This window comes from Chlorocebus sabaeus, chromosome 9, assembly GCF_047675955.1.
Source record: "Chlorocebus sabaeus isolate Y175 chromosome 9, mChlSab1.0.hap1, whole genome shotgun sequence".
Classification (NCBI taxonomy): domain Eukaryota; kingdom Metazoa; phylum Chordata; class Mammalia; order Primates; family Cercopithecidae; genus Chlorocebus; species Chlorocebus sabaeus.
This window is the reverse complement of record NC_132912.1, coordinates 45,060,871-45,347,123: the sequence shown is the minus strand read 5'-3', so window position 1 is coordinate 45,347,123 and position 286,253 is coordinate 45,060,871. Positions and strand designations below refer to the sequence as shown.

Below are 286,253 nucleotides of genomic sequence, written 5' to 3'. Positions count from 1 at the left end.
CCTATCTCTCCCTCCTCTCTCTCTCTCCCTCTGACACTCTCTTTCCTCCCACCCCCCTCTCTCTTCCTCTCCCTCTGCCATGTGAAGACACACTGAGAAGGTGCCCTCTCTAAACCAGGAAGGGGTCCTCATCAGGAACCTAATCGGCCAGTGCCTTGACCTTGGACCTCAGCCTCCAGACTGTGAGAAATCCAAGTTGTTGTTGAAGTCACTCAGTCTTTGGTATTCTGTCATGGTAGCCCGAGCTGACCGAACCAGCTAAGCACCTCTTAAGTTATGATTTCCACAGAGAAAATGAGCCCTTCTCAGAGTCCCAGTTAGCCCTAACATGATTTACCTGAAACACTGGTGATTTCAATCCCAAATAATGAGAATCAACTGAGCTTCAGATTGTGTTTAATTGCCAAAGAATAAACAAGAAAATGCAATATTCAAAAAGAAGTTAAAGTTTGAATTATTTTAATAACTTGTGTATATCCAATTAGCTAGATTTTTCCATTTTCAAATAAATATTTACTGCACATGTGTCCAATGGAACTATATTCCTAATATTTGGGGAGTTATATACAGGACAATTTTACAAGGTCTCTTTAACAACACCTCGTTTTAGAGACTGTGTCACATAATTAAACAATATCACTGCTGGAGGCAGTGTGGTTCGCCACAGTCACAATGACATGAGAACAAACTAATCGTTATTTTTAAATTTTTATTGTTTTTGAGGCTGAGTCTCACTCTGTTACCCAGGCCAGAGTGCAGTGGTGTGATTTCAGCTCACTGCAACCTCCATGTCTCAGGTTCAAGTGATTCTCCTGCCTCTGCCTCCCAAGTACCTGGGATTACAGGCAGTTCCACCATGCCTGGCTTTTTTTTTTTCTTTTTTTTTTTTTTGAGACGGAGTCTCACTCTGTTGCCCAGGCTGGAGTGCAGTGGCGTGATCTCAGCTCACTGCAACCTCTGGCTCCTGGGTTCAAGCAATTCTCCTGCTTCAGCCTCCTGAGTAGCTGGGACTACAGACGCGAGCCACTGTGCCTGGCTAATTTTTGTATTTTTAGTAGGCATGGGGTTTCACCATGCTGGCCAGGCTGGTCTTGAACTCTTGACCTTGTGACCCACCTGCCTCAGCCTCGCCCAGCCTAATTTTTGTATTTTTAGTAGAGACAGAGTTTTGTCAGTTGGCCAGGTTAGTCTTGAACCCCTGACCTCATGTGATCCACCTGCCTTGGCCTCCCAAAGTGCTGGGATTACAGGTGTGAGCCACCGTGCCCAGCTGAGAACTAGCTAAACCTGAAAGCCATTTTATGAGCTTCTTTTTACCAGTGCCACCGAAGCACTGATCCCTGTCCCTGATAAGCCTTGTTGGCCACAATGAGTCAACCCTAATAAATCCACAAACAGAAGAACATCTCTTGGCTGGGCGCAGTGGCTCATGCCTGTAATCCCAACACTTTGGGAGGCCAAGATGGGTGGATTGCCTGAACTCAGGAGTTCGCAACCAACCTGGGCAACATGGTGAAACCCCATCTCTACCAAAATACAAAAAAAAAAAAAAAAAAAAATTAGCCAGGCGTGGTGGTATGTGCCTATAGTCCCAGCTACCCAGGAGACTGAGGCAGGGACTTGCTTGAACCTGGGAGGCGGAGGTTGCAGTGAGCCAAGATCATACCACTGTTCTCCATTATGGTTGACAGAGTGAGACTCCATCTCAAAAAAAAAAAAAAAAAAAAAAAGAAAAGAAAAGACAAAAGAAATTTAGGCAGATAGTGAGGGTAAGGAAGTCCTCAGTAAGGTTTTCCTTTTAATAAAAAGCAGCCCTGAAATCATTTATTTTCTAACAAACAGCATCCTATAAAATCGAGCTGCAGACATAGACAAGCTTGCACAGGTGAATGCTAGCAACTGTGCCAATAGGAAAAGGCCTCCTGGGAGCCAGGCATGTTCAGCACAATCAATGCACGTTCAACACAGTGGCTCCATCTTCCCTTTTCTTTGTCAACCACATGTACAGTAAGGAACGAACAATATGGTGCCAGTCAGGTGAAGACCCCATCTGCATAATACAAGATTGGGGTGGGATGACCAGCTTCTCTGTGTGCTCTGCGAACATCACACCTGGTCCAACCAATCTCTCCGGCCGTGTGTAAATCAGACACCACCTCCTCGAGCTCTTCTATAAAACCCTGTGCATTTCACCATGAAACTGGAAGTCTCTGTCTCTCTGGAGGAGAGAGAACTATTCTCTTTTCTTTCTTTTGCCTATTAATCCTCCACTCAAACTCACTTCCTGTGTGTCCATGTCCCTGATTTCCCTGGTGTGAGAGGACAAACCTCTGTTAAGTATTACTCTAGACGAATGGTACCGCTTCAACATTCTTTCAAATTTCAATTCAACTTTGTTGTTTCAAGACAAAGTAATTATTCAGGGGTCAGCAAACTACAGCCTCCCGTCAAAATCTGGCCTACCACTTGCTTTGTGGTAAATGAAGTTTATTGGAGTATAGCTCCACTCATTCATTGACACATTGTTTATTGTGCTGTCTTGGTATGACTTCAGAGTTCAGTTGTCAGAGACCACATGCTGAGCAAACCTGAAAATAGTTACTATTTCACCCTTTACAGGAGAAGTTTTCTGACCTCTGAATTTGAATGTAATTTTACTGCATATAAAATAAAAGATTTATTTTGGTTCTGAAACAAACTATTAAACGCATCCTTAAGCTAACATATATTGAAAAGGTCCATACATTTTGGAACAAACATACAGGGAATGAGGCAAGCTAATGTGAGTTTATAACAAGATTGCTTTACATATAATTAAATAAGACGAACATTTGTTACAATTTAAGGTAAGAATTACAATTTTTGAAATTCACATAGGAGGCTGGTAGAGTAGGATTATTTACAGAAGGACACATGAGTAGACCAAGTCTTTGTAAACATATAAAGTGCTCAAAGGCTTTAGCGGTAACTAGCACCAGCAACGCATTATGTTCTATTTCACTCTAAATGATAACTTTGTCTCCAAATTGACAATTAAGAGGTTGTTATATTGCAATTAATTTAACCATAGTTGGAAAATATTACTTACTTTTCTTTTTAATTTCTAGACCTTTTCTACTAATCACAGTGTCAGGTTTGATAATAGCAATATTGCATAATTCCTCTAGAAAAGAAATTAAATAATTTCATTTTCTATGCACAAATTCTGGATAATAAAGAATATGAAAATTACCAATGTAAATTCCTAACCAACAGTGAATTGTTGCCCATTGATAGCTGTGTATCTTATTATGGCATTTCAATGCCAAAGAGTTTCTACTAAGAATGAAACTGCAGTTCCCATATTTGCATGCAGGGGAAACATTCACAAGTGTTTTAATCAAAAGGCAACAAAAATTGAGTAGGTAGGCACCGGTGGTTTGAATGCAATTCCAACGCATAAGAATCACACGTAGATCCTGAGCAAGATAGCCGAATAGGAACGGCTCAAGCCTCCAGTTTCCAGCACGAGTGACACAGAAGATGGGTGATTTCTGCATTTTCAACTGAGGTACCAGGTTCATCTCACTGGGGAGTGCCGGACAATCGGTGCTGATCAGCTGGTGCAGCCCCACCAGTGAGAGCTGAAGCAGGGCGAGGCATCTCCTCACCTGGGAAGCACAAGGGGAAAGGGAATCCCTTTTCCTAGCCAAGGGAAACTGAGACACACAACACCTGGAAAATTGGGTAACTCCCACCCTAATACTGTGCTTTACCAAGGGTCTTAGCAAATGGCACACCAGGAGATTATATCCCACACCTGGCTGGGAGGGTCCAGCGCCCACGGAGCCTCCCTCATTGCTAACACAGCAGTCTGAGATCTAACTGCAGGGCAGCAGCGAGGCTGGGGGAGGGGCGTCCGCCATTGCTGAGGCTTAAGTAGGTAAACAAAGGTGCTGGGAAGCTCAAACTGAGTGGAGCCTGCCACAGCTCAAGGAGGCCTGCCTGCCTTTGTAGACTCCACTTCTGGAGACAGGGTGTAGTTAAACAAAAAGCAGCAGAAACCTCTGCAGATGTAAATGATCTAGTCTGACAGCTTTGAAGAGAGCAGTGGGTCTCCCAGCATGGAGGTTGAGCTCTGAGAACGGACAAACTGCATGTTCAAGTGGCTCCCTGAGCCTTGAGTACCCTAACTGGGAGACATCCTCCACTAGGTGCAGGCTGACACCTCACACCTCACATGGTGGGGTACACCCCTGAGACGAAGCTTCCAGAGCAAGAATCAGACAGCAACAATGGCTGATCAGCAATATTCTTTCTTCTGCAGCCTCCGCTGCTGATATCCAGGCAAACAGGGTCTGGAGTGGACCTCAAGCAAACTCCAACAGACCTGCAGCTGAGGGTCCTGACTGTTACAAGGAAAACTAACAAACAGAAGGGACACCCATACCAAAACCCCATCAGTATGTCACCAGCATCAAAGACCAAAGGCAGATAAATCCACAAAGTTGGGGAAAAAGCAGGGGAGAAAAGATGGAAATTCAAAAAATCAGAGCACATCACCCCACCAAAGGAATGCAGCTCATTGCCAGCAATGGATCACAGCTGGATGGAGAATGACATTGATGAGTTGAAAGAAGAAGGCTTCGGTTGATCAAACTTCTCAGAGCAAAAGGAGGAACTACGTACCCAGGGCAAAGAAACTAAAAATCTTGAAAGAAGAATGGAAGAATGGATAATCAGAATAATCAATGCAGAGAAGTCCATAGTGAACTGATAGAGATAAAAAACATGACACAAGAATTATGTGACAAATGCACAAGCTTCAGTAACCAACTCAATCAACTGGAAGAAAGAGTATCAATGATTGAAGAGCAAATGAATGAAATGAAGTGAGAAGAGAAGTCTAGAGAAAAAAGAGGAAAAAGAAATGAACAAAGCCTCCAAGAAATATGGGATTATGTGAAAAGACCAAATCTACGTCTGACTGGTGTGTCTGAAAGTGAGGGGGAAAATGGAACCAAGTTGGAAAACACACTGCAGGATATTATCCAGGAGAACTTCCTCAACCTAGTAAGGTGGGCCCACATTCAAATTCAGGAAACACAGACAATGCCACAAAGATACTCCTTGAGAAGAGCAACTCCAACACACATAATTGTGAGATTCACCAAAGTTGAAATGAAGGAAAAAATGTTAAGGGCAGCCACAGAGAAAGGTCGGGTCACCCACAAAGGGAAGTCGATCAGACTAACAGCAGATCTCTTGGTAGAAACCCTCCAAGCCAGAAGAGAGTGGGGGCCAAAATTCAACATTCTTAAAGAAAAGAATTTTCAACCCAGAATTTCATATCCAGCCAAACTAAGTTTCTTAAGTGAAGGAGAAATAAAATCCTTTACAGATGAACAAGTGCTTAGAGATTTTGTCACCACCAGGCCTGCCCTACAAGAGACCCTGAAGGAAGCACTAAACATGGAAAGGGACAACCGGTACCAGCCATTGCAAAAACATGCAAAAAGGTAAAGACCATCGATGCTAGGAAGAAACTGCATCAACTAACGAACACAATAACCAGCTAATATCAAAATGACAGGATCATATTCACACATAAAAATATTAACCTCAAATGTAAATGGACTAAATGGTCCAATTAAAAGATGCAGACTGGCAAATTGGATAAAGAGTCAAGACCCATCAGTTTGCTGTATTCAGGGGTCCCATCTCAGATGCAGAGACACACATAGGCTCCAAATAAAGGTAGGAAGGAAGATCTACCAAGAAAATGGAAAACAAAAAAAAAGCAGGGATTGCAATCCTAGTCTCTGATAAAACAGACTTTAAACAAACAAAGATCAAAAGAGACAAAGAAGGCCATTACAAAATGGTAAAGGGATCAATTCAACAGGAAGAGCTAACTATCCTAAATATATATGCACCCAACACAGGAGCACCCAGATTCATAAAGCAAGTCCTTAGAGACTTACAAAGAGACTTAGACTCCCATACAATAATAATGGGAGACTTCAACACCCCACTGTCAACATTAGACAGATCAACGAGACAGAAAGTTAACAAGGATATCCAGGAATTGAACTCAACTCTACACCAAGCGGACCTAATAGATATCTACAGAACTCTCCACCCCAAATCAACAGAATATACATTCTTCTCAGCACCACATAGCACTTATTCCAAAATTGACCACATATTTGGAATTAAAGCACTCCTCAGCAAACGTAAAAGAACAGAAATTATAACAAACTGTCTCTCAGACCACAGTTCAATCAAACTAGAACTCAGGACTAAGAAACTCAATCAAAACCGCTCAACTACATGGAAACTGAACAACCGGCTCCTGATGACTACTGGGTACGTAACGAAATGAAGGCAGAAATAAAGATGTTCTTTGAAACCAATGAGAACACAGGTTTTGTTATATTGTTTCTATTCTTGTTTCAATGAAATTTTAATTTCCCTTATTTATTTCAATGAATTTTAATTTTTTTCTTTATTGGTTGTTCATCAGCATGTATTTTAATTTTCATATATTTTTGTACATTTTGTTGTTGTTTTTTGAGATGAAGTCTCACTCTTGTACCCCAGGCTGGAGTGCAGTGGCATGATTTCGGCTCACTGCAACCTCTGCCTCATGGGTTCAAGCAATTCTCCTGCCCCAGCCTCCCAAGTAGCTGGGATTACAGACATCTGCCACCATGCCTGGCTAATTTTTGCATTTGCAGTAGAGATGGGCTTTCACCATGTAGGCCAGGTTGGTCTTGAACTCCTGACTTCAGGTGATCCTCCTGCCTCAACCTCCCAAAGTGCTAGGGTTACAAGTGTGAGCCACCAGGCCCGGCCTATTTTTTTTTTTTGTCAGTGTTGACCAGGTTGGCCTAGAATGTGTAGCCTCGCCTCCCTGAGCACCAGGACAACCAGCCTGAGCCACTGTGGCTATTTGTACAGTTTTTAAATTTCTTGCTGTTATTGATTTCTAGTAGTGCTCCACTGTGGTAAGAAAATATATGATTTCAGTTTTTAAAAATGTGCTGTTACTTGTGTTTTAGCCTAACACATAGTGTATCCTGAAGAATAATCCATGTGCTACTGAGTAGAATGTGCATTGTGCAGTTGTGGAGTGGAAAGCCATGTAAATTTATATTAGGTTCATTTGGTATACAGTACAGCTTAACTCATTCTTTTTTGTTGTCTGGATGATCTGTCCATTGATGATAGCAGAGTGTTGATTATAATGGAGTGTTGAGGTACTCTATTATTATTGTGTTTTCTTGTCTTTCTTTTTTTTTTTTTTTTTTTTTTTGAGATGGAGTCTCTCTATTGTTGCCCAGGCTGGAGTGCAATGGCACGAACTCAGCCCCCTACAACCTCCACCTCCTGGGTTCAAGCGATTCTCTTGCCTCAGCCTCCCAAGTAATTGGAATTACTGGGATGTGTCACTACGCCCTGCTAATTGTTTGCATTTTTAGTAGAGATGGAGTTTCTCCACGTTGGTCAGGCTGGTCTCGAACTCCCAACCTCAGGTGATGCACCTGTCTTGGCTTCTGAAAGTGCTGGGATTACAGGCGTGAGCCACTGCGCCTGGTCGGAATCTTAAAAATTTCATGCATGGAAGCAGGGTAGAATGGTAGTTACCAGGGAGGTAGGAGAAAAGGGAATCTATTGGTTCAAGAGTACAAAGTTGCAGTTATGTGATTATAGTTAATAATATTGTATACTGGAAATTTGTGAAGTGAATATATTTCAGTTGCTGTCGTCTAATTATATGAGAAGATAGATATGTTAATTAGTTTGACTGTAGTAATCATTTAACTGTGTATATATATGTATATATACAAACACATATATAGATATTTATATATATGGACTTTATTTTAAAAAATAAAAATTTGAAACAAAGAAAAAAGTATGCTTATAGTCTTAAACTCCATTACCAATATAAATAAGTGTACTGTTAATCAGAACAGTGAATTAAATATCAGTTATATTTGTTTGTTCATATTGTAACCTTTCCTTTTATTTATGTTTTCTACTTATAATTATGCAAATATTTAATGAGTTCACAATGCAATGATATAGTAAATATCCTCAACATGTTTCAGAAGTGATGAATGTTATAAGTTTTAGGTCATAGTCACTGTAAGAATGTTCCCTTGGGAAGTGTTACTTTCTGTTGGTTTTAATTTTAAAACATTCACCACTACAAAGAGAGAGCCTGGGTTTTTCTAATCTTTGCTCACCATAAATAATGTTATTTATGAGGAAGTGCGCTTGCTTGGGGAGGCCTGGTGGCAGTACTTGGCCTTTCGAGCTCCTGGGGATGGGGGTGGCTGGGACCTGACTCAGGTCTGTGCTGAGTGAGCAAAATGCCCGGGTGATGCTGTCAGACTGGCTGCAGAGTGAGGCTTTCACTGGATTTGGGAGTGCCTCTGTCAGCTCAGGCCTGGGTGTCTGCTACTAAATTAGTTGGCTAAACAGAGCAGGAAGGACCTGTTCCCCTAGTTGAACTTGATGGATCTCTTAGTCCAATGCAGATGCCAGATGCAATATAGCTGCTGAACTCTGCTTTGGAGTGGGCTAGGAGCTGCCCCTCCGCAGGACGCCTCTGCAGCTGCGGGGCGGGGAACTGGGAGCCAGACTTGGGTCAGAGCTGCAGAGGGCTAGAGGGCAGGCTCTGCCACAGCAGGATAGGGAGGAGACTTGGAGGTGGGGCATGGGTTGAGCAGTGTCCCCGACTAACAGGGGTGAAAGCTCCTTGTCTGCGCAATTGTCCCTCATGTAATTTCAGTGACTGAGTGCACCCCCCAAGGTGCCTTCAGACCCCAATGACATCTTCAGAAGGATGGGTTCCCTCCCAACAGGAGCCCAGCTCTGAAGCTCCTCTCTGCCTCCTTCCCGCCCGGCCCCCTCTCTGTCTGCCTCGAGCACAATCGAGATGAAGGCCCAGGTAGGAAGTAGAGGCTGGATGGAACTCCCTGCCCCTAGGCTGGAGCCAAGGGGCTCTCCAGTGGGGCCGTGGGGCTACCACCCAAAGGGTGATAATTCCCTTTGTCCAGGAATCCCGCTGAGCACTGGGAGGAAGCCACTCCGAGGATCTCACCTGCTTGCAGAATGAGGGATCACCCATGGTCAGCGCCTGGGTGAGGCTTTTCTTTCCTTCCACAGGGAGAAAGGGGGGCTCAGCAGGGTGCTGGGTGGGGGACCCGTCAGTATCCCTCCACATCCTCCTCATCTCCTCCCCCTCAGGAGACTGTGGGTCTCCTGTGCAATCCAGCAAATTCTGACCTAGACAGAAGGGACATTTCTAGGGGTGCCAGGGGCACACCCTACCTGGTAAGAAAATGGGAGCCCACACCCCTAACCCTCAAGTGCATTCCAGAGCAATTGAGTTCCAGTGTTAACAAAGAAACCATAAGATGCTGAATGGAGGGTGGAAAAGCCATTCCAATCAGGAAAGCACAGTGAAATCAAACAAACACAGGAGGCTCAACTCGCTTCAAAATTAAAAAGCAAAGCAACACACAGGCACAGCTCACAGGCAAAGTTCAAGAGCAAATAATGCCTGCCTTGGGGAACCTCTGCCACACACACTGTAACCAGAGGACCACTGTCCTTTCCATACAAAGAGCTCTTATAAATCATGAAAGAGCAGGAGAACAGGGAGACATGTGGGAGGAAAACCTGTGAACCCAGGAAACTGGCTGTGCAGCAAGATGATTTCTGAGTTGCTGAATGCATGCTGTTTTCTGTGTTACCCTCTCTGGAAGTGGGAAGAGCCCAGAGGCAGCTGCTCCCTTAAAAGCCCAGTGCCCTAAATGGAGGATGCTTATGTTCCAGGGTGGTCAGGGAGGATATCTGAGATGCAGAGGGGGCTGGGGCCTTGCAGAGCCTGGGAGGGCTGCCAGGGGCTGGGGCTCCACCTGTGACTCCACAGTCTCCTGAAGGGGTAGGAGGGCCTTATGGCTAAGGAGGAATTGGGAGCAGCAAAGATTGCAAACATGAAGGGCCCATTTTTATAGTTTCTGTTCTGCAGACCAGAGCAACAGGGTCTCAGCGATAGCCAGTGCCGGTGGTCACTGAGGCTAGAAAGTATCCATAAAAGATCCCAGACCACAGAAAAGGTCCATGAAAGGGATGGGAGCTTGCAATTGTCCAGAAAGAGATAAATAAGATTGTTCTTTACACCTGTGATTGGACATTGAGAGTCACACTTGCTTTACTAGCATGGAATGCAAGTTAAAACAATAAAATATAAGATTTCATCCACAATAAAGGCACATACAATATTTAAAAAGTAATTGAACACTCCACATAGAGGAAGGTAGGGCATACTTCCAGGTGGAGTGGATTTGGGGACAAATTTTCTAGGCAGTAATCTTAAAAATGATCATAGTCTTTGACACAAAAATTCCCTTTCTAGGAATCTACTTAAGGAAAAAATCAGAGACATGCCCAAAGATGTGTGAATTTGTTCACAAAATTCAACTCATGATGACAAAAATTAAAGCTTAAATATACATCAGCTGTGGAAATATGGCATATCCACATATGTTAAAATCATATTTTAGAAAAAATATTTGATAACACAAAGATATGATTGAGATACCATTAAGTGAAGTGAGATAATGTTAGAAGATAACATTGGAAAAACCCTTGTAGACATTGGCCTAGGCAAGGATTTCATGACCAAGAACCCAAAAGCAAATGCAATAAAAACAAAGTTAAATAGCTGGGACTTATTAACCTAAAGAGCTTTTGCATGGCAAAAGGAACAGTCAGCAGAGAAACAGATAACCCACAGAGTAGGAGAAAATCTTCACAATCTATACCACTGACAAAGGACTAATATCCAGAAACTACAGTGAACTCAAACAAATCAGTAAGGAAAAACAAACAAACAATCCCATCAAAAAGTGGGCTAAGGATATGAATAGACAGTTCTCAAAAGAAGATATATAAATGGGCAATAAACATATGAAAAAATGCACAACATCACTAGTGACCAGGGAAATGCAAATCAAAACCACAATACGATACCACCTTACTCCTGCAAGAATGGCCATAACCAAAAAATCAAAAAACAGTAGATGTTGGCATGGATGCAGTGATCAGGGAACACTGCTACACTGCTGATGGGAATGTAAACTAGTACAGCCATTATGGAAAAAGGTGTGGAGATTCCTTAAAGAACTAAAAGCAGAATATCAGGGGAACCAACCCCCAATATTTCAACGTAGATTCTTTTCTATTTTCCTAAGTGTTGGCCAGTCTGAGAAATAAAGAGAAAGTACAAAGAGGGAAATTTTAAAGCTGGGCCTCTGGGGGTGTCGTCCCATATTGGTAGGCCCGTGATGGTGACCTCGAGATTCAAAACCAGAAAGTTTTTATTAGGGATTTTAGAAGAGGAGGGGTCGTACAAACAGGGAGTAAGTCACAAAGATCACATGCTTCAAAAGGCAATAAAGATCACAAGGCAAGGCAAAATTAGAATTACTGATGAGGATCTATGTCCCACTGTGCATGCATTGTCTTGATAAACATCTTAACAGGAAACAGGGTTCGAGAGCAGACAACCAGTGTGACTAGAATTTACCAGGCTGGAATTTCCCAATCCTAATAAGCCTGAGGGCACTGCAGGAGACCAGGGCGTATTTCAGTCCTTATCTTAACAGCATAAGACAGACACTCCCAGAACAACCGTCTATAGACCTACCCCCTGGAATGCATTCCTTTCCCAGGCTATTCCTTGCTGGAAAAAGAATTCAGTGATGTTTCTCCTACATGCACATCCATCTATAGGCTTTCTGCAAGAAGAAAAATAATGACTCTATTCTGTCTGAACCTGCAGGCAGTCAGACCTTATGGTTATCTTTCCTTGTTCCCTGAAAATCACTGTTATTCTGTTCTGTTTCAGGGTGCACTGATTTTATATTGTTCAAATACACATGTTTTACAAACAATTTGTACAGTTAACGCAATCATCACAGGGTCCTGAGGTGACATACATCCTCAGCTTATGAAGATGATGGGATTAAGAGAATAAAGTAAAGACAGGCGTAGGAAATTATAAGAGTATTGATTAGGGAAGTGAAAAATGTCCATGAAATCTTCACAATTTATGTTCAGAGATTGTAGTAAAGACAGGTGTAAGAAATTAGAAAAGTATTAATTTTGGAACTGATAAATGTCCATGAAATCTTCGCAATTTATGTTCTGCTGTGGCTTCAGCTGGTGCCCATCAATCAATTGGTAGATAAAGAAACTGTTACATTGGAGATTATCATTCTAAGTGAAGTAATTCAGGAATGGAAAACCAAACATCATATGTTCTCACTGATATGTGGGAGCTAAGCTATGAGGATGCAAAGTCATAAGAATGATACAATGGACTTTGGGGACTTGAGGGGAAGAGTGGGAGGGGGCCGAGGGATAAAAGACCCCAAATATGGTGGAGTATATACTGCTCTGGTGATGGGTGCACCAAAATCTCACAAATCACCACTAAAGGACTTACCCTTATAACAAATACCACCTGTACCTCAATAACATATGGGAAAAAAAAATTCACATCAGGAAGTCAGGAGGGTGCCTGCCAAAGTGAGCAGAGGTCTGGGCCGGGTGGAGTGGCAAGGTTTGTAGATAGGTTGTTTTCTCAATAGCTTTTTGTGTTTTCCAAATTTTCTCCAATGAAAATGTATTTATTTTGTTATCATGTAAAATAAATGTTATTTTAAAGTTAATCACAGAATCAAACTGCTAGAGCAGGAAATAAAAGAGTGGAGAGGAAAGGCTGTTTGCTGAGGGTCTGCTTCAAGCAGGAGCCTTAGTCTTCCCAGAAACCCACAGTCTTGTGCATGACAGCCAGGTTTTGGATGAAGAATTGCTGGGAGTTGAAATAACCAACCCAGGGAGCAGGCTGAAAGGTGGTAGAGCCCATTGTCAAGCACACCTGTCTTCTCTATTCCATCTGCCTATGCAAACCTTCCACTTTCAAATGAAAAAAGCCTGAAACAGAATTTTACAGCACTGAAAGCTTACATTAGAAAACAGGAAAAGTGTCAGATCAATCATAAAAATTACTACTCCAAGAAACATAAGAAATAAAAGCAAAATAAACCCAGAGCAAGGCAGAGCAAAGGAAATAATAAAGAGCAGCAGTTGATGAAACTGACAACAGGAAAACAATAGAGAAAAACAAGGAAACAAAAATCTAGTTCTTCAAAAAATAAACCTCTGGCAAGATTCACAAAGATAAAACAAGAGAATACTCAAATCACCAATATCAGGAATAAAACAGAGATATTACAGATCTTGCAGCCATTTTAAAAACAGCAAAGGAATGCTACAAACAGTTTTACCCTCATAAATTCAGCAGCATGGAAGAAATGAACAAATTCCTTAAAAACCACAAATGGGGGGGGGGGCGGAGCAAGATGGCCGAATAGGAACAGATCCAGTCTCCAACTCCCAGCGCAAGCAACACAGAAGACAGGTGATTTCTGCATTTTCAACTGAGGTACTGGGTTCATCTCACTAGGGAGTGCGGGACAATCAGTGCTGGTCAGCTGCTGCAGCCCGACCAGCGAGAGCTGAAGCAGGACGAGGCATCGCCTCACCTGGGAAGCACAAGGGGGAAGGGAATCCCTTTTCCTAGCCAGGGGAGCTGAGACATACAACACTTGGAAAATCGGGTAACTCCCACCCCAATACTGCGCTCTACCAAGGATCTTAGCAAACGGGCACATCAGGAGATTATATCCCACACCTGGCTGGGAGGGTCCCATGCCCATGTAACCTCCCTTATTGCTAGCACAAAAGTCTGTGATCTCGCGGCAAGGCAGCAGCAAGGCTGGGGGATGGGCGTCCACCATTGCTGAGGCCTAAGTAGATAAACAAAGTGGCTGGGAAGCTCGAACTGGGTGGAGCTCACAGCAGCTCAAGGAGTCCTGCCTGTCTCTGTAGACTCTACTTCTGGGGACAGGGCACAGCTAAACAACAACAACAACAACAACAACAACAAAAACAACAAAAAGCAGCTGAAACCTCTGCAGATGCAAACGACTCTGTCTGACAGCTTTGAAGAGAGCAGTGGCTCTCCCAACATGGAGGTTGAGATCTGAGAATGGACAGACTGCCTGCTCAAGTGGGTCCCTGACCCCTGAGTAGCCTAACTGGGAGACTTCCCCCACTAGAGGCAGACCGACACACCACATCTCACACGGTGGAGTACACCCCTGAGAGGAAGCTTCCAAAGCAAGAATCAGACAGCTATACTCGTTGTTCAGCAATATTCTATCTTCTGCAGCCTCTGCTGCTGATACCCAGGCAAACAGGGTCTGGAGTGGACCTCAAGCAATCTCCAACAGACCTACAGCTGAGGTCCTGACTGTTAGAAGGAAAACTAACAAACAGAAAGGACACCCACACCAAAACCCCATCAGTATGTCACCATCATCAAAGACCAGAGGCAGATAAAACCACAAAGATGGGGAAAAAGCAGGGCAGAAAAGCTAGAAATTCAAAAAATAAGAGCGCATCACCCCCTACAAAGGAACGCAGCTCATCGCTAGCAACGGATCAAAGCTGGATGGAGAATGACTTTAATAAGATGAGAGAAGAAGGCTCCAGTCCATCAAACTTCTCAGAGCTAAAGAAGGAATTATGTACCCAGCGCAAAGAAACTAAAAATCTTGGAAAAAAGTGTGGAAGAATTGATAACTAGAATAATTAATGCAGAGAAGGCCATAAACAAATTGACAGAGATGAAAACCATGACATGAGAAATACGTGTCAAATGCACAAGCTTCAGTACCCGACTTGATCAACTGGAAGAAAGAGTATCAGCAGTTGAGGATCAAATGAATGAAATGAAGTGAGAAGAGAAACCTAAAGAAAAAGAAGAAAAAGAAATGAACAAAGCCTGCAAGAAGTATGGGATTATGTAAAAAGACCAAGTCTACATCTGATTAGGGTGCCTGAAAGTGAGGGAGAAAATGGAACCAAGTTGGAAAACACTCTGCAGGATATCATCCAGGAGAACTTCCTCAACCTAGTAGGACAGGCCAACATTCAAATTCAGGAAATAAAAGAACGTCACAAAGAAGAGCAACTCCAAGACACATAATTGCCAGATTCACCAAGGTTGAAATGAAGGAAAAAATCTTAAGGGCAGCCAGAGAGAAAGGTCAGGTTACCCACAAAGGGAAGCCCATCAGACTAACAGCAGATCTCTCCGCAGAAACTCTACAAGGCAGAAGAGAGTGGGGGCCAATATTCAACATTCTTAAAGAAAAGAATTTTCAACCCAGAATTTCATATCCAGCCAAACTATGTTTCATAAGTGAAGGAGAAATAAAATCCTTTACAGATAAGCAAATGCTTAGAGATTTTGTCATCACCAGGCCTGCCTTACAAGAGACCCTGAAGGAAGCACTAAACATGGAAAGAAACAACCGGTACCAGCCATTGCAAAAACATGCCAAAATGTAAAGACCATCGAGGCTAGGAAGAAACTGCATCAACTAACGAGCAAAATAACCACTTAATATCATAATGGCAGGATCAAGTTCACACATAACAATATTTACCTTAAATGTAAATGGACTAAATGCTCCAATTAAAAGACACAGACTGGCAAACTGGATAAAGAGTCAAGACCCTTCAGTCTGCTGTATTCAGGAGACCCATCTCACATGCAGAGACATACATAGGCTCAAAATAAAGGGATGGAGGAAGATCTACCAAGCAAATGGAGAACAAAAAAAAAGGCAGGGGTTGCAATACTAGTCTCTGATAAAACAGACTTTAAACCATCAAAGATCAAAAGAGACAAAGAAGGCCATTACATAATGGTAAAGGGATCAATTCAACAGGAAGAGCTAACTATCCTAAATATATATGCACCCAATACAGGAACACCCAGATTCATAAAGCAAGTCCTTAGGGACTTACAAAGAGACTTAGACTCCCATACAATAATAATGGGAGACTTCAGCACTCCACTGTCAACATTAGACAGATAAACGAGACAGAAAATTAACAAGGATATCCAGGAATTGAACTCATCTCTGCAGCAAGCAGACCTAATAGACATCTATAGAACTCTCCACCCCAAATCAACAGAATATACATTCTTCTCAGCACCACATCACACTTATTCCAAAACTGACCACATAATTGGAAGTAAAGCACTCCTCAGCAAATGGACAAGAACAGAAATTATAACAAACTGTCTCTCAGACCACAGTGCAATCAAACCAGAACTCAGAACTGTGAAACTCAATCAAAACCGCTCAACTACTTGGAAACTGAACAACCTGCTCCTGTAATGACTACTGGGTACATAACGAAATGAAGGCAGAAATAAAGATGTTCTTTGAAACCAATGAGAACAAAGATACAACATACCAGAATCTCTGGGACACATTTAAAGCAATGTGTAGAGGGAAATTTATAGCACTAAATTCCCACAAGAGAAAGCAGGAAAGATCTAAAATTGACACTCTAACATCACAATTAAAAGAACTAGAGAAGCAAGAGCAAACACATTCGAAAGCTAGCAGAAGGCAAGAAATAACTAAGATCAGAGAAGAACTGAAGGAGATAGAGACACATAAAACCCTCCAAAAAATCAATGAATCCAGGAGTTGGTTTTTTGAAAAGATCAACAAAATTGACAGACTGCTAGCAAGACTAATAAAGAAGAAAAGAGAGAAGAATCAAATAGACGCAATAAAAAATGATAAAGGGGATATCACCACTGACCCCACAGAAATACAAACTACCATCAGAGAATACTATAAACACCTCTATGCAAATAAACTAGAAAATCTAGAAGAAATGGATAGTTTCCTGGACACTTACACTCTTCCAAGACTAAACCAGCAAGAAGTTGAATCCCTGAATAGACCAATAGCAGACTCTGAAATTGAAGCAATAATTAATAGCCTACCAACCAAAAAAAGTCCAGGACCAGATGGATTCACAGCTGAATTCTACCAGAGGTACAAGGAGGAGCTGGTACCATTCCTTCTGAAACTATTCCAATCAGTAGAAAAAGAAGGAATCCTCCCTAACTCATTTTATGAGGCCAACATCATCCTGATAGCAAAGCCTGGCAGAGACACAACAAAAAAAGAGAATTTTACACCAATATCCCTGATGAACATCGATGCAAAAATCCTCAATAAAATACTGGCAAACCAGAGTCAGCAGCACATCAAAAAGCTTATCCACCATGATCAAGTTGGCTTCATCCCTGGGATGCAAGGCTGGTTCAACATTTGCAAATCAATAAACATTGATATAAACAGAACCAAAGACAAGAACCACATGATTATCTCAATAGATGCAGAAAAGGCTTTTGACAAAATTCAACAGCCCTTCATGCTAAAAACGCTCAATAAATTCGGTATTGATGGAACGTACCTCAAAATCATAAGAGCTATTTATCACAAACCCACAGCCAATATCATACTGAATGGGCAAAAACTAGAAAAATTCCCTTTGAAAACTGGCACAAGACAGGGATGCCCTCTCTCACCACTCCTATTCAACATAGTGTTGGAAGTTCTGGCTAGGGCAAACAGGCAAGAGAAAGAAATCAAGGGTATTCAGTTAGGAAAAGAAGAAGTCAAATTGTCCCTCTTTGCAGATGACATGATTGTATATTTAGAAAACCCCAAATTCTCAGCCCAAAATCTCCTTAAGCTGATAAGAAACTTCAGCAAAGTCTCAGGATACAAAACTAATGTGCAAAAATCAAAAGCATTATTATACACCAGTAACAGACAAAGAGAGAGCCAAATCATGAATGAACTTCCATTCACAATTGCTTCAAAGAGAATAAAATACATAGGAATCCAACTTACAAGGGATGTAAAGGACCTCTTCAAGGAGAACTACAAACCACTGCTCAGTGAAATCAAAGAGGACACAAACAAATGGAAGAACATACCATGCTCATGGATAGGAAGAATCAATATCGTGAAAATGGCCATACTGCCCAAGGTAATTTATAGATTCAATGCCATTCCCATCAAGCTACCAATGAGTTTCTTCACAGAATTGGAAAAAACTGCTTTAAAGTTCATATGGAACCAAAAAAGAGCCTGCATCTCCAAAACAATCCTAAGTCAAAAGAACAAAGCTGGAGGCATCACGCTACCTGACTTCAAACTATACTACAAGGCTACAGTAACCAAAACAGCACGGTACTGGTACCAAAACAGAGATATAGACCAATGGAACAGAACAGAGTCCTCAGTAATAATACCACACATCTACAGCCATCTGATCTTTGACAAACCTGAGAGAAACAAGAAATAGGGAAAGGATTCCCTATTTAATAAATGGTGCTGGGAAAATTGGCTAGCCATAAGTAGAAAGCTGAAACTGGATCCTTTCCTTACTCCTTATACGAAAATTAATTCAAGATGGATTAGAGACTTAAATGTTAGACCTAATACCATAAAAACCCTAGAGGAAAACCTAGGTAGTACCATTCAGGACATAGGCATGGGCAAAGACTTCATGTCTAAAACACCAAAAGCAACGGCGGCAAAAGCCAAAATTGACAAATGGGATCTCATTAAACTAAAGAGCTTCTGCACAGCAAAAGAAACTACCATCAGAGTGAACAGGCAACCTTCAGAATGGGAGAACATTTTTGCAATCTACTCATCTGACAAAGGGCTAATATCCAGAACCTACAAAGAACTCAAACAAATTTACAAGAAAAAAACAAACAACCCCATCGAAAAGTGGGCAAAGGATATGAACAGTCATTTCTCAAAAGAAGACATTCATACAGCCAACAGACACATGAAAAATTGCTCATCATCACTGGCCATCAGAGAAATGCAAATCAAAACCACAATGAGATACCATCTCACACCAGTTAGAATGTCGATCATTAAAAAGTCAGGAAACAGCAGGTGCTGGAGAGGATGTGGAGAAATAGGAACACTTTTACACTGTTGGTGGGATTGTAAACTAGTTCAACCATTATGGAAAACAGTATGGTGATTCCTCAAGGATCTAGAACTAGAAGTACCATATGACCCAGCCATCCCACTACTGGGTATATACCCAAAGGATTATAAATCATGCTGCTATAAAGACACATGCACACGTATGTTTATTGCAGCACTATTCACAATAGCAAAGACTTGGAATCAACTCAAATGTCCATCAGTGACAGACTGGATTAAGAAAATGTGGCACATATACACCATGGAATACTATGCAGCCATAAAAAAGGATGAGTTTGTGTCCTTTATAGGGACATGGATGCAACTGGAACCATCATTCTTAGCAAACTATCACAAGAACAGAAAACCAAATACTGCATGTTCTCACTCATAGGTGGGAACTGAACAATGAGATCACTTGGACTCGGGAAGGGGGACATCACACACCGGGGCCTATCATGGGGTGGGGGGAGGGATTGCATTGGGAGTTATACCTGATGTAAATGACGAGTTGATGGGTGCTGACAAGTTGATGGGTGCAGCACACCAACATGGCACAAGTATACATATGTAACAAACCTGCACGTTATGCACATGTACCTTAGAACTGAAAGTATAGTAATAATAAAAAATAAATAAATAAATAAATGTAAAAAAAAATTTCTATTGCATTCAATGCTGTTTGATATACTTTACCCATAGTAGAACTTCTTTCAAAATTGTAGTCAATCCTCTCAAACCCTGCTGCTGCTTAATCAACTAATATATAGTATTCTAAGTCCTTTGTTGTTGTTTCAACAACATTCACAGTATCTTCACCAGGAGTAAGTTCCAACTCAATACAGTCCTTAAGACATTGCTCTTTTTTTTTTTTTTTTTTTTGGCTCATGTGTAAGGCAACTTTTCATCCATTAAAGTTTTATCATAAGATTGCAACAATTTAGTTCCATCTTCAAGCTCCCCTTCTAATTCTACTTCTCTTGCTATTTCTATCATATCTGCTGTTAGTTCCTGTACTGAAGTTTGAACTCCTCAAAATCATCTATGGGGTTTGAAATCAACTTCTTATAAACTCCTACGTTGATATTTTAACCTCCTCCCATGAATCACAAATGTTTTGAATGGTATCTAGAATGACTACTGTATTACAGAGATTTTTCCATTTATTTTGCCCACATACACCAGAAGAATCACTGTCCATGGAAGATATAGCCTTACAAAATATATTTCTGAAAATCATAAGACTTGAAAGTCAAAATTAATCCTTGATCCAGGGGCTGCAGAATGGATATTATTTTAGCAGGCATGAAAACATTAATCTTGTACGTTTCCACCAGAGCTCTTGGATGACAGGTGCATTGTTAATGAGCCGTAATATTTTGAAAAGAATATTTTTTTCTGAGCAGTATGTCTCAATAGTGGGCTTCAAATATTCAGTAACTCATGCTATAAACAGATATGTCATATATCTACACAGAATGGTGAATGAGATACCTGTATCCAAGAGAACTATAAAATTTTGAGTTCCCCCCTCCAAATCTCCAATCTTGTGTAGTTTAATATTTAAAGTTGTTCAAGCTGAGTATAGATGAAGGAAAAAATTTAGTAGTGCAGAGTAAGTGGGCACCTTCATGTGGGTAAAGAAGAGACTGACGAAACTCATTTAACGTAGCTTTTAGCAATCTTTTGGCTGCTCCCAGCTCAGCCACATGAACTTCTAGTGTTTTGGACTCATCCAAGCCTCAACATTAGCTCTAAGGATTCCTTGATACTTTCAGGAGGAGAAAAATAATGATACAATGTCATATCATATCTGTTTATAAGAGCATAGGCAAAGTAGATTTAGCAAAATTCTTAAGGACTCTAGGATTCTTGGAATGGTAAATAAGCATTGGCTTCAACTTAAAGTCACCAACCAGCTGCATTAGTCTTTAACAATAGAGTCAGACTGTCTTTGAAGCTTTAAAGCCAGGCATGACTTTTCCTCTCTAGGTATGTGATATGGTCTGGCTCTGTGTCCCCACCCAAATCTCGTCTTGAATTTTAATCTAAATTGTAATCCCCATGTGTTGGGGGAAGGATCTCGTGGGAGGTGATTAGATCATGTGCGTGGTTCCCCATGCTATTCTCATGATAGTGAGTGAGTTCTCACAAGAGCTGATGGTTTGTTTTTTGTTTGGTTTGTTAGATCGAGTTTCGCTCTTATTGCCCAGGCTGGAGTGCAATGGGATGATCACGACTCACTGCAATCTCTGCTTCCTGGGTTCAAGCAATACTCCTACCTCAGACTCCCAAGCAGTTAGGATTACAGGCATGCACTACCACGTCTGGCTAATTATTGTATTTTTAGAAGAGATAGGGTTTCACCATCTTGGCCAGGCTTGTCTCAAACTTGTGACCTCGTGATCCACACGCCTTGGACCCCCAAAGTGCTGGGATTACAGATGTGAGCTACCGTGCCAGGCCGAGAGCTGATGGTTTTATAAGGGAGCCTTACTTCCCCTTTGTCTTCTTCCATGATTGTAAGTTTCCTGAGGCTGCCCCAACCATGCACAACTGTAAGTCAATTAAATCTCTTTCCTTTATAAATTATCCAGTCTTGGGTATTTCTTCATAGCAGCACAGAATGGATTAATACAGTATGAATATTCAAGATGGTATTTGCTTTCAATAGAAAGCTGTTTCATCACGAAAATCCAGTGTTTAGTGTAGCTGCCTTCATAAATTATCTTAGCTGGAATTTCTAGATAACTTCTAGCTGCTTTATGTTTCATTTTTATGTCATTAAGATGGCTTCTTTCTTTAAACCTCGTGAACCAGCCTCTGCTAGCTTCAAACTTTTCTTCTGCAGCTTCCTCACCTCTGTCAGCCTTCAAAGAATTGAGAAAATTTAGGGCTTTGTTCTATATTAGGCTTTGGCTTCAGGAATTGTTGTGGCTGGTTTGATATTCTGTCCAGAACACACAAAAAAATTCTCTATATCAGCATTAAGACTTATTTAATTTATTATCATTTGTATTTTCACTGGAGTACCAATTTTAATTTCCTCCAATAACTTTTCCTTTGTATTTCCCACTTGGTTCACTCATGTGAAAAGCGTAGCTTTCAGGCTATCTTGGCTTTCAATATACCTTCATCTTTAATCATTTCTAGCTTTTGATTTAAAGTGAGAGACGTGTGACTCTTCTTTTTACTTGAACACTTAAAGGATTATTAATTGTTATTGTTGTATCTCAGGGAATAGGGAGGCCTAAGGAGAGGGAGAGAGCCAGAAGAATGGCCAATTGGTAGAGCAGTCAGAACACACACAACATTTATCAATTAAGTTTGTCATTTTATATGGCTGTGGTTTGTGGTACCCCAAAAACAAACAAAAACAATTGCAATAGTAACATCAAAGATCACTAATCCAAATAAATGTAACATATATAATAATAATTAAAATGTTGGAAGTGTTGTGAGAATTAGCAAAATATGCCACAAACACATAAAGTGAGTTCATGCTGTTGGATAAATGGTGCTGGTAACTTGCTGGAACCAGGCTTGCCACAAACCTTCAAGTTGTAAAAAATGTACTATCTACAAAGTGCACTAAAGCAAAGCACAATGAAATGAGATATGCCTGTACATATAAGTGATTGTTTATTAAGTGCATCACATTTCATAACAATGCTTTAAAATAAAGAGAACATGATATGCTTAATGGAGTGCAAAAAATTTGCATGTGACAGGCATCATATTTTTTCTGGGTCTTTGCTGTACACCTGTTCAATATGTAGCAGACACCCAATAGGTATTTGTTAAATGCTGACTAGATAAAGAATGAAGGTGAAAATAATACCTGTGATATTTCAGAGACAGTACATGTAATAGTTGGAAGTTCCAGAGTGTGGAACTAGCCTTATTTATTTATTCAGTGGGGTCTTTGATTACCTAATAGATATCTGACTTTGCTTAGAAGTGAGACTGCAAAGGTGAATATATCAAGTCCATGAACTAAGGTATCTTCAATTAAATGGTCAAGACAAGTGTCCATAAAGAATGATTATGGTGTAACACATTAATTTATGAAAAGGTAAAGATAAAAATAAAGCAAATAATAGGTTGTGGAAGAGAGTTTAGAGACTGTTAGCTGGAATACTAAGAGAGGGTGCATCTTTCAGACCAAGGATCTGACATATGTAAAATCACTGAAAAGTGAAAAAGCATAGCCAAAATGAATCACAATAATTATCTTGGAATGTCTAAAACACAGATGGGATTGACTAAACAAAAGGGATACGAGGGAAATTATAAAACACATATGTGCAAACAACGGACATAAAATGTATTCTCACTCCTTTTTGATATCTCATTTGGTTAATTTAGATATGTAGCCAATGACTAGCTGGTAAATTTTAGGACAATAAAATAGTGCTAGGAAATGAACCTGACCAAAGATAGAATGGACGACTACCAAGGGAAGTTAAACCTTTCCATCAAGTTACAATATTTCATCTATGGTCAACAAACACTCCTACGAGTACAGCATGTTTGAATAATACCAAAATTATCTTTCACCTTATATCTTTTTTTTTTTTTTTTTTTTTTTTTTTGAGACGGAGTCTCGCTCTGTCGCCCAGGCTGGAGTGCAGTGGCCGATCTCGGCTCACTACAAGCTCCGCCTCCCGGGTTTACGCCATTCTCCTGCCTCAGCCTCCCAAGTAGCTGGGACTACAGGCACCCACCACCTCGCCCGGCTAGTTTTTTGTATTTTTTAGTAGAGATGGGGTTTCACCGTGTTAGCCAGGATGGTCTCGATCTCCTGACCTTGTGATCCGCCCGTCTCGGCCTCCCAAAGTGCTGGGATTACAGGCTTGAGCCACCGCGCCCAGCCAATATCTTAAATATTTATCATACCTTCAAGTTTCTAAGATATATTTTGAAAATGTTTGCAACAATGTCTTATGCTAAATTTTCTAGTGAAAATTCATAACCATATGAGAAGTCACCATTACATAAAATAAAGAAAATTACAATATTTATGAACTCTCTAAGGTGTGCAATGTTATAAAAGACTTCCTTTGATTTTTTAGTTCAAATATTACCTTACAGCATTTTACATTTTACAAAATGTGCTGAAATAATATGAAAAGCACATAAAATTACAAGTGAGGATCTGTCTTCTTCTTGACTGAAATGAACCCTTAATTATTTTATAAACACTGTTTTCCCTTTAAGAAGTTTGCTTTTGGCTATGATTAAAGGTGGATTGCGAACTATGAGAGATATTTTTCTTTTCTTCAGATCTCTAAAGATAGTAGTTCTGTGTAGAACTGTGTAGATTTATCAAACTTATTCAATAGCTTGGCTGAGTTATGCCTTTGTTTTTATGAACATATGCGAGAAGTTTTTAGTTTGTTTTAAATTTTGGTAAAATACATATAAAATTTGCCACTTGTTTTTTTTTTTCTGTTTGATCCTTTTATTTATTTATCCATTTATTTATTTATTTTTATTATACTTTAAGTTCTAGGGTACATGTGCACAATGTGCAGGTTTGTTACATATGTATACATGTGCCATTAGGTATACAGTCAAGTAGTATTAAATACATTCACTTTGTTGTACAACAATCAACATCATCTTCCTAATTCTTTTCCTCTTGAAATATTGACGCTCTACACTCATTAGGTAAGAACTCCCCAATCTTCCTTTCCCTCAGCACCTGGTCACCATTTTACTTTATGTGTCTACGAACTGGACAACTCTAGGTGCCCCTTATCAGTAAAGTTATACAATATGTGTCTTTTTGTGACTGTCTCAGTTTACTTAACATAATCCACATAAACCTCATCTATGTCGTAGCATGTATCGGAATTTCCTCCCTTTTTAGGTCTGAAAAAGATTCTGTTGTATATTTATAACACATTTGGTTTTCCATTTGTCCACGGATGTACACATGCCTACCTCCACCATCTTGCATTATGAAAAATGCTGCTATGGGCCGGGCGCGGAGGCTCACGCTTGGTAATCCTAACACTTTTGAAGGCCAAGGTGGGTGGATCAGGAGGTCAGGAGATAGAGACCATCCTGGCTAACATGGTGAAACTCTATCTCTACTAAAAACACAAAAAATTAGCTGGGCGTGGTGGCACACGCTTATAATCCCAGCTGCTCGGGAGGCTGAGGCAGGAGAATTCACGTGATCCCGGGAGGCGGAGGTTGCAGGGAGCTGAGATCTAGCCACTGTACTCCAGCCTAGGTGACAGAGTGAAACTCCGACTTAAAAAAAAAAAAAAAGAAAAGAAAGAAAAGTACAAAAATGCTGCTATTAACATGGTTGTATAATGTTGTACTCTCAAACATGCAAGTTACTAGCTGAGTAATTTTTGTATCATTTTTAAAGCTTTTTAGAATGGCATTTGCTTGTCATTATTTTGTTTTGTCCCATTTTTACCTAAAATAAGAACTTCGGGGACAGTCAATAAGTTTTCAGGTCAAAAGGAAATAAATATGACCTAATATTGTATTTACCTCTCACATATGTTTGCTTATAAGACTAATAATTTTGTAATTCCATCCTTCCTATAAAATGCTTATTATTGGTGTGGTTAAAGTATTGCAAAACTGAATACTTAAGGAAAGCAAAAAATTACAATCTTTTCATAAGGATTCTTGATGAAATTTTAAGGATACAGCAGTGACCTCTATTGGAGATGCACCAATTATCTTCAGTTAAACACAAGCAAAGAGAAAATTGCTCAAATTCAGTGATGTCAATGTGAGCAAAACATATTTTCTATCACTTTAAATACTTAGCATAAAAGACATACTGGAATATTTTAGACAGAAATTATCCTATATGGTCAGCTAATTCTGTATTAATAAAATTATGCAACCACAGCATAACATATTTCACTGTCTCGAAATTGAAATAGTTTCCAAATACTTATTTCAGAATTAATACAATATGATTTATTTATAATAACTTTAAGAAAAAGATAAAAACAATGTTTTAAACATTTCAAGATCAATAGAATTAGGTTCATACTTATAAAGTAAACAAACTATTAAATCACATTATTTATTAATTGTGAATTGATATAATTTACATGGCTTATTAAAATGATTAATGTGGCCTATGGATAAAAACCTCAATTGAGATATTATTTAAAACATATAATAACTATCATATAAATACATTACTAAGACACATATTATGAAACATAACAAATTAAAATCTTTAAGGAGAAACACATGTGAGTATATAATATTATAAACATTTCAGAATGTTATTAATTTTAGAAATAAATACATAGAATGCTAGAGCAGCAGTTATATAACTGCTAATACAGATTTCAAATAGCATTCATTGGAAAGCATCAGAGTTGTTTAAACTGAACAAATTTCACTTGTCAAAGATCTCCAGACAAAGGCCACCAAGAACACACCTATAGTTGAACAAGTTGAACTTATGACTCTTTGCATGAAAGGCAAACACACAGCAAAGAAAGTCATAGTGCCTCTCTCAGTAAGAGAAAGACCTATTAGGATTTGAGCTTTGGTTGGGTAATTCAGGGGAGGGTCCAAGGAAGTTAGGTTTTGATCATGATTGGATGCTCTCAGGAAGCCAGACAAGTTTATAATTGAGAACCTCAACCAATCTTATCTCAAGAAGGCAGACTACATAAAGAAGCAGTCATAATTCATTTTAGTAGAGAGAGGGAGATGTTTGGATACTTCATGGGGTGCATGGTGACTTTGTTTTGTCTCACTTTATCATCCCCTTAAAGTGATCTGACGTTGTTATGCTCTGTGAGATTGTTTATGTTCACCAGGAGAACAGTGTTCTCTAGCTGTGAGCATCAAGCCAGCTTGTAATAACACATAATCCTACCTGTGAACTTTAGATCCGTCTAGGATGTTAGGTATTGTTTTCTTTCTCACGATTTAGTGAGGCAGCTAGCGCTATATATTCAAAACATAGAGGTTCATAAAATAGTGACAATTCTGAAAATGATGTAAACTCTGCTTGATAATGCATTCATAGTTGTATGACTACATTATGTCTTAAAAGAGTTTAAGTGAATTGCTAACAGATCGTCACTGATTTTTGACCAGTCAGGAAGCAAATTCATTTCTTTTGATCTGAGTGCTGGACATTGTCTTTTGTATCAGGTTCTTCTCCCAAATGACATGGCATGTGCATTTTGATAATGCAGTCACTATGCTCTAGAATAGTAAGTCATGAAGTGGTTCATAAATCTTGTTTCTTCTATAGTGGTGGCTAATTAGGGGTAAACAGATATAATTGCAAGTTGAGTATCTAGGATACCATGATCTCCACAATTAATTCAGGCAGATAAGCTCTGCTTATATCAATTTCATATATTGCATCTTATGTATTTATATATGATGCAATATATTAAATTATAATCATACATATAAAATTCTACCCAATGTTTAATTTAAAATGTTTATTTAATTGTTAAAAATGATTATAAACACTGATGTATGCAATAGATATACAAGTTGGTGGTACTAAATCATTATAATGTGATAAGGGAGAAAATTTGATTCACAGAAATAAGTGTTCAGAGCCATATAATATTCTTTTAAAATGTATTTTCTTGTTTTTTTTTAAATTTTATTTTAAATTCAGGGATACAAGTGCAGATTTGTTACATAGGTAAGCTTGTGTCACAGAGGTTTATTGTACAGATTATTTCATCACCCAGGTATTAAGCCTGGTACCCATTAGTTATTTTTCCCTGATCCTCTCTTTCCTCCCACCCTACCACGTCTCTGTGTGTGTTGTTTCCCTCTATGTGTCTATATGTTCTCATCATTTAGCATCCACTTATAAATGAGAACATGTGGTATTTGATTTTCTGTTCTTGTGTTAGTTTGTAAAGGATAATGATCTTTTCAGAAATCTACAAGGATACTTACTAAAATGCAAGTGATATATAAATGAACTATGGTAGGAAGCTAATTAGCATATTTTACCATTTCATCTCACCAACTTGTTATGCTAAAGACCTTTGAAAAGTATTACATAAAATTTCAGCATTTTTAAAAAGCTAAATTGTAGATTCAAATTCAAAATTATTAACTTCATTACAAAACTTGTTTCGCTTATCTATCACAAAGGAGATAAAAGTATATTGCTAATATTGCTATACTCATAATAGGTTATGACAGCTTGTTTTTTAAAAGAAAATGCATTCATCAAGCAACTGGAGATTTAATGCATGCAATCAGCGTTCAGCAGAGGAAAGACACATTTTGGTTTTTTAAAAAACTGTTTGTATGCTAGGTACAGAAAGTCCTTGCTTGACGTTGTTGCTAAATTCTTGGCAACTGTGACTTTAAGCAACATTACATATGAAAAGTCTTTGAGTAACATCATTTTGTTCAAAGTTGTTTGGTTATGACATTGATAAGAAAAAAATGAGTTTTGTTATATGCCATTTTGAATAGATATTTAGAATTTCAGTGTATTTTCCTATATAAAACTATTATTTTTGGTAAATTAATTAGACCATCCTCTTTGCAGAATAAAATATTTACCAGTTGTAAAGGGAAGAAAGGATAGTGATTTTTGGAGAGAAAAGGAAAGTTGAAATACACGCCGAGTAAAAGAAATGTTTAACTATATGGCACTGGAAACAAGCAATTTGAGTTTGAAGGATATATTTTCTCTCAAGGATTATATAATATGAGAAATTAATCAGAAATTGAAGCAATGAATTCAACCAATTATGAAAATTAGTAGATTAGTATGAAGTATAAATGAAGAAAACTAATTTTAAAGTATAGAAAATTTGGAACCATGGTGTATGTCCCAACATAATAAAAATTTGATTGTGCAACAGATGATAACTAAATTTACTAATATAATTTGATGAGGGTGGATATTGAATGCTAGGAGATGGGTAACATAAAGTTTCAATAAAGTATTTTCTAATAATTTCATAAACTTCTTAACTTTCAATAGCTACTTGCTACCTCCAGTTTATTGGTGGATCTCTTGTCACTGGGCTTCATCAAAGTATCTCAAAATAATAAGAGGTATTTATGACAAACACATAGCCAATATCATACTGAATGGGCAAAAACTGGAAGCATTCCCTTTGAAAACTGGCACAAGACAGGGATGCCCTCTTTCACCACTCCTATTCAACATAGTGTTGGAAGTTCTGGCTAGGGCAATCAGGCAAGAGAAAGAAATCAAGGGTATTCAGTTAGGAAAAGAAGTCAAATTGTCCCTGTTTTCAGATGACGTGATTGTATATTTAGAAAATCCCATCATCTGAGCCCAAAATCTCCTTAAGCTGATAAGAAACTTCAGCAAAGTATCAGAATGCAAAATTAATGTGCAAAAATCACAAGCATTCTTATACACCAGTAACAGACAGAGAGCCAAATCATGAATGAACTACCATTCACAATTGCTTCAAAGAGAGTAAAATACCTAGGAATCCAACTTACAAGGGATGTAAAGGACCTCTTCAAGGAGAACTACAAACCACTGCTCAGTGAAATCAAAGAGGACACAAACAAATGGAAGAACCTACCAGGCTCATGGATAGGAAGAATCAGTATTGTGAAAATGGCCATACTGCCCAAGGTAATTAATAGATTCAATGCCATTCCCATCAAGCTACCAATGAGTTTCTTCACAGAATTGGAAAAAACTGCTTTAAAGTTCATACGGAACCAAAAAAGAGCCCACATTGCCAAGACAATCCTAAGTCAAAAGAACAAAGCTGGAGGCATCAAGCTACCTGACTTCAAACTATACTACAAGGCTACAGTAACCAAAACAGCATGGTACTGGTACCAAAACAGAGATATAGACCAATGGAACCGAACAGAGTCCTCAGAAATAATACCACACATCTACAGCCATCTGATCTTTGACAAACCTGACAAAAACAAGAACGGGGAAAGGATTCCCTATTTAATAAATGGTGCTGGGAAAACTGGGTAGCCATAAGCAGAAAGCCAAAACTGGATCCTTTCCTTACTCCTTACATGAAAATTAATTCTAGATGGATTCAAGACTTAAATGTTAGACCTAATACCATAAAAACCCTAGAAGAAAACCTAAGTAATACCATTCAGGACATAGGCATGGGTAAGGACTTCATGTCTAAAACACCAAAAGCAATGACAATAAAAGCCAAAATTGACAAATGGGATCTAATTAAACTAAAGAGCTTCTGCACAGCAAAAGAAACTACCATCAGAGTGAACAGGCAACCTACAGAATGGGAGAAAATTTTTGCAATATTCTCATCTGACAAAGGGCTAATATCCAGAACCTACAAAGAACTCAAACAAATTTACAAGGATAAAAAAAACAAAACAACCCCATCAAAAAGTGGGTGAAGGATATGAATAGACATTTCTCAAAAGAAGACATTCATACAGCCAACAGACACATGAAAAAATGCTCAACATCACTGGCCATCAGAGAAATGCAAATCAAAACCACAGTGAGATACCATCTCATACCAGTTAGAATGGCAATCATTACAAAGTCAGGAAACAACAGGTGCTGGAGAGGATGTGGAGAAATAGGAACACTTTTACACTGTTGGTGGGATTGTAAACTAGTTCAACCATTGTGGAAAACAGTATGGCAATTTTTCAAGGATCTAGAACTGGAAATACCATTTTACCCAGCCATCCCATTACTGGGTATATACCCAAAGGATTATAAATCATGCTGCTATAAAGACACATGCACACGTATGTTTATTGCAGCACTATTCACAATAGCAAAGACTTGGAATCAACCCAAATGTCCATCAGTGACAGACTGGATTAAGAAAATGTGGCACATATACACCATGGAATACTATGCAGCCATAAAAAAGGATGAGTTCATGTCCTTTGTAGGGACATGGGTGCAGCTGGAAACCATTATTCTCAGCAAACTATCACAAGAACAGAAAACCCAACACCGCATGTTCTCACTCATAGGTGGGAATTGAACAATGAGATCACTTGGACATTGGAAGGGGAACATCACACACCGGGGTCTATTTTGGGGAGGGGGGAGGGGAGATGGATGACATTGGGAGTTATAACTGATGTAAATGACGAGTTGATGGGTGTTGATGAGTTTATGGGTGCAGCACACCAACACGGCACATGTATACATATGTAACAAACCTGCACGTTGTGCACATGTACCCTAGAACTTAAAGTATAAATAAAAAAAAAAGAAAAACAAAAAAAAGAAAAACAAATCTGTGGCATTTATGTCAAGTCAAAGGAATCTATGCATTTAGAATTGTGGCAGGAACTGCATATGAATAAAGGAGTCCCTTTACTACATTCTAAGGAAGAATTTGTATGTTCTATTACAGACAATGATTTGTTCTCAGCCATGTCTGTCCTGATATGGCTATCCAGATAGACTTATCTTCCAATTCCTCTGACTCAGCGAACCTTTTTATTGTATCCTCTGGAATTCATGGCCAGTCAGCATCAAAATCCTATATAATCTCAATATATTCATTTTATTTGAATGTTGCCCTGATAGGAGATTATGTTGAAGACACAGCTTGTTCAGCAGCTCATATCATTCACATCTCCCTATGCTTTTCTTCAGTCTAATGTGAGTTTGTTTTTTAGCACTGCAGGCCCAAAATGTTGTTGAATAGATAGTCTGACTTTCAAGATTTTTAGATGCCTCCTTCTGCCCCTTTCAATTGGCAAATGCGTCATGGCAAAAATCTGAACAGAACATCTAATGTATGTTCGTGTGCTTCTCTTCTTTCGGGAGTCTTGCATCCTCAAGTCTCTGCTGCTTGGTAGCTCTCCGGTGCCCTCTAACACATTACCTTTCATATTTTACCCAGCCTTACTAACTAGTCTAGAAAGAGGGATTGCCATATTCTAGTTCATCTACTATAGCTAGAAGCAAATATCCTTGTGTTAGCTATTAAGATTTGACAAGGCATGAGAAATAAAGAGGCAAAACTGTCATCATTTACAGATGATACGATTCAACACTTTCAGCATACAGGAGCCAAGACTGAAGAAAATGACTTTAAACATGATAATAAATTAGTATGACAGGAGAACAAAAAATAAAAATACATCGTTTGTAATGTATACACTATATAATTAGAAAACATTCTATTTTGCAAAGCAAAAAACTTGAAGCGGACCTCACAATCAATGTGCATGACTTTTAAAGAGAAAAATTATATACTATTGGAGGATTTAAAGTAAGTTGTTAACAAATAATAGACATTTAATGTCTTAGAATAAAAACACAGCACCATAATGATGACAATTCTGTCAACATTAATATGTAAATTTAAAAGAACAGTAAAATAGAAATATGTTTTCTACAACCACTGTCAAGTCAAGCCCAAATTTTATGTAGAAAGATAAAACAACCAGAAAATTCCTAATAAGGCGGATATTCGGGAGGAACAAGAATGAACATATAAGAAAATATTGTATAAACTTATTAAATAATTTTATTTAAAGAATCAACTTGATCCTATTCCCATTTTAGAAAAATCACTGTGATATATAGAAAGCATTATGAAACAACAACATTGAGGAGAGAAGTTAGCTTTTTCGGTGATACTTTCAAAATAATAGAATTCTGAATTAGCGAAATAGCAGTAAGGCAAGAGGGAGAGATTTAGTAGATGTTATCAATTGTAATACTCTTAACACTGCAGTAGCTGCCACATAGAGTGTGTAAGGTGCTGTGTATATTTCAATGTATTTAACCCACACAAAAACCTTTGTGTTGAGTTCTACTTTAATTCCAATTTGGCAGATGTGGGAATTAAGGCATAGAATGATTGCATTAATTGCCCAAGATCATGCAGTTACTTTAAAAAAAAAGCGTGATTCTGGCTTCAGATTCTGGGCTCACACCCTTAAAAGTATACAATTTCACTAAGAGTTTCTGTGACATCATTGACTGTGGCCTGTGACAATGCCAATGAACTTGTGTCTGACTTGGGGTGTGGGTGAATTATAGTAGAGCCATGTATAGAAAGATGTACACACACACACACACACACACACACACACACCCCAACTAAGAATAACAGAACTTGGGTCTTCTTTTGAGAAGCATGATTTGAATGATGTCTCATAAGCAGTGTATATATAAATTCAGCTATGATTAGTGATAGCTGAGCTGGCAGAAGAGACTTGGGAATTATCAGTCCATCTATAATAATTAAAGGCATGAAAATGAGATACAAAAGCATTACAAATAAGAAGCAACTTGAACTGCCATTGATCTCTAAATAATAGACACACTGTAAAGAACAGACAGAATAAATTGAATGAAGATGAACTGAGAAGGCATATCCAGAGAGGGAGAGAGAGAGAAAGAAAGAAGCAAACTCAAAGAAGTATGATGTTCCACATGATAATGTAAGTGAACAGAGTTTTTGAAGGTAAAATTCAAATAGACAACTGCCATGGTTTGAATGTTTATCTCAAAACTTAACGTTGATATTTAATCATCAGTGTAATGATATTGGGAAATGGGGCCTTTATGAGGTGATTAGGCCAGGAGGGATCTGCCCACATGGGTGAGAAACAACTTTCGAAAAGGACATTCAGAAATGAGTTACAGCTCCTCTGTTCTGCCATGTGGGGAACAGTGTTCCCTCCCTCTGGAGGTTACATCTTGGGAGCAGAGATGGGGTCCCTTTCAGACACCAAACTTGCTGATGCCTTGATCTTAAACTTCTCAGCCCCCAGAACTGTGAGAAAAAAAAAAAACAAAAACATTCTCTTATTTATCAATTACCCAATTTCAGGTTTTTTTTTTTTTTTTTGTAGAAGCACAAAACAGACTAAGATAATAACTCCTATTTTTATTCTTATATAATTTTAATATAATTCTTTTCTAAGATTCCAGAAATATTAGCCCTGTCATTTTCTCTGCATTATTTATAGCAATTTTTCTTTTAAAAATTCAGCTTTTATTTTAAATACGGAGGTATATGTGTAGGAATGTTACATGATATACTAGACCCACGTAATGAGCATAGCACCCAAGGGGTAGTTTTTTCACCCATATCCCCCTCTTTCCACCCTTTCCCCTTTCCCTAGTAGTCTACAGTGTCTATTATTTCTATGTTTACATCCATGTGTGCTCAATGTTTACCTCCCATATATACATTCTTAGTATGGAGTTACCATTCTTACCTGTAGGGCAACAGCAAACATTACTATCTGTGAACTTGCAGAGTTGTGGTTCCACTGGCATGAAAACACATTATTATTCCATTAGACCAAGACCTAGTTTATAGCAAAGGAGAAGAGCAAGTGGGCCCATGACCATGAGATGACATAATTACCCATCCAGAAGCTGTCAGCTTGAGGGACTGTTGAAAAGGCCTGCATAGCTAAAATGCCAGTTTGGAGCCAATACTTTCTGAGAATTGTATTTCATCATCTAGGATGCAGCAGATAGATTGAATATAAGAACTTTGATGGCTCTGTAGCTCTAGTGGAAAGAATATACGCATTTGGAATCTAAGGTATGCAAAGAAGAATGGCCCTATTAATTAATATAATAGTTCCCCCTTATCCTCAGTGGATCTATTCCAAGATCTCCCCCAAGGAGGGATTCCTGCATGGAATTGCAGGTAGTAACGTATCCTATGTATACTAGGTTTCTTCCTATGTATACATATCTATCATACAGCTTAATTTATAAATTAGGAACAGTAGAGATAACAATAACTAATAATACAATAAAAAATTAAGATAGTATGCCAATATTATTAATCTTGAGCTTTGGGGTTATTGTTAAGTAAAATAAGGTTTACTTAAGCACAACCACTCAATCACTAATAGCCTACTACTGACCAGAAGGTTTACTAACAACATAAACAGTAAATTGAAATACATTTTGTATGTAATTTGTATTATACACTGTATTCTTAACAAAAAAAATTAAGCTAAAGAACAGAATGTTATTAAGAAAATCAGGCTGAGTGCAGTGACTCATGCCTGTAATCGCAGCACTTTGGGAGGCCGAGGTGGGCCGGTCTCTAGGTCAGGAGATTGAGACCATCCTGGCTAACATGGTGAAACTCCATCTCTAACAAAAATACAAAAAAATTAGGCAGGCGTCGTGGCGGCCGCCTGTAGTCCCAGCTACTTGAGAGGCTGAGGCAGGAGAACGGCATGAACCTGGCAGGAGAAAATACATAAAATATACTTACTATTCCTAAAGTGGAAGTGGATCATCATAGTGATCTTCATCTTCATCATCTTCATGCTGAGTAGATTTAGGAGGAGGAAGAAGAAAAAGGGTTAGTCTTGCTGTCTCAAGAGTGGCAGAGACAGAAGAGGTAGAGAAAGTGGAAGGGAAGGTAGGAAAGGCAGTCACACTTGTAACTTTAATTTTAAAAAATCACATATAAGTGGGCCCGTTGAGTTCAAACTTGTGTTGTTCAAGGGTCAACTGTATATTAAAGTTATTACGCATTGGCACAGAGCTGTTCATAGTGAAATGTTGTACATAACTTAAGTGTCAGATCAAGACTGCCCAAATAAATTAGAGTACACCTGTACAATGGAATAATATTTAGTAAAAAAAGGAGCAAGTCCTTTTTATAGAATAATCATCAATATATATTTAATGTGAATAAAGAATGGTGCTGAGATATATATAGTATGATATTAGTTTTGTAACTTAAGCAAAATATTTGTAAAAACATTTGCTTCTGTATACCTAAAACCATTGGAAAGATTGACAAGAAACTAATAATGTGATTATATTTTGAGTAATGGTTGTACTGAGTGAACTGAGGATGATTTTCACTGAATAACCATATATATTTAGGTATCTGTTTAATGGTTTAGCTACTCAAAAAGTATATAAAGTTATGTCAAGGGCAAATTATTCCAATGAGCAGGATTAAAAATATTTCTAACATAAATATTATAACTTAATTATTATCTACTTATTAAGAGACAAATAAATGACTAAACTACTTCACTATTCGCTAATGTTTTGTTTGGACCAAAGAGGGAAATAATTTAAAAAGCAGTATATTTAAAAATATCTTAGTCTAAAGTACACTAAACTACTTGTTGCTTAAACTCCATCACTTTAAGTTTTACCTGCAAAGCCATCTAAATAAATACTTAAAGTTAGAGGGGGAAGAGAAATAAGTAGCTTTTCATCTGAGTACATTACAGCTGAATTACAGTTGATCTTTAAATAACATGGGTTTCAACTACACCACTTCACTACAGTAGATTTTCTTCAGCCTCTGTTATCCCTAAGACAGCAAGGCCAACTTCTCCTCTTAGCCTATTCAATGTGAAGACAACGTGGATTGAGACCTTTATCATAATCCATTTCTACTTTATGAAAAATACATATATTTTCTCTTCCTTACTATTTTAATGTTTTCTTTTCTTTAGCTTACTTTACTGTTAAAAATATAGTTTTAAAAATATATATATATATGTCATACAAAATATGTGCTAATTGACTTTGTATGTTATTGTTAAGCTTCTAGTCAACAGCAGGCTATTAGTAGTTAAGTTTTGGGGGAATCAAAAGATTTATGGGGATTTTTCAACTGCTCTAGGGATGGTGCTCCCAACTCTAGAGTTGTTCAAGTGTCCATTGTATTCTTGCATTTTCTGTTAGTGCAGTAAGGTGTCCAATTTAGAATACTAGGAGTTGTTACATACTTTTCTATTTGACTAACCATGAATGATCAACTGGTAGACAAATACTGATTATAAAAATCTCCATTTGTGTGTGTGTGTGTGTGTGCGCGCATGTGTGTATGTGTGCAGGTATTGAATACATTTTATTACTATTAATAAATAGACCTAAAGATTCCTCCCTGTTTTGCTGAGACTGTTAATTCATTAATCTACTATATACTAGGTATATTTAATTATTTCATTGTAAAGTCTGATATAAACATCTCTCTTTCATGATGCTTGTGAGGTTATTCTGGAAAGAGGCCATTGCATTTTTCGTCATTATGGCTTTGTCATTTTACAGAGTGAATGACAACAATAGTTTGTTGAATAAATGCATTGATATGAGATCTACTTCATAAAAATGCAAATGAATGCATGAAGGAAATTAGAAGAATCATAGTGAAAATTATGACTGTGACTTCTTTTCCAGTTTTATATTTTTGCTTCAGAATAATTCTTACTTTTCTAAATTGTCATAGAAATTACAAAGGGTCTAGTCCAAAATGCTTATCTCATATCTATTATTTAACAATAGGAGCTCTTGAAGCTATGTATTTTCAATTACTTTATAATTACATACATTGCATGATTGAAATCAAATTGAGAAACATGTTTCTCTTGTGAATACAAAAAGTCTTATCATTGCCAAGGTGCAGCCACTTCTGACAATTAAAGTTCTTTATGTCAATAACTGTTTTTCATTTTCAGTCAAAGATGCTAAACATCAATTCAAATGTTTTTCTTATTTTTTATTACATTCATGGACTTGTTGAGATGGAAGCTAGAAACAGAGGTAAAGAATAACTCTCATCTGAGATACAGGAAAACAGATATGTAGGAAACAGATATGTAGGAAAACATTAGTATAATGCTTTAGGCCAAAGAGAGCACATCACCATCACATGCAGCTTTAGCTTTTGGGGATTTGATATGGTTTGGCTGTGTCCCCATCAAATTTCATCTTCAATTGTAATCTCCATAATCCTTACCTGTTGTGGACAGGACCTGGTGGGAGGCGATTGGATCATGGGAGCAGTTTCCTCCATGCTGTTCTCATGATAGTGAGTGAGTTCTCATGAGATCTGATGGTTTTATAAATGTTTGACAGTTTCTCCCATGCTCTCTCTCTTTTTCTCTCTCTCTCTCATTCTCGCTCTCTTGCCTGCTGCCATGTAAGACATGACTGCTTCTCCTTCTGCCACGATTGTAAGTTTCCTGAGGCCTCCCCATCCATGCTTATGGGACTGTGAGTCAATTAGTCTTCTTTTTGTTGTAAAATTACCAATCTCTGGCAGTTCTTTATAGCAGTGTGTAAACAGACTAATACAAGATTGATATAAATACAAATAATAATACCCATTTGCCATACAGCCTCTGCCAATCCTGTGATTCTGACAACTCTCAGAGACAACCCTCAGAGACAACCCTGATTCAGGTAAGCAGGTTTATACCAATTACACGTATATTACAAAATGTTTCCAATTCTATCTCACTCTAAATATAAAAGTACAGTTATCTAAAGTCTACTTTGTATATATAATATATCTAACTTGAAAGTATGTGAAATTATGCAAAAACCTAGGAATGAACTTCAATCTCTGTTCTTTTCCCTAAATTATTTATGCACACCATTTAAAATTCCAATAAACTATCAAACCATTTGGCAATTTCAATAATAAAAATTCTCTAGACTTTTGAAAAACTCAGATGTTGTAATATATCCATCCTTTTATACTGTTCTTTTAAAATTCTTTTATTTTGGTAAAAGTCTTTAAAAATTATTAATTATAATAAAGATTTAAACACAATTTTCAATTATTTATTATTGATTTTCAATTATTTATTAATATATTAATATTTAATTAATTTAATATTTTAGTAATTAATTAATTAAAATATTAATATATTTATATATTAAATATTTTCAATTATTTATTATTGGTAATGTGCTTTAAAATGTATGAGATTATCTAACTTAATTATTACAAACCCCTTGAAATAGTTATTAGTATGGTTCAATTTTACAGATGAGGACATCAGGCTCTGATTTATTACATTCCATTCTCACTTGAACCAATTCCATTCCAACACTTCAAAAAAACAAAATGAAACTATTACTTCCAGTGTCACAAATAAAATCCACTTTGAAAATCTAATGTAAACTTTTAATTTACTTCCTGCCTGATCTTTCTACAGCATTGAACCTTCCCACTACCATTTACCTAGAAACTGTTCCTTTATTTCAGAGACAACATATCTTCTTTTCTCTCTCATGTCTTGCTTGCAGGTCCTTCTTACTTTATTCAGAAACTCATCATCCAATCTCCAACCATATAACTTTGAAATGTTCCACAGCTGAATTTGAGGCCACTTCATTTATTATCAAGATTCACTCTCCTGGTTCCTAAATCCTGTCTCATGGCTTTAAATATCATTTAGATGCCGAAAATTAAAAAAAAAAAAATGCATCTCCAGTTATGGCCTCTATTTGAAAATCCAGAGTCATGTTTAATTAACAATTTGACATTTTTTCTTGAACATACAGTACGGTAGACAATCTCCAATTAATATGCCACAATCTGAACTCAATCTAACCTTTTCATACTCTGATCACTCCCTTCAGATTTGCTTTTATTCAAGGGCTCCATATTTTATAAAAATGAACATGTAAAAATATTTGCAAATAACCTTTATCCTATTAGCATAGTCCAAAATATTTGAATTTTCATCGATTCCTCTATTTATCTTACACCATGTATTTAATCTAACAGGAAATTCAATTAGCACTATTTATGTAATATAACCACAATAACCGATTCTTGCCGCCACCACCATTTCTCTACTATATATTTTTCACAACTACCTTTAGATTTTCTTGCTTCTGATTTGTCAGCTCTAAGATCAATCCAGGAGCCATTGTCAGTTTTTCAAAATGAAGTGATAATGTATGATTCTTCTGTTCTCTGGTTTCTCATCTCACTCAGAAAACACATGCACCATTCTTTGTGCACCAAATAGCACAATCTTTAAAAGTAAAGGTTTATATTTTACTTTATACGTATTTCATCATCAATTTCCTTGAAATATATATTTCTGGTCAGTACAAACCACAGATTACTAGAGACTCTTCAGCAGAATAAGAAACAAACTAAATATTATAATAAATAAATAACATTCCAAAATAAGGAAAGGCTTCTGATGAATCTTGCCATTTTCAGAAAATCCACCTGGAAGCCCATTCTCACAGTATTGGAACTCCCTCATTCTCCTTTTAGCTCGTCACTGTTCACCTAGTCTTTTCACTCTCTCCACCAAAAAAGAAAAAAAAATTTCCTCAGGAAAGGCTCTGATAGAGGAGTCATAGTTAGATGAACCAAAGCTTCAAATTCTACATTTTCATATGTGTGTGTGTGTGTGTGTGTGTGTGTGTGTGTGTGTATGTATGTATATATAAAATGTTAGCAATAAAAAACAAGTAGGCTTTAATACTCATACTTTATAATTCATTTTGCTGGTCACTTTAGCTGGTCACTGTGCACCTAGTCTTCTCACTCTCTCTACCAAAAAAAAATTTCCTCAGAAAAGTATTGGGGGAAACTAGTCCCTGATATTTCACGTAGGTTCATTTCTATTTCCCTAAGTGTCAACCGGTCTGAGAAATAAAGGGAAACAGTACAAAAAAGAGAAATTTTAAAGCTGGGTGTCCGGGGGAGACATCACATGTTGGCAAGTTCCATGATGTCCCCCAAGTCGCAAAACCAGAAAGTTTTTATTAGTGATTTTCAAAAGGGGAGGGAGTGTAGGAATAGGGTGTGGGTCACAGACATCACATGCTTCACAAGGTAATAAAATATCACAAGGCAAATGGAGGCAGGGTGAGATCATAGGACGGGGTGAAATTAAAATTGCTAATGAAGTTTCGGGCACGCATTGTCATTAATAACATCTTATCAGGAGACAGGGTTTGAGAGCAGACAACTGGTCTGAACAAAATTTATTAGGTGAGAATTTCCTCATCCTCATAGGCCTGGGAGCACTAGAGAAGATGGACAGGCGCTTATTTCATCCCTTATTTGCAACCATAAAAGACAGACGTTCCCAAAGTGGCCATTTCAGAGGCCTCCCCTTAGAAACACATTCTCTTTCTCAGGGATGTTCCTTGCTGAGAAAAAGAACTCAGTGATATTTCTCCTATTTGCCTTTTAAAGAAGAGAAATATGGCTCTGTTCCACCCAGTCCACAGGCAGCCAGACTTTAAGGTTATCTCCCTTCTTCCCTGAACATCACTGTTATCCTGTTCTTTTTTCGAGGTGCCCAGATTTCATGTTGTTTAAACAATTTGTGCAGTTAACACAATCATCACAGGGTCCTGAGGCGACATTCATCCTCAGCTTACGAAGATGATGGGATTAAGAGATTAAAGTAAAGACAGGCATAGGAAATCACAAGAGTATTGATTGGGGAAGTGATAAGTGTTCATGAAATCTTCACAATTTATATTCAGAGACTGCAGTAAAGACAGGTGTAAGAAATTATAAAAGTATTAATTAGGGGAACTAATAAATGTCCATAAAATCTTCACAAATTATGTTCTTCTGCCATGGCTTCAGCCAGTCCCTCCTTTTGGGGACCCTGACTTCCAGCAACAGGAAAGGCTCTGACAGATGAATCATAGTTAGATGAACTAAAGCTTCAGTTTCTACATATATATATATAACTTTATATATATAAATATAATATATATTACTTTAGCATATATATTTTTATATATAATATATATATTACTTTAGCAATAAAAAACAAGTGGACTTTAATACTCTTATACTTTATAATTGATTTAGGAAAAGAAGGAACACCTTTGCAGCTACTCCTGTTAAGTTACCAAGGATTTTTTCAATACTAATCTTCACAATTCATATTCAAATACTAAGAATCCCTAATCCCTTTAAAAATACATGTGTATTTCCAATAATTTGATATAGGCTCTCAAAAAGTCATTACATTTTGAGGGTATAATTGAAACAACCTAAACACTAATGCCAAGTAGTGAATATAATAATTCACACATATTAAACAGTTAATCCATATGTGTAATACATTTTTATATATATATATATTTATACACAAAAACAAACATATGTGTGTATAAAATCTCAACAAATCCCCACAAGTATTATTAGAACTAGTAATCAGACACAGTTGTTCTACTTCTGTAACCCATGATCTTAAACCATTATAGAACAAATCTTAAAAATGATCATTATTTTCGAAGACAATTTTGAAACTTGCCTTGTGCAGGTTAGTAAATAACTGTGCTCCTTGGTTTCCTCATCTGTTACATGGGTAGAAGCTACACTGTGACATGAAGATTAGAGTAGTTAATAGATAGTGTATTTTAGTATTTGTAGATCTAGAATATAAAAGGGAATTAATAAGTTTTAAGGAGAAAAAATAAGGGAAAAATAGTCTTATTTTCAAGCCTACTAAACATAAAATGTTTCTTGCATTTAATTTATACATACAGGGCAGGTCAGTATACTAAAAATAAAGCACATTAAATTAGAAATTTTAGAAAGGATAGATTGTTCTTATTTAGAGAATTGCAATACATTTTAATTTGCGAGCAGGAGTTCATGGTGTTATTTAGAAACAGTGACAAGAAATTTTTTTGGCTATTATAAATGGAAATGGAAAAAAAAGAAAGAAAAGCCAAGAGTAGTCATTTGACTCCTACAAGCAATTTTTAAAAACTATTTCATTCGATTATCAGCTTCAATTTGAAAGGTCATATATCGGATAAACAAAACACAAAGGAAAAGCTTGATAATTAACTAAAAACTCTATAGTATTCCTTTTTTTTCATCTTTTTCCAGTTCAGATTCTTGCAAGCACAGGGAAATTAGTGTTTATTCAAGATTTAATCACAACGTTAATGCCACTGTCAATCTGTATTCTTTATCTAGAAAGGCAAATCTGATTTACATTAACCTGAACACCCTAATAACTAATTAAAATCTCAATATTCTGGCTAAGTTCTTAGACATTTATTTTGTTTAACTCAGCAACAAAATATTATTAGTCACTTCCTTTTGAGAAAGGTTAGTCTAATTTATTGGTACTATTAGGGCATTTTATAATCTGCAACCTAATTAGCCTTAACAAAAGATTTTGTACTCAAAGCATGACTCAAATATTTTACCCAATAACTTACTGAAAAATAATTCTGCCATTACATTTCCACTCTAATATACTGCAGTGATTTTGTGTTTGCACATATTTGTCCATGTCATATGTTTGTTTAAAAGAATGTAAAACAAAGAATGCATATAGATTCTTAAAGAAGTCCTCCCAAATTTGTTCACATATATTAGATCCTAAAACTAAATAGGTTAGTGTTTTTTTCTCAATTGAAATAGATCAACAGAACATATTAACTGAAATAACTTTGTCATATTATTTATAATTCTTATCAGATACATGTAATTGAGCCTATGAGCAAGAAGACTCTATAAAGGACACCGCTCAATTATACAATATGATTTTCTTTAATTTTGATCTGAAAGACTGTTAATAGAAAGACTGAAATTCTGTCAAACAAATTGATTACATTTCTACTGGATTTGGGAAATATGTAGCATCTGTGATAAATTAAAGTACTTAATCATCACTTATTGTCTTTAGTATACAATTTATTATATCCCTATTTTTATACCCCTCAAAGTATTTGCAAAGTTAATAGAACTTTCTTAAGAATATAGTGACTGTCCTCAAAATCCACATAATAAATTGGTAGCCTCGAATTTATATTTCATCTACTCTTCCAAAATAATTATTGTTTTTAAATATAACATCTTATTTCTTTTCTATTGTATCATATACTTTTCTGGTGCATATTTTTTTCTGCTTTATGTTGATTTTTATGATCCTATTTTTTCTTTATTTGGTTTTATGTGTAACTCTTGTTATTTTGGTAGTTACTTCTAGTTCATAATATGTAGCTTTAACTTATCACAGTCTACCTTCAAATGATATTACATCACTCAGACTCTGATTTGTGAGTACAGAGAGACTGAGCAGGGACATATATGATGAATCAGAATCACCTGACTCATTTAAAAGGCTCACTAATCTTAGTAAAATAAATCCATACAGAAAATTCTTTTATTTTAAGGTGAGTAAACATGCACACACACGGCCCTTCAAGGTCAGCCTTAATCCAACCCATGAGATATCAGTTTGCCAGTTTATAATCATTGCCATATAACAGTTTTTTATTTTAAATTCTAAGTTTAAACTGAAGATTCAATGGATGTGGAACTAGTTTACTTTTTGAGCAAGAAAATAACTCAATTAAATGTACTATGTCTCTAAATACGCAGTATACACCATCACGAAAACAAGACAAGAGTAAATAAATTATGACATCTAGAAAAGGTAGGTAAGACACTGTTCAATAATGAGGCAAAATAGGATGTGAATGTCACCTACACTATCAAATATAGAGAAATGTGGGGTTTCATCTAATAAAGGTGAGGTTTAATATATAGAATGTTATTTCAAATATGTCTTGATTTGTGTCTAAATTCATATCCTATAAAATTATGCAGAAAATGAGGATTCATTATCTAATTTTAAGTAGGAAAAATGTGAATCGATACTAATAGTAAAAACTAATAATTTATTCAATGCCAGGCAATGTTTCCAGTGTTTCACGTTTTCAGAAAACAATTATGAGATAATTATGAAGAAAACAATTCTTTACTTTTCAAGATAGAAAACCAAACTAATGAGAAACTAAGTAAGTGACCCACCCAAGGTCATCGTATAGTTAAGAAATGACAACGTTGTAGACCTTATAGACCTTAACATGTTTTATTTGTTTGTTTTGAGATGCTGTCTCGCACTGTTGCCCAGGCTGGAGTGCAGTGGCATGATCTCAGCTCACTGCAAGCTCTGCCTCCTGGGTTCACGCCGTTCTCCTGCCTCAGTCTCCCAAGTAGCTGGGACTATAGGTGTCTGCCACCACTCCCGGATAATTTTTTTGTGTTTTTAGTAGAGACAGAGTTTCATCGTATTAGCTAGGATGGCCTCGATCTCCTGACCTCATGATCTGCCTGCCTCGGCCTCCCACAGTGCTGGGGTTACAGGTGTGAGCCACCATGCTCGGCCGACCTTAGCACGTTTTTTTAAAAAAAATATTATTTTTCTTGTGTAATATTCGCTCTATCTCTCATATATACATAAAAATATGAATATAATCATAAAGGTACTTATAATAGCCAACTTTCTCTATATTTCAGAGATATTGGTTTGGCATTACTTTCAGCCAGGTATTTCAACATTAGCCTCTAGAGTGGAGTTGGGTACAGGTTGATTTCAGTGTTTCAAAAATATATGAGTACTGTGAACCTACATTAGTGGATTTCCTATTCTCAACTTCTAGTTGAACACTATCAAAATTGACAACTAAAAAAATAATGAAATGAGAGAAAATGTTTATAGCACTTAAGAGGATAAATTAGTATCTTTATGTCTAGATTTTATATTAAGGAAAGAGATTTCAGGAAAAGTAAATGACAGTTAACGATTTTGATTATAATCAAATTATAAATTTTCCATATTTGAGCAAAAATTGTAATTCACTTATCCAATGCTTTCAGTGTAGATTAGCTGAATCATCTAACTTATGTCATCTCTTATAAATATTGATTGAGCTGAAAAATGAAGAAATGATTTATTTATCTTAAAACAGTTCTATGTTGATAATATAAAAAATACTGACAGGGTCATCTTAAATACATTTGGATAAGTTACTTTATATATGATTCATATTTTATGTATAACTTATATATGATATTTGATTTGGTTCATACACAAAGTAACAAATGTTTGTATATAAGAAAGTTATTTTACTTGTTATAGAGTTTAAAACTAAAATGATTCTTCCATGATGGCCGTTTAACAATTTAAATTTAGGAAACATCTGGCATGTTCGATTGAGTATTTACTTTGTATAATTGTGTTCCATATCTTAATGCATTCCCTTTAGCAATTTCTTTCAGCAAGCAACACAAGTGAACTTGTTTCTCACTAAACATTTTTTATTTTAGCAAAGTTTTAAACCTACAGATTTAAAGAAAAATTGCAAAGATGTTACAAAGGTGAACTCTTGAACCGAATCTTTTATTTTTAAGCATGCAAAATGGTGTGTTTTTTTTTTTTTTAAACCCTGAAGACATAAATGTACCACTGAGAACCGAAAGAAAATTGGACCATTTTGTTTCGTGATTTGATGTTTGAAAAATAAAATTGTTTAGTTCCCTTTAATTTTTCCTCAGAGAATACAAACCGTGTCGTGATGTCAAACTCATTCTAAGTTTAGATGCCCCATGGGCAAATTGTTTGCTCCAATTAAAAAAAAAAAAATGAAGACAAATCTCTTACACGTAAATCTCTGATGGTGGGAAATGTTGCTTCATGTTTTTAAAGCCTTCCCAGAAGACAAAACGCCTCTCAATCTTGTAACTGTACTTTTTATAGCTACCTAAAATAATTATTAAGGCATATTTGATATACTGAAATCAATTTACATTTGTGTTTTGTTTAATAATTGGGATCCTTGGGACCATTTGCTGCAAATATCCTATATTAAAAAATTTTGTCTAAATATATCATGCAGAAAAATATTTATACCTAAAAATATAAACTCCATTAACAAAAATTGTTCAGCAAAACTCTATTAATTGAATACATTGTATAGTTAATTTATGTAGCCATTTTTTCCTTTTCTTCTCTCTAATGATGTGATGTTCTTCAATGTCTTCTGAAAACTTGAGCATAGGAAGTTGGAAGTGTATAAAGCAAAAGAAATTATAAGGAGAGAATTTAGAATGCTAATTTTTGAAGAGGAAATATAAATTTTACAACTCTTAGTTTGCATTTTAAATTTATATTATTACCTGTATTTAAGTATTTAAGTTGATTTTCACCTGTGTGTTAGTGTCTTTGTGATGTTGTAAAACAAATACTTAAGACTGGCTCGTTTATAAAGAAAATTGATTTATTTGGCCCTTGGTTCTGCACACAATGCAGTGTCAGCAGCTGCTTGTGGTGAGGGCCTCAGGAAGATTAAAATTATGGCAAAATTTGAAGTGGAGCCAGCATGTCATAGGGCAAGAGAGAGAGCAAGAGAGAGAGGGAAGGTGCTACACTCTTTTAAACAACTAGATCTCCTGTAAACTCTTTACCACTCATTACCCAGGGTAGGGAACCAAACCATTCATGAGGGATTTGCCCCCATGACCTAATACCTCCCACTAGGCCCACATTCAACAATACAGGTCACATTTTAATATGAGATTTGGAGGGGATAAAACATCCAAACCATGTCAACTGTTCACTGCTAACTACTAAATCAAAGAATTACTTTTTTACAGACAATGTATTACTTTTTTCTTCATTCAAAAGAAAAATACTAGATTGGACCTTATGAGGAGAAAATGTCAATCTCTTGCAGTTTTTAATTAAATAAAATAATTTGAGGCTATGTTTGCAAATTAAGGCCATTGAGAAGGACTCTAGACTCTAAAAAGATTCCAGACATTTTCTATAAACATATGTGTGTGTGTGTATATATATATAGTTGTTATCATAGTATATTTACACCACTGCCATCTGGATGTAATTCCCTTATTCAATACAGAAGGATTTCTCATCTTTCTCCTAAATATTTTCTTCTAGCTCAGAGTGTCTGTGGCCAAAAACAAGAGATTTTAAAACAACAACAAAACCAAAAAATTATGCTATCCCCGTATGGGTTATCTTTCTTTTGTAGTCTTCTTTTCACTTGAGTTAAAGTATTTCCTTTGAATTTAGACTGACAAAGATATCGAAGGACATCTAATGTCGTTTAGAGCACTGTTCGTGTGCCTGTGTTCACTAGATCAATAGAGGAGGTGATTGGAGGTATTGGAAGAAAGGAATAAACTAGGGTAGCTCATATCACCCATTCCATGTTTTTTCTCTTTAGGATATCCCAGTCTGCAGTGAAAATGAATTCTGTTCTGCCTCTGCTATGCGGTAAATTTAGCAATAAAGTTTCTGCTCTGTATGTCACCGACTAGGTAAGAGTGCCCTGTACTGGAGTGTAGTGTAGGAAAATCGCTGTTGCTAAGCACCACACCAACAACACCATGAGCTACAAAGCTCACCTGTTTATTTCATTATGCTTTACTTCTATGTCTATCTTGAATTGTTCTGTATTCAGAGAAAACAAGAAGGTAAGTTGTTAAGATTCTTCATTGCAACAAATTTTTTAGAACTAATTCTATATTGAGGAATGTCTTACATTTTAACCAAAACCTTTCGATAAATTACAGAGTTACTGAATATATCTAGATCTAAATTTAAAGTATATCTATATTATTTAGATTTATATGATTTATCAAGAGCTATTATCTGGAATTTATACTTGATTCCTTTTACAATTTTCATAATGTAACCATAATGTTACCAGAAAATGACCCTTGAGATCCTTGAGAGTGATTATATAAACATACCCTTGATTTCATGTCTCCAGCCTAATTATCACAGTTAAAATTTTGGTATCAAAAATGGAGCAAAGATAATAAGGCTTGTAAAGCAGCAGACCTTACAAAATGTTAAAAACAATTTTATTGTTTTTTTTTTCTGCTATAAAGCCACATGCACACGTATGTTTATTGCGGCACTATTCACAATAGCAAAGACTTGGAATCAACCCAAATGTCCATCAGTGACAGACTGGATTAAGAAAATGTGGCACATATACACCATGGAATACTATGCAGCCATAAAAAAGGATGAGTTTGTGTCCTTTGTAGGGACATGGATGCAGCTGGAAACCATCATTCTTAGCAAACTATCACAAGAACAGAAAACCAAACACCGCATGTTCTCAATCATAGGTGGGAACTGAACAATGAGATCACTTGGACTTGGGAAGGGGAACATCCCACGCCGGGGCCTATCGTGGGGAGGGGGGAGGGGGGAGGGATTGCATTGGGAGTTATACCTGATGTAAATGAGTAGTTGATGGGTGCTGACGAGTTGATGGGTGCAGCACACCAACATGGCACAAGTATACATATGTAACAAACCTGCACGTTATGCACATGTACCCTAGAACTTAAAGTATAGTAATAATAATAAATAAATAAATAAATAAATAAATAAACAATTTTATTTACATAGTGCCTTCACACAGACCTAATTATATGTATTAAACGTACTGTTTAACATTATTAGTAAGTCAGAGAATTTAAAGTAATCAGTTAGATATAATTTTAGATAAAGTAAATATTAATAAGTCATTAATATTAATCCCTATTTGATAAAATGACTCTATATGAAAATAACTGCCCTCAAATTATTTTCAGCTCACAAATTTTTAATGTAAGGAGATGGTGGCTGGGCGCAGTGGCTCATGCCTATAATGACAACACTTTGGGAGACCAAGGCGGGCAGATTACTTGAGTTCAGGAGTTCAAGACCATCCTGGCCAATATGGTGAAACTCTATCTCTACTAAAAATACAAAAGTTAGCTGGTTGCGTTGGCGGGTGTAATTCTAGCTACTGAGGAGGTTAAAGCAGGAGAATCACTTGAACACAGGAGGTGGAGGTTGCAGTGAGCTGAGATCGTGCTACTGCACTCCAACCTTGGCAAGAGATCAAAACTCTGTCTCAATGAATAAATAAATAAATAAATAAAGAGATGGTATGGAATCATTAATTTTGGGCCCTTCATGTTAGCTAATATGTTTAAGCCTAAGTCAAGATAGAAACTGACCCAGATTATTAGCATGTTTCAGTGAATAATATTTTAAAATAATTCAACACTGACACATAATACTATAGTATTCCACTTAGATATAAAAAATATGATAAAAGAAGTCTCATGTTCTTATCCTGGCATGGTGGCTCACACCTGTAATACTAGGACTTTGGGAAACCAAAGTTGGGGGGGATCCTTGATGCCAGGAGTTTGAAACCAGACTGGACAATATAGTGAGACCTCTCTCTACAGAAAATGTAAAAACTAGCTGGGCGTTGCGGCAAGCACCTGTAGTCTCAGCTACTGGGGAGGCTGAGGTGGGAGAACTGCTTTTCCCAGGAGTTCCAGGCTACAACGAGCTATGATCACATCACTGCACCCCAGCCTGGGTGATACAGTGAGACCTTGTCTCTTAAACAAACAAACAAAAAATAATCCCAGAACTCTAATGATCTTATATGATATAGGACTTTAAAAAATTAGCCAGGCATGGTGGCACATGCCTGTAGCCCCAGCTGCTTGGAAGGCTGAGGCACGAGAATCTCTTGAGGCTGGGAGGCGGAGGTTGCGCTGGATGATAGAGCGAAACTCTGTCTCAAAATAAGTAAATAAATGAATGAAAATATACCGAAAGTTTTAACTTAACAAATTTTATTTACGCCTCACATTGATGAAGTGATAAGAACAGATAAGTAATACTAATATACATATAAGATATTTTACAATTTTTTTTTTAAAATTAGACCCTTATGATATACAAAGGAATTTAATTTTTTTCTTCTCTTTTGAGACGAAGTCTCGCTCTGTCACCAGGCTGGAGTGCAGTGGTGCGATCTTAGCTTGCTGCAATCTCCACCTCCTGAGTTCAAGCAATTCTCCTGCCTCAGCCTCCTGAGCAGGGACTACAGACATGCGCCACCACGCCTGGCTAATTTTTTGTATTTTTAGTAGAGACGGGGTTTCACCATGTTGGCCAGGATGGTCTCAATCCATTGACCTCGTGATCCACCCACCTCGGCCTCCCAAAGTGCTGGCGTTACAGTTGTGAACCACCGCGCTCGGCTGCAAAGAGATTTAAATCTATCAATTTTATCTTAATGCAAAATTTTTGTCATTTGTGGTATTTTCCAATAGCTTATCTGAATTCCTTAGAATCAAATTTCAAAATAAAGTTTCAAAGTCAGGTTTCTTTGAAATTACAATTCAAAAATATTTAGATTTTAGAAAGATAATGTGGTAAATATACTGCCTATTATGGAATATCCCTAGTGGCAAATCATATGAATAATCACATGAACTGGGATCAATAAGACTATAAATACCCTTGGTTGGGTGTGGTGGCTCACACCTAAAATCCTAGCACTTGGGGAGGTTGAGGCTGGCGGATCATGAGGTCAGGAGATCGAGACCATCCTGGCTAACGCGGTGAAACTCTGTCTCTACTAAAAATACAAAAAATTAGCTGGGCGTGATGACAGGTGCATGTAGTCCCAGCTCCTCGGGAGGCTGAGGCAGGAGAATGGCCTGAACCCAGGAGGTGCAGCTTGCAGTGAGCGGAGATCGTGCCACTGCACTCTAGCCTGGGTGACAGAGGGAGATTACGTCTCAAAAAAAAAAAAAAAAAAAAAAAAATTATCTGCATGTGGGCGGGTGCCTGTCATCCCTGCTACAGGGGAAGCTGAGGCAAGAGAATTACTTGAACCCAAGAGCTGGAGGTTGCAGTGAGCTGAGATCGCGCCATTGCACTCCAGCCCAGGCAATAGAGCAAAAACTCCAAGCTCCATTTCAAAAAAAAAAAAAAAAAAAAGACTATAAATATCCCTACATCAGCATAGATCAGATTTTTACCAAACTTAAGTTTAGGTATTCATAACTGTTGGATTTTGTAATTCCCCATGAAGAATTGTAGATCTGCACATATTTTCAAGTATTAATAGTTAGAATTATGTAGTTTATAATTTATAAGTCCAATTTTTGGTTATTTTCATTATTAATACTTTTCCATTCCTCTACCCTTTCCGAAAGAGAATGCAATACGTTTCTTTCCTTTTCTTTTTTTTTTTGAGAAGGAGTCTTGCTCTGTCCCCCAGGCTAGAGTGCAGTGGCACGATCTCTACTCAGTGCAACCACCAGCTCCCAGATTCAAGCAATTCTCCTACCTCAGCCTACTAAGTAGCTGGGACTACAGGTGTATGCCACCATGCCCAGCTAATTTTTATATTTTTAGTAAAGATGGGATTTCATCATGTTGGCCAGGCTGGTCTAGAACTCCTGACCTCAAGTGATTCACCTGCTTCAGCTTCCCAGAGTGCTGGCATTACAGGTGTGAGTCACTGCACCCAGTCAAGAATACAATATGTTTCTAAGTTGATAGTCTATCGTTTATCCATGTTTCTATGATGAACTCAAGTAATTTCTAATTTCTCCCTATTAGAAAGAATGCTGCTTCAAATAATTTCATTTATGTATGTTTTTGTTCATTTAAACAATTTCCTTAGAATAAATTTCAAAGCATAAGCCACTAGATCAAAGAGAATTAAATCCTTTTATTTTTAAAAACATATTGGCAGATTTCTTCCAGAAAGAACTATACTAATTTACAATGTCCCCAGAAAAATATTAGTATGCTTTTTCAGTAGTATTATTAACTGGACCATCGGTATTCCTTTCTTATGCCCATTTAATACTGTAGGATGGTTCATTTACTCTTTTTTATATTAGCATTTCTTTAATTACTACTAGTGAAAAGAATACAGTCCCATATATACACGTATGTGTTAACTGCGCATTCATTTTCTTTGTCCTTTTGTTGATCAAGGTCTTAGTGGTGGTCATGTATATTTGAATATGTTTTTAGTTATTAGCCCTTCATCATGTTATAGTTATTTTGGTCATTTTACTGATGTTTAATTGGTAAGAATCAATTTCACTAGGGATAAAAGTCAGAAGAACAGAAATTGTGAGTTGCTTTGTGAAGATTCAAGGACCTTCAAGGACCTCTGAACAGCCAAGGATAATCATTCCTATTTTTCATCTTCAATGGAAAAAAGAGCCCATTATACCTTTCTAGCCTATTCTGGAATAAATAATAATTAAATTTTATTTATTGTAAACTAACAAAGGAAACAGTGTAAGTTAATGAAATGTAGTCTCTACAACTTGTTAGACTTTTTATTTTTTATTTATTTGTTATTTTTAGTTGGACTTTGTTTTTGAGACGGAATCTCGCTCTGTCACCCAGTCTGGAGTGCAATGGCTTGATCTCAGCTCAGTGCAACCTTTGCCTCCCAGGTTCAAGTGATTCTCCCTGCCTCAGCCTCCCTAGTAGCTGGGATTACAGGCGCACACCACCATGCCCGGCTATTTTTAGTAGAGACAGGGTTTTGCCATGTTGACCAGGCAAGTCTCCAACTCCTGACCTCAGGCCATCTGCCCACTTTGACCTCCCAAAGTGCTGGGATTACAGGCTTGAGCCACTGCACCAAGTAACAAGCTAATTTTTGTGTGTTTAGTAGAGACCGGCCTTCACTTCATGTTGGCCAGACAGGTCTCAAACTAGACCTCAAGTGATCCACCGGGCTCGGCCTCCCAAAGTGCTGGGTTTACAGGCCAGAAACCCCGCGCCCGGCCGGCATTGATGTTACTTAAATTACAAAGTAACGGGTCAGGCGCGGCCGCTCACGCCTGTAATCCCAGCATTTTCAGAGGCCGAGGCAGGCAAATCACCTGAGGTCGCGAGTTCCTGAGACCAGCCTGACCGACGTGGAGAAACCCCGTCTCTACTAAAAAATAAAAATACAAAATTAGCTGGCATGGTGGCACATGCTTGTATTCCCTGCTATTCAGGAGGCTGAGGCAGGAGAATCGCTTCAACCTGGGAGGCAGAGGTTGTTGCAGTGAGCCGAGATCGCACCATTGCACTGTAGCCTGGGCGACAAGAGCCAGACTCTGTCTCAAGAAATAAACATTACAGCCTGGCACGGTGGCTTATGCCTGTAGGCCCAGCCCTTTGGGAGGCCCAGGCAGGCAGATCACTAGATCAGGATCAGCCCTAGGCTGAGCTGCAGCTGGCATTTGAACGTGGCAGCAGCGGTGGCAACCCAGAACCTGTCCGTGCCACCAGCAGCGGCGAACCCCAGGGTCGGACACCGCCACTGCGCCTAAGTCAGGCGGTGGGACCTCAGCCGTGGGAGGGCGGGAACCTGCCGCAAAGCCTCATCCTGTCAGCTATACAGGGCCCAGAGGTCGCGAGCTTGCGCTGCCAGCGCCGGCCAAGGAAGAGCAGAGTCCAGGGTGGAAGGGGGTGCACTCGGCGACCCTCAGCGGTCTGGGCCCAGCCCTGCAGCCTCTACTGTGGACTCAGGTGCAGCTCCCACCTGAACATGGCACGCGGCAGCAGGGGCTCCAACCCGGACCCTGTCAGCACCACCAGCACGGCAGATACTTGGGCCAGAAGCCTCCAGGGCGCCTAAGTCAGGGGGTCGGTCCCCAGTTGCAGGAAGGCGGGAATCGACGCTCAGCGCCACTCTGGAGGCTGCACGGTGCCCAGCACCAGGGTCCAGCTTCTGGATCCCGGGTCGAGGAGGGGCCAGGGGCGGCTACGTCAAGCAGGCCGTGTTGCAGGGCGCCCGCCACGTTCTGCTCCAAGGAGGCCCGCCAGCCCGGCAGCGCCTCAGCGGCAGGTGCCACCTGCACGCGGTGCCCGGTGGAGCGCGGCCAGGGCGCGTGTCTCCTCAGCCTGTTGAGTTGCGCGTGAGCTGCTGCCTAACGGCTCTGCTCAGAATTTCTCCCGAGAGAGGCCGGAGTGTCTAAGAGCTTGGCGATACAGAAATTTTTACTGGTGTTGGGGCGGGTGCGGGAACTAAAGAAGGGCGAGTGGGAGCTGGGTGGGTGCTGGGGAAGGGCCAGCAAGAAGCGAGGGCGAGCGGTAGGGGCTGGGGAAGGGCGAGCGGGAGGCGCGGGTTCTCTCTAGCAGGGAGCTGCAGCCATGAAGAGGCTCTTAGCTGCCGCTCGCAAGGGCGTGCCGGACCCGGAGCGCCCGAGCGCCTTAAGCAAGCTGGTCTACGCCAAGAACGACTCGTACATCGTCCACTTCGGGGATCTCGGGAAGATCCATAAAGCTGCCTCCCTGGGCCAAGTCCGGAAGCTGGAGAGTATGACGGTAACGAAGAAAACCATCGACCTGAACAAAAGAGATGTGAAGAAGAGGTACCAGGCCCTGCCTCTGCCGGGGCTGCAGGAGGAGGTGGTGGCTGTGGGAGGATCGCCCCTTCAGAATGAGGGGCTAGGGGGCCTGGGGACGAGGGGAGCAGGTGGAGGAGTGGCTGGCTGTGGGGCCGCCATCCTGGGCAGGCCCCCCAGGCCTGGGATGGGGGCGCCCTGCAGGGCAGAGGGCCCAGGCCACCTTAAAATCAACTCCAAACTTTAGTTGCTTTCTTCTTCACTCCCACTTCCTCTCACAGAACACTGTGTAGAAAATTTTAGAGTGATTTAACTCACAAAATTAAGTACATACAGGGTTTTACTTTTAATGTACAGGTTTTAAAAGATAATGTTAGATACATTATGAAATGGTGCATAATGAAATAATTCCTATAATATATGAACTTCTTGGCTAAAAATTCTTTGAATAAAGTCCAATGTCCATTTTGATATCAATGAATGTCTATGTAAATATGTTCTTTGTTGAGTGACCCTAGAAGGAAACTTCGAGGTGGGAAGATGGTTTATGTTCTTGAATTTAAGAAGACTCATTTTTCTCAAGATGCAACTTCTTTATCAATTTTACATAAACCAAGTAAAGTTATCAACGTTTTAACGTTTTTAAAATTACACAGGCTTTTACTATTGTGATGACATTTTAAATATTTTATAACGGAGTAGAAAAGTCCTGCCCTTCTAGACATCAAAATGTGCTATTAATTTGCACAAGGAGGGCCGGGAGCAGTGGCTCACGCCTGTAATTCCAGCACTTCGGGTGGCTGAGGCGGGTGGATCATCTGAGGTCAGGAGTTCAAGACCAGCCTGGCCAATATGGTGAAACACCGTCTCTACAGAAATACAAAAATTAGCCGGGCCTGATGTCGGCTGCCTGTAATTCCAGCTACTTGGGAGCTGGAGGTGGGAGAATCACTTGAACCCGATAGGTGGAGTTTGCAGTGAGCCGAGATCCTGCCATTGCAATCCAGCCTAGGTGACAGAATGAGGCTCTGTCTAAAAAAACAAATAAACAAACAAAAAATCACAAATTATTTGCTAACAGCTGAAAAGACAGGTAATTGAATACAACAGAATAGAAAATCCGGAAACACCCAAATATATGTAAGAATTTAGAACTTGATAATGGTCACACTTTATACTAGTAGGAAAAGAATTAGTTTCATAAGTGAAATGCCTGCTTTTTGGAGAAAACTAGATTTTTATGGCACAAAATAAGTTCCTGATGGAATATAGATTAAAAATTTTTAATATACAAAATGATAAAAATACCAGAAAAAAAATAAATGCCTATTTACACAGATACATTTTTATGTTGACAAAACCTTTCTAAGAAGCTCAGAAGCAAGCATTCTGAAGGGTAATTTAGTAAAACAAAAATTAAATTACCCTGCATATGTGAAAAAATAAAAGGCAGCATACTTGTAAATATTTACTACTCATGTATGTGTATGTGTGTATACATATTAGGTTTAAAAATCTTTGTTTTATAGAGAATTCATTCAAATCAACAGAAAATCCTCTAATTTAAAATTGCGCAATTTAAATTAGTTATCTAAATTGCAGATCTAAAAAAAGTACTGGGCCTCTAATTTAAAACTGGGCAAAGTCCTTTTTTAAGATCTGCGAGTGACCTATGCACATAGGAAACAATATTTAGTATTCCTGGTTAGAGAAGACATTTAAGTTAAAAGAGGAATCAAATACTGTTTTCTACCTACAAAGTTTGTGAGGATAAAAGGCAGTGACATTCAAGTACTCTTTAAAGTGTAAGTTTCGGATGACTTTTCAAATAGACAATTTGATGGTAAGTACCATATTTAAAAATTGTATATGCCCATTAGTGATCAATTCTATTATACTAAAATATTTTTAGAAAATAATGAAACATATCACAATTTCTTTTCTGAGCACTGCTTAAAATATCAACGTATTAAAAAGAATCCATTTAATGGTTTTTATAAATACATTTCAGTGAGTTTACAGCATGGTCAACATATGTGACCACTCAAGGCAGAAACATATACGGAAGTACGTTGATATTTCAAAATGGATTTTGGTGTACCAAGTGAGGGTAAAATTCAGTTTGATTATACATACAGACTATGGTCTTGTGTTATCTGAAATTATGTCCAAAATATGATAAAATTTGTTATTTGAGGACATTTGTTTTAATATAAAATGTTTTTCCTTTTTATTATTTTTGATTTCTGCATTGAGCATGTACAATGCTATTAGTAAAAGTTTATTATTAATGAAATAATTTTTGGGAAGAGCAGCAATATGTATTTTGCACAGATAAAGATAATTTCTCGCTTTATGTATTTTTTATGTGCATTAGTATATTCTGTGAATTTTTAGCATCTTCAGAAGAGAATCTTTTTATTTGTGCTTATTGATTTACATATACATTTTATTAAACACATATTTTTATTATACATAGATTTATTACTTATATATCAATAACTATAGATTAATCATTTTAGTGTAGTTTTATTATTAGAAAAATAAAATAGCAAATATAAGTGCTTTATTTATAGCAATTTTTTAAGATATTGAACTTCCTAACTGTATTTATTCATTCTTTTAATCCATTCATCCCATGTAAGCTGAATGCCTATTATGTAGAAGATACATTCTATTAACTCTCAAGACCTTTTCATCCTTAAAAATTTCGCATTTACCTGCTCGGCCTGAGCAAAGTGAGGGATTTAAAATTGGAGTATTAGGGCTGAATCTCAATTGAAACTTTTCCTCTCATCTTTCAAACAAAAACACTTCTGAAGTGAGAAACTAGTAAAAGATAACTACCAACCATGATATTGGAAATTTATAACAGCTCTAAATAGTAATATTAATCGTCAAAAACATCTAATTTACATACATTCTATAAATCTAAATATGAATTTCCATACATTCTGTAAATCTAAATATGGAATAAAATGAGCCATAACTATTTATTTGAATCCAAAGTTTTCTTTGGCTTGAAGTTTTTAAAATATTAAAGAAGTAGCTTGTTTTAACAATTTATTGTTTTTATTTCAACTCTCCTTTTGTGTAGTACTCTTAAAAGGTAAAATTGCTTTCAGTGTTAATCCTGTGAGTAGGACTGCCATACATATATATGTATATACCATATTCCACTTCTTAGAAGGCACTGTGAATTGTGTGATGCCTCCTTATTTTATGCACCAATAAAAGATTGTTTAAATTTCTGCCAAATGTAGTTATAATAAATAATGATTTATAAGTGGCATTTCCATGCCAGAGATGTTAAAATATGAGAAATTGAGCATCTTGGAATCTTTAAAATACGGTGTTACCTCTAACTTTTAAAACACACCACAAAGTAGTAGACATAATTATACCATTTTACTTAAAATGTTTTCTTTGTTAAGTAGTAGAAATAATTATAATATCTAACAATTACTGAGCTGTTACACGTACTAGGAACTCTCCCAAATACTTTGTGTAGATTCTCATTGAGGCATCACAGTGATGTCCTGAGATAACTACTGTATTCATCTTCATTTGATAGATGAGAAAATCGAGGTACAGAAAGTTTAAGTGACAGCTAGAAAGTGAAAGATCTTAAAGTAATATTCAAGCTCAAGTTGAACTGAATCCAAAGGTCAAATTCTTTGTATTCAAACAGGCCACTCTTTCGTTAATGTAGTGAGCAAAAAGAGTGAATGAACATTGTACTTTCTTCAGGAGAATATTAAATATTTGTTTTGAAGGCAGAGAAAGAGCGTGGCGTTTAATGTTGACAATTACATAAATCATTGTAAGTTTTGAGACAGTGGACTAAACTTTGCCAACAAGTCCTCTTACTCTCATAGGACTGCTCTACACTGGGCCTGTGTCAACGGCCATGTGGAAGTAGTAACATTTCTGGTAGACAGAAAGTGCCAACTTGATATCCTTGATGGCGAAAGCAGGACACCCCTGATGAAGGTAAATAGTAGTCAATTTTTTTCAGTAGAAGATGGATTTGGTTCAAATACACAGAATAAAAATGAATTTAGTTGAAACACAACTAGTCTGTGAAACCTGTGGAATACTTATTTTGATTTCCTATAATTTATAATTTACTTCTTGCTTTAATACTGACAGGCTCTACAATGCCAGAGGGAGGCTTGTGCAAATATTCTGATAGATTCTGGTGCTGATCTAAATGTTGTAGATATATATGGCAACACAGCTCTCCATTATGCTGTTTATAGTGAGAATTTGTCAATGGTGGCAAAACTGCTGTCCCATGGTGCGGTCATCGAAGTGCAAAACAAGGTAGACGTTAACCGATGTTATTTTCAAAATATTTGAAATCCATTTGTTTTAACATTAACATACGTAAAACTGTTATATTTGGAAGCTCAAATATTCCTTGAATGAAAATATGTTGAAAGAACTTAATTATCTAAGATTTTACTTTAAATATTAATATTTTTACAAGAACTATTAGAGACTATGGCTTTTCTGTGCATTTATGATAAATATTTGAGTTTGTTAAAGGTAAAACTTTCTCAAATATTCTTTCCCACCCAAGTTTTTTTTTCTTTCCAATTATTGTAAAACTACAGGAAAGCAAAATTTGCCTTCATAAATTGAGTCAACATGTAAAATTTAGGAGACATGCAGAAATCTGGATTTCTTCTTAAAGGATTGAATCTGGTGTCTCTTGAGCCCATATGACTGTTTCACATGCTAAGAAGACGTTCTAGCTTTACACAAAGCATATGTTTCCAGTTTGCTACTGTGCCCACCTAGTTACATCACTTACTCAACTTACCTCTTTTGCCTTTGTAAATATTTCAGTCATCAATTCCTCTCTCATAGTATATGTTGGTAAAGATTTCAAGGTATTCAAGGCAGTTTATTGGTGTTTATAATATATAGTTTATATATTACATTAATTCATTAATATTGGGGTTGACGTCTAGAATTTAGAAGATTTTTTTAAACAATGATTTTTCTGTATATAAACCATAAATAATAATCTTTTATTAGAATGCTTTTAAGCCTTTTCAGATTAATCATGGTTGTATTTGAATAAGTTATGCACATTGCAGAAAATATTATATCCTTCTTCTCAGAATTGTCCCTTAAAATTCAAGTGATTTAGGGGCTTCTATTATGCTAATCCACATAGGTGAGTTAGAACTTTCATTAATAAGCCATTTTATTCATATTTTTGATGTTTTGCCAAAAATTAAGTAGCAATTACAATAGAAACCAGAATACAAATGGATTGTTGCATTTTAAGAAATAGATATGCATTAGGATCCTAGGATTGTCATTATAATTGAGAATAAACTTTTATGCTGAATTTCTAATAGCTGAGATAAAATTTTATTGTCTTGTAACAGGAGAAACCCCACGGACCATTTAATAATAAGCAGTCAAAGTTCATTTGAAGCCAATCTCTTTTAATTTAGAGCCACTTCCTTAGTGACTCATTTAGAGCAGGAGTGTCTGACATCGGCATCTGGGATCTTGGGATTATTGATAGAAGAGAATCAAGAGAGTTTGTATCACCCAGAGGAAACCTCCATTTTTCTTGGGAAGCTTACAAAACTGTATCCCTGAAATTCTAATTTGTCAAATGTTAATCTCTGCCACAAAAATACATTGTCAAATAAGTATTAGGCAAAGTTCAAGTCATTTATTGAATAATGGACATTTAATTCACAGTTTTATAATATTTCTTGAACATATATAATGGTGGAATCTGTTGGGATACAGTGCTTCTGGTAAGGTAATTATTCTCTGGAATATAGTTTAAGAAACACTGCCCTAGAGGTAATTATTTAGATTACTCATTTAGTCAAAAATAAATTATTTACTACTATGTCTTAGGGTTTAAGGATATAGAGATAAAAGATACAACCCTTGCCCTCAAGAAGCTCTTGGTTTAGATGGGAAACCATAAAATCATTACAATATAATGATTTTTGGAGATAACCAGAGTTAATGTGGTGATGCAGAGGTTGAATGTTTATAAGGGAAGGTGCAGTGCATGGGAAAGCACAGAAAAGGCAGAAAGAAGGGACTGCTATTGATTTACTTTCTATTTTATGTGTTTAAGTTAATAGGATATTATGTAAGGTATTCAGTTCAGTTGAGAAATATGTAATTTCATGATTATAAATTGTTTTGATATTTTGCAGGCTAGCCTCACACCCTTTTTACTGGCCATAATGAAAAGAAGTGAGCGAATTGTGGAATTTTTACTGACAAAAAATGCAAATGCAAATGCAGTTAATGAGTTTAAACGGTATGGTACTTCTTTTTTTTTTTTTTAATTAAAAAACACTTGACTAGTGTTCTAGATTAATAACACTCAAGTCAGAAATATTAAATTAATAACATTTAGTTAAAATTATTAGATTACAGTGAAACATATCAACACAAATTATCCGAAGAAAAGTGACTATTTGGACTGGTCAACATAAAGAACAGTATATAGTAGGACTTATCTTCTCTTATTATATCGACTGATTCTTATGTGTAATCTGATGTTTTTGGTTGCATCATCTTCTATTAATGAAAGTGGTTCTGTATTAGTTTTAAGAAGTGTGAACCTTTTCAGTTTATTTTATAATTCAATATTGAATTATTAACAGTTTTATAGTATTTTTCTAACTTCTCTTTTTTATACACTTTTTAAAAAATGCAATATTTGCTGGGCATGGTAGCTGTCACCTGTTATCCCAGCACTTTGGGAGGCCAAGGTGGTTGGATCACATGAGGCCAGGAGTTTGAGACCAGCTTAGCCAATACAGTGAAACCCCATCTCTAATAAAAACACAAAAATTAGCTGGGCATGGTGGCACATGCCTGTAGTCCCAGTTACTCAGGGCGCTGAGGCATGAGAATCACTTGACCCAAGAGGCAGAGGCTGCAGTGAGCTGAGATCATGCCACCACACTCCAGCCTGGGTAATACAGTGAGATTCTGTCTCAAAGAAAAAAAAGCAATATTAAATAGAAATAGGAGTATAAAATCATTTTGTCTTTAGGATGACTGTTTGCTTTAATAAAGTTGTTTTCTTTGAAGCATATTAATTTTAGGTTATCGCTATGTGACTGTTAATTGCTGCCACCAGATACTATGAATTTATTATTATTTTTTCCTTTTTTATTCATAGGGTATTTTTATTTTTAATTTGAATGGGTAGAGGGAGGAAAGACATCTTTAATTGGATTAATATTTTAGTTAATTAAGATAAGCCATAGGTGAGTGATAAAGAGAAAAGATACTTTTGATTCACACAAGACTGAGTTTAATTTATAGCTTCCTCACTTGATAGGTGTGACTTTGCAAACATTACTTAATACCAAGTATGATTTTCTATATGAAAAGGAGAATAATAATATGTCCTTTAAGAATGATTATATTGAAGTAACATTATAAATATCAACAGCATTTAATTCAGTGTTTCATACATTGTTATCAGCATCATTAACTAAACTTACTATGACTGCTACTACTATCATTATTCCTAATATTGTTTTAAGCCTTCAGATTGCTCTCACTTGTCTAACTTCTAGCTGATTTTGAAGTACAAAATATTATATCAGACTAAGGAAGAAATAGATAATTTTTCATTTAAATATTTGCCTCTTTGAGATTAGTGAACAAAGCATAATTCCTTGCCCCTCAAAGGACTTTATGTTAGCCAATTCTAGTATGCCATATCCCAATGGGACATGAGTCTTTTTGCCCCTTCCTTTTAGATTTGGTGGTGATTTGCAAGGATAAACACTTTAGCACTCAAGATACTTATGTTTGTTAGTATATGTAAATGGTTAATTCTACACTGACAGGCACATATTAAATTGGTTCTGCTCATAAGAAGTTATCTCTTTGCTATTGTAGCACAGCCCTTATGCTTGCCATATGTGATGGATCATCAGAGATAGTTGGCATGCTTCTTCAGCAAAATGTTGACATCTTTGCTGAAGATATATGTGGAATGACTGCAGAACATTATGCTGCTACTTGTGGAGTTAATCTGTAAGTGTTTACATTTAAAAGCTAGGTGAGATTTTACAGTTTGTTTCAGGTAGTTTTTGAATGACAGTGACTTAATTCACTTTAACAGCCAGAAACTAGGCAAAAAGCCAGACTAGTTAGAAGGAGTATTGGGTCCAGAATTCTTTATTTTAGGACTTTCAACAACTTTATCCCTAGGGATCCTAATGTTGACTGCTTGATTTGAAGTATAATCCCTATGCGCGGGATAAATACAGTGTCACAATTCTAATTTTTCTAATTAGTTATTTGGGTCTTGAAATGTCCACTTTGGCAGAAAACCTGATAGTGTCCCCTGGGGGCTGTCTTCCATATCTCAATACTTGAATTTTTAAAAAGAATCTAAGGGGTTCCTTAAGTCCAAGGAAGATATTCATTTTGTATAAGTCAGAAGGACTTGGGGGGACATGGCCATTCTCTTCATTTTGTTATTTCTATTGATTCTGTTGCTGCATCATTGCCATTGAAATTGCGCCTGCAGTCTGGCAATGATCGACCTTTGTGACCAGGATGGCCTTACTAACACAGATCCCTCAGTTTTCGTAGTGATCCGTATGTAGACTTCAAAGTTATTACAGTTTTTTAAAGTTCACATACATATTCTCAGTCATTGTTTCCAAAGTACCAGCACTCCGCTCTGGCAGCTAGAACTTTTATCTTTAGCCACACACACAGTGAGCAAATTGACCCTTCTCCTTCCACTCAAAACCTCATGTGAAACCCTCATCTTAACCTGGACTTGGCCTAGACCTTCATGGTAAGTTATCTTTTGAGTGACTTTTTTCTATTTTCTCTAGCAAATATTAGTTGTGATAGTTTAAAACTGTAAGTCAGGTTGAAATAATGTTACAGGAAGAAATTAGAGATCCATTTTTATTCTGTTACCAGATCTATATCCCTGGCCCTTTATATCCTGTGTAGCACCGTTTTGTAGGTAGTGGAAGGTCTCATCTTATTCTGTAAAATCCCATGTCATCTTTCCAAAGTTGTAGTGGGTTCCAACTTGTGGTTGTCCCCTCAAGTGATTCTTTTTTCCTAAAAGTAAAAATCTTCCTTGTTACTTGCATCTCTACCTTGAGTATTTAAAATATTTTCAAATTCTGCATTACCATGAAGCCATTCAATAGACTTCACTCTATCTCAAGAAAGTTGTTTAGATTTAACAGAGCTAAGCCTCATCCATCACTGATAGTCTTCACATATAAAAGTAGGGATTTGTGCTGACTTCAGGGGTACATATGCTAAAATTGGAACAATGTTGAGAAGGTCAGCATGGTCCCTGCACAAGGATGACATACAAATCTGTGAAGTGTTGCATATTTCTTGCAGTCCCCAAAAGGACATGTGACTACTTTCTAACTAGCTCCAAGGAAACGGTGTGAGTCAAAGCAAAATGGGTGACACCCAGTATTGCAATTGTGATTTTCATACAAAAAATGTTTATGTAACGTGATATATGAAATGAGGTGTGGTAACACATAGGATCTTCTGTGCAATATGTTGTTAGTAGGCATCTCAGAAATGAGAAAATACCAACTTGCATCTTCTTTGTGGAACTTATAAAAAATAAAGGCAGGGTTTTGTCTTCTATAGCAGCTGGAAATGAACATAGTGACTAAGCATCATTCTAACAAAGATTTGTTCATTCAGGTTAAAGGAGGTAGATAAAGAGTAGTAGTAGTCCAAGCCAGATGCTGACATCTGTTAGTTTTCTGCCTTTGGTGTGACTGATGAGCTCAGTAATAGAGGATAATCAGGTTATCCAATTTAATGAATTAATATATTTATAAATAAATTTCATTACAAATTATAAAATAGCTTAGATGCCTGAATTACAAGCCACAAGGAATAGAACATCTAATAACCAAAAGCAGGAATTAATAACAGAAAACTGCAACATTTGAACATTATAACCTATGAATAAACACTTTTTAAAAAAAAAAAATTAAATTTATTTTTTGTAGAGACAGGCTCTCCCTGGGTTGCCCAGGCTGGTCTTGAACTTCTGGGCTCAAGCAATCCTCCTGTCTCAGCATCCCAAAGTGATTGCATCACAGGCATGAGCCACTGCACCAGGCCAACACATGGTGTTTTATTGGGAATTTTAAAATAGCTTCAGCAATAAGGTTCAAGAATAAATTATTTCATTGCTTCATTATTTCTTTGAGCATTTTAAAAATGTTTTCTTGTTAAATCTTTGTGATAACCTAGTGAAATAAGGCTCTAAAATCCTCATTTTTAGAAGACATTGAGCCTAAGAGGAGCAACTTGTTCAAGAAAAAATACCTGTTGGTAACTGCACTAGGACTTTTTCTGAGTTAGGGACATTTTCTATTAAGCCAAGCTAACTCTAGTTAAATTTACTGAGTTATACAGCCCTCAATTCATGAGTATTTCATCTTGCTTTATTTCTTCTTTAATTAGAAGCCTAATAAGTTCATAGAGCTTACAAACTTAAAGTCTATGGAATAAGTAATGTTCTGATGTTAGCTCTGATATTGTCTGAAATGCTCTAAGAACTTAATAAATTTAGTAAATGTTTTTTATATCAGCGTTAAAATAGTAATTTTATTTATTACATTTTTATACATAGCATTCATCAACAACTTTTGAAACATAAACAGAAATTATCTAAAAATCCTCAAAATACCAATCCAGGTAAGACTTCGGATAGTAAGCTACTCTTGGTGGTGCTACCATAAGATTATAGAAGTGTTGATCACGAAAAAGCAATTCAAAAAGCAATGTGTAAATAGCATGTGTTTACATATATACATATATGTGGGTGTGTACATATATGTATATATAGCTTTGATTTAATTTTTTTAGTTTATTATTCAGAGTTAGTTAAGAATTTAGTTGTAGGTAGTTTATAATCTCAAAAAATGTTATCTGAAAAAATGTTTAATTATGGTCCCTAAAATCCTATATAATACTTTTGTATATATAACACAATTTTGTATAGTACATGATTCCTCAATTGTCATAACAACTTAAACTTGTTATAAAATGTATAACCCTTTGTGTGATTGATGAGCTCAGTAATAGGGGATGATCAGGTTAACCAATTTAATGAATTAATATATTTATAAATAAATTTTATTACAAATTATAATTAGTTTACATGCCCTGAATTACAAGTCACAAAGAATCGAAAATCTAATAACGAAAAGTAGGAATTAATAACAGAAAACTGTAACATTTGAATATTATAACCTGCGGGAGTCTATCCTGCAGACCCGGCTACGTGACAGATGAGACGCGTATCCAGACACCGATATTCAGTGAAAGAGCAGCGAGGGTTCTCAGCCAATTACAGACACCAAGGAAGTTGTTGTAAAGAGTCAGCAGCCACAACCCTGGCAAGCTGGCCCTGTGGACAAAGTTTTAATGACAAAGGCTTTGAGTCAACATACCTGTGGGTAATTAATCTGGTCGCCCCACCCCGGGAGAGCCATCCTGCTGGTGGGTGATCAAAGGGGAGTCTTAAAGCTGCATGAGTGGCCGGGCGCGGTGGCTCACCCCTGTAATCCCAGCACTTTGGGAGGCCGAGGCGGGCGGATCACGAGGTCAGATGATCAAGACCATCCTGGCTAATATGGTGAAATCCCGTCTTTACTTAAAGTACAGAAAATGAGCCAGACTCTGTGGCGGGCGCCTATAGTCCCAGCTACTCCAGAGCTGAGGCAGAAGAATGGCGTGGACCCGGGAGGCGGAGCTTGCAGTGAGCTGAGATCGCACCACTGCACTCCAGCCTGGACGACAGAGTGAGACTCCGTCTCAAAAAAACAAAAACAAAACAAACAAACAAAAAAAGCATGAGTAAACAAGCTATTTAGATAAACTACTCTACTTTCCTTTGTACCCACTTTAAGCTATTTACTCAAGGTAAAGATTAGACTGCTTTCAGCCATAACCCTATCTTGAGACTTTTACAAAACCTTTCGGCCTTCCAAGAAGATTTGTGTCTATGTCCTATAATGTCATCTTAAAACGTTTCCCACCAACCTGATGAACTCCTACAATAACCTATGAAGAAACACGATTTTATTTATTTATTTATTTATTTATTTATTTATTTACTGTAAAGACAGGGTCTTCTTATGTTGCCCTCAGGCTGGTATTGAACTTCTGGGCTCTATTTAATTTTTACAATAAATGGTTTGCATTTAGTAAATGAGAATTAATTACAGTTGAATCTTGAGCAATATAAGAGTTAGGGTGCTGATCCCCCATGCAGCTGAAAATCTGCTTCATATGAAAATCTGTTTCTTATGACTCCACCAAAACTTTGCTCATAGTCCACTCTTGACCTGGAGCCTTATTGAAAGCATAAACAGTCAATTAACACATAGTTTCTATTTTATATGCACTGTATACTGTATTCTTACAATAAAGTGAGCTGGAGGAAAGAAACTGCTAGAAGGAGGAAAAAATATATTCACTATTAAGTGGAAGTGAATTAGTATACAAAAAAAGTCTTCATTCTTATTGCCTTCACATTGAGTAGTCTGATAAGGAGAAGGCAGAGGAGAGATTTGTCTTGCTATCCTGCAGTGGCAAAGGAAAAGAAAAATCTATTAGTGGGCTCCTAGAGTGAAAACCCTTATTCGAGGATCAACTGTGTGACATAGTGACTTGTGTCGCTAAAAAAGTAACTATCTTTGGAATTTGGAATTTAATAATACTTTTCTGGCACCATAAACAAATGTCAACAAGAATTGCAAAACTTAGCCAGGGTACACCAGTACCAATAGGAGATTATCTTTCAACGATACCTATGGAGTGCAGAAGTCGGAAAAGCAATTCTTTGTTGAGAAGCGCAGGATGTTACATAGTCTTGTACCGACAAGGTCTCACTATTATCAACTTCATTCCCTCTAAGTTGAAACCAAATAAGATATATTTACTTCATTAGAACAAGGTATGTTGTTCTATCTGCTGGATAATTAGTGTATTAATAGCAATTTTGTTACAAGAAGTTACTCTGTTTCTAATAGCCAAAATATTATCATTATAAATATTCAAATAACTCTAAACTCAAAAAGTTATTAAAAAATTACAAAAATTTTTCACAATAATGAAAGTGCTACTGTGATACCTAAATGTGACACAATGCATTTTACAATATGAACTGTATGAGCACATCTTTAATTTATTACGTATTTATCAAAGGACCTCTATAAGTTAGATTTAGCAAGCTGCAGGAGACAAAGATGGACTACACATAGTTTGGGTCTTTACAGTGCTCATAATACAGTAGAGCTGTGCCTACTGAATTTCTGTATTTTTCCAACAGAATTTCCTTAAAAATGGTTTTTTTTTTTTTTTTTTTTTCATTTTTCCACTTGTCCACTTAACAAATAACTGTCAGGTATCTTTAAGGTACTAAGCATTTTCCTTGTTATTATCATTGTCATTTTTTATTTGCTTCTTTATTAAGGTACTAAGCATTTTTCCTGTTATTGTCATCTTTTTTATTATTACTTTATTGAGTGCTTACTCTGTGCCAGAACCCCTTTGAGAGCTTATAATTATTACTTGTTATGTCATGTCATTACCATATTCAGCATGTGTCAGACATTTTATATCCAAGGTGAAGAATTAAAGCTTTAAAAAATTTAGTAGTGTCCAGGCACAGTGGCTCACTCCTGTAATCCTAGCACTTTGGGAGGCCAAGGCAGATGGTTTGTTTGAACTCAGGAGTTTGAGACCAGCCTAACATGGTGAAACCCATCGCTACTAAATATGAAAAATTAGCCGGGTGATGTGGCCTGTGCCTGTAATCCCAGCTACTTGGGAGGCTGAGGTAAGAGGGTCACTTGAGGTGGGAGAATTGTTTGAGTTGCATTGAGCTGAGATCGCGCCACTGCGCTCTAGCCTGGGTAATAGAGCAAGACTCCATCAAAAAAAAAAAAAAAAGAGAGAAAAGAAAAGTTTGGTAATATTTAAGGAAAGCATACAGAATGAGTAGAAGTTTGCCAGGTGAAGAGTCAGGAGGATGATATTTAGCAGAAAGAAAATTTAACCAGATTGTGTGTTTGGCAGAAGGAACACCTGCAGGAACAACTGACGAGGCTGCACCCTTGGCGGAAAGAACACTTGACATGGCTGAAAGCTTGGTGGAAAGACCACCTGATGAGGCTGCACCCTTGGCGGAAAGAACACTTGACATGGCTGAAAGCTTGGTGGAAAGACCACCTGATGAGGCTGCACCCTTGGTGGAAAGAACACTTGACATGGCTGAAAGCTTGGTGGAAAGACCACCTGATGAGGCTGCACCCTTGGCGGAAAGAACACTTGACATGGCTGAAAGCTTGGTGGAAAGACCACCTGATGAGGCTGCACCCTTGGTGGAGGGAACACTTGACATGGCTGAAAGCTTGGTGGAAAGACCACCTGATGAGGCTGCACCCTTGGTGGAGGGAACATCTGACAAAATTCAATGTCAGGGGAAAGCGACATCTGGAAAGTTTGAACAGTCCTCAGAAGAAACACCTAGGAAAATTATGAGGCCTACAAAAGAAACATCTGAGAAATCTGAATGGCCAGCAAAAGAAAGACATAGGAAGATCACACGGGAGGAAAAAGAAACATCTGTAAAGACTGAATGCGTGGCAGAAGTAACACCTAATAAAACTGAAGATTTGGAAAAAGGAACATCTAAGATGATCACATGTCCTACAAAAGAAACATCTATAAAAGCGAGTACAAATGGTAAGATGCTTTAGTGAACTTTGTAGGGTTTATTGTCACTTCAGGTTCCCTAGTGAAAAAAGCGTGATATGGGAGTTGTTGGGAATGACTTGAATATGTAAATAAGGCAAACTTAGGCAACACTTTTTAATAGTATAGAAATAAGTAGATCTTATTCTGTAGGCCCTGGAAAAATTCTCACAATACTTCTGATTGTAAATACTAGATGAATTAACTAACAATGGCTAAAACCATAGGAACTAAAGTTCTTTTGGTGGTTCAGGGATATCATAGGATCCCATTTTTATTGATTGATTGATTGATTGATTGATTGATTTTGAGATGGAGTCTCACACTGTTGCCTGGGCTGGAGTGCAATGGCGCGAGCGATCTCGGCTCACTGCAACCTCTGTCTCCTGGGTTCATGCAATTCTCCTGCCTCAGCCTCCCAAGTAGCTGGCATTACAGGTGCCCACCACCATACCTGGCTAATTTTTTGTATTTTTAGTAGAGACAGGGTTTCACTATATTGGCCAAACTCGAACTCCTGACCTCGTGATATCCCCTACTTGGCCTCCAAAAGTGCTGGGAATTCAGGTGTAAGCTACCGTGCCCAGCCAGGATCCCACTTTTGGTAGGCTAATTAACAACAACTCCAATCATCATGCTCTCTCAAGACAATATTTAAAGGCTGGAAGGGCTGCTTTTGTTCACATGTTTCTTTTAAATAGGGAGAAAACTTGGAAGCTTGCAGTAATCTTCCTGTAACCTTTTTGTTGGCTGGGTTATACCATATGCCATTTCTAAGCCAGTCACTAGGAAAGCAAATGTAATTACTGTGATTAGTTTAGAATAATGGTTTCTCTTTTTGAGATGGAATGGGGTAATGGAATAATGAATATCTAAATAAACTTGTGTTTCTACAGCAAAAAAGAATAAATAATGACTATGCATAGGAAGCCAGCAATATTTTCTGCAGGGATTCATTGGAAAAGTTTGAGCAGGGGAGCCACAAGATTAGATCTGAGTATCAGGGCTTTTTGGTCATGGTATAAGGCAGAGGTTGGCAAACTTTTCCTGTAAAGTGCCAGATAGGAAATATGTTAGACCACCAAGTGTGGTGGCTCATGCCTGTAATCCCAGCAGTTTGGGAGGCTGAGGCAGGTGAATCATGAGGTTATGAGTTCGAGAGCAGCCTGGCCAATATGGTGAAACCCTATCTCTACTAAAAATACAAAAAAAAAAAAAAAAAAAGCCAGGTGTGGTGGCACGTGCCTGTAATCCCAGCTACTTGGGAGGCTGAGGCAGGAGAATCGCTTGAACCAAGGAGGTGGAGGCTGCAGTGAGCTGAGATCGCACCGCTGCACTGCAGCCTGGGTGACAGAGCAGCACTCCATCTGAAAAAAAAAAAAGAAACTAAGTATGTTAGGCCAAGTGGTCTCTATTACAGCTATTGAACTCTGCATTGTAGGGTGAAAGCAGTCATACATAATGTGTGAGCAAATAGGCATGATTGTACTCCAATAAAACATTGTATAAAATACCATTTGGTAAGCTGAATTTGGTTGGTGGCATACAGTTTGCTGGTCCTTCATATAGAAGATAATTACATAAAAGGATTTAAAAACAAAGTAAACTTTTGTAGTAGTTCATGCTATAGTTTTTTTTTTTTTTGGTCACCAATCTGTGGCCTAGTATCAATCTATGATGAAAGTTTGACCCATCCAGGTTAAAACGAATCCAGTTCAGAAGCTCAATTTACATATAAACTTGTAGGTCTTTCTTTGCCATTATTTTATTTTGATTTGTTTTGCTAAATATTTTTAAACTTAAAAAATAACAATAGTAATTGGTAGGGTTTCTTTTTCACTGTGAAAGCCATCAGATAAGGGGCCATGTCTAAGTAGGAAATATAAATATAAAATAATAAGTTTGCATTTCCAGTGGCACTGGAAAGATAAAGCAAAGGCAGAAAAGAAATACGGTTAACACAGTGTTTAGTTATTATTGAGTTTAAAAAGCTATGGGACAGAAAAAATCTCAGGTCATAAGTTTACAGATTGTGAATAAGCATTTACAATGCTCATGGGGAAGGAGTAGAAAATTGTCAAGTCAGGGCTGGGCGCGGTGGCTCAGGCCTGTAATTCCAGCACTTTGGGAGGCCCAGGCGGGCAGATCACGAGGTCAGGAGATCGAGACCATCCTGGCTAACGCACTGAAACTCCATCTCTACTAAAAATACAAAAAATTAGCTGGGTGTGGTGGCGGACGCCTGTAGTTCCAGCTACTTGGGAGGCTGAGGCAGGAGAATGGCATAAACCCAGGAGACGGAGAGTGCAGTGCGCTGAGATCTCACCAGTGCACTCCAGCCTAGGCAACAGAGCAAGACTCCGTCTCAAAAAAAGAGAAAGAAAGAAAATTGTCAGGTCAGTAGAGAAGTGCAAACAGTCATGGGACAGACCAACAGTTTTCTTTACATGATGAGTTTAATGAAACACTCATGTGTGATACTTTCAGTAGGTAATTGGATTATAGGTATTTCTAGCTGGAGATAGAACTCTGGTTGGAGATGTAGGCTTAGAATAATTTTATTATAATTATTAGGCAAAGCTATAGATTTCAATGAACTTATCCATGATGCAGAAGATGTAGAATAAGAAGAAAGTCATTGACAAAACCTTGGGAGTATCAACATTTCACAGAGTCAAAAGACTTGGTAAAGGAGATTGAGCAGTGGCTAAAGAAAAGTATGAGAGGAGTCAGAGAAAGTGATGTTGCAAATTACTTTTAAATGTGAGAATTTCAAGCAGTAAGTTTACTGAAAAGTCAATTGAATTTAACTTACAAATTCTTCAGTGGTAATCTGTTCAAAAGAATTATTTTAGAGTTTTTAAGTATACTGTTGATATGATTGATATTTCTGGTGTCCAATAAAAAAATCTCCCAAGATCCCACCTAACTTTTTGTAATTAAAGCAGCCAACATAGCCAGGGTCTGGAAAATTGTCTAGACTGCTAAATACACATTCCAATATTTTTCTAGAGTTGTCAAAATCTAAGGGTAAAGTGCGAGGAAAAGTGTTGTCTTTTTTATCTGCTTCTTGTGGAGAGTGGAGATCTGTGTTGTGTCTGTCTCTCACACAAACATAAACACACACACACAAATAAGTATAGTAATTCACCCTTATCCATGTGAGGTATTTTCTAAGACACCCAGTGAATGTCTGAAACTGTGGATAGTATGAAACCCTATATATACATGTTTTTTTAAATATATGAATATTTATGATAGTTTAATTTATAAATTTGGCACAGTAAGAAATTAACAATAACTCATGATAAAATAAAACAATAACAATACATTGTAATCAAAGTTAGGTGAAAATGGTCTCTCAAAATGTCTTGTCTTGTACTCACCCTTCTTTTTCGTGTGATGACTGTGAGTTGACATAATGCCTATATGATGAGATGAAGTCAGGTGAATGAGGTATGAGTTGTCATGTGGTGTTAGATTACTATTAATTTCTGGCTATCTGACGACATATCAGAAGGTGGATCATCCGCTTCATTTGACAGTGGATCATTGAGCCATGATAATGTTGATGGTTGGGATTCAGGAACAGACGATTTTGATGACTAATGGGCAAATAGCATACACAAAGGAATGATTCATGACCTGGGTGAGATGAAACAGGATGTCTTAATATTTCATCATACTCCTTAGAATGACACATTATTTAGAACTTATGAATTGCATATTTCTGGAATTCTCTGTTTAATATTTTTGGACTATGGTTGACCATGAGTAACTGAAATCACAGAAATCAAAACCATGTCTATTATATTGTGAAACATATGTTTGGTCTTCAACATTGTTTTCTGGCATACAACTCATAAAATGTTTAGAATCTCCAAAGATGTCTTTGTGTGCTAACAATTGAGTGATGGCTGGCAGTCTCTAGGTAGCTTCAGGATAGGAGATGGTCACAAGAAAGAATAAGACATGATGTGTTAGGACTTTCAGCCCCACCCCTCAACCTCCTAGGAGGTGAAGGTTAGGTCAATTACCAATGGCCACAGATTTTTTTCATTCATGCCTATATAATAAAGCTTTCTTTAGAATCCAGAATGACTGGGAACAGAGACCTTCCAGATAGCTGAACATATGGAAGTGTTTGGAGACTGATGTGCCCTGGGAGGGCATGGAAGCTCCATTCCCCTTTCCTATAACTTGCTCTATGCATCTCTTCATGTGTCTCCTTTGTGATACCCTTTATAATAAACTGGTAAATGTGTTTCCCTTAGTCTTTGGGAAACTCTAGCATGTCAAACCTAAAGAGGGAGTTGTGAGAACCCCACCTTGAAACCAGATGGTTAGATGCTTCAGAAACCCAGATTTGCAACTGATGTGGGAGGGTAGTCTTGTGAGACTGAGCCCTCAGTCTGTGGGATCTGACACTATTTCGAGATAGTGTTGGAATTAAGTAGAGGACAACTTGCTGGTTTCTGTTACAGAATTGGTTGGTTATTTGTTGGTGGAGAAAATCCTCCACAAATTTGGTCACAGAAGTCGTCTGTTTTGATGATTGTGGTGTGAGAGCAGAGGTAAATCATGTTGTGTGTGTTTCTACACATAGAGCAGATAAAGAGAGACTACTGTGTACTCTTTTCTAACTGCTCCTAGTTCATTTTTCTAGAAATTACCCTTTCTAAGGTTGACACGGTCCACTTATACTAATTCTGCTACTAATACAATTTTCTGGGAGTCTTATAGGATTCTATTTGGATTATGTTTATTGTACACTGTAGTTCATTTGTAGAAATCAAATGGTGATAAATTCTATTTTTCCTTGCATTTGAGAACTATAAAGGAGGGGAAAAATCATTTTTAATGCATTAATTTCCTAAAAATAGTATACTTAATAATTTTACCATAGCTCAATATATGGTCCCAAAGGAATCCTTTATATCAGATCATCTGAGTCTTTGTAACAAAGTGTTGGAGTATTATGCTTTTTTAAACAAGATCTAGATCATGCACGAAAATGTGCACGATTCTTTTAAGCTAAGTTGAAGTCTCGCAATGTCTCCCAGGCTGCTTTCAGACTCCTGGACTCCTCAGGTGATCCTCCTGCTTCACCTTCCCAAGTAGCCGGGATTAAAGGCATGTGCCATCATGCCCTCTTAGGTTTTTAATATTCTGTGTTTTCTATTTGTATTTGTTGATTTAATGTATTTTACTTTTTTTCTTTAATAGTGGGTATGAGTTCTGTAGAGCCTAAAATCAGGTAAGACTTTGCAGTTTTTTTTAAACGTTTATGCTAACTCAGAAAATATAGAGAAAAAAAATCACTATCTCCTGAGTATTCTACTCTGGGCTAGACAACATATTATGTGCTTAATATTTATTATCTCACATAGTCATCACACAGCTTTGCAAAGCATCTGTGCTACTATCACCTACTTTGTATTAATCAGGCAAATGCGGTTCAGAAAGGTTGATTAATTCACCTATGATTTCATAGCTAAAAAGTAGCTGACCCTTGAGTTTGAACATCTGTCTATCTTGCTCCCAAATCCCTTCTCTTCCCTCTTGGTGTAGATTGATGGAGACCTCTGCATCATTAGGATCAAGGTACAGGTCCAGATGGGATCAATTCATAAAGTTACCTTTTGTTACATGTTAACTCCTTTTTTTTTTTTGAGATGGAGTCTCACTCTATCGCCCAGGCTGGAGTGCAGTGGCCGGATCTCAGCTCACTGCAAGCTCCGCCTCCCGGGTTAACGCCATTCTCCTGCCTCAGCCTCTGGAGTAGCTGGGACTACAGGCGCCCGCCACCTCGCCCGGTTAGGTTTTTGTATTTTTTAGTAGAGACGGGGTTTCACCGTGTTAGCCAGGATGGTCTCGATCTCCTGATCTCGTGATGCGCCCGTCTCGGCCTCCCAAAGTACTGGGATTAACAGGCTTGAGCCACTGCACCCGGCCTATATTAACTCTTTTTAGAGTTTTCCCTTAGAACACTGGTTAATAGAAGACTTTGTCCTAACATGTTTAACAGTTAAAGTGGTATATCAGTACCTTTATTATCATGAAAGTTTTTAGAGCAGATCTTATTTAGCTGTGGCGACAAGACATAGGCTTTTGTTTCATAAGCAATACTAGGTAAATCTTGTAGATGAATTATTTTAGTGGAGAATAGATATAGATATGTTAATAATATTTAGAGGCTATTTCTTAAGATTTCTCTATTTACTGACTTTCCAGTTTAGTTTTTCTTCAAAGCAGTACCCTGCCTAGTTGCATGAACTCTTCCTTTTTTTTCTAGAATCTTTTTTTCTTCTTCCATAACTTTTCTATAATCTTTTCCTGATTACTTTCTTCTCTGCTTTCCTTGGTGTTCTTTTCTTCTATTATTTTATTCCTTTCTGCCAGCCCCATTTTTCTATAGGTAAAATTAAAGGCACGTGGAATTTTAGGATTTTAAAGACTCTTGGAGACTAATCAAAATACTTTCATATTTCAACCTGTATTTAATATCCTGCAAAAATAGTTGTTCAGATGGAGAGTCTGAAACTCAAAGTGACTTATTTAAATATAGGAGGTAGCAGAAGTGATATTTACACTCATTTCAAAGCCCATTACTCTTGTTTTTATATCATCATGTACGTGAGTGTTTGAATAATAGGAAGAGGGAATGGATCTAATTAAACAAATGGAAAACAATAAGAATGGAATTAGCTGGAGAACCCAGTGGAAGTAGATAAGAATGAAATTATCAGGGAAAGGCCAAGTTTGAAGAGAAACAGTCCCAGGATTGGTAGGAGTAAGGGTTTTACGAAAGAGATCAGAATGTTGGACCTTATGTCAAATTTGATGAAGATAAATTAGAGGAACAAAAACACAGAAGACATTGGTAGTTATCTAGAAGGGCATACTAAAACAATGTTGAAAAGAAATCCTGAATAGGTCGCTGCTTTTTTGCTTGTTTAATTGGAGGAATGGACAAACTTCAAGCTTTTTAATGAAAAATGGAAAAAAAAAAAAAAAAAAAAAAGAGCCACTGGGAAAAGTCTCCACAATCAGATAGAAATGTCCTATTCTGTTCTTTCACCGCAAATCTCACAGGAGTGGCTTAGAGCCCCTTGAGTGCTAGGGGATTAAAGTTTGCTGAGTTAGATATATCTGTGGCCCAAGGCAGATGTCCCCTCCCGTTTGACTCTTTTTCCAAGCCTCTGATATCCTACCCATGTACATATAGAGCAGGGGTAAGACTGACTGGCATATAAGTCATGGTTCAGTTGGGTTTTTGGTAACATGCTTATGCTAGAGGTGAATGACTAAGACTCCATTTAGTTGTTTTCCAGGAACAGGTAAATACAGAGCTTCTTGGTTGGTCATTGAGTTTATCTTTTCAGTAGTCTGTGCTTTGATAAGCTGAATATTTAAAGGTTGGAGACTGCCATGAAGCCCTGCAGAAGAAAGATCTGGAAGTGGGAGAAACTTTCACTATATACAGTGGCTCCCACTTCCAGATCTTTCTTTCTGTGTATGTATAGTACTTAGAGAAATCCAACTATCAGGACTCAGTTTTTCTAGCAGACTCTCTCCTTGGGTATAAGTACCTATAAAGATTTTTAAGGCTTTGCTAGTTTATGTAGACCTGAACAAGGAAGGACAAGTATAAAATAAGTAGTTAGATTTTATTATTTTTAATGTTTCAATTTTTTGTGAGAAAAATATTCCCAGTAACAAATACACATTTGCAATTTGCAATTTGTAGGTTCAGCTTTTCAACATTTCAAATATTTCAGGGGACTCTCTGTTATGTTTTAGGGTGAAGGGAAGCAACAGGGCCTTCTTAAGTGGCTTTTATGCTGAAAAACAAAGAATGTCATTTTCCAGTGACACAGATTAGTCTTTGAATCAGAGATAGATAATGGAAAAGGGACAAAGTAGCTGTATCTTTCTTCCTTATTTTACATTATCAAGTTTGTTCCAGTTTAGATATCAAAAGTTATGTCAGCCATTAAGTAGATTTCCAGTTCATCATTGAGAACAGTTTGGGAGGACGAATGATACTCAGGGTATGCCAATTATATTGGTTGTCGCTATTTCTTATGGAACTAAGAGTCAGTCTTTATTGTATGTTCTAGGTTGGAGAGGTAGAGTCAAAAATAAAAATAGGTAACTAAAATCATTTTTAAAACCAGAGGGCATATTTTAATTCTACCAAGAAACATGATATAATATACAGAGGACTGATCTTTCCCCAGATTTTGTTTTTTGTTTTCATTTTTTAGAGTGAGCAGCAAGATATGAACTAGCAGATTTTCTTTTTAAATATATGAATTTGCTCATTTCTGTTGTATCTTTTTTCTCTAAAGTCTTTGTGGCAAACCGACTATTGAAAATTCACAGTCTACAAAAGTTGAGGAAGACTTTAATCTTGCTACCAAGGTAAAATGGTCTCTTGTGAAGTTGATTTTCTCAGTTGGAATCTAGTTCTGTATAGTATTTACTTTTCATGGTTAGCAGTGGTATAAGTATCATTATTTCATGTTGGTAATATAAAGTTGGTCAGATAAAAACATTTTATAGAAATATGAGTTGTTGATGTAAACAGTTTTTTTTTTTTTTAAACTTCAGTAAATAACAAATCATTGGTAAATACTTTGAGGGTATGAGGCCAAAATACGGAATGGGCTGGAGAAACAGGAACATTTTACTAGAAAAAACTTTTCCACAATAGAGAATATATAAAATCTGGTAAAGGTTTATTTGCATAAGTATACTTACTGTGACTTTTAAAATTATTCTATTGTAACTTAAAACAAAACTCATGCTTAAATTTATCTTAATGGATCCAGTTACTTATTATTGTAATCATGGAATCTCTCTGATACTGTTCAGTTCCGAAACTGTGCCACATAGCATATAGGTTTTTTCTTTGGCACTTATTATTTTGATATCTCGTAGTTTTTAGGAGAGAGTTTTTTCTCAGTTTCTTTTGTTGGTTCTTTAATTACACCAAAATAATATTAGAAATTGTGAAAATTTATTTGGGCATGCTGGTGCATGCCTGTAGTTCCAACTACCAAGGAGGCTGATGCTTGAGTCCAAGAGTTTGAGACCAGTGTGGGCAACATAGCGAGACCTTATCTCTAATTTAAAAAATAATGGTAGAAATTTAGAAATGTAAATTCTCTTTCTCAGAGTCTGTATTATTAAGGCATGCCAGTGTGTTTTCTAAGTTATTTCATTAAAGGTAGAATTTAAACTCTTCATCTAAATGAAGAATGCAGGTTTTACCCCAAGTAAACAACAATTTTGGAAGCAGAGACTCTTAATAAGCATATGGTAAGATTTTAATTTCAGAATTTTTAAATTGCAGTTTTTAAATATATGGTTCAAAGATCTTTGATCTCATTTGAAAATTTTAAATTTCAGAAGATTTTGTGTTTAGTTATTTAAATAATCATTTTGAAGCTCTTGCATCACTATGAGACACTGCAGGTTAGAAAACACTTGTGTGCATCCTAGTGTACCCAGAATACAGTCTGGCATATAAAAAGCATTTTAAGAGGTTTTCAATGTGAATAAATGAGCAGACAAATGAATTTTTATGTAATGGAATGTTACAAGTAAGATAATATGCATAATATATCTTATAATTAAATCTAAGGCATTTCTAAAATCTGGCTTAAATTTGTATTTTCTTTTAATATTTACAATGCATAAATTCATGTGAGTTATCTTGAGAAGATATGTCTCAGATAAGAAGACAATCAGAGATATGTAGTAAATAGGAAAGAAGTTTACACTATATTTTCTAGTATCCTCCAGTGGAGTTTAGAATAAAAAAATTTTAATATATTTTAGTCTCAACTCATGTTCTTTTTTTTTTTTTTTTGGAGACAGAGTCTCCCTCTGTCATGCAGGCTGGAGTGCAGTGGTGTGATCTCGGCTCACTACATTCTCTGCCTTCCGGGTTCAAGCAGTTCTTCTGCCTCAGCCGCCTGTGTAGCTGGGACTACAGGCGTGTACACCACACACAGTTACTTTTTGTAATTTTAGTAGAGACAGGGTTTCAGCATGTTGGCCAGGATGATCTCGATCTCTTGACCTTGTGATGCGCTCGCCTTGGCCTCCCAAAGTGCTGGGATTACAGCATGAGCCACCGCGCCTGTCCAAAACTCATGTTCTATTTAACGTATCTTTTCAAGGAATACATTACTCTAAAATTCTGATTACCAATACTTTCTTCAGGTGAAAAGTTTAGAAACGTTTCTTCTTAAATTTTTTCTCTCTCTGTAGTAACAATGTTCTCGCTTTTAGGTATTGGCTGAAGACCATGTTTAACCAATTGAACGTCTTATTATATAATACTAAAATTAAAATCTTTATTACCCAGGTATTAACAAATAACTAATTGTAGTGTAAATACCGATCAGCATTATGGGAATATATTATGAACAAAAGTCTACTTTATGTGTTTCATCACATGTCTTATAGTTGTTTTTCATTTTCTTTCATGAATGAAGCTCATACTTGATTGACTGGTCACGGCTCTTGTTTGTTTCTCCCTCTTCCTTCACCTTTTCAAAATGATTTACTGCAGACTTTTTTACTCACAGAATACATTTCTTTAGTGTCTGCTTTTTAGGGCATTGCTGTCTCAATTGTCAGCATATTTATTTACAGGTTTCTATTTAGTTGCTATGTATGATTTTCATTAATCAGTCATGACCCCCCCCAAGATTTATTCTTTTTTTCTCTGTTTCTTAGAAGAAGCAGAATTTATACAATTATTTATACTTAGCTTTTTGCCGCACAGAATAGAAACAACCTACACTATTTCAATGCAAACCCAGTTAAATAAGGAACTATTAAAAAACTAAACTTTCACATTTTTCCACACAAGAGGTAATTAATACAACTGTAAATTGGGAAGAGATATTTCAAAATATAACATGTAATTTAACTTTTTAAATTTTAATTATTTCAACAATACTATAAATTATGTGAGAGCAAATTTTTGCCCTAGGTTATTTTAGTTAAAAAAATAATCTAACAGCCGGGCGTGGTGGCTCCTGCCTGTAATCCCAGCAATTTGGGAGCCCCAAGCTGAGGATCACGAGGTCAGGAGATTGAGACCATCCTGGCTAACAAGGTGAAACCCTGTCTCTACTAAAAATACAAAAAATTAGCCGGGCATAGTGGCAGCCACCTGTAGTCCCAGTTACTCAGGAGACTGAGGCAGGAGAATGGCGGGAACCTAGCGGCGGAGCTTGCAGTGAGTCGAGATCGCGCCACTACATTCCAGTCTGGGCGACAGAACGAGACTTCGTCTCAATAATAATAGTAATAATAATAATGGTCTAATGGATATCACCATATTTGTTTAATAATAAGTTACATGAAGGGGTTGAAATGAAATAATTCATTGAAGAAGGGTAAGATAAACATAGAGACTCAATGAGTTAAGATGACACAGATTATTATAAAAAACACAGCAAAAATAGTGGTTTAAATGAGAGGAGGAACTCTCTAGGATAAGAGATATGACACAAATTATTTAAAATAAAAATTAAGAAAGCATAGCAAGGTAATAAAATATGGCTCAGGTGTTTCTGAGTGACTTGCAGTTGATTTTAATAAAAAGCTGAAATAAAATATAAGGATGATTATAGGTAAGAGCAATTTGTTGTACTCTTTAAAATACCTAGTAGAGAATAATTTGAATGTTTCTAGCATAAAGGAAAGATAAATACTTAAGGTGATTAATATCTCAATTATTCTGACTTGACTATATGAACGTAGTAAGTGATAATATGTACCCCCAAAACATGTACATTTACAGTGTGTCAACAAAAAAATTATAAAGATGGAACAAAAATTTAATTCTCACTTCTTTTAGTAACTTTATGTTTTATATATAATCTAGTCATATTTATATTAATGTAGAATGTAAAGTAAATTCTGTTTTAGGTCTTGTCAACTTTATTGTGAATTTTTAATTTTTGACTCTTTGGTTTCTGGATTAAGATTTCTAACTTAATGTTTGACATATTCTTAGGTTATTTAACTAATTTATCTTACTCTCTGATATAACCTTGGTAGCTGTTTTGAATATGTTTGATAATAGAGTGTAAATAAATAAGCATTTTATTTAAGTTTACTATTAAAATTAAATTTTCTGATCATATGAACAAGGTTCTTAATCTGTATATCTTAAAAGAGAAAAATCACTTTTAAGCTACAAAACTCTCAATGAAATAAATGTAGAAATTATTAATCTCTAGGAATATTCTGACATCTTTTGCTCATAATATCTGTATGTAATGGTATTGTATGCACACATCAACTGAATGTAATCAATATTTGTGATTTTTTTTAAAAGTAAAGTACCTATTATCATAGAATCATATGTAAGGGAAGATTGATAACAGAGTAAACAAACTTATCATTGGAAGAATACTTTTTAAAAACTCTTAAAACTATCTCTTGCAATAGAGATATTTTATATTCTTCCCAGGAAGCCTTATTAACTTTAGTCTTCATAACTATTACACCTTGCACATATATTTGTTTATTTCTAAAACTCAGGAATCCTGTTGACTTGAATTTTTTAGTTTCTTTCTTCACTTCTCCTGTGAATACTGAATCCTGCTTGACAATCATAGATATGTGTAAAAACAATGAAATCTTCAACTTGAATAATTATTGCTTAATTTTCTTTATGAGAGATATTTTCTCCAATTTTAAACTGCCATCTTATATGGTGTAAATAGGCAATTAGAGCTAGTATTGTCTTGTTTACAGGAATATAAGAAAAGCGTGTGAATTTTAAAACAAGGTTTCACATTTCTATCTCACTTTATAGTAGTACTTAAAAATGCCTCATAATTCTATAGGTAAGCATTTCTCTTGTACAATTAAAAATTTGCAAGGTTTTTATAAAGGTCATTTTGTAGAATCTTGTTTTAAAATTAAATGTTTTCATTCAATTCAAAGATACATATTACAATAATATTTCAAAAATAAATATTTACCTATATAAATAAAATTATATTCTTGAAATAAATTTGGAAATATATAACTGAGAAACTTAAACCCATGTTTTTCTCTCTCCCTTTGATTTCATTTTCAAAATTTCAGCAGTTTGCATAGATTTGTTTTAATTCTACCCATTTAGTCTAGCTTATATTTATTTTCTTATCACTTTGTAATTTTCCTCAAGTAGGTAATCTACTCATACTCCAAATGTATTTATCCAGATCTTTCTTCCAAGCCCCTTAGATGCCTGAAATCTTATAGGTCTCAAACTGAAAACATCATTTTTATTTTTTTCCTGATTCTTTCCTGACTCTTTGTAATTTACTCTGTCATCTGGTTTCCCCATACTAGTAAATAATACCTAGAAAGTAGCCATGAAATACTCAAGCACTTCAACCAGCACTTCAACCGTCCCCCACATCCTGCACTTCAACCCTCCTCCAGGTCACCAATCCAGTCACCCACCAAATTTTGTATTATCTACCTTCTTATAATTTTCCATATCTTATTATCATAATTAACTCTCTACCTATAATTTTGAAGTACTCCTTTCTACTTTTGCCCCATCTCCCCATGTTCATCTTTACACCGCTGGAAGGGTCACCTTTCTAAACTATATTTGTAATGATGCAACTCATCTGCATATTGAGTGAATACCCGTTACATGAAGGGGTAATTTCACATTCTAGTGTGACACATACCGTGTATGGTTTGGCCCCATTTTGTCTCTTCAACTCATTTCCTCTGACTGTGTTCCAGTTTTACCACATAACTTTGGCATCCCTCAGTTGCCATGTTGTTTCATGCCTTATTATTTTGCACATGCTATTGCACCAAGAGTCTTTGTATCCTGACTCTGCACTTTGTCTGTCCTTCCAAATATGGTCCCATTATGGCAGCATTTTCTATGCTTTTCAGGTAAAACTGATTTTTCTCTCCTTTTTGCCCTTATGTATTTTAATGACCTAAATTGTAGAACTGGTGAATTATACTTTTCTGTTCTTATTTGTTTTCACATATCTCTACCATTTCTTGAATATAGGCTAGAATCTATCTTCCATGGATATTTTCTGCTTCTCCCAGAATAGTGCCTATGATTTGATAAATACAATGTGTGTATTTGTTGTTGTTGTTGTTTGTGCTACTGACAAATTGAGTGAGTGACTGAATTAATACATACAATTTTTTTCTGAAGTTTTTATTGTTGTTGTTGTTGTTGCTTTCTGTTTTTTGTTTGTAATAGGAGGGAACAACAAAGACAGTAACTGGACATCAAAAACATGATATTGGCATTATTGAACAAGCTCCACAAGATCAAACAAGTAATGACAATTTTATTTTTTATACCAAAATAATAGAAGTGGTAATTTAGTGAGAAAAATATTCCCAGTAACAAATATACATTTGCAAATTGAAATTTGTAGGTTCAGCTTTTCAACATTTCAAATATTTCAGGGGACTCTCTGTAGTGTTTTAGGGTAAAGGGAAGCAACAGGGCCTTCCTAAGTGGCTTTTATGCTGAAAAACAATATCATTTTCCAGTGACACAGATTAGTCTTGGAATCAGAGATAGAAGAAGAAGAAAAAGACAAAGAAACAGAAATTATAAATTTAAGATACTCTCACTAAACAAGGAGAAAGGAAGTGATGAAAAAATAAATTTGAAATAGTGTTGGATGGAAAGAATCAATTCTACGGAGTTAGAGGTTTTTTTTATTTTTTATTTTTATTTTTTAGTAGAGGCATTTTGAGGCAGGTAACAGGGTACAAACAAGAAAGAAGGTAGCTTCTTTCTGAGAAGGCTCTGAGAAGACTCTGAGAAGGAAAGTTGAGTGAACTCACTTCAGATGCATTTAGATTATTTGTACTTCAGAAAGTAAATTGTGGACACTCCAGAGACTACTGGAAGCAGGAGGCTTGCTAGAATTGTGGTAACCACAGTGACTCATTAGGTTTCTCTGTTACAATCAGTCATGACAAATATATATTTTGTTGATGTTAGCTATTCAAATGAGATATATTTGAAATTAAGAACACTGGCTTTATTTTTAAGAAAGTGAGTTGTTTTGGTAAAATTGCCATTCCACAAAAATTTATTATAGACCAACGATACACCAAATCAGACGAATTGTAGGAACTAAAAAAATACTGAATTTATACTTGAATAATAAGATTGCTTTTAAAAATAAATATTGTGGTGACTTAACAATATAAAAAGTTATTTATGTTTAATACAGCTATTGTGGTTAATTTTTATATAAATATGTCAATATTGAAAGCTTAGTATAGATTATTTCCACGATGAGTTTTATATATCTTCTTGCATGAGTGGATCAAGAAGCATTCAGATGAATAAACTAGAGGATACAGAAATGTAGGCCTATGATTACACCACATGGTTATGGAAAATAACGAATATTTCTATTTAGTATTATGACCTAAGTATATATCCAAACTGATCAATTCATAACACTTCACTGATGAGATGTCAATTCTACATTCAGCTGATCTCTCATCATAACTATATACCTTTCCAAAGATAGGCCATATTAAATAACATGACGAATGGAATAATATAAATGATTCTAATGTGTTTCATTTAGTATATGGTGTAGCACTCCATGTTCAGCTTTGACATTTATTTTCTCATATCAACCCTTTTTACACGTGAAACACAATCTCACTTTTGAAGTCTTAACTGCATGATCTGTGAAACCTTTATTTATATTTTCTTCAGTGTATTCCTGTCATGTGTGTGTCCTAAACAAACTTTCCAAATCTAAAGTATTCATTCTCAAAGTCAACCAAGAGAACTCAGTTAGATATTATCACTGCATTCATTTGTGGTTGGTTTTGTCATATTTACTTATGATTGATGATAAATCTCTTTTGCTTTTAAGAGCCTCCTGAGAAGCCATCTGCCTTCAAGGTATTTGGTTTTATAATTTCATTTTTAATGACTTATTAACTACGTATTTTGTGAAGTATACATTCTTTAATAATCATTTCGCTTCCAAACCCATTTAGCCTGCCACTAAAATGCAAAACTCTGTTCCAAATAAAGCCTTCAAATGGAAGAATGAACAAACATTGAGAACAGGTAAATTTTTCAATTTAACTATGGAAATATGAATATTTCAATATTGAATAGTTTGATAGTCTTTCTATCTCCAATGCTTAATTTTTTTCAACTTTGATGAAAAGATTTGATCTAAGTAATGCCAATACTGGTATTTATATTTGAAAACCTGATATTACAAGAACAGTAATTTTCAATAGTTTTTTTAAAAATGTAACCTTAACCTCAGGTGTTTCTAGTTTTGTATCCCAAAACTGTAATGTTTTCTATTTTGAACTTCTGTATTTCTTAAGGATTCAAGAAGGTGAATTTTGAAAATCTAATTTTTTTTAGTTCTTCAAAGCTTGATTCAATTCCATGGTTTACTTCGGAGATCGCTTCTTTTATTGATATAACATTTGTGTTTCAACATTAATGACCTCATTTCCAGTGTTGTCACTTTGAGAATCCTAAGAAAATCAGTAACTCTGAGTAGTGAACTATGTGTGTTTGTGTGTGTGTTTCATCGTGTGTGCCTATGTGTGTCTGTTTTTGTGTGTTTTACCTTTACTATGTAAAGATGAGGAAAGTAATCAATCATTTCTTTGTGAATATTTGATAAACACACTTTTTCATAAAACTGTGCTTCTGAAGCATTTGGCTTTAGAGTCTTTTTACACTAGTACTATTATTATTATTGTTATTACTATACTTTAAGTTCTAGGGTACATGTGCACAATATGCAGGTTTCTTACATATGTATACATGTGCCATGTTGGTGTGCTGCACCCATTAACTCGTCACCTACACTTGGTATATCTCCTAATGCTATCCCTCCCCTGTCACCCCTCCACAATAGGCCCTAGGGTGTGATGTTCCCTTTCCTGTGTCCAAGTGATCTCATTGTTCAATTCCCACCTATGAGTGAGAATATGCGGTATTTGGTTTTCTGTTCTTGGGATAGTTTGCTGAGAATGATGGTTTCCAGCTGCATCTATGTCCCTAAAAGGACACGAACTCATCCTTTTTTATGGCTGCGTAGTATTCCATGGTGTATATGTGCTGCATTTTCTTTTTTCTTTTTTCTTTTTTTAATTATTATTATTATACTTTAAGTTCTAGGGTACATGTGCATAACGTGCAGGTTTGTTACATATGTATACTTGTGCCATGTTGCTGTGCTGCACCCATCAACTTGTCAGCACCCATCAACTCGTCATTTACATCAAGTATAACTCCCAATGCCATCCCTCCCCCCTTCCCCCTCCCCATGATAGGCCCTGGTATGTGATGTTCCCCTTCCCGAGTCCAAGTGATCTCATTGTTCAGTTCCCACCTATGAGTGAGAGCATGCGCTGTTTGGTTTTCTGTTCTTGTGATAGTTTGCTAAGAATGATGGTTTCCAGTTGCATCCATGTCCCTACAAAGGACAAAAACTCATCCTTTTTTATGGCTGCATAGTATTCCATGGTGTATATGTACCACATTTTCTTAATCCAGTCTGTCACTGATGGACATTTGGGTTGATTCCAGGTCTTTGCTATTGTGAATAGTGCTGCAATAAACATACGTGTGCATGTGTCTTTATAGCAGCATGATTTATAATCCTTTGGGTATATACCCAGTAATGGGATGGCTGGGTCATATGGTACATCTAGTTCTAGATCCTTGAGGAATCGCCATACTGTTTTCCATAATGGTTGAACTAGTTTACAATCCCACCAACAGTGTAAAAGTGTTCCTATTTCTCCACATCCTCTCCAGCACCTGTTGTTTCCTGACTTTGTAATGATTGCCATTCTAACTGGTGTGAGATGGTATCTCATTGTGGTTTTGATTTGCATTTCTCTGATGGCCAGTGATGATGAGCATTTTTTCATGTGTCTGTTGGCTGTATGAATGTCTTCTTTTGAGAAATGTCTATTCATATCCTTTGCCCACTTTTTGATGGGGTTGTTTGTTTTTTTCTTGTAAATTTGTTTGAGTTCTTTGTAGGTTCTGGATATTAGCCCTTTGTCAGATGAGTAGATTGCAAACATTTTCTCCCATTCTGTAGGTTGCCTGTTCACTCTGATGGGAGTTTCTTTTGCTGTGCAGAAGCTCTTTAGTTTAATGAGATCCCATTTGTCAATTTTGGCTTTTGCTGCCGTTGCTTTTGGTGTTTTAGACATGAAGTCTACCCAGGCAAACAGGGTCATGTGCCACATTTTCTTAATCCAGTGTGTCACTGATGGACATTTGGGTTGATTCCAAGTCTTTGCTGTTGTGAATAGTGCCACAATAAACATACGTGTGCATGTGTCTTTTTAACAGCATGATTTATAATCCTTTGGGTATATACCCAGTAATGGGATGGCTGGGTCAAATGGAATTTCTAGTTCTAGATCCTTGAGGAATCACCACACTGTTTTCCACAATGGTTGAACTAGTTTACAATCCCACCAACAGTGTAAAAGTGTTCCTATTTCTCCACATCCTCTCCAGCACCTGTTGTTTCCTGACTTTGTAATGATTGCCATTCTAACTGGTGTGAGATGGTATCTCATTGTGGTTTTGATTTGCATTTCTCTGATGGCCAGTGATGATGAGCATTTTTTCATGTGTCTGTTGGCTGTATGAATGTCTTCTTTTGAGAAATGTCTGTTCATATCCTTTGCCCACTTTTGGATGGGGTTGTTTGTTTTTTTCTTGTAAATTTGTTTGAGTTCTTTGTAGGTTCTGGATATTAGCCCTTTGTCAGATGAGTAGATTGCAAAAATTTTCTCCCATTCTGTAGGTTGCCTGTTCACTCTGATGGGAGTTTCTTTTGCTGTGCAGAAGCTCTTTAGTTAGATCCCATTTGTCAATTTTGGCTTTTGTTGCCATTGCTTTTGGTGTTTTAGACATGAAGTCCTTGCCCATGCCTATGTCCTGAATGGTATTACCTAGGTTTTCTTCTAGGGTTTTTATGGTATTAGGTCTAACATTTAAGTCTCTAATCCATCTTGAATTAATTTTCATGTAAGGAGTAAGGAAAGGATCCAGTTTCATTTTTCTACTTATGGCTAACCAAGTTTCCCAGCACCATTTATTAAATAGGGAATCCTTTCCCTGTTTCTTGTTTTTGTCCAGTTTGTCAAAGATCAGATGGCTGTAGATGTATGGTATTATTTCTGAGGGCTCTGTTCTGTTCCATTGGTCTATATCTCTGTTTTGGTACTGGTACCATGCTGTTTTGGTTACTGTAGCCTTGTAGTATAGTTTGAAGTCAGGTACTATGATGCCTCCAGCTTTGTTCTTTTGGCTTAGGACTGTCTTGGCAATGCGGGGTCTTTTTTGGTTCCATATGAACTTTAAGGTAGTTTTTTTCCAATTCTGTGAAGAAACTCATTGGTAGCTTGATGGGGATGGCATTGAATCTATAAATTACCTGGGGCAGTATAGCTATTTTCACAATATTGGTTCTTTCTATCCGTGAGCATGGAATACTCTTCCATTTGTTTGTGTCCTCTTTTATTTCACTGAGCAGTGGTTTGTTGTTCTCCTTGAAGAGGTCCTTTGGGATGTACACTAGTACTGTTTATTGCCTATGAGAAACCAATATAATAAACTATCTTTAAAAACTATTCTTATGCATGTTTAAATATTTTACAACAGGTGTGCATAGTCATATTTAATATGTAAAATATTTTTCAACTTCTAATACGTATGTGGTGGTACAATACAATTTTTGGCAACATTGTTTTTCGATAAGCATTATAATTTTTAGAGATATCCATAGTGGACACAATTTACTGTGTTTTTAAATATTAGGTGGCTTATAAAATTCCATTGTATGAATGTACCATAGTTAACTACACAATTTTTATGCTGATAAATAATAAATAAAAATGAAAACAAGCAGATTTCAGTCTTTAAGTTAGTTTTATATACTGAATTTTTAGTTATTGGAAGTTAAAACTAAAATATTTAAAGTATTTCCTTGTGCAGTCATACATTCCACTAACAATTCGAACTGTGACCCACACATTATAGAGCTACAGTGTTGCGACTTGTCAGATCTCTGAAACCATTCAGGGTACACTTCTAAAAATGAGTGAAAATGGTGACATACCAAGGTATGATTTGGTTTCTTGGACCCTGTGCATGAAATGTGAACTTTACGGATGTAGGGATCACAAGTTAAATATAATTTTCTGCATTTTAATGAATGATATAACATTAAATGTCAGATTTTTTAGATTTAAATTCTAATGGATTGACTACAGAAGTAGTAATTGTAATCGACAAAAAGAATATACGAGCTACAGAGGAAAACACCTCAGATTCGTGAATGAAAGTAGATTTGTATATGTTTTTAATGTTTATAGTAGAGAAAAGTTCTCATGAATGTATCTGTGATTAACCTTTTATAGCTCAGAAGTTCCCATCACAATCCAAACAAAAGGACGATGAAGAAGATCGTTTGGATTTTGAGGTACTGTGTAGAACTGATTTTTAAAAATATTAGTATTGCATGATACAAAAACATAAAATCAGAGGCTTAGACTTTCTCACCTCTGCATATGTCACCCCCAAATTATGTTTGATATTTTTCAGAATACACTTAATAGAGAATTTATGTGCTAAGTAGATCACTGCTTCATAGTGAAATTCTGCTAATTTCTAGGATTAATTTAAGAAGCCAGTGGGGTACAGTGTAAAAAAAAGGCTTAGAAGTCACTAGAAATTCACATGGGATCTGAAGTAAGTTTGTCTAAAAGCAAAAGAATTATACCGGGTCCAGCTGTGGGCAGATTTATGACTCTGTGGTATATCTAGATGTACAAAATTTCTAAATGGATTCATAGAGAGAGAGTCTACACTGCAGTATTCTAAAAGTTGGTACCTGAAAAGTTAATGCCTGGGACTTGAATGTGTGTATTGACACTTCTATATTGTACAGTATAGACCTGAGGGAACATTTCAGGAGAAAGAAAAGTGTGAGGAATAGGAAACCTTGTGGGACCATAAAAACAAGAGTAGTGGTTGAGTAGTCTTTTGAAAAATATACATTATTTTCACAAATAGAACTCCTCGAGTCCCTTTATGGCAGGCAGTCAAGTTGCAGCAGCATGAGCGTCAAACAATAGTGATGTATTTTAAGGTCACAACTGTAGAAAGACATGGAAAATATCTGACCTCTTAGAAATAAGCAGCTCCTGCCTGGTGGTAACAGCAAAGGGTGGAGGGCAATAGACAAGGAGATTTCATCTGATTTGTCATCAGACAAAAAGAATTTAATATTTGCTTGCTTTCATTTATATACGACATTTTTTTTCTTATTGCATTTACATTCTATTCAAGCACTTTTTCTATCAGCATAATTTTGTTAAAAACATGTTGCTTGTTTTAAGCTCCAATTTACCAAAATGAAGAAGCATTTTCAACATCTGTGCATACATTACATGACAGACTCTCAAAGTTCTCTTCATGACATGCATCATTTTTAACACTAAACGATTCTCTGATCATGAATAGTTTAAATGTTTAATGCGGTATATGTTATGGCAACTAGCAAGTGTATTGTATTTTGTTTGAAATGTCGTGTTTATTTTTGATAAGGACTACAACACAAGCTAGATATTTTTAAGAGAGTTACTTTTTGAAATACGCAGGAGTGAATTATTTCGTGCATGTGACTTGTTTTTCCTTCTCACTAACCAAGTTCATTGCATCATGAACGTAAAGATAAGCTTGATATAGAGAGCGTTACGTGAGGTTTTCTATCGAAATGTTTTGGGTTTCAACACACATCTGCTCTTAAGTCGAATTGCTTGTCAAGTAGGAAACTGTGCTTTTCAAAAAGATTTTAATTAGGACATTTTGATACTCTTCATTATTGGGATTTCTCCGTTGAAATTATTTATTGATATTACTTTTAACAGAATTTCCTTGAGAATGTTTTACAGAATGATGAATGTTTACCCAAGGCTACACATCAAAAAGAATTCAGTAAAATAAGTGGAAAATTAGAAGGTAAGAACCATTTTTATTTAAAAAGACATTTGACCAAGTATTTCTATAAACAGATGAGGAAGGATATCCCCAAATAGCCGAAGAAAAGTACCTCCTAAATGCAAAGCATGGAAAAAATGTGAAGTGAAATTGTGATAAATTGTACTTCTTATCATGTGTTGGCAACAGATTACATTGAGAGTGCTGAAAGGAAACGGAATTATTAGTTTGAATTCAAGATATTCCAAGACCTGAGGAAAATGAGAAAATAAGAAAGAAGATAGTAGTAAAAGAGGAAATGAAGACTGAGAAAGACAGACAGTACACAGAGTACAGGAAGGAACGAGAAGCAGGTTTATATAATGCGGGATGGTAAAATGAAATGATTCTTTAGGAAAAGATCGGGTATGGTTAGAAATTTGGGAAGAATCTAAAGTGACCTTCCAATACCAAAAATTACCAGAGAATTAGTGCAAAAATACTGTGACTCTTTCCAACTTTCTCAGTGGTGGGAAGACGTGAGGGATGGAAGCACTTCAACATGGAGAGCTGTGTTGTATTTGCAGTAGGTGGGAATAAGCATATATGCACGGCCACACGTGTATGTAATTTCTCATATACACTCCATATAGACCAGAAGTTTTCAGACGTTAGAAAATCAGCTGGAAACCTTGTTAACAATTCACACTGTGATTCAGCCGACTAGGGATTCTGCATTTTTAATAAGATGTCAGGTGATGTTGTTGCTGGTTGTCCTTGGACCTTGCTCTGAGTAGCAAGAGGAGAGGCCTTTGGTGGGAGAAATGTGGAGGAAGAGCAATCGGATATAGAAGGTGAAGACAGAAAAGGGTCAGGAGAAAGCATTATGTTGCTCTTATTTTTGAGTACATTTTTAGCCAGAGAAGAAGAAGAAGAAAGAAAATTCAGAATGTTTTACTTGAATACTTAAATTGTTGTTATACGTAGCTACTGTACTGATGTTAATATAGAAAATGTTCTTGATATTTAAGAAGTCTGTTGCAACTAAATTTGAAACAAATATGTCAATATTGAAAGCGTATTTGCTATTCCTGATGAGTTTTGTACATCTTCCTCCATGAGTGGATCAAGAAATATTGAGATGGCTAAGCTACAAATTACAAAAATGTTGGCATACCATTATACCATCTGGGTATGAAAATCAGTGAATATTTATATTGAGTATTATTCTCTAAGTATATATCCAAGCTGATCAATTCATTAACACTTTCACTGAGGAGATGTGAATTCTACATCCAATTGAACTCTCATCTGAACGGTGTACCTTCTCAATGACAGGACATGGTAAAGAGCATGATGAATGCTTGCAATACAATGATATATATTATTTTAATGTGTTGCGTTGAGGACACAGCGTAGCATTCTCCGTCCAGCTGTTGCATTTATTTTCTCAGTGTCATGATTTGCTCCTCTGATTCAAGATCACTTCTCTCCTCATCACTCAGCATATACATATTGGTATAAACACTTTTTGCAAACATCATATATAAATGGTTACACCGTGTTCTTGTCATTCCACAGCAACTTTGTTTTGTTCGGCGATTAGCTCGCCTTTAATTTATTTTAAGATTTCAGGCCGGGCGCGGTGGCTCAAGCCTGTAATCCCAGCACTGTGGGAGGCCGAGGCTGGTGGATCACGAGGTCAGGAGATCGAAACCATCCTGGCTAACACGGCGAAACCCCCTCTCTACTAAAAAATACAAAAAACTAGCCGGGCTTGGTGGCAGGCGCCTGTAGTCCCAGGTACTCGGGAGGCTGAGTCAGGAGAATGGCGTGAACCCGGCAGGCGGAGCGTGCAGTGAGCTTAGATCCCACCACAGCACTGCAGCCTGGGCGACAGAGCAAGACACCATCTCAAAAAAAAAAATAAAAATAAAATAAAAATAAATAAATAAATAAATAAATTAAAAAAAAAAAAATTTCAGGCCGGGCGCAGTGTCTCACGCCTGTAATCCCACCACTGTGGGAGGCCAAGGCTGGCGGATCACGAGGTCGGCAGATGGAGACCATCCTGGCTAACATGGTGAAACCCCGTCTCTACGAAAACATACAAACATTAGCCGGGCTTGGTGGCGGGCACCTGCAGTCCCAGCTACTCGGGAGGCTGAGGCAGGAAAATGCGAGAACCCGGGAAGCAGAGCTTGCAGTGAGCCGAGATCGCGCCACTGCACTCCAGCCTAGGCGACAGGACAGCACTCAGTCTAAAAAACAACAACAAAAAAAGTTTTCATAGTGTGCATATTGCATGTTCACGTAGCACCAAGATTAATTAGACTCTCTTCGTGATGATTAAAAAGCAACATAAATATAATTTGAAATGCCAACAAGCCTTTCTTTAAGTGTATGTCCTGCTTCATGCTATATTAGAATTTAAAAGTGAAGTATTTAATATACAAATATGCACAGCCATACATTTCAATGGCCATTAAAAATGTGGCTCACTAATCTTTAGGGCTATGCCATGTGACCTGTCCTGACTCTAAAAAATCTCCAGCGTATCCCTTTATAAAAATAAAAGTAATAAAAGAAAATAACTAGGGTAGTATTTCCTGGATTGTGAACTTCAAGGAAAATCAGATCACAATCCAGAAATAGAGTTTTCAACCATACCTAGAATTCCTAAATTCCAAGTGATAAATGATTCCTTGATGATGAGATAGCTCTGAATGTTTCATCTCTACCTGTTTTACTTTTTTATCTTGTCTTAGAAAGGTTAAAGCCAGCTATTTTCTATATAAAGGAAAATATTTTGGTTACATATTCATTTCCTATCTCATGGCACTCTGCTGTCTTTGCCCTTAGTGAGGATGTACATTTATCGTATTTTTACCTAAAACAAGCAGATGAATTAATGGTATCAATTCTCATATCTGAATTTCTGAGGTTTCTTCAGTGCTTCAGACGTAAGTTTTAAAGATATTAATGACTTGAGAATGACCTTCTCATTGTAATTAAAGCAGGTTTTTATTTAAAGCGTATCGGATACAATTTTAAGCACTTTTTTTCTAAAACACATGCATGCAATATGATCATGCATATTTAGCCTTAAAATGGTTAGACATAAATTTGATGTGTTTAAGAGGGTTAATATCCCTGAAGTGCCTTAAATTGAGAGATGATCAATCATCTCTCAAGGGAAACAACATGTATAAATGATTTTTCTAAACATATTAAAGTATGTCATAGTGAAAAATAAAAAAGTAGAGAAAACTGAGAGATCAAGTGTATTTTATTAATATTATTTGATGAAAGGGATGTATTTCTATGTGAAGGAAATGTCTGTTTTTTCTTGAAGCTAAGTGTTGTATAAGAGCTTTTTCAGCACAGTAGTTTAACAACTCATATGGTATAGCAAATAGAATAAATTTTAGCAACAAAGCAATTGTAGAATTCATTCCTTGAACGCTGAAATTGTTATTTTTAATAACCATTATTCTAACATTGCAACACACAGGTTCATGATATGTAAAAAGTCTTTGGAAATTGACTTCTAGTTTTTGATACTTTCATATTAGGTTTTTTGTTTGTTTGTTTGTTTTTTCTTTTTTTTGAGACAGAATCTCGCTCTGTCATCCAGGCTGGAGTGCAGTGGCATGATCTTGGCTAACTGCAACCTCCGCCTCCTGGGTTCAAGTGATTCCCGTAGCTCAGACCCCCGAGTGGCTTGGGTTCCAGGCATGTGCCACGATACCTGGCTGATTTTTGTATTTTTGTGGAGACAGGTTTCGCTATTTTGGCCAGGCTGGTTTGGAACTCCTGGCCTCGAGAGATCCGCCCTCCTCGGCCTTCCAAAATGCTGGAATTACAGGCATGAGCCACTGCACCAGGCCTGGATTAGTTTGTTGATGGGTATGCTTTGATCTTTTTGTATAAGTGGATCAGGAAATTTTAAGAGGACTAAATGAGAGAACCCCATAAATGTAAAAATACTCATATTTCACACAGGTACAAAAATGAACGTATTTATTAACTGTTATTCTATAAGTAGATATTTATGCTGATAAATTTAGAGCATTCTCTGCAATGATAAGTGAATTGTACCTTGGAACCCTCATCGCAAATTTGCAATTTCTAAACTACAGGACAAATTGAAGAACATAAGAGCTACTTGTAGTATTTTGACATAAGTGTTTCTCATGTGTTTCCTTAACTGTATACCATAGCATTCTACCATCAGCTTGGACATCTCGTTTTTTTTGGGGGGCGGGGGGGTCATGACTTGGTCATCTTACTGAATACAACTTCGTTCCTTACATAGCAGCTTACTCCTACTGGTATTAGGATTTTTCTGCTTTAGTGATTGTCACTTTAAATATCTTTTCACTGTGGAAATCTTCACAGCGTGTTTGATGACATTTATTTGTTAAATTTTCTTAGGGATATTTCTGTCACGTTGGCATGTTAACAAAGACAATAACCCAAAAGACCCCACAACCTAGTGTAATCCCTTTTCCATCCAAGCATGAGGATTCATCTTCATATTCACACTGTGTGAATGTTTGGTAGGCTTTGTCAGGCTTGCATATTATCAATTATATATGTCCCTTTTCTTTTAGAGTCTTCTGATAAAGATGGTCTTCTGCAGGTAACAACTTTTCTATTTTTATCTTGAATATTAACTACATATTTTATGAAGTATACATTATATATTAATTATTTTATTTCCAAACCCATTTAGCCTACCGGTGGAATGAAAGCTTCTCATCCAAATAAAGCCTTAGAATTGAAGGACAGAGAAACAGTCAAAGCAGGTAAATTTTGTAGTTTTAATTTTACTCTGGAAAGAAGAACACTAAAATATTTGAAATGCTGAGAGCCCTTTTATTCCCAGTGTTGTTTTCTTTTCAAAATTTGACGGGAAATCTTGGTCCAAATAATGCCAATGTTTGTATGTATGTTTGAGAAAATGCCATTTAGAAGCCTAAGATTAAGAGTTTAAAAAAACATTCTGCTTAACCTCATGTGGTTCAACTTTAATGTCCTGATAGTATAAAGTTTCCAATTTGCAATTTCTGTACGTGCTTGGTTTTCAGGCAGGTGAATTTTGAGACTGTGAAATATTTGCAGTGGTTCAAACGCTGATTGGAATTCTGATCTTAGAGGAAAGTTTCACTTGCTGACATGACAGTTGTGAGTGTTGTCACTCTGAGAATCGAAAGAAAATCAGTTTCTGTTCTTCTGATTCGGTGACTGAGTGCGTGTGTGGGGTGTGTGTGTGTGTTTGTGTGTGTGTGTGACTTATAATTTTAAAAAATCATGACTTGATGGCTCTTTGCTAGACACGGTGTTTTAGAAGAGTGACTCTAAAGCATTTGAGTCACTTTTTATGCTACTGTAATTAATTGCCTAGAGGTACAAAACAGCCTGAATTAGTTTTGGTTGTCATTCCCAGGCACGTTTGAAACATTTTACACCAGGCTGTGCACGGTGACACATGCCTGTAATCCTAGCGTTTCGGGGGACCAAGGCGGGCAGATAACTGAAGGTCACGAGTCCCAGACCAACCTGGTCAACATAGTGAAACGCCATCTCTACAGAAAATAACCAAAAATCGCCGGTTGTGGTGGTGGGTGCCTGTAATCTCAGCTACTCTGGAGGCTGAGGCAGGAGAATCGCTTGAACCTAGGAGGCAGAAGTTGCAGTGAGCAGAGCTTGTGGCACTTTAGCCTGAGTGACAGACTGAGACTCCATCTCAAAAAGCAAAGGAAGGAACAAACAAAGCCTCACAGCGTATGTGTGTGGTTATAGACTATGTGTAGAATTTGTTTTCATGTCTTAAATTTTCTTTTTTCTTTCTTTTCCTTTTTTCGAGAGGGAGTCTCGCTCGCTTGCTCGCTCTCTGGCCCAGGCTGGGGAGCAGTGGCGGGATCTCGGCTCACTGTAAGCTCTGCCTCCCGGGTTCACGCCATTCTCCTGCCTCAGCCTCCGGAGTAGCTGGGACTACAGGCGCCCGCCACCACGTCCGGCTAATTTTTTGTATATTTTAGGAGAGACGGGGTTTCACCATGTTAGCCAGGATGGTCTGGATCTGCTGACCTGGTGATCCGCCCACCTCGGCCTCCCAAAGTGCTGGCTTTACAGGCCGGAGCCACCACACCCGGCCCCAGAGTCTTTTTACACTAGTCCCACTTATTGTCTAGAAGTGACCAATATTCTAAACTACTTTTTAAAACAATTCTGATGCATGTTTAAATATTTTACAACGTGTGTGCGTGCTCATATTTAATGTGTAAAATTATTTTTTCAACTTCTAATGCGTACATGGGTGTACAGTGTAATTTTTGGCAACATTCTTTTGTGATCAACATGATAATTTTTAGAGACACCCATAATGGACACAATTAACTGTGTTTTTTCATATTCGTTTGCGTATAAAATTCCCTTGTATGGCTGTACCATACTTAACTATACAATTTTTATGCTGATAAGTAATGAATAAAAATGAAAACATGCAGATTTCAGAGTCTTCGAGTTAGTTTTATCTACTGACTTAGATAAGTCTCTACTGTAATAGAAATTGCAGTGTCAGTCAAACTAAGTAATACTACAAAATGAATATGTACAACGAAATGGGAGATTATAGGTAATTAAAGTTTCCTGAAAGAACAGCAAGTATAGAACTTACTGTGTTTCATGGGAGAAGAGAAAATGACTGCTTTGTAAATAAAAAATTCATACGAGTTAGTCAAATTTCTTTTTTTCTGCATTATAATGAATGCTATAATGTTAATTTTCAGGCTTTTTAGATTTCAATTCTAACGGATTGACTATAGAAGTAGTGACAGTAATCGACAAAAAGAATATACTGTCTATAGAGGGAGAAAACTTCAAATCTGTGAATGAAAGTAGATTTGTATGTGTTTTAAAGTTTACAGTAGAGAAATGTTCTCATGAATGTATCTGTGATTAACCTTTATAGCTCAGAAGTTCCCATCAGAATCCAAACAAAAGGACGATGAAGAAGATTATTTGAATTTTGAGGTACTGTGTATAATTGATTTTTAAAAAATATTAGTGTTTCATGATACGAAAATATAAAATCAGAGGCTTAGACTTTATTTTCTCACCTCCGCATATGTCCCCCCCAAATTATGTTTGATATTTTTCAGAATATGCTTATAGAGAATCTATGTGCTAAGTAGATTACTGCTTCGTAGTGAAGTTCTGGTAATTTCTAGGATTAATTTAAGAAGCCAGTGTGGTATAGTGTAAAAAATAAGGCTTAGAAGTCACTAGAAATTCACGTGGGATCTGAAATAAGTTTGTCTAAAAGTGAAAGAATTACACTGAGTCCTGCTGAGGACAAATTTATGATTCTATGGTATATCTAGATGTACAAGAGTTCTAATTGAATTCGTAGAGAGACAGTTTAAACTGCAGTATTGTAAAGGTTGGGGCCCGAAAAATTAATGCTGGGAATTGACACATTGACATTTCTTTCTTGTTCAGTATAGACCTGAGGGATCATTTTAGGAGAAAGAAAAGCGTGAAGAATAGGAAACCTTGTGGGACTATAATAACAAGAGTATTGGTTGAGTAGTCTTTTGAAAAATATAAATTATTTTCACAAAAGAACTCCTCGAGTCCCTTTATGGCAGGCAGTCAAGCTGCAGCAGCATGAGCGTCAAATAATAGTGATGTATTTTAAGGTCACAGCTGTGGAAAGACGTGGACAATGTGTGACCTCTTAGAAATAAGCAGCTGCTGCCTGGTGGTAACAGCAAAGGGTGGAAGTCAATAGACAAGTAGATTTTATCTGATTTGTCATCAGACAAAAAGATTTTAATATTTGTTTGCTTTCGTTTAGACATGACATAATTTTTCTTTCTTACTGCATTTACATTCTATTGAAGCACTTTTCCGATCAGCATAAATTTTGTCAGAAACTCGTTGCTTGTTTTAAGCCCCTGTTTACTGAAATAAAGCAACTTTTTCAACATTCTGTGCATACATTATATGACAGACTCTCAAAGTTCTCTTCATGACATGCATCATTTTTAACACTAAACGACTCTCTGATCATGAATAGTTTAAATGTTTAATGCGGTATGTGTTATGGCAACTAGCAAGTGTATTGTATTTTGTTTGAAATGTCATGCTTATTTGTGATGAGGACTACAACACAAGTTAGATATTTTTGAGAGAGTTACTTTTTGAAATACGCAGGAGTGAATTATTTCGTGAATGTGATTTGTTTTTCCTTCTCACTAACCAAGTTCATAGCGTCATGAACGTACAGACAAGCTTGATGTAGAGAGTGTTACTTGAGGTTTTCTATCAAAATGTTTTGGGTTTCAACACACGTCTGCTCTTAAGTCGAATTGCTTGTAAAGTAGGAAACTGTGTTTTTCCAAAAGAGTTTATTTAGGAAATTTTGATACTCTTCATTATTGGGATTTCTCCGTTGAAATTATTTATTGATATTACTTTTAACAGAATTTCCTTGAGAATCTTTTACAGAATGATGTGTATTTACCCAAGGCTACACATCGAAAAGAATTCGATACAATAAGTGGAAAATTAGAAGGTAAGAATCATTTTTTATTTAAAATGTCATTTGACCAAATATTTCTCTAAACTGATGAGGAGGAATATCCCCTAATAGCCAAAGAAAATCACCTCCTAAATGCAAACATAGAAAAAAACAGAATTGAAATGGGTAGTAAATTGTACATCTTATCAGATTTTAGCAACAGACTACATTGAGAGCGCTGAAAGTTATCTGAATTATTAGTTTGAATTCAAGATATTCCAAGACCTGAGGAAAATGAGAAAATAAGAAAGAAGACAGTAGTAACAGAGGAAATGAAGACTGAGAAAGACAGACAGTACACAGAGTACAGGAAGGAACAAGAAGCAGGTTTAATATAATGGAGGATGGTAAAACGAAAGGATTCTTTAGGAAAAGATCGGGTATGGTTAGAAATTTGGGAAGAACATAAAGTGACCTTCTAGTACCAGAACTTACCAGAGAATTAGCTTAAAAATGTTGTGACTCTTCCCGTCTTTCTCACTGGTGGGAAGCCATTAGGGATGGAAGCACCTGACCATGGAGAGCTGTGTTGTATTTGCAGTAGGTGAGAATAAGCATATATGCACGGCCACACGTGTATGTAATTTGTCACATACACTCCGTATAGACCAGAAGTTTTCAGACGTTAGAAAATCAGCTGGAAACCTTGTTAACAATTCACACTGTGATTCAGCCGACTTGGGATTCTGCATTTTTAATAAGTTGTCAGGCGATGCTGATGCTGGTTGTCCTTGGACCTTGCTCTGAGTAGCAAGAGGAGAGGCCTTTGGTGGGAGAAATGTGGAGGAAGAGCAATCGGATATAGAAGGTGAAGACAGAAAAGGGTCAGGAGAAAGCATTATGTTGCTCTTATTTTTGAGTACATTTTTAGCCAGAGAAGAAGAAGAAGAAAGAAAATTCAGAATGTTTTACTTGAATACTTAAATTGTTGTTATACGTAGCTACTGTACTGATGTTAATACAGAAAATGTTCTTGATATTTAAGAAGTCTGTTGCAACTAAATTTGAAACAAATATGTCAATATTGAAAGCGTATTTGCTATTCCTGATGAGTTTTGTACATCTTCCTCCGTGAGTGGATCAAGAAATATTGAGATGGCTAAGCTACAAATTACAAAAATGTTGGCATACCATTATACCATCTGGGTATGAAAATCAGTGAATATTTATATTGAGTATTATTCTCTTAAGTATATATCTAAGCTGATCAATTCATAACACTTTCACTGAGGAGATGTACTTAAAATAAAAGTATGTACTCCCACACATTTCGATAGCCATTACAAATGTGGCTCACTAATCTTTAGAGCTATGCCATATGCCCTGTCCTGACTCTAAAATCTCCAGTGCACTCCTTTATAAAAATAATAGTAATTAAAATCATAGATAAGGTTGTATTTCCCTAGTTGGTTCCTCTGTGTGGATTTTGAACTTCAGGGATAATCGAATCACAATTTAGAACCGGAGTTTTCAACCACACCTAGGATTCCTAAATGCCAAGTGATAGACGGTTCCTTGATGATGAGATAGCTCTGAATGTTTCATCTGTGTCTGTTTTGCTTTTTTGTCTTGTCTTAGCAACCAGGTTAAAGCCTGGTATTTTCTTTACAAAGGGAAATATTTTGGTTACATATTCATTTCCCATCTCGTGGCATTCTGCTTTCTTTGCACTTATTCAGGATGTACACTTATCCTATTTTTACCTAAAACAAGCAGATGAATTAATGGTTTCAATTCTCATATTTGAATTTCTTAGATTTCTTCAGTGTTTCAGAAATAAATTTTAAAGATATTACTGAATCTAGAACGACCTAATTGTAATTAAAACAGGTTTTAATTTAAAGAGTATTGATTATGATTTTAAGTACTTTTTTTCTAAAATGCATACATGCAATATGGTCATGCATATTTAGCCTTAAAATGGTTAGACATAAATTTTACGTGTCTTAGAGAGTTTGTATCCCTGAATTGTCTTAATTATTGATCAATCATCTCTCAGGGGAAACAGCATATATACTTGGTATCTTTAAATATATTACAGGATGTCATACTGAAAAATTAAAAATAGGGAAAAATTAGAGATTAAGCATGTTTTATTATTATTTGATGAAAGGAGCTATATTTCTGTGTCAAAGAAATGTCTGTTTTTTCTTGAAGCTAAGTTTTTTATAAGAGCTTTTTCATAACGCTAGTTTAACAACTTATAGTAAAACAAATAGAATAAGTTTTAGCAACAAAGCAATTGTCGAATTCATTCCTTGAACACCAAAACCATTACTTTCAATAACCATTATTCCAAACTTGAATTACGCAGGTTAATGATATATAAAAAGGCTCTGGAAATTGACTTCTAGTTTTTGATACTTTCATACTAGGGTTTTTTTTTTTTTTTTCTTTTTTTGAGACAGAGTCTCGCTCTGTCATCCGGGCTGGAGTGTGGTAGCATGATCTTGGCTCACTGCAACCTCCGCTTCCTAGGTTCAAGTGATGCTCGTAGCTCAGGCTCCCAAGTAGCTTGGGTTCCTGGCATGTGTCACCATACCTGGTTGATTTTTGTATTTTTTGTGAAGAGAGGGTTTTGCTATTTTGGCCAGACTGGTTTGCAACTCCTGGCCTTGAGACATCCACCCTCCTCAGTCTTCCAAAGTGCTGGAATTACAGGCATGAGCCACTGCACCGGGCCTGGATTAGTTTGTTGATGGGTACGTATTGACCTTTTTGTATAAGTGGATCAAGAAATTTTAAGAGGACTAAACTAGAGAACCCCATAAATGTAAAAATAATCGTATTTCACAGAGGTACAAATTAAATTTATTTGTTAACTTTTATTCTATAAATGAATATTTATGCTGATAAATTTAGAACATGCAATGATAAGTGAATTGTACCTTTGAAGCCTCTTCGCAAATTTGCAATTCCTAAATTGCAGGACAAATTGAAGAACATAATAGCTACTTGTAGTATTTTGACATAAATGATTCTCATGTGTTTTCTTAACCATATGCGACTGCATTTTGCCGTTAGCTTTGACATTGTTTTGTGTGTGGGGGTGAGGTGTCATGACTTGGTCATACTAAATACAACTTCTTTCCTTACATAGCAGCTTACTCCTACTGGTATTAGGATTTTTCTGCTTTAGTTATTGTCACTTTAAATATCTTTTCACTGTGGAAATCTTCACAGCATGTTTGATGAAATTTTTTCGTTAAATTTTCTTAGGGATATTTCTGTCACATTGGCATGTTAACAAAGACAATAACCCAAAAGACCCCACAACCTAGTGTAATCCCTTTTCCATCCAAGCATGAGGATTCATCTTCATATTCACACTGTGTGAATGTTTGGTAGGCTTTGTCAGGCTTGCATATTATCAATTATATATGTCCCTTTTCTTTTAGAGTCTTCTGATAAAGATGGTCTTCTGCAGGTAACAACTTTTCTATTTTTATCTTGAATATTAACTACATATTTTATGAAGTATACATTATATATTAATTATTTTATTTCCAAACCCATTTAGCCTACCGGTGGAATGAAAGCTTCTCATCCAAATAAAGCCTTAGAATTGAAGGACAGAGAAACAGTCAAAGCAGGTAAATTTTGTAGTTTTAATTTTACTCTGGAAAGAAGAACACTAAAATATTTGAAATGCTGAGAGCCCTTTTATTCCCAGTGTTGTTTTCTTTTCAAAATTTGACGGGAAATCTTGGTCCAAATAATGCCAATGTTTGTATGTATGTTTGAGAAAATGCCATTTAGAAGCCTAAGATTAAGAGTTTAAAAAAACATTCTGCTTAACCTCATGTGGTTCAACTTTAATGTCCTGATAGTATAAAGTTTCCAATTTGCAATTTCTGTACGTGCTTGGTTTTCAGGCAGGTGAATTTTGAGACTGTGAAATATTTGCAGTGGTTCAAACGCTGATTGGAATTCTGATCTTAGAGGAAAGTTTCACTTGCTGACATGACAGTTGTGAGTGTTGTCACTCTGAGAATCGAAAGAAAATCAGTTTCTGTTCTTCTGATTCGGTGACTGAGTGCGTGTGTGGGGTGTGTGTGTGTGTTTGTGTGTGTGTGTGACTTATAATTTTAAAAAATCATGACTTGATGGCTCTTTGCTAGACACGGTGTTTTAGAAGAGTGACTCTAAAGCATTTGAGTCACTTTTTATGCTACTGTAATTAATTGCCTAGAGGTACAAAACAGCCTGAATTAGTTTTGGTTGTCATTCCCAGGCACGTTTGAAACATTTTACACCAGGCTGTGCACGGTGACACATGCCTGTAATCCTAGCGTTTCGGGGGACCAAGGCGGGCAGATAACTGAAGGTCACGAGTCCCAGACCAACCTGGTCAACATAGTGAAACGCCATCTCTACAGAAAATAACCAAAAATCGCCGGTTGTGGTGGTGGGTGCCTGTAATCTCAGCTACTCTGGAGGCTGAGGCAGGAGAATCGCTTGAACCTAGGAGGCAGAAGTTGCAGTGAGCAGAGCTTGTGGCACTTTAGCCTGAGTGACAGACTGAGACTCCATCTCAAAAAGCAAAGGAAGGAACAAACAAAGCCTCACAGCGTATGTGTGTGGTTATAGACTATGTGTAGAATTTGTTTTCATGTCTTAAATTTTCTTTTTTCTTTCTTTTCCTTTTTTCGAGAGGGAGTCTCGCTCGCTTGCTCGCTCTCTGGCCCAGGCTGGGGAGCAGTGGCGGGATCTCGGCTCACTGTAAGCTCTGCCTCCCGGGTTCACGCCATTCTCCTGCCTCAGCCTCCGGAGTAGCTGGGACTACAGGCGCCCGCCACCACGTCCGGCTAATTTTTTGTATATTTTAGGAGAGACGGGGTTTCACCATGTTAGCCAGGATGGTCTGGATCTGCTGACCTGGTGATCCGCCCACCTCGGCCTCCCAAAGTGCTGGCTTTACAGGCCGGAGCCACCACACCCGGCCCCAGAGTCTTTTTACACTAGTCCCACTTATTGTCTAGAAGTGACCAATATTCTAAACTACTTTTTAAAACAATTCTGATGCATGTTTAAATATTTTACAACGTGTGTGCGTGCTCATATTTAATGTGTAAAATTATTTTTTCAACTTCTAATGCGTACATGGGTGTACAGTGTAATTTTTGGCAACATTCTTTTGTGATCAACATGATAATTTTTAGAGACACCCATAATGGACACAATTAACTGTGTTTTTTCATATTCGTTTGCGTATAAAATTCCCTTGTATGGCTGTACCATACTTAACTATACAATTTTTATGCTGATAAGTAATGAATAAAAATGAAAACATGCAGATTTCAGAGTCTTCGAGTTAGTTTTATCTACTGACTTAGATAAGTCTCTACTGTAATAGAAATTGCAGTGTCAGTCAAACTAAGTAATACTACAAAATGAATATGTACAACGAAATGGGAGATTATAGGTAATTAAAGTTTCCTGAAAGAACAGCAAGTATAGAACTTACTGTGTTTCATGGGAGAAGAGAAAATGACTGCTTTGTAAATAAAAAATTCATACGAGTTAGTCAAATTTCTTTTTTTCTGCATTATAATGAATGCTATAATGTTAATTTTCAGGCTTTTTAGATTTCAATTCTAACGGATTGACTATAGAAGTAGTGACAGTAATCGACAAAAAGAATATACTGTCTATAGAGGGAGAAAACTTCAAATTTGTGAATGAAAGTAGATTTGTATGTGTTTTAAAGTTTACAGTAGAGAAATGTTCTCATGAATGTATCTGTGATTAACCTTTATAGCTCAGAAGTTCCCATCAGAATCCAAACAAAAGGACGATGAAGAAGATTATTTGAATTTTGAGGTACTGTGTATAATTGATTTTTTAAAAATATTAGTGTTTCATGATACGAAAATATAAAATCAGAGGCTTAGACTTTATTTTCTCACCTCCGCATATGTCCCCCCCAAATTATGTTTGATATTTTTCAGAATATGCTTATAGAGAATCTATGTGCTAAGTAGATTACTGCTTCGTAGTGAAGTTCTGGTAATTTCTAGGATTAATTTAAGAAGCCAGTGTGGTATAGTGTAAAAAATAAGGCTTAGAAGTCACTAGAAATTCACGTGGGATCTGAAATAAGTTTGTCTAAAAGTGAAAGAATTACACTGAGTCCTGCTGAGGACAAATTTATGATTCTATGGTATATCTAGATGTACAAGAGTTCTAATTGAATTCGTAGAGAGACAGTTTAAACTGCAGTATTGTAAAGGTTGGGGCCCGAAAAATTAATGCTGGGAATTGACACATTGACATTTCTTTCTTGTTCAGTATAGACCTGAGGGATCATTTTAGGAGAAAGAAAAGCGTGAAGAATAGGAAACCTTGTGGGACTATAATAACAAGAGTATTGGTTGAGTAGTCTTTTGAAAAATATAAATTATTTTCACAAAAGAACTCCTCGAGTCCCTTTATGGCAGGCAGTCAAGCTGCAGCAGCATGAGCGTCAAATAATAGTGATGTATTTTAAGGTCACAGCTGTGGAAAGACGTGGACAATGTGTGACCTCTTAGAAATAAGCAGCTGCTGCCTGGTGGTAACAGCAAAGGGTGGAAGTCAATAGACAAGTAGATTTTATCTGATTTGTCATCAGACAAAAAGATTTTAATATTTGTTTGCTTTCGTTTAGACATGACATAATTTTTCTTTCTTACTGCATTTACATTCTATTGAAGCACTTTTCCGATCAGCATAAATTTTGTCAGAAACTCGTTGCTTGTTTTAAGCCCCTGTTTACTGAAATAAAGCAACTTTTTCAACATTCTGTGCATACATTATATGACAGACTCTCAAAGTTCTCTTCATGACATGCATCATTTTTAACACTAAACGACTCTCTGATCATGAATAGTTTAAATGTTTAATGCGGTATGTGTTATGGCAACTAGCAAGTGTATTGTATTTTGTTTGAAATGTCATGCTTATTTTTGATGAGGACTACAACACAAGTTAGATATTTTTGAGAGAGTTACTTTTTGAAATACGCAGGAGTGAATTATTTCGTGAATGTGATTTGTTTTTCCTTCTCACTAACCAAGTTCATAGCGTCATGAACGTACAGACAAGCTTGATGTAGAGAGTGTTACTTGAGGTTTTCTATCAAAATGTTTTGGGTTTCAACACACGTCTGCTCTTAAGTCGAATTGCTTGTAAAGTAGGAAACTGTGTTTTTCCAAAAGAGTTTATTTAGGAAATTTTGATACTCTTCATTATTGGGATTTCTCCGTTGAAATTATTTATTGATATTACTTTTAACAGAATTTCCTTGAGAATCTTTTACAGAATGATGTGTATTTACCCAAGGCTACACATCGAAAAGAATTCGATACAATAAGTGGAAAATTAGAAGGTAAGAATCATTTTTTATTTAAAATGTCATTTGACCAAATATTTCTCTAAACTGATGAGGAGGAATATCCCCTAATAGCCAAAGAAAATCACCTCCTAAATGCAAACATAGAAAAAAACAGAATTGAAATGGGTAGTAAATTGTACATCTTATCAGATTTTAGCAACAGACTACATTGAGAGCGCTGAAAGTTATCTGAATTATTAGTTTGAATTCAAGATATTCCAAGACCTGAGGAAAATGAGAAAATAAGAAAGAAGACAGTAGTAACAGAGGAAATGAAGACTGAGAAAGACAGACAGTACACAGAGTACAGGAAGGAACAAGAAGCAGGTTTAATATAATGGAGGATGGTAAAACGAAAGGATTCTTTAGGAAAAGATCGGGTATGGTTAGAAATTTGGGAAGAACATAAAGTGACCTTCTAGTACCAGAACTTACCAGAGAATTAGCTTAAAAATGTTGTGACTCTTCCCGTCTTTCTCACTGGTGGGAAGCCATTAGGGATGGAAGCACCTGACCATGGAGAGCTGTGTTGTATTTGCAGTAGGTGAGAATAAGCATATATGCACGGCCACACGTGTATGTAATTTGTCACATACACTCCGTATAGACCAGAAGTTTTCAGACGTTAGAAAATCAGCTGGAAACCTTGTTAACAATTCACACTGTGATTCAGCCGACTTGGGATTCTGCATTTTTAATAAGTTGTCAGGCGATGCTGATGCTGGTTGTCCTTGGACCTTGCTCTGAGTAGCAAGAGGAGAGGCCTTTGGTGGGAGAAATGTGGAGGAAGAGCAATCGGATATAGAAGGTGAAGACAGAAAAGGGTCAGGAGAAAGCATTATGTTGCTCTTATTTTTGAGTACATTTTTAGCCAGAGAAGAAGAAGAAGAAAGAAAATTCAGAATGTTTTACTTGAATACTTAAATTGTTGTTATACGTAGCTACTGTACTGATGTTAATACAGAAAATGTTCTTGATATTTAAGAAGTCTGTTGCAACTAAATTTGAAACAAATATGTCAATATTGAAAGCGTATTTGCTATTCCTGATGAGTTTTGTACATCTTCCTCCGTGAGTGGATCAAGAAATATTGAGATGGCTAAGCTACAAATTACAAAAATGTTGGCATACCATTATACCATCTGGGTATGAAAATCAGTGAATATTTATATTGAGTATTATTCTCTTAAGTATATATCTAAGCTGATCAATTCATAACACTTTCACTGAGGAGATGTACTTAAAATAAAAGTATGTACTCCCACACATTTCGATAGCCATTACAAATGTGGCTCACTAATCTTTAGAGCTATGCCATATGCCCTGTCCTGACTCTAAAATCTCCAGTGCACTCCTTTATAAAAATAATAGTAATTAAAATCATAGATAAGGTTGTATTTCCCTAGTTGGTTCCTCTGTGTGGATTTTGAACTTCAGGGATAATCGAATCACAATTTAGAACCGGAGTTTTCAACCACACCTAGGATTCCTAAATGCCAAGTGATAGACGGTTCCTTGATGATGAGATAGCTCTGAATGTTTCATCTGTGTCTGTTTTGCTTTTTTGTCTTGTCTTAGCAACCAGGTTAAAGCCTGGTATTTTCTTTACAAAGGGAAATATTTTGGTTACATATTCATTTCCCATCTCGTGGCATTCTGCTTTCTTTGCACTTATTCAGGATGTACACTTATCCTATTTTTACCTAAAACAAGCAGATGAATTAATGGTTTCAATTCTCATATTTGAATTTCTTAGATTTCTTCAGTGTTTCAGAAATAAATTTTAAAGATATTACTGAATCTAGAACGACCTAATTGTAATTAAAACAGGTTTTAATTTAAAGAGTATTGATTATGATTTTAAGTACTTTTTTTCTAAAATGCATACATGCAATATGGTCATGCATATTTAGCCTTAAAATGGTTAGACATAAATTTTACGTGTCTTAGAGAGTTTGTATCCCTGAATTGTCTTAATTATTGATCAATCATCTCTCAGGGGAAACAGCATATATACTTGGTATCTTTAAATATATTACAGGATGTCATACTGAAAAATTAAAAATAGGGAAAAATTAGAGATTAAGCATGTTTTATTATTATTTGATGAAAGGAGCTATATTTCTGTGTCAAAGAAATGTCTGTTTTTTCTTGAAGCTAAGTTTTTTATAAGAGCTTTTTCATAACGCTAGTTTAACAACTTATAGTAAAACAAATAGAATAAGTTTTAGCAACAAAGCAATTGTCGAATTCATTCCTTGAACACCAAAACCATTACTTTCAATAACCATTATTCCAAACTTGAATTACGCAGGTTAATGATATATAAAAAGGCTCTGGAAATTGACTTCTAGTTTTTGATACTTTCATACTAGGGTTTTTTTTTTTTTTTTTCTTTTTTTGAGACAGAGTCTCGCTCTGTCATCCGGGCTGGAGTGTGGTAGCATGATCTTGGCTCACTGCAACCTCCGCTTCCTAGGTTCAAGTGATGCTCGTAGCTCAGGCTCCCAAGTAGCTTGGGTTCCTGGCATGTGTCACCATACCTGGTTGATTTTTGTATTTTTTGTGAAGAGAGGGTTTTGCTATTTTGGCCAGACTGGTTTGCAACTCCTGGCCTTGAGACATCCACCCTCCTCAGTCTTCCAAAGTGCTGGAATTACAGGCATGAGCCACTGCACCGGGCCTGGATTAGTTTGTTGATGGGTACGTATTGACCTTTTTGTATAAGTGGATCAAGAAATTTTAAGAGGACTAAACTAGAGAACCCCATAAATGTAAAAATAATCGTATTTCACAGAGGTACAAATTAAATTTATTTATTAACTTTTATTCTATAAATGAATATTTATGCTGATAAATTTAGAACATGCAATGATAAGTGAATTGTACCTTTGAACCCTCTTCGCAAATTTGCAATTCCTAAATTGCAGGACAAATTGAAGAACATAATAGCTACTTGTAGTATTTTGACATAAATGATTCTCATGTGTTTTCTTAACCATATGCGACTGCATTTTGCCGTTAGCTTTGACATTGTTTTGTGTGTGGGGGTGAGGTGTCATGACTTGGTCATACTAAATACAACTTCTTTCCTTACATAGCAGCTTACTCCTACTGGTATTAGGATTTTTCTGCTTTAGTTATTGTCACTTTAAATATCTTTTCACTGTGGAAATCTTCACAGCATGTTTGATGAAATTTTTTCGTTAAATTTTCTTAGGGATATTTCTGTCACATTGGCATGTTAACAAAGACAATAACCCAAAAGACCCCACAACCTAGTGTAATCCCTTTTCCATCCAAGCATGAGGATTCATCTTCATATTCACACTGTGTGAATGTTTGGTAGGCTTTGTCAGGCTTGCATATTATCAATTATATATGTCCCTTTTCTTTTAGAGTCTTCTGATAAAGATGGTCTTCTGCAGGTAACAACTTTTCTATTTTTATCTTGAATATTAACTACATATTTTATGAAGTATACATTATATATTAATTATTTTATTTCCAAACCCATTTAGCCTACTGGTGGAATGAAAGCTTCTCATCCAAATAAAGCCTTAGAATTGAAGGACAGAGAAACAGTCAAAGCAGGTAAATTTTGTAGTTTTAATTTTACTCTGGAAAGAAGAACACTAAAATATTTGAAATGCTGAGAGCCCTTTTATTCCCAGTGTTGTTTTCTTTTCAAAATTTGACGGGAAATCTTGGTCCAAATAATGCCAATGTTTGTATGTATGTTTGAGAAAATGCCATTTAGAAGCCTAAGATTAAGAGTTTAAAAAAACATTCTGCTTAACCTCATGTGGTTCAACTTTAATGTCCTGATAGTATAAAGTTTCCAATTTGCAATTTCTGTACGTGCTTGGTTTTCAGGCAGGTGAATTTTGAGACTGTGAAATATTTGCAGTGGTTCAAACGCTGATTGGAATTCTGATCTTAGAGGAAAGTTTCACTTGCTGACATGACAGTTGTGAGTGTTGTCACTCTGAGAATCGAAAGAAAATCAGTTTCTGTTCTTCTGATTCGGTGACTGAGTGCGTGTGTGGGGTGTGTGTGTGTGTTTGTGTGTGTGTGTGACTTATAATTTTAAAAAATCATGACTTGATGGCTCTTTGCTAGACACGGTGTTTTAGAAGAGTGACTCTAAAGCATTTGAGTCACTTTTTATGCTACTGTAATTAATTGCCTAGAGGTACAAAACAGCCTGAATTAGTTTTGGTTGTCATTCCCAGGCACGTTTGAAACATTTTACACCAGGCTGTGCACGGTGACACATGCCTGTAATCCTAGCGTTTCGGGGGACCAAGGCGGGCAGATAACTGAAGGTCACGAGTCCCAGACCAACCTGGTCAACATAGTGAAACGCCATCTCTACAGAAAATAACCAAAAATCGCCGGTTGTGGTGGTGGGTGCCTGTAATCTCAGCTACTCTGGAGGCTGAGGCAGGAGAATCGCTTGAACCTAGGAGGCAGAAGTTGCAGTGAGCAGAGCTTGTGGCACTTTAGCCTGAGTGACAGACTGAGACTCCATCTCAAAAAGCAAAGGAAGGAACAAACAAAGCCTCACAGCGTATGTGTGTGGTTATAGACTATGTGTAGAATTTGTTTTCATGTCTTAAATTTTCTTTTTTCTTTCTTTTCCTTTTTTCGAGAGGGAGTCTCGCTCGCTTGCTCGCTCTCTGGCCCAGGCTGGGGAGCAGTGGCGGGATCTCGGCTCACTGTAAGCTCTGCCTCCCGGGTTCACGCCATTCTCCTGCCTCAGCCTCCGGAGTAGCTGGGACTACAGGCGCCCGCCACCACGTCCGGCTAATTTTTTGTATATTTTAGGAGAGACGGGGTTTCACCATGTTAGCCAGGATGGTCTGGATCTGCTGACCTGGTGATCCGCCCACCTCGGCCTCCCAAAGTGCTGGCTTTACAGGCCGGAGCCACCACACCCGGCCCCAGAGTCTTTTTACACTAGTCCCACTTATTGTCTAGAAGTGACCAATATTCTAAACTACTTTTTAAAACAATTCTGATGCATGTTTAAATATTTTACAACGTGTGTGCGTGCTCATATTTAATGTGTAAAATTATTTTTTCAACTTCTAATGCGTACATGGGTGTACAGTGTAATTTTTGGCAACATTCTTTTGTGATCAACATGATAATTTTTAGAGACACCCATAATGGACACAATTAACTGTGTTTTTTCATATTCGTTTGCGTATAAAATTCCCTTGTATGGCTGTACCATACTTAACTATACAATTTTTATGCTGATAAGTAATGAATAAAAATGAAAACATGCAGATTTCAGAGTCTTCGAGTTAGTTTTATCTACTGACTTAGATAAGTCTCTACTGTAATAGAAATTGCAGTGTCAGTCAAACTAAGTAATACTACAAAATGAATATGTACAACGAAATGGGAGATTATAGGTAATTAAAGTTTCCTGAAAGAACAGCAAGTATAGAACTTACTGTGTTTCATGGGAGAAGAGAAAATGACTGCTTTGTAAATAAAAAATTCATACGAGTTAGTCAAATTTCTTTTTTTCTGCATTATAATGAATGCTATAATGTTAATTTTCAGGCTTTTTAGATTTCAATTCTAACGGATTGACTATAGAAGTAGTGACAGTAATCGACAAAAAGAATATACTGTCTATAGAGGGAGAAAACTTCAAATCTGTGAATGAAAGTAGATTTGTATGTGTTTTAAAGTTTACAGTAGAGAAATGTTCTCATGAATGTATCTGTGATTAACCTTTATAGCTCAGAAGTTCCCATCAGAATCCAAACAAAAGGACGATGAAGAAGATTATTTGAATTTTGAGGTACTGTGTATAATTGATTTTTAAAAAATATTAGTGTTTCATGATACGAAAATATAAAATCAGAGGCTTAGACTTTATTTTCTCACCTCCGCATATGTCCCCCCCAAATTATGTTTGATATTTTTCAGAATATGCTTATAGAGAATCTATGTGCTAAGTAGATTACTGCTTCGTAGTGAAGTTCTGGTAATTTCTAGGATTAATTTAAGAAGCCAGTGTGGTATAGTGTAAAAAATAAGGCTTAGAAGTCACTAGAAATTCACGTGGGATCTGAAATAAGTTTGTCTAAAAGTGAAAGAATTACACTGAGTCCTGCTGAGGACAAATTTATGATTCTATGGTATATCTAGATGTACAAGAGTTCTAATTGAATTCGTAGAGAGACAGTTTAAACTGCAGTATTGTAAAGGTTGGGGCCCGAAAAATTAATGCTGGGAATTGACACATTGACATTTCTTTCTTGTTCAGTATAGACCTGAGGGATCATTTTAGGAGAAAGAAAAGCGTGAAGAATAGGAAACCTTGTGGGACTATAATAACAAGAGTATTGGTTGAGTAGTCTTTTGAAAAATATAAATTATTTTCACAAAAGAACTCCTCGAGTCCCTTTATGGCAGGCAGTCAAGCTGCAGCAGCATGAGCGTCAAATAATAGTGATGTATTTTAAGGTCACAGCTGTGGAAAGACGTGGACAATGTGTGACCTCTTAGAAATAAGCAGCTGCTGCCTGGTGGTAACAGCAAAGGGTGGAAGTCAATAGACAAGTAGATTTTATCTGATTTGTCATCAGACAAAAAGATTTTAATATTTGTTTGCTTTCGTTTAGACATGACATAATTTTTCTTTCTTACTGCATTTACATTCTATTGAAGCACTTTTCCGATCAGCATAAATTTTGTCAGAAACTCGTTGCTTGTTTTAAGCCCCTGTTTACTGAAATAAAGCAACTTTTTCAACATTCTGTGCATACATTATATGACAGACTCTCAAAGTTCTCTTCATGACATGCATCATTTTTAACACTAAACGACTCTCTGATCATGAATAGTTTAAATGTTTAATGCGGTATGTGTTATGGCAACTAGCAAGTGTATTGTATTTTGTTTGAAATGTCATGCTTATTTGTGATGAGGACTACAACAGAAGTTAGATATTTTTGAGAGAGTTACTTTTTGAAATACGCAGGAGTGAATTATTTCGTGAATGTGATTTGTTTTTCCTTCTCACTAACCAAGTTCATAGCGTCATGAACGTACAGACAAGCTTGATGTAGAGAGTGTTACTTGAGGTTTTCTATCAAAATGTTTTGGGTTTCAACACACGTCTGCTCTTAAGTCGAATTGCTTGTAAAGTAGGAAACTGTGTTTTTCCAAAAGAGTTTATTTAGGAAATTTTGATACTCTTCATTATTGGGATTTCTCCGTTGAAATTATTTATTGATATTACTTTTAACAGAATTTCCTTGAGAATCTTTTACAGAATGATGTGTATTTACCCAAGGCTACACATCGAAAAGAATTCGATACAATAAGTGGAAAATTAGAAGGTAAGAATCATTTTTTATTTAAAATGTCATTTGACCAAATATTTCTCTAAACTGATGAGGAGGAATATCCCCTAATAGCCAAAGAAAATCACCTCCTAAATGCAAACATAGAAAAAAACAGAATTGAAATGGGTAGTAAATTGTACATCTTATCAGATTTTAGCAACAGACTACATTGAGAGCGCTGAAAGTTATCTGAATTATTAGTTTGAATTCAAGATATTCCAAGACCTGAGGAAAATGAGAAAATAAGAAAGAAGACAGTAGTAAAAGAGGAAATGAAGACTGAGAAAGACAGACAGTACACAGAGTACAGGAAGGAACAAGAAGCAGGTTTAATATAATGGAGGATGGTAAAATGAAAGGATTCTTTAGGAAAAGATCGGGTATGGTTAGAAATTTGGGAAGAACATAAAGTGACCTTCTAGTACCAGAACTTACCAGAGAATTAGCTTAAAAATGTTGTGACTCTTCCCGTCTTTCTCACTGGTGGGAAGCCATTAGGGATGGAAGCACCTGACCATGGAGAGCTGTGTTGTATTTGCAGTAGGTGAGAATAAGCATATATGCACGGCCACACGTGTATGTAATTTGTCACATACACTCCGTATAGACCAGAAGTTTTCAGACGTTAGAAAATCAGCTGGAAACCTTGTTAACAATTCACACTGTGATTCAGCCGACTTGGGATTCTGCATTTTTAATAAGTTGTCAGGCGATGCTGATGCTGGTTGTCCTTGGACCTTGCTCTGAGTAGCAAGAGGAGAGGCCTTTGGTGGGAGAAATGTGGAGGAAGAGCAATCGGATATAGAAGGTGAAGACAGAAAAGGGTCAGGAGAAAGCATTATGTTGCTCTTATTTTTGAGTACATTTTTAGCCAGAGAAGAAGAAGAAGAAAGAAAATTCAGAATGTTTTACTTGAATACTTAAATTGTTGTTATACGTAGCTACTGTACTGATGTTAATACAGAAAATGTTCTTGATATTTAAGAAGTCTGTTGCAACTAAATTTGAAACAAATATGTCAATATTGAAAGCGTATTTGCTATTCCTGATGAGTTTTGTACATCTTCCTCCATGAGTGGATCAAGAAATATTGAGATGGCTAAGCTACAAATTACAAAAATGTTGGCATACCATTATACCATCTGGGTATGAAAATCAGTGAATATTTATATTGAGTATTATTCTCTTAAGTATATATCTAAGCTGATCAATTCATAACACTTTCACTGAGGAGATGTACTTAAAATAAAAGTATGTACTCCCACACATTTCGATAGCCATTACAAATGTGGCTCACTAATCTTTAGAGCTATGCCATATGCCCTGTCCTGACTCTAAAATCTCCAGTGCACTCCTTTATAAAAGTAATAGTAATTAAAATCATAGATAAGGTTGTATTTCCCTAGTTGGTTCCTCTGTGTGGATTTTGAACTTCAGGGATAATCGAATCACAATTTAGAACCGGAGTTTTCAACCACACCTAGGATTCCTAAATGCCAAGTGATAGACGGTTCCTTGATGATGAGATAGCTCTGAATGTTTCATCTGTGTCTGTTTTGCTTTTTTGTCTTGTCTTAGCAACCAGGTTAAAGCCTGGTATTTTCTTTACAAAGGGAAATATTTTGGTTACATATTCATTTCCCATCTCGTGGCATTCTGCTTTCTTTGCACTTATTCAGGATGTACACTTATCCTATTTTTACCTAAAACAAGCAGATGAATTAATGGTTTCAATTCTCATATTTGAATTTCTTAGATTTCTTCAGTGTTTCAGAAATAAATTTTAAAGATATTACTGAATCTAGAACGACCTAATTGTAATTAAAACAGGTTTTAATTTAAAGAGTATTGATTATGATTTTAAGTACTTTTTTTCTAAAATGCATACATGCAATATGGTCATGCATATTTAGCCTTAAAATGGTTAGACATAAATTTTACGTGTCTTAGAGAGTTTGTATCCCTGAATTGTCTTAATTATTGATCAATCATCTCTCAGGGGAAACAGCATATATACTTGGTATCTTTAAATATATTACAGGATGTCATACTGAAAAATTAAAAATAGGGAAAAATTAGAGATTAAGCATGTTTTATTATTATTTGATGAAAGGAGCTATATTTCTGTGTCAAAGAAATGTCTGTTTTTTCTTGAAGCTAAGTTTTTTATAAGAGCTTTTTCATAACGCTAGTTTAACAACTTATAGTAAAACAAATAGAATAAGTTTTAGCAACAAAGCAATTGTCGAATTCATTCCTTGAACACCAAAACCATTACTTTCAATAACCATTATTCCAAACTTGAATTACGCAGGTTAATGATATATAAAAAGGCTCTGGAAATTGACTTCTAGTTTTTGATACTTTCATACTAGGGTTTTTTTTTTTTTTTTTCTTTTTTTGAGACAGAGTCTCGCTCTGTCATCCGGGCTGGAGTGTGGTAGCATGATCTTGGCTCACTGCAACCTCCGCTTCCTAGGTTCAAGTGATGCTCGTAGCTCAGGCTCCCAAGTAGCTTGGGTTCCTGGCATGTGTCACCATACCTGGTTGATTTTTGTATTTTTTGTGAAGAGAGGGTTTTGCTATTTTGGCCAGACTGGTTTGCAACTCCTGGCCTTGAGACATCCACCCTCCTCAGTCTTCCAAAGTGCTGGAATTACAGGCATGAGCCACTGCACCGGGCCTGGATTAGTTTGTTGATGGGTACATATTGACCTTTTTGTATAAGTGGATCAAGAAATTTTAAGAGGACTAAACTAGAGAACCCCATAAATGTAAAAATAATCGTATTTCACAGAGGTACAAATTAAATTTATTTATTAACTTTTATTCTATAAATGAATATTTATGCTGATAAATTTAGAACATGCAATGATAAGTGAATTGTACCTTTGAACCCTCTTCGCAAATTTGCAATTCCTAAATTGCAGGACAAATTGAAGAACATAATAGCTACTTGTAGTATTTTGACATAAATGATTCTCATGTGTTTTCTTAACCATATGCGACTGCATTTTGCCGTTAGCTTTGACATTGTTTTGTGTGTGGGGGTGAGGTGTCATGACTTGGTCATACTAAATACAACTTCTTTCCTTACATAGCAGCTTACTCCTACTGGTATTAGGATTTTTCTGCTTTAGTTATTGTCACTTTAAATATCTTTTCACTGTGGAAATCTTCACAGCATGTTTGATGAAATTTTTTCGTTAAATTTTCTTAGGGATATTTCTGTCACGTTGGCATGTTAACAAAGACAATAACCCAAAAGACCCCACAACCTAGTGTAATCCCTTTTCCATCCAAGCATGAGGATTCATCTTCATATTCACACTGTGTGAATGTTTGGTAGGCTTTGTCAGGCTTGCATATTATCAATTATATATGTCCCTTTTCTTTTAGAGTCTTCTGATAAAGATGGTCTTCTGCAGGTAACAACTTTTCTATTTTTATCTTGAATATTAACTACATATTTTATGAAGTATACATTATATATTAATTATTTTATTTCCAAACCCATTTAGCCTACCGGTGGAATGAAAGCTTCTCATCCAAATAAAGCCTTAGAATTGAAGGACAGAGAAACAGTCAAAGCAGGTAAATTTTGTAGTTTTAATTTTACTCTGGAAAGAAGAACACTAAAATATTTGAAATGCTGAGAGCCCTTTTATTCCCAGTGTTGTTTTCTTTTCAAAATTTGACGGGAAATCTTGGTCCAAATAATGCCAATGTTTGTATGTATGTTTGAGAAAATGCCATTTAGAAGCCTAAGATTAAGAGTTTAAAAAAACATTCTGCTTAACCTCATGTGGTTCAACTTTAATGTCCTGATAGTATAAAGTTTCCAATTTGCAATTTCTGTACGTGCTTGGTTTTCAGGCAGGTGAATTTTGAGACTGTGAAATATTTGCAGTGGTTCAAACGCTGATTGGAATTCTGATCTTAGAGGAAAGTTTCACTTGCTGACATGACAGTTGTGAGTGTTGTCACTCTGAGAATCGAAAGAAAATCAGTTTCTGTTCTTCTGATTCGGTGACTGAGTGGGTGTGTGGGGTGTGTGTGTGTGTTTGTGTGTGTGTGTGACTTATAATTTTAAAAAATCATGACTTGATGGCTCTTTGCTAGACACGGTGTTTTAGAAGAGTGACTCTAAAGCATTTGAGTCACTTTTTATGCTACTGTAATTAATTGCCTAGAGGTACAAAACAGCCTGAATTAGTTTTGGTTGTCATTCCCAGGCACGTTTGAAACATTTTACACCAGGCTGTGCACGGTGACACATGCCTGTAATCCTAGCGTTTCGGGGGACCAAGGCGGGCAGATAACTGAAGGTCACGAGTCCCAGACCAACCTGGTCAACATAGTGAAACGCCATCTCTACAGAAAATAACCAAAAATCGCCGGTTGTGGTGGTGGGTGCCTGTAATCTCAGCTACTCTGGAGGCTGAGGCAGGAGAATCGCTTGAACCTAGGAGGCAGAAGTTGCAGTGAGCAGAGCTTGTGGCACTTTAGCCTGAGTGACAGACTGAGACTCCATCTCAAAAAGCAAAGGAAGGAACAAACAAAGCCTCACAGCGTATGTGTGTGGTTATAGACTATGTGTAGAATTTGTTTTCATGTCTTAAATTTTCTTTTTTCTTTCTTTTCCTTTTTTCGAGAGGGAGTCTCGCTCGCTTGCTCGCTCTCTGGCCCAGGCTGGGGAGCAGTGGCGGGATCTCGGCTCACTGTAAGCTCTGCCTCCCGGGTTCACGCCATTCTCCTGCCTCAGCCTCCGGAGTAGCTGGGACTACAGGCGCCCGCCACCACGTCCGGCTAATTTTTTGTATATTTTAGGAGAGACGGGGTTTCACCATGTTAGCCAGGATGGTCTGGATCTGCTGACCTGGTGATCCGCCCACCTCGGCCTCCCAAAGTGCTGGCTTTACAGGCCGGAGCCACCACACCCGGCCCCAGAGTCTTTTTACACTAGTCCCACTTATTGTCTAGAAGTGACCAATATTCTAAACTACTTTTTAAAACAATTCTGATGCATGTTTAAATATTTTACAACGTGTGTGCGTGCTCATATTTAATGTGTAAAATTATTTTTTCAACTTCTAATGCGTACATGGGTGTACAGTGTAATTTTTGGCAACATTCTTTTGTGATCAACATGATAATTTTTAGAGACACCCATAATGGACACAATTAACTGTGTTTTTTCATATTCGTTTGCGTATAAAATTCCCTTGTATGGCTGTACCATACTTAACTATACAATTTTTATGCTGATAAGTAATGAATAAAAATGAAAACATGCAGATTTCAGAGTCTTCGAGTTAGTTTTATCTACTGACTTAGATAAGTCTCTACTGTAATAGAAATTGCAGTGTCAGTCAAACTAAGTAATACTACAAAATGAATATGTACAACGAAATGGGAGATTATAGGTAATTAAAGTTTCCTGAAAGAACAGCAAGTATAGAACTTACTGTGTTTCATGGGAGAAGAGAAAATGACTGCTTTGTAAATAAAAAATTCATACGAGTTAGTCAAATTTCTTTTTTTCTGCATTATAATGAATGCTATAATGTTAATTTTCAGGCTTTTTAGATTTCAATTCTAACGGATTGACTATAGAAGTAGTGACAGTAATCGACAAAAAGAATATACTGTCTATAGAGGGAGAAAACTTCAAATCTGTGAATGAAAGTAGATTTGTATGTGTTTTAAAGTTTACAGTAGAGAAATGTTCTCATGAATGTATCTGTGATTAACCTTTATAGCTCAGAAGTTCCCATCAGAATCCAAACAAAAGGACGATGAAGAAGATTATTTGAATTTTGAGGTACTGTGTATAATTGATTTTTAAAAAATATTAGTGTTTCATGATACGAAAATATAAAATCAGAGGCTTAGACTTTATTTTCTCACCTCCGCATATGTCCCCCCCAAATTATGTTTGATATTTTTCAGAATATGCTTATAGAGAATCTATGTGCTAAGTAGATTACTGCTTCGTAGTGAAGTTCTGGTAATTTCTAGGATTAATTTAAGAAGCCAGTGTGGTATAGTGTAAAAAATAAGGCTTAGAAGTCACTAGAAATTCACGTGGGATCTGAAATAAGTTTGTCTAAAAGTGAAAGAATTACACTGAGTCCTGCTGAGGACAAATTTATGATTCTATGGTATATCTAGATGTACAAGAGTTCTAATTGAATTCGTAGAGAGACAGTTTAAACTGCAGTATTGTAAAGGTTGGGGCCCGAAAAATTAATGCTGGGAATTGACACATTGACATTTCTTTCTTGTTCAGTATAGACCTGAGGGATCATTTTAGGAGAAAGAAAAGCGTGAAGAATAGGAAACCTTGTGGGACTATAATAACAAGAGTATTGGTTGAGTAGTCTTTTGAAAAATATAAATTATTTTCACAAAAGAACTCCTCGAGTCCCTTTATGGCAGGCAGTCAAGCTGCAGCAGCATGAGCGTCAAATAATAGTGATGTATTTTAAGGTCACAGCTGTGGAAAGACGTGGACAATGTGTGACCTCTTAGAAATAAGCAGCTGCTGCCTGGTGGTAACAGCAAAGGGTGGAAGTCAATAGACAAGTAGATTTTATCTGATTTGTCATCAGACAAAAAGATTTTAATATTTGTTTGCTTTCGTTTAGACATGACATAATTTTTCTTTCTTACTGCATTTACATTCTATTGAAGCACTTTTCCGATCAGCATAAATTTTGTCAGAAACTCGTTGCTTGTTTTAAGCCCCTGTTTACTGAAATAAAGCAACTTTTTCAACATTCTGTGCATACATTATATGACAGACTCTCAAAGTTCTCTTCATGACATGCATCATTTTTAACACTAAACGACTCTCTGATCATGAATAGTTTAAATGTTTAATGCGGTATGTGTTATGGCAACTAGCAAGTGTATTGTATTTTGTTTGAAATGTCATGCTTATTTGTGATGAGGACTACAACAGAAGTTAGATATTTTTGAGAGAGTTACTTTTTGAAATACGCAGGAGTGAATTATTTCGTGAATGTGATTTGTTTTTCCTTCTCACTAACCAAGTTCATAGCGTCATGAACGTACAGACAAGCTTGATGTAGAGAGTGTTACTTGAGGTTTTCTATCAAAATGTTTTGGGTTTCAACACACGTCTGCTCTTAAGTCGAATTGCTTGTAAAGTAGGAAACTGTGTTTTTCCAAAAGAGTTTATTTAGGAAATTTTGATACTCTTCATTATTGGGATTTCTCCGTTGAAATTATTTATTGATATTACTTTTAACAGAATTTCCTTGAGAATCTTTTACAGAATGATGTGTATTTACCCAAGGCTACACATCGAAAAGAATTCGATACAATAAGTGGAAAATTAGAAGGTAAGAATCATTTTTTATTTAAAATGTCATTTGACCAAATATTTCTCTAAACTGATGAGGAGGAATATCCCCTAATAGCCAAAGAAAATCACCTCCTAAATGCAAACATAGAAAAAAACAGAATTGAAATGGGTAGTAAATTGTACATCTTATCAGATTTTAGCAACAGACTACATTGAGAGCGCTGAAAGTTATCTGAATTATTAGTTTGAATTCAAGATATTCCAAGACCTGAGGAAAATGAGAAAATAAGAAAGAAGACAGTAGTAAAAGAGGAAATGAAGACTGAGAAAGACAGACAGTACACAGAGTACAGGAAGGAACAAGAAGCAGGTTTAATATAATGGAGGATGGTAAAATGAAAGGATTCTTTAGGAAAAGATCGGGTATGGTTAGAAATTTGGGAAGAACATAAAGTGACCTTCTAGTACCAGAACTTACCAGAGAATTAGCTTAAAAATGTTGTGACTCTTCCCGTCTTTCTCACTGGTGGGAAGCCATTAGGGATGGAAGCACCTGACCATGGAGAGCTGTGTTGTATTTGCAGTAGGTGAGAATAAGCATATATGCACGGCCACACGTGTATGTAATTTGTCACATACACTCCGTATAGACCAGAAGTTTTCAGACGTTAGAAAATCAGCTGGAAACCTTGTTAACAATTCACACTGTGATTCAGCCGACTTGGGATTCTGCATTTTTAATAAGTTGTCAGGCGATGCTGATGCTGGTTGTCCTTGGACCTTGCTCTGAGTAGCAAGAGGAGAGGCCTTTGGTGGGAGAAATGTGGAGGAAGAGCAATCGGATATAGAAGGTGAAGACAGAAAAGGGTCAGGAGAAAGCATTATGTTGCTCTTATTTTTGAGTACATTTTTAGCCAGAGAAGAAGAAGAAGAAAGAAAATTCAGAATGTTTTACTTGAATACTTAAATTGTTGTTATACGTAGCTACTGTACTGATGTTAATACAGAAAATGTTCTTGATATTTAAGAAGTCTGTTGCAACTAAATTTGAAACAAATATGTCAATATTGAAAGCGTATTTGCTATTCCTGATGAGTTTTGTACATCTTCCTCCATGAGTGGATCAAGAAATATTGAGATGGCTAAGCTACAAATTACAAAAATGTTGGCATACCATTATACCATCTGGGTATGAAAATCAGTGAATATTTATATTGAGTATTATTCTCTTAAGTATATATCTAAGCTGATCAATTCATAACACTTTCACTGAGGAGATGTACTTAAAATAAAAGTATGTACTCCCACACATTTCGATAGCCATTACAAATGTGGCTCACTAATCTTTAGAGCTATGCCATATGCCCTGTCCTGACTCTAAAATCTCCAGTGCACTCCTTTATAAAAGTAATAGTAATTAAAATCATAGATAAGGTTGTATTTCCCTAGTTGGTTCCTCTGTGTGGATTTTGAACTTCAGGGATAATCGAATCACAATTTAGAACCGGAGTTTTCAACCACACCTAGGATTCCTAAATGCCAAGTGATAGACGGTTCCTTGATGATGAGATAGCTCTGAATGTTTCATCTGTGTCTGTTTTGCTTTTTTGTCTTGTCTTAGCAACCAGGTTAAAGCCTGGTATTTTCTTTACAAAGGGAAATATTTTGGTTACATATTCATTTCCCATCTCGTGGCATTCTGCTTTCTTTGCACTTATTCAGGATGTACACTTATCCTATTTTTACCTAAAACAAGCAGATGAATTAATGGTTTCAATTCTCATATTTGAATTTCTTAGATTTCTTCAGTGTTTCAGAAATAAATTTTAAAGATATTACTGAATCTAGAACGACCTAATTGTAATTAAAACAGGTTTTAATTTAAAGAGTATTGATTATGATTTTAAGTACTTTTTTTCTAAAATGCATACATGCAATATGGTCATGCATATTTAGCCTTAAAATGGTTAGACATAAATTTTACGTGTCTTAGAGAGTTTGTATCCCTGAATTGTCTTAATTATTGATCAATCATCTCTCAGGGGAAACAGCATATATACTTGGTATCTTTAAATATATTACAGGATGTCATACTGAAAAATTAAAAATAGGGAAAAATTAGAGATTAAGCATGTTTTATTATTATTTGATGAAAGGAGCTATATTTCTGTGTCAAAGAAATGTCTGTTTTTTCTTGAAGCTAAGTTTTTTTAAGAGCTTTTTCATAACGCTAGTTTAACAACTTATAGTAAAACAAATAGAATAAGTTTTAGCAACAAAGCAATTGTCGAATTCATTCCTTGAACACCAAAACCATTACTTTCAATAACCATATTCCAAACTTGAATTACGCAGGTTAATGATATATAAAAAGGCTCTGGAAATTGACTTCTAGTTTTTGATACTTTCATACTAGGGTTTTTTTTTTTTTTTTCTTTTTTTGAGACAGAGTCTCGCTCTGTCATCCGGGCTGGAGTGTGGTAGCATGATCTTGGCTCACTGCAACCTCCGCTTCCTAGGTTCAAGTGATGCTCGTAGCTCAGGCTCCCAAGTAGCTTGGGTTCCTGGCAATGTGTCACCATACCTGGTTGATTTTTGTATTTTTTGTGAAGAGAGGGTTTTGCTATTTTGGCCAGACTGGTTTGCAACTCCTGGCCTTGAGACATCCACCCTCCTCAGTCTTCCAAAGTGCTGGAATTACAGGCATGAGCCACTGCACCGGGCCTGGATTAGTTTGTTGATGGGTACATATTGACCTTTTTGTATAAGTGGATCAAGAAATTTTAAGAGGACTAAACTAGAGAACCCCATAAATGTAAAAATAATCGTATTTCACAGAGGTACAAATTAAATTTATTTATTAACTTTTATTCTATAAATGAATATTTATGCTGATAAATTTAGAACATGCAATGATAAGTGAATTGTACCTTTGAACCCTCTTCGCAAATTTGCAATTCCTAAATTGCAGGACAAATTGAAGAACATAATAGCTACTTGTAGTATTTTGACATAAATGATTCTCATGTGTTTTCTTAACCATATGCGACTGCATTTTGCCGTTAGCTTTGACATTGTTTTGTGTGTGGGGGTGAGGTGTCATGACTTGGTCATACTAAATACAACTTCTTTCCTTACATAGCAGCTTACTCCTACTGGTATTAGGATTTTTCTGCTTTAGTTATTGTCACTTTAAATATCTTTTCACTGTGGAAATCTTCACAGCATGTTTGATGAAATTTTTTCGTTAAATTTTCTTAGGGATATTTCTGTCACGTTGGCATGTTAACAAAGACAATAACCCAAAAGACCCCACAACCTAGTGTAATCCCTTTTCCATCCAAGCATGAGGATTCATCTTCATATTCACACTGTGTGAATGTTTGGTAGGCTTTGTCAGGCTTGCATATTATCAATTATATATGTCCCTTTTCTTTTAGAGTCTTCTGATAAAGATGGTCTTCTGCAGGTAACAACTTTTCTATTTTTATCTTGAATATTAACTACATATTTTATGAAGTATACATTATATATTAATTATTTTATTTCCAAACCCATTTAGCCTACCGGTGGAATGAAAGCTTCTCATCCAAATAAAGCCTTAGAATTGAAGGACAGAGAAACAGTCAAAGCAGGTAAATTTTGTAGTTTTAATTTTACTCTGGAAAGAAGAACACTAAAATATTTGAAATGCTGAGAGCCCTTTTATTCCCAGTGTTGTTTTCTTTTCAAAATTTGACGGGAAATCTTGGTCCAAATAATGCCAATGTTTGTATGTATGTTTGAGAAAATGCCATTTAGAAGCCTAAGATTAAGAGTTTAAAAAAACATTCTGCTTAACCTCATGTGGTTCAACTTTAATGTCCTGATAGTATAAAGTTTCCAATTTGCAATTTCTGTACGTGCTTGGTTTTCAGGCAGGTGAATTTTGAGACTGTGAAATATTTGCAGTGGTTCAAACGCTGATTGGAATTCTGATCTTAGAGGAAAGTTTCACTTGCTGACATGACAGTTGTGAGTGTTGTCACTCTGAGAATCGAAAGAAAATCAGTTTCTGTTCTTCTGATTCGGTGACTGAGTGGGTGTGTGGGGTGTGTGTGTGTGTTTGTGTGTGTGTGTGACTTATAATTTTAAAAAATCATGACTTGATGGCTCTTTGCTAGACACGGTGTTTTAGAAGAGTGACTCTAAAGCATTTGAGTCACTTTTTATGCTACTGTAATTAATTGCCTAGAGGTACAAAACAGCCTGAATTAGTTTTGGTTGTCATTCCCAGGCACGTTTGAAACATTTTACACCAGGCTGTGCACGGTGACACATGCCTGTAATCCTAGCGTTTCGGGGGACCAAGGCGGGCAGATAACTGAAGGTCACGAGTCCCAGACCAACCTGGTCAACATAGTGAAACGCCATCTCTACAGAAAATAACCAAAAATCGCCGGTTGTGGTGGTGGGTGCCTGTAATCTCAGCTACTCTGGAGGCTGAGGCAGGAGAATCGCTTGAACCTAGGAGGCAGAAGTTGCAGTGAGCAGAGCTTGTGGCACTTTAGCCTGAGTGACAGACTGAGACTCCATCTCAAAAAGCAAAGGAAGGAACAAACAAAGCCTCACAGCGTATGTGTGTGGTTATAGACTATGTGTAGAATTTGTTTTCATGTCTTAAATTTTCTTTTTTCTTTCTTTTCCTTTTTTCGAGAGGGAGTCTCGCTCGCTTGCTCGCTCTCTGGCCCAGGCTGGGGAGCAGTGGCGGGATCTCGGCTCACTGTAAGCTCTGCCTCCCGGGTTCACGCCATTCTCCTGCCTCAGCCTCCGGAGTAGCTGGGACTACAGGCGCCCGCCACCACGTCCGGCTAATTTTTTGTATATTTTAGGAGAGACGGGGTTTCACCATGTTAGCCAGGATGGTCTGGATCTGCTGACCTGGTGATCCGCCCACCTCGGCCTCCCAAAGTGCTGGCTTTACAGGCCGGAGCCACCACACCCGGCCCCAGAGTCTTTTTACACTAGTCCCACTTATTGTCTAGAAGTGACCAATATTCTAAACTACTTTTTAAAACAATTCTGATGCATGTTTAAATATTTTACAACGTGTGTGCGTGCTCATATTTAATGTGTAAAATTATTTTTTCAACTTCTAATGCGTACATGGGTGTACAGTGTAATTTTTGGCAACATTCTTTTGTGATCAACATGATAATTTTTAGAGACACCCATAATGGACACAATTAACTGTGTTTTTTCATATTCGTTTGCGTATAAAATTCCCTTGTATGGCTGTACCATACTTAACTATACAATTTTTATGCTGATAAGTAATGAATAAAAATGAAAACATGCAGATTTCAGAGTCTTCGAGTTAGTTTTATCTACTGACTTAGATAAGTCTCTACTGTAATAGAAATTGCAGTGTCAGTCAAACTAAGTAATACTACAAAATGAATATGTACAACGAAATGGGAGATTATAGGTAATTAAAGTTTCCTGAAAGAACAGCAAGTATAGAACTTACTGTGTTTCATGGGAGAAGAGAAAATGACTGCTTTGTAAATAAAAAATTCATACGAGTTAGTCAAATTTCTTTTTTTCTGCATTATAATGAATGCTATAATGTTAATTTTCAGGCTTTTTAGATTTCAATTCTAACGGATTGACTATAGAAGTAGTGACAGTAATCGACAAAAAGAATATACTGTCTATAGAGGGAGAAAACTTCAAATCTGTGAATGAAAGTAGATTTGTATGTGTTTTAAAGTTTACAGTAGAGAAATGTTCTCATGAATGTATCTGTGATTAACCTTTATAGCTCAGAAGTTCCCATCAGAATCCAAACAAAAGGACGATGAAGAAGATTATTTGAATTTTGAGGTACTGTGTATAATTGATTTTTAAAAAATATTAGTGTTTCATGATACGAAAATATAAAATCAGAGGCTTAGACTTTATTTTCTCACCTCCGCATATGTCCCCCCCAAATTATGTTTGATATTTTTCAGAATATGCTTATAGAGAATCTATGTGCTAAGTAGATTACTGCTTCGTAGTGAAGTTCTGGTAATTTCTAGGATTAATTTAAGAAGCCAGTGTGGTATAGTGTAAAAAATAAGGCTTAGAAGTCACTAGAAATTCACGTGGGATCTGAAATAAGTTTGTCTAAAAGTGAAAGAATTACACTGAGTCCTGCTGAGGACAAATTTATGATTCTATGGTATATCTAGATGTACAAGAGTTCTAATTGAATTCGTAGAGAGACAGTTTAAACTGCAGTATTGTAAAGGTTGGGGCCCGAAAAATTAATGCTGGGAATTGACACATTGACATTTCTTTCTTGTTCAGTATAGACCTGAGGGATCATTTTAGGAGAAAGAAAAGCGTGAAGAATAGGAAACCTTGTGGGACTATAATAACAAGAGTATTGGTTGAGTAGTCTTTTGAAAAATATAAATTATTTTCACAAAAGAACTCCTCGAGTCCCTTTATGGCAGGCAGTCAAGCTGCAGCAGCATGAGCGTCAAATAATAGTGATGTATTTTAAGGTCACAGCTGTGGAAAGACGTGGACAATGTGTGACCTCTTAGAAATAAGCAGCTGCTGCCTGGTGGTAACAGCAAAGGGTGGAAGTCAATAGACAAGTAGATTTTATCTGATTTGTCATCAGACAAAAAGATTTTAATATTTGTTTGCTTTCGTTTAGACATGACATAATTTTTCTTTCTTACTGCATTTACATTCTATTGAAGCACTTTTCCGATCAGCATAAATTTTGTCAGAAACTCGTTGCTTGTTTTAAGCCCCTGTTTACTGAAATAAAGCAACTTTTTCAACATTCTGTGCATACATTATATGACAGACTCTCAAAGTTCTCTTCATGACATGCATCATTTTAAACACTAAACGACTCTCTGATCATGAATAGTTTAAATGTTTAATGCGGTATGTGTTATGGCAACTAGCAAGTGTATTGTATTTTGTTTGAAATGTCATGCTTATTTGTGATGAGGACTACAACACAAGTTAGATATTTTTGAGAGAGTTACTTTTTGAAATACGCAGGAGTGAATTATTTCGTGAATGTGATTTGTTTTTCCTTCTCACTAACCAAGTTCATAGCGTCATGAACGTACAGACAAGCTTGATGTAGAGAGTGTTACTTGAGGTTTTCTATCAAAATGTTTTGGGTTTCAACACACGTCTGCTCTTAAGTCGAATTGCTTGTAAAGTAGGAAACTGTGTTTTTCCAAAAGAGTTTATTTAGGAAATTTTGATACTCTTCATTATTGGGATTTCTCCGTTGAAATTATTTATTGATATTACTTTTAACAGAATTTCCTTGAGAATCTTTTACAGAATGATGTGTATTTACCCAAGGCTACACATCGAAAAGAATTCGATACAATAAGTGGAAAATTAGAAGGTAAGAATCATTTTTTATTTAAAATGTCATTTGACCAAATATTTCTCTAAACTGATGAGGAGGAATATCCCCTAATAGCCAAAGAAAATCACCTCCTAAGTGCAAACATAGAAAAAAACAGAATTGAAATGGGTAGTAAATTGTACATCTTATCAGATTTTAGCAACAGACTACATTGAGAGCGCTGAAAGTTATCTGAATTATTAGTTTGAATTCAAGATATTCCAAGACCTGAGGAAAATGAGAAAATAAGAAAGAAGACAGTAGTAAAAGAGGAAATGAAGACTGAGAAAGACAGACAGTACACAGAGTACAGGAAGGAACAAGAAGCAGGTTTAATATAATGGAGGATGGTAAAATGAAAGGATTCTTTAGGAAAAGATCGGGTATGGTTAGAAATTTGGGAAGAACATAAAGTGACCTTCTAGTACCAGAACTTACCAGAGAATTAGCTTAAAAATGTTGTGACTCTTCCCGTCTTTCTCACTGGTGGGAAGCCATTAGGGATGGAAGCACCTGACCATGGAGAGCTGTGTTGTATTTGCAGTAGGTGAGAATAAGCATATATGCACGGCCACACGTGTATGTAATTTGTCACATACACTCCGTATAGACCAGAAGTTTTCAGACGTTAGAAAATCAGCTGGAAACCTTGTTAACAATTCACACTGTGATTCAGCCGACTTGGGATTCTGCATTTTTAATAAGTTGTCAGGCGATGCTGATGCTGGTTGTCCTTGGACCTTGCTCTGAGTAGCAAGAGGAGAGGCCTTTGGTGGGAGAAATGTGGAGGAAGAGCAATCGGATATAGAAGGTGAAGACAGAAAAGGGTCAGGAGAAAGCATTATGTTGCTCTTATTTTTGAGTACATTTTTAGCCAGAGAAGAAGAAGAAGAAAGAAAATTCAGAATGTTTTACTTGAATACTTAAATTGTTGTTATACGTAGCTACTGTACTGATGTTAATACAGAAAATGTTCTTGATATTTAAGAAGTCTGTTGCAACTAAATTTGAAACAAATATGTCAATATTGAAAGCGTATTTGCTATTCCTGATGAGTTTTGTACATCTTCCTCCATGAGTGGATCAAGAAATATTGAGATGGCTAAGCTACAAATTACAAAAATGTTGGCATACCATTATACCATCTGGGTATGAAAATCAGTGAATATTTATATTGAGTATTATTCTCTTAAGTATATATCTAAGCTGATCAATTCATAACACTTTCACTGAGGAGATGTACTTAAAATAAAAGTATGTACTCCCACACATTTCGATAGCCATTACAAATGTGGCTCACTAATCTTTAGAGCTATGCCATATGCCCTGTCCTGACTCTAAAATCTCCAGTGCACTCCTTTATAAAAATAATAGTAATTAAAATCATAGATAAGGTTGTATTTCCCTAGTTGGTTCCTCTGTGTGGATTTTGAACTTCAGGGATAATCGAATCACAATTTAGAACCGGAGTTTTCAACCACACCTAGGATTCCTAAATGCCAAGTGATAGACGGTTCCTTGATGATGAGATAGCTCTGAATGTTTCATCTGTGTCTGTTTTGCTTTTTTGTCTTGTCTTAGCAACCAGGTTAAAGCCTGGTATTTTCTTTACAAAGGGAAATATTTTGGTTACATATTCATTTCCCATCTCGTGGCATTCTGCTTTCTTTGCACTTATTCAGGATGTACACTTATCCTATTTTTACCTAAAACAAGCAGATGAATTAATGGTTTCAATTCTCATATTTGAATTTCTTAGATTTCTTCAGTGTTTCAGAAATAAATTTTAAAGATATTACTGAATCTAGAACGACCTAATTGTAATTAAAACAGGTTTTAATTTAAAGAGTATTGATTATGATTTTAAGTACTTTTTTTCTAAAATGCATACATGCAATATGGTCATGCATATTTAGCCTTAAAATGGTTAGACATAAATTTTGCGTGTCTTAGAGAGTTTGTATCCCTGAATTGTCTTAATTATTGATCAATCATCTCTCAGGGGAAACAGCATATATACTTGGTATCTTTAAATATATTACAGGATGTCATACTGAAAAATTAAAAATAGGGAAAAATTAGAGATTAAGCATGTTTTATTATTATTTGATGAAAGGAGCTATATTTCTGTGTCAAAGAAATGTCTGTTTTTTCTTGAAGCTAAGTTTTTTATAAGAGCTTTTTCATAACGCTAGTTTAACAACTTATAGTAAAACAAATAGAATAAGTTTTAGCAACAAAGCAATTGTCGAATTCATTCCTTGAACACCAAAACCATTACTTTCAATAACCATTATTCCAAACTTGAATTACGCAGGTTAATGATATATAAAAAGGCTCTGGAAATTGACTTCTAGTTTTTGATACTTTCATACTAGGGTTTTTTTTTTTTTTTTTCTTTTTTTGAGACAGAGTCTCGCTCTGTCATCCGGGCTGGAGTGTGGTAGCATGATCTTGGCTCACTGCAACCTCCGCTTCCTAGGTTCAAGTGATGCTCGTAGCTCAGGCTCCCAAGTAGCTTGGGTTCCTGGCATGTGTCACCATACCTGGTTGATTTTTGTATTTTTTGTGAAGAGAGGGTTTTGCTATTTTGGCCAGACTGGTTTGCAACTCCTGGCCTTGAGACATCCACCCTCCTCAGTCTTCCAAAGTGCTGGAATTACAGGCATGAGCCACTGCACCGGGCCTGGATTAGTTTGTTGATGGGTACGTATTGACCTTTTTGTATAAGTGGATCAAGAAATTTTAAGAGGACTAAACTAGAGAACCCCATAAATGTAAAAATAATCGTATTTCACAGAGGTACAAATTAAATTTATTTATTAACTTTTATTCTATAAATGAATATTTATGCTGATAAATTTAGAACATGCAATGATAAGTGAATTGTACCTTTGAACCCTCTTCGCAAATTTGCAATTCCTAAATTGCAGGACAAATTGAAGAACATAATAGCTACTTGTAGTATTTTGACATAAATGATTCTCATGTGTTTTCTTAACCATATGCGACTGCATTTTGCCGTTAGCTTTGACATTGTTTTGTGTGTGGGGGTGAGGTGTCATGACTTGGTCATACTAAATACAACTTCTTTCCTTACATAGCAGCTTACTCCTACTGGTATTAGGATTTTTCTGCTTTAGTTATTGTCACTTTAAATATCTTTTCACTGTGGAAATCTTCACAGCATGTTTGATGAAATTTTTTCGTTAAATTTTCTTAGGGATATTTCTGTCACGTTGGCATGTTAACAAAGACAATAACCCAAAAGACCCCACAACCTAGTGTAATCCCTTTTCCATCCAAGCATGAGGATTCATCTTCATATTCACACTGTGTGAATGTTTGGTAGGCTTTGTCAGGCTTGCATATTATCAATTATATATGTCCCTTTTCTTTTAGAGTCTTCTGATAAAGATGGTCTTCTGCAGGTAACAACTTTTCTATTTTTATCTTGAATATTAACTACATATTTTATGAAGTATACATTATATATTAATTATTTTATTTCCAAACCCATTTAGCCTACCGGTGGAATGAAAGCTTCTCATCCAAATAAAGCCTTAGAATTGAAGGACAGAGAAACAGTCAAAGCAGGTAAATTTTGTAGTTTTAATTTTACTCTGGAAAGAAGAACACTAAAATATTTGAAATGCTGAGAGCCCTTTTATTCCCAGTGTTGTTTTCTTTTCAAAATTTGACGGGAAATCTTGGTCCAAATAATGCCAATGTTTGTATGTATGTTTGAGAAAATGCCATTTAGAAGCCTAAGATTAAGAGTTTAAAAAAACATTCTGCTTAACCTCATGTGGTTCAACTTTAATGTCCTGATAGTATAAAGTTTCCAATTTGCAATTTCTGTACGTGCTTGGTTTTCAGGCAGGTGAATTTTGAGACTGAAATATTTGCAATGGTTCAAATGCTGATTGGAATTCTGATCTTTACTTAGGGAAAGTTTCACTTGCTGACACGACAGTTGTGAGTGTTGTCACTCTAACAGTCGAAAGAAAATCTGTTTCTTTTTTTCTGATTCAGTGACTGTGTGTGTGTGTGTGTGACTTATAATTTTAAAAAATCATGACTTGATGGCTCTTTGCTAGACATAGTGTTTTAGAAGAGTGACTCTTAAGCATTTGGCCTTGGTGTCTTTATGCTCTTGTAAATTGCCTAGAGGTAGAAAACAGCCTAAATTAGTTTTTGTTGTCATTCCCCTGCATGTTTAAACCATTTTACACCAGGCTGTGCACAGTAGCACATGCCTGTAATCCTAGGATTTTGGGAGACCATGGCGGGCAGATAACTGAAGGTCAGGAGTCCCAGACCAACCTGGTCAACATAGTGAAACCCCATCTCTACTAAAAATAACAAAAAATTGCCGGTTGCAGTGGTGGGTGCCTGTAATCTCAGCTACTCTGGAGGCTTAGGCAGGAGAATCACTTGAACATAGGAAGCAGAATTTGCAGTGCGCGGAGATCGTGCCACTCCAGCCTTGCTAACAGAGTGAGACTGCATGTCAAAAAGCAACAAACAAACCAAAAAAACAAAAAACAAAAAACAAAAAAAACCCCCAGAAATTCACAACCTATGTGTGTGGTTATAGACTATGTGTAGAATTTGTTTTCATGTCTTAAATTTTCAATAAATAGTTGTACCCTGTACATATTTTATTGGAACTTCCTTTCTTTTTACTTTTCTTATATTTTAGATCTACTCAATACAGTTAGCTCTGCTTTGATTTAAGACTCCATATTTTGTGAATTTAACTCTAAAGCACATTTAATTAGTCTGTCTTTCATAGCCACTAAAAGTCAACATCAAATGACAGCTTATATCAGAGAGCTTTTATTGAAGTCGGAGTATTTACTGCTTCAACTAATGTTAGAAATTAAAATGAAAATATTTACAATATAGGAATGCATTTTAAATATTTATGTTTTGGGAATGGAGTTTCACTTTTTCACCCAGGCTGGAGTGCAATGGTGTGATCTTACCTCACTACCACCTCTGCCTCCTGGACTCAAGTGATTCTCCTACATCTTCCTCCGAGTACAAATACTCATTTGTAAACCAGTCACTAGAAAAGCAAATGTTATTACTGTGATTAGCTTAGAATAATGATTTCTCATTTTGTAGATGAGATAGGAGTAATGGAATAATAAATATGTAAATAAACTTGTGTTTCTGCCGTAAGAAAGAAAAAATAATTTCTATGCATTGGAAGCCAGCAATGTTTTCTGCAGGGATTCATTAGAATTGTTTGAGCAGGGGAGTCCCAAGATTAAAGTGTCAGAGCATTCTGGTCATGGTATAAACCAGCAATTGGCAAACTTTTCTTGTAAAGAACCAAACAGGAAATATGTTAGGTGATGTGGTCTCTATCACAGCTTTTCAACTCTGCCATTGTAGCATTAAAGTAGTCATAGATAACGTGTGAAGAAATAGGCATGATTTTACTCCAATAAAACTTCATCTGAAATCCGTTTGGTAAGGTGAATTTGGAATTTCATAACCATGGGTTGTGGAATACAGCTGTTTGCATTATGTCCCTTAATTGAGCCTGTGATACCGAGGCTCCACTAGCTTTAAGCAACTTTTTCAACACTTTTATATACTGTTTCTGTTGTGCTTTTATTTGGTGCAGAATAAATGACAAACATCTTGAGTAAACATCACTAGAAGGTAATTAACATTGCCAACCCCCGGTACAAAGCAATCATGTACCCTCGAATGATCAAAGTTTTGTCTTAGGACCACATGAGTAAACAAGGTATTTAGATAAACTCCTCCACATTCCCTAGATATTTCCTCTATTGCTACCAACTGAAAGTAAAGAGGATTAGGCTACTTTCAGCCAAATCATTTACTGGCCACTGGCTTTCCCAGAAGGTTTGTGTCTATTTCCTAAAACTATCTTTATAATTTTTCTAACCACTTTGTCTGATCCCCTATAGGTAGGGTTTCTTTTTCCCTGTGAAAGCCATCAGTTAAGGGGCCATGTCTAACTAGGAAATATAAATATAAAATAAATAAGTTTGTATTTCCGGTGTCAATGAAGAGATAAAGCAAAGCAGAAAAGAGGTACAGTTAATATGATTTAGTGCTTATTGAGTTTAAAAAGCTAGGGGAGAGAAAAAATCTCAGGTCATTCAAAAGTTTCCACATGGGGAATGCTCATGGGGAAGGAGTAGGAAATTGTCAGGTCAACAGAAAAGTGCAAAGAGTCATGGGACAGACCAACAGTTTTCTTTACATATAGAGTTCAATGAAACCCTCCTGTGGGATATTTTCAGTAGGTAATTGGATTACAAGTATTTCTAGCTGGAGATGGTTGAAGATGTAGGCTTGGAATAATTTCATTATAATTATTAGGCAAAGCCACAGATCTCAACGAGCTTATCCATGATGCAGAAGATGTAGAATAAGAAGAAAGCCATTGACAAAATCCTGAGAGTATCAACATTTCACAGAGTCACAGGACTTGGTAATGGAGACTGAGCAGTGGCTAATGAAAAGTAGGAGAGGAGTCAGAGAAAATGATGTTGCTAATTTCTTTTAAGTGTGAGAATTTCAAGCAGTAAGATTATAACTGAAAAGTCAATTGGATTTAACTTACAAGTTCTGCAGTGGCAGTCTGTTCGAAATAATTATTTTAGAGTTGTTAGGTATACTGTTAATGTTGTTAATATTTCTGGTGTCCAAGAAGAAATCTCCCAAGATCCTATCTAAGTTTTTGCAACTAAAGCAGGATACATACACAGGGTCTGGGAAACTGTCTAGACTGGGGAGCACGCGTGCCAGCGTTTTTCCAGAATTGTCAAAACCTAAGGGTCATGTGTGAGGAAAAGTGTTGTCTTTTTTATCTGCTTCTTGTGGAGAGTGGAGATCTGTATTGTTTCTCTCTCTCTTTCTCTCTCTCTCTCTCTCTCTCACACACACACACACACACACACACACAAGTATGGTAAGATGATCTTCGGTGTCCATGGATTACTCAATATCCATGGTATTTTCTAAGACACCCATTGAATGTCTGAAACTGTGGATAGTATGGAACCCTATACATCCGTGCTTTTTTTTTTCTATACATGCATATTTATGATAAAGTTTAATTCATAAATTAGGCACAGTGAGAGATTAACAATAACTCATAATAAAATAAAACAATAACAATATATTGTAATCAAAGTTAGGTGAATATGGTCTCTCAAAGTGTCTTGTACTCACCCTTCTTTTTCATGTGATGACTGTGAGATGTTATAATGCCTATGTGATGAGATGAAGTCAGGTGAAGGAGTTATGTGGTGTTAGGCTACTATTAATTTCTGGCTATCTGACTACATAGAAATAAGTGGATCATCTGCTTCATGTGATGGTGGATCATTGAGCCATGATAATGTTGCTGGTTGGGATTCAGGAACAGATCATTTTGATGACTAATGGGCAGATAGCATATACAAGAAATGATTCATGACCTGGTGAGATGGAACAGGATGTCTTAATATTTCATCATACTCCTTAGAATGACATGTTATTTAGGACTTATGATTTGTATATTTCTGGAATTCCCCATTTAATATTTTTGGACTATGGTTGACCATGAGTAACTGAAATCACAGAAATCAAAGAGACCCAGATTTGCAACTGGTGTGTGAGGGCAGTCTCATGAGACTGAGCCCTCAGTCTGTGAGATCTGAGACTATTTCTAGATAGACAGTGTTGGAATTAAATAGAGGACAACCAGCTGTCTTTTGCTACAGAATTAATGGCTTATTTGTCAGTGGAGAAAATCCTCCACACATTTGGTCACAGATGTCTTCTGTTTTAATGATTGTGGTGTGAGAGCAGAGGGAAATCATGTTGTGTGTGTTTCTTTCTACACTTAGAGCAAATAGGAGAGACTACTGTATACTCTGTTCAAACTGCTTCTAGTTCATTTGTCTAGGAATTATACTTTCTAAGGTTGACACTATCCACTTATACTAATTCTGCTAATAATACAGTTTTCTGTCAGTCTTACAGGGTTCTGTTTGGATTACAACTATTGTACACTGTAGTTCACTTGCAGAGATCAAATTGTGATAAATTCTATTTTTCCTTGCATTTGAGAACTATAAAGGAAGGGAAATAAACATTTTTAATGCATTAATTTTCTACCAATAGTATACTTCATAATAATTTTACTGTAGTCTCAATGTATGGTCCCAAAGGAATGCTTTATAACAAATCATCTGAGTCTTTGTAACAAAGCATCAGAGTATTATGCTTTTTAAACCAAGACCTGAATCATGCACGAAAGTGTACATTATTCTTTTAAATTAAGTTGAAGTCTCGCGATGTCTCCCAGGCTGCTTTCAGACTCCTGGGCTCCTCAGATGATCCTCCTGCCTCACCTTCCCAAGTAGCTGGGATTACAGGCATGTGCCATCATGCCCTCTTATGTTTTTAATATTCTGTATTTTTATTTATATTTGTTGATTTAATATATTTTACTTTTTTTTTTTTCTTTAATAGTGGATGTGAGTTCTGTAGAGCCTATATCCAGGTAAGACTTTGCGGTTTTTTTAAATACATATGTTAACTGAGAGAATATAGAGAAAATAAATCACTATCTACTGAGTTTTCTACTCTGGGTTAGACAACATATTATGTGCTTAATATTTACCATCTCACATAGTCATCACACAGCTTTGCAAAGCATCTGTGCTACTATCACCTACTTTGTATTAATCAGGCAAATGTGGTTCAGAGAGGTTGATTAATTGACCTACGATTTCATAGCTAAAAGGTAGCTGACCCTTGAGTTTGCCATCTGCTTTCCTTGCTCCCAAATCCCTTCTCTTCCCCCTCAGCATAGATTGATGGATACCTGTGCATCACTAGGATCAAGGCACAGGTCTAGATGGGATCAATTCAAAAGGTTACATTTTGTTATATGTTAACTCTTTTTAGAGATTTCCCTTAGAATGCTGGTTAATCCAAGACTTTGTTATAACATGTTTAACAGTTAAAGTGGTAACCAGTTCCTTGTTTTTATCATCAAAGTTTTTAGAGCAGATCTTACTTAGCTGTGACCACAAGGCATAGGTTTTTATTTCATAAGGAAGACCAGGTAAATCCTATAGATGAATTATTTTACTTTTAGTGGAGAATATCTATATATAGATATTTTATGTTAATAATATTTAGAGGCTATATCTTATAGAATTCTCTATTTACTGATTTCTTAGTTTAGTTTTTCTTCAAAGCAGTACCCTGCCTAGTTGCATGCACTCTTCATTTTTTTTCTAGAGTCTTTTCTCTTCTTCCATGACTTATTTATAATCTTTTCCTGATTACTTTCTTCTCTCATTTCCTTAGTGTTCTTTTCTTCTGTAATTTTTTTCCTTTCTGCCAGTCCCATTTTTCTATAGCTAAAATTAAAGCACATGGAATTTTAGGATTTTAAAGACTCTTGGAGACTAATCAAAATACTTTCAATGTAAACCTGTATTTAATATCCTGGAAAAATGGTTGTTCAGATGGAGAATCTGAAACTCAAAGTGACTTATTTAAATATACAAGGTATCAGAAATAATATTTAAACTCATTTCAAAGCCCATTACTCTTGTTTTTATATCATCATGTACGTGAGTGTTTGAATAATAGACAGGAAAGGGAATGGATCTAATTAAACAAATGGAAAATGATAAGAATGGAATTAGCTGGAGAACCCAGTAGAAGTAGATAAGAATGGAATTATCAGGGAAAGGCCAAATTTGAAGTGAAACAATCCCAGGATTGGTAGGAGTAAGGGTTTTACCAAAGAGATCGGAATATTGGATCTTATGACAAGTTTGGTGAAGACAAATTAGAGGAACAAAAACACAGATGACATTGGGAGTTATGTAGAAAGGCATACTAAAATAGGGTTCAAAAGAAGTCCTGAATAGGTTGCTGCTTTTTTGCTTGTTTAATTGGAGGAATGGACAAACTTCAAGCTTTTTACTGAAAGATTTAAAAAAAAAAAAAAAAAAGCCACTGGGAAAAGTCTCCACAATCAGATAGAAATGTCCTTTTCTGTTCTTTCACCCCAAATTTCACAGGAGTGGCTTAAAGCCCCTCGAGTGCTAGGGGATTGAAGGTTGCTGAATTACATAGATCTGTGGCTCAAGGCAGGTGTCCCCTCCCCTTTGCCTCTTTTTCCAGGCCTCTGATGTGCTACTCATGTACATGTAAAGCAGGGGTAAGATTGGCTGTCAAATAAGTCATGGAGCTTCAGCTGGGTTTTTGGTAACATGCTTACACTGGAGGTGAATGACTGACTGAGACTCCATTTAGTTGTTTTTCAGGAACAGGTAAATACAGAGCTTCTTGGCTGGTCATTGAGTTTATCTTTTCAGTAATCTGTGCCTTGATGAGCAGAATATTTAAAGGTTGGAGACTGCCATGAAGTCCTGCAGAAGAAAGATCTGGAAGTGGGAGAAATTTTCACTGTATATAGTGACTTCCACTTCCAGATCTTTCTCTCTGTGTACATATAGTACTTAGAGAAATCCAATTATCAGGACTCAGTTTTTCTAGCAGACTCTCTCCTTGGGTATAAGTACCTACGAAGATTTTTAAGGCTTTGCTAGTTTATGTAGACCTGAACAAGGAAGGACAAGTATAAAATAAGTAGTTCGATTTTATTATTTTTAATGTTTCAATTTTTGTGAGAAAAATATTCCCAATAACAAATACACATTTGTAATTTGACATTTGTAGGTTCAACTTTTCAACATTTCAAATATTTCAGGGGACTCTCTTGTAGTGTTTTAGGGTGAAGGGAAGCTACAGGGCCTTTTTTTCTTTTTCCTTTTTTTTTTTTTTTTTTTGAGCCTTTCTTTAAAAGTCTCTGTCGGGCCTTTTAAAGTGGTTTTTATGCTTAAAAACAAAGAATGTCATTTTCCAGTGACACAGATTAGTCTTTGAATCAGAGATAGACAATGGATAAGGGACAAGGTAACTGTATCTTTCTTCCTCATTTTGGGTTATCAAGTTTGTTCCAGTTTAGATATCAAAAGTTAAGTCAGTCATTAAGTATATTTTCAGTTCATCATAGAGGACAGTTCGTGAGGATGAATTAGACTCAGGGTATGCCAATTATATTGGCAGTCACTACTTTTTGTAAAACTAAGAGTGAGTGTTCATTGAATGTTATAGGTTAGGGAGGTAGAGTCAAAAATAGGTAAATAAAATCTTGTTTAAAAACAGAGGGCATATTTTAATTATACCGAGAAACATGATTTAATATATCGAGGACTGATCTTTCCCCAGATTTTGTTTTTTGTTCTCATTTTTTGGAGTGAGCACTAAGATATGAACTAGCAGATTTTCTTTCTAATATATGAGTTTGCTCATTTTTATTGTATCTTTTTTCTCTAGTCTTTTTGGCAAACTGACTACTGAAAATTCACAGTCTCCAAAAGTTGAGGAAGACTTTAATCTTGCTACCAAGGTAAAATAGTCTCTTGTGAAGTTGATTTTCTCAGTTGGAATCTAGTTCTGTATAGTATTTACCTTTCATGTTTAACAGTGGTGTATCATTATTTCATGTTGGTAATATAAAGTTGGTCAGATGAAAACATTTTATAGAAATATGAGTAGTTGATTTAAACAGTTTTTTTTTTGTTTGTTTTTTTGTTTTTTTTACTTCAGTAAATAAAAAATGATTGGTAAACACTTTCAGGGTGTGAGGGCCAAAAAATGGAATGGACTGGAAAATGCACAGTGACAGGAACGTTATGTTAGAAAAAACTTTTCCACAATAGAGAATATATAAAATCTGGTAAAGATTTATTTGCATAAGTAAACTCACTGTGACTTTTAAAATTATTCTATTGTAACTTAAAAAAAAAAACCCTCATGCTTAAATTTATCTTTAATGGATCCAGTTACTTACTATAATAATCAAAGAATCTCTCTGATAAAGTTCAGTTCCGAAGCTGTGCCACATAGCATAGAGGTTTTTTTTTTTGGCAGATATTAGTTTGATTTCATGTAGTTTTTAGGAGAGAGCTTTTTCTCAGTTTCTCTTGCTGGTTCTTTAGTAAGACCAAAATAATATTAGAAATTGTGAAAATTTATTTGGGCATAGTGGTGCATGCCTGTGGTTCCAGTTACCAAGGAGGCTGATGCAGGAGGATTCCTTGAGCCCAAGAGTTTGAGACCAGTGTGGGCAACATAGCGAGACCTTATCTCTAATTTAAAAAATAATGGTAGAAATTTAGAAATGTAAATTCTCTTTCTCAGAATCTGTATTATTAAGGCATGCCAGTGTGTTTCCTAAGTTATTTCATTAAAAGTATACTTTAAATTCTTCAACTAAATGAAGAATGCAGGTTTTACCCCAAGTAAATGACCAATTCTGGAAGCAGAGACTCTTAATAAGCATATGGTAAGATTTTAATTTCAGAGTATTTAAACTGCAGTTTTTAAATATATTGTTCAAAGATCTTTGATCCCATTTGAAAATTTTAAATTTCAGAAGATTTTGTATTTAGGTATTTAAATAATCATTTTGAAGCTCTTGCATCACTATGAGATACTGCAGGTTAGAAAACACTTGTGTGCATCCTAGTGTACCCAGAATACAGTCTTGCCTGTAAAAAGCATTTTAAGAGGTTTTCATTGTGAATAAATAAGCAGACAAATGAATTTTTATGTAATGGAATATTATAAGTAAGATAATATGCATAATATATCTTATAATTAGATCTAATGCATTTCTAAAATATGACTTAAATTTACATTTTAGTATTTAGAATGCATAAATTCACTTGCATTATCTTGAGAAAATATGTCCTAAATAAGAAGAACAATAAATCAGAGATATGCAGTAAATAGGAAAGAAGTTTACACTATGTTTTCTAGTATCTTCCAATGGAGTTTAGATTTAAAAAGTTTTAATATATTTTAGTCCCAACTCATGGTTTTGTTTGTTTGTTTGTTTGTTTGAGATGGAGTCTTGCTCTGTCATGCAGGCTGGAGTGCAGTGGCGCGATCTCGACTTACTGCAACCTTCACCTTCTTGGTTCAAGCAGTTCTCCTACCTCAGCCTCCCGTGTAGCTGGGACAGCAGGCACATGGCACCATGCCTAGCTAATTTTTGTATTTTTAGTAGAGACAGGGTGATGGTCTCGATCTCTTGACCTCATGATCCAATCTCCTCAGCCTCCCAAAGTCCTGGGATTACAGGCGTGAACCACCGCTCCCAGCCGAAACTCATGTTCTATTAAGAATATCTTTTCAAGGAGTACATTATTCTAAAATTCTGATTACCAATACTTTCTTCAGGTGAAAAGTTTATGAAATATTCCTTTTTAAATTTTTTCTCTCTCTGTAGTAAGAATATTCTCGCTTTTAAGTATTGGCTGAAGATCATGTTTAACTAATTGTCTTATTATATAATATTAAAATTAAAATCTTTCTTACACAGATATTAACAAAATAACTAATTGTAGTGTAAATACCGATCAGTAATATTATTAACAAAAGCATGTATTTTGTGTATTTCATCACATGTCTTATATAGTAGCTGTTTTTCCTTTTCTTTCATGACTGAAGCTCATACTTGATTGACTGATCATGTCTCTTGTTTGTTTCTCCCTCCTCCGTCACCTTTTTAAAAATGATTTACCGCAGACATTTTTCTCACAGAATACATTTCTTCAGTGTCTGCTTTTGAGGGCATCTCTGTCTCAATTGTTAGCATATTTATTTACAAGTTTCCATTTAGTTGCTATGTATGATTTTCATTAATCAATCACGGCCCCCCCTCCATGATTTATTCTTTTTTTCTCTGTTTCGTGGAAGAATCAGAATTTATACAATTATTTATACTTAGCATTTTGCCACACGGAATAGGAACAACCTATACCATTTCAATGCAAACTCAGTTAAATAAGGTACTATTAAAAACTAAACTCTCACATTTTTCCACACAAGAGGTAATTAATACAACTGTATATTGTGAAGAGATATTTCAAAATATAATGTGTAATTTTTAAATTTTAATTATTTCTATAATACTACAAACTGTGTAAGAGTACGTTTTTGTCCTAGATTATTTTGGTTAAAAAATAATCTAATGGATACCACCATGTTTGTATAATAATAAATTAGATGAAGGGGATGATAGGAATTAATTGGTTGAAGAAGGGTAAGATAAACGTAGAGATTACATGAGAAAGGATGAGACAGATTCTTATAAAAACACAGCAAAAATTGTGGATTAAATGAGAGCAGGAACTCTCTAGAATAAAAGATAGGATACAAATTATTTAAAATAAAAATTAAGAAAACATTGCCAGCTAATAAAATATAGCTCAGGTGTCCTTGAGTGACTTATAGCAGATTTTAACAAAAAGCCGACAGAAAATATAAGGACGAGTATAGGTAAGAGCAATTTGTTGTACACTTTGAAATACCTAGCAGGGAATAATTTGAATGTTTCTAACATAAAAGAAAAATAAATACTTAAGGTGATTAATATCTCAATTATTCTGATTTGATTATGCGAATGTATTAAATGATAACATACACCCACAAAACAAGTACATTTATAGTGTGTCAACAAAAAAATTATAAACAAGGAACAAAAATTTAATTTTTACTTCTTTTAGTAACTATGTTTTATATTTAATCTAGTCATACTTACAATAATGCAGAATGCAAAGTGAAATCTGTTTTAGGCCTTGTTAGCTTTATTGTGAATTATTACTTTTTGATTCTTTAGCTTCTTGTTTTAAGATTTCTAACTTAATATTTGACGTATTCTTAGATTATTTAACTAATTTATCTTACTCTTTGATATAACCTTGGTAGCTGTTTTGAATATTTTTGATAATAGAGTATAAATAAATAAGCATTTTATTTAAGCTTGTTATTAAAATTAAATTTTCTGATCATATGAACAAGGTTCTTAATCTGTATATCTTAAAAGAGAAAAATCACTTTTAAGCTACAAAACTCTCAACGAAATAAATGTAGAAATTATTAATCTCTAGGAATATTCTGACAATTTTTGCTCATAATACCTGTATGTAATGGTATTATATGCACACATCAACTGAATGTAATCAATATTTGTGAATTTTTTTAAAGTAAAGTACATATTATAAAATGATATGTAAGGGAAGATTGTTAACATAGTAAACAAACTTATCATTGGAAGAATACTTTTTACTCTTAAAAATGTCTCTTGCAATGGGGATATTTTATATTCTTTCCAGGAAGCTTTATTAACTTTAGTCTTCATAACTATTACACCTTGCACATATATTTGTTTGTTTCTAAAACTCAGGAATCCTGTCGACTTGAATTTTTTTAGTTTCTTTCTTCACTTCTCCTGTGAATACTGAATCCTGCTTGACAATCATAGATACATGTAAAAACTATGAAATCTTCAACTTGAATAATTATTGCTTAATGTTCTTTATATAAGATATTTCTTTCAGTTTTAAACTACCATCTTATATGGTGTCAATAGGCAATTTGACCGAGTATTATATTGTTTACAGGAACATAAGAAAAGCATGTGATTTTAAACCAGGGTTTCACATTTCTATCTCACTTTATAGTAGTACTTAAAAATGCCTCATAATTCTATGGGTAAGTATTTCTCTTGTACAATTAGAAATAATACCACACATCTACAGCCATCTGATCTTTGACAAACCTGAGAGAAACAAGAAATGGGGAAATGATTCCCTATTTAATAAATGGTGCTGGGAAAATTGGCTAGCCATAAGTAGAAAGCTGAAACTGGATCCTTTCCTTACTCCTTATACGAAAATTAATTCAAGATGGATTAGAGATTTAAATGTTAGACCTAATACCATAAAAACTCTAGAAGAAAACCTAGGTAATACCATTCAGGACATAGGCATGGGCAAAGACTTCATGTCTAAAACACCAAAAGCAATGGCAGCAAAAGCCAAAATTGACAAATGGGATCTCATTAAACTAAAGAGCTTCTGCACAGCAAAAGAAACTCCCATCAGAGTGAACAGGCAACCTACAGAATGGGAGAACATTTTTGCAATCTACTCATCTGACAAAGGGCTAATATCCAGAACCTACAAAGAACACAAACAAATTTACAAGAATAAAACAAACAACCCCATCAAAAAGTGGGCAAAGGATATGAATAGACATTTCTCAAAAGAAGACATTCATACAGCCAACAGACACATGAAAAAAATGCTCATCATCACTGGCCATCAGAGAAATGCTAATCAAAACCACAATGAGATACCATCTCACACCAGTTAGAATGGCGATCATTAAAAAGTCAGGAAACAACAGGTGCTGGAGAGGACGTGGAGAAATAGGAACACTTTTACACTGTTGGTGGGATTATAAACTAGTTCAACCATTATGGAAAACAGTATGGCGATTCCTCAAGGATATAGAACTAGATGTACCATATGACCCAGCCATCCCATTACTGGGTACATACCCAAAGGATTATAAATCATGCTGTTGTAAAGACACATGCACACGTATGTTTTTTGTGGCATTATTCACAATAGCAAAGACTTGGAATCAACCCAAATGTCCATCAGTGACAGACTGGATTAAGAAAATGTGGTACATATACACCATGGAATACTATGCAGCCATAAAAAAGGATGAGTTTGTATCCTTTGTAGGGACATGGATGCAGCTGGAAACCATCATTCTTAGCAAACTATCACAAGAACAGAAAACCAAACAGCGCATGTTCTCACTCATAGGTGGGAACTGAACAATGAGATCACTTGGACTCAGGAAGGGGAATATCACACACCGGGGCCTATCATGGGGAGGGGGGAGGGGGGAGGGATGGCATTGGGAGTTATACCTGATGTAAATGATGAGTTGATGGGTGCTGATGAGTTGATGGGTGCAGCACAGCAACATGGCACAAGTATACATATGTAACAAACCTGCACGTTATGCACATGTACCCTAGAACTTAAAGTATAGTAATAATAATAAATAAATAAATAAAAATAAAAAATAAAAAATAAAAAAAAAGAACAAAAAAAATTGCAAGGTTTTTATAAAGGTCGTTTTGTAGAATCTTGTTTTAAAATTAAATGTTTTCATTCAATTCAAAGATGCATATTGCAATAATGTTTCAGAAATATTTACCTATATATATAAAATTATATTCTTGAAATAAATTTGAAAATATATAACTGAGAGATTTAAACCCATGTTTTTCTCTCTCCCTTTGATTTCATTTTCAAAATTTCAGCAGTCTGCATAGATCTGTGTTAATTATACCCATTTAGTCTATCTTACAAATATTTATTTTCTCATCACTATGTAATTTTCCTCATGTAGGTAATCTACTCATACTCCAAATGTATTTATCCAGATACTTCTTCCAAGCCCCTTGGATGCCTAAAATCTTATAGGTTTCAAATTGAAAACATCATTTTTATTTTTTTCCTGACTTTTCTGACCCGTTGTAATCTACTCTGTCATCTGGTTTCCCCATCCTAGTAAATAACACTAAGGAAGTAGCCATGAAATGCCCCAACACTTCAACTGGCACTTCCACTGTCACCCACATCCTGCACTTCAACCCTCCTCCAGGTCACCAATCCAGTCACACACCAAATTTTGCATTATCTACTTTCTTATAATTTTCCATATCTTATTACCATAATTAACTCTCTACCTATAATTTTGAAGTACTCCTTTCTACTTTTGCCCCATCTCCCCATGTTCATCTTTACACCGCTGGAAGGGTCACCTTTCTAAAATATATTTGTAATGATGTAACTCATCTACATATTGAGTGGATACCCGTTACAGGAAGGGGTAATTTCACATTCTAGTGTGACACATATCGTATATGGTTTGGCCCCATTTTATCTCTTCAATTCATTTCCTCTGACTGTGTTCCAGTTTTATCACATAACTTTGGCATCCCTCAGTTGCCGTGTTGTTTCATGCCTTATTATTTTGCACATGCTATTGCACCAAGAGTCTTTGTATCCTGACTCTGCACTTTGTCTGTCCTTCCAAATATGGCCCCATTATGGCAGCATTTTCTATGCTTTTCAGGTAAAACTGATTTTTCTCTCCTTTTTGCCCTTGTGTATTTTAATGACTTAAATTGTAGAACTGGTGAATTATACTTTTCTGTTCTTATTTGTTTTCACATATCTCTACCATTTCTTGAATATAGGCCAGAATCTATCTTCCATGGATATTTTCTGCTTCTCCCAGAATAGTGCCTATGATTTGATAGATACAATGTGTGTTTTTGTTGTTGTTGTTTGTCTTACTGACAAATTGAGTGAGTGACTGAGTTAATAAACACAATTTTTTCTGAAGTTTTTATTGTTGTTGTTGTTGCTTTCTGTTTTTTGTTTGTAATAGGAGGGAGCAACAAAGACAGTAACTGGACAACAAAAACATGATATTGGCATTATTGAACGAGCTCCACAAGATCAAACAAGTAATGACAATTTTATTTTTTATACCAAAATAGTAGAAGTGGTAATTTAATGAATATCTCTGAAAATTTTTCTATGCTTAAATGCTATTATTTAGAAAACAATTTTATAGACTGAAATGCAATGTCTACTTAAAAAAATACTTTTTGCTATCTTTCTTCATATTATCAATTCTTTTTTCTGAACCTGCTTCAATTCTGAAACTCTATTTTTGCTATTACTTTTATTTTTGAAATACTCATAAATGAAAATAGATTTGCATATAGTATTATGATTTACAGTAAAAAATGTTCTCATATATGTGAATTCATTTTCTCATGCTGTGAACAACATTTTGTAGATAAGATGCCCATATCTGAATTAGGACAAAAAGAAGATACAAAATCAACTTCAGTTCCTGAGGTACTGTGTGTTGTTGTTATTGTTGTTATTTTAAAACTTAACTAAAGTATAAACAGATGATTTGATTTTATTCTGTCACCTCTGATTGTGTCCATAAGGCGGGCAGATCACGAGGTCAGAAAATCAAGACCATCCTGGCTAACACGGTGAAACCCCGTCTCTACTAAAAATACAAAAAAATTAGCCTGGCATGGTGGTGGGCACCTGTAGTCCCAGCTACTCAGGAGACTGAGGCAGGAGAATGGTGTGAACCCAGGAGTTGGAGCTTGCAGTGAGCCCAGATCACACCACTGCACTCCCGCCTGGGTGACAGAGCGAGACTCCATCTAAAAAACAAACAAAGAAAAAAAGAAATTATTTTCAGACATTTATCAGAACATGCTTTATAATCATGTGCCAAGTAGATAACAGCTGCATAGTGCAATTCTACTAATTTGCAGGATTGATTTTGAAGCCCGTGTAGAATAGTGTGAAAGAAAATAAGGCTTAGAAGGCACTAGGAATCTCTTTGAGTTCTGAAGTTAAGTTTGTCTATAAACTAAATAATTCCTCTGCATTCATTTGTGGGCAAATATATGATTCTGTGTATATCTAGATGTACAAAAGCTCTAATTGGATTCAGGGAGAAAGAGTTTAAACTATAGTCTTAGTCTTGCTCAACTTGAAACTTGAAAAGATAATGCCTGGGACTTGAAAGTATTGATATATTTTGATTATCCAGTATAGATCTGAAGGAACATTTCAGAAGTTGGATAAACATGATAAATAGGACGCCTGTAAAACTATAATAACAACAATGTGTTTGAGTAGTATTTTAATAAGTAGACATTCTTTTCACAAATAGAACTCTTCGGGTCCCTTTGTGGCAGTGATGTTTGCAGCCACATAGATATCAAATAATAATGATGTATTCCAAGACCACAACTGTGGATGTGGAAGAGATAGGAAAGGCTTCACCAGTTAGGTGGAAGCAGCAGCTGCATAGTGGTAACAGCAGTGAGTGGATGTCAAAGATAAGTCTATATTTTGGTTCTGTCACTTATTAGCTATGGGAACTTGGAAAAAAATCGATTAACTTAATCAAATACCAGTAATTTTGTTTATAAAAACAGTGCTCATGTCTACCTCTTAGGTACATGTCATGAAATAATGTTGTAACAAATGTGCAAACATTTTGTAAACTGAAAAGTCTGTATACAAATGTAAGACAAAATGATCAAAGTGGCATTTATCGTAAGCAGTATTGTTAGCACAAGAATGGGGAGTAAGAACAGGCATGTGGATTTCTAATTTTGGGTAAGGGATTGGTAACTTTCAGCAGGCTACTACTGCAGATTTTCCATAGAAATATAGCAGTTTGGAAAGTTAGACTTCCCTGATGAGATTTTCAATGTGTTGACCTGGAGTAATTTCTTTGTGAGTATCAACTCTGTGCTAGGCAGTGAGTCTCTGAATATCCACGATGTGGGATTATGCTCTAGTAGTAGGAAGAGAATAACAAATAAAAAACACTTATAAGTCACTGTAACTTTTTCTTTAAAAACAAAACAGAGAATGTTTGGTTAGAGAAAATTGAAGAACTTTATAATTAGCACGGGTATGGGAGTGGCAGTGGAATTCTATGGTCAGAGTAGATCTTTCTGCGACTGCCATTTAATCTCCCATCTCAAAGATGAGGAGTATGCTATATGAAAGTCTAGGAGGAAGACATTCTGAACAGAGAGAACAGTGGACCGTATTTGTTCGTCATTTTGTTCTTAACAACCTAGAATGACTAGGAAGCAGAAAGTGGGGTAACCACCAACATCATCATCATCCTCATTATTCTAAGGTGAAGAAAAGTCTGCAAATACGTGCCTGGCACATGTTATATGTTTCACGAATACATGTTTTATTTTTCTCTTTTGATGAAGGCTTGCTCTACTTTTCTGAAGTTATGTCTTAAGAATGAATTGCATACTTTATCTAATGATTGTTTGCTTTCATTTAAAAGTAACATAAATACAAGTTTTCCTTATGAATCTTTCCTTTTATTCAAGCAGTTCTTTATCAGCAAAAATGTTTAAAATTTATTCTTATTATTTTAAGCACTTGTTTTCTTCAATGAAACAGCTTTTACAGAGTTCTATTCCTATTTCACATAACACACTCTGAAAATTCTCTTCATGCCATGCATATTTTTTAACCAAAAAATCTGTAATTATGCATATGTCACATGTTTAATCGTGTTGTATTTTGTTTGAAATGTTCTATTATTTTTGGTGAGGATTACAGTGTAAGGCAGATACTTTGAAGTAAATTCCTTTTAAAATATGCACACGAATGAATTTTTTTGTGAATATGATTTATTTTCCTTGCTCAGTAACCTAGTCAATAGCCACATGAAAATAAAAGATAAGCGTGATCTACAGAGAATATTTGAGGTTTTCTCTTGAAATGTTTTGGTTTTCAGTATGTGAACAGCCTTAAATCTAATTGCTTTTAAAGTTAAAAAATGTGTTTTAAAAAAGATTTTTAATAAAAAATATGATGCTTGTCATTATTATTTTTAAATTGAAATTATTTATTGAGGCAGGCCATGATGTCTTTTGCCTGTAATCCCAGTATTTTGGGAGGGCGAGGTAGGCGGATCACTTGAAGTCAGGAGTCTGAGACCAGCCTAACCAACATGGTGAAACCCTGTCTCTATTACAAATACAAAAATTTAGCCAGGTGTGGTGGCTCATGCCTGTAGTCCCAGCTACGCGGGACGCTGAGGCAGGAGAACCACTTGGTCTTGGGAACCAGAGTTTGCAGTGAGCCGAGATCATGCCACTGGGCAACCCTGCGAGGCTTCGTCTCAGAAAAATAAAATAAAAAAATAGTAAAAAACGAAATTATTTTTTAATATTATCTTTAACAGATTATCTCTGTGAATGATACACAGAATTGTGTGTGTTTACCTGAGGCTACATATCAAAAAGAAATAAAGACAATAAAAGGCAAAATAGAAGGTAAGAACCATTTTTTATTTAAAACATCTTTTGACCAAATGTTTGTCTCAAAGCATGAGGACTGGTATGCTCTGACAACCAAAGAAAATTATTTTTTAAATGCGTAGCATGGAAGAACAAAAGGAGTGAAAGTTATATGTCATCTCAGGTGTTGGCAACAGATTATACTGAGAGTATCAACAAAATAGCTGAATCATTAGTTTAAATTCAGTATACTCTAAGACCTGATGAAAGGAGTAAAAGAGGGAATGAAGACTGAGGAAGACAGAGAGTACAGGTAGTACATGAGGGAACAAGAAGCAGGTTTACATAATGGAGAATGGTAAAATAAAATAATTCTTGAAAGAAAGATAGAGCATGGTTAGAAAGCTGGGAAGAATATAAAGTGACCTTCCATTACCAAAATCTACCAGAGAATTACAGCAAACATGTTGTCACTCTTGTCTTTCTTACTGGAGGGAAGGCATTAGGGATGGAAACACCTGACCATGGAGAGTTGTGTTTTATCAGCAATATGTGAATATAAGTATATTTGCACAGCCATGCGTGTATATAATTTGTCATATATACTCAGTATAGATCAGAAGTTTTCACACTTTGGAAAATCAGCTGAATACCTTGTTAACAATGCATGTGGACTTTGGATTCTGGCATTTTTAATAAGTTCAGCAGACTTTGGATTCTGGCATTTTTAATGTGATTTGGATAATGGCATTTCAAGTGATGCTGTTGCTGGTGGTCCTTGGACCTCACTCTTAAGTAGCAAGGGAACAGCCTTTCCTTTGGAAAAATCTGGAACGGCAGTTGGGTAGAAGGTCAAGACATAACAGGGTCAAAGGAAAGCGTTATATTGCTTTTATTTCTGAGTATGTTTCTGGCCATAGGGGAAAAAAGAGGTAAAGAAATAGTAATTTCAGATGGCAGATACTACCCTAATCAAAGAGAAAGAAAGTGTTGGGAAAATTGATTTTAAAAGATGTTGAATGGGAATAATCAAGACCACAAATTTTGGACTAAGAAATTTTGGCTAAGAAAGAGGGATTGCGAGGCATGAAATGGGGCAAGAAAGAAGATAGCCAGGCAACTTTGGAGTTTCTGAAAAGGAAATTTGAGTGAATTCACTTCAGATGCATTTACAATATTTGCACTCCAGCAGATTAGATTGTGGGTACTCCAGAGACTACCGGAAGCGGGAGGATTACTAGAATTGGAGTAAACCATGGTGACTCATTAGCTTTCTCTATTACTATCAGGCATAAAATGTTTATATTTTGTTGATATTAGCTATTCAAATGAGAGATATTTGAATCTAAGAGCATTGGCTTTATTTTTAATGAAGCAAATTGTTTTGGTAAAATTTTTATTCTATAAAAATCCATTACACACTTACCATAATAAATAAAGCAGACTAATTTTTAGAAACAAATTACTGAATTTATTACTTGAATTCTAAAATTGTTTTTTAAGTAAATATTTTCCTGATTTAAACATATAAAATGTTATTTATATGTAATAACTATGTTATCATAAATTTTCAAATAAACATCAACATTGAAAGCAATATTTTTAATGAGTTTTGTATATATTTGTTGCATGAGTGAATCAAGAAAATTTCTGAGGATAAGCTAGAGGATACAGAAGCAAGAAAATTTCTGAGGATAAACTAGAGGCATATGATTACACTGCATGGATATGGAAAACAATGAATATTTTATTTAGTATTATCCCCTAAGTAAATATCCAAGCTGATCAATTTGTAACACGTTCAGTGATGAGATGTCAGTTCTGCATTCTGCTGAACTCTCATCATAATGGTGTACCGTCTCAATTGTAGGACAAATTAAAGAACATGATGAATGTAATGATATAAATTATTCCAATGTATTTCATTAAATATATGGTGTAGGATTCTATATTCAGCTTTGACATTTATTTTTTCAGGGTCATGATTTGCTCCTCTGATCAAAGGTCATTTTTCTTTTCATCCCTCAGCATATTCGTATTAATATCAACACATTTTGCATGCACAGCACATTCTCACTTTTGAAATATTAAGTGCAAGTTTGTTGAAGCCTAGATTCCTAGTTTCTTCAGTGTATTTCTGTCATGTGAGTGTCCTAAAGAAACAAACCAAAAGAAAAAGCCCTAAACCTAAAGGAATCATTCTCAAAGCTGAGCACAAGGACTTAGTTAGATACTGTCACTGTATTCATTTGTGGTTGGTTTTGTCATATTTACCTATGACTGATAATAAATCTCTTTTGCTTTTATAGAGTCTCCTGAAAAGTCTTCTGACTTTGAGGTATTGAGTTTTATAATTTTATCTTGAATCATTTATTAACCACATATTTTATGAAGTATACATTCGTTATTAATAATTTTTCTTCCAAACCCATTTAGCCTGCCACTGAAATGCAAAACTCTGTCCCAAATAAAGGCTTAGAATGGAAGAATAAACAAACATTGAGAGCAGGTAAATTTTACAGTTCAAGTATATTAAAGTGAATATTTCAATAGTTGATATATTAATAGTCTCATCTCCCCAATGTTTATTTTTCAAATATTATGGAAATATTTGAGGTAATAATGTCAATAATGGTATCCTCATTTGAAAAACTGATTACTTATAAGAACACGAATTTTAATTAGTTTTTGTAAAAGGTAGCTTTAATTTCAGGTGTTTCTACTTTTATGTCCTGATACTGTAATGTTTTGTATTGGGAATGTCCGTATGACTTAAAGATTCAAAAAGGTGAATTTTTAAACTCTAATATTTTTTCTGTTCAAAAATTGATTCAAATTCTACCCTTCACTGCAGGGAAAACTTCACTTTTTGACATGGCAACTATGTTTTAACATTGGTTACCTCATGGGAATGTAGTCATTTGAAGCATCCTAAGGAAATCAGTTATTCTGATGAGCTTATTCTGTGTGTGTGTGTGTGTGTGTGTGTGTGTGTTTGTGGTGTGCACGTTTGTGCCTATGTGCATGTGTATGTGTGTTTGTGTGTGGTACCCTTAATTTTTAAAAAATGGGAGGTGTCAGTCCCAGCTACTCAGTAGGCTGAGGCAGAAGAATGGCGTGAACCCGGGAGGTAGAGCTTGCAATGAGCCAAGATCGCGCCACTGCACTCCAGCCTGGGCAACAGAGTGAGACTCCGTCTCAAAAAAATAAAAATAAATAAATAAATAAATAATAATAATAAATGGGAGAAGTAATCGTTTCCTCATGAATATTTTTGTAAAACTGTGATTCTGAAGCATTTGGCTTTAGTGTTTTTTCATTGTTTAGAGGTAAACAATTGTCTAGTTTCTTAAAAATTATTATTCCTATGCATGATTAAACATTACACAACATATGTGCACGGTCATAGATAATGTGTAGAATTTGTTTTCAACTTCTAATATGTAAATAATTGTACATTGTGTGTAATTTTCTGTAACATTCTTTGATCAGCATTGTATTGTTAGATCCATCCATAAGGGCAGAATTAGCTCTGGTTTTGTTTATATTAGGTTCTTTATAGAATTCCATTATAGGGGGGGCGGAGCAAGATGGCCGAATAGGAACAGCTCCAGTCTCCAACTCCCAGCGCGAGCGACACAGAAGACCGGTGATTTCTGCATTTTCAACTGAGCCTCTGCTGCTGATACCCAGGCAAACAGGGTCTGGAATGGACCTCAAGCAATCTCCTACAGCTACAACCTACAGCTGAGGATCCTGACTGTTAGAAGGAAAGCTATCAAACAGGAAGGACACCTACACCAAAACCCCATCAGTACATCACCATCATCAAAGACCAGAGGCAGATAAAACCACAAAGATGGGGAAAAAGCAGGGCAGAAAAGCTGGAAATTCAAAAAATAAGAGCGCATCTCCCCCGGCAAAGGAGCGCAGCTCATCGCCAGCAACGGATCAAAGCTGGACGGAGAATGACTTCGACGACATGAGAGAAGAAGGCTTCAGTCGATCAAATTTCTCAGAGCTAAAGGAGGAATTACGTACCCAGCGCAAAGAAACTAAAAATCTTGAAAAAAAAGTGGAAGAATTGATGGCTAGAGTAATTAATGCAGAGAAGCTCACAAACGAAATGAAAGAGACGAAAACCATGGCACGAGAAATACGTGACAAATGCACAAGCTTCAGTAACCGACTCGATCAACTGGAAGAAAGAATGTCAGCGATGGAGGATCAAATGAATGAAATGAAGTGAGAAGAGAAACCAAAAGAAAAAAGAAGAAAAAGAAATGAACAAAGCCTGCAAGAAGTATGGGATTATGTAAAAAGACCAAATCTACGTCTGATTGGGGTGCCTGAAAGTGAGGGGGAAAATGGAACCAAGTTGGAAAACACTCTTCAGGATATCATTCAGGAGAACTTCCCCAACCTAGTAGGGCAGGCCAACATTCAAATCCAGGAAATACAGAGAACGCCACAAAGATACTCCTCGAGAAGAGCAACTCCAAGACACATAATTGCCAGATTCACCAAAGTTGAAATGAAGGAAAAAATCTTAAGGGCAGCCAGAGAGAAAGGTCGGGTTACCCACAAAGGGAAGCCCATCAGACGAACAGCAGATCTCTCAGCAGAAACTCTTCAAGCCAGAAGAGAGTGGGGGCCAATATTCAACATTCTTAAAGAAAAGAATTTTAAACCCAGAATTTCATATCCAGCCAAACTAAGTTTCATAAGTGAAGGAGAAATAAAATCCTTTACAGATAAGCAAATGCTTAGAGATTTTATCACCACTAGGCCTGCCTTACAAGAGACCCTGAAGGAAGCACTAAACATGGAAAGGAACAACCGGTACCAGCCATTGCAAAAACATGCCAAAATGTAAAGACCATCAAGGCTAGGAAGAAACTGCATCAACTAACGAGCAAAATAACCAGTTAATATCATAATGGCAGGATCAAGTTCACACATAACAATCTTAACCTTAAATGTAAATCGACTAAATGCTCCAATTAAAAGACACAGACTGGCAAACTGGATAAAGAGTCAAGATCCATCAGTCTGCTGTATTCAGGAGACCCATCTCACATGCAGAGACATACATAGGCTCAAAATAAAGGGATGGAGGAAGATTTACCAAGCAAATGGAGAACAAAAAAAAGCGGGGGTTGCAATACTAGTCTCTGATAAAACAGACTTTAAACCATCAAAGATCAAAAGAGACAAAGAAGGCCATTACATAATGGTAAAGGGATCAATTCAACAGGAAGAGCTAACTATCCTAAATATATACGCACCCAATACAGGAGCACCCAGATTCATAAAGCAAGTCCTTAGAGACTTACAAAGAGACTTAGACTCCCATACAATAATAATGGGAGACTTCAACACTCCACTGTCAACATTAGACAGATCAATGAGAAAGAAAGTTAACAAGGATACCCAGGAATTGAACTCATCTCTGCAGCAAGCAGACCTAATAGACATCTATAGAACTCTCCACCCCAAATCAACAGAATATACATTCTTCTCAGCACCACATCGTACTTACTCCAAAATTGACCATGTAATTGGAAGTAAAGCACTCCTCAGCAAATGTACAAGAACAGAAATTATAAAAAACTGTCTCTCAGACCACAGTGCAATCAAAGTAGAACTCAGGACTAAGAAACTCAATCAAAACCGCTCAACTACATGGAAACTGAACAACCTGCTCCTGAATGACTACTGGGTACATAACGAAATGAAGGCAGAAATAAAGATATTCTTTGAAACCAATGAGAACAAAGATACAACATACCAGAATCTCTGGGACACATTTGAAGCAGTGTGTAGAGGGAAATTTATAGCACTAAATGCCCACAAGAGAAAGCTGGAAAGATCTAAAATTGACACTCTAACATCACAATTAAAAGAACTAGAGAAGCAAGAGCAAACACATTCGAAAGCTAGCAGAAGGCAAGAAATAATTAAGATCAGAGCAGAACTGAAGGAGATAGAGACACAAAAAACGCTCCAAAAAATCAATGAATCCAGGAGTTGGTTTTTTGAAAAGATCAACAAAATTGACAGACCACTAGCAAGACTAATAAAGAAGAAAAGAGAGAAGAATCAAATCGACGCAATTAAAAATGATAAAGGGGATATCACCACCGACCCCACAGAAATACAAACTACCATCAGAGAATACTATAAACACCTCTACGCAAATAAACTGGAAAATCTAGAAGAAATGGATAATTTCCTGGACACTTATACTCTTCCAAGACTAAACCAGGAAGAAGTTGAATCCCTGAATAGACCAATAGTAGGCTCTGAAATTGAGGCAATAATTAATAGACTACCAACCAAAAAAAGTCCAGGACCAGATGGATTCACAGCTGAATTCTACCAGAGGTACAAGGAGGAGCTGGTACCATTCCTTCTGAAACTATTCCAATCAATAGAAAAAGAGGGAATCCTCCCTAACTCATTTTATGAGGCCAACATCATCCTGATACCAAAGCCTGGCAGAGACACAACAAAAAAAGAGAATTTTAGACCAATATCCCTGATGAACATCGATGCAAAAATCCTCAATAAAATACTGGCAAACCGGATTCAGCAGCACATCAAAAAGCTTATCCACCATGATCAAGTGGGCTTCATCCCTGGGATGCAAGGCTGGTTCAACATTTGCAAATCAATAAACATAATCCAGCATATAAACAGAACCAAAGACAAGAACCACATCATTATCTCAATAGATGCAGAAAAGGCTTTTGACAAAATTCAACAGCCCTTCATGCTAAAAACGCTCAATAAATTCGGTATTGATGGAACGTACCTCAAAATAATAAGAGCTATTTATGACAAACCCACAGCCAATATCATACTGAATGGGCAAAAACTGGAAAAATTCCCTTTGAAAACTGGCACAAGACAGGGATGCCCTCTCTCACCACTCCTATTCAACATAGTGTTGGGAGTTCTGGCTAGGGCAATCAGGCAAGGGAAAGAAATCAAGGGGATTCAGTTAGGAAAAGAAGAAGTCAAATTATCCCTGTTTGCAGACGACATGATTGTATATTTAGAAAACCCCATTGTCTCAGCCCAAAATCTCCTTAAGCTGATCAGCAACTTCAGCAAATTCTCAGGATACAAAATTAATGTGCAAAAATCACAAGCATTCTTATACACCAGTAACAGACAAACAGAGAGCCAAATCAGGAATGAACTTCCATTCACAATTGCTTCAAAGAGAATAAAATACCTAGGAATCCAACTTACAAGGGATGTAAAGGACCTCTTCAAGGAGAACTACAAGCCACTGCTCAGTGAAATAAAAGAGGACACAAACAAATGGAAGAACATACCATGCTCATGGATAGGAAGAATCAATATTGTGAAAATGGCCATACTGCCCAAGGTAATTTATAGATTCAATGCCATCCCCATCAAGCTACCAATGAGCTTCTTCACAGAATTGGAAAAAACTGCTTTAAAGTTCATATGGAACCAAAAAAGAGCCCGCATCTCCAAGACAATCCTAAGTCAAAAGAACAAAGCTGGAGGCATCATGCTACCTGACTTCAAACTATACTACAAGGCTACAGTAACCAAAACAGCATGGTACTGGTATCAAAACAGAGATATAGACCAATGGAACCGAACAGAGTCCTCAGAAATAATACCACACATCTACAGCCATCTGATCTTTGACAAACCTGAGAGAAACAAGAAATGGGGAAAGGATTCCCTATTTAATAAATGGTGCTGGGAAAATTGGCTAGCCATAAGTAGAAAGCTGAAACTGGATCCTTTCCTTACTCCTTATACAAAAATTAATTCAAGATGGATTAGAGACTTAAATGTTAGACCTAATACCATAAAAATCCTAGAGGAAAACCTAGGTAGTACCATTCAGGACATAGGCATGGGCAAAGACTTCATGTCTAAAACACCAAAAGCAACGGCAGCAAAAGCCAAAATTGACAAATGGGATCTCATTAAACTAAAGAGCTTCTGCACAGCAAAAGAAACTCCCATCAGAGTGAACAGGCAACCTACAGAATGGGAGAACATTTTTGCAATCTACTCATCTGACAAAGGGCTAATATCCAGAACCTACAAAGAACTCCAACAAATTTACAAGAAAAAAACAAACAACCCCATCAAAAAGTGGGCAAAGGATATGAACAGACATTTCTCAAAAGAAGACATGCATACAGCCAACAGACACATGAAAAAATGCTCATCATCACTGGCCATCAGAGAAATGCAAATCAAAACCACAATGAGATACCATCTCACACCAGTTAGAATGGCGATCATTCAAAAGTCAGGAAACAACAGGTGCTGGAGAGGATGTGGAGAAATAGGAACACTTTTACACTGTTGGTGGGATTGTAAACTAGTTCAACCATTATGGAAAACAGTATGGTGATTCCTCAAGGATCTAGAACTAGATGTACCATATGACCCAGCCATCCCATTACTAGGTATATACCCAAAGGATTATAAATTATGCTGCTATAAAGACACATGCACACGTATGTTTATTGCAGCACTATTCACAATAGCAAAGACTTGGAATCAACCCAAATGTCCATCAGTGACAGATTGGATTAAGAAAATGTGGCACATATACACCATGGAATACTATGCAGCCATAAAAAAGGATGAGTTTGTGTCCTTTGTAGGGACATGGATGCAGCTGGAAACCATCATTCTCAGCAAACTATCACAAGAACAGAAAACCAAACACCGCATGTTCTCACTCATAGGCGGGAACTGAACAATGAGATCACTTGGACTCGAGAAGGGGAACATCACACACCGGGGCCTATCATGGGGAGGGGGGAGGGGGGAGGGATTGCATTGGGAGTTATACCTGATGTAAATGACGAGTTGATGGGTGCAGCACACCAACATGGCACAAGTTTACATATGTAGCAAACCTGCACGTTGTGCACATGTACCCTACAACTTGAAGTTTAATAATAATAAATAAATAAATAAATAAATAAAAGAAAATAACATGCAAAAAAAAAAAAAATTCCATTATATAACTGCACCACGACTAATTAAAGCTTGTTTATGCAAAAAACAAATACATGAAAATAAAAACAAATGCAGATTTCAGTCTTCATTTAAGTTGGTTTTCTCTACTGATTTTTGATATATTAGAAACTAAAACTTAAATATTTCAAGTATCGCTATGCACAATCATCTACTTTAATAAAAATGAAAACTATGACCTATGGACCATTAAAGCTATGTTTACTAATGTGTAGGCATTGATTTAATTTTTTTATGGAAACTTTAGGTTACTTAAAGCAATTATTTTTATATAGATTTCTAATGTTTCTCTAAGGCATCACAAGGTGATTCTGAAGATATTGATTTAAGACTGTCTCAAAATATTTAAAGCAGTTTTTAAATTTAATGTGTATGCAATAAAAGTTTTTTAACCTTTTTTATTACACATACACAACATATACTGCCATGCATGTTGAAACTTAAAATTGTGAGACAAAGTTTGTTAACATAAAAAAATTTTGTATTTCTCAAGAGTCTTATTTATTGATAATTTCATTTGAATAACTAATAGAGATTGCTGAGTCAATCAAACTAAGTATTGCTAAAAAATAGAAAAAATGAAAGATAACATATACTTAAAGTTATCTCATTAAATTTCAAGCACAAGAAATACTGTTTCTGGGAAGAAGAACACATTACTGCCTTTTTGAAGAAATAATTTGTACAAGTTAGCCAAATTTCTATTTTTTTTATTCTAATGAATAAAAAGTTCACTTTTAAATATTTTAGTTTGCAATTCTATTAGATTGACTGTAAAAGTGGCGGGAATAATCTGAAAAAAGTATGTACATGTTGAGTAAGAAAGACCACAGATTCATGAAAAAAATAGATTTGTATACTTTTAAAATATATCATAATAAATGTTCTCATGAATATATCTATGGTTAATATTTTATAGATAATATGTTCACATTAAAATCAGGACAAGAAGCATATGCAGAATCACATTGGAGTTCTGAGGTATTGTGTAATTTTGTTTTCATTATTTAAATACAAATATTGATTGATGTTGAAACTTTAGAGACTGACTTTATTGTCTTACCTCTGCATATTGCCCTTCAGCAATTTCTGATATTTTTCAGAACATACTAAACAGTTATTATTTGCTAAGTAGATTATTGCTTCATAGTGCAATTCCACTTATTTTCAGGATTAAATTTAGAAGATACTGTAGTATAGTGTAAAAATATGGCTTAGAAATTCTAGGAGTTTATTTGGATTCTGAATCTACTTTTGTGTAAAAACTGAGGAATTTCAGTTCAGGACTCCTGAACTGAAATTCCTCAGTTTTTACCTGTAGGCAAATTTATGATTCTCTGGTATATCTGGATTCAGAGGAAAAAGGTAAAACTTGTTTTGCATACCTGGGAACTTGAGAAGATAATGCTTGGGACTTGAAAGTATTGATATATTTGGATTGTACAGCGTAGAGCTTAAGGAATATTTTAGGCAAAGGAAGAGCAAGAAAAATAGGAAACCTGAGAAACTATAATAAAAACAATTTAGTTGAATAGTTTTTTAAAGAATAAACATCATTTTCACAAAGAGAACTCTTTGAGTTCTTTTGTGGCAGCCATGCTTTCAACCACATAAATATCTGTATTCTGAGATCACAGCTATGTAAAGAGATGGAAAGGGCCTCGCTGGTTGTTAGAAGTAGCTGCTTTATAGTAGTAACAATCATGAGTAGAAGTCAAAAAACCAGTCAGTATTCTGGTTCTGTTACTTACTAGTTATGTAACCTTGGAGAAAATTATTTTGTGTATTCAAATGTCAGTGGCCTTGTTCGTTGAATTAGTGCTAATATCTACCTCTTAGTTATTTTTAATTGAGCAATGTTGTAATAAAAGTAAAAATATTTTTTAAACTGAAAAATGTGTATACAAATGTAAGATAATGATGACAGTGGTATTCAGTGACGTAATAAATATTGAGGGTACTTTTTTTAAACGTGATGGCAGTATTGTCAGAAAAATATTAGGGAAATAACAACAGACGTGTGGATTTCTAGTCTAGTGTAAGGGTATGTTAAGTATCAGCAGGCTACTACTACTGTTTTCTAAACTTGCTAGGAATTTAGCAAGTTAGACCTCTCTGATGAGATTTTAAATGCTTTGACTATTAGTAATGTCCTTACTGAATAGCAAAAGTGTGTTAAACAGTGAGACCTGAACACACAGGATGAGGACTTTTGTTAAAGTGGTAGGAATAGAAAAAAAGTTAACAACACCCTTAAGTAAATATAAGTGATCTCTATGTAAAGACAGGTAGTGTTAAGTTAGAGAAAATTGAAGAAGTTTACAGTTAGGATGGGAATGGGAGTGGCAGTCAAATTCTGTAGTCAGAGATTTCTTTGAGACTGCCAGTCAAGCTCCCATAACAAGCATGAGAGGTAGGATGATGTGTGAAAGTATAGGTGAAAGACATTTGGAGCGGAGAAAACAACAGATCACATTTGTTTATAATTTTTCTGTTAACATCCTGGAAAGACTAAGAAGCAGAAAGTGGGGTAAACATCATCATCATTTTCATTATTGTAAGGTGTAGAAAAGTTTTCAAATGTGTTCCTGGCATATAATAAATAAATGCTTTATGAATAAACATTCTTATATTTTTATGAAGGGCTTGCTATACTTTTCTGAAATTATGTCTTAATTGAGATCAAGTTACATACTCTATCTAATATTGATTTCCTTTCATTTAAACATAATAGAATATGTTTCTTCTTTTAAGTTTCATTCATGTATTTCTTCTGTAATCAAAAATTTTCTCAAAAATATTTGATTATTTCAAATTCTTGTCTACCTAAATAAAGAAGCTTCTACAATATTCTGTCTCATACTCTGAAGGTTCTCTTCCTTTCAAGTGTCTTATTTTAACCCTGAACAATGAGATCACTTGAACTTGGGAAGGGGAGCATCACACACCAGGGCCTATTATGGGGAGGCGGGGAGCGGGAGGGGGGAGGAATTGCATTGTGAGTTATACCTGATGTAAAGGACGAGTTGATGGGTGCTGATGAATTGATGGGTGCAGCACACCAACATGGCACAAGTATACATATGTAACAAACCTGCACATTATGCACATGTACCCTAAAACTTAAAGTATAATAATAATAAAAAAAGAAGTAGAAAGACATGTGACCTATAATCAAGAAAAAAGCATACAATGCAAGCAGACTCAACATTGCATGAAAAAAAAATTATAATTGTGAGTATTTTTAACGTTTAATGTCAATGTTATATAGCAAGAAGCAGGTGATTGTCTTTTGTTTTAAATGCCCTCTCATGTTTCTTGGGGACTACAAAGTAGAGTTAGATATTTTAAAGGTAATTTCCTCTGGAAACATGCACATGAGTGAATATATTTTCTGTGGATTTTTTTTTTTTTTTGGATTTTCATGCTTGGTAACGGTTTCAATAGCTAAATGAAGATGAAAATAAGCTTGATTTAGAGAGCATATGTGAAGTCCTTTATATAAATGCTTTGGTTTTCAATAGGTTTCTATCCTTAAATCAAATTGCCTTTAAAGTAGGAAACTGAATATTTTTTGAAATATGTTAGTTAGGAAATCTTGATGTCACTCATTATTGTTATTATTTTTAAATTGCAATTCATTATTGATAGAACTTTGAACAGAATATTTCTGAAAGTGCTGCACGGAATTACACATGTTTACCTGAGGCTACATATCGAGAAGAAACCAAAAGAATAAATGGAAAACTAAAGGGTAAGAGTCATTTTTTATTTATAAGTCATTAGACAGTATGTTTATCTAAAGATTTGAGGACTGATATATTGTAATAGCCTAAGAACATTATCACTAAATGCACAGTATAAAAAAATGTGAATTAAAATGGTAATAAGTTACATATCTTGTCAGGTGTCAGCAACAGAATTTATTGATGGTGCCAGAAAAGGAACTGAATTATTACTTTAAATTCAAGGTATTCTAAAACCTGAGGTACCTCAGGAAATAAGAGGAAAGATGTAAAAGAGGGAATAAAGAATGAGGAAGACAGAAAGTACAGGGAGGAAATGAGGGAAAAAGAAACAGGTGTATATAAAGGAGGTTGATAAAATAATTCTGTAGATAGAGGAAGAGTAGGGTTAGAAAGGTGTGAAGAACATATAGTGAGCTTCCAGTATAAAAACTACTAAAAGAATTACAGCAAAAATTTTCCACCCGAGCTGAAAACCATGGCACGAGAACTGCACGACATATGCACAAGCTTCAGTAGCCGATTCGATCAAGTGGAAAAAAGGGTGGGTATCACTATCCATCTTTATATAGAGATCACTTACATTGACTTATAAGTGTTAACATTTTTTTCTATTTCTACCACTGTAACATAAGTCCTCATCCAGTGTGTTCAGGTCTCATGGCTTAGCACACTTTTGCTGTTCTGTAATAATGTTACTAATAGTCAAAGCATTTAAAATCTCATCAGAGAGGTCTAACTTGATCAAGTAGAAGAATGAAATGAAGCAAGAAGAGAAGTTTAGAGAAAAAAGAGGAAAAAGAAATGAACAAAGCCTCCAAGAAATATGGGACTATGTGAAAAGACCAAATCTACGTTTGATTAGTTTATCTGAAAGTGATGGGAAGAATGGAACCAAGTTGGAAAACACACTTCAGGATATCATCCAGAACTTCCACAATGTAGCAAGGCAGGCCAACATTCAAATTCAGGGAATACAGAGAACACCACAAAGATACTCCTTGAGAAGAGCAACCCCAAGACACATAATACTCAGATTCACCAAGGTTGAAATGAAGGAAAAAATGCTAAAGGCAGCCAGAGAGAAACGTCGGGTTACCCAAAAAGGGAAACCCATCAGACTAACAGTGGATTTCTTGGCAGAAACTTTACAAGCTAGAAGAGAGTGGGAGCCAATATTCAACATTCTTAAAGAAAAGAATTTTCAATCCAGAATTTCATATCCAGCCAAACTAAGCTTCACACGTGAAAGAGAAGTAAAATCCTTTACAGACGAGCAAATGCTGAGAGATTTTGTCACCACCAGGCCTGCCTTACAAGAGCTCCTGAAGGGAGCGCTAAACACAGAAATGAACAACCGGTACCAGCCACTGCAAAAACATGCCAGATTGTAAAGACCATCAATGCTAGGAAGAAACTGCTTTAAATAATGAGCAAAATAACCAGCTAACATCATAATGACAGGATCAAATTCACACATAACAATATTTAACTTAAATGTAAATGGGCTACATGCACCAATTAAAAGACACAGACTGGCAAATTGGATAAAGACTCAAGACCCATCAGTGTGCTGTATTCAGGAGACCCATCTCATGTGCAGAGACACACATAGGCTCAAAATAAAGGAATAGAGGAAGATCTACCAAGCATATGGAAAACAAAAAAAAAGAGGTCGCTCTCCTACTCTCTAATAAAACAGACATTAAATGAACAAAGATCAAAAGAGACAAAGAAGGCCATTATATAATAGTAAAAGGATCAATTCAACAAGAAGAGCTAACTATCCTAAATATATATGCACCCAATACAGGAGCACCCAGATTCGTATGGCAAGTCCTTAGAGACCTACAAAGAGACTTAGATTCCCAGGCAATACTAATGGGAGACTTTAACACCCCACTCAAAATTGTACAGATCAATGAGACAGAAGGTTTACAAGGATATCCAGGACTTGAACTCAGCTCTGCACCAAGTGGAGCTAATCTACAGAACTCTCTACCCCAGATCAACAGAAGATACATTCTTCTCAGCATCACATCACACTTGCTCCAAAATTAACCGTATAGTTGGAAGTAAAGCACTCCTCAGCAAATGTAACAGCACAGAAATCACAACAAACTGTCTTTCAGACCATAGTGCAATCAAATTAGAACTCAGGATTAAGAAACTCACTGAAAACCACACTGCTACATGGAAACTGAACAACCTGCTCCTGAATGACTACTGGGTAAACAACCAAATGAAGGCAGAAATAAAGATGTTCTTTGAAACCAATGAGAACAAAGACACAATATATCAGAATCTCTAAGACACATTTAAAGCAGTGTGTAGAGGGAAATTTATAGCACTAAATGCCCACAAGAGAAAGCAGGAAAGATCCAAAATTGACACCCTAACATCACAATTAAAAGAACTAGAGAAGCAACAGCAAACACATTCAAAAGTTAGCAGAAGGCAAAAAATAATTAAGATCAGAGCAGATCTGAGGAGACAGAGACACAAAAAAAACCTTCAAAAAATCAATGATTCCAGGAGCTGATTTTTTGAAAAGAACAGCAAAATAGACCACTAGCAAGACTAATAAAGGAAAAAAGAGAGAAGATGCAATAAAAAATGATAAAGGGGATATCACCACTGATCCCACAGAAATACAGACTACCATCAGAAAATACTATAAATACTTCTCACAAATAAACTAAAAAATCTAGAATAAATGAGTAAATTCCTGGACAAATACACCCTCCCAAGACTAAACGAGGAAGAAGTTGAATCCCTGAATAGACCAATAACAGGCTCTGAAATTGAGGCAATAATTAATAGCCTATCAACCAAAAATGTCCAGGACCAGACAGATTCACAGCTGAATTCTACCAGAGGTACAAGGAGGAGCTGATTACATTCCTTCTGAAACTATTCCAATCAATAGAAAAAGATGGAATCCTCCCTAACTCATTTTATGAGGCCAGCATCATCCTGATACCAAAGCCTGGCAGAGACACAACAAAAAAAGAGAATTTTAGACCAATATCCCTGATGAACATTGATGCAAAAATCCTCAATAAAATACTGGCAAATCGTATCCAACAGCACATTAAAAACCTTATCCACCATGATCAAGTTGGCCTCATCCCTGGGATTCAAGGCTGGTTCAATGTACACAAATCAATAAATGCAATCCAGCATATAAACAGAATGAAAGACAAAAACCACATGATTATCTCAAAAGATGCAGAAAAGACCTTCGACAAAATTCAACAGCGCTTCATGTTAAAAACTCTCAATGTACCCTAGAACTTAAAGTATTAAAAAAAAAAAAAAACTCTCAATGAACTAGGTATTGAGCGGACATATCTCAAAATAATAAGAACTATTTATGACAGACCCACAGCCAATATCATACTGAATGGGCAAAAACTGGAAGCATTCCCTTTGAAAACTGGTACAAGACAGGGATGCCCTCTCTTACCACTCCTATTCAACATAGTGTTGGAAGTTCTGGCCAGGGCAATCAGGCAAGAGAAAGAAATCAAGCGTATTCAATTAGGAAAAGAGGAAATCATATTATCCCTGTTTGTAGATGACATGATTGTATATTTAGAAAACCCCATCGTCTCAGCGCAAAATCTCCTTAAGTTGATGTAAGCAACCTCAGCAACGTCTCATGATACAAAATCAATGTGCAAAAATCACAAGCATTCCTATACACCAATAACAGACACACAGAGAACCAAATCATGAGTGAATTCCCATTCAAAATTGCTTCGAAGAGAAGAAAATACCTAGGAATCCAACTTACAAGGGATGTGAAGGACCTCTTCAAGAAGAACTACAAACCATTGCTCAACAAAATAAAAGAGGATACAAACAAATGGAAGAACATTTCATGCTCATGGAGAGGAAGAATCAGTATCATGAAAATGACCATATTGCCCAAGGTAATTTGTAGATTCAGTGCCATCCCCATCAAGCTACCAATGACTTTCTTCACAGAATTGGAAAAAAACTACTTTAAAGTTCAGATGTAACCAAAAAAGGGCCTGCATTGCCAAGACAATCCTAAGCCAAAAGAACAAAGCTGGAGGCATCACGCTACCTGACTTCAAACTGTACTACAAGGCTACAGTAACCAAAACAGCATGGTACTGACACCAAAATAGAGATATAGACCAATGGAATGGAACAGAGCCCTCAGAAATAACACCACACATCTACAACCATCTGATCTTTGACAAACCTGACAAAAACAAAAAATGGAGAAATGATTCCCTATTTAATAAATGATACTGGGAAAACTGGCTAGCCATATGTAGAAAGCTGGAACTGGATCCCTTCCTTACACCTTATACAAAAATCAATTCAAGATTGATTAAAGACTTAAACATTAGACCTAAAACCATAAAAACCCTAGAAGAAAACCTAGGCAATACCATTCAGGACATAGGCATGGGCAAGGACTTCATGACTAAAACACTAAAAGCAATGGCATCAAAAGCCAAAATTGACAAATGGGATCTAATTAAACTAAAGAGCTTCTGCACAGCAAAAGAAAATACGATCAAAGTGAACAGGCAAAATGGGAGAAATGGGAGAAAATTTTTGCAATATACTCATCTGACAAAGGGCCAATATCCAGAATCTACAAAGAAGTCAACTTTACAAGAAAAAGCAAACAACCCCATCAAAAAGTGAGCAAAGGGTATGAACAGACGCTTCTCAAAAGAAGGCATTTATGCAGCCAACAGACACATGAAAAAATGCTCGTCATCACTGGTCATCAGAGAAATGCAAATCAAAACCACAATGAGATACCATCTCACACCAGTTAGAATGGTGATCATTAAAAAGTCAGGAAACAACAGGTGCTGGAGAGGATGTGGAGAAATAGGAACACTTTTACACTGTTGGTGGGACTGTAACCTAGTTGAGCCATTGTGGAAGACAGTGTGGCAATTCCTCAAGAATATAGAACTAGAAATGCAATTTGATCCAGCAGTCCCATTACTGGTTATATACCTAGAGGATTAGAAATCATGCTGCTATAAAGACACATGCACACATATGTTTATTGTGGCACTATTTACAATAGCAAAGACTTGGAACCTACCCAAATGCCCATCAATGATAAACTGGATTAAGAAAATGTGGCATATACGTACCATGGAATACTATGCAGCCATAAAAAAGATTAGTTCATGTCCTTTATAGGAACACGGATGAAGCTGGAAACCATCATTCTGAGCAAACTATTGCAAGGACAGAAAACCAAACACTGCGTGTTCTCAATTATAGGTGGGAATTGAACAGTAAGAACACTTGGACACAGGGTGAGGAACATTACACACTGGAACCTGTCATCGAGTGAGGGAGAGGAGAGGGATAGCATTAAGAAAAATACCTAATGTAAATGACGAGTTAATGGGTGCAGCACACCAACATGGCACATGTCTACATATGTAACAAACCTGCATGTTGTGTACATATACCCTAGAACTTGAAGTGTAATAACAATAAAAAATATCCACCCTTTCTTACTCGCTTGTGGAAGACATTAGGGATGGAATTACCTGACTATGCAAAGCTATGTTTTATCTATTATTGGTGAATATATTATTGGCGTATATGGGCAGCCACATACGTGTATATTTTTTTCAGTATGGTCCAGAAGTTTTCAAACTTTAATAAGTGAGCTACAGAACTTGTTAACAATGCACATTCTGATTCAACAGACTTGAGATTGTGCAGTTTTAATAAATTTTCAGGTGATGCTGATGCTGGTGGTTCTTGGACCATGCACTGAGTAGCAAGGGTATAGAGTTTTCATTGAAATAATTTGGAAGAAGAGCAATTGGGTGGAATGTCAAGACATAACAGAGTCAAGGGAAAGCATTATTTTGATTTTATTTCTAAGTATGTTTTTAGCCAGAAGAGGAGAAGAAAGAGGTTAAAAAACAACAACAGAATTTATAGATGCATGATACTACTTCTGAAAGGGAAAGAAAGTGGTAGGAAAATTTATTTTAAAAAGTTCTGAAGGGAAAGAATCAAGACCACAGATCTGGAGATTATTTTTGCTAAAGAATAGCAATTGTGAGGCATGAAGGGGCATGAGGGGAAGAAGCTAACTAGGTAATTTTGAAGTTTCTAAGAAGGAAACTTGAGTGAACTCGCTTCAGATGCATTTGGAATATTTTCACTCCAAAAGATTATATTGGGTATGCTCTGGAGAGTATTGGAAGAAGGAGGGATTACTATATTTGGGTCTACCACAGTGACTCATTACTCTTCTCTATTGCTTTCAGGATTCATAGAGATATGTTTTATTGATGTATTAGTTATTTAAGTGAGATAAATTTGAATATGAACTCATTGGCTTTGTTAGTAAAATGGCTGTTCTATAAAAATCTGTTAGAAGGCCGGGCCCGATGGCTCATGCCTGTAATCCCAGCACTTTGGGAGGCTGAGGCGAGTGGGTGGATCACTTGGGGTCAGCAGTTCGAGACCAGCCTGGCCAACATGGTGAAACCCTGTCTCTCCTTAAAATATATATATATATATATATATAAAATTAGCTTGGCATGGTTGCACACGCCTGTAATCCCAGCTACTCAAGAGGCTGAGGCAGGAGAGTTGCTTGAACCCAGGGGGTGGAGGTTGCAGTGAGCCAAGATCACGCTACTACACTCCAGCAGGGTTGACAGAATGAGCTCCATTTCAAAAAAAATTAAAATAAAAAAATAAAAATTTGTTAGAGACTAATATGATAAATCAAATCAGACTAATATTAGAAACAAACAAAAAATACTAAATTTATTACTTGAATACTAAAACTAATTTTTAAATATTATACTGATTTCAAAATAAAAATATTTATACCTAATTAATATTTAACAATCAAGTTTTTGAATGAATATTTCAATAGTGAAATTTTTTATACATTATTTTCTTTATGAATTGTATATGCTCACTGACATGAGGAGATCAAGAAACATTCAAATGGATAAATGAGAGGATGCAAAAAAAATGTAGACATAAAACTACACCACATGTGTATAGAAAACAATGAATATTTTTATTTACTATTATTCCCTAATATACATCCTTGCTCATGAATTCATTACACTTTCATTGATGAGACATCAATTTTACATTCAACTAAACTATCATTATAACTGTGTACCTTCTCAATTATAGGATAAATTAAAGAATATGATGAATGTTTGTAATTTAATAAGTGATTCTAAGCGTATCTTGTACTTCAGAAACTCTCATAGTTTTTAACCAGTATATGTTAGCTATGTGTGAGATTCACAGATGCCATATGATAAATGGGCTCTGGATGATGAAATGGTTTGTAAAATTTTTCTTGTCTTTTTTTTGTTTTTCTCTTTTTTCACTCAAAAATTTTAAACTCAATGTTTTTGTTTTTAAAGGAAAATAGTTACATATTTACTTTTTGTCACCTGGGACTCTGCGCGCTTTTGATATAGTTTGAACCTAGACTTTTTTTTAACTTTAAGAGACTAGACATAAATTTCATTGATATAAAAGTATACATATCTTTGAAGAATCTTATTGATGAATAATTTATCCTGGAAAACAAACTATATCATAAAGTTTGCTGAATCAATCAAAGAAAGTAATAGTAAAATATTAATTCCTGAAAGAAAATGAGGGTTGATATTTAATTAAACTTATCTGGGTAAATGGCAACTATCAGACATAGTGTGTTTTTGTGGGGAGAGGAAGACAGGAGCCTGCTTTTTTGAAGAAAAAAAGTCATATAAGCTTTTTATGAGTCTTAGGTCAGGGTTTTGATAAGGTAGCCGAGCCATTCATGACCACTCAGGACATAGAACTGTTGCCGCGTTTTCTCTTTCCTCTGGGATCCTCTTTGTAATTCACTAAGAGCTTTTCCTGAGACCCTTGTCTTGGCTGGTGCTTGTGCTCCTCATTAAGGTATCCAAACAGCAGGCCAGTTTTGTCAGTTCAGTCCAGCTTGTCAGTGTAGTTTTGCTAAGCTTCGTCCTTCTTTCTGGAGCTGAGTAGAGAATTCTGGGCACTAGGCATTACACAGGCTTGCCGATAACCTGAGGCAACAGAGAGTTCCTACCAGTAAAACAAAGACAAAGCATGTTCTTACCCACTTCTGCCACAGTACATCGAGGGCTTTCTCACATGCCCAGTATGCTGCCATGAGAACTAGCATTTGGGAAAACCACCATACTAAGTTTACATATATCCAAAAGAATCATACAGAGGCTGACTCCCCTGACAGCACTCAGAAACAAATTGTATTCCTCAGCATACATTAAAGCCACACCCTCAAGGGTGATAACATGTCTCAAGCAAGTGAAAGTAAACTTAAATAGAAGAAATGACTCTCTTTTTCAGATTAGAAAGATGAGCCAAAAGTTCTGAAAATTGGAAAAACACAGGATATCAACACACATCTTTGCTCCTCAACCTTTTGGTAACCATCACTGATCTTTTTACTCTATCCATAATTTTGTTTTATGGATAATGTCATTTTTGGAAATATGCATTTAAGTCTTTTCATAGCTTGATAGTTCATCTACTTTTAGTCCTTAGTAATATTCCATTGTATGACTATAGCACAGTTTATTCACTCATCTTTCTAAGATTATCATTGTTGCTTCACAAATTGGTTGAATTTTGCATGCATGTTCACAAGGCATTTCTCTTGTTTATAATAATATCATCTGGTTTTGATTTAGAGTAATGCTAGCATTATACAATGAGTTGAAATGTACTCCGTATTAGGCTATTTGTGCATTGCTATAGAGAAATACCTGAGATTGGGTAATTTATGAGAAAATAGGTTTCACTGGCTCACAGTCCTACAGGTTGTACAAGAAGCATAACATGGGGCTCTGCTTCTGGGGAGGACTGTGGAAGCTTACAGTTATGGCAGAAGGTGAAGCAGGAATTTGCACATCACATGGCCAGAGTAGGAGAAAGAGAGAGAGGTGGGAGGTGCCATGCACATTTAAATGACCAATTTTCATGAGAATCACTATTATGAGGACAACACCAAGGGCATGGTGCTAAGTTATTTGTGAGAAATCTTTCCTCATGATGCATTCACCTCTCACCAAACTTTACTTCCAACATTGGGGATTACATTTCAATGGGAGTTTTTGGTGGGGACACACATCCAAACTATATCGTACTTTCTTTTATTTTAGGGGTAGAGTTTGTTTAGAATTATATCTCATTTTTTCTCTAGAATATTTGGTAGAAACCACTAGTGTAGAATTCTTGGCCTGGACTTTTCATTGTAAGAGAATTTTTAAGTATGACTTAATACTCTTTTATAGATTTGGGGCAATGCAGGTTATCTATTTTTTCTTGAGATATTGTAGTTTTTTTGACTACTGACTAGATTTTATTTTTCTATTGTTGACACCATTTTTATTTTGGAAAAAAGAATTGGATTTCTTACATAAAGGTTTCCTCTGAATGTTTGCCAGAATCAGTATACTGTTATTCCTAGTTAAAATTTTTTTCTTTTTTCTATTATTATTGTTATACTTTATGTTCTAGGTTACATGTGCAGAACGTGCAGGTTTGTTATATAGGTATAAATGTGCCATGGTGATTTTCTGTACCCATCAACCTATCGTCTACATTACGTACTTCTCCTAATGCTACCCCTCCCCTAGCCCCTTACCCCACAACAGGCCCTGGTGTGTGATGTTCCCCTCCCCGTGTCCATATGTTCTCATTGTTCAACTCTCACTTATGAGTGATAACATGCGGTGTTTGGTTATCTGTTCTTGTGCTAGTTTGCTGAGAATGATGGTTTCCAGCTTCATCCATGTCCCTGCAAAGGACATGGACTCATCCTGTTTTATGGCCGCATAGTATTCCATGGTATATATGGGCCACATTTTCTTTATCCAGTCTATCATTGATGGATATTTGGGTTGGTTTCAAGTCTTTGCTATTGTGAATAGTGCCACAATAAACATACGTGTGCGTGTGTCTTTATAGTAGCATGATTTATAATCCTTTGGGTATATACCCAGTAATGGGATGACTGGGTCAAATGGTATTTCTGGTTCTAGATCCTTGAGGAATCACCACACTGTCTTCTACAATGGTTGAAATAATTTACACTCCTACCAACAGTGTAAAAGTGTTCCTATTTCTCCACATCCTCTCCAGCATCTGTTGTTTCCTGACTTTTTTTTTTTTTTTTTTTTTTTTTTTTTTTTTGAGACAGAGTCTCACTCTGTCACCCAGGCTGGAGTGCAGTGGCCAGATCTCAGCTCACTGCAAGCTCTGCCTCCCGGGTTTATGCTATTCTCCTGCCTCAGCCTCCTGAGTAGCTGGGACTACAGGCGCCCGCCACCTCTCCTGGCTAGTTTTTTGTATTTTTTAGTAGAAACGGGGTTTCACCGTGTTAGCCAGGATAGTCTCGATCTCCTGACCTCATGATCCGCCTGTCTCAGCCTCCCAAAGTGTTGGGATTACAGGCTCGTTTCCTGACTTTTTAATGATTGCAATTTTAACTGCCATGAGATTATATCTCATTGTGGTTTCGATTTGCGTTTCTCTAATGATCAATGATGATGAATTTTTCTTTCCTATGTTTGTTGGCTGCATAAGTGTCGCCTTTGAAGAAGTGTCTGTTAATATCCTTCGCCCACTTTTTGATGGAGCTGTTTGTTTTTTTCTTGTAAATGTGTTTACGTTATTATAGGTTCTGGATATTAGCCCTTTGTCAGATGGATAGATTGCAGAAGTTTTCTACTATCCTAAAGGTTGCCTGTTCATTTTGATGCTAGTTTCTTTTGGTGTGCCAAAGCTCTTTAGTTTATTTAGGTCCCATTTGTCAATTTTAGCTTTTGTTGCCATTGCTTTTGATGTTTAGTCATGAAATCCTTGCCCATGCCTATGTCCTGAATGGTATTGCCTAGGTTTACTTTTAGGCTTTTTATGGTTGTAAGTTTTATGGTTAAGTCTTTAATCCATCTGGAGTTAATTTTTGTATAAGGTGTAAAGAAAGGGTCAGCTTTCAGTTTTCTGCATATGGCCAGCCAGTTTTCCCAACACCATTTATTAAATAGGGAATTCTTTTCCCATTACTTTTTTTTTTTCAGTTTTGTCAAAAATCAGATGGTAATTTTCACATTTCAATGAATTTGTCAATTTTGTCTAAGTTGTCATGTTTATTCACATACTTTTTAAATATTACCTTGTATTTTTAAGTATCTGTAGAATCTGAAATAATGTCACATTAACTCATTTCCAGAGTTAGTAACTGTAACTTTTTCTTTTCAAGAGCTAGTTTGGCTAATAGACTTTTGCTTTTATTGATCCTCTCAAAGTGTTTGGTGTTGTTCAATTTTTGTATCATTTTTGTGTTTTATTAGTTCCATCTCTGATGTTTTAGTTCTCTTTGCCTATTATTTAAAAAATCTATAGTTGGGAGCTTATCAAGAACATAGATTGAATTCTCACAATTTTGGAAGCCACACAGTTCCAGATCAAGGTATCATCAGATTTTATGTCTGAAGAGGTACCACTTCATGATTCATTGATGCATTCTTTTGCCCTGTGTCCTCACATGGCAGAAAGGGTAAAGAGGCTCTCTGGGGTTATTTCTATCAGAGCATTAATCCATTTATGAAGGGTGGCCCTCATGACCTAATTATATCCCAAAACTCCTGCCACCTAATAACATCACCTCTGTGATTTGATTTTAGCATATGAAATTTGCAAGGACAAAAACATTCAAGCCAATGCAGATATTTATCATTTCCTCTACTTCCATTGAGTTTACTTTTTTCTTATTTTTTTCTTTCGTTTCTTAAGGTAAAAGTCAAAGTTATTTATTTGAGAGTCTTCTAATGTAGACATTCAGTGCTGAAAATTTTTATTTTTATTTTTTTACTTTTATTTTTTTATGATACCAATATTTTTATTATGATTAGTTTTCTGAAGACATTACTATTTTAAAATAACAGTCACAAAATTATGTAAATACTCCAAATCAAGTTTTATTATACTTAGCAACAGATATCAATCATAAATGAATTATAATGCAGGTATCAGGTAACTAATTTAGTAATCTTCTTTTTTTTAAATTTATTTTTTATTTTTTATTTTTATACTTTGAGTTCTAGGGTACATGTGCATAACGTGCAGGTTTGTTACATATGTATACTTGTGCCATGTTGGTGTGCTGCACCCATCAACTCGTCAGCACCCATCAACTCGTAATTTACCTCAGGTATAACTCCCAATGCAATCCCTCCTCCTCATGATAGGCCCCGGTGTGTGATGTTCCCCTTCCCAAGTCCAAGTCATCTCATTGTTCAGTTCCCACCTATGAGTGAGAACATGCAGTGTTTGGTTATCTGTTCTTGTGATAGTTTGCTAAGAATGATGGTTTCCAGCTGCATCCATGTCCCTACAAAGGACAGAAACTCATCCTTTTTCATGGCTGCATAGTATTCCATGGTGTATATGTACCACATTTTCTTAATCCAGTCTGTCACTGATGGACATTTGGGTTGATTACAAGTCTTTGCTATTGTGAATAGTCCCACAATAAACATATGTGTGCATGTGTCTTTATAGCAGCATGATTTATAATCCTTTGGGTATATACCCAGTAATGGGATGGCTGGGTCATATGGTACATCTAGTTCTAGATCCTTGAGGAATCGCCATACTGTTTTCCATAATGGTTGAACTAGTTTACAATCCCACCAACAGTGTAAAAGTGTTCCTATTTCTCCACATCTTCTCCAGCACGTGTTGTTTCCTGAATTTTAATGATCGCCATTCTAACTGGTGTGAGATGGTATCTCATTGTGGTTTTGATTAGCATTTCTCTGATGGCCAGTGATGATGAGCATTTTTTCATGTGTCTGTTGGCTGCATGAATGTCTTCTTTTGAGAAATGTCTGTTCATATCCTTTGCCCACTTTTTGATGGGGTTGTTTGTTTTTTTCTTGTAAATTTGTTTGAGTTCTTTGTAGGTTCTGGATATTAGCCCTTTGTCAGATGAGTAGATTGCAAAAATTTTCTCCCATTCTGTAGGTTGCCTGTTCACTCTGATGGTAGTTTCTTTTGCTGTGCAGAAGCTCTTTAGTTTAATGAGATCCCATTTGTCAATTTTGGCTTTTGCTGCCGTTGCTTTTGGTGTTTTAGACATGAAGTCCTTGCCCATGCCTATGTCCTGAAAGGTACTACCTAGGTTTTCCTCTAGGATTTTTATGGTGTTAGGTCTAACATTTAAGTCTCTAATCCATCTTGGATTAATTTTCTTATAAGGAGTAAGGAAAGGATCCAGTTTCAGCTTTCTACTTATAGCTAGCCAATTTTCCCAGCACCATTTATTAAATAGGGAATCCTTTCCCCATTTCTTGTTTCTCTCAGGTTTGTCAAAGATCAGATGGCTGTAGATGTGTGGTATTATTTCTGAGGACTCTGTTCGGTTCCATTGGTCTATATCTCTGTTTTGGTACCAGTACCATGCTGTTTTGGTTACTGTAGCCTTGTAGTATAGTTTGAAGTCAGGTAGCATGATGCCTCCAGCTTTGTTCTTTTGACTTAGGATTGTCTTGGAGATGCGGGCTCTTTTTTGGTTCCATATGAACTTTAAAGCAGTTTTTTCCAATTCTGTGAAGAAACTCATTGGTAGCTTGATGGGGATGGCATTGAATCTATAAATAACCTTGGGCAGTATGGCCATTTTCACGATATTGATTCTTCCTATCCATGAGCATGGTATGTTCTTCCATTTGTTTGTGTCCTCTTTGATTTCACTGAGCAGTGGTTTGTAGTTCTCCTTGAAGAGGTCCTTTACATCCCTTGTAAGTTGGATTCCTAGGTATTTTATTCTCTTTGAAGCAATTGTGAATGGAAGTTCATTCATGATTTGGCTCTCTCTTTGTCTGTTACTGGTGTATAAGAATGCTTGTGATTTTTGCACATTAGTTTTGTATCCTGAGACTTTGCTGAAGTTTCTTATCAGCTTAAGGAGATTTTGGGCTGAGAATTTGGGGTTTTCTAAATATACAATCATGTCATCTGCAAAGAGGGACAATTTGACTACTTCTTTTCCTAACTGAATCCCCTTGATTTCTTTCTCTTGCCTGATTGCCCTAGCCAGAACTTCCAACACTATGTTGAATAGGAGTGGTGAGAGAGGGCATCCCTGTCTTGTGCCAGTTTTCAAAGGGAATGCTTCCAGTTTTTGCCCATTCAGTATGATATTGGCTGTGGGTTTGTCATAAATAGCTTTTATTATTTTGAGGTACGTTCCATCAATATCAAATTTATTGAGCGTTTTTAGCATGAAGGGCTGTTGAATTTTGTCAAAAGCCTTTTCTGCATCTATTGAGATAATCATGTGGTTCTTGTCTTTGTTCTGTTTATATGCTGGATTATGTTTATTGATTTGCGAATGTTGAACCAGCCTTGCATCCCAGGGATGAAGCCCACTTGATCATGGTGGATAAGCTTTTTGATGTGCTGCTGAATCCGGTTTGCCAGTATTTTATTGAGGATTTTTGCATCGATGTTCATCAGGGATATTGGTCTAAAATTCTCTTTTTTTGTTGTGTCTCTGCCAGGCTTTGGTATCAGGATGATGTTGGCCTCATAAAATGAGTTAGGGAGGATTCCCTCTTTTTCTATTGTTTGGAATAGTTTCAGAAGGAATGGTACCAGCTCCTCCTTGTACCTCTGGTAGAATTCAGCTGTGAATCCATCTGGCCCTGGACTTATTTTGGTTGGTAGGCTATTACTTATTGCCTCAATTTCAGAGCCTGCTATTGGTCTATTCAGGGATTCAACTTCTTCCTGGTTTAGTCTTGGAAGAGTATAAGTGTCCAGGAAATTATCCATTTCTTCTAGATTTTCCAGTTTATTTGCGTAGAGGTGTTTATAGTATTCTCTGATGGTAGTTTGTATTTCTGTGGGGTCGGTGGTGATATCCCCTTTATCATTTTTTATTGCATCAATTTGATTCTTCTCTCTTTTCTTCTTTATTAGTCTTGCTAGTGGTCTGTCAATTTTGTTGATCTTTTCAGAAAACTTACTCCTGGATTCATTGATTTTTTGAAGGGTTTTTTGTGTTTCCATCTCCTTCAGTTCTGCTCTAATCTTAGTTATTTCTTGCCTTCTGCTAGCTTTCGAATGTGTTTGCTCTTGCTTCTCTAGTTCTTTTAACTGCGATGTTAGAGTGTCAATTTTAGATCTTTCCTGCTTTCTCTTGTGGGCATTTAGTGCTATAAATTTCCCTCTACACACTGCTTTAAATGTGTCCCAGAGATTCTGGTATGTTGTATCCTTGTTCTCATTTGTTTCAAAGAACATCTTTATTTCTGCCTTCATTTCGTTATGTACCCAGTAGTCATTCAGGAGCAGGTTGTTCAGTTTCCATGTAGTTGAGCGGTTTTGATTGAGTTTGTTAGTCCTGAGTTCTAGTTTGATTGCACTGTGGTCTGAAAGACAGTTTGTTATAATTTCTGTTCTTGTACATTTCCTGAGGTGTGCTTTACTTCCAATTATGTGGTCAATTTTGGAGCAAGTGCGATGTGGTGCTGAGAAGAATGTGTATTCTGTTGATTTGGGGTGGAGAGTTCTATAGATGTCTATTAGGTCTGCTTGCTGCAGAGATGAGTTCAATTCCTGGATATCCTTGTTAACTTTCTTTCTCGTTGATCTGTCTAATGTTGACAGTGGAGTGTTGAAGTCTCCCATTATTATTGTATGGGAGTCTAAGTCTCTTTGTAAGTCTCTAAGAACTTGCTTTATGAATCTGGGTGCTCCTGTATTGGGTGCATATATATTTAGGATAGTTAGCTGTTCTTGTTGAATTGATCCCTTTACCATTATGTAATGGCCTTCTTTGTCTCTTTTGATCTTTAATGGTTTAAAGTCTGTTTTATCAGAGACTAGTATTGCAACCCCTGCTTTGTTTTATTCTCCATTTGCTTGGTAAATCTTCCTCCATCCCTTTATTTTGAGCCTATGTATGTCTCTGCATGTGAGATGGGTCTCCTGAATACAGCAGACTGATGGATCTTGACTCTTTATCCAGTTTGCCAGTCTGTGTCTTTTAATTGGAGCATTTAGTCGATTTACATTTAAGGTTAAGATTGTTATGTGTGAACTTGATCCTGCCATTATGATATTAACTGGTTATTTTGCTCGTTAGTTGATGCAGTTTCTTCCTAGCCTTGACGGTCTTTACATTTTGGCATGTTTTTGCAATGGCTGGTACCGGTTGTTGCTTTCCATGTTTAGTGCTTCCTTCAGGGTCTCTTGTAAGACAGGCCTAGTGGTGACAAAATCTCTAAGCATTTGCTTATCTGTAAAGGATTTTATTTCTCCTTCACTTATGAAACTTAGTTTGGCTGGATATGAAATTCTGTGTTTAAAATTCTTTTCTTTAAGAATGTTGAATATTGGCCCCCACTCTCTTCTGGCTTGTAGAGTTTCTGCCGAGAGATCTGCTCTTAGTCTGATGGGCTTCCCTTTGTGGGTAACCCGACCTTTCTGTCTGGCTGCCCTTAAGATTTTTTCCTTCATTTCAACTTTGGTGAATCTGGCAATTATGTGTCTTGGAGTTGCTCTTCTTGAGGAGTATCTTTGTGGCATTCTCTGTATTTCCTGGATTTGAATGTTGGCCTGCCCTACTAGGTTGGGGAAGTTCTCCTGGATGATATCCTGAAGAGTGTTTTCCAACTTGGTTCCATTTTCCCCCTCACTTTCAGGCACCCCAATCAGACATAGATTTGGTCTTTTTACATAATCCCATACTTCTTGCAGACTTTGTTCATTTCTTTTTCTTCTTTTTTCTTTTGGTTTCTCTTCTCGCTTCATTTCATTCATTTGATCCTCAATTGCTGATACTCTTTCTTCCAGTTGATCGAGTCGGTTACTGAAGCTTGTGCATTTGTCACGTATTTCTCGTGTCATGGTTTTCATCTCTTTCATTTCGTTTATGACCTTCTCTGCATTAATTACTCTAGCCATCAATTCTTCCACTTTTTTTTCAAGATTTTTATTAGTTTCTTTGCGCTGGGTACATAATTCTTCCTTTAGCTCTGAGAAGTTTGATCAACTGAAGACTTCTTCTCTCATCTCGTCAAAGTCATTCTCCGTCCAGCTTTGATCCGTTGCTGGCAATGAGCTGTGCTCCTTTGCCGGGGGAGATGTGCTCTTATTTTTTGAATTTCCAGCTTTTCTGCCCTGCTTTTTCCCCATCTTTGTGGTTTTATGTGCCTCTGGTCTTTGATGATGGTGACGTACTGATGGGGTTTTTGTGTAGGTGTCCTTCCTGTTTGATAGTTTTCCTTCTAACAGTCAGGACCCTCAGCTGTAGGTCTGTTGGAGATTGCTTGGGGTCCACTCCAGACCCTGTTTGCCTGGGTATCAGCAGCAGAGGTTTCAGAAGGTAGAATATTGCTGAACAGTGAGTGTACCTGTCTGATTCTTGCTTTGGAAGCTTCCTCTCAGGGTGTATTCCACCCTGTGAGGTGTGGGGTGTCAGACTGCCCCTAGTGAGAGATGTCTCCCAGTTAGGCTACTCAGGAGTCAGGGACCCACTTGAGCAGGCAGTCTGTCCCTTCTCAGATCTCAACCTCCGTGTTGGGAGATCCACTGCTCTCTTCAAAGCTGTGAGACAGAGTCATTTGCGTCTGCAGAGGTTTCTGCTGCTTTTGTTTACTGTGCCCTGTCCCCAGAGGTGGAGTCTACAGAGACAGGCAGGTTTCCTTGAGCTGCTGTGAGCTCCGCCCAGTTCGAGCTTCCCAGGGCTTTGTTTACCTACTTAAGCCTCAGCAATGGCGGGCGCCCCTCCCCCAGCCTCGCTGCTGCCTTGCTGGTAGATCACAGACTGCTGTGCTAGCAATGAGGGACGCTCTGTGGGCATGGGACCCTCCGGGCCAGGTGTGGGATATAATCTCCTGGTGTGCCGTTACCTTAAAGCGCAGTATTGGGGTGGGAGGTACCCGATTTTCCAGGTGTTGTGTGTCTCAGTTCCCCTGCCTAGGAAAAGGGATTCCCTTCCCCCTTGTGCTTCCCAGGTGAGGCGATGCCTCGCCCTGCTTCAGCTCTCGCTGGTGGGGCTGCAGCAGCTGACCAGCACCGATTGTCCGGCACTCCCTAGTGAGATGAACCTAGTACCTCAGTTGAAAATGCAGAAATCACTCGTCTTCTGTGTCGCTCACGCTGGGAGTTGGAGACTGGAGCTGTTCAATTTCGGCCATCTTACTCCACCCCCGAAAATTTTTATTTAAGTGCTATTGTAGATGCATTTTACAATATCTAACGTGTTGTGTTTTCTTTTGAAGTTAGTTCAAAATAGTTTCTAATTTTTCTTTTTATTATTTTTGGAACCAACCCAGGGTTGTTTGGATGTTATGTTACTTAATTTCCAATAGTTGAGTTGTTCCAGGTACATTTTTATTATTGAGTTTTAATTTGATTGTTTTTGGGTCAGGTAACATGTTTTGTGTGACCTAAATCCTTCTCAATCCTTTCATTAAGATATGATCTAGAATATAGTCTTTAAGTACTTCTGAAGAATTGTGTAAAGTCTACCACATTCTTGCCGACTTTCTGCCTCCTTATTCTACTACTTGAGTAAGGGGTTTAGAAATTTTAGACTATACAAATGGGCATTTTTCCATTTCTTTTGCAGTTCTATCTATTTTTGTATCATGTATTTTGAAGGGTTTACATTATTTTCTACAAAAATATTTAGGACTGTTATGTTTTCTTGATTAAGTGAACCCTTTGTCACTATAAAATGACCTTGTTTATTGCTGGTAATAATTTTGCTATGAAATGTACTTTGGTATTAATACAACCACTCTTCCTCAGTCTTCTTTTGTCACGTTGTAGTGTGGTGTGCCTTGTTTCATCTTTAACCAATTTTTGTCTTTATATTTAAAGTTTATTTCTTATAGGTGTTATACAGGTAGATCTTACTTTTATATCCATTCTGACAATCTGCCTTTGAGCAGAGGTTTTTCGATCAGTTTAATTTATAATGTAATTATTGATATGATAAAAATTGTCTGTCACCATGCTGTTTGATTTCTATTAGTCCCAGATCTTCTTTGCTTTGTTTTATTCTTTTTCTGCTTCCTTCAGACTAGTTTAGTAATTTGTATGATTTAGTTTTATATGTATATTTATAGGTATAATGTTTTTTAGTTATTGATCTAGTTTTATATTTCTTTATGATTTAGTCATATCTTTTTGTCATATAAGTTTATTTGGTTATTAGATATAACTCTTTGCTTTGCTGTCTTAGTGGTTGTTTTAGGATATATAGTGTATGGATTTTCCTTATCACAACCCACCTTCAAGTAATATTATATCATAACATAGATGGTATAAGAAATTACAATCTTATATTTTCATTTCTTCACTTCCAGCCAGATACCAGCCTGGATCTGTGGGATTGTAGCTTTCATTAAGTTTAGAATATATTTAGCCAATTTTTCCTCAAACTTTTTTTCTGTCTCGCCTCCTACTTCTTTAGGGACTTATATATTATGTGCTGGGAGTTTGCTGATAGTTCTCTAGTGTCTCAAATTTATGAAACTTTTCTTTCTTGGTGGCAAATCAATCTATGCTCATATCTCCTCAGCATAGCTTTCATCTCCAGCATTGTAACTTGTATCTTTACAAGTACAATTTAGTTTTTTAAAGTATCTTCTATTGCTCTACTTATCTTCTTGATTTTTATTGTAGAATAGAGTTGAGTTACTTATAAACAGCTTGATCCTTTTTCTTTTTTCTTTTTATGGTATGAGCTAACTCCCCACACCTGAGGCAAGACCTTTCAGACTATTCATTTTCCTGGGAAGTCTGAGTCTTCCCAGGCAAATCTATAAAAATAGGCACTCTTCTTGGTACTATGTAAGCACAGGTGTGATTTTCACTAACTTTATAAGTCCCCCTGACCTGGCTTGGTCTTAGGTGGTTTTCTGGCTCACATGCAATCTTCATTATTTTGCTAAATACTGGGAGGGGATTTCCAGGGGTTTCTTGCTTTCACTTCTGTATCTCTCTCTTCTCCTCAGTATTCTGTTCGGTGTTGTCTGTCTCCTTTGGTTTTACCAGACTCTAAGCTTCAGCAATGTAACCAAGAGAGTCTGGTAGGTTCCACTTCAGTTTTTTCTTCCTGTGTCATGTCTTGGAATCTCTGTCAAGGCAGGAAGCTGAAACATTCATGAGGTTTGCTTTCCATTTTCTTTTTCTGTTTTTCAGGGATTATCATCTTCTTTGCCTAATGTCCACTGTCTAAAAAATTGTTTAGTGTATTTTGTGTGTTTTATTTTTAATTATTTTAGCTAAGAAGAAAAATCAACACCTGTAGTCCTCTTGTGGCTAGAGGCAGATTACACTAGAGCTTCAGCACATGCCACACACTGGCTAAAATGCTTTTCTTCCCCGCTTGCTCAACTACATCCTTTTCAGGCTTCGTTCCTCAGTGTAGCCATACATTCCTCAGGGGATTTTTCCAGGGCCTAGTATAGATCTTATTCTAAGCAATCTGTTTTCTTACAGTATCTATCTGAATTTACAATTGTAACTTTTCTGGGGCTTTGCTTTTTATTTTATATTTTATGTTTTAAGCTAAACAAGAGCAGAGTTTTGTTTTGTTTTGTTTTGTTTTTTCTGTTTAATCTGCAGAACGTAGTATAATGCCTTCCCCATGGTAGGCAATCAATATAAATTTGTTCAGTGTGTGAGTTATTGATTGTTAAAATATGCAGCCGTTTATATCCCAAAAGTACTAATACGTTTTATTTCTATCTCCTCCTTGAGACAGATTCAACTAGCCTATCAAAAATCTTGGATGCAGTTCCTTCTTGTGAAAGAGCACAGGAACTTAAAAAAGATCACTGTGAACAACTTACAACAAAACTGAAAAAAATGAAAAATAAATTTTGTGTACTACAAAAGGAACTATCAGAAGCAAAAGAAATAAAATCACAGTTAGAGAACCAAAAAGTTAAATGGGAACAAGAGCTCTGCAGTGTGAGGTATGACATCCTAGTTTTAAATAAATATTTCAATTATTTATACTAAAGGTATGTAGGATACTTTTTGTAAAAGCTGCCTTACCTTCTGAGGTTTAACTGGAGAGAAAAATCTCTGTCTTGTAGAGTGTCAAATTCTTTTAAATAATACAAGTTCTTAAATGTGAATACTTCTGCTGATAATTAAATGCATATTTATTTAAATCACAACTTTAATGGCTATATAGAAGGCCATTATTTGGAAATCCCATTACTTAACAAATTAATATTTTTGATTTTTAATTTTTTATATTATAAGTGCTGCAATGCATAACTGCATGTAAATCTTTTTTATCCTTTCTAATTATTGACTTGGAATAAATCCTTCAATATAAAAATATCTCGGGGGGGGCATGCCAAAGATGGCTGAATTGGAACAGCTCCAGCCTCCAGCTCCCAGTGTAAGTGACATAGAAGACAGGTGATTTCTGCATTTTCAACTGAGGTACCAGGTTCATCTCACTGGGTTGTGTCGGACACTTGACGCTGGTTTGTTGGTGCAGCGTGACCATCCAGAGCTGAAGCAGGGCAATGCATCACCTCACCTGGGAAGCACAAGGGGAAAGGGAATTTCTTTTCCTAGCCAAGGAAATCGAGACCCACAACACCTGGAAAATTGGGTAACTCCCACCCTAATACTGTGCTTTACCAAGGGTCTTAGCAAAAGGCACACCAGGAGATTATATCCTACACCTGGCCCAGAGGGTCCCACTGCCATGGAGCCTCCCTCATTGCTAGCACAGCAGTCTCAGATCTAACTGCAGGGTGCCAGCAGAGCTGTGGGAGGGCGCCCACCATTCTTGAGGCTTAAGTAGGTAAATAAAGCCACCAGGAAGCTGGAATTGGGTGGAGCCCACCACAGCTCAAGGAAGCCGGCCTGCTTCTGTAGACTCCTCCTCTGGGGACAGGGCATAGCTAAACAAAAAGCAGCAGAAACCTCTGCAGAGGTAAATGCCCCCGTCTGACAACTTTGAAGAGAGCAGTGGATCTCCCAACACCGAGGTTGAGATCTGAGAACGGACAGAATGCCAGCTCAAGTGGGTACCTGACCCCTGAGTAGCCTAAGGGGAGATATCCCCCACTAGGTGCAGACCAACACCTCACACCTCACACGGCAGGGTACACCCCTGAGATGAAGCTTCCAGAGCAAGTATCAGACAGCAACACTCGCTGTTCAGCAATATTCTATCTTCTGCTGCCTCCGCTGCTGATACCCAGGCAAACAGGGTCTGGAGTGGACCTCAAGCAAACTCCAACAGACCTACAGCTGAGGGTCCTGACTGTTAGAAGGAAAACTAACAAACAGAAAGGACACCCACACCAAAACCCCATCAGTACATCACCAACATCAAAGACCAAAGGCTGATAAAACCACAAAGATGGGGAAAAAGCAGTGCAGAAAAGCTGGAAATTCAAAAAATCAGAGTGCATCTCCCCCTCCAAAGGAACACAGCTCATTGACAGCAATGGAAAAAAGGTGGACGGAGAATGACTTTGATGAGTCAAGAGAAGAAGTCTTCAGTCGATCAAACTTCTCAGAGCTAAAGGAGGAACTACATAACGAGCGCAAAGAAACTAAAAACCTTGAAAAAAGATTTAATGAATGCATAACTAGAATAACAAATGTAGAGAAATCCTTAAGAGAACGACAGAGATGAAAACCATAACACGGGAACTATGTGACAAATGCACAAGCTTCAGTAACCGACTCAATCAACTGGAAGAAAGAGTATCAGCGATTGAAGATCAAATGAATGAAATGAAGTGAGAAGAGATGTGTAGATAAAAAAGAGAAAAAGAAATGAACAAAGCCTCCAAGTAATATGAGATTATGTGAAAAGACCAAATCTACGTCTGATTGGTGTGCCTGAAAGTGACGGGGAAAATGGAACCAAGTTGGAAAACACTCTACAGGATATCATCCAGGAGAACTTCCCCAACCTAGTAAGGCAGGCCAACATTCAAATCCAGGAAATATAAAGAACTCCACAAAGATACACCTCGGGAAGAATAACTTTAAGACACATAATTGTCAGATTCACCAAAGTTGAAATGAAGAAAAAAATGTTAAGGGCAGCCAGAGAGAAAGGTCGGGTTACCCACAAAGGGAAGCCCATCAGACGAACAGCAGATCTCTCGGCAGAAACTCTACAAGCCAGAAGAGAGTGGGGGCCAATATTCAACATTCTTAAAGAAAAGAATTTTCAACCCAGAATCTCATATCCAGCCAAACTAAGTTTCATAAGTGAAGGAGAAATAAAATCCTTTACAGATAGGCAGATACTTAGAGATTTTGTCACCACCAGGCCTGCCTTACAAGAGACCCTGAAGGAAGCACTAAACATGGAAAGGAACAACAGGTACCAGTCATTACAAAACATGTCAAAATGTAAAGTCCATCAATGCTAGGACAGAACTGCATCAACTAGTGAGCAAAATAAGCAGCTAATATCATAATGACAGGATCAAGTTCACACAAAACCATATTAACCTTAAATGTAAATGGACTAAATGATCCAATTAAAAGGCACGGACTGGCAAACTGGATAAAAAGTCAAGACCCATCAGTTTGCTGTATTCAGGAGACCCATCTCACATGCAGAGACATACATAGGCTCAAAATAAAGGGATGGAGGAAGATCTACCAAGCAATTGGAAAACCAAAAAAAAAAAAAAGCGGGGTTTGCAATGCTACTGTCTAATAAAACAGACTTTAAAGCATCAAAGATCGAAGGAGACAAAGAAGGCCATTACATAATGGTAAAGGGATCAATTAATCAGGAAAAGCTAACTATCCTAAATATATATGCACCCAATACAGGAGAACCCAGATTCATCAAGCAAGTCCTTAGAGACTTATAAAGAGACTTAGACTCCCATACAAAAATAATGGGAGGATTTAACACCCCACTGTGAACGTTAGATGGATCAATTAAAGAGAAAGTAAACAAGGATATCTAGGAATTGAACTCAATTCTGCACCAAACGGACCTAATAGACATCTACAGAACTCTCCACCCCAAATCAACAGAATGTATATTCTACTCAGCACAACATTGCACTTATTCCAAATTTGGCCACATAGTTGGAAGTAAAGCATTCCTCAGCAAATATAAAAGAACAGAAATTATAACAAACTGTCTCTCAGACCACAGTGCAATCAAACTACATCTCAGGACTAAGAAACTCAATCAAAACCACTCAACTACACGTACACTGGACAACCTGCTCCTGAACAACTACTGGGTACATAACTAAATGAAGGCAGAAATAAAGATGTTCTTTAAAACCAATGAGAACAAAGATACAACATACCAGAATCTCTGGGACACATTTAAAGCAGTATGTAGAGGGAAATTTATAGCACTAAATGCCCACAAGAGAAAGCTGGAAAGATCTAAAATTGACACTCTAACATCACAATTAAAAGAACTCGAGAAGCAAGAGCAAACACATTCGAAAGCTAGCAGAAGGCAAGAAATAACTAAGATCAGAGCAGAACTGAAGGAGATAGAGACACAAAAAACCCTCCAAAAAATAAATGAATCCAGGAGTAGGTTTTTTGAAAAGATCAACAAAATTGATAGACCGCTAGCAAGACTAACAAAGAAGAAAAGAGAGAAGAATCAAATAGACACAATAAAAAATGAAAAAGGAGATATCAACACCAACCCCACAGAAATAGAAACTACTATCAGAGAATACTATAAACACCTCTACACAAATAAACTAGGAAACCTAGAAGAAATGGATAATTTCCTGGACACTTACACTCTCCCAAGACTAAACCAGGAAGAAGTTGAATCCCTGAATAGACCAATAGCAGGCTGTGAAATTGAGGCAATAATTAATACCTTACCAACCAAAAAAAGTCCAGGACCAGAAGAATTCACAGCCAAATTCAACCAGAGGTACAACGAGGAGTTGGTACCATTCCTTCTGAAACTATTCCAATCAATAGAAAAACAGGGAATCCTCCCTAACTCTTTTTATGAGGCCAACATCATCCTGATATCAAAGCCTTACAGAGATACAACAGAAAAAGAGAATTTTAGACCAATATCCCTGATGAACATCGATGCAAAAATCCTCAATAAAATCTTGGAAAACCGAATTCAACAGCACATCAAAAAGCTTATCCACCATGATCAAGTGGGCTTCATCCCTGGGATGCAAGGCTGGTTCAACACACGCAAATCAATAAATATAATCCAGCATATAAATAGAACCAAAGACAAAAACCACATATTTATCTCAATAGATGCAGAAAAGGCCTTTGATAAAATTCAACAGCCCTTCATGATAAAAACTCTCAATAAAATTGGTATTGATGGAACATATCTCAAAATAATAAGAGCTGTTTATGACAAACCCACAGCCAATATCATACTGAATGGGCAAAAACTGGAAGCATTCCCTTTGAAAACTGGCACAAGACAGGGATGCCCTCTCTCACGACTCATATTCAACATAGTGTTGGAAGTTCTGGTTAGGGCAATCAGGCAAGAGAAAGAAATCAAGGGTATTCAGTTAGGAGAAGAAGAAGTCAAATTATCCCTGTTTGCAGATGACATGATTGTATATTTAGAAAACCCCATTGTCTCAGCCCCAAATCTCCTTAAGCTGATAAGAAACTTCAGCAAAGTCTCAGGATACAAAATCAATATGCAAATATCACAAGCATTCTTATACACCAGTAACAGACAAACAGAGAGCCAAATCAGGAATGAACTCCCATTCACAATTGCTTCAAAGAAAATAAAATACCTAGGAATCCAACTTACAAGGGATATAAAGGACCTCTTCAAGGAGAACTACAAACCACTGCTCAGTGAAATCAAAGAGGATGCCAACAAATGGAAGAACATACCATGCTCATGGATAGGAAGAATCAATATCATGAAAATGGCCATACTGCCCAAGGTAATTCATAGATTCAATGCTATCCCCATTAAGCTACCAATGACTTTCTTCACGGAATTGGAAAAAACTGCTTTAAAGTTCATATGGAACCAAAAGACCCCGCATTGCCAAGACAATCCTAAGTCAAAAGAAAAAGGCTGGAGGCATCACACTACCTGACTTCAAACTATACTATATGGCTCCAGTAACCAAAACAGCATGGTACTGGTACCAAAACAGAGACATAGATCAATGGCACAGAACAGAGCACTCAGAAATAATACCACACATCTACAGTCATCTGATCTTTGACAGATCTGACAAAAACAAGAAATGGGGAAAGGATTCCCTATTTAATAAATGTACTGGGAAAATTGGCTACCCATAAGTAGAAAGCTGAAACTGAATCCTTTTCTTACACCTTATACGATCATTAAAATGTCAGAAAACAACGGGTGCTGGAGAGGATGTGGAGAAATAGGAACACTTTTACACTCTTGGTGGGACTATAAACTAATTCAACCATTGTGGAAAACAGTTTGGCAATTCCTCAAAGATCTAGAACTAGAAATACCATTTGACCCAGCCATCCCATTATTGGGGATATACCCAAAGGATTATAAATCATGCTGCTATAAAGGCACATGCACATGTATATTTATTGTGGCACTATTCACAATAGCAAAGACTTAGAGTCAACCCAAATGTCCATCAGTGATAGACTGGATTAAGAAAATGTGGCACATATACACCATGGAATACTATGTAGCCATAAAAAACGATGAGTTTGTGTCCTTTGTAGGGACATGGATGCAGCTGGAAGCCATCATTCTCAGCAAACTATCACAAGAACAGAAAACCAAATACCGCATGTTCTCACTCATAAGTGGGAAGTGAACAATGAGATCACTTGGACACAGGATGGGGAACATCACACACCAGGTCCTATTGTGAGGAGGGGGTAGGGGGGAGGGATAGCATTAGGAGATATACCTAATGTAAATGATGAGTTAATGAGTGCAGCACACAAACATGGCACATGTGTACATATGTAACAAACCTGCACGTTGTGCACATGTACCCTAGAACTTAAATTATAAAAAAAAAATTGGTTAAATTATAGCAAGTTTTTAAAAAGTTCTTTGTTCATTACTTCTTAATTTTTCTCAAGAAAATTTATATTCATTTACAGTTCAACAAAGAGATTATGAAATTGTCATTCTTCTCTCCCCAAGAATCAATTTCTTTTAATTATACACTTTTAATCTTAATGTGCATGGAATATAAAGAAAATATAGAGTAATTTATGATTAGTTTATTCAACATCTCTTGCTCTCCTACATAAATAAAATTAATTAAGAATTTTATGTTAAAAATACATATTATTTTTATTCTTTAATTAAATATTATATTCTTTTTTGTTCTAAAAGAGATTTAAAATTTGTTGAAAAATATATAATAATCAACAAGACATGTTTAAAGTATTACTCAAAAAGGAAACAAAAGGCATTTGGAATAACATATTACACTGTTTAACCTAGTCTGAGATTTTAGTATTAAAATTATTTTTAGTGATACCATATATTATAAGTAGCAATATTTATGTCTAATAAATCTGTAAACTTTTTTTATAAAAAGTAATGTCACTGTAATCAGTTAGTTCTAAATGATCTGTCCTCATTGAGGAGGAATTTTCACTGTGTTATATTTTTAAAAAATAATTTTCAACTCATAAATGTACCAAATGGCTTCCAATATTCTTTTCCATAACAGTCATCAAAGCTACTAAAAACAGAAACTTTCTAACTAGAACATGTTTTTTCTCACTATTTTTCAAGTATGTATGTCATTTGGAAGATGTTAGAGTAATAAATACCTGAGAACTAGAAAGAAAAAAATTCAGGAATATAGAAATTTTATTGGAATAATAAACCAGTATAGGAAGAAGTAGATCTCAAAGTGAATTCTATTTTCTAACAAAATGAAGGTTAAGATAAGTATGTTTAATGGCAGATTGACTTTAAATCAAGAAGAAGAGGAGAGAAGAAATGTCGAGATATTAAATGAAAAAATTAGGGAAGAATTAAGAAGACTCAAAGAGCAACATAGGAACGAGTTAGAAGTGAAACAACTTTCACAGGCTCTCAGAATACAAGATATGGAATTGAAGAGTGTAACAAGTAATTTGAATCAGGTGAATCAATTTCTGGCAAAAAAATTATATTTCTAACTTTATTTCATCAGTATTACTTTTAATATCCCTTTGATTTAGTATGTATTATTCAGGTCCTGAAGGAAAATATTGTCTTAAAATTAACTATGAGATTTGTAGCTACAGTTATTTGTTAGAAATTATGGCATCCAAATAGTATCTTATTTCAGTACAAAGAGCTTTTGTCAGGAAACAACAGGTGCTGGAGAGGATGTGGAGAAATAGGAACACTTTTACACTGTTGGTGGGATTGTAAACTAGTTCAACCATTATGGAAAACAGTATGGCGATTCCTCAAGGATCTAGAACTAGATGTACCATACGACCCAGCCATCCCATTACTGGGTATACACCCAAAGGATTATAAATCATGCTGCTATAAAGACACATGCACATGTATGTTTATTGCAGCACTATTCACAATAGCAAAGACTTGGTGTCAACCCAAATGTTCATCAGTGACAGATTGGATTAAGAAAATGAGGCACATATACACCATGGAATACTACGCAGCCATAAAAAAGGATGAGTTTGTGTCCTTTGTAGGGACATGGATGCAGCTGGAAACCATCATTCTTAGCAAACTATCACAAGAACAGAAAACCAAACACCGCATGTTCTCACTCATAGGTAGGAACTGAACAATGAGATCACTTGGACTCGGGAAGGGGAACATCACACACCGGGGCCTATCATGGGGAGGGGGGAGGGGGGAGGGATTGCATTGGCAGTTATACCTGATGTAAATGACGAGTTGATGGGTGCTGACGAGTTGATGGGTGCAGCACAGCAACATGGCACAAGTATACATATGTAACAAACCTGCACGTTATGCACATGTACCCTAGAACTTAAAGTGTAATAATAAAAAATAAAAAATAAAAAAAAAGAAAAAAGAAAATAATGATAATCCCTACCATATACTTAGTGATAATTTATTGGTAAGAATTTTGTTCCTAGCAACATAGTTTAGTGTGTTTTTCCAAGTTAACATTTAATACTGACTCAAACATTATCAAGAGGCAAAAGTTATTGTCATAGTAAATAAGCTCATAGTATTCTAAGTAGGGCTCTCTAGATTGTATCTTCTTTACCACTTTTGTTTTGAAATAGAAGACTTCTTTTGTATTTACATATTTGCCCAGTAAAATTAACTGAGATTTGGTGAAGAAGTCCTGGATGCAGACTCAGAAGGCTTGGAGAAAATCCTACAACTTATTTATATTTTTAATCTTTTCCTTGCCGAATTGTGAAAACTAAAAGTGCTTGTTACAATGTCTCAACTTATCAAATATTCATAAATATAATTCTTAAAATTAACTATGTTTTTTAAAAAATAAAATATCTAGAGAATATTCTCAGGAAAAAGGAACTGAAAAAGCTTCCAGAAATTGTATCTGTCTAAATATATGCAGCACTAAGTCTCTTAGTATGGGATCTTGTATAAGTTAGACATCAGAGTATAAACCCAATTTTCATATGTAGTCAAACTGATTAATCTTTTATTTTATACTTTTGAGCTTGTTGTAATTCAGGGAAAGTTTTTTTTTTTTTTCCAATTCTGAGGCTCTTAAAAATTCTCTAGTCATTTCTTTTTTACTGTCATGAATTCATTGTCTCCAAATAAATGTTTGAACTTTGGGGAATTCATGCTGTATAGTATTTGAGGTTTTGATTCAATGGTTCTTCAACCAATACCTATTTATAAAAGCCCTTTCATTATATGAAGGTACAAATTATTCTTTAATTTCAGAGGAACTATGATATGCCATTTTATTGAGTGCTAGCTAAAAGTTTATTTTATTTTATTTAGGTTTCTCACCCTTGTGAAAATGGCAATGATCTCTTTCATGAAAATTGCATGTTGAAAAAGGAAATTGCAATGCTAAAACTGGAAATAGACACACTAAAACATCAACACCAGGAGAAGGAAAATAAATACTTTGAGGACCTTAAGATTTTACAAGAAAAGAATGCTGACCTTCAAATGACCCTAAAACTGAAAGAGAAAACGTTAACAAAAAGGGCATCTCAGTATAGTGGGCAGCCTAAAGTTCTGATAGCAGAGAATGCAATGCTGACTTCTAAATTGAAGGAAAAACAAGACAAAGAAATACTGGAGACAGAAATTGAATCATAGCATCCTAGACTGGCTTCTGCTTTGCAAGACCATGATCAAAGTGCGACATCAAGAAAAAAACAAGAACTTGCTTTCCACAGTGCAGGAGATACTCATTTGCAAGGAAAAATGAATGTTGATGTGCGTAATACAATATATAACAATGAGATGCTCCATCAACCACTTTGTGAAGCTCAAAGGAAATCCAAAAGCCTAAAATTTAATCTCAATTATGCAGGAGATGCTCTGAGGGAAAATACATTGGTTTCAGAACATGCACAAAGAGACTGTCGTGAAACACAGTGTCAAATGAAGAAAGCTGAACACATGTATCAAAACAAACAAGATAATGTGGACAAACACACTAAACAGCAGCAGTCTCGGGAGCAGACATTATTTCAACTACAAAGCAAAAATATGTGGCTTCGACAGCAATTAGCTCATGCACTTAAGAAAGCTAACGAAAGCAAGATAACAATTAATATTAATTTTTGTGAGAAGAAAATGCAACATCATCTCCTAAAAGAGAAAAATGAGGAGGATTTAATTACGGTAACCATTTAAAAGAATGTACAGATCAATGTGAAAAAGAGAAAGCAGAAACAGAAGTAAGTATCAAAAAATGTAAATACTTTTCAACCTTCCTGAAAGAAAATGGCCTTGGCTAAATGCTGAATCTAGTTGCATATATATATGTATAAATAGATGATAAATGTACTTACTATATCAGCTTAGAAACATGCCTCATTTCCACCAAATGAAAGTGAAAGCTGAGAGACGTTTTACTTTGAGTAAAAACATTGTGTCACTGATGAACTTTTAAGAGTTTAAGTTAAAGATTTTTAATAGATTAACATTAATGACATTGGTTTATACCGCTGAAATAAAGTTTTTAATGTCTCTTTGTGGCCACATTTTTTTTTTTTTTTTTTTTTTTTTTTTTTTTTTTTTTTGAGACGGAGTCTCGCTCTGTCACCCAGGCTGGAGTGCAGTGGCCGGATCTCAGCTCACTGCAAGCTCCGCCTCCCGGGTTCACGCCATTCTCCTGCCTCTGCCTCCCGAGTAGCTGGAACTACAGGCGCCCGCCACCTCACCCGGCTAATGTTTTGTATTTTTTAGTAGAGATGGGGTTTCACCATGTTAGCCAGCATGGTCTCGATCTCCTGACCGTGTGATCCGCCCATCTCGGCCTCCCAAAGTGCTGGGATTACAGGCTTGAGCCACCGCACCCGGCCTGTGGCCACATTTTATGACCACAATGAAGCAGATAAATGGGAATGCCCATATCAGCAATTAGTATTTTGAAATTAAGATTCAATTCAGCAATTTACTTTGACAGTTAATTCTAAATTTTCCAGAGGAATTGAAGTGTATTTGAAGTATATTTTGAAGTGTACATTTCTGCATCCTGTAATAAAACTTTTTAGTACCTTTCTATATATTTTAGTTGGTAGAATTTTATTTTCATTTATGTCAATTTGACTTAATCTGAACATATTTGAATCTCAAATTATGTATTGTTATAACCTCTCAATTTTTTAAAGGCATCTGCGTTTTGTTAAATAATATCTTAGGACAAATGTAGTGGATTTTAGCAATATCAAATTTGATTTAATCACCCCGCTGGTATTTATAATTTATTTTGAATATCTTTACAAATAATTTGCTCATAATTTCTATTTCAAGGCTCAGAGATGTGAATAGAACTTTGTCCCAGAGAAAGATCATTGTGGCTATCTGTGATTTATTAGCTTTGCCTTAGATCCCCATTTTTCAACTCATGAGAGGTGGCAGGGTTCATGTATAGTACATAAGAAGTGAGTAGAGGAGAGAAACATAGCAGCTGAGGTCAGAAGGGATGTGGAGACCAGTTACCTAGGGCCTCTAAAGCCTTTAAAATAAAAATACTTTTACTCTGAGATAAAAATGTATTGGAAACATTTCAAATACAGAAGGAAAGAATTCCACTGCGTAGAATTTACCACCGCTAGTCCCGCCCTTTTTTTTTTTTTTTCTTTTTGGACTTCAGTAAGTTGTGTAGCATTACAGATTCATTAAGGGACAAATTACCAGTGGGATGAATCTCTTGAGTAGTACAACAGTACCAATTTGGCAGGAAGATAATACCTTCTTGTGTCCTTAAGTAAATTCACTAACAAGCAGCAATGTGTACAAATGAAGAAAATAAGGTGAATCAATATATTTGGGGATGTTTTTGAAAGTAAATATTGTTAATTTGATAAGATGATTTACAAAATCAATAACAAATATGTCTTGTCAGGTCTTTGTGAGACAAAAAAAATTGACTGATCTCAATAAACTGTGTGTGTGTCTGAGGCTTCACTAGAGGTTACATCACATTCTTACTCTCTGAGACGTCAATAGAGGCTATATCACGTTATCACATTAATCTCAAAGATGAGATACAGAATTTAATGAAGAAATGATTCAAATCAAAAATCAAGTATGTATTAAATGTAATATGCCAACAATGAATCTATAGCTGGTTAAATAATATAAATTGTTTTATGATACTAATTTCCATGGGAAGACTTCTTTTATATGTTCATTATAATTAGTTTTATTACAATTTCATTATCCTTATAATGTGCTTATTTTTAAAACTGTGGCTGTCATTCTGCAATGTTTTTCTTACAATTACATATTTTTTCTCATAATATTTACCCTTAAGAAGTTTAAGAATTATACATCATTTATCCCACCGGTTGAGAGACTATTCTTCAAATAAAGAGTATTTTTCAGTGATTTATGTTGCCATGGTGAGGCAAGCCATATTTAATCAGAGAAGAATGTTTAATGGAATATTCCAGAAAATTATCTTATTTCTTAGCTCCACTTTTGTGAATGGATGCCAATGACATGATACTATTTTCCAAAATGCAAATGTTTAGGTTAATATACACAGTATTTGAATAGCTAGGCAATTCTTTTGTTTTTTCTTTTTAATTATATTGTATAAACATATATTTAGATCATGTATAGTATGTATATTCAAAATAGAAAATGAAATTATCTTGATACTGCCAATGGATGTTTAAAAAGGAACTTTATTGGGATAAAATTCACATATCATACAGTTCACACATTTAAATTATACAACTCAATGTCTCTTAATATATTCACAAAGTTGTATAACCACCACAATAATTTTCAGAACATTTTCATCACCCTAAAGGGAAACTTCACATCTTAGTCATCACCACAACCCACCTCCATGTTTCTTCACCTTCCCCAGTCCTAAGCAACCATGATCTAATGTTTTTCATGAAGCTTTCTCTGACTGTTCTGACTCTCATTGACCTTGTGCTTCAGGATGTGTTTTCTAGTTGTTGCAGAACAATTTAACCTTCAGTTGTACATTGCTTTATTTTTTCATGAGACATAATCATGTTTTATTATGAATTTGCCTAAGCAGGGAACAATATCTGATATACATGCTACCTGTTACAGTATAAATTGAAAATTTTCTATCTTACCAGTTGTTAAAACACAATTAAATATATTGTACTGATTATTTTTTCAGACATTGACATAATAAAGTTTTATTTGAAATATATTTTAATCAATACAAAACAGAAACCACTCTAATAGAGAATTGTTCTAATCAATACTCATGTTTTTTCTGACTATTGAGAAAAATTATGTCTGCATTTAAAAAGTTTCAGATTTTTGAAGCTTCAGATTTTAGAATAAGGATTTTCAACCCACAGTACAGGGTCTTCTCAGTTTACAGTGGCGTTACATCTTGATAAACGCATTATAAGTTGAGAATATTGAGAACAAGAAACATAGACAACACATAAACTTTATCTAAAGAAAAATGGTTAATAGAAAAAAAATCAAAAAGCTATAAAACAATACTTACAGAGAATGAGCGTAGTTACCTCATCCGGAAGTTAGGTTAGAATCAGAAATGTTATGGGGACCAAATGAGAGCTTTCAAAAAATTATCTTAGGTAGATATCAATGAACAAACCTGGCATATTGTGAACTATTGATGGCAATGCTTTGAGGGCATCTTTGGAAACCAAAATATAAATATAACTATTTTTTCACTTATTGTTAGCATTTAGTATTTTATGCATAAAAACTTCTTTACCAAATAAATTTTGGCAGTTTAAATTCTACAAATGATACTGATGAGAGTATAAATCATTTTGGGTTGTTTTTTAAAAAGTTATGTTTTTCAATCTGTCATTATTGGAATAAAGTGTATAAACTGCATGTTATAAAATGGTTTACACACATATAACTCATGAACTCAAGAGAAATATTTTTAGGAAAGGAGAGTGTCTTTAGATTTTTAATAATAATTTTCTTTAATTTCTTTAAAAGACTGAAGATAGAAAAGAGAAATTAAACCAATGTATTGACTTCACGCAATCTCTGGAGCATAATTTTGATCAATAAATAAAGAAAAAAATGAATTAGGAAAAGAAATAGCTGGGTAAGATTTCAATATTTTAGAACTTTAAAAATATTTATTAACTATAATTTCAATATATTTATTGCAACTGAGATACAAATTTGACCTATATCTGAATTTTTATAACTAAAGAAATTATTTTATTTTAAATTTTTTTCAGTCACAGCAAAATCTGAAACTTTTTTTGAATATCTAAATATCACACTTATTCTTTAATGATTTTGAAAACAATAATGGCAATGCCTTTGGCATATGATGTCAGCTGCACTCTTCATTATCTACTTTGAATTTTTACTTCTGAAGATATTTTTGTTTGTATTTGGTAATCTTCCTCTTGGTAGTGTGCATATCTGCTATCCTTTAATATCTAAAAATCTGTCTTTGTTATTTTTAAACACCATCAAAAATCATCTTGATTAACTTTTAGTCTCTTTGATTTTTTTTAGTTTTAAAATATATTATGGATATTTACTTATTTTCTACTGGTACCTCCCATACATATGTGAGGTACATATATATCACTAAACTTCTGTTGTTTTTGATACACACACACACACACACACACACACGTGCATATATACACGTATTATATGTACATACATATATGTTACAATACAAAATATGTATGACCTAGAGAAGAGTAAAATGAGTAATTGTGTTTCTGCCACCCAGATTAAAAATAAAATTTTCCTCAGTGCCTTTGAAGCCCCCAATATGGCTGCTTTTCTATTTGCTGAGAGCTTTAATTTGTTCTCTGATTCCAATTAATATTTTTCTCTCATTGTCTTTTTCTGCATGGTTTTGGATGCCTTTCACTTTGTTAGCACTGTGCTAGCAAAGATCTTTAGATCTCTTCCTACAACTGTTGTTAAGTCTTCACATGATCTTTCTTCTCATTTCCTTTCTTCTAAAACTATGCCTGTTTCCTTTTCCCTCCTCAACTCAGACTGCTTTTCTTTCTATTTTTCTACTGTGAATAATCTTCATGACAATTTGTGTTTATTTGTTCTTTTCTTCCTATAGACAGTGGTCAAAAGGTATCAAAAATGTATTTTTATATCTTATGCAAACATACATATATAAATATGCTTTTCCCCTTTGATGCTGATCTCTGAGTGAAAACTCATATTTAATAACAGGTTAGTGTTTCATATTAACATATTATGTTGGTGCAAAAGTAATCATGGTTCAGAAACCATGATTACTTTTTGCCCAACCAAATTCTAAAATAAATGTTAATAGCTTATTTATAAAATCTCCATATATGATTATAATATCAATCCTTTGTCACGTAAGTTGTAAAATTTTCTTCATATTACTTACATAAAGTTAAATTTTGTTAGAATATTCTCAAACTATGTTACGTTAAAAAGTGAGAGAGGATCATAATTTATTGATTTGTTTCTTTGTAGGTTAGAACATGTTTAAGAAATTATTAAATATTAGTCTGAAACATTTTGACTTAGTCATTTTGTACATTCCTGCAGATATAAGAAGCTTCTAGAAATTACAGAAAAGAAGTTAAAGGAATATTAAAACAGAAAGCTTAATTTCCATGGAGATTTCAAAACCAGTCTACTTGAAATGGATATTGAGATGAATAAGCTAACATATAAAGTACTTTTTAACCAGTTTTGGAACCAAAAAAAGTCCCCATATACTTTGGGGAAATAAAAATCTGTCGGCGCTTTGAGCAGTGGAAGAGATATTTTTTTAATTTTATGGACTTGATTCTAATGGAAAGAATGCCTTTTTAATATATTCTTTTTCTATAAGATGGGCAAGCTGCTCATTCTATGTCTTGAACCCTGGTCAATGATATAAAAGCAAGCAGTACACCATCCTAATGATGACTTCAAGTCACTAGTATCTAATTGATTTTCTGGGTAACAATTTTATTGAGATATAATTAACATACCATGCAATTCACTCTTTGAAAGTGCATAATTCAGTGGCTTTTAGTACTTTCACAGAGTTAAACAATCATCACCACCATCTATTCTAGAATATTTTCATCCCTCTAAAAAGAAATTCTGCATATTCTGCATTCTTTGTCACCCACCAGTTTCCCATTCGTTCCTCAGTTCTAGGGAACCACTCATCTACTTTGTTTGCATATATTTGCCTGTTCTGGATGCTTCATCTTGTTCAAATCACAGTATGTGGCCTTTTGTGACTGGATTCTTTCACTCAGCTTAACGTTTTCAAGGTCCTCTGTTGTAGCAAGTATCGGCACTTAATTTCTTCTTATTGCTGAGTATATTTCATTGTCTGGATATATCAAACATTTTATTTACCCACTCATCAGTGGATAAATCTTTAGGTTGTTTCCATTTTGGGCTATTATTAATAATACTGCCATGAACTTTTATGTATAAGTTTTTGTGTTTGCATATGTTTTCATGTCTTTTGGGTGTATACTTATGAATGGAATTGCTGAGTCATATGGTAAGTCTATGTTTAACTTTTAGAGGAAATGCCAGTACATTTTCCAAAGCAGCTATATCATTTTTCATTAGCAGTGTATGAGGGTTCTAATTTCTCCACAGTTTTACCAGGAAAGATTCCATCCTAGTGGTGGGAAGTGGCACCTCTCTGTGGTTTTGATTTGCATTCCCTAATGACTAATAATTTTAAGCATGTTTTAATGTGCATCTTAGCCATGTGTATGTCTGCTTTGGAGACATGTCTATTTCCATCCTTTCCCCATTTTCTAATTGGGTCATCTTTTTCTTTCTGAATGGTAAGTGTTCTTTATATATCTTAGATACAAATATTCTATCACAAATACAGTTTTCAAATATTTTCTCCTACTCAGTGACTTGTCTTTTTACTTTATTGATAGTGTATTTTCAAGCACAGCAGTTTTAAATTCGAATGTTAATCCGCATTTTGAGTTGTTATATCTAAGAAACTGCTGCCAAATGTAGTCACAAAGATTTATTCCTGTCTTTTCTTTAAAGAAACTTATAGTTTTAGGTCTTAAATTTAGCTCTTTTATTTTGAGATAATTTTTAAATACAGCATTTGGTGGGACTCCAACTTTATTCTTTTGCATATGGAGATTCACTTGTCCTAGAACCACTTGTTGAAAATACTATTCTTTTCCCATGTATTTTGTTATCCTTGTTAAAAATCAATTGACCATACATGCACAGGTCTATTTTTGGATTCTAAATTCGAAAATATTGATCTCTCTATTCTTATGCCAGTACCAAATCAACTTATATGAGAACTCTTTTTCAATCATGTTGCATATTACCAGTTGTATATTATCATACATAATAAAAGTTCAGTATAGAGAAACATCTTTACTTTTTGTTTCTTGAAAGAGCCCATGGCCAGCTTATGCATTGCTGACTCCATGACATGATGGCAAGTCAAGCTTACAAAGACAAGAGTCCATTCCTTTTTTCTGTATGCAAACCTTTAGACTGTCATTGAATGCCTCTCTCTTGAGTCCTATTTCCATCAAATCTTGGTCACGTCATCTTCTGACAGTCTACTATTTCATACATTATGTTTTATTAACTCATTAACTCGTTGTAATTTTACAATCATCTGTAGATGTTATCCATCCTGGGAGGAGAAGAGTCAGTCCAGGCTGTAAGCTTTTCTCATTGGAAATTGAGCTAATTCAACATCTTGCAGCTCACAGGAAGATTCTCTTGACCTGGCACCTGATTCTTATGTATAACACCTGGGATGATCTTTTCTTGATACAGTTCCAGCATTCTCAGAAATCACAATTCTCTGCAATTACCTCTCTCTGCTTAAACAGAGCAAGATGCACAGCTATATTTTATAGCTTCATACACATTTTTTAGAATAAATACTTTATCCTATTCAAAGAAAAAGTTTCAGAAGTGTAGCACTAAAATATCAGTTTATGTTCAGGCAATTTGTTAGAGACAAATAATAGTGAAATTAGTTGTCTGAATTTCAAAATGTCAGAGCTAATATTTTTGTATGATATGAAGAGGCATTTTGGTACAACATAAAGATAAAAATGGCCTTAACTTCTTCACATAGACAAACCTGAAGTATAGTGAAGGAGAAATTGTGTTTAATTTATTAACATTCAAAACTATATTTATTTTATTGTTGAGATGATTAAAAACAATTCTGTAATGTTCTTTATTTTCTCATTGAGGAAAGGAAAATGAATATTGAATGCCAGATTGATTAATAAATACTCAATGCTGCTTAGCTTTTTTAAGATTTTACTTCCGTGAAATCAGATAATGTCTGATTTTGATTGTTAAAACAAATATTGTTAATTCTCCAGCTCTTGCACTTCAAAACTTGCCTCTTTGCTTCCCAGTCTTACTGATCTCCTAACTTGAGGGGAAATTCTATAGAAGCACACTTGCCTAGTAATAAGAATTTTTAATTAAAGGGAATTTTAGGAAATCTTTCTCCTCCGTAGCTGTTATGTCTGTCTCTCTTCTAATTTTCTACTGCTTCTCATTAGCGTTCTTTATCATGAATAAATTAACATCAACCTTTATTATATCATACTTTAAAGGTGACTAATTTCTACTGTGTAAGTTACATTTGCTATTGTCATTTTTTAAATCAAATTTTCATTTTATCATTTGCTAAAAATCTCCCACAATTTAATGGGTTGAAACAACAGTGTTTGTTTTATTAATCTGCCATTTGGGAAAAGCTTGGCCAGGACAGCTTGTCACTGTTCCTCTTAACTTCTCTGGGGACAGCTCAAAGACTGGGAAACTACAGTCATCTGAAGGTTTGCTCAGCTATCTCTCTTGTTGTTAATACTAGCCATTGCCTGGAATGTTAGCTGTGGCAGGCAGCCAGATCACCTACATTGGAGTTTCTTGACATTCATAAATGGAACTTGCTTTGAATAAATGGAATGTGGTAAAAGTTACACCATGAAATTTGCAACATTAGCTTAGAAAAGGCTCTCTATCTCAAACTGCTTGCCCTTGGTACCTCCTTCCCTTGTTTTGAGAGAGGATGGTCAGGCTAGATTCTATTCATTAACAGTAAGTCACTAAGTTTGGCCCATATTTTTTTTTAATGATGATTTTTAAAAATATTTTTAGTTGACGTGTACATACATGTTTATGGCATATAGAGTAACAGCGATATCTCCTCTATATGTGTGTACAATGTGTAATGTTCAAGTGAGGCTAACTAGTATATTCAACATCTCAAACATTTATTATTTATTTCTGTTGGGAACATTTCCAATCCTCTCTTCTAGCTTTTTGGAAGGGTACTATAAATTGTAGTTAACTGTCTTCATCCTACAGTGCCAGAGAACACCAGAACTCATCCTCCCATCAAGATATTAGCCAGTATCAATTTAGTAAATATTGCTGATAAGTATTTCAAGGTTCAGCTTCTTTTTCACATATTTAAAATTGCTTTCTGAATTACTGACTTAAAAGGAAACAAATATACAATAATTATCCAGCTTATAGTTACTTTAAAATGTATGCTTTCAATTTGTTTTCTTTTTCTTTTTAATTTTTGTGGGTACACAGTAGGGTTTTGTGTGTGTGTGTGTGTGTATACACACATATGGGTTACATGAAATATTTTAATACAAGCATGAGATGCATAATAATCACATTAGGGTAAATGGGGTATTCATCACCTCAAGCTTTTCTTCTATGTATTATAAAAAAATTAATTATACTCTTAGTTATTTTTAATGTACAATTAAATTTTTACTGTACTTTCAATTTGTTTAGACACAAGCAGAAACTCAAGAAAATTTATAGCACTTAAGAGAACATGATATTGTTTCAATAAATAAGATGGAGCTGATAGTTAGAGATCTGTAATCTGAACTCTCCAAAATGAAAACTTGTAGAAGACTTTAATAAAACAGAATTCAAAAAATATAAACACTTCTATTTAGAAGAATTAAAATTTAGAGATTTGTTGTCAAATAACTAAACAAGTCAGTCAAAATATAATTAAAGAAAATAAATTAAACTCATTAATTTGGCTCAGAAGTTTAATTTTTAGTAAGACAGGTTCACGACATCAGTGGGAAGTGAAAGTTCACTAGATAACATAATTATGGAAATATGATGTTAGTAAATGAATTGACCTTTAAAATGTTTGTCCAAGAGAATTTATGTCTCTTCCTCATTTGTTGGTTTTATATGGCTTTTTTATGCCCTTCAGATTCACATCTAGTCAACCTGATCTATTAGCCTGTCAACAAAGTATTTTTGAAGCATTTAATTCAGACAGTAGTATTGTCGTTAAATGGTTTTTCAGCATGTCCCCAAATAGAAGTACTAATATGTTTAACTATTGTTTGGAAGATTAAAATTGAGATCAAAATGGTCAAGTACAATTAATACTACGTTTCACTTTCTGGCACTTGGTAAAATGACTTTCTTTGATAGTGATCTTTGGTATTATCATTAGACAGCACCCTGAGAAAAACTACCCTGTATAGTCTTTTCATTCTTTATAAAAACATCCCTGTGAAATGAAGAATTAATAATACCGAGATTAAGGGATGTATAATTCACAAAATGGTTAAAAATAGCACCTTGGTTGGCCTGAGGGTGTGTGTGGAAGAGAGACGGCACAGGTCACAATGTTAGTAGCTAATTGTCTTTGAACCTGTTTTAGATTTTTTGATCTCCCACTCAGCTATCTTTGTCTCCCCTAGGAGTTGTTGGAATTTCTCAGTGCCAAATGCTTAATTGATCCCAAATAATGAGTAAAAATGTACAAGAAAGGTGAAAGCAAATGCTTAAAAATATCTTTATTTTTTATTTTTTTATTTATTTTATTTATCTTTTATTTTTTTTATTATTATACTTTAAGTTCTAGGGTACATGTGCATAACGTGCAGGTTTGTTACATATGTATACTTGTGCCATGTTGCTGTGCTACACCCATCAACTCGTCAGCACTCATCAAGATGGATTAGAGACTTAAATGTTAGACCTAATACCATAAAAATCCTAGAGGAAAACCTAGGTAGTACCATTCAGGACATAGGCATGGGCAAAGACTTCATGTCTAAAACACCAAAAGCAACGGCAACAAAAGCCAAAATTCACAAATGGGATCTAATTAAACTAAAAAGCTTCTGCACAGCAAAAGAAACTCCCATCAGAGTGAACAGGCAACCTACAGAATGGGAGAAAATTTTTGCAATCTACTCAGCTGACAAAGGGCTAATATCCAGAACCTACAAAGAACTCAAACAAATTTAAAAATATCTTTGAGGGATAATGTTTAAAAATCTTTAAAGTGGTTTCATAAACACACATATTTATAGCTTTTTTAGTTTTAGCTTTTTAATTGTACATATTTAAGAAATACAACACGATGTTGTGATATAGTTCTACACAGTGAAATAGTCAAGGGAGGCAAAACAAAAACAAAAACAAAAACAAAAACAAAAACTTCTTGTTAGAAATCCTCCTAAAAATATATGTACTTTTTATTGCTAAAACATGGTTTAGTGGGAAATGTTATTTATTCTTATAGAAGTGTTTGCTTTTTAAACGCAAGTCCTTTTCTTTTTTGTATTTTATATAAGCTCTAGGGTACCTATGCACAACGTGCAGGTTTGTTACATATGTATACATGTGCCATATTGCTGTACTGCACCTGTTAACTCGTCATTTACATTAGGTATATCTCCAAATGCTATCCCTCCCTCCTTCCCCCGACCCCCCAACAGGCACAGTATGTGATGTCCCCCTTCCTGTGTCCAAGTGTTCTCATCGTTCAATTCCCACCTATGAGAGAGAACATGTGGTGTTTGGTTTTCTGTCCTTGTGACAGTTTTCTCAGAATAACGGTTTCCAGCTTCATCCATGTGCCTACAATGGACATGAACTCATCCTTTTTTATGGCTGCATAGTATTCCATGGGGAATATGTGCCACATTTTCTTAATCCAGTCTATCATTGATGGACATTTGGGTTGGTTCCAAGTCTTTGCTATTGTGAATAGTATACAATAAACATACATGTGCATGTGGCTTTATAGCAGCATGATTTATAATCCTTTGGGTATATACCCAGTAATGGGATGGATGGGTCAAATGGTATTTCTAGTTCTAGATCCTTGAAAAATTGCCACACACTGTCTTCCACAATGGTTAAACTAGTTTACAATCCCACCAGCAGTGTAAAAGTGTTCCTATTTCTCCACATCCTCTTCAGCGCCTGTTGTTTCCTGACTTTTTAATGATCGCCATTCTAACTGGTGTGAGATGGTTGCATTTCTCTGTTGGCCAGTGATGATGGGCATTTTTTCATGTGTCTGTTGACTGCATAAATGTCTTCTTTTGAGAAGTGTATCCTTCGCCCACTTTTTGATGAGGTTGTTTAATTATTTTCTTGTAAACTTGTTTAAGTTCTTTGTAGGTTCTGAATATTAGCCCTTTGTCAGATGAGAAGATTGCAAAAATTTTCTCCCATTCTGTAGGTTGCCTGTTCACTCTGATAATAGTTTCTTTTGCTGTGCAGAAGCTCTTTAGTTTAATTAGATCCCATTTGTCAATTTTGGCTTTTGCTGCCATTGCTTTTGGTGTTTTAGACATGAAGTCCTTGCCCATGCCTATGTCCTGAATGATATTGCCTAGGTATTTTTCTAGGGTTTTTATGGTTTTAGGTCTAACATTTAAGTCTCTAATCCATCTTGAATTAATATTTGTATAAGGTGCAAGGAAAGGATCCAGTTTCAGCTTTCTACTTATGGCTAGCCAATTTTCCCAGCACCATTTATTAAAGAGGGAATCCTTTCCCCATTTCTTGTTTTTCTGAGGTTTGTCAAAGATCAGATGGCTGTAGATGTGTGGTATTATTTCTGAGGGCTCTGTTCTGTTCCATTGGTCTATATCTCTGTTTTGGTACCAGTACCATGCTGTTTTGGTTACTGGAGCCTTGTAGTCTAGTTTGAAGTCAGGTAGTGTGATGCCTCCAGCTTTGTTCTTTTGGCTTAGGATTGTCTTGGCAATGCAGGCTCTTTTTTAGTTCCATATGCACTTTAAAGTAGTTTCTTCCAATTCTGTGAAGAAAGTCATTGGTAACTTAATGGGGATGGCATTGAATCTATAAATTACCTTGGACAGTAAGACCATTTTCACAATATTGATTCTTCCTATCCATGAGCATGGAATGTTCTTCCATTTGTTTGTGTCCTCTTTTATTTCACTGAGCAGTGGTTTGTAGTTATCCTTGAAAAGGTCCTTCACATACCTTGTAAGTTGGATTCCTAGGTGTTTTATTCTCTTTGAAGCAACTGTGAATGGGAGTTCACTCATGATTTGACTCTCTGTTTGTCTGTTATTGGTGTATAAGAATGGTTGTGATTTTTGCACATTGATTTTGTATCCTGAGACTTTGCTGAAGTTGCTTATCAGCTTAAGGAGATTTTGGGCTGAGAGAATGGGATTTTCTAAATATACAATCATGTCATCTGCAAACAGGGGCAATTTGACTTCCTCTTTTCCTAATTGAATACCTGTTATTTCTTTTTCTTGCCTGATTGCCCTGGCCAGAACTTCCAACACTATGTAGAATAAGAGTGGTGAGAGAGGGCATCCCTGTCTTGTGCCAGTTTTCAAGGGGAATGCTTCCAGTTTTTGCTCTTTCAGTATGATATTGGCTGTGGGTTTGTCATAAACAGCTCTTATTATTTTGAGATATGTTCCATCATTACCAAATTTATTGAGAGTTTAGCATGAAAGGCCACTGAATTTTGTCAAAGACCTTTTCTGCATCTATTGAGATAATCATGTGGCTTTTGTCTTTGGTTCTGTTTATATACTGGATTATATTTATTGATTTGTATATGTTGAACCAGCCTTGTATCCCAGGGATGAAGCCCACTTGATCATGGTGGATAAGCTTTTCGATGTGCTGCTGGATTCGGTTTGCCAGTATGTTATTGAGGACTTTTGCATGGATGTTCATCAGGGATATTGGTCTAAAATTCTCTTTTTTTTGTGTGTGTCTCTGCCAGGCTTTGGTATCAGGATGATGTTGGCCTCATAAAATGAGTTAGGGAAGATTCCCTCTTTTTCTGTTGATTGGAATAGTTTCAGAAGGAATATAACCAGCTCCTCTTTGTACCTCTGGTAGAATTTGGCTGTGATTCCATCTGGACCTGGACTTTTTTGGTTGATAGCCTATTAATTATTGCCTCAATTTCATAGCCTGTTATTGGTCTATTCAGGGATTCAACTTCTTCCTGGTTTAGTCTTGGGAGGGTATATGTGTCCAGGAATTTATCCATTTCTTCTAGATTTTCTAGTTATTTATGTAGAGGTGTTTATAGTATTCTCTGATGGTAGTTTGTATTTCTGTGGGATCGTTGGTGATATCTCCTTTATCATTTTTTATTGCATATTTTTGATTCTTCTCTCTTTTCCTCTTTATTAGTCTTGCTAGTGGTCTATCAATTTTGTTGATCTTTTCAAAAAACCAGCTCCTGGACTAATTGATTTTTTTTGAAGGGTTTTTTTTGTGTCTCTATCTCCTTCAGTTCTACTCTGATCTTAGTTATTTCTTGCCTTCTGCTAGCTTTTGAATGTGTTTGCTCTTGCTTCTCTAGTTCTTTTAATTGTGATGTTAGGGTGTCAATTTTAGATCTTTTCCTGCTTTCTCTTGTGGGCATTTAGTGCTATAAATTTCCCTCTATATACTGCTTTAAATGTGTCCCAGAGATTCTGGTATGTTGTATCTTTGTTCTCATTGGTTTCAAAGAACAACTTTATTTCTGCTTTCATTTTGTTATGTACCCAGTAGTCATTCAGGAGCAGGTTGTTCAATTTCCATGTAGTTGAACAGTTTTGAGTGAATTTCTTAATCCAGAGTTCTAGTTTGATTGCCCTGTGGTCTGAGAGACAGTTTGTTATAATTTCTGTTCTTTTATATTTGCTGAGGAGTGCTTTACTTCCAACTATGTGGTCAGTTTTGGAATAAGTGTGATGTGGTGCTGAGAAGGATGTATATTCTGTTGATTTGGGGTGGATAGTTCTGTTGATGTCTATTAGTTTGCTTGGTTCAGAGCTGAATTCGATTCCTGAATATCCTTATTAACTTTCTGTCTCGTTGATCAGTCTAATGTTGACAGTGGGGTGTTAACGTCTCCCATTATTATTGTGTGGGAGTCTAAGTCTCTTTGTAAGTCTCTAAGGACTTGTTTTATGAATCTAGGTTCTCCTGTATTGGGTGCATATATATTTAGGATAGTTAGCTCTTCTTGTTGAATTGATCCCTTTACCATTATGTAATGGCCTTCTTTGTCTCTTTTGATCTTTAATGGTTTAAAGTCTGTTTTATCAGAGACTAGGATAGCAACCCTTGCTTTTTTTTTTTGTTTTTCACTTGCTTGGTAGGTCTTCCTTCCTCCCTTTATTTTGAGCTTGTGTGTGTCTCTGCATGTGAGATGGGTCTCCTGAATACAGCACACTGATGGGTCTTGATTGTTTGAAAAAAATAAAAATGATGTTTTCAGTTTGAGACCTATAAGATTTTAGGCATCCAAGGGGCTTGGAAGAAATATCTGGATAAATACATTTGGAGTATGAGTAGATTACCTACATGAGGAAAATTACATAGTGATGAGAAAATAAATATTTGTAAGATAGACTAAATGGGTAGAATTAACACAGATCTATGCAGACTGCTGAAATTTTGAAAATGAAATCAAAGGGAGAGAGAAAAGCATGGGTTTAAATCTCTCAGTTATATATTTTCAAATTTATTTCAAGGATATAATTTTATTTATATAGGTAAATATTTCTGAAATATTATTGCAATATGCATTTTTGAATTGAATGAAAACATTTAATTTTAAAACAAGATTCTACAAAACGACCTTTATAAAAACCTTGCAATTATTTTTTTGTTCTTTTTTTTTAACTTTTTTTAAATTATTTTTATTTTTATTTATTATTATTATACTTTAAGTTCTAGGGTACATGTGCATAATGTGCAGGTTTGTTACATATGTATACTTCTGCCATGTTGGTGTGCTGCACCCATCAACTCGTCAGCACCCATCAACTCGTCATTTACATCAGGTATAACTCCCAATGCAATCCCTCTCCCCTCTCCGCTCCCCATGATAGTCCCTGGTGTGTGATGTTCCCCTTCCCGAGTCCAAGTGATCTCGTTGTTCAGTTCCCACCTATGAGTGAGAACATGCACTGTTTGGTTTTCTGTTCTTGTGATAGTTTGCAAAGAATGATGGTTTCCAGCTGCATCCATGTCCCTACAAAGGACACAAACTCATCCTTTTTGATGGCTGCATAGTATTCCATGGTGTATATGTGCCACATTTTCTTTTTTTTTTTTTTAATTTATTTATTATTATTAAACTTCAAGTTGTAGGGTACATGTGCACAACGTGCAGGTTTGCTACATATGTATATTTGTGCCATGTTGGTGTGCTGCACCCATCAACTCGTCATTTACATCAGGTATAACTCCCAATGCAATCCCTCCCCCCTCCCCCCTCCCCATGATAGGCCCCGGTGTGTGATGTTCCCCTTCCCGAGTCCAAGTGATCTCATTGTTCAGTTCCCACCTACGAGTGAGAACATGCGGTGATTGGTTTTCTGTTCTTGTGATAGTTTGCTAAGAATGATGGTTTCCAGCTGCATCCATGTCCCTACAAAGGACACAAACTCATCCTTTTTTATGGCTGCATAGTATTCCATGGTGTATATGTGCCACATTTTCTTAATCCAATCTGTCACTGATGGACATTTGGGTTGATTCCAAGTCTTTGCTATTGTGAATAGTGCTGCAATAAACATACGTGTGCATGTGTCCTTATAACAGCATAATTTATAATCCTTTGGGTATATACCCAGTAATGGGATGGCTGGGTCATATGGTACATCTAGTTCTAGATCCTTGAGGAATCGCCATACTGTTTTCCATAATGGTTGAACTAGTTTACAATCCCACCAACAGTGTAAAAGTGTTCCTATTTCTCCACATCCTCTCCAGCACCTGTTGTTTCCTGACTTTTGAATGATCGCCATTCTAACTGGTGTGAGATGGTATCTCATTGTGGTTTTGATTTGCATTTCTCTGATGGCCAGTGATGATGAGCATTTTTTCATGTGTCTGTTGGCTGTATGAATGTCTTCTTTTGAGAAATGTCTGTTCATATCCTTTGCCCACTTTTGGATGGGGTTGTTTGTTTTTTTCTTGTAAATTTGTTTGAGTTCTTTGTAGGTTCTGGATATTAGCCCTTTGTCAGATGAGTAGAATGCAAAAATTTTCTCCCATTCTGTAGGTTGCCTGCTCACTCTGATGGTAGTTTCTTTTGCTGTGCAGAAGCTCTTTAGTTTGATGAGATCCCATTTGTCAATTTTGGCTTTTGCTGCCGTTGCTTTTGGTGTTTTAGACATGAAGTCTTTGCCCATGCCTATGTCCTGAATGGTACTACCTAGGTTTTCCTCTAGGATTTTTATGGTATTAGGTCTAACATTTAAGTCTCTAATCCATCTTGAATTAATTTTCATATAAGGAGTAAGGAAAGGATCCAGTTTCAGCTTTCTACTTATGGCTAGCCAGTTTTCCCAGCACCATTTATTAAATAGGGAATCCTTTCCCCATTTCTTGTTTCTCTCAGGTTTGTCAAAGATCAGATGGCTGTAGATGTGTGGTATTATTTCTGAGGACTCTGTTCTGTTCCATTGGTCTATATCTCTGTTTTGGTACCAGTACCATGCTGTTTTGGTTACTGTAGCCTTGTAGTATAGTTTGAAGTCAGGTAGCGTGATGCCTCCAGCTTTGTTCTTTTGACTTAGGATTGTCTTGGAGATGCGGGCTCTTTTTTGGTTCCATATGAACTTTAAAGCAGTTTTTTCCAATTCTGTGAAGAAGCTCATTGGTAGCTTGATGGGGATGGCATTGAATCTATAAATTACCTTGGGCAGTATGGCCATTTTCACAATATTGATTCTTCCTATCCATGAGCATGGTATGTTCTTCCATTTGTTTGTGTCCTCTTTGATTTCACTGAGCAGTGGTTTGTAGTTCTCCTTGAAGAGGTCCTTAAAATCCCTTGTAAGTTGGATTCCTAGGTATTTTATTCTCTTTGAAGCAATTGTGAATGGAAGTTCATTCCTGATTTGGCTCTCTGTTTGACTGTCACTGGTGTATAAGAATGCTTGTGATTTTTGCACATTAATTTTGTATCCTGAGACTTTGCTGAAGTTGCTGATCAGCTTAAGGAGATTTTGGGCTGAGACAATGGGGTTTTCTAAATATACAATCATGTCGTCTGCAAACAGGGACAATTTGACTTCTTCTTTTCCTAACTGAATCCCCTTGATTTCTTTCTCTTGCCTGATTGCCCTAGCCAGAACTTCCAACACTATGTTGAATAGGAGTGGTGAGAGAGGGCATCCCTGTCTTGTGCCAGTTTTCAAAGGGAATTTTTCCAGTTTTTGCCCATTCAGTATGATATTGGCTGTGGGTTTGTCATAAATAGCTCTTATTATTTTGAGGTACGTTCCGTCAATACCGAATTTATTGAGCGTTTTTAGCATGAAGGACTGTTGAATTTTGTCAAAAGCCTTTTCTGCATCTATTGAGATAATGATGTGGTTCTTGTCTTTGGTTCTGTTTATATGCTGGATTATGTTTATTGATTTGCGAATGTTGAACCAGCCTTGCATCCCAGGGATGAAGCCCACTTGATCATGGTGGATAAGCTTTTTGATGTGCTGCTGAATCCGGTTTGCCAGTATTTTATTGAGGATTTTTGCATCGATGTTCATCAGGGATATTGGTCTAAAATTCTCTTTTTTTGTTGTGTCTCTGCCAGGCTTTGGTATCAGGATGATGTTGGCCTCATAAAATGAGTTAGAGAGGATTCCCTCTTTTTCTATTGATTGGAATAGTTTCAGAAGGAATGGTACCAGCTCCTCCTTGTACCTCTGGTAGAATTCAGCTGTGAATCCATCTGGTCCTGGACTTTTTTTGGTTGGTAGGCTATTAATTATTGCCTCAGTTTCAGAGCCTGCTATTGGTCTATTCAGGGATTCAACTTCTTCCTGGTTTAGTCTTGGGAGAGTGTAAGTGTCCAGGAAATTATCCATTTCTTCTAGATTTTCCAGTTTATTTGCGTAGAGGTGTTTATAGTATTCTCTGATGGTAGTTTGTATTTCTGTGGGGTCGGTGGTGATATCCCCTTTATCATTTTTAATTGCGTCGATTTGATTCTTCTCTCTTTTCTTCTTTATTAGTCTTGCTAGTGGTCTGTCAATTTTGTTGATCTTTTCAAAAAACCAACTCCTGGATTCATTGATTTTTTGGAGGGTTTTTTGTGTCTCTATCTCCTTCAGTTCTGCTCTGATCTTAGTTATTTCTTGCCTTCTGCTAGCTTTCGAATGTGTTTGCTCTTGCTTCTCTAGTTCTTTTAATTGCGATGTTAGAGTGTCAATTTTAGATCTTTCCTGCTTTCTCTTGTGGGCATTTAGTGCTATAAATTTCCCTCTACACACTGCTTTAAATGTGTCCCAGAGATTCTGGTATGTTGTATCTTTGTTCTCATTGGTTTCAAAGAACATCTTTATTTCTGCCTTCATTTCGTTATGTACCCAGTAGTCATTCAGGAGCAGGTTGTTCAGTTTCCATGTAGTTGAGCGGTTTTGATTGAGTTTCTTAGTCCTGAGTTCTAATTTGATTGCACTGTGGTCTGAGAGACAGTTTTTTATAATTTCTGTTCTTGTACATTTGCTGAGGAGTGCTTTACTTCCAATTACGTGGTCAATTTTGGAGTAAGTACGATGTGGTGCTGAGAAGAATGTATATTCTGTTGATTTGGGGTGGAGAGTTCTATAGATGTCTATTAGGTCTGCTTGCTGCAGAGATGAGTTCAATTCCTGGATATCCTTGTTAACTTTCTGTCTCATTGATCTGTCTAATGTTGACAGTGGAGTGTTGAAGTCTCCCATTATTATTGTATGGGAGTCTAAGTCTCTCTGTAAGTCTCTAAGGACTTGCTTTATGAATCTGGGTGCTCCTGTATTGGGTGCATATATATTTAGGATAGTTAGCTCTTCCTGTTGAATTGATCCCTTTACCATTATGTAATGGCCTTCTTTGTCTCTTTTGATCTTTGATGGTTTAAAGTCTGTTTTATCAGAGACTAGTATTGCAACCCCCGCTTTTTTGTGTTCTCCATTTGCTTGGTAAATCTTCCTCCATCCCTTTATTTTGAGCCTATGTATGTCTCTGCGTGTGAGATGGGTCTCCTGAATACAGCAGACTGATGGGTCTTGACTCTTTATCCAGTTTGCCAGTCTGTGTCTTTTAATTGGAGCATTTAGTCCATTTACATTTAAGGTTAAGATTGTTATGTGTGAACTTGATCCTGCCATTATGATATTAACTGGTTATTTTGCTCGTTAGTTGATGCAGTTTCTTCCTAGCCTTGATGGTCTTTACATTTTGGCATGTTTTTGCAATGGCTGGTACCGGTTGTTCCTTTCCATGTTTAGTGCTTCCTTCAGGGTCTCTTGTAAGGCAGGCCTAGTGGTGACAAAATCTCTAAGCATTTGCTTATCTGTAAAGGATTTTATTTCTCCTTCACTTATGAAACTTAGTTTGGCTGGATATAAAATTCTGGGTTTAAAATTCTTTTCTTTAAGAATGTTGAATATTGGCCCCCACTCTCTTCTGGCTTGAAGAGTTTCTGCCGAGAGATCTGCTGTTAGTCTGATGGGCTTCCCTTTGTGGGTAACCCGACCTTTCTCTCTGGCTGCCCTTAAGATTTTTTCCTTCATTTCAACTTTGGTGAATCTGGCAATTATGTGTCTTGGAGTTGCTCTTCTCGAGGAGTATCTTTGTGGCGTTCTCTGTATTTCCTGGATTTGAATGTTGGCCTGCCCTACTAGGTTGGGGAAGTTCTCCTGGATGATATCCTGAAGAGTGTTTTCCAACTTGGTTCCATTTTCCCCCTCACTTTCAGGCACCCCAATCAGACGTAGATTTGGTCTTTTTACATAATCCCATACTTCTTGCAGGCTTTGTTCATTTCTTTTTCTTCTTTTTTCTTTTGGTTTCTCTTCTCGCTTCATTTCATTCATTTGATCCTCCATCGCTGACATTCTTTCTTCCAGTTGATCGAGACGGTTACTGAAGCTTGTGCATTTGTCACGTATTTCTCGTGCCATGGTTTTCGTCTCTTTCATTTCCTTTGTGAGCTTCTCTGCATTAATTACTCTAGCCATCAATTCTTCCACTTTTTTTTTCAAGATTTTTAGTTTCTTTGCGCTGGGTACGTAATTCCTCCTTTAGCTCTGATAAATTTGATGGACTGAAGCCTTCTTCTCTCATCTCGTTGAAGTCATTCTCCGTCCAGCTTTGATCCGTTGCTGGTGATGAGCTGCGCTCCTTTGCCGGGGGAGATGTGCTCTTATTTTTTGAATTTCCAGCTTTTCTGCCCTGCTTTTTCCCCATCTTTGTGGTTTTATCTGCCTCTGGTCTTTGATGATGGTGATGTACTGATGGGGTTTTGGTGTAGGTGTCCTTCCTGTTTGATAGCTTTCCTTCTAACAGTCAGGATCCTCAGCTGTAGGTTGTAGCTGTAGGAGATTGCTTGAGGTCCACTCCAGACCCTGTTTGCCTGGGTATCAGCAGCAGAGGCTGCAGAAGATAGAATATTTCTGAACAGCGAGTGTACCTGTCTGATTCTTGCTTTGGAATCTTCCTCTCAGGGGTGTACTCCACCCTGTGAGGTGTGGGGTGTCAGACTGCCCCTAGTGGGGGATGTCTCCCAGTTAGGCTACTCAGGGGTCAGGGACCCACTTGAGCAGGGAGTCTGTCCCTTCTCAGATCTCAACCTCCGTGTTGGGAGATCCACTGCTCTCTTCAAAGCTGTCAGACAGAGTCGTTTGCGTCTGCAGAGCTGCTGCGTTTGTTATTATTTACTGTGCCCTGTCCCCAGAGGTGGAGTCTACAGAGACAGGCAGGTTTCCTTAAGCTGCTGTGAGCTCCACCCAGTTCGAGCTTCCCAGCAGCTTTGTTTACCTACTTAAGCCTGAGCAATGGCGGGCGCCCCTCCCCCAGCCTCGCTGCTGCCTTGCCGGTAGATCACAGACGGCTGTGCTAGCAATGAGGGAGGCTCCGTGGGTGTGGGACACTCCCGGCCAGGTGTGGGATATGATCTCCTGGTGTGCCTGTCTGCTTAAAGCGCAGTATTGGGGTGGGAGTTACCCGATTTTCCAGGTGTTGTGTGTCTCAGTTCCCCTGGCTAGGAAAAGGGATTCCCTTCCTGCTTGCGCTTTCCAGGTGAGGCAATGCCTCGCCCTGCTTCAGCTCTCGCTGGTGGGGCTGCAGCAGCTGACCAGCACCGATCGTCTGGCACTCCCCAGTGAGATGAACCCAGTACCTCAGTTGAAAATGCAGAAATCGCCGGTCTTCTGTGTCGCTCGCGCTGGGAGTTGGAGACTGGAGCTGTTCCTATTCGGCCATCTTGCTCCGCCCCCCCATGTGCCACATTTTCTTAATCCAGTCTGTCACTGATGGACATTTGCGTTGATTCCAAGTCTTTGCTATTGTGAATAGTGCCGCAATAAACATACGTGTGCATGTGTCTTTATAGCAGCATGATTTATAATCCTTTGGGTATATACCCAGTAATGGGATGGCTGGGTCATATGGTACTTCTAGTTCTAGATCCTTGAGGAATCACCACACTGTTTTCCACAATGGTTGAACTAGTTTACAATCCCACCAACAGTGTAAAAGTGTTCCTATTTCTCCACATCCTCTCCAGCACCTGTTGTTTCCTGACTTTGTAGTGATTGCCATTCTAACTGGTGTGAGATGGTATCTCATTGTGGTTTTGATTTGCATTTCTCTGATGGCCAGTGATGATGAGCATTTTTTCATGTGTCTGTTGGCTGTATGCATGTCTTCTTTTGAGAAATGTCTATTCATATCCTTTGCCCACTTTTTGATGGGGTTGTTTGTTTTTTTCTTGTAAATTTGTTTGAGTTGTTTGTAGGTTCTGTATATTAGCCCTTTGTCAGATGAGTAGATTGCAAAAATGTTCTCCCATTCTGTAGGTTACCTGTTCACTCTGATGGTAGTTTCTTTTGCTGCGCAGAACATAACATTTTTATTGTTTTCCTGTACCATCTCAAGTTGTGCACCCCAATCAGAGATGAATGTTTGACATCCAAACACTTAATCACATGTACATGTTCATTATTTAAAGTAATCTAAAATAAATACATTTATGAAGTAAATAAATGTGAAACACTTGAAGGATTCATTTTTGTTTTGTTTTTAAGTTAAAAGTCTTATCATTTTTTTTTTTTTTTACACAAGACTGGATCTTTATTTGTCGCTATATCTACATTACTTCTCTCAGTTTTTGTAAAGCATCTATTGCTGTGCAATTTGACAATAGCTTACAAATAGCTAAATCAATCAATTCTTTGAATTTTTAAAATGATGTTCTATCTATCATTGAATGTCTGTCATTGAATTATCAATGTCTATATGTCTATCATTGAATTATGAATGACTAATATGGCAATGATACTGAGTCTTTTAATAGCAACTACAACCACACATAAACCATTATCTTCTTTCTACCCAGGATTCCATGTGAAGCTACACAGGGTTCCCATCTACCCTGATAATGCAACAGACATCTTTCAATCCAACCAGGTGATTATACTCATCTTAAGAATCCATTTCTGGAGATCCCCAAATAATGCCAGCAATGTCAAGATGTATAAATTGAAGCATTGTTATCTATCTATCTATCTATCTATCTATCTATCTATCTATCTAATCCATCTTTTGACTTGGGGGAAAATTTTAAAACTGTGCACAGTCATCCTAGCTACTTAGGAGGCGGAGTAGGCAAAAAATCACTTGAGCCCAATCTTTCAAGGCTGTAGTGTATCATAATCACAATTATGAATAGCCAATGCTCTCCAGCCTGGGCAACATAGCCCCTGTTAAATAAATAAACAAATTACAAAAAAAAAAAACAACACTTTTTTGAACTAAAATAAGTAGGTAGCAACTAGTTTTCATTGTTTATCACTGTCACTAAAATATCCATTTCAATCACTGCACATTGGCTTATAGTTTTGATGGTGATTTCATAATCTCCTTAATGCATTGAAAAGTAGTGTATGCTTATGTTAAGTGAAATATTTTTTCTTTACCTGGCTTCATATTCTAAAAAATTGTAGAGGAGCAAATCTAAGCTTTCTCAGACAGCATTGCTGCCAAATAAAGGGGAACAATTAAATGACTGTTTTAATACATAAATTAGATGATCCTAGCTAGCTGAGTTTTTAATTATTTTGATAGCTTAGTTTTATTTTTCTAAAAAGAGTGATATGATCTGGGTCTAAGGTCTTCAGGGTCATGAAACTGCACTTCTGGGTACAAAAAGAGGAAGAATGTTAAATACTACTGTGAAGTGTTAACATGATGCACATGTGAAATTTTCTTATCTATTTTTTTCCCAGAATAATCAGCTCATGTATTATTTTACAAGATAACGAAAACATGCATAAATACAGATGCAGTGCGAGCAAAGATTTTTGAGAAAATATTTTCTCTTAGTTTTTAGGGGGCAAAGTGCTATTTATTTTTAGTATTTCCAGATATGTTGAAAGACAGCTCATTTTAAACTTCATTAGTAGTTCCAAGGAGTACAGGGTTTCTTTGTGGGCAAGTGATTTGCCAAATTATGTTAGACTTAATAATTCTGTGAAGATTCAGTGACATGTTTTCATAACTTCTGCAGAATGACCTGAAAAAGTTCTTAAGTAATTGTTGTTTACAAAATTATTTGAGACACAGAAAGAAGGTGCCTACTAGAGTTGCTAAACTTTGATTATTTCTACTAGGAGAACATCTAATAATACTATGAGAGGAGGTGGTACAGATTATCTACAGTAACAGAAAAGGTGGGTTTTTGGAGGGAGCATTGCAAACAGGAAGACATTTAGATATTTTTGGCTGTAATTCTAGAAAGTTAAGTGTTAAAATATCTAAATCTAACATAAAATATGTTAAAATAGCATTGATACTGAATTTATCTTTTTTATTTGCAATGTTGTAATATTTTGGAATATTGTTAATTTGAAGTTCTATCTTATGCAGCTTTTTTTTAAACTATAAAGAAACCAATTATAATACATCATTTTTGTTTCATGTGATTGAAGTTGTGCTTCTCTATGCTGATGTCATTTGCCTTTTCTTGCACCTGTTACCAACGCATGAAGTTTAGCCTTAACACTATTATAGCTATCATAGTAACTATGTGTACTTTTTCCAAACTTTTACTTTGTTTTTTAAATTCTGAGATACTTTGCTCTATATATGAGAAGGAATTTTATAATTTTATTAGTTCTTTAAAAATTATATTATAAAATTCAAAAATCAAAATTAGCTTCAAAAATACATCAGTCATTGGATCCTTTTGCATATACAATGTTTGTCTAATAATTGTAATCTTAAAGATTTATTTCACATTAATGAAAGATAAGACTTAGCTGGTTTAAAGTTTTTGTTTGTTTGTTTGTTTGAAAGTTGTATAGTACTAGTGTGCCTAAGATAATGCATGGCACCTAGTAGTCACTTGGTACATGTTTTTTTAATTATTTGAGATAGGAAGACTCATTTCTACATTGATTGGTTTTGGACTTCAGGTGCATTACTGACTCAAAAAGTTTCTAATAATTTAAGTAACTTTTCAATTTCTCAAACTTTCATTCAGTTTAGCAACTTCTTTTCTAAATGTAGCTATATAGGTATGCCCAAGCTAAAACCATATTCCTAAGACTGTAACTTTTTACATGGTAGAACATTGTGTCACACGTTGGAACTTGTGTCACATGGTAGAACATTGTGTCATATCAGAATGTCGAGTTGCACCTTCTACAGAATGTTGAGTTGCACTTTTTCCCAAACAAAATAGTCCTGTTTGCATATCACCAAGGTAGTGCCTGTCTACTCTGAATTTTAACTCTAATCACACTAAAATAATGGTTATGGTAATCACTCATAAGACAAGTAGAATTTGATAAACTTCTTTATTACAATAGTTTTAGGCTCCATATAATTTCTCCTGTCTCCACTTTTTTATCTACTTAGCCAAATGCAAATTTCTCATTTTATCCTTAAGAGTTGTTTCAGATAATTTCTCAAATTCTTCTAATTCTTCTTTTATTAATTTTTCCCCCACAAGGTCTTTAAATATATTTGTGGCTCTATGCTTAATCCATCTGCGCTTTGGTCTATGAAGAGTTTCCTTTTTCCTTTCTCTGTGACACAGTGCACATATTTAATACTCACAAACTCGCAAGTGTAATTGCCTTCAGATGTTAAACTATTGATATTTTGATCTTGAATTGCAGTGGTTTAAATGTGCAAACTTATTTGATTGTGCCACATGGGAGTGCATAATTACTGCCATAAAATTTGAGTGCTCCTTAAAATAGAGAATGATAATATATTTTAATTTAAAAATGTGGTTACTTGAAAATATATTAATTATGGAAAAGTATATGTGTGATGTGTATGTATTTAACAAATTGGTCTCAAAGAGACAGTACATCAATATTTTTTTAACTTATAATATCAAGTATAATGTAACAGTAGCCTGTCACTAAGTTATTTTTGAAATAGTGAACATTGTATTTGTTGGGTTTTACTATTGTGATTGATTTCACTGTGTTTTTTTATTTACAATCTTTTTTCCAGCACTTCCTCTTGTTAACATGGGAGTTGTGTTGAAGAATATAAAGTTACAAAATCAAGGAAGTAGAAAATATTTTTACAAGTATTATGTAGCCATCTTCGTGGGGCTGTGGTGGGGTTGGCTGCAAATGATGCTCCTATGTTTTCTCTCAGTTCAGAACATAGGAATCAGGTGGATAGACATCAACATACCAGCTTTATTGCTGACTCATGACAACTAATGGGAAGACATGACGCAGATGTGCAGCCACAGCGAGCTTCTGAACATGTCTTCTCAGATTAGGCTCTAACACACAGTTGCAAGTGGAAGAAAGAGATGCTTGACACCATCACAAGAGCAGGTAGCTTCCTGCAGAGATGACAGCCAACCCACACTCACTTCACTGTGGGCAGACACATGTTTGCAGAGAGACTCAAAGCCAAACAGGCACACTCAATGCACTTTGCCCAAATTTACCCATTAGGCAAATCTTCCCTCCTCCCCAGAGAAAAGTAGAGAAAGCATGAGTCCTCACATGGAAACTTGAAGCAAGGGAAATGAAGTCTCACCAAGTATGTGTGCATGGGTTTAAGTTATCCTTGAAATTAAGTTTAGATCTGTCTTTGTGTGTACGAATTAATGACAAGAAGTTAGATAGAAGTATGCTAGATGGCAAAGAGAAATCTGTTTTGTGTTTCCAATTTTGCTATAAATAACCCAGAACATGGACAATTCATTTATTAATTGACTTTTGAAAGCCAAGTCCTATTTGGAGAAAATTAATAGTTTTTCTAAGAAAGAATTTTCGCAATGTCACCTGGCTTGGTAAAGTTTTTCTCCTTTGAGTTCCTGTTTTTTGGAGTGTAGCAAACTTATTCTTTACAAATTGATTATGTTGACTGCCACTCACAGATGTTATGATATTAATTTCTATTTCTTACTTTGTATTCATGATTTAAGAATTCACAATTTAGCTGGAGAGCTACTTTTTAATGTGTTGCACCTAAACGTGATTGAGCTATGAGACAGTTTTACATATATGCATGCATTTTCTCTGAGTTATATTTTAAAATCTACACATTTCTCCTAAATATGGAGAAAATCACTGGCATCAAATGCCAGTCTCAGACAGAAGCACTAAAGCCCATTTCTGGCCTGGAGCTAATTGGCTTTGTGACCTACGGTGAGCCATACATGCTCTGAGTTTGTGCTACCTCTTTTGTAAAATGAGGGAGTTTGACTTATCAGTGATTTTCATAGCTTAAAATTTTTTTGAAGAACAGAACTTGTTTTAAGAAAGTTAGATGCAACACTATTATATAAAACAGAACAGATACAAGTAGAGCTAATTTGCTAAAGAAAGGAAGGAGTCTCTGAAGTTGGGACTTCCTTATCCCTTAATACTGCTATGTCCTCTGTAGTACCTCAGATTTCTATGAGACAAAGTTAGAAAACTATTGTTTATGAGTGAGCCTTGCTAATACCCTAAAAATTGTGGATACATTTTTCTCCCATGTATAATTTTCTCACCTTCTATTTGAAAAGAAAAAAAGTGTTGTGTCGGTCTGCACCTAGTAGGGAATGTCTCCCAGTTAGACTACTCAAGGGTCAGGGACCCACTTGAGCAGGCAGTCTGCCCATTCTCAGATCTCAACCTCCATGGTGGGAGATCCACTGCTCTCTTCAAAGCTGTCAGACAGGGGAATTTACCTCTGCCGAGGTTTCTGCTGCTTTTTGTTTAGCTATACCCTTTCCCCAGAGGAGGAGTCTACAGAGGCAGGCAGGCCGGCCTCCTTGAGCTGTGGTGGGCTCCACCCAATTCCAGCTTCCCGGCAGCCTTGTTTACCTACTTAAGCCTCAGCAATGGTGGGCGCCCCTCCCCCAGCCTCCCTGCCAGCTTGCAGTTAGAACTCAGACTGCTGTGCTAGCAATGAGGGAGGCTCCATGGCAGTGGGACCCTCTGGGCCAGGTGTGGGATATAATCTCCTGTTGTGCTGTTTGCTAAGACCCTTGGTAAAGGGCAGTATTGGGGTGGGAGTTACCTGATTTTCCAGGTTTTGTGTGTCTCAATTTCCTTTGGCTAGGAAAAGAAATTCCCTTTCCACTTGCACTTTCCAGATGAAGCAATGCCTCGCTCTGCTTCAGCTCTCACTGGTCGGGCTGCACCCATGGACCAGCGTCAACTGTCCGACACACCCCAGTGAGATGAACCCAGTACTTCAGTTGAAAATGCAGAAATCACCTATCTTATGTGTCGCCCATGCTGGGAGCTGGAGGATGGAGCTGTTCCTATTTGGCCGTCTTGGGTGTGCCCTGAGACAAAGTTTCCAGAGCAAATCAGACAGCAACACTTGCCATTCAGCAATATTCTATCTTCTGCTGCCTCTGCTGCTGATACCCAGGCAAACAGGGTCTGGAGTGGACCTCAAGCAAACTCCAACAGACCTACAGCTGAGGGTCCTGACTGTTAGAAGGAAAACTAACAAACAGAAAGGACACCCACACCAAAACCCCATCAGTACATCACCAACATCAAAGACCAAAGGCTGATAAACCATGAAGATGGGGAAAAAGCAGTGCAGAAAAGCTGGAAATTCAAAAAATCAGAGTGCATCTCCCCCTCCGAAGGAACACAGCTCATCGCCAGCAATGGAACAAAGCTGGATGGAGAATGACTTTGACGAGTTGAGAGAAGAAGGCTTCAGTCGATCAAACTTCTCAGAGCTAAAGGAGGAACTACATAACCAGTGCAAAGAAACTAAAAACCTTGAAAAAAGAATGGATAAATGGATAGCTAGAATAATCAAGGCAGAGAAGCCCTTAAAAGAACTGATAGAGATGAAAACCATAACACGAAAAGTACGTGACAAATGCACAATCTTCAGTAACCGACTCGATCAACTGGAAGAAAGAGTATCAGTGATTGAAGATCAAATGAATGAAATGAAATGAGAAGAGATGTGTAGATAGAAAAGAGTAAAAAGAAATGAACAAAGCCTCCAAGTAATATGAGATTATGTGAAAAGATCAAATCTACAACTGATTGGTGTGCCTGAAAGTGACGGGGAAAATGGAATCAAGTTGGAAAACACTCTTCAGGATATCATCCAGGAGAACTTCCCCAACCTAGTAAGGCAGGCCAACATTCAAATCCAGGAAATACAGAGATTCCACAAAGATACTCCTCGAGAAGAGCAACTCCAAGACACATAATTGTCAGATTCACCAAAGTTGAAATGAAGGAAAAAATGTTAAGGGCAACCAGAGAGAAAGGTCGGGTTACCCACAAAGGGAAGCCCATCAGACGAACAGCAGATCTCACGGCAGAAACTCTACAAGCCAGAAGAGAGTGGGGGCCAATATTCAACATTCTTAAAGAAAAGAATTTTCAACCCAGAATTTCATATCCAGCCAAACTAAGTTTCATAAGTGAAGGAGAAATAAAATCCTTTACAGATAGGCAGATACTTAGAGATTTTGTTACCACCAGGCCTGCCTTACAAGAGACCCTGAAGGAAGCACTAAACATGGAAAGGAACAAATGGTACCATCCATTGCAAAAACATGCCAAAATGTAAAGACCATTGATGCTAGGAAGAAACTGCATCAACTAATGAGCAAAATAACCAGGTAATATCATAATGACAGGATCAAGTTCATACATAACAATATTAGCTTTAATGTAAATGGACTAAATGGTCCAATTAAAAGACACAGATTGACAAAATGGATAAAGAGTCAAGACCCATCAGTGCGCTGTATTCAGGAGACCCATCTCACAGGCAGAGACACACATAGGCTCAAAATAAGGGATGGAAGAAGATCTACCAAGGAAATGGAGAACAAAAAAAAGCAGGGGTTGCAATACTAGTCGTTGATAAAACAGACTTTAAACCATCAGAGATCAAAAGAGACAAAGAAGGCCATTACATAATGGTAAAGGGACTATTCACAATAGCAAAGATTGGAATCAACCCAAATGTCCATCAGTGACAGACTGGATTAAGAAAATGTGGCACATATACACCATGGAATACTATGCACCCATAAAAAAAGATGAGTTTGGGTCCTTTGTAGGGACATGGATGCAGCTGGAAACCATCATTCTTAGCAAACTATCACAAGAACAGAAAACCAAACACCGCATGTTCTCACTCATAGGTGGGAACTGAACAATGAGATCACTTGGACTCGGGAAGGGGAACATCACACACCAGGGCCTATCATGGGGAGCGGGGAGTGGGGAGGGATTGCATTGGGAGTTATATCTGATGTAAATGACGAGTTGATGGGTGCTGACGAGTTGATGGGTGCAGCACACCAACATGGCACAAGTATACATATGTAACAAACCTGCACGTTATGCACATGTACCCTAGAACTTAAAGTATAATAATAATAAAAAAAAATGGTAAAGGGATCAGTTCAACAGAAAGAGCTAACTATCCTAAATATATATGCACCCAATACATGAGCACCCAGATTCATAAAGCAAGTCCTTAGAGACTTACAAAGAGACTTAGACTCCCACACAATAATAATGGGAGACTTCAACACTCCGCTATCAACATTAAACAGAACAATGAGACAGAAAGTTAACAAGGATATCCAGGAATTGAACTCATCTTTGCACCAAATGAACCTAATAGACATCTACAGAACTCTCCACCCCAAATCAACAGAATATACATTCTTCTCAGCACCACATCACACTTATTCTAAAATTGACCACATAATTGGAAGTAAAGCACTCCTCAGCAAATGTAAAAGAACAGAAATTATAACAAACTTTCTCTCAGACCACAGGGCAATCAAACTTGAACTCAGGACTAAGAAACTCAATCAAAACTGCTCAACTACATGGAAACTGAACATCCTGCTCCTGAATGACTACTGGGTACATAACTAAATGAAGGTAGAAATAAAGATGTTCTTTGAAACCAATGAGAACAAAGATACAACATACCAGAATCTCTGGGACACATTTAAAGCAGTGTTTAGAGAGAAATTTATAGCACTAAATGCCCACAAGAGAAAGCTGGAAAGATCTAAAATTGACACTCTAACATCACAATTAAAAGAACTAGAGAAGCAAGAGCAAACACATTCAAAAGCTAGCAGAAGGCAAGAAATAACTAAGATCAGAGCAGAACTGAAGGAGACAGAGACACAAAAAACCCTCCAAAAAATTAATGAACCCAGGAGTTGGTTTTTTGAAAAGATCAACAAAATTGATAGACCACTAGCAAGACTAATAAAGAAGAAAAGAGAGAAGAATCAAATAGACACAATAAAAAATGATAAAGGGGATATCAACACCAACCCCACAGAAATACAAACTACCATAGAGAATACTATAAACACCTCTATGCAAATAAACTAGAAAATCTAGAAGAAATGGATAATTTCCTGGACACTTACACTCTCCCAAGACTAAACCTGGAAGAAGTTGAATCCCTGAATGGTCCAATAGCAGGTTCTGAAATTGAGGCAATAATTAATACCTTACCAACCAAAAACAGTCCAGGACCAGATGGATTCACAGCCAAATTCTACCAGAGGTACAAGGAGCTAGTACGATTCCTTCTGAAACTATTCCAATCAACAGAAAAAGAGGGAATCCTCTCTAGCTCATTTTATGAGGCCAACATCACCATGATACCAAACTTGGCAGAGATACCCACAAAAAAGAGAATTTTAGACCAATATCCCTGATGAACATCAATGCAAAAATCCTCAATAAAATACTGGCAAACCGGATTCAGCAGCACATCAAAAAGCTTATCCACCATGATCAAGTGGGCTTCATCCCTGGGATGCAAGGCTGGTTCAACATTCGCAAATCAATAAACGTAATCCAGCATATAAACAGAACCAAAGACAAGAACCACATGATTATCTCAATAGATGCAAAAAAGGCCTTTGACAAAATTCAACAGCCCTTCATGCTAAAAACTCTCAATAAATTCAGTATTGATGGAACGTATCTCAAAATAATAAGAGCTATTTATGACAAACCCACAGCCAATATCATACTGAATGGGCAAAAACTAGAAAAATTCCCTTTGAAAACTGGCACAAGACAGGGATGCCCTCTTTCACCACTCCTATTCAACATAGTGTTGGAAGTTCTGGCTAGGGCAATCAGGCAAGGGAAAGAAATCAAGGGTATTCAGTTAGGAAAAGAAGAAGTCAAATTATCCCTGTTTGCAGATGACATGATTGTATATTTAGAAAACCCCATTATCTCAGCCCAAAATCTCCTTAAGCTGATAAGCAACTTCAGCAAAGTCTCAGGATACAAAATCAATGTGCAAAAATCACAAGCATTCTTATACACCAGTAACAAACAGAGAGCCAAATCATGAATGAACTTCCATTCACAATTGCCTCAAAGAGAATAAAATACCTAGGAATTCAACTTACAAGGGACGTAAAGGACTTCTTCAAGGAGAACTACAAAACACTGCTCAGTGAAATAAAAGAGGACACAAACAAATGGAAGAACATACCATGCTCATGGATAGGAAGAATCAATATCATGAAAATCGCCATACTGCCCAAGGTAATTTATAGATTCAATGCCATCCCCATCAAACTACCAATGAGTTTCTTCACAGAATTGGAAAAAACTGCTTTAAAGTTCATATGGAACCGAAAAAGAGCCCGCATCTCCAAGACAATCCTAAGTCAAAAGAACAAAGGCTGGAGACATCATGCTACCTGACTTCAAACTATACTACAAGGCTCCAGTAACCAAAACAGCATGGTACTGGTACCAAAACAGAGATATAGACCAATGGAACAGCACAGAGTCCTCAGAAATAATACCACACATCTACAGCCATCTGATCTTGACAAACTTGACAAAAACAAGAAATGGGGAAAGGATTCCCTCTTTAATAAATGGTGCTGGGAAAATTGGCTAGCCATAAGTAGAAAGCTGAAACTGGATCCCTTCCTTACTCCTTATACAAAAATTAATTCAAGATGGATTAGAGACTTAAATGTTAGACCTAATACCATAAAAACCCTAGAAGAAAACCTAGGTAATACCATTCAGGGCATAGGCATGGGCAAGGACTTCATGTCTAAAACACCAAAAGCAATGGCAGCAAAAGCCAAAATTGACAAATGGGATCTAATTAAACTAAAGAGCTTCTGCACAGCAAAAGAAACTACCATCAGAGTGAACAGGCAACCTACAGAATGAGAGAAAATTTTTGCAATCTCCTTATCTGACAAAGGGCTAATATCTAGAATCTACAAAGAAAACAACTATGCAGCTATGTAATATTTTCCTTCTTCTAATTCTAGAAAGTTACGAATCTAACTTTAAAAACTAGTTCTAACCTATATTTGTTCTTTTTTCAAACAAATTTTCTGAAATCTTTGTGTTCACATAAAGAAATATCAATCATAATGTAGATCACATGATATTTTTCCTTATTCTCTTGCCAGTCCAATTTTCTCATGGCATAATGTGAGTACCACTTTCTTTGTGTGTGTATTTAAGTTTCTGTGCTGAAAAGTTGATAACATAGAACATACATTAAAATGTAAATTTTCTGAAGGGTGAGAATAGAAAGTTACTTTAAGGAAAAATCCATTGAAGTGAAAAAACTGATTGAACTTTTATAAAGGACAGAGTTTAAGAATTAGAAATAAATGCATTCATTGCAAAATATGACTTAAATTCTCTAACCTTTGTAGCACTAAGACAAAAAATCATAGACCAAAGTTATTTGTAATTTTTTCTACGATTAACTAAACGGCACTACACATATATAGTCTGTATTATCTAAACCTAAAATAACTCAGTATTTTATATTATTTAGTGATTGTGTTTTTCTATTTAAGCAATTCTCATATTAGGTATAGTCTCTAAAAGTATCAAAGGGCACAATTCTGTGAGTGATACATCATTTTCAGGATAATTTCTCTTCTTAAAATTCAACATTATAAATAATATTTGACTTATTTTAAATGCAGCAGGAGTGGTAGAAAATACCACTAGAGCACGAGAAGGTACATTGCAAAATTTATGAATTCAGTTCAGATTTATTAATTGGTTTCCAAAATAAACTGTAAATAGGAAATGACTAGAGTTTGGTTAATTGATAGGTACATCAGTTGGCTATTGTTTGTTTAATAGATGGTATGTCAATTATTTTTGTACACACATTTAATGAAAGATATAAACACATACTCATAATGAAGGGTGTATTTATGCCTCATTAATTTGACATGTTCCATATCTTTAGAAAAATCTCAAGTAGTCTTCATATCTGTTTTTGGCTCTAAGTCTCCTCTGCCATCCCTATGGAACTTTTAGCCTACACACTGCAGTTGTTTTCAGAAAATAAAGGCATCATTAACTTCTCAGGGTTATGGTAGTGACTTAAGGCAAACAGACCCAAGACTCATCTTGTAATACCTAACCAAGCAGTTATAGTTCATAAGCAGTCACGTAACTGGTGACATTTTAAATCTCCAGTCTTTGACTTTGTCATTGGTTGACTTTTGTCTTCAGGAAATGTTCTACATTTCTTGGAATACAATAAAAATGCCTAAGTCAGTTTGGTTGTTGTCAAGTTATTCAGCTTTTTCTCACCTCTTACTAGTACTCTGCCTCTTTGATCTAGCATTCAGCCAGACTACATAGAATTTCACAGTGATCTTCCTCAGCTCCAGCTCTTGGCATTTGCTCCTCCCCTCTATCTGACATATGTTTTTGTTGTCCTTCTGGTATCAACTTGCGTATCTCCTCCAAAAAGTTTACAATATTGACCGAAAACTGGAATGTCCCATCTGTGTGTTCCAGTAGAGCCCTGTTTTAAATCTGTCATGATATCTATTTACCTGTATGAAATAATTGCCTGTTTGTTTTTCAGATTATATAATACTATAACATTGCCAAGGAGTGGATTATCTCATCTTCATCCTGTAATTCCAGTGTTTGTCACACGGTTGTTGAATAAATGAATAAAGAATGAGAATGCCAGAAGCTCTGATACATAACCGTAATGATAATTATTTCAATGCACAACTATGGGTGAGTTATATTTAACAACACTTTTGTATCATAGTCATATATACATTTTTTTTTTTTATTCTCGCTAACACAGAGCAGGTTCTCAACTCTTTTTTCCTGAATTCCACTTAGTTTACCATAAAATCTTTTAGGTAAAGAGTATAAATATTTTTCTTTCCAGGTGCTGCTGAACTAGAATTTGTATTTTCTGCAACTGGCTCCTCTAGGATCTACTAATGATTTACATCTAAAAGATGAAGTTAGTAAAGCATCAGAAATAATAGGTACTAACTTTTATTTAAAAAGTATATAATACAAAAAATTATAATATTTTATTACTGGAATGCTTACTGGAAAATTTAATGATTTTCCATTTAATATAAAATATACAAAAATTTTTCTCAAAAAGGATAATTTTTTATATCCTATGTGTCTGATGAAAATGTATATGGCATTTTAAATCATGTTTCTAAGCTTCTTTAACAAACTTTTTAGTTGATCTTACAAATAAAAACCTGTATTATTGAGTTTTACATACTCCAGTGATTCAATAGGCAGCTGTTTAAACAAGAAAAACTACCAAATTGTCATTAGTACATTGTATCTTGTAATTTTTATTACAATTACAGTGATAGATTTAAATTTCAACAGACATCGTTTTAGCGTGTTAGTACTGTGGTCATTGTCAATGGTTGCATGTAATACAACTGACACCATACCATCAAATTTATGTAATTTTAAGTACTGATTTATATAGATCTTTCCTCATGAAAAAATAAGGTTTTCCTAAGACTTTTCACCTTTTATGTCATTTACTTATTTATTTTTTGGTTAGCGTTTGGAAACAGTCCTAAAATTAAAGTTTCAAGGTTTACTACAAAGAACTATCATTCTCTGAACCATTTGAGAGTAAATTGCTGACACTCTACCGTGATTTCTGATTTCCTTAGTGGGTATTCCTACAAGTCAGAACATTCTACGTGACTACAATATAATCTTCACAGAAATTTAACATTAATACATTTTGAGATTCTCAGATTTTTTGTAAGTTTTGTTACTTTCTATAATATTCCTTGTTGCAAAAGATTCCATTCAGATCCATTGATTATATTTAGTTTCTGTATCACTCAGACTTTCAATCGGAGCAGTTTCTCAGTCTTTCTTTGATATTTATAACCTTGAATCTTGAGAAGATAAAGTTCAGTAATCCAGAATGTTCTTCAATTGAGTTTTTGTAATGTTTCCTTGTAATTAGTTTTACATCATACTTTTTGAACATGGCTATCACAGAAATGCTCCTGTGATCTTATTGCACCCTATCATTTGACCACAATTTTGATTTGTCCTGTTACTGGTGATGTTAGATTTTATTACTAATGGTGGTATCTGCTGAATATCTCCTCTGTCATGTTATTTTTTCACCTTTTAATGAATTAGTATTTTGTAGGGAGTTCATCTGAGACTATGTAAATATCTGTTTCTCATCAAACCTTCAAGTTAATCATTTACTTGTATCAGTATGGATTCATAGTTCATTCTATTTAATAGGTTATAACTTGATAATATTTGTCAAAGCTTTTTCTTTTGAGAAATGTTCATCTTTTTCATATAAAAAAGTCATGACTTTACATCATTGGAGCACTTCTGGCATCAATAGTGGTACTTCATATGTCTCGAGGTTCATGGTATTGCAAAAAAAAAAAAGATAGAAAACATACAAGAACCATGAGAAATCACCTTTTACTGTACAACACATTTTCCTAGGTAAACGAATTGCTCCTGTGGAGATGATTATCATCACATGGTGTTTTGAGCTGATACTCCCAACACTTGAGCTCACTGCAATAGTACCAAGTGGGCATAAACTTACTGTAGTAGTGCAATACATACTAAAGTTAACTTTGTGCAGTTATAATTTAATGCTGCATTTTTACCTTTTTTACATTTCTCTTAGCTGAAGCTGGCATCATGTTCTTTGTATGCATACATTTTGATAAATTTTCACTTTTTATAATTGATTTTGTGTATTTCATGGTAGCAATGATAAAATAGACTAGTATCTGTACATATATATTTTTGTTTGCTATTTTTAGGTTATTTGGTTCATCTACAGGTTTATTCAAATTGCCATTAATACCACATTTTTTAATATTTCTTGAAAAATATCTGCTGACAAGAGCACCCATGCAGTTCACACCATGTCGTTCAAGAATCAACTGCATTTGTAACTCCCATCTCTGACAGTAACCTGGCTCCCTTCATGCTTAGTATATAGTAAGTCCTTACTTAACATGGTCAATAGGTCTTGGAAATGAGCTTAAGTGAAAGACGTGTAATAAAACCACTTTTACCATCAGCTAACTGATACAAATAAGAGTGATGTTCCTATGATATGTTTCTGGTCACAGAAACATCACTGGACTTCTAAGTAAAGACCCAAAACACTTGTAACAAACATTGAACATTGAAATCAATGTGAGCTTTACATATATTTTTTAAAGATTAATAAAAATAAGTAAGATATTGTTTACTCGATTTCTGGCGAATCACTGAGTGATAGCAGTTGGTAGGTTACATCAAAGAATCAATGTCAGCAGATTGCAGATTGTAAGGAGTACCACTTACCATTATGCAGTTCAAAAACAGCCACAAGTATGTCATCCTCATAGAGCGCTTTTGTATGACATCATTGTCAACCACAGCATTTGCGTGAGTATCATAGTTCTCACAGACCTTTGTTTTATGGTAATATGCATTCGTTCACTTGATCCTTTTCCAACTTGCTTATTCCAGTTCAGGTTTGCAGATGGCAGGAACCTCTCCTGGCAGTTTTGGGTGCTAGGACGGAAACCTATTACTATAGAGCTTCTTTGTCAATGCTGGTCAATGATCCAACCTAAATTATAAGTATTTGAAAAGGATTAATTGTCCTACATTAAACTTGTAAGCAATGTTATGTACATTGTGACATTGCAGGGCCACTAACACACACAACCAGTTAGTCAGACTGGCACCATGCAGACACATCTGTTAATGTCATGTACAGAGCTTTGGGATGTAGGACAAAAACAATCCCTAAAGAAACCCCATACAGACATAACGAGAACATTTAAATTCCAGACGGAAAGGGGCCTCAGATGAGATTTGTTTTTCATCAATGTTATAATGAAATGACATTATTCAAGGACCTGCTGTACTCACTTATTTGTTCAATACCCTTCTGTGTGACCAGTCTCTTGTGTCCCTGCCTTTAGGCGAGTACACTTCTCACTCCCTCTGGGACTCCAGGATCCTTCATCAGGTTGCCTCTGCTGCTTTCCCTCTGTCTTCACTCCATTCTTTCTCAGACATTTTGTGCCAAGCTGCCCTTTTAGGCAGAAAATTTTTCCTGCTCAGGCGCTGAAAACCCATGCTAGACTGTACTTCTCCATCCCTGCGTGGATGCCTCCTGACTATTCAGTTTTTGATATTTTATTCTATTTCACCTTCCATTCAGGGGTGCTCTCACTTGATTCTTAACAATGTACAGGGTGGTGCTCCCACACTAAGGTCTTTCTCATTGTCTGCAGGCCCCAACTCCTTACTCTGGACAACCACAACTTTCTGTTTTATCTCCATGCTCATGAATTAAAATGCTCAGAAAAAGAAGAGAGGAAAAATGCCATATACATTTTATAATCAGCACACAAAGCTCTGCAGAACAAGGATTTTGATTGGAATTGCATTGAGTTAATAATTTGGGAAGAAAAGAGATAATATTTTAATTGCCTTATTAACTTATTAATTTAAAAAATTTCACATAGAGGCCTTGCCTATTTTAATACCTATTCTCGATTATTTTGGTATAGATTATCACATATTTTATTTTTATATATATTTTTCTTCTTGTTACTTGCTTATAGAAACAAAATTGATATTTTATGTATTGAACTTGATTAGTTAAGCTGTCTTGCTAAACTCCTTGTTATTTTATTATCTGCATATTGATCTGTACAGTATTTAGGATTTTCTATATACACATATCATCTGTAAATAGTAACAGTCTTCTTTCCAATTCAAGAGTTTTTATTTCTTTTTCTACTGCAAGAATAATGTTGAATAAATGTGGGTACAGTTGGTATCTATGTCTTGTTGAAATTCTAATGAGAAAACAATACATTTCAATCTCTATGTAGATAGTGGGTTTTTGTTTTCATAATAGATACCTTTTAGTTTACTGTATAAGTTTTTCAGGACTGCATAACAGATGACCACAAACATAACTTCTTAGGACCACAATCATTTATGATATCATGGCTTCTGTGGGTTAGAAGTATGCTCATGTCTTAACTGGGTCCTCTGCTCAGTCTTACCTGGCTGTAATCAAGGTGTCAGCTGGGCTGAATTTTCATTTGGAATCTTGACTGGAAAAGAGTTTGCTTACAAGGTAATTAAGTTTGCTGGCAAAATGTATGCTTCTGTGACTGAGATCCCAAGCTATCTCCTGACTTTTGGCTAGGTAATCTCAGGTCCTAAATGTTGCCTACAGTTCCTAAAGGCTGGGCACAGTTCTTAGCCATGTGAATTTCCTCAACATGGCTGCTTGCTTCATCAAGTCAGCAAGAATAGCCTGTCATCTCAAGTTGTATATCAGGCTCACTCAGGATAATGTCCCTATTGATGAACCAAAAAGTAACTGATTTTAGAGCTTAATAACATCTGCAAAATTCTGTTCACCAGAGGCAAGTCGTACTCAAGGAAAGAGAAGTGTACAAAGTGAGAACACCAAGGGGCAAAAATCACTGGAGCTCCCATTATAATTGTAGTAATAAAATTATCTTCTAATACTAGTTTTCAAAGTTTCATTGTGAATCAAAGTTCAATCTTACAAAGTACTACTTATTTTGCCTCTGCTGAGATGATCACTTAAAAAGCCATTTGTCACTTGTATTAAATTGCATTACTTTATTTACCCTTGTTAATCTAACCTTGTATTTGTCAGCTAAACTGAACTTGATTGTGATAATATTTGTTTTTATTCATTGCTACTTTTGGTATGTTAATATTTTGCTTAGGACTCTTTTTAAATGTCTTTTTAAATATGATGATAATAAAGAGAATTTTCAATGCTTTAATTCCATGTACACCCTGCCATTATCCTTAGCAAACTGTTTCTTCATATTTTAATTTTCTTTTAATTCTTAAAAACACTAGGCATTTTCATAGCTTATGTGTGAGACTGTCAATGTTCAAGCAATTCTCCCACTTCGGCCAGGCTATGTAGTCACAGGCTTATTGTTTCTACGAGCTAACTTTAGTGCCTGTGGTAGATCTGTTTACCAGGCTCTTTTTAGAAATGAGTGGAAGATATAGAAGCATTAGGGATGGTTCCAGAGAAGGATTTTCCTATCTTAGCATTGTCAACATGTTGGATGGGATGATTCTTTGTAAATGGTGTTCCCTTGTACATTGTAGGATGCTTACCAGATCCTCCCCACTAGAGGCCAATAGCACCTCATCATCATAGTCCTCTTCCCTCAGTGATAATAAAAAATGTCTCCAGACATTGCTTAAGTTAATAAATGTGCCCAGAGGCCAGGCACAGTGGCTCACACCTGTGATTTTAGCTCTTTGGGAGGCCGAGGTGGGTGGATCACTTGAGGCCAAGAGCACATGTACCCTAGAACTCAAAGTATAACAATAAAAAAAAAAAAAAAAAAGAAAGTCAAGCTTGAAGGCAGCACACCCACTATGGGCTTGGGCCTCAGAGTGATGCATGTAACAGATTCAGATTGCCCTTTCCACAACTGGAAAACTCACTTTGGACTGTTTTATGGGTGATCAGCAAAACTTACATTGCATTTGAACCATTATAATTTGGGGCTATGTGTTTTGACAAATTATCTATAACTGGTACACTGTACATGGTGACTCTTGAAGAGTTTCAAACTTTTATGTTTCAATTTAGCATTTCATGTAACACAATTTGAATTACAGATTTAAGACACATGAATGTGAAATCATTGTAAATTACAAAGTTATTAATTTATTATCTATACGCATCACTTGGTCTCCTTGAAAATTTTTCTATTAAGATTTACACTCATTTTAAACAAATAGTTTTTGAAAATACATTAAATGCAAGACACGACACCAATGAATAAAACATTATCTAAGGAGAAAAAAAAAAAAAAAGAGTTCCTACAGCATTCCTCTGTCAAAAGACAAAATTACAACAACTAAAAATCTAATTGGCTGTTATTAGCCATTCTGGAATTGGTTAACATCTCATTCTATGAAATAGAATGAGTGCTCTTCAAAGAGCTGAGCAGAGGGATTTAGCTTTGTTAGCAGAAAAGGGCTAAAGAAAACAGAAACAGAACAAAAAGCAATTGGTGGTTTCAAAGTGACTTTTCTTAAAGAGGTAAAGCACAGGGGACCCCCTTGTCATCCTGGCTCAGGTAAATTCAGTCCCTTCTGGGGCCCAAGTAAACTGACTGCTGTGATTCTCCTATTAAAGAAAAAATGGTCCTGTTTCAAAGTTTGTTTTGACAATGCATCTCTCAGCATGAGTGACTTTATTCTGGGTTGCTCAGGACTGCTGAGGCCAAGTGCAGGAGCTCAGTCCCCAATAATGGCCTCCTGTAAACTTTGTTCAATGCCTTCATACCAGCTGGCTGATACCCTGGAGTTTTGCAAGGGGTGCTTCTCCCATGGGAATGCTTCCTCACCTACATCCCTGTTATCTTCTCAGATTCTGTCAGTCCAATACCTTGTATGTTAGTAGATACCCTTTGATGCAGGAATCCTTTCTCTTCTTCTTCCCCAGTCTCTCCCCGGTGGGTGGTTTTGCAGAGCCCTGTGTTCTATCTATCTATCTATCTATCTATCTATCTATCTATCTATCTATTGCCCCACTTTCCTCCCTGACTTCTGCAGTAGATGGAGTTCCTCGAGGTCTGGGACCTGCTCCGGTTTCGTCTTTATTCTTGCCTTTGTAAGTCTCTACATTCCTGGTGCTTATTATAGTATCTGGCCCATAATTCATTCGTAGCAAAATTCCTTAAATTTTATTATAACATCAAGAAGGAAAGTTGTAAAATTGTACCTTAGCTAGTGCAAACAGAAAACAAAACAGCACTTCACCCAGTTGACGGTGGTGTGATTCCACATCAGTCCCCATTTTACACAGGAAGGTAGTTGCTAATTTAACAAGATTTCATGGCCAATAAAATATTTATGATGCTTTTAGTGTTCAATGCATTTATCTTACAGTTATTATTATAAAAAATTGTATTTTATTTATTTTCTTTTTTTGGAGAGCGTCTGGGGAATTGTGAATCATGGAATCTCAGGGTTTGTACTTGGCTAGATTTTAATGGACACATAGAGAGGAGCAACCTTCACTGGGCTTTGCAGAAGGCATTGCAGAAGGCAGAGGATGGGAGGAGGAATAGTATCAGAAAAAAATAACTAATGAATACTTAGGCTTAATACCTGGCTGATGAAATAATCTGTACAACAAACCTCCATGACAAGAATTTACCTTTGTAACAAACCTGCACACATACTCCTCAACTTAAAGTAAGACTAAAAAAAAATAATAATAATCATTTGGTAGAAGGGAACACTGAAGCCATGTGAATCAGAAGGGCCACTCTTAATTGCTTATTTTCACTGCTATGCCTCCCTTCACTCTGGAAATCTTCTAGAGGTCTTGTACTAAGGAGAGCATGCTCAGGTTTCCCAAGCTCTACAAAATCACCCAGAATGCCGAAGACTTCAACACAAGGGTAAACAGGGTTGATCTCAGAATTGTCACCTCAAAAAGGCCCTGCCTTCTGCTGCTCAATTCTGGTCATCTGCCTATGAGATATCTGAAGCTTGAAAGAGAACACTTGAAAAGCACTGAGACCGTGACTCCCACCCCAGCACACACAGTCAGCCAAGTAGGTTAGAGATTTCTTCTCTGGTGATGAGTTCACACCACATGGGGTGTATTCTCGAGTTCCAGTGTGTTGACTCCTTCCTGCTTCTCCCCATCAGCTCCTGAGATCAATGTGGGCAGCAGCCCCCACCTGGCCCAAGTTCAAGATCCGCTGTCAAAGACTTTTTTTAGGTGGTCACGCAGCCCTGCATGGAGACCTGATGGGAGCATGCCTAACTGTTGCTGGGTTTGTCATTTTAAATAAAATATTTCTTTAGCTAGTGAGTAAAATTGGCTATATAGGAACTCAGAGATCACATGAGTCACTTTTTTTTTTTTAATGGAACAGAGAATCAGCAAAGAGACCACAAAAGGTTTAGGTAATTATCAGAAGACCGTGCAGATGCTGAGTTGGGTGTTAAATTTGTCACATAGAGGGGTCTAGCACATAGATGCCCATCACAGCTGAAAGTGGCAGAGTGGTTGGGTGACCCTATCCAAAGGAAAGATAGATGTGTTCCTGGCCAGCTCAGGGGTGAGATGTGAGCACAGCTGCATGGCCATGCTGCTGCCTTGGGTCTTTGTCAGAGGTGATTCAGAAGTTTAGGCAGAGGTCATTGCCCAGATCAGTCCCAGTGCTACATGATGCTGGTGGTCATGACTTGCAAGGGTGGTTCCTGGGCCGTCAATGAGAATAATACAGGGAGTTCCCTCTCTAGGTCTCAGTGAGAGAACAGTCTCTGAGGCTCTGGCTTCTGAGCCAGATATTCTTGATGGGCATCCTTCACAGCTGCCCTCTTCTGGGAAGGCTTCCTAGTCACATTCAAGACTGGGAACAAAGAGAAGAGATCCTTATTGTTTCTATTGTCTCCCATATCTAGTGATACTTAAGTGACTAATTTTATTATTCCTTGTTGACTGTGATTCTATTAATCGCAAAATATGACCCATTTTCACTGGATTATTTACAGAAATCCATTTTCTACAGCATTTGAATTCTAAGGCTGTTTTAGGTGAGAAATAAACAAGTAGAGCTAAGAATGCCTGGAAATCTCAGGCACTTTGATTTTTTTTTTTTTTTTTTTTTTTTGTAGAGAGGTCAAGGATGGTCCAAAATAAATATTTAAAATAGAGGATATTCCATTGTGCTATAATAACATTTTTCATAATTTTTTGTTGTTTCATCACTACTGAGGATCAAACTATGTAATTCCCAGAACAACTTATAAATTTTTAAATAAATTTAATCTGGGCTTTAATAGTTCTGTCATTGCAGTGACAAAACTAATAATGAAACTTAAGTGGGGAAATTCAGGGCAGGTGTGGAAAACTTAGTAGATCAAGACTTAAAGGGTGGAAGATGGGGACATTTAAGAAGGCAGCTAAAAACTAAATTGTACAGGTTTTAAGTGTGAGGTTAAGAAATTGGGACTTAATTGCTTGGGCATTGAAGGGTCAAAATAGAATTTAGATTAAAAAAATGTTTATGATCAGACCATTTTGGGGAAATGAATCAAATGTGTCTTTTAACATGAGTGGTAGAAGGACAACTACTGGCAGAGATTCCAGAGGAGAGTTTAGGGAGAATTAAACCCAAGAATGGGAATGTGTTTGCAGAGGAGGGAGCATGTTTTGAGGGGAGCTTCTTTGTTCATCAAGATTGTGGCATATCTATGACGTAAGAGACTCTGAGAGCACAGTGGATATAGATGTTAACACACCAGACCCTGCCTCTCTTGCCCTCGGACCTTACCTAAGGTCAGAGTTGATGGCCAAAAATTGTGTACATATTGCTTATTTACCAATGTGATGAGTCCTGTGGTCTGTGGGTAGAGCATAATTGTCATTTAAAAGAATTCATTCTCCTCACTCCCAAGAAGGCATAGAAACATGGCACCAATTTGAGACAAACTGGGGTTCTGCCAAAGCCAAGGGACCCTTGTCTAACAGAGGGACACTTTCAGGCTTCTTCCCTTTCCCCAAGTGCTGCCTGAAGCTGTCCTTTAGATGCCTGTCCACACCCTGAGCCCCACATGAGTTTTGTTTGACCAAGAACTAAAGTCATGAGAATGGCTTCATTTCTTCCTTTGATACTGTGTGGATCACATCACAAAGACAGGAAATTTTACCAGAAAATTTTCTCCACCATCCATGCAGAGAGTCTCAAGTATAAATCAGTAATGTTCATGATGGGCAAAGCAACATGATTATTTGGAAGAAATATTTTTGAAAATGTATGGGTACGTTGTTCATTTGCTAGAATGCTTCCAATAATTTCACTTTGCTTATTTTAATGTGACTTTGGAGATTTTCAAAGTGGTCCTTTGCTGATGGAGTTTGTGTTAATTCATTTTAAGTTTCAAAATAAATTTTTCCACTCAAGCAATTCAGGGAATCAAATTTGTTTCAACCATCACAGCCATATGCATACTCCTATGGTTGCTCCTAGCCTTTGATCTAAAAACTGATTTGAGGTTAAAACCAGCATGTCACCTTTACAGGAACCCAAGTCCATTAAGAGCCCCAGTGTCAGGCCACACTCAAGTTTTCTCATCATGCATCCAGTCAGCATAGTTGAGCAACCCTCCTTGAAGTGTAATGTGGTTATTGGCAGGAGAATGAAAAATCAGTTTTGATTTTAAGTTGTTCTTGTTGAAATTTTAGGGGGAGGTGATGGAAAAGAGAATATACGTACCATAAAAAAATGGCTCCTGAAAACATTTGTTCTTGATTCCCCAGAGTCCATACCATGGAAACAGATTCCTCGTCGTTTAAGAATACCATATGATTGCTTATATATGGGCATGAATTAAACAACTGGGCCTTTCAACATTTTTGGAGAAGGCTACTTTACACTTTTAAAATGGATGTGCTCCTATAAGATCAGGTATGTTTTATGTACTAAAATAACAGTGCACAGGTATAAAATATAACTTAGCAGTACCTCTCTCTGCTCCTGGCATTGTTGGTTCATATTAGCTTAAACTATTTCTGACCTATACCTTATTACTGTAACTTGGGTGTTTCATATTATGCAAATCCTAATGACTTGCCTGGTTTCCCATTAAGTTAAATTTGGGCAAGATTGCCAGTGTTCTCTGAGACTGCAACTTTTAAAATTCAATTATTCACTCATGTTTTACGAAGAAAAGAGTGTGTTCTTTATGCCAGGGTCTTTCTGGGTTCTTGAACACAGTAGTGTGCATAACAGAAAAATTTCCAACCTCATGGAACTTACACATAGAGAAGGCAAATCTTGAACAAGAAGTGTTACCAAAGTCAAAGGTCAAGGTCAGATGGAATGTATTCCAAGGAAAACTAACCTGGTATTTCATTCAGCTGCACTACCTATGAATGTACACTTGTATAAGGCCTGCCTTTTATAAAGCACCCTCTAGTACTTGTGCTACTTATAACGACTATACTAGTACTTATACTACTCTTTATGGGAGGAAAAAATAAATTTTCTACTCATGAATTCATGGTGTTGGAAGCAGAAAGACTAGTTTTAATTCTAGTACAGGCACTATAGGTATGAGCAAGTTAAGTTCTAAATGTTTGTAAATTAGAAACTTAGAATACATCTTCACTCTTGACGTAGTCTAGACTTCACTAGTTGAGGTGTACCTCCTCTGAGTCCCTGGAGTCTTGAGAGACTCATAGAGAGTGAGGTGGGGGAGGGAGCTGGCTCAGTTAATGTTCTGGAATGCAGGCTGCTCTGAAACAGTGCTGCTGGAAGTTCTTGAAGCAACGGTGGAGAGCGGAAAAGCAGGATAAACTTGGCATCTGCTCTCCGACCAAAATGTTTTGACAGATGCATTGGTGTCAAGGCAATGATGCCACTTCTAACTTAATTCTCCCTCCTGGGCCGTGTGTGAAGGACATGCCTGAGAGGTTCACTTCAGTTGCTCCACTGATTCTTGTTGCATCAAAAACATACATGAAAATTCATTCCATCTGTTTTCATGATTGTTTAACGCTGTCTCTTCTGAAAACTATGCTATTACTTCGTCTTGAAATTATGCCTTTGTCAGAGTCATTCCAAATACATTTTGTGGTTTAGCTGGATGCTGATTTAATGTTTTCAATGAGATTTAATGGAAAATAAAAACAAAGATGATGCCGCCTTTATAGATGGCATCAACCTAGCTCTTAGAATATTGTGAAATTAGTTCCTTGATCATTTTGTCTGGTTAGAAAATAAGATATACTTTTCTTATAAATTGTGGATTTTCCCAAAAATATTTTCAAAGAGATTTTTGCAGGCAACATTTTGGGACTGTTACTACTAAAGGGGACCTGTGTGGTTTCTCTCAGTTGTTCACAGAAGTCTGGCTTAGTGACTGTTTCCAGACCTCAATTGGCTAATCCTACATTATATCGATTCCTGGACCCAACCAGGTTTTGCGAATCACAGGAGTCTGGAAGAATAGACTCACTGCGAGTAGACCCTGGAACCATAATCTTGAAATGCCTCTAAGAGGGTGTGCTGCCTGTCTGGGACAGGGTTTCTATCTCTCTCGATTTATTACACTTTTCATGTGTATAATAAGCACTGTCATAATATTAGGTTTTATGTCACATGCAATCACAGATTATTCTAAATATTATTCAGTATTTTATCAGACCAACCAGATGGGACATTTATTCTACTTTTTTTTTTTTTTCCTTGTGCAAATCGTCCTCTGGATTTTTGAACAGGTAATGCCCTTTTCTCTCAGCTCAGCCCTCACTCAAGAATGGATCTGATCCTGGGTTTGCAAACGGCTAACTGACCTCAGTCTAGTTCAAGTAAATGCCAGCAGTTCTGATGCCATGGTCAGGCTTATCCTTCTTACCTTTTCCCTTGCTCTTTAAGCCTTTGTGTGCTAATGATGGGTATCTGCTAAGAAGAGCTTGGCTCCTTGCTGGTTAAGATAGGAGAACACAGGTTTAGTGAGGTCAGACCTCTCCATATGCACTTTGCATGGATTTCTCTAATAGAGACCTTTTTAGAGCATCATGTATTTGACCCCTGCTGACGTCACCACGGTAGTCTCACCCCATCTTATCAGGTCACCTTTCCACCTCAAGTTCACCTCCATGCCAAACGCAAGCTGATTACCTTTTTGCCTGAAATGGTCCTTTCTCCTCTTAACTGCCTGGTCACTCCAAATACCCATGTCTACTTCCCATACTACTTTTTTCTGAGATAATGCTGTCACCATGGTTTGCACAGATGGTGGATAAATACTGTTCTGAAGGCTGGCTTGGGGAATCCAACTACTTCAGGTTTGGGTTTTTCTACTTTTTGAAATTTATTTGACATTTTAGAAATATGACCAAAAAGAAGACAACAAAATGACAAGGAAGAGTCTCAGGAGTGGTATAATTGTAACAGAGCTGTTAAGATTAAGCAAAGTGTGGAAGGAATATTTTGTCAGCAACTTGCTTTAAGAATAAACTGTACAATTGAATGGGGCTTTTCCAGTCTGAAGTATCAGCAAGCTACAGCTTATAAATGCCTTCATCCACAAATGCTTTCTTAGGACCTCTTTCCTCCAGGAGTAGCTTATTGACAGGTTTTAAAAAGAAATGACATGCAGAGATGCTTGCCTATAAAACAGTTTAAATAGAACTATCTAGCCCCTAATGACTGTGACTCCTTTGAAGAATGCTATCTTTAGAGGTTCCTGGTGAGTCCCAAAATCTCACTTTGGTTTGGGAGTTTCTTCTCCAAGGGAATAAACTATTTCCAGATGGCATTGGCTTTGACTGGGGCAGAGATATTCTTTCTTAAACTGAAAACTAAAATGCAATGTTGAATTACTCCTCCAAAACGATGAACTATAATATTAGTTTTATCTTTTTTCATTAAATTGTAATGCTCAAATTACCTTACATGTAAACATTTTATCGAATGCCAGTATCATGACGAGTTAGGAATTAATACATTGTCAAACTCTAGAAGCTACAATTAGAAAACATTCTTTAGATTGATCTGTTTCTGCTGTTCTGTCAAATTGGAAGCATCCTGTTCCATAGTCTTAAGGGCCTTTCCCCATGTGGGTGTTCTTTTCATAGGCTAACATTCACTTCAGTCCTAAAGTGATCAAAGAGTTGTCCCTTGTAAAGGTCATCCAGATTTGTGAATTGCATCACTTTGTGCTAATGCTTCACACTGTTTATAATCTTTTCTTTTAAAAACAATTTTTTAGAGAATGGGGCTGACTCTCTTACCCAGGCTGGAGTGCAGTGGCACAACCATAGCTCACTGTGTCCTTAAACTCTTAGGCTCAAGTGATCCTCCTTTCTGAGCCTCCTGAATACCGGAGACTACAGGCGTACACACCATGCCTGGCTTTCTCACGCTTCTTCTCTCTCCTGATTGTGTAGAGGATTACTTCCCACCCTGTTGTCTCCTTAGCCTGACTGGGTGGAAGAGACCTCCCTATGTTAAGCATTTCAGAGTGTGTTTTCTGTATTTTTTCCAACCCCTACTTTTTCTTTTTCCTGTGAAAGTGGTTCTCAACCACTTGATTTTTGCCCCCTGGGGGACATCTGGCAATGTCTGGAGATATTTTGGGTTGTCACAATTAGGATGGGTGTCACTGGAATCTAGTGGGTAAAGGCTAGGGGTGCTGCCAAACAGTCTGCAATGCACAAAAGAGCCCCCAAACAAATAATTATCTGAACAGAAGTATCCACAGTGCCAAGATGAAAACACTATGAACTAATGAAATGGCCACAATCTACTTTAATAAAAGATCAATTCTCAAGGGGCTCCTGCTACTTCATTAAATTGTCCACTTTATGTACTTTCTTATGTAGTGCAGATATTTTGGCATCTGAATCTATTTTTCTGCCCATCACAATTCTCTCCTACAAATTTTCTATTAGGTATCAGTTTTTCAAATGAGCAAGCACTCCTTTTTTTTTTTTTTTTTTTTTTTTTTTTTTAGACGGAGTCTTGCTCTGTTGCCCAGGTTAGAGTGCAGTGGCACGACCTCAGCTCACTGCCAGCTCCACTCCTGGGTTCATGCCATTCTCTTGCCTCAGCCTCCCGAGTAGCTGAGACTACAGGCGCCCACCACCACACCTGGCGAATTTTTTATATTTTTAGTAGAGACAGGTTTCACCACGTTAGCCAGGATGGTCTCAGTCTCTTGACTTTGTGATCCGCCCGCCTCGGCCTACCAAAGTGCTGGTATTACAGGCATGAGCCACCGCACCCAGCTGCAAGCACTTCTTAGTCTAATAATTTCTTTTCTCTGAAGTTGTCTTTTTTAGTCTTTGGAGTCCATTTTTCTAACCCAGTTAATGAATATAAACTTGTTTATAAAATTTATAGTTTTTTTTTTCACTAACTAGGTGACTTTGAACATATTTGACTTCTCTTTTCTGTACCTCATCTGGAATATGCACTTAATTACATTGTTTCAAATACTTGTTAAAGTATTAAAGGTACTAATATATGTAAGGTGCTTAAAAATGTGCCTGTCATATATAAGTGCTTATCTAAGATATTTTTTCAACATGGAATGTCTTATAATATCTAATAACTTTGTTTATTATGTGTACATCCATTAAATATGAAACACACTGTCCTTTTACACAAATGCTTTGTATGTTTAATTTCTTTTAGTCCAAGAGTCAACCAACATTAGAAATATTGGTATTAGAAGGAAACTCAAAAACTTGTTAAACCATAACTGCAAAATTTGATTTTCAGCTTAGTCTCTCACAAATTCTAAATTTTTCATGCAACCAAAGTTTTCTGTAGGCTCCCTTAGGGCAAATGCAAGTGGAGAGCTAAGGCACATGTTTCCACCTTCAAAATAATTTCAACTTCTATCACTTCTTGCCATCTCCATCATAGACACTCTGGCCCTGCATTTTCTGAAAGAACTTTCTGTGAAGATAAAAATGTACTGTATCTGTGTCGTCCAATACAATAGCTAGCCACTAGCCACATGTGGCTATTGCATATTTAAAGTGACTGAAGAATCAAAACTTTAACAATAGCTTTATTGAGATACAACATATAACATACAATTTATCTATTTAAAGTGTACAATTCTATGGTTTTTTCTTTTAACATATTCACAGAATTTTACAACCATTACCACAATCCATTATAGAACATTTTTATCACCCCTAAAAGAAACCCTATATTCATTAGCAGTCACTCTCTATTTCCCCCCAGGTAGCTCTGGAAACTATTGCTCTGCTTTTTGTCTCTATAGATGTGAACATTCCTGGACATTTAATAGAAATAGAATCATACAATATGTGACCTTTGGTATCTGGCTTCTTCATTTATTTTAGAGTTTTCAAGGTGCATTCATGTTGTAGCCTGTATCAGCACTTCATTAATGTTTATTGCCTAATAAGTTTGTATTATATTGATACAACACATTTTGCTTGCCAATTCACAGATGATGGACATTTGGGTTATGAACAGGCTACTGTGAATAATGAAAAATGCTATGTATTAGTTTAGGCTATTATGAATAATTATGATAATGCTGGTATAACATTTAGGTACAAGGTTTTGTATGTTTCATTCATAAGTTTCATTTCTCTTGGGTATGTACCTAGGATTGGAATTGCTAGGTCAAAAGCTACCTATGCATAACCCTTTCAGTAACCACCTCACAGTTTTCCACAGTGTGTACTGTTTTACTTTCCAACTGGAAATATATGAAAGATGTAATTTCTCTACATACTCACCAACACTTGTTATTATTTGTCCTTTTTTATTATAGGTATTATATTGGGTGTTAAGTGATGCCTCCTTGTGGTTTTGATTTTGTACTTTCTTGATGGCTAGTGACATTAGGCTTTTCTTCATGCACCTGTCAGACACTTTTATATCTTCTTTACAAAAATGTCTATTTAAATGTCTTGCCTACTTTATAGTTTTTTTTCTTCTTACTGTTGAGTAAAAGTTCTTTGTGAATTTTAGATACAGATTTCCAATCATATAATTTGCAAACATTTTCTCCACTTTTCTGGTTTTCCTTTTATTTTCTTTGTTATGTCCTTTGAAGGACAAATGTTTCCAATTTTGATGAAGCCCAGTTCATTTTCTTTTATCACTGTGCTTTTGATGCCATATCTAAGAAACTCTTGCCAAACCCAAGGCCATAAAAATTTATTGCTATTTTTTATCCTAAGAGTTTTATAGTTTTGCAACTCAGAAACATAAAATCAAATACTGCATGTTCTCACTTAAAAATGGGAAATACATAATGTGTACACATGAACATAGAATGTAAAATGATAAGACACTGGAAACTCAGAAGGGCAAGAGGGTAGGAAGGGGAAGGGTGATGAGAAATTGTGCACACTGGATACAGTGTACATTTTTCCAGTGATAAACACAATGAAAGCCCAGACTTCACTCTTACCAATATACCCGTGTAACAAAATTGCATTTGTACTCCTTAAATGTATGCAATTAAAAAATAGTTTTAAAGTTTTGGTTCTATGATTAATGTCATAATGTTTTATTGTGGTAAAAGCATATGTAATAAACTTTGCCATTTTAACCATTTTAAACATAAAAATTCAGAAGCATTAATTACATTCAGAATGTTGTACAATCATCACAACTACGTATTTCCAAAAATTTTTATCACCCCAAACTGAAACTCTGTACTCATTAAGCAATGACTCCTCATTCCCCCTTTCCTCCCAACACCCTAGGAGGAATAATTTTTTATGGCATTTTAATTAATGTAAATGTAAACAACTAAATGCAGCTGGTGGCCATCATATTGGACCTCACAGTTTATTTATTTATTTATTTGTTTGTTTGTTATTATACTTTAAGTTCTAGGGTACATGTGCACAATGTGCAGGTTTGTTACATATGTATACATGTGCCATGTTGGTGTGCTGCACCCATTAACTCGTCATTTACATTAGGTATATCTCCTAATGCTATCTCTCCCTGTTCCCCCTACCCTACTACAGGCCCCAGTGTGTGATATTCCCCGGGGAATATCATTAGATCACATTTGTCAATATTGGCTTTTGTTGCCATTGCTTTTGGTGTTTTAGACATGAAGTCCTTGCCCATGCCTATGTCCTAAATGGTATTGCCTAGGTTTTCTTCTACGGTTTTTATGGTTTTAGGTCTAACATTTAAGTCTCTAATCCATCTTGAATTAATTTTTGTATAAGGAGTAAGGAAGGGATCCAGTTTCAGCTTTCTACTTATGGCTAGCCAATTTTCCCAGCACCATTTATTAAATAGGGAATCCTTTCCCCATTTCTTCTTTTTGTCAGGATTGTCAAAGACTAGATAGTTATAGATGTGTGGTTATTTCTGAGGGCTCTATTCTGTTCCATTGGTCTATATCTCTATTTTGGTACCAGTACCATGCTGTTTTGGTTACTGTAGCCTGTAGTATAGTTTGAAGTCAGGTAGCGTGATGCCTCCAGCTTTGTTCTTTTGGCTTAGGATTGTCCTGGCAATGCGGGGTCTTTTTTGGTTCCATATGCACTTTAAAGTAGTTTCTTCCAATTCTGTGAAGAAAGTCATCAGTAGCTTAATGGGGATGGCATTGAATCTATAAATTACCTTGGGCAGTATGGCCATTTTCACAATATTGATTCTTTCTATCCATGAGCATGGAATGTTCTTCCATTTGTTTATGTCCTCTTTTATTTCATTGAGCAGTGATTTGTAGTTCTCCTTGAAGAGGTCCTTTAGATCCCTTGTAAGTTGGATTCCTAGGTATTTTATTCTCTTTGAAGCAATTGTGAATGGGACTTCTCTCATGATTTGGCTCTCTGTTTGTCTGTTATTGGTGTATCAGAATGCTTGTGATTTTTGCACATTGATTTTGTTTCGTGATACTTTGCTGAAGTTGTTTATCAACTCAAGGAGATTCTGGGCTGAGATGATGGGGTTTTCTAAATATACAGTCATGTCTTCTGCAAACAGGTACAATTTGACTTCCTCTTTTCCTAATTGAATACCCTTTTTTTCTTTCTCCTGCCTGATTGCCCTGGCCAGAACTTCCAACACTATGTTGAATAGGAGTGGTGAGAGAGGGCATCACTGTCTTGTGCCAGTTTTCAAAGGGAATGCTTCCGGGTTTTGCCCATTCAGTATGATATTGGCTGTGGGTTTGTCATAAATAGCTTGTATTATTTTGAGATATGTCCCATCAATACATAATTTACTGAGAGTTTTTAGTATGAAGCACTGTAGAATTTCGTCAAAGGCCTTTTCTGCATCTATTGAGATAATCATGTGGTTTTTTCTTTGATTCTATTTATATGCTGGATTACGTTTATTGATTTGTGTATATTGAACCTGCCTTGCATCCCAGGGATGAAGCCCACTTGATCATGGTGGAAAAGCTTTTTGAGGTGCTGCTGGATTCAGTTTGCCTGTATTTTATTGAGGATATTTGCATCGATGTTCTACAAGGATATTGGTCTAAAATTCTCTTTTTTTGTTGTGTCTCTGCCAGGCTTTGGTATCAGGATGATGTTGGCCTCATAAAATGAGTAAGGGAGGATTCCCTCTTTTTCTATTGATTGGAATAGTTTCAGAAGGAATGGTACCAGCTCCTCCTTGTACCTCTGGTAGAATTCGGCTGTGAATCCATCTGATCCTGGACTTGTTTTGGTTGGTAGGCTATTAATTATTGCCTCAATTTCAGAGCCTGTTATTGGTCTATTCAGGGATTCAATTTTTTCCTGGTTTATTCTTGGGAGAGTGTATGTGTCCAAGAATTTATACATTTGTTCTAGGTTTTCTAGTTTATTTGCATAGAGGTGTTTACAGTATTCTCTATGGTAGTTTGTATTTCTGTGGGGTCAGTGGTAATATCTCCTTTATCATTTTTTATTGCATCTATTTGATTCTTTTCTCTTTTCTTCTTTATTAGTCTTGCTAGCAGTCTATCAATTTTGCTGATCTTTAAAAAAAAAAAACTTGCTCCTGGATTCATTGATTTTTGAAGGATTTTTTTGTGTCTCAAACTCCTTCAGTTCTGCTCTGATGTTAGTTATTTCTTGCCTTCTGCTAGCTTTTGAATGTGTTTGCTCTTTCTTCTCTAGTTCTTTTAATTGTGATGTTAGGGTGTCAATTTTAGACCTTTTTCAGCTTTCTGTTGTGGACAGTTAGTGCTATAAATTTCGTTCTACACACTGCTTCAAATGTGTCCCAGAGATTCTTATATGTTGTATGTTTGTTCTCATTGGTTTCAAAGAACATCTTTATTTCTGCCTTTATTTCTTTATGTATCCAATAGTCAATCAAGATCAGGTTGTTCAGTTTCCATGTAATTGAGCAGTTTTGAGTGAGTTTTTTAATCCTGAGTTCTAGTTTGATTGCACTGTGGTCTGAGAGACAGTTTTTTTTATAATTTCTGTTCTTTTACATTTGCTGAGGAGTGCTTTACTTCCAGCAATGTGTCCAATTTTGGAATAAGTGGGATGTGGTGCTGAGAAGAATGTATATTTTGTTGATTTTGGGTAGAGAGTTCTGTAGATGTCTACTAGGTCTGCTTGGTGCAGAGCTGAGTTCAATTCCTGGATATTCTTGTTAACTTTCTATCTCGTTGATCTGTCTAATGTTGACAGTGGGGTGTTAACGTCTCCCACTATTATTGTGTGGGAGTCTAAGTATCTTTGTAAGAGACTTTATATTTAGGATAGTTAGTTCTTCTTGTTGAATCAATCTCTTTACCGTTATGTAATGGCCTTCTTTGTTTCTTTTGTTCTTTGTTGGTTTAAAGTCTGTTTTATCAGAGACTAAGATTGCAACCCCTGCCTTTTTTTGTTTTCCATTTGCTTGGTAGATCTTCCTCCATCCCTTTATTTTGAGCCTATGTGTGTCTTTGCACCTGAGATGGGTCTCCTGAGTACAGCACACTGATGGGCCGTGACTCTTTATCCAATTTGCCAGTCTGTGTCTTTTAATTGGAGCATTTAGCCCATTTATATTCATGGTTAATATTGTTATGTGTGAATTTGATCCTGTCATTATGATGTGAACTGGTTATTTTGCTCGTTAGTTGATACAGTTTCTTCCTAGCATCAATGTCCTTTACATTTTAGCATGTTTTTACAGTGGTTGGTACCAGTTGTTCCTTTCCAAGTTTAGTGCTTCCTTCAGGAGCTCTTGTAGGGCAGGCTTGGTGGTGACAAAGTCTCTCAGCATTTGCTTGTCTGTGAAGAATTTTATTTCTCCATAACTTATGAAACTTATTTTGACTGGATGTGAAATTCTGGGTTGAAAATTCTTTTCTTTAAGAATGTTGAATATTGGCCCCCTCTCTCTTCTGACTTGTAGAGCTTCTGCTGAGAGATCCACTGTGAGTCTGATGGGCTCCCCTTTGTGGGTAACCAGACCTTTCTCTCTGGCTGCCCTTAACATTTTTTCCTTCATTTCAACTTTGGTGAATCTGACAATTATGTGTCTTGAAGTTGCTCTTCTCGAGGAGTATCTTTGTGGCATTGTCTGTATTTCCTGAATATGAATGTTGGCCTGCCTTGCTAGTTTGGGGGAAATTCTCCTAGATAATATCCTGCAGAGTGTTTCCGACTTGGTTCCATTCTCCCTGTCACTTTCAGGTACACCAATCAGACGTAGGTTTGGTCTTTTCACATAGTCCTGTATTTCTCAGAGGCTTTGTTCATTTCATTGTACTCTTTTTTCTCTAAACTTCTCTTCCTGCTTCATTTCATTCATTTGATCCTCAATCCACTGATACCCTTTCTTCCAGTTGATCGAATCGGTTACTGAAGCTTGTGCATCGCGTAGTTCTCGTGCCATGATTTTCAGCTCTATCAGGTCATTTAAGAACTTCTCTACATTGGTTGTTCTAGTTAGCTATTTCTCTAATCTTTTTGAAGGTTTTTAGCTTCTTTGCAATGGGTTCGAACTTCCTCGTTAGCTTGGAGAAGTTTGATTGTCTGAAGCCTTCTTCTCTCAACTCGTCAAAGTCATTCTCCGTCCAGCTTTGTGCTGTTGTTGGCGAGGAGCTCTGTTCCTTTGGAGCGAGAGAGGCACTCTGATTTTTAGAGTTTTCAGCTTTTTTGCTGTTTTTTCCCCATCTTTGTTGTTTTATCTACCTTTGGTCTTTGATGATGGTGACATACAGATGGGGTTTTGGTGTGGATGTCCTTTCTGTTTTTTATTTTTCCTTCTAACAGTCAGGACCCTCAGCTGTAGGTCTGTTGGAGTTTGCTGGAGGTTCACTCCAGACCCTGTTTGCCTGGGTGTCAGTAGTGGAGGCTGCAGAAGAGTGAATATTGCTGACAAGCAAATGTTGCTGTTTGATTGTTCATCTGGAAGCTTCGTGTCAGAGGTGTACCCGGCCATGTGAGGTGTGAGGTGTCAGTCTGCCCCTAGTGGGGGATGTCTCCCAGGTAGACTAGTCAGGGGTCAGGGACCTACTTGAGCAGACAGTCTGTCTGTTCTCAGATCTCAAACTCCATGCTGGGAAAAATCACTACTCTATTCAAAGCTGTCAGACAGGGACATTTACATCTGCAGAGGTTTCTGCTGCCTTTTGTTTGGCTACACCCTGTCCCCAGAGGTGAAGTCTACAGAGGCAGGCAGGCCTCCCAGAGCTGTGGTGGGCTACACCCAGTTCGTACTTCCTGGCTACTTTGTTTACCTACTCAAGCCTCAGCAATGGTGGGTGCCCCTCTCCCAGACTTGCTGCTGCTTGCAGTTAGATCTCAGACTGCTGTGCTAGCAATGAGGGAAGCCCTGTGTGCATGGGACCCTCCGAGCCAGGCATGGGATACAATCTCCTGGTGTGTCATTTGTTAAGACCCTTGGAAAAGTGCAGTATTAGGGTGGGAGTGACCTGATTTTCCAGGTGCTGTGTGTCACGGTTTCCCTTGGCTAGGAAAGGGAATTCCCTTACCCCTTGCGCTTCCTGAGTGAGGCAATGCCTCACCCTGCTTCAACTCTTGCTCAGTGGGCTTCACCCACTGTCCTGCAACCACTGTCCAACCTGCCCCAGTGAGATGAACCTAGTACCTCAGTTGGAAATGTAGAAATTACCTGTCTTCTGTGTCACTCATGCTGGGTGTTAGCCTGGAGCTGTTCCTATTCAGCCATCTTGGAACTGCCTCCGACCTCACAGTTTTAACACCACCAATATGAACCCCTGGACAGATATAATCACTTCTAAGCTGACTTTGCATTTATTATTATTCTATTTATGGTAATTTATGATTTATTCTCCCATAAAAGCTGGACTATTCCTGTAAGAACGTACCTTATACCATTTCATTCCCAGCTCTGAATCCTCCAGTGGTTACCTATCACAATTAACAAAGAAATCCAAGCTCTTTACCGTAGTCTGTGTTTATCTGCTCCTCAGACTGTGTACATTCTCCTTTCCTCCTCCCAGTGCCTGCAGTCTGACTGGTCTTTGCAGTGATCTTTGAGCCCATCAAGTTGTGTCTGTATTCAAACTCTGCAGAGTGTCTCTTCTCTATGTCTTCTAGACATTCACTTAACTCACTCTGTCATACCTTTCTGACCTGCTCAAGTGTCACCTCCTCAAAAACATTGTTCCAGAGCTCCCTATATAAAGTAGAAGTCCCTGTCACCCTGAATGTGATTACCCTATCTTATGTTTCTTTTTGTTATTATGCTTTTTTATTTAGACAGGGTCTCACTCTGTCACCAAGGTTGGAGTGCAGTAGCACAATCATGGATCACTGCAGCCTCAAACTCTGGGGCTCAAGCAGTCCTCCTGCCTCAGCCTCCCAAGTAGCTGGGACTACAGGTGAGCACCACCACACTTGGCTAATATATTTCTTCATAGCCCATATTATACCCATCATTTTAGTGTGGAAGTGTTTATGAATGTATGTTCTATCTCTGTCACTACACTGCAAGTTCCATAAAGACAGACCTTCTCTCTCCAGTTCCCATAATAGTACCCAACATAAAATAGGCTGTACGTTAACATTATTGAGTACATAATAGAAGAATCTTATTCATTTTAAGGCCATAATCTATGTTAGACTCAAAAAGATAGTCTCCTGGCTGAATGGAAGTGTTTCTTTATTAAAGCATGCCTTTTAAAAAAATTATTGCACGTGGTGGGAAAACTTTTGGATGTTTTGCTGGATTTGTTTTGCCAGTCTTTTATTGAGGATTTTCACATCGATGTTCATCAGGGATATTGGCCTGAAATTTTCTTTTTTTGTTGTGTCTCTGGCAGGATTTGGTATCAGGATGGTGCTGGTCTCATAAAATGAGTTAGGGAGGAGTCCCTCTTTTGCTATTCTTTGGAATAATGTCAAAAGGAATGGTACCAGCTCCTCTTTATGCCTCCAGTAGAATTCAGCTATGAATCCATCTGGTCCTGGGCTTTTCTTTGGTTGGTAGACTATTAGATTCTGGCTGTATTTTAGAACATGTTATGAGTCTATTCAGGGATTTAGCTTCTTCCTGGTTTCATCATGGAAGGGTGTATGTGTCCGGGAATTCATCCACTTCTTCTATGTTTTCCAGTTTAGTTGCATAGAGGTGTTTATAGTATTCTCTGATGGTAGTTAGTATTTCTGTGGGGTCGGTGATAATACCCCTTTTTCATTTTTTATTGTGTCTATTTGATTCTTCTCTCTTTTCTTCTTTATCAGTCTAGATAGTGGTCCATCTATTTTGTGAATCTTTTCAGAAAACCCAGCTCCTGGATTCATTTATTTTTTTGAAGGGTTTTTTGTGTCTCTATCTCTTTCAGTTCTACTCTGATCTTAGTTATCTCTTATCTTCTGCTAGCTTTTGCATTTGTTTGCTCTTGTTTGTCTGGCTCTTTTAATTGTGATGTTAGGGTGTTGAATTTAGATCTTTCTCACTTTCTGCTGTGTGCATTTAGTACAGTAAATTTCCCTCTTAACGTGCTTTAGCTGTGTCCCAGAGATTCTGGTACATTGTCTCTTTGTTCTCTTTGGTTTCAAAGAACTTCGTTATCACTGCCTTAATTTCGTTATTTACCCAGTAATCACTCAGGAGCAGGTTGTTCAATTTCCATGTAATTGTGTGGTTTTGAACAAGTTTCTTAATCCTGAGTTCTAATTTGTACATGTACAAATCAGTGCACACCATGGAATACTATACAGCCATAAAAAAGAATGAGTTCATGTCTTTTACAGGGACATGGATGAAACTGGAAGTCACCTTTCTCAGCAAACAAACACAGGAACAGAAAACCAAACACTGTATATTATCACTCATAAATGGGAGTTGAACAATGAGAACACATGGACACAGGGAGGGGAACATCACACACCATGACTTGTCAGAGGTTGGAGGGGAAAGGGAGGGAGAGGATTACGGCAAATGCCTAATGTATGTGGGGCTTAAAAGACAGATGATGGGTTGATAGGTGCAGCAAACCATCATGGCACATGTATACCTATGTAACAAACCTTCACATTCTGCACATGTATCCCAGAACTTAAAGTAAATTTTTTTTAAAAAAAGATATAAATATCATATACATAAAAAGATACAAATGCTTATGAACAGAAAGATTCTATATTGTAAATAAGCCATATCTACTTATTAAATTGTGGTTGAATGCAATCCTATTCAAAATCCTATCAGGTAATTTGAAAATTGAAGAGCTAATTTTAAATTTATTTGAAAACTCAAAAGGCCAAGAAGAACCAAGAAAGTTCTGAAGAAGAACAGAGGTCAATAATGTATATCATCAGATGTTTTAATCTTTATTACAAGTAAAATAAGATAGTATTAGCAGAAGGACATACAAATAGAGAAACCAGAAACAAATTCATATTTATACCATCTCATGATTTATGACAAAGGTGAAATTGTAGTGTAGTGAGGAAACAATAATATTTTCATATTTTTTTTTATTATACTTTAAGTTCTAGGGTACATGTGCATAACGTACAGGTCTATTACATATGTATACTTGTGCCATGTTGCTGTGCTGCACCCATCAACTCATCAGCACCCATCAACTCGTCATTTACATCAGGTATAACTCCCATTGCAATCCCTCCCCCCTACCCCCTCCCCATGAGAGGCCCCGGTGTGTGATGTTCCCCTTCCCGAGTCCAAGTGATCTCATTGTTCAGTTCCCACCAATGAGTGAGAACTTGTTGTGTTTGGTTTTCTGTTCTTGTGATACTTTGCTAAGAATGATGGTTTCCAGCTGCATCCATGTCCCTACAAAGGATACAAACTCATCCATTTTTATGGCTGCATAGTATTCCATGGTGTATATGTGCCACATATTCTTAATCCAATCTGTCACTGATGGACATTTGGGTTGATTCCAAGTCTTTGCTATTGTGAATAGTGCCACAATAAACATACGTGTGCATGTGTCTTTATAGCAGCATGATTTATAATCCTTTGGGTATATACCCAGTAATGGGATGGCTGGGTCATATGGTACATCTAGTTCTAGATCCTTGAGGAATCGCCATACTGTTTTCCATAATGGTTGAACTAGTTTACAATCCCACCAACAGTGTAAAAGTGTTCCTATTTCTCCACATCCTCTCGAGCACCTGTTGTTTCCTGACTTTGTAATGATCGCCATTCTAACTGGTGTGAGATGGTATCTCATTGTGGTTTTGATTTGCATTTCTCTGATGGCCAGTAATGACGAGCATTTTTGCATGTGTCTGTTGGCTGTATGCATGTCTTCTTTTGAGAAATGTCTGTTCATATCCTTTGCCCACTTTTTGATGGGGTTGTGTGTTTTTTTCTTGTAAATTTGTTTGGGTTCTTTGTAGGTTCTGGATATTAGCCCTTTGTCAGATGAGTAGATTGCAAAAATTTTCTCCTGTTCTGTAGGTTGCCTATTCACTCTGATGGTAGTTTCTTTTGCTGTGCAGAAGCCCTTTAGTTTAATGAGATCCCATTTGTGAATTTTGGCTTTTGCTGCCATTGCTTTTGGTGTTTTAGACATGAAGTCTTTGTCCATGCCTATGTCCTGAATGGTACTACCTAGGTTTTCCTCTAGCGTTTTTATGGTATTAGGTCTAACATTTAAGTCTCTAATCCATCTTGAATTAATTTTCATATAAGGAGTAAGGAAAGGATCCAGTTTCAGCTTTCTACTTATGGCTAGCCAATTTTCCCAGCACCATTTATTAAATAGGGAATCCTTTCCCCGTTTCTTGTTTCTCTCAGGTTTGTCAAAGATCAGATGGCTGTAGATGTGTGGTATTATTTCTGAGGAATCTGTTCTGTTCCATCAGTCTATATCTCTGTTTTGGTACCAGTACCATGCTGTTTTGGTTACTGTAGCCTTGTAGTATAGTTTGAAGTCAGGTAGCATGATGCCTCCAGCTTTGTTCTTTTGACTTAGGATTGTCTTGGAGATGCGGGCTCTTTTTTGGTTCCATATGAACTTTAAAGCAGTTTTTTTCCAATTCTGTGAAGAAACTCGTTGGTAGCTTGATGGGGATGGCATTGAATCTATAAATAATCTTGGGCAGTATGGCCATTTTCACAATATTGATTCTTCCTATCCATGAACATGGTATGTTCTTCCATTTGTTTGTGTCCTCTTTGATTTCACTGAGCAGTGGTTTGTAGTTCTCCTTGAAGAGGTCCTTTACATCCCTTGTAAGTTGGATTCCTAGGTATTTTATTCTCTTTGAAGCAATTGTGAATGGAAGTTCATTCATGATTTGGCTCTCTGTCTGTTACTGGTGTATAAGAATGCTTGTGATTTTTGCACATTAATTTTGTATCCTGAGACTTTGCTGAAGTTTCTTATCAGCTTAAGGAGATTTTGGGCTGAGACAATGGGATTTTCTAAATATACAATCATGTCATCTGCAAAGAGGGACAATTTGACTTCTTCTTTTCCTAACTGAATCCCATTGATTTCTTTCTCTTGCCTGATTGCCCTAGCCAGAACTTCCAACACTATGTTGAATAGGAGTGGTGAGAGAGGGCATCCCTGTCTTGTGCCAGTTTTCAAAGGGAATTTTTCCAGTTTTTGCCCATTCAGTATGATATTGGCTGTGGGTTTGCCATAAATAGCTCTTATTATTTTGAGGTATGTTCCATCAATACCGAATTTATTGAGCATTTTTAGCATGAAGGGCTGTTGAATTTTGTCAAAAGCCTTTTCTGCATCTATTGAGATAATCATGTGGTTCTTGTCTTTGGTTCTGTTTATATGCTGGATTACGTTTATTGATTTGCGAATGTTGAACCAGCCTTGCATCCCAGGGATGAAGCCCACTTGATCATGGTGGAAAAGCTTTTTGATGTGCTGTTGAATCCGGTTTGCCAGTATTTTATTGAGGATTTTTGCATCAATGTTCATCAGGGATATTGGTCTAAAATTCTCTTTTTTCGTTGTGTCTCTGCCAGGCTTTGGTATCAGGATGGTGTTGGCCTCATAAAATGAGTTAGGGAGGATTCCTTCTTTTTCTACTGATTGGAATAGTTTCAGAAGGAATGGTACCAGCTCCTCCTTGTACCTCTGGTAGAATTCAGCTGTGAATCCATCTGGTCCTGGACTTTTTTTCATTGGTAGGCTATTAATTATTGCCTCAATTTCAGAGCCTGCTATTGTTCTATTCAGGGATTCAACTTCTTCCTGGTTTAGTCTTGGAAGAGTGTAAGTGTCCAGGAAATTATCCATTTCTTCTAGATTTTCTAGTTTATTTGCGTAGAGGTGTTTATAGTATTCTCTGATGGTAGTTTGTATTTCTGTGGGGTCGGTGGTGATATCCCCTTTATCATTTTTTATTGTGTCTATTTGATTCTTCTATCTTTTCTTCTTTATTAGTCTTGCTAGTGGTCTGTCAATTTTGTTGATCTTTTCAAAAAACCAACTCCTGGATTCATTGATTTTTTGGAGGGTTTTTTGTGTCTCTATCTCCTTCAGTTCTACTCTGATTTTAGTTATTTCTTGCCTTCTGCTAGCTTTTGAATGCGTTTGCTCTTGCTTCTCTAGTTCTTTTAATTGTGATGTTAGAGTGTCAATTTTAGATCTTTCCTGCTTTCTCTTGTGGGCATTTAGTGCTCTAAATTTCCCTCTACACACTGCTTTAAATGTGTCCCAGAGATTCTGGTATGTTGTATCTTTGTTGTCATTGGTTTCAAAGAACATCTTTGTTTCTGCCTTCATTTCGTTATGTACGCAGTAGTCATTCAGGAGCAGGTTGTTCAGTTTCCTTAGTTGAGCGGTTTTGATTGAGTTTCTTAGTCCTGAGTTCTAGTTTGATTGCCCTGTGGTCTGAGACACAGTTGGTTACAATTTCCATTCTTGTACATTTACTGAGGAGTGCTTTACTTCTAATTATGTGGTCAATTTTGGAATAAGTGCTATGTGGTGCTGAGAAGAATGTATATTCTGTTGATTTGGGGTGGAGAGTTCTATAGATGTCTATTAGGTCTGCTTGCTGCAGAGATGAGTTCAATTCCTGGATATCCTTGTTAACTTTCTGTCTCGTTGATCTGTCTAATGTTGACAGTGGAGTGTTGAAGTCTCCCATTATTATTGTATGGGAGTCTAAGTCTCTTTGTAAGTCTCTAAGGACTTGCTTTATGAATCTGGGTGCTCCTGTATTGGATGCATATATATTTAGGATAGTTAGCTCTTCCTGTTGAATTGACCCCTTTACCATTATGTAATGGCCTTCTTTGTCTCTTTTGATCTTTGATGGTTTAAAGTCTGTTTTATCAGAGACTAGTATTGCAACCCCTGCTTTGTTTTATTCTTCATTTGCTTGGTAAATCTTCCTCCATCCCTTTATTTTGAGCCTATGTATGTCTCTGCGTGTGAGATGGGTCTCCTGAATACAGCAGACTGATGGTTCTTGACTCTTTATCCAGTTTGCCAGTCTGTGTCTTTTAATTGGAGCATTTAGTCCATTTACATTTAAGGTTAATATTGTAATGTGTGAACTTGATCCTGCCATTATGATATTAACTGGTTATTTTGCTCGTTAGTTGATGCAGTTTCTTCCTAGCCTAAATGGTCTTTACATTTTGGCATGTTTTTGCAATGGCTGGTACCGGTTGTTCCTTTCCATATTTAGTGCTTCCTTCAGGGTCTCTTGTAAGGCAGGCCTAGTGGTGACAAAATCTCTAAGCATTTGCTTATCTGTAAAGGATTTTATTTCTCCTTCACTTATGAAACTTGGTTTGGCTGGATATGAAATTCTGGGTTGAAAATTCTTTTCTTTAAGAATGTTGAATATTGGCCCCCACTCTCTTCTGGCTTGTAGAGTTTCTGCCAAGAGATCTGCTGTTAGTCTGATGGGCTTTTCTTTGTGGGTAACCCGACCTTTCTCTCTGACTGCCCTTAAGATTTTTTCCTTCATTTAAACTTTGGTGAATCTGGCAATTATGTGTCTTGGAGTTGCTCTTCTCGAGGAGTATCTTTGTGGAATCTCTGTATTTCCTGGATTTGAATGTTGGCCTGCCCTACTAGACTGGGGAAGTTCTCCTGGATGATATCCTGAAGAGTGTTTTCCAACTTGGTTCCATTTTCCCCCTCACTTTCAGGCACCCCAATCAGATGTAGATTTGGTCTTTTTACATAATCCCATACTTCTTGCAGACTTTGTTCATTTCTTTTTCTTCTTTTTTCTTTTGGTTTCTCTTCTCACTTCATTTCATTCATTTGATCCTCAATCGCTGATACTCTTTCTTCCAGTTGATCGAGTCGGTTACTGAAGCTTGTGCATTTGTCACGTATTTCTCGTGTCATGGTTTTCATCTCTTTCATTTCGTTTATGACCTTCTCTGCATTAATTACTCTAGCCATCAATTCTTCCACTTTTTTTTCAAGATTTTTAGTTTCTTTGCACTGGGTACGTAATTCCTTCTTTAGCTCTGAGAAGTTTGATGGACTGAAGACTTCTTCTCTCATCTCGTCAAAGTCATTCTCCATCCAGCTTTGATCTGTTGCTGGCGATGAGCTGCGCTCCTTTGTCGGGGGAGATGTACTCTTATTTTTTGAATTTCCAGCTTTTCTGCCCTGCTTTTTCCCCATCTTTGTGGTTTTATGTGCCTCTGGTCTTTGATGATGATGGTGACGTACTGATGGGGTTTTTGTGTAGGTGTCCTTCCTGTTTGATAGTTTTCCTTCTAACAGTCAGGACCCTTAGCTGTAGGTCTGTTGGAGATTGCTTGAGGTCCACTCCAGACCCTGTTTGCCTGGGTGTCAGCAGCAGAGGCTGCAGAAGATAGAATATTGCTGAACCGCGAGTGTACCTGTCTGATTCTTGCTTTGGAAGCTTCCTCTCAGGGGTGTACTCTACCCTGTGAGGTGTGGGGTGTCAGACTGCCCCTAGTAGGGGATGTCTCCCAGTTAGGCTACTCAGGGGTCTGGGACCCACTTGAGCAGGCAGTCTGTCCCTTCTCAGATCTCAGCCTCCGTGTTGGGAGATCCACTGCTCTCTTCAAAGCTGTCAGACAGAGTCGTTTGCGTCTGCAGAGGTTTCTGCTGCTTTTGTTTACTGTGCCCTGTCCCCAGAGGTGGAGTCTACAGAGACAGGCAGGTTTCCTGGAGCTGCTGTGAGCTCCGCCCAGTTCAAGCTTCCCAGGGCTTTGTTTACCTACTTAAGCCTCAGCAATGGCGGGCGCCCCTCCCCCAGCCTCGCTGCTGCCTTGCTGCGAGATCGCAAACTGCTGTGCTAGCAATGAGGGAGGCTCCCCGGGCGTGGGACCCTCTGGGCCAGGCGTGGGATATAATCTCTTGGTGTGCCTGTTTGCTTAAAGCGCAGTATTGGGGTGGGAGGTAGCCGATTTTCCAGGTGTTGTGTGTCACAGTTCCCCTGGCTAGGAAAAGGGATTCTCTTTCCCCTTGCGCTTCCCAGGTGAGGCGATGCCTCGCCCTGCTTCAGCTCTCGCTGGTCAGGCTGCAGCAGCTGACCACCACCGATTGTCCGGCACTCCCTAGTGAGATTAACCCAGTACCTCAGTTGAAAATGCAGAAATCACAGGTCTTCTGTGTTGCTCACGCTGTGAGTTGGAGACTGGAGCTGTTCCTATTCGGCCATCTTGCTCCACCCCGAAACAATAATATTTTCAATAAATGGTAGTAGATCATTTGGATATCAATATGGGTAAGTAAAATAAATTGAACCCTAGCTTACACCATAAACAAAGGTCAATCATAGGTGGGTCATAAAGCTAAATGTGAAAGTTTTAAATATTCCCCCAAATTATTTCAGAACTCAGCCATTATAAATTGATTTTACATTCATATAGTTATCTTCATATTGATCCATAATTCAAATTTAGCAAAAATTTAAAGATGAGTCATAAATGAACACTTGGAAGAAAGTTCAATGTTGGCATTTCATAAAAATAGGTTAATAATTTCTTATTCCTTTCTCATAAAAAACTGGATAAAAAGAAATTTTAATCTTCATAAAAATGTAAATTCCAATGCAGATCAAATGTGTGTTTGTTGTTTTGTTGAAAGCGTGACTTTGTTTGCTTTATTTATAGAGACTATAAGATGAAAAACTTTAGCACTATAAACAGAATTAGGCATTAGAATCACAGAGATTGCGATTTTGGAATGTCCCTGTGAGTTTATAGATGTTCCTAAAGTTCCATGTTTAATATTCTGAATAAAATAGGTGGCCATGCTCAGGATCTAGGAAGTTAATAGTAGCCTCTTTCTTTTTCAGATATTGTGTTGACCGGTGGTCATGCCACCATCTATTTATTTGTCGGAAATATTGTTCACACAGTAAGTTTGTCTCTATTTACTGAGCCATTCTTAAACAGCTCATGTGTGTCTTGTCCTCTTTTAAACCTTTTATATAAGACCTTCTTTGTTATTATTCTTTATTTTAAATCATCAAAATGTATTTGATAGATCCTTTAAAGGCCTGGATGGTTATGAAATGCTTACATTATTGTTTTTGAAGGTTATATGAAGTTTCTTGACAGGTGATTAGCAGATTTCCCCGTTCTTCAAACGACCATTTCACATCTCCCTGCAAAGGAGAACAGCAATCAGAAAGGTGGTGTCTCCCAAATCATCCAAGCTAAGAAAAAGTCTTTCTCTACTATTAATGAGAAGGTCCATCACTAGATTGAGAGTTCTTCTGGAAGTGAATCTGCTTATATGTTCCCTAAAAACAACCCCTAGCGAGTTAGCTACTGAGATGGCTGTATTTTCAAACTCAAACTGCCTTGGTGAAAGCAACTCTGGAGTGGAGACATGGGCTTTCTCATGGAAAGTGAAAATAACCCTCTGAAAATAAGGTTTCTTCAAACTCTTCTGTTTTTCCACAGTATATTCTTGTTACTGATTATCAGAAAGCTGGTTTTGAGACCACAGCTTGGCCTAAAGTAAGTTTTGTCTAGAATTATTTCTTTATTCAGTATAGACATCTTCATGCTATGATTTAGTATTAAGCCTGGGGAAACAATAAACAACATCTGGCTATCTTATTTCAAATTTGGTACATGAAAATTGTGGATTGATCTTTACTGGAGCAAATTTGCAATCCAAATTCTCTTGGTGATTTATTTGCTTGGCACCTAATACACCTCTAAGCTAACAACAGTCATCTCATTTCAAATATAAAGCCTCATTGTAAAAACAAAAACCATATACATAAACACATATATAGAAAATAAAGAAAGACTTTAAAAAATTAATTTCCATAATTTTATCATCAAGAGGCAGTCACTAGTAATGCTTTGCTGGGGGTCCTTCCAGACATTGTTCTACGTCTGTGTTTGTGTGTATTTTTAAATAGGATGATGCATTAGAGAACACAAGTCTTTGTTATCAAAAAATATTAGATGCAATTTCTATGCCTTAAAATGTAATTCAACAAAATTATTGTTTATGACTAAAGAGTATTAAGTTTTATAGATGTTCTGTCATTTATTTCAGCTGTTTCCTATTTTAGACATTTTCATTATTCCAGCATTTAAAGATTATAACTAAATCCTTTTTTTTTTTTTTCTGAGACGGAGTCTCGCTCTGTCGCCCAAGCTGGAGTGCAGTGGCGCAATCCTGGCTCACTGCAAGCTCTGCCTCCTGGGTTCACGCCATTCTCCTGCCTCAGCCTCCCAAGTAGCTGGGACTACAGGTGCCCGCCACCGCACCCAGCTCATTTTTTGTAGTTTTAGTAGAGACGGGGTTTCACCGTGGTCTCGATCTCCTGACCTTGTGATCCGCCCGCCTCGGCCTCCCAAAATGCTGGGATTACAGGCATGAGCCACTGTGCCCGGCCAACTAAATCTTTATGCATGTCTCTCATGAAGTGTCATGACCTGCCTGACGTTTAAATGCTCTGCTAAAAAAAAAAAATGAGTATGAGGTGATAAGTCAATGTGGAATAGGTAATCTCCTAAGATAGCAGTTCCCAACTTTTTGGCACCAGGGCCTGGTTTCATGGAAGACAATTATTCCATGGACAAGGGGACTTCCACGAGTCTACTAGGATCTGGTTTCAGGTTGATCCAAGAACATTACGTTTATTATGCACTTTATTTCTATTATATATTACATCGTAATATATAAGAAAATAATTATACAACTCACCATAATACAGAATCAGTGAGAGTCCTGAGCTTGTTTTCCTGCAACTAGACAATACCATCTGGGGGTGATGGGAGACAGTGAGAGGTCATGATGCATTACATTTTCAGAAGGAGCAATCAACCTGGGTCCTTTGCATGCACAGTTCTCAATAGGGTTCATGCTCCTATGAGAATCTAATGCTGCTGCTGATCTGACAGGAGGCAGAGCTTCAGGTGGGAATCCAGTGATAGGGAATGGCTGTAAATACAGATGTAGCTTTGCTTGCTCACCTATTGCACACCTCCTGTTGTGTGGCCTGGTTTCTAACAGGCCATGGTCTGGTACCAGTCCATGACCTGTGTTGTGGGTTGGGGCCCCCTGCCCTAAGAGACAGTGGCAATTAATCCAGGTTAAATGTAATGATGTCTTTAGCCTGGGATGTTAGAGGAGAAGGCAGTGAGAAGTGGTCAGAGTCTGAATTTATTGTATCTTTTTAAAAGCTAACAGAACTTGCAGATGGATTAGATTGTGAGTTGTGGAAGAAAGGAAAAAATTAAGGATCATCATATTAAGAGGACAAAGGAGGAAAAATGAGCAACTCAGTAGATGCTTAAAGAAACATTGTTAAGAGGCAACATCCATTTCAGATTAAACAACAACAACAACAACAAAGTCTTTGCAAAATGAACAAAATGATTGAAGTCCCAAAATGGTCAATAAAAACATCTTATTGATTGTCCGTTCCCCCACTCTCTTACCAGATTAATGAATCCTTGTTGTAAAAAGCCTTAGGATGGAGCAAACACTTGCCATGAACTGAGAGAGGCCCACTGTCACTATGCAATAAATTTTAGAGGAAGGTCAGCCATGACAGCAAAAGCATGTTCACCTTCAGAGTACTTTGGTGACACTCATTACTTGAAGTCATTGTTAAAAATTCTGAGACAAGGGAATTTGGAAGATTGACCTCCCCAGTAAGCTATGAGTCATGAGAATCTTTCCATAAGGAGAGGTAGCTTGGAAGCAGGGATTCTGTAGCAGGTGGAGTTTGGTTGAATCTGCCGGACCAGCCGAGAAGCCCTGTTTGAGTGACTGTTTTCCTCTGCAGTTCAGTCATCTGGCTGTCTGGGGAAGCATGCTGACCTGTCTGGTATTCTTTGGCATCTACTCAACCTCTGGTCCCCCATTCTCATTGCCCCAAATATGAGAGGACAGGTCAGTATGCCTGACTGGGAGTTTGCCTTCTGTGTCTTGTGAAAACAATGTTTCTCCATGTGTAGGCAAGCAGGCTCTCTGTGTTTTACAACTGTATTGATGTTCAGTAGAAGCTGGTGCTACCTGTTTCTATCAGGATTTATCAGGAGGTAAACCAAATTAAAGCACCTGGAAGATGTCATCCAGTCCACAGAAATGACATTTTAAATTTAAAGTGTTATAAAAAGTCAACCTAAATCCCCTTACTTGCCTTGTATGTCTACATTTTCATAATAAATTATGTGTTAATTGCACATGGTACTGATATGTACAGTTACAGTTTTGATGTTGTACTCTGATTAGTAGTTATCCTCTGCTGAGTCACTTATGGAAGTTAAATGTAACAGCTCTATGAACCAGCATCTCTCATTGTTCATCTCTTTGAACTAGAGGCTGAGCTTAAAGGTCTTTGTACTAACCTGAATGTCTTTTTTATTTTTTTCTTTAATATTACCTTTTTCTAGTGCATGAGATTGAGCCATCAACAGTGACAAACTGGATCATGGAATCTCACAGTATCAAGTTTGGATAGAAAGGAGCCTGGCAATCTTGTGGTCCACAACACCTCAATTTACCAAGGAAGCTGTGCAAGCTCAGGTCTCCAGGTTCATCCCAAATACCCCACCCTGGGGCTTCCCACAGTGTTCCTATCCTTAGACCTCCAAAACAGGCTGCTGGGCCCTATGCTTTAGGGACCTCTGCACTGGCCCTCCCTCGCTGGGTGTGTTCCTCTGCACAGAGTGAAAAGCTGTGATGCACAGTCAGTCTTCCAACTTCTAATCTGTTGGGGCAGCTGTTTGCAAGGGATGTGCACAGAGTAGATTGATGTTTGCACTGGTGTTTCCACCCACGTTTAAAGGAGGATGTTGATGCTGGGGCACAGAACCCAGGTGGAAAGGGAAGAACAGTGGTTCAGACTTTAATTGGTGTTTCCCACCCAGGAATACATATTTTAAGGGCAGGACTGTGCATGGCACAGCTATCTGCTATATCTGCCTCACTTACTCTGCAGAAGTAAACAAAACCCCCCGGGTTGACCCAAGTCTAGACCGTGTCCAGCTGTTTCTTGTGAGGTAGCCACGAGTAGTGTTGCTTGCCTTTTCACCTGGTGTCTCAATTGGCTAATATCCGAGGGTGCAGAGGACTTCCACTGAGGGTGCTGAGGGGGATGGACCTGTCCTACAGGAGTGGGCATGCTTGCCCTCTAATGCATTTTTGCTTTTTGTAAGAAAAGAGAACAAATGTCTAAAGTGCTTTTCAGTTCTTTTCCAAATTCAGACAATAGAGGAAATTAGGGGATTGAATAAACCCAAAAGATTGTTGTGTAGCAAAATGAGCATTTGCAACAAAGAAACTTTGTGTGTTTAAAGAAAGCAATTCTATTTTAAAGCAGCATGATTGGGCCCCACAAAACAAAGTGTCCGCTACAAGACAACAATCCTTTGGTAAGGTATTGGGGCTTAGAATACCTGTTTTGTGCTCTCTTCCTTCTGGTTCAGGGTTGATCTGCTATGGTAAATATTTTATTTGGGGAAGGGGAATTTTTTGCTACTGGACAATAAACAGGGCCACAGCTGATTGCCACAGACAATTTTCTAAATTAGAGGATAGTGACAGCTGACAGGATGGGTCACTTGGTTTGTGATTGGCAAACTAAGCCCATTTGTCTAGGTTTCTAGGTTGGCGAATACTCAGAAGTGAAGGGTATTCCAGGAAAAAATTGCTAATTTATAGGCCCAGCACGCTTCCGCTGCACAACTCTGCTATCAAAAAGACTGCCTTTTTTTTTTTTTTTTTTTTTTTTTTTTTCCCACAGAGTCTCCCTCTGTTGCCCAGGCTAGAGTGGCGTGCAGTGGCAAGATCTAGGCTCACTGCAATCTCCACCTTCCAGGTTCTAAGCAATTCTCCCACCTCAGCCTCTGGAGTAGCTGGGATTACAGATGTGCACCACCATGCCTGGCTAATTTTGTATTTTTAGTAGAGACGGTGTTTGGTGTTTCACCGTGTTGGCTAGGCTGGTCTCAAGTTCCTGACCTCAGGTGATCCACCGGCCTCAGCCTCCCAAAGTGCTGGGATTTCAAGTGTTAGCCACCATGCTTTTAAAATTACCATTTGGATAATGCTTCTGGTGATTTTTCTTTTTTTTTCTTGAGAATGAGTTTTACTCTTGTTGCCCAGGCTGGAGTGCAATGGCGCAATCTCGGCTTACTGCAACCTCTGCCTCCTGGGTTCGAATTATTCTCCTGCCTCAGCCTCCCAAGTGGCTGGGATTATAGGCATGCACCACCACACTTGGGTAATTGTTTTTATTTAATAGAGACAGGGTTTCACCATGTTAGGCTGATCTCAAACTCCTGAGGTCAGGTGAGCCACCAACCTTGGCCTCCCAAAGTGCTGGGATTACATGCATGTGCTACCATGCCCGGCCAGCTTCTGGTGATTTTTATAAACCATTTTTTGTAGTTCACTAAACAGTAGGTTTTTGGCAAATGAACATGGTTATTTGATGCTCTACAATTAAACTACTGTGTAATAGCAAATGGCATTTTTCACCCAGAAGCCAGAGAGATTTGAAACACAAAACGTTTTATCTATTCATAACTTTTTTTTTTTTTTTGAGATAGAGTTTCATTCTTGTTGCCCAGGCTGGAATGCAGTGGTGTGATCTCGGCTCACTGTAACCTCCGCCTCCCAGGTACAAGTGATTCTCCTGCCTCAGCCTCCCAAGTAGTTGGGGTTAAAGGTGCTCGCCACTACACCCAGCTAATTTTTGTATTTTTAGTAGAGATGGAGTTTCACCATATTGGCCAGGTTGTTCTCGAACTCCTGTCCTCAAGAGATCCACCCGCCTTGGCCTCCCAAGGTCCTGGGATTATAGGCGTGAGCCACTGTGCCTGGTTCATAACATATTTAACCTTCAAAAAGATGCACTGTTTCTGCTGGGGGTCTCTTTTACTAATTTGATTAAAGAATTCTTTGGTTTGTCGATATTTGGAGTTTTTCTCATGGGGGAGAATGCAGGTTTGCTCTCGATGGTAAAGGAAAGGATGGACTGTAGAATTAGAATTCTTCACTATTAACGAGTCTTTATCTTCTGTAAAGAACCTCATGATTGGTATGTGAAACCCAACCAGACAACTTAGGAAGTTCCAGTTGAAGTTTCTGAAATCAAAGAAGCCATCCACATCCTTCCTCTCTTGAAACTATGCCTCATTTGTGGGATCTTAAAAGGAACCCTGTTTTTCCATTTGTCTCTTCTCCAACTTAGATTTATAGTAAGTTAAAAACTCAGATTGTGTCTATCCTGATTGATGCCAGCCAAACCCTCAGCTATGGAAAATATGTGATAATGTATTTCTGTAGGGGACTATGAGTTTTTTTTTTCTTTTTTCCCCCAGTAACATATCTGTGAGAGTTAAGTTTCCCTGTAATGGGCCCCCAGGGCAAAAACTTAAAGGTAGAATATGACTAAATTCTTTTTAGTTCACTGCCTCCCCTAAAGTTACCTGCTGATAGAAAATTGGAGAGATGAGGAAATCTTGATCCAAAATTAGATTAGGAAATGTGTTTATATTTTCTGCATGCTTTTCCCAATGCTTTTGACTTTAGTACTGGTAGAGGGAATGCCATGTTACTTGACTTCTGTATAAAAGTCACGAGACCTAGCAGGGTTTATGCACAGGCAGTTATATAACCTTTGGCAAATCCCTTTACCTGCATCAATCTCCCAATCAGCAAATTCAGAATAATACCACTCACCCTAATTACCTTAGAGGGTTGTGGAAAATACCTAACAACCTGTGGAAAATCTAAAACATACGTGCTCTTTTTTTTCCTGGAGTGATGAATTATGTTTAAACCTTCATGAATAGAAAGATTGCTGTGATTTAAACTCCAAATTCTTTTGGCCACAGAATTTTAACATTTTATAGGTTCTAAATTGGATGTTTCTCAGCAAGGTCCATTGATTACCTGCATTCAAATCATCTGGGTTGCTTGTTAAAATGCCAACCACTCCACCTGCAAGCAATCTCTCTCCCCCCACCCCCCGTGTCTGTCTTTCTCTGTCTCTCTGTGTCACACACACAAACACACACACATGCACACACACACACACACACACACACACACACACTGAATTGGAACCTCTGGGTGTGTCATGCCAGCACCTAAATTTTAATAAATCTTCATGTGACTCTTTCCTTTAAACTTTGAGAACCACTGCTCCAAAACACCTAAAATATGACTACATTAGAATGTTTTAGCTGTTATTAGGTGTTACAGGAGAAGATGGTACACTGAAGATACTCACAGCTGAGAATGTCTCTGGAGGAGGAGAGATTAAGAGTAGGAAACTGCCTGGGGTCAGGAGAGGACTTGTTTTCAGGTTACGGTCTGTAGTCTGGGGTCATGTTTGGTTGCCCAACCATCCATTCTTCTTCATCCTTTATTAATTGTTCCCATATGTGTTGTGACTTTCCCCCTTACTCCTGGGGAAAACTTAATCCCATCCCCTCTTCTGTAGTGATTGGTTCATGATGCCTAGAGACACAGGGAAACATTTGTCAGGGGCTTCTGGGATAGCAGCAAATGTGCTCGTAAAGAAAATCCATCAAAGAGACAGCTTTCTCCTCTGAATGCTGTGGTTGCTGCTGTGATCCTGGGAATGGTTCAGTCAAAGGAGGAAAACCACCCTCAAAATCCTACTGGTGGCATGAAAGATAAACCAGAAAGACAGAAAGGTAAACAAAACCAAAAGTGTGTTTTTTATTGCTTTATTATTTGACAAGTAAATAAAACCCAAAATTTTCTGCGTGATTTTTGAGACCCTGTATAAAGCCAGCTTCAAAGCCCAACCCAAATGGGGCACTCAGTGAGTCTCTCCTGTGTGTGGCCTGGCCTTGTAGGCAGCTCTTGCCAAGGAAACTTCTCTCCACCCAAGTGAGGCTGTCAAGATATTTCCTTAGCTTCACAAGCAAGTGGTCAGCCAAGGAAGTAAATCCTTTTTAAGAATGAAATCTTTAGTACAGCATGTTTAACTGCTTTACTATGCCTAAAGTTACAGATTGGTTTACGAACCTTGTAAAGAATTATTTAGTGTTGCAATTATCCGGTTTTTAGGCAATGACATCCCAGAAAATGCCTAATAATCATATCTTAAGCTTATTTGAATTAATATCTAACACAATATTGCATAGACTCAGTCCAGTTTTCCTCAAGTATCATGTTTCAGAAACCTGAGCCCTGTCTGGTGAAGAGCAGTCAACCTCATCAAGGAGGAAGTCCCATCAGCAGAGGCTTGCCTTTCTGTTTGAAATAATATTGTGTTCATATCCTTTGCCCACTTTTTGATGGGGTTGTTTGTTTTTTTCTTGTAAATTTGTTTGAGTTCTTTGTAGGTTCTGGATATTAGCCCTTTGTCAGATGAGTAGATTGCAAAAATTTTTCCCATTCTGTAGGTTGCTTGTTCACTCTGATGGTAGTTTCTTTTGCTGTGCAGAAGCTCTTTAGTTTAATGAGATCCCATTTGTCAATTTTGGCTTTTGCTGCCATTGCTTTTGGTGTTTTAGACATGAAGTCTTTGCCCATGCATTTCTCAAAAGAAGACATTCATACAGCCAACAGACACATGAAAAAATGCTCATCATCACTGGCCATCAGAGAAATGCAAATCAAAACCACAATGAGATACCATCTCACACCAGTTAGAATGGCAGTCATTACAAAGTCAGGAAACAACAGGTGCTGGAGAGGATGTGAAGAAATAGGAACACTTTTACACTGTTGTTGGGATTGTAAACTAGTTCAACCATTATGGAAAACAGTGTGGTGATTCCTCAAGGATCTAGAACTAGAAGTACCATATGACCCAGCCATCCCATTACTGGGTATATACCCAAAGGATTATAAATCATGCTGCTATAAAGACACATGCACACGTATGTTTATTGCGGCACTATTCACAATAGCAAAGACTTGGAATCAACCCAAATGTCCATCAGTGACAGACTGGATTAAGAAAATGTGGCACATACACACCATGGAATACTATGCAGCCATCAAAAAGGATGAGTTTGTGTCCTTTGTAGGGACATGGATGCAGCTGGAAACCATCATTCTTAGCAAACTATCACAAGAACAGAAAACCAAACACAACATGTTCTCACTCATAGGTGGGAACTGAGCAATGAGATCACTTGGACTCGGGAAGGGGAACATCACACACTGGGGCCTATCATGGGGAGGGGGGAGGTGTGAGGGATTGCATTGGCAGTTATACCTGATGTAAATGACGAGTTGATGGGTGCTGATGAGTTGATAGGTGCAGCACACCAACATGGCACAAGTGTACATATGTAACCAACCTGCACGTTATGCACATGTACCCTAGAACTTAAAGTATAATAATAATAATAAATAAATAATTTTTTTAAAAAAGACATAATATTGTGGCATATTTTTGTACAGTTTTCTTGAATATTGAAGTTGGCTGAATTATTTGTTGAAATGCAATTTCCATTCTGGCTCTTAAACTTGTATATTTTGTGAAACAGTAAGACTCACAAGAAGTAACATGCTGTGTTTGTGGATAATAGTCTTTTTTTTTTCTTTTTTTTTTTCTTTTTTTTTTTTTTTTGAGACAGAGTCTTGCTCTGTTGCCCAGGCTGGAGTGCAGTGGCACAATCTGGGTTCACTGCAAGCTCTGCCTCCCAGGTTCACACCATTCTCCTGCCTCAGCCTTCCAAGTAGCTGGGACTACAGGCACCCACCACCACGCCCAGCTAATTTTTTTGTATTTTTAGTAGAGATGGAGTATCACCATGTTAGCCAGGATGGTCTCAATCTCCTCACCTTGTGATCTGCCCACCTTGGCCTCCCAAAGTGCTGGGATTACAGAAGTGAGCCACCGCGCCTGGCCTCTGGATGATATTCTTATCTGAATACAAAGCACAATGAAATGAGCAAAGTTAACATGGCACAGACTTCCTGGTTTCTCCCATACCTATGACTCTTGTCACCTGCACCTTGGGGTCCCGCATTCATGTGTATTTAGCTCCTTGAAGGCTCCTTATATCAATCCCTGCCTGAGGCAATTTCTAGAACAACAACAACAAAAAAACTAAAACTCTAATAAAAAGCCCTCTTCACTGATAATAAAAAAAAAGTCAGAAACATTGACTTGACTGGTGCTAGTGAGGTGCATTCTCACAGCGTATAAATATTCGGGTTCTAGAATCAGAAAACACAGGCATTCATCAGACAACAATTCTGTCACAGAATTGTTTTTGTTATGGTTACTTACAATACCAACTTGTTTTTGGTTTTCTTTTCCTAATTAACAAATGAAAAAGAAAGTACATATATTTTTTAAGTTGGAAGTTCCTTAAAGTAGTTTCACATTCTTTCTATAGGCAGTGGTGGGCACAGCACCCCACTTTATCACAATTGCCTCTGGATTCTCTTGAATCCTTCTAAATTAAAGTGATCCGAATCTAATTTCTTTCCTATTCAGTTCAAATTATAACTGTGAAAGTAGGGTTTGAACTAAATTAACCTAATGCCTAAATCATTTATGATATTAAGTCTGTTGTCCATATTAGCCAAACTTGTGTTATTTCTCAGCCTCAGCTTTTCAGGTGTATGAAGGAGACAATACCTATCTTTGGATTTTATATGGAAATTAAAGAAAATAAAGCATGTAAATAAGAGTTTATTGTTCATTGAACAATTACTGTGTGTCAGACAGAAATATTTATGAAAATATGCTTTTACTATATGCAATTACTTGCATAATAACTTTAGCATCACCTCATTCAGTAATATGCAACCTCAGGAAACTGAGGCTTAGAGAGAAAGAATCAGCTTTTTGTCTAGGCAGGGAGTAGAGTAGCTGGAATTTCCCTTGGAGTCAGTTAGACTCCAAGTTGTGAGTCTCCTCACTTGGTGACTCTGGATAGCACCTACAGTGATAATAAACCAGGCATCTAAGAAATTATTAACACTTCTTAACATTTTGCACTTAATAAAGTGTATTTGAAGTGACTTACCCTGCAATGCAATTTAATTTTTAAAAGATAAATGTAGAGTTAGAAAGAATAAGCAGACTTTGTGTTTGAGCTGCAATCTTGTGTCCATGAGCCCAATCTTTCCTATGGTAAAGCAGGTTTCAAACAACAGTGTTTATTTTTCATGTACATTATGAAAACTTAAATGATATTTCTGGTTCTAGATCCTTGAGGAATCGCCACACTGTCTTCCACAATGGTTGAACTAATTTACACTTCCACCAACAGTGTAAAAGCATTTCTATTTCTCCACAGCCTCTCCAGAATCTGTTGTTTCCAGACTTTTTAATGATCGCCATGCTAACTGGCATGAGGTGGTATCTCATTGTGGTTTTTATTTGCATTTCTCTAATGACCAGTGGTGATGAGCTTTTTTACATATGTTTGTTGGATGCATAAACGTCTTCTTTTGAGAAGTGTCTGTTCATATCCTTTGCCCACTTTTTGATGGGCTTATTTGATTTTTTTCTTGTAAATTTGTTTAGGTTCTTTGTAGATTCTGGATATTAGATCTTTGTCAGATTGGTAGATTGCAACATTTTTTCTCCCATTCTTAGGTTACCTGTTCATTCTGATGATAGTTTCTTTTGCTGTGCAGAAGCTCTTTAATTTAATTAAATCCCATTTGTCAATTTTGGCTTTTGTTGCAATTGCTTTTGGTGTTTTAGTCATGAAGTCTTTGCACATGCCTATTTCCTGAACGGTATTGCCTGGGTTTTTTCTAAGGTTTTTGTAGTTTTAGGTTTTTACATTTAAGTCTTCATTCCATCTTGAGTTAATTTTTTTTATAAGGTGTAAGGAAGGGGTCCAGTTTCTGTTTTCTGCATATGGCTAGCCAGTTTTTCCAGCACCATTTATTAAATAGGGAATCATTTACCCATTGCTTGTTTTTGCCAGGTTTGTCAAAGGTCAGATGGTTGTAAATGTGTGGTGTTATTTCCTAGGCCTCTGTTCTGTTCCATTGGTCTATGCATCTGTTTTGGTCCCAGTACCATACTGATTATAGTTTGAAGTCAGGTAGCGTGATGCCTCCAGCTTTGTTCTTTTTGCTTAGGATTGTCTTGGCTATACAGGCACCTTTTTGGTTTTGTAGGAAATTTAAAGTAGGCTTATTTTTCTAGTTCTGTGAAGAAAGTCAACGGTAGCTTGATGGTAATAGCATTGTATCGATAAATTACTTTGGACCACATGGCCATTTTCATGATATTGATTTTTCCTATCCATGAGCATGGAATGCTTTTCCATTTGTTTGTGTCCTTTCTTATTTCCTTGAGCAGTGGTTTGTGGTTCTCTTTCAAGAGGTCCTTCATGTCCCTTGTAAGTTGTATTCCTAGGTATTTTATTCTCTTTGAAGCAATTGTGAATGGGAGTTCAGAAATGATTTGGATCTCTGCTTGTCTATTGTTGGTGTATAGGAATGCTCGTGATTTTTGCACATTGATTTTGTATCCTGAGAGTTTGCTGAAATTGCTTATCAGCTTAAGGAGTTTTTGGGCTGAGACTGTGGAGTTTTCTAAATATAGAATCATGTCTTCTGCAAACAGAGACAATTTGACTTCCTCTCTTCCTATTTGAATACCCTTTATTTCTTTCTGTTGCCTGATTGGTCTGGCCAGATCTTCCAATACCGTGTTGAATAGGAGTGGTGAGAGAGGGCATACTTGTCTTGTGCTGGTTTTCAAAGGGAATGCTTCCAGCTTTTACCTGTTCAGTATGATATTGGCCATGTGCTTATCATAAATACCTCTTACTATTTTGAGATAAATTCCATCAATACCTAGTTTATTGAGAGTTTTTAGCATGAAGTGGTGTTGAATTTTATCAAAGGCCTTTTCTGCATCTATTGAGATAATCATGTGGATTTTGTCATTGGTTCTGTTTATGTGATGGATTACCCATATGTTGAATCAGTCTTGCATCCCAGGGATGAAGCCAACTTGATCATTGTGGATAAGCTTTTTGATGTACTGCTGGACGCATTTTGCTAGTATTTTATTGAGGATTTTCGTGTCAAAGTTCATCAGCGATATTGGCCTGAAATTTTCTTTTTTCGTTGTGTCTCTGCTAGGTTTTGGAATCAGGATGACACGATGACACTGGTCGCATAAAATGAGTTAGGGATGTGTCTGTATTTTTCTGTTGTTTGGAATAGTTTCAGAAGGAATGGTACCGCTGGTAGAAGTCAGCTTTGAATCCATCTGGTCCTGGACTTTTTTTTTGTTGGTAGGCTATTAATTACTACCTCAATTTCAGAAGTTGCTATTGGTCTATTCAGGGATTCGACTTCTTCCTTGTTTAGTCTTGGGAGAGTGTATTTGTCCAGGAATTTATCCATTTCTTCTAGATTTTCTAATTTATTTGCATAGAGGTGTTTATAGTATTTTCTGATGGTAGTTTGTATTTCTGTGGCATCAGTGGTGATATCCTCTTTATCATTTTTTCTTGTGTCTATTGGTTTCTTCTCTCTTTTTTTGTTATTAGTGTGGCTAGTGGTCTATTTTGTTAATCTTTTTATGAAACTGGCTCCTGGATTCATTGATTTTTTTAAGGGTTTTTTTGCGTCTAGATCTCTTTCAGTTCTACTCTGACCTTAGTTATTTCTTGTCTTCTGCTAGCTTTTGAATTTGATTGCTCTTGCTCCTGTAGTTCTTTTAATTGTGATTTCAGAGTGTCAAGTTTAGACCTTTCTCACTTTCTGATGTGGGCATGTAGTGCTATAAACTTCCCTCTAAACACTGCTTTAGCTGTGTCCCAGAGATTCAGATATGTTGTGTGTTTGTTCTCATTGGTTTCAAATAACTTATTTATTTCTGCCTTAATTTCATTTTTTGCCTAGTAGTCATTCAGGAGCAGGTTGTTCAGTTTCCATGTAGTTGTGCAATTTTGAGTGAGTTTCTTAATCTTGAGTTCTAATTTGATTACACTGTGGTCTTAGAGATTGTTTGTTGTAATTTTTGTTCTTTTGCATTTGCAGAAGAGTGTTTTACTTCCAATTATGTGATTGATTTTAGAATACATGCTATGTGTTCCTGAGAAAAATGTATATTCTGTTGATTTGGGGTGGAGAGGTCTGTAGATGTCTATTAGGTCCACTTGGTCCTGAGCTGAGTTCAAGTCCTGAATATCCTTGTTAATTTTCTGTCTCATTGATCTGTCTAATATTGACAGTGGGATGTTAAAGTCTCCCACTATTATTGTGTGGGAGTCTAAGTCTCTTTGTAGGTCTCTTAGAACTTGCTTTATGAATCTGGGTGCCCCTGCATTGGGTGCATATATATTTAGGATAGTTATCTCTTCTTTTTGCATTGATCCCTTTACCATTATGTAATGCCCTACTCCATCTCTTTTGATCTTTGTTTGTTTAAAGTCTGTTTTATAAGAGACTAGGATTCAGCTCCTGCTTTTTTTTTTTTTTTTTTTTTTTTTGCTTTCCATTTGCTTGGCAGATCTTCCTCCATCCCTTTATTTTGAATCTATGTGTGTCTTTGCACGTGAGATGGGTCTCCTGAATACAGCAAACTGATGGGTCTTGACTCTTTCTCTAGTTTGCCAGTCTGTGTCTTTTAATTGGGGCATTTAGCCCATTTACATTTAAGGTTAAACTTGTTACATGTGAATTTGGTCCTGTCATCATGATGCTAGCTGGTTATTTTGCACATTGGTTGATGCAGTTTCTTCATAGTGTCATTGGTCTTTGTATTTTGGTGTATTTTTGCAGCGACTGGCACCAGTTTTCCTTTTCATATTTAGTGCTTCCTTCAGGAGCTCTTGTAAGGCAGGCTGGGTGGTAACAAAATCCTGCAGCATTTGCTTGTCTGGAAAGGATTTCATTTCTCTTTCACTTATGAAACTTAGTTTGGCTGGATATGAAATTCTGGGTTGAAAATTCTTTTCTTTAAGAATGTCCAATATTGGCCCCCACTGTCTTCTGGCTTTTAGGGTTTCTGCAGAGTATCTGTTGGTAGTCTGATGGGCTTCCCTTTATAGGTAACCCAACCTTTCTCTCCGGCTGCCCTTAACATTTTTTCCTTCCTTTCAACCTTGAAGAATCTGAAGATTATGTGTCTTGGGGTTGTTATTCTCAAGGAATATCTTAGTGGTGTCCTCTGTATTTCTTGAATTTGAATGTTGGCCTGTCTTGCTAGGTTGGGGAATTTTTCCTAGATAAGATCCTGAAGTGTGTTTTCCAACTTTCTCCCCATCACTTTCAGGGACCCCAATCAATTGTAAATTTGATCCAGTCTCATATTTCTTGGAAACTTTGTTTGTTCCTTTTCAATCTTGTTTCTCTAATCTTGTCTTCATGTCTTATTTCAGTAAGATGATCTTCAATCTCTAATATCCTTTGTTCTGCTTGATAGATTCGGTTATTGATACTTGTGTATGTTTCATGATGTTCTCGTGCTGTGGTTTCCACGATGTTCTCGTGCTGTGTTTTTCAACACCGTCAGCTCATTTATGTTCTTCTCTAAACTGGTTATCCTAGTTAGCAGTTCCTATAACCTTTTGTCAGGGTTCTTGGCTTCCTTGCATTGGGTTAGAATGTGCTCAGAGGAGTTTGTTATCACCCACCTTCTGGAGTCTACTTCTGTCAATTTGTCAAACTCATTCTCTGTCCAGTTTTGTGCCCTTGCTGGAGAGGAGTCACAAGCATTTGGAGGAGAAGAGGCATTCTGATTTTTGGAATTTTCAGGATTTTTGTGCTGATTTTTCCTCATCTTCATGGATTTATCTACCTTTGATCTTTGAGGCTGATAACCTTGGAATGGGGTTTCTGTATGGTGGTTCTTTTTGTTGATGTTGATATTATTGTTTTCTGTTTGTTAGTTTTTCTTCTAACAGTCAGGACCCTCTTCTGCAGATCTCCTGCAGTTTGCTGGAGGTCCACTCCAGACCCTATTTGCTTGGGTATCACCAGTGGAGACTGCAGAACAGCAAAAATAGCTGCCTACTCCTTCCTCTGGAAGCTTCATCCCAGAAGGGCACCAGCCTGATGCCAGTCAGAGCTCTCCTGTATGGGGTGTCTATCAACCCCTGTAGGGAGGTCTCTCACAGTCAGGAGGCACAGGGGTCAGTGATCCACTTAAGAAGGCAGTTTGTCCCTTAGCAGAGTTCGAGTGCTGTGCTGGTAGAGCCTTCCTTGTCAGAATTGGCTGCTGTCTTCAGAGCTGGCAAGCAAGAATGTTTAAGACTGCTGGAAGTGTGCCGACAGCCACTCCCTTCCCTCAGGTGCTCTGTCCCAGTGATATGGGAGTTTTATCTATAAGTTCATGACTAGGGCTGCTGCTTTTCTTTCAGATATGTCCTGCAAGGTGAAGAGGAATGTAGAGAGGCAGTCTGGCCACAGCCACTTGGCGCCCCACTCTTTGTACTTCCTGGGTGAGACAACACTCCATCCTGCTTCTGCTCGCCCTCCATGGGCTGCACCCACTGCCTAACCAGTCCCAATGAGATGAACAGGGTACCGCAATTGGCAATACAGAAATCACCCGCTTTCTTCGTTGGTCTCACTGGGAGCTGCAGACCAGAGCTGTTCCTATTCGGCCATCTTGACAGTCATTTTATGAAATTTGAGCAACCAGCTATTATAAGTGTTTGGCATTTCTTTGGCTAAAGAGAAATCTAGGTTGCTTTTGTCTGTGCTCCTATGTGAACTTTGAGTCACAATACTTCTGTAATGGTTGCGAGCTGATTTCAATGAAAGATGGAAACTGAAAGAAGGACATATTTAAATGTACAGATACTTTTTAGTGTCCTCAGAAGACAAGCCCTACCACTTTGCTCAGCAGTAGCAAAGACATCTCTTGTGCAGGGTGCAGTGGCATCTTGTCATCTTCTGCTTGCTCTGCATTCATTTCCCTTTCTTCTGATCACAGGCCTTTAATCCCTTGCCCTCTTTTAGAACATACATTCAAATGGTGCTGGTTCCACCTCTGTACCACCTCTGGGGTCTGGATCTGTGGCCCAAGACTAGTCAACCAGGTTTTCCATTTGGAAAATGGTGAGAAAAACAGGAGGCAGTTTCTAATCCACAGCCCCTTAGTATTCCATAGGCTTTACATGGTTTTTCTGATTGCTCGTCGTAGGGTCAACTTTACAAAGGAAAGGATAATCAGCTCAGGTACGTTGACAACAGCTGACTAGCTGATCCAGAACACTTTTTATGGAGTCCTATTGGGAAAAAGGATTCAGGCTAGCAGGACCAGGGGAAAGCAAAAAGAGAAAGCAGATAAGTTATCAGTCTGCTTTTCTTCATGGTTCAGAACGTATAGCCCTCCTGCACTCAACTTACCACTAGGAACCTGCAAGTTAGCTCACTTGCAACCTTGGTGTTGTCAGTACTGCATAAAGCCCTCTCTAGCACACAGCAGAAATACTATCCTATAAAATCTCCAGCAAAACTTTGTTTTATTGCAGTTGGCTTCTCTCATGCTGATGTACTGATTGCTTTCTTGCAACATATTTTTATACTTTCTCTAATAAATTTGCCTTTCTTTATTTACAACTGACTTGTTAAATTCTTTTGCCTCTGCACCACCAGCCCAAATGTTTGTTGGGCTTATCTGCCACACTTTTTGTATACCTGGCAAGTATCCATAATATCTAAGTAGGCTCTGTGAACATCCATCCCGTATGAGTCATTTGGATAAAGTTCCAAAGCTTGAAAAACTAATTTATGATGTTGGAGGTCAGGAGGGTGGTTATGCCTGGGTTGAGGGATGATGAGTGAGAAGTGGAAAGGGCATGAGGAGGCAGTTTCTGACTTTAAAAATATAAATGCTGTCCACATGTATTCACTTTTAGAAAATGGAATACCATTTGAGATGCACACATTTGATTTGTGCACTTTATGTATGTATATTCTTCTAAAAAGTTTATACTAAAAATAACCCATAAGATTGTAAAAAAAATTTTTCTCTGCTCAACTTTTATTAATACTAAACTCAGACAAGAATAGGAAAGAAAAACAACAAAAATAAGTACTATATATCTTCCATATGCAGGCCTTGAGACAGAAGTTTGCTTCACATTTGCCCTGTGAGCCCTTTAGGTTATTATCACATCTAAGTTTTGATTTGTTTATTGAGTTAACATATCAAATGTTTATCCCAGTTTTTTTTTTTAGTTTGTTTTCTTTAACAGACCAATAATAATCATATCAATATGTTTTTGACTCTCGATGGAATATTTTTGAATAAATTTTTCAGTGGGCTACTTATGTAATAGATAATCAAGAAATTTATTTCAACACACTGACTTGGCTATTACTGCCATTTGGGTGATGTTTGAGGTCATAGAAGAATGCTACCAGCACTACCAATGGAGATGGACACAAGGAGACAGAAAGAAACAGATCCCAGACCCTAGGGACCACCAGTATTTGCAGAATGGATAAACAGCCTTCTTCCTAACAAAGGAAGCACAGGTCAGCAAGACAGAGTGTCATGATTGCTCTGTAAGAATGCTCGAATATTTCAATCTTTTATTTATTTATTTATTTTTTTGTGTGTGTGCAAAATTAGTGATTATTTTTTTTTATTTTTTTATTTTTTTAAATTTATTTATTATTATTAAACTTCAAGTTGTAGGGTACATGTGCACAACGTGCAGGTTTGCTACATATGTATACTTGTGCCATGTTGGTGTGCTGCACCCATCAACTCGTCATTTACATCAGGTATAACTCCCAATGCAATCCCTCCCCCCTCCCCCCTCCCCATGATAGGCCCCGGTGTGTGATGTTCCCCTTCCCGAGTCCAAGTGATCTCATTGTTCAGTTCCCACCTACGAGTGAGAACATGCGGTGTTTGGTTTTCTGTTCTTGTGATAGTTTGCTAAGAATGATGGTTTCCAGCTGCATCCATGTCCCTACAAAGGACACAAACTCATCCTTTTTTATGGCTGCATAGTATTCCATGGTGTATAACTTTGTAAAAGTGAAATTGCTTTGGTGTGTTGTAAAATTCTGTGTGCAATTTCAGGGTAGGGCCAAAACAGTATTCTGACTGAGAATTTAGTAACACCAGAGTTTATCTCATTAAAGAACTTTATCTAAAAGATGCCTATAAATATTTTGTATAAAATTTCTGCAATTGGCTGACAAAAATACTTTCCTTTTTTTCTTTACCAAGTTCATAAAAAAGCTAAAACAGAAGAGAAAGCAACAAAGTATGGACATTGCCTGCAGTCACTGATCAAGAGAGTCGATGTGGCTGGGAATATGCAATGTTCTCAAACATTTTGCAGCTGGGTTATTCAACCTTACAGTATATAGAAACTTGCATGTTTTATGGGGTCATTTGTATAGATGAAAATTTTATTGAAATAAGAAACTTTTTTCTTTTATTAATCTAGAAAGACTCTTTCTGAAGTTTCCCTCGCTTCTTCACCTAAATATGGCATTTTTTTCTATGACCTATCAGTGGCTATGCCAAGAAGCAGTGTAATTTCTACCACATAAGAGAAACATCCTTTTTGCATTCTCCACAAATATTTAAATTTTATTTGTTTACCACCTTCAGAGACAGTAATTTGTTTTACTACTTTTGCTGTTGTAGCTTCAGCCCTGAGCTTTTTCCTCCACATCCTAATACAGATTAATGTCTTTTAGTGGCTGTTAAATTTGTTTGATCATCCTTTGTCATATGTATAATTTAAATGATTAATTAAAATTAATAAAAAGTTAAATCTTTGTGTTGAAAGGATGAAAAATCCCCTAGATGAAACATTGCATGAAAGTGTGCATGAAAAATTGCCTAGTGTTGTTTCTAAATCCCTTACTTTTCTCTATTTGGTGGCTATAGAACTCTTCAAGCAGCAATTTCACCATTCTTAGAAAAAACTTTGAGATGTGCTTTCATCATAACCCCGTTCACCCTTGCTTGAGGTCCATTGGTGGATTAGTGTTTTTCTAAAAATGGACTATTATCTGAGGCTTGGTATAGGTTTTTGTGCTCCTTACCTCTTTTCCTGTGGCATTTTGTCTCTGTCACTTCTGCATCTTCCTTCCTAAATGTGTGACTTCTCCTTAACTTTCACGATGGTCACTCTCCTGGCAGCACTTATTTCTGCCCATTCATTCCTTCTAAAAATTCTTTGTCTTTTGCTCCTGAAGCATAATTCTTTTCTAGCTTTCCTTACTGCTATTTCATTAATTTATTCTCCTCTATCGTTCATCTCTTAAATTGGGTTGAATAATTTTCTCTTCAATTTATTTTTATTTTTTAAATTTTTTACTGTCTCTCTAGTTTACATCATATATACCAAGGCTTCAAATATGGCTGAAAACTAACAACTTCCAAATATATATTGTTAGCACAACAGCTTATAGTTGCCTACAACTCAATTTACTTTGAAAGTAGAGATATATCTTTTTTATTTTTTTATTCCTTTAAATACCTAATAGAATACTTGGCACACAAATATTAGGTAGAAGAAAACTGTACATCAATTAAATTTTTAAAATAATTTCCATATCAATTTTAGGAATGCATTTTAATGAAATATTTTCCAGTGATTCACTGGACAAAATGAATGCTGTAGATATTTTTTCACCAGATCTGTATTTGTACTTATGTCCTAATGACCAACAGATCATTCTCACAATTGATCCATTTTTAACTCAAGCTTCTAAGAGACAGAAATCCATGTTAGGGATTTAGATGGCATTTTACACAATAATTATTTTATTTATTGGACATACTAATTTTGACCATAAGTCTGTGGAATAGAAATAAGAAAATATTTGGAAATTCTTTGGTTTTTGTTTGTTTGTTTTCGCAGTTACTTTTTTTTTTTTTTTTTTTTGAGATAGTCTTGCTGTGTCACCTAGGCTAGAGTGCAGAGGCGTGATCTCGGTTCACCTCCACCTCCACGTCCCAGGTTCAAGTGATTCTTCTGCCTCAGCCTCCGAGTAGCTGGGATAACAGGTGCTCACCAGCATGCCTGGCTAATTTTTGTATTTTTAGTAGAGACGGGGTTTCACCATATTGGCCAGGCTGGTCTCGAACTCCTGACCTTGTGATACACCTGCCTCAGCCTCCCAAAGTGCTGAGATTACAGGCATTAGCCACCATGCCTGGCCTGTTGGAGCCTTGTATAGCTAAAAGTGAATATTCCATAGAGCAAAAGAAAAACCTATGTTTTTAACATTTAAAAACAAAGCTGCATTTAAGTTCTGTGTAAACAGAACATATTGAAGATATTGGTTAAAAATGACACGGTAGATATTATGAAATTTGTTTTAAAGCGTTACTCACAGGTTATGTTATGTCTACCAAATTGCAACCTAAAACACATTTTTACAAATCAGCAAAGCTCTGAATTGAGAGTCTGTGATGACAAAATGGTGCTTACGTTCTGTGATGGCCCATAAGTGTTCTATCAAGCTCTGGATGAGGAAATGAACCTCACATTGCTTTAGAAATATGCCGTGTCTCTTCCTGAGTGGACTTAGTGAAGCCAAAGGTGGTCCCTGAGATTTACTTTTGTTTAAAAGAAGTGTGTTTTAATACATGTTGTTCATTGCTTTCACCCAGTTTTAGAGTGATCTGTGGTTTTCCTCAACACATATTTGATGTTTCTTTAGGGCAAAGTTCTGCCGCTCAAAAATGATATGATTGAAAGTGCATTATATTCTGAATGGGGTAGAAATTAAGTTGCTTCTTAGATCTGAGCCACTTGATCCTTGCCTTCATCCCTATTAACTTACAGTATAAAAATATCATTAGTGAACTCTGAGGTGGGTTCGGACTGATGTTGGAGGGAATATACTACAGTTACTGCTTCTACATTTAAGTTTATGAGTGTTTAACAGGGATGACCAAAGTGTCCCACTCTGGGAAAACAACAACAAACAGGCCAAAGAAGGTTTTCTATTGTCTGATACATTTAAAAAATTCCACCATAATATATTTAACAGATTTGCTGTACTGAATTGCTTTTGTGTGTGTGTATAGTTTGCTTGATTTTGAGGCTTCATAGTCTTTTAAAAAGATGGAGGTGTGTGACCTTCAAAGCCTTTTTCTCATTTTTATTAGTAGGTGTTTTCAGCTTGAGTACTTTCCGTGCAGAGCCTATCTTGCATACCACCTACTAATCTCTTTGATTATGAGACATTTAATTTGGCTTTGGGGGGGAGTTTTCTTGATGCCTATGAAAAATAGGTTAAAAGACAATGGCAACAACAAATAGAAACTTTCACCTCTCTCTCTCTTTCTCTCTCTCTCTCACACACACACATACACACACACACACACACAAATTTGTCATCCTTCTTTCCTACACCTGTTTCACACAGGTATTCTGGGACACTGTGCATACAGAGTGTAATGCTCTCTCATTCATGGCTTGGAGCTGCCCCCTGCATCCCTCTCCTCTGTAGTGGCCTATTTGATGACACTGGTGACTGTACAGGGTCATAGGCTGGATCTTACCTTGGTATGAAGCACAGAGATTTTGTTCGTGTGTTTATTTTTTTGCATCAATATGAAGACCGAAGGATTTTAGAACTCTTGATAGAAAATATTCTTCAAAGAATATTCAGGGCTGAAAGCATAAAAAGTTAGCACATAGTGTTAAGTGGCTGGTAATATTAGATTGACCCAAGTTTGAGACTGTTTTCATAAAACATATTGGACATATCAATAAAATATGGTTTTAGTGTAAGTCCAGAGAAGTTTATTAGTGACAAGCATGGCTGCATGGGTGCATTGGTTCCCAGTCTGAATGCTGGAGCTCCATAGAGCCAGACCAGCTTAAGATGGCCTGCCAGTGTGCC

General features: G+C 36.6%; 1 protein-coding gene and 1 non-coding gene across 2 annotated transcripts; both read left to right on the top strand.

The window, feature by feature from the left end:
• Positions 1 to 54,448: 54,448 nt before the first annotated feature.
• Positions 54,449 to 268,204, top strand: LOC103215739 (ankyrin repeat domain-containing protein 30B-like). Its single transcript, XM_073018916.1, is given in 62 exon segments — positions 54,449 to 54,712; positions 58,564 to 58,678; positions 58,838 to 59,011; positions 60,892 to 60,998; positions 62,603 to 62,740; positions 65,352 to 65,416; positions 68,807 to 69,475; positions 74,711 to 74,741; positions 77,839 to 77,911; positions 83,754 to 83,832; positions 85,411 to 85,439; positions 85,538 to 85,610; positions 89,963 to 90,024; positions 91,475 to 91,565; positions 96,140 to 96,168; positions 96,262 to 96,334; positions 98,503 to 98,564; positions 100,020 to 100,110; positions 103,515 to 103,543; positions 103,637 to 103,709; positions 105,878 to 105,939; positions 107,395 to 107,485; positions 110,891 to 110,919; positions 111,013 to 111,085; positions 113,254 to 113,315; positions 114,771 to 114,861; positions 118,267 to 118,295; positions 118,389 to 118,461; positions 120,630 to 120,691; positions 122,147 to 122,237; positions 125,641 to 125,669; positions 125,763 to 125,835; positions 128,004 to 128,065; positions 129,521 to 129,611; positions 133,017 to 133,045; positions 133,139 to 133,211; positions 138,126 to 138,156; positions 141,018 to 141,090; positions 148,014 to 148,092; positions 148,431 to 148,492; positions 151,395 to 151,485; positions 153,759 to 153,787; positions 153,886 to 153,958; positions 161,420 to 161,481; positions 164,152 to 164,254; positions 185,086 to 185,299; positions 192,251 to 192,431; positions 194,263 to 195,106; positions 195,109 to 195,176; positions 196,850 to 196,900; positions 196,903 to 197,032; positions 198,925 to 199,036; positions 218,621 to 218,691; positions 219,894 to 219,953; positions 230,623 to 230,783; positions 230,944 to 231,046; positions 238,788 to 238,915; positions 241,408 to 241,555; positions 263,299 to 263,360; positions 263,912 to 263,968; positions 266,263 to 266,369; positions 266,873 to 268,204. Coding segments are annotated over 51 exon segments (5,316 nt in total). The 5' UTR covers positions 54,449 to 54,491; the 3' UTR covers positions 196,954 to 197,032; positions 198,925 to 199,036; positions 218,621 to 218,691; positions 219,894 to 219,953; positions 230,623 to 230,783; positions 230,944 to 231,046; positions 238,788 to 238,915; positions 241,408 to 241,555; positions 263,299 to 263,360; positions 263,912 to 263,968; positions 266,263 to 266,369; positions 266,873 to 268,204.
• Positions 63,976 to 64,082, top strand: LOC119620593 (U6 spliceosomal RNA). Its single transcript, XR_005237084.1, has one exon. It is a non-coding gene; the product is annotated as a U6 spliceosomal RNA (small nuclear RNA).
• Positions 268,205 to 286,253: the final 18,049 nt, after the last annotated feature.